This window comes from Lygodium microphyllum, chromosome 27 (genome assembly GCF_053477565.2).
Source record: "Lygodium microphyllum isolate KBCC chromosome 27, Lygodium_microphyllum_v1.1.10, whole genome shotgun sequence".
NCBI classification, from domain to species: domain Eukaryota; kingdom Viridiplantae; phylum Streptophyta; class Polypodiopsida; order Schizaeales; family Lygodiaceae; genus Lygodium; species Lygodium microphyllum.
Window position 1 is genome coordinate 31749530 of NC_141161.1, and position 288358 is coordinate 32037887.

At 41.5% G+C, this 288358-nt stretch overlaps 1 protein-coding gene and 1 pseudogene across 1 annotated transcript; both read left to right on the top strand.

Moving 5' to 3' along the window:
* The first annotated feature begins 67052 nt into the window (after positions 1-67052).
* LOC148012182 (protein ZINC INDUCED FACILITATOR-LIKE 1-like) lies at positions 67053-199063 on the top strand. Its single transcript, XM_087668749.1, has 17 exons — positions 67053-67397; positions 75002-75042; positions 75168-75228; positions 84365-84467; positions 84709-84811; positions 114343-114396; positions 114485-114547; positions 135282-135331; positions 135521-135596; positions 155274-155498; positions 155576-155663; positions 155881-155966; positions 195781-195888; positions 197649-197693; positions 198089-198177; positions 198378-198421; positions 198519-199063. Exons 1-17 carry the CDS (start codon positions 67202-67204, stop codon positions 198677-198679), a joined length of 1593 nt encoding a protein of 530 aa, XP_087524875.1. The 5' UTR covers positions 67053-67201; the 3' UTR covers positions 198680-199063.
* A 79635-nt stretch (positions 199064-278698) lies between these two features.
* Positions 278699-279209, top strand: LOC148012183 (large ribosomal subunit protein eL21x/eL21w pseudogene; annotated as a pseudogene).
* Positions 279210-288358: the final 9149 nt, after the last annotated feature.

Consider the following 288358-nt stretch of genomic DNA (forward strand, 5'->3'; position numbering starts at 1 on the left):
GGATTGCAATAGACACAAAAATAAAAATTTTAATGGGAAAGAAGGGGCGTAAAAAAAAACACAGCCCCATTCATGTGCTATCAAATGCTTCAAAAAAATTTAATTAATAAAAAGCCATCAATTTAAAAAAATTAATTTTAAAAACACCCCCTCTCACCTCCCGATCCTAAGTACCCCCCACATTTCCCTCCTCTCTCTCCTCTCCTTCTTTCTTCTCTCTTTCTTGCTTCTCCCTCTCTCTTACTCTCTCCCTGATTCTTCCCCTCTCCCTCTTCCTATCTCCCTCTACCCTCCTTCCTCTCTCCCCTCCCTCCTCCTCCTTCTCCCTCTTGCTTCTTCCCCCTCCCTCCTCCTCCTCCTCCTCCTTCTCCTTCTTCCTCTTCCTTCACCTCTCTCCCCTCCTTCTCCTCCTCCTCCTCCCTCTACCTTTGCTCCTTCGCTCACTGCTCCTCTGCCCTGATGGCAGCCCTCCCCGCCCTGATCACCCGCCATGCCGCATTGCTCTGCGTCGCCCACCCGCCACCTTGCTGTCGCGCCTGCCGCATTTGCTCTCCTGCCGCCCCGCCTTGCCTTGTGGCCGCTGCCGGTGCCCTGTGGCTGCCGCCGTGCCCACCCACCCTGCTCTACGCCTGTGCCTTGGTGCCTGGCTCTCCTGCCCCGCCTTGCCTGTCCACCCGTCGCCTTGCCTTGCTCGTCCGCCCGATCGCCTTGCCCTGTCGCCATTCTCCACCTCTCCTCCACTCTTCCCCACCTCCTCCACCTTACCCTGCCATGCCCTTGCAACCCCTATTCCCCCACCCCCCACACAAACACTCCCTACCCCTTCTCAAGCCCCCCTTCCCACCCCACACACACCTTACACCTCAGGCCCCCTTTCCTCCCCTGCATTACACGCACTTGCTTGCGTGCCCCGTGTCCCTGTTCCACCTTGGTGTGTTGATCGTTTTTGTGGTTGTTTGTACATGGGCACGTCTTGGAATTTTCTGCATGTTGGTGGCACCTATTAGTGTGCAGTGTGTATGTGTTTCATCCTGTTCGGGCATACGTGTGTTGTAAGCCTCCGTTCACGCACGTATGGTTTTGCCTGTGCCCTCGGAGCTACCATTCACATGCAGCCGTAGGCGGGTACCCCATTGTCGTGACTTTGATTATTTTAATCCCACATATTGCAAACGTGAAAAATCATTAAAAATTTGAAACAATTGCAAAATTCAATAAAAATTCATTAAAATTTTGGAAAAAATTAAAACAAAAAAATGTAAAATTTTCCAAAAATTCATGAAAATTTCAAAACATATTTCTTCATGATTTTGAACCCCCCAAATAATACTAAATTTCAAAAATCGATGGGCAAATAATTCTTTGGGTAAAAAGAAAACCTATTTATCCCATGAAAAAATGCTTTAATAATTTACATAAATGGGAAAAAGTTACTGTCAAAATTCCTCAAAATTCAAGATAAGTCTTTTTAATATTTTTGATCTTTGGGTTGCCCTTTGGCTTTTACAAATTATTAAAAAAAAACAAAACAAATAAACCAACTCAATTTAGACCAAAACAAAATGACCACCTTCCATCACACACAACCAAACATAAAATCCAAATCACCCTTTTTTTTTATATTAACAAACAAACCAATAAACAAATGGCCAATAACTCTCAACATAAGACCAATCCAAATGTTTCCAATTCCATCCCCCCCCAAATGTGATAGGACATTGAAAATTGCATCTTGCCTCAACCCAACCACAATAAAGAAAATAAAAATTGAAGAAAAAAACGAACTCAAATTTATTTATTTTTTCAAAAACATCATAATAGCTTACATGAAAAAAAAATCATACACTCAACCAACAAATGATACACACATTTGCCAATTTTGTCATGTCCCTTATCTTTTTATTTTTTCATGGCTTTAGTATTTGGTTTTTCCATACTTGATAGGAGACCAACGGTTACTTAGTCGCCTTGCTATTTTTACTCGTGAATTTTTCTACTATACAGATTGCTTGGATGAGGACTTGTGTGCTTCAGACCTTGCGGGTGTCCACATACCGCCATGTTTTCCTCTTTTCCTCCTTCATGTACACATTAATACACAAGTAATTGCAAATAAACATCACTTGACCGTAACACCCACAAAATTAATACAATGCACTTTCTTAACTTTGTAATTAAAATGAACCTGATTGTTAATTGTGAAAGGAACCCTTGCCGTTGCATGAGCACTTTGGTAGAATAACCCACCTAATTTTCTAAAATTAATCCATAGTGCATGCACACATGCACTACAGACAGAATTAATTTGTAATTAAAAATGTACTTCCCAAAGTCATGCATGCATGTGCTTTGCACCAAAGATCATGTAATTTTTAAAAATGAATTGCATTAGTAGAGACCCATAGTCTAGACAAGTCAAAATGAGTGGGATTGGGCTATGTAAACGACTCACCATGCATTACCTTAGGTATACTCCAACATTTACGGGGATTAGGATTTCTTAATCAGAGATGTCGATCATATTTGTCTGTGTTTATTCTGATGGTTCGAATCTGTGATTCTGTATTGAGTCTATTTGGTTTACGGTGTGTTTGACTTTCTATTCTTTTTGAGTGCTTGATTATGGGGCTTGAGGGTGCCTGACTGTCTGCATCGCATGAAGCTTTTGGTCTCGCATGAGTGCGTAGGTCATGTCGAAATTTTTACGTAGGATGTGGATTGCTTGGGGAAGTCTAGTCTGGTCCTGTTTGTTCTTCTATTTCTTTTTCCTAATATTTTTCTTAGTGGTGGCTTGTTTAGGTTTTATAGAAAATTTCCTATTTTTCTTGGTTGTGTGTGTGTGGATATCCTATGTAGTCTGAATGCCATCTTCCTCTATTCCCCTGATTTTGATTCAGAATGTGCCATTGCCACTGCATGACTATTCCCTTCTCTTGGAGGCGCATTGTATTCACTGTGCTAGTCTCCGTTCATTTGTAGAGCTTAAGTTTCCATCAGTGTAGAAGATAACAAGCTCTGCTACTCTTTCTTGGCATCATACCAAAAACAGTTTGGTTTTGGCCTATGACTGACACTTCTGCCTATCCACTGCCAATATCAGTGAAGTATTATGTCTGTCTCTTTCAGCTTCCTTTGTACCTAGTGGCAATCAATTATTGGCCATCGAGGAGATCCTTTCACTTCTTGGCATCATACCAAAAACAGTTTGGTTTTGGCCTATGACTGACACTTCTGCCTATCCACTACCAATATCAGTGAAGTGTTATGTCTGTCTCTTTCAGCTTCCTTTGTACCTAGTGGCAATCAATTATTGACCATCGAGGAGATCCTTTCACTTCTTCAGAGGGAGGCATCTACCCCTTTGATGTCCAGCAAAGTCATTACTAGTTCTGGGGTTTTTGTTGCTCATATCACCTCTCCGATGTGGAGGCAACTATGCTAGTTCCTCCAAGATAGATTCATGTCTGGAAAGTCTACTTCCAAATGTCTAAGGAGCTTTTTACTACGTCTATTTGGATCCTTGAGGGAGCCAAGTTTAATTGGGCCACCTTCATGCTAGCCAAGATGGATCGACATTTTTAGAGAGTCAGAAAGGGTCAAGACAGTAATGTTTCTTATGGTGTTTTTCTCCATTTTTTTTAAACTTTTGCCCCTCCTCCTAGTGGTGTGCCAGTGGTGGTGGCTGATCTTGATCCTCTTTCGAAGTAGCCTCCACCTTCTGTTCAATCTTCTCCGCCCTTACAACCAAATTCAAATACAGAGGATGGGCCCCCTCCCAGGTTTTTTCGAACTCAACATCGACGTACCACAGGGCTAACTAGTCCCTCTTCAGCTTCAGTTGTTGCAGATCCTCTTGTACATACACTACCCCTCTTGTTTCTTGCAGTTCCCTCCCTTCATTCCTGTCTTCTCCTAACTTATTTGCTGCTCAAAGGGATGGACAGCTAGATCAGTAGATTCCCTCTTCTTTACAGACAATGCTAGTTGGACCTCTGCTTTCCCAGTTGATTTCTAGTGTCCAGTCTACATTGGAGACTTTCCTTACTTCCTTTCTTCAGTCTATTTACACAGGGGTTTATAATTAATTGCAAGACAAAGTTGACTCCCTGACTAGTCACTTGAGCAAAGCTTTGGAGGACTTGGATCTGAAAAAGCTACCCTTAATGACATTCGTAAATAGATGATTGAGGCTACTGCTTTGATGGATCCCTAGCAAGCCCAAATCAAAGAGTTAGAAACTAAAGTAGCTACCTTGGAAGCTGAGAATGTGTCTTTAACTCAAGAAAAGAATGTTGCTCTTGAGGACATGATAGAGTCAGCTTGTAAGTTGGGTACTTGTGAGGGTCGATTGCAGCATTCCCAAGACATTGTTGAATCCCAAAAGAAGCTTATTGAAGAGCTTAACCAAAAAATTGCTAGTCTCTCTATTTCTCCTCCAGCTCCTGTAGTTTCTTCTGTCTTATCTTCTAAAGAGAAGCTTGACCAATTGCAGCACAAGGCTAAGCTGTGTGATGGGTTTTCTACTAAGGTTGAATGCCTTCAGCAACATATGAATTGTGTGCAGGATGACTTTACTCGTTATGCTAAATTGGTGTCACCTCCCCCCTCATTTTGGATTAAGTATAATAATTAGCAGAGGTTTGCCTTGTACATTTCCTTAAGCAATGTGGATTTGGAACCTCTAGAGGATGGGTGGTCAAATCTATGGTCTGCAAATTTGCTGAGAGTTATTTTTGATAGATTTGTGGATGAGTTAGCTTCATATGAAATTGAGTTATTGTATTTTATGTATCTCACAGGACATCTACAAATTCTTGATGAGGAGGATTTGAATGTTTATGTGGGGGATGTTATTTTGCAAGCAATCATGTATGTTTATTTAGTGGAGCTCTTATTAGCAGAAAGCTTGAAGACTTATCATCAGTATAGACATCCTAGTATAAAGGGCATGCTTGGCATCCACCTTTGGAGGATGATGCTTTAGAACCTCATCGTTTACGGAGTGCCTTTCATAAATCTGATATGCAGCCATTGCAAACTCAATTGTTGAGCTATATTTCTGATCATCCATTGTTTATTGATTCCTTTTTCTAGGCTCTTAATTTTCGTTGTTCTATTTACGTGTCGGATGCTACTGATCTTCTTTCCTATTCTCTCATGTCCTATCGATTTCTATTCTATATTTCCCTTCTTTCTTCTACCTCTGTTACTATTCTGCTTTTATTCTTTACCCCTTTTGGATCCCCTCATATTCTTGTTTTTACGATCATATATCGTCTCCTATTCTCTCATGTCCTATCGATTTCTATTCTATATTTCCCTTCTTTCTTCTAGCTCTGTTACTATTCCGCTTTTATTCTTTACCCCTTTTGGATCCCCTCATATTCTTGTTTTTACTATCTATCCTTTTATTGCTGATCCTATATCGTCTCCTACCCCTTTTGAACCTTCTCCTATAGTTCCTCTTATTCCTTCTATTTTCTCAACAGAATCCCTTCAAACGTTTTTGATGAATTCTCTCTTTTTTCCATCTTCCTTATCCCTTCACTTACCTTCATTTTATGATTTATCTTGTCCACCTTTGCGATGTTCCCCTCCTATTCCATTACCACCTCTATCTGATTACATTAACCTTCCTCCCCCATTAGTGCTGAATATACTTGGATATGATAGTGACATTCTTTGTCGAAGGCAATGGACATTGCATGATTCTTTGATAGGACTGGCCTTTTATTCTAGGGTCCTGGGAGACGTCTGCTACATATTCGACTTCTTACCTTCATTTTGCTTGGGTGCATGTTCATTCTAAGGATACTTCTGTATGCCTTGCTACTCACTTTTGTTGGTATCTTGCTTTCATGCATCAGCAGTCTCATTTGAATACTCAGAAGAGTATTCCGCAGTTGATAATAAATCCAAATGTAGACGTGATTGTTGCTCAAGTAGATGTCCTATATTACTTTGCAGAGGCTTTCCCTACCAGGTTCCTTATCTTGCTGAAAAGGATGTGTTGTTTACATTTTCTACAGAATGTACCTCAGTATTTTGTAGATGAGAGTAAAGCTCTGAAGCGACTTAACATGTAGTTTAAAAAGAAATATCTTTGTCCTACATCGAAGTGAAGTTATATAATCTTTTCTTAATGAAAAACTTTTTCTTTGCTCTCCATTTTTTGGGGGCATATGCCATTCAGACTACCTGGTATTGTGTCTATATGAGTTTTGTGTATGTTCTATGATGTATGTGTGGTGTATTATCCTCTTACGTGGAGCTGAAGATGAAGATGGAACTAATTGAGAAGTTGTTGGATGGTGATTCGTGATTCTATCTGATTGATGGATGGAAGAAACCTCTTATATCCTTTACGAATTTGTCATTATTTTCTGTTGTTTATAAGATGTGTTAATGGATAAAGGGTTTTCCTTTTGTTGTATTCTTTATTAGATGCAGGTTATAAGATGGGGTCGTGGTTGGATGGTTTTTTTTTTTAAATGCTAAAGAAGATTGATTTGAGCTATTTGATGAATTTCTATTCTCTTTTTCCTAGGTTGCGAGGACCCTCCCTTATTAAGTGTGGGGATATGTTGAATGCTGAAATGGCCTGTGTTTTTTGGTTGATTTTTATTATTTTTGTGGACTGAATGATTGATTTTTGATGGATTCTGTGTGATGTTTAGTTGATTTGGAAGTGTTTTGAGAGTGTTTTGGATAGGGTGGAATGGTTTTGATAAGCTCATGATGTTTTTTTTGTAGAGATATAAAGTTTTGTTGAGGTTATGTTTGGTTCTGATAGCTTCTGTTTTGTTCTGTTTTTCTTATGTATGGAAGCATGGAATAATGGTTTATGAAGTTTGAGGTTATTTGAAATATCATTGAATGGTTTTTGATGGTTTGGAATGGTTTTAGTATGAGTTATTTGGTTCTAATGCTTGCTGTTGACTTTCTATGAAATCTTCCGTTGAGCTTTTGTAGAGCCTCTGTTCTTGTTCTGTTCTGCTCTGTATGCCACCTCTGTAAGTGTTTTGTTGGATGAGGGTATACTTTGGGAAAGTTTTCTAGCTTTGGAAAGAGGTAAATGCAAGTTCAAAAGATCTCAAGAAAGTGAGAGAAGTAGCTATTGAAGGCTCAAGAGAATACTGGAGCAAAGTGATAGTAGTGAGCTGTGAAGAGTCACTGTAGTGGCTTTGGTGACCTTTCATATTAGACACACATCTTGGGAGGGGTATCCATGAACAAAGAAGGGTTATTGTGAGTGATTATTGAGTATTTTAGTGAGGATATATATATATATATATATATATATATATATATATATATATATATATATATATATATATATATATATATATATATATATATATATATATATATAGAGAGAGAGAGAGAGCCAATTCTATGACAAACAATGTATCTATCTATGAGAGATTGTGAGAGAAAGTATGGAAACTTTGAAGATGAATAATCTGTGATATCTTTCCAAGTGGAGTATTCTCTTGTGTTTTTGTGGTCTATCAAAGAATTCTATGAATAATATAAATATTATCATGGATTTTGTTAAAGTTAAAGCTGTGGGAGAATTGCTTCTATGATGTTGTGTGAAGATTTATTGTTCATGGTGTTCTTTTCTTTATCAAGATCATATCAAATATGAAAAACATGGTTGTTGATGATACAATATATATTTTATTGTAGTAGAAACCCTGTTTCCTTGGTGTTCCTTTTGGGGCTCCAACTTCAACATTCAAAACCAGCCTCTCTCAGTGGTGCCACTCTGATACCATGTCAAGAATCATGTGGTGGTGGGGAGACTTGCACACTATATACACAAGAAGAAGCTCACTCAAGAACACAAGAAGAGAGATGGAGGCCAAAACGTTTTCTTGCTAGTTTCTTCTTCTTCTTCCACACACAATACAATGTACAAAAAGTATAGATAAAATACAACATAAATGAAAATAGCCTACTAAGTCAAACAGTGCATACCTGACTATACTAATCGACTGGCGCTATATCTGTGCGAATTGTAATTAGGTGTAATAAACTAAATATAATAAGTGAAAAGTCAGTGGCCATGTGATGATCATAATGAGCATCGACATGCTAAGTGTAGATGTGCGGACCCATCTAGCTAGGCGGTCCATCATTAATGTCCGCATGTGTTGAGTTTGCCATCTCAAACAACACACAATTGGAATTTCTAAGACCAAGACTACTTCCACTCAATCCATGAATCTAGTTGCACAATCATCTTTGACGGGCCAAGATTGACCAATCCAGTTAATTAAAAGTTCCTACTTTCAATTCTGAGGTGGAATCCACACAGTCATAGCATTCATCTATGCTATGATACAAAGACTAAAACTTTAGCTAAGGAATATGCCTCTCATGCTTTTATCTCACAAAAAAACATGGTAAGTCGATGCAACAAGAAGATAAATTGGAGGCTAAGCATTAAAAGAAACTAGAAGACACAATGTTATCAGTCACTCATACATATGTTCATTCCCACATCAAAATTTAGTTTGCAAAGCATGATAAGCTCTTAGAAGTCCTCTAATGTGGTCAAAGAAAGCACAAATTTATTGGTGTTATCCAACACTTGTGGAAGTGAATGACCCAATGCATATAGTTATCCTTTTGCAAATAATCAAAGACAAGCATGATACCTTGTATGCACATGCATGCGTGGCAAGACAAATTTTCCCCTATACCTAGCTTCTTGTCTCATGCCCTCCCCTTTTATTGTTGATGCCAAACTAATTTAACGGGTCAAGTACTTCTTATTTGATGATTTTCTTTCTCCAAATATCCAAGGTTAAGGTAAGAACTTGTGTTTTGCATTTTGTATTTTGAGGTCATGTTTCTTAGGGACTTTTAAATTTTTTTAAAAGTGTCAATCTCTTAATGCATGCATAACTAAATATGATGATACATAATTAAAGAGCATGACAATCAAGATCCATGTCAAATCCACAATAATATCACACACTATTATTCAAGTAAGAAGGTTTGAGTTTTGCACTTTACATTTTGCATTTTTGTGTATTCTCTTTTTTGCATTTTATTTTGTTTTTTAAGTTTGACTTTTGCGTTTTTTTCTACTCTAACAAATCCAAACTTTCAAATCTCAATCTAATGAACCAATTTGGTCTTCCTAAACTAGCCATATGTATTTTGGAGTATGCAAGTCACAAGGGGAAATGATCAACACCCTATCAATCCCATCCATGCATTTGCACAAGGTTCATATTATACCCCCCCCCCCCCGACACTTATTCGGCGACGGCAAATTTCAGTTATCTTTATTTGTTTTTTTGGGGGGATTCCTACACGGGGTGGGGACATTACACTAGGATTTGATACTAGTTGAAGGGTTGAGAACATAAGTTGAAGCATGAACAAGTGGAAGTAAGAGAGATGCGCGCTATGGTAAATGGAGCAAGAGAGCAAGAGAGAGATATACAAGATGTGGGAACTCTAATAGTCACAATGTGTAACCAACCTTCCCTTATTCAATAATCATTGAAAGAATAAACAATAAAGTGATAATGATGGGTGATTTCCATCTATAGTGTATAGGTCTGCAGTCATGGTGTGTGTAGTAAATACAAGGTGGCATAGGCAAGAGAGAGATATAAAATATGTGGGAACTCTAATAGTCACAAGTGTAACTAGCCTTTCCTTATTCAATAATCACTAAAAGAATAAACAATAAAGTGACAATGATGGGTGATTTCCATCTATAGTGTATAGATCTGCAGTCATGGTGTGTGTAGTAAATACAAGGTGGCATAGGCACAAGTGCTTTTAACCCCAAAAATAAAATACATCCATGGCACAATGGCAATATCAAAGCTTAAGTGAGACTAGAAGATACCTTTCCATAATACTTAGTCCTAAACCAATTCCCTCATACAGTCTAGTTGTTGAGCTATCTACCTAAGAGAAAGCTTTGAAGACCTCCTTTCATTTTTCTTCATTGATACCAATTCTAGTGTCACTAATGGAAAATAATAAAGGTAGCCTCTTATCATCATCCGCCTTATCATTGTAAGACATTTTTTGTTTCCTTAGACGAGAATAATCTATATGATAAAGAGGCTCTTGCTATTTCAAGGAATGATGATGTATACTTTTAGTCATGGGTCTAGGAAGAGGAATCCACTTGTTAGTTTTCTCACACATGATAAGAGTGTGAGAACCCCAATGCTTGCACTATCCTTGATCTTAGAAAGGGAACCAAATTACTATGCTAAATACACAATAGTCACAACATTTGATAGACTTCTCCTTTTTTTTAGAAACTGCAACTCACTTTGACAACAATTCTCACCTTCTCTTCTTCACACTCCACGCTAAATAACCATGTATCTTTCTCTCCAACCCAAGAAAGCAAGAATGCAAGATTAGCTTCAAGATGTAGCCTATCTTAGCTTCAAGCATTGTAGTCCAAAAGATTGAAGGCTTGAAGACAGTTTTATGACCCAAACAACACCATTTGATACCATCACTTCTTTGCATCCACTACTAAGCATAATAGCAAATCAGAAGCTAATAGAGGAGAAGAAGAAGAAGAAGAAGAAGAAGAAGAAGAGCAAGAATATAGAGATTCATATTCCCTCAGTCCCTTGCTGGACACACCTCTCACTCACTCTCAATAATGGAGGCAAGATGATAGAATAGAAAAAGAGAATATAAAGCTCTAATAGTTACATCGATAGAGCTTCAAGCATAGATGCATAGAAGGGTGGATACAACTAAGATCTCCCACCCTTATATAGTCCCAGATTAGGCTTAGAGTTAGATAACTTCTCTAGGGTGGTGCCCCATTTTTAAAAAAAGTTTTGCATCCATGTGAATTAGTGTCTTCATTCTGCTTTGCATTTTAGGGTTTTGACAACAATAAATTAGGGTTTGCATCCTCTTTTGGATATCCTGCCCATTTTGTGAGATCTAGGTTGGTTATTCCTTGAAACATTCTTGTACCTTAGCCTAATTAGGCCTATTCTATGCTATTACAATTACATCTCCATGTTTGCAACCCAAGTCTAACTCTCAACAAATAATATATCCATGATAATGATATGTCCATGAACTATAAATATAATACAAGCTAGTGCAAGTGCCCAAAGTTAATATTTGCATATCTTAAAAACAATATACCCTTCCAAAAATAATGCCAGCACTTGTGCTTTGACTAACTTTGACTTCCTTTGACTTTGCCTTGGACTATAAACCATATTTATTGTTAACATCTTGACCACACTTGCCCATACCAAGGGTAGGAAAATCTTATTGGATATAAGAAACTATTAGTGCAAACTCTTTGGACAACCTTGACGAATTCCAATTGGTAGGTATATTCATCCATTTGCCCTATTAGCCACTAGTACAGGGCATCAAATTGCACATAGTGTACCAGTCTATGTTAGTACGATGAATAAAAGTTCTATTGATGCCACACCATTGCTAATTTAGGCTCCAATTTGCTACCAAGTGGCCCAAATTATTACATTTGAAACATTAGAGGAACGTTCTAGTAGATTTATGAGTACCATTTAAGGATTTCTTGCCCTTGTCATTTATATTGGCCTTTGAGGGCTTTTTCCTATAATCCACACTTAAATCATACTCGTCATCACTGCTATCATCCTTCACCTCCATATTTGAATGAGTCGTTGTCCTGAGATTATCATAACTTTTTAGGGGACTTAAAAATTTTCTTTGACTTCTTGCTAGAATCACCCAACAAGATTTGTTCTACTCTAAGTATTGTCTTCATAAAATAATCTAGACTATGATTGGCTAAGCCTTTATTCTAATTTTGTTTTGCCTTTGTCCAAGACAATTGTGTTGTCTTTGTATTGCACCTTCCCGTTCAATGGTCTTCTAACACACACCACATCTCTCAATCTCTCAAGTTTGTAAAACTCTAATAGTTTAAGCATTTCTCAAGTAATTTGCTACCAATGAGTCATTACTAGCAATGGGTAGCCACCAAATAGATACTTGTTATTGCTTATCTTACCTTAGCACAACACTGATAATGACATTGGTCATGGCACATAGAATTCAACTTCATGTTGCCAGTAAACATGCACAAGGTATGAAGCGCATAGTGGATGATAAACGTGTCGTCCTAGTATGTGATTCACAACATGACCTTCTAAAGTATCTTCCTTTGAAGAGAAGCTCAAGGCAATATAACCTGATGAGAGAAGAGGTCAATTGGCAAAGGAAATGGTTGATGTTGCTACAAATCATATGCTTTTAGTTCTGATCAACACAAAAGCCTACCAATGCACATGGTTTCAAAGAGGCTATACCTGTAACTATGATGAGGCTACTGTCTTTGGTTAAAAATTGCCAACAAAGTGTGAGAAAAACCCTAAATATTAGTATAATCCTACTAAGACCAACTCAAAAAATACCTCTTAGTATCCACATATGTTTTGTTCTTGTTTCTCTACCAACCATATAAAAGCATCCTTCCACATGGTGGTTTCAATCATAGTGGCCCATTCAGCCTCATGCACTTGGCTTGATAATTGAGCCCATAAGCCAACTCAAACTACCATAAATCTATTATTATATTTTGATAGTGATGTGTGTGAGCACACTTAGGTTTGCCATGTCACTTTTTTCCCTCTTTAGGAGGTTTTTCTCCCCTATCCTTATATATATTCCTACTCACTTTCATGGCATAATTAGTCTTGTAGATCTTCTCTATTGAAACCTCTCAACACACTTCAAGTTGTGCTCTCTCAAGCTTCATCTTCTCCAAGCTATGTACTTGCATTCTTGCAATCCTAAATCTAACAATTAGTATCATAACACACTTCAACGTCTTAGGTAGATTTGTCAACACCCTACACTTGATTTCCTTAGATTGGGACAAGATTTTATGACTATCATTAAGTTTTTGATTCAAGTTCATTTAGGCATTTATTTGCACAACTACTAGTACTACACAAGATATTTCATTCTTTTGTGTACATTTTTTGACATCAAACATTTATCTAACTAAGAGCCCTTACGATCTCCTTTATAATGTGCAACATAGAACATGTTGGTTTTGTGTATATTTTCATATATACACCTAACTTTCGCATCAAGTATAGTCAATGGCCATGAATGAAAACAATGATGCATTTTGTACATCGGTTATTGATGACAAGTTTGGTGGAACCAACTATTTGTGATGGGTTTGTATGATGTTTTATATAATGGTTGCAAAGGGGCTTGGAAACATTGTGCATGGAATTGAAAGACATCTTGGTGGCGTTTGAGAAGTTGCAAGTGTAGGAAGAGCGACAAAAACAAGTGACATTGAGGATACTATAGGTTTAGGCTTTGCTCTAGTTGGTGCTAGAGCACCACTATCACCTACTCCTAAGTAGATCCATTGAGATTGCACAAATGTAGACACTCATGCTTTGATCACATTGTTTGTTAAGTGGACCATGATCCTGCATATTCAGTCATGTAATATAGTTAAAGGTCCTTGGAAAAATCTTGCACATTTGTATCAAGCAAGAATAAGGCTCATGATGCTTACCTATGTAAGAATTTAGAAAGTGAACATATGGATGAAGGTGACTCCATCGACAAATTTTTAACAAAGATCAAATATCTTAAGGAGTATTTGATTCCTACAAATGAGATTTTGCCAGACAGTTCACTTGTGCAGATTGTTCTCAATGGTCTTCTTGATTCTTGTCAAAGTTTTGCATCTACTCTTTGATTGATAATAAAAGACAATCCAAATTCTTTTTCATTTGGTGAGTTGATTTTTATTTTGCTACAAAAATACATTCTAGATAAAATAGGTACATTATACATATTGTAGAGTAAGCTTTTGTGGCTAGTCACAAAAAAAGGATAAGCTTCCTTTTTGCTAATAAGAAAAAAATTGCAAATGCTACTCGGACAAAGAAGGCTAATAAGGATGAGATTTTTTCAATTATTGTATGGTAAAAGATCATGTCATAAAGTAGTGTCCTAGATTGATTGTGAAAGAGGCTGAGAAGAAAACAACTAATATGGTTGTTGCAAATACCTCTCCTCCTAATTCAGAATTTGCAAATGTTTTGTAGGATGTAACATGGGCATTTAGTGCACAATGTAGTTATGACTTTTCTTTACATGATTATTATATATCTATTGTGGATTTAGATATATGGTACTTTGATAATGGTGCCATGAGGCATATTACTTCTATGCATAATCTATTTACTTTTCTTAAGCCTTATCACTTAACGGAAATAGTGTGAGGTGTGTTATTAACTCTCTTATCTTGTCAAAATAGTTAGAAAAATTATGCTAACTACTATTAATGGCAGTGCTTTCACACTTATAGATGCTTATGTGTACTAATCTAGATTTAAAAAAATTTGTTATCGGTTTGGTACTTGCCCAATATTGGCTCGATTGCGAAGTTTGTTTATGATAGATGCATAATTTACAATCTCTCTTATGGTGTTATGATTATTACATCTAGTTTACTATGTCATAGGCTATATAAACTCAATAATTATGGAGAATGTGTGAAAGACATTATGTCAGCTATTGTAAATTCATAGTAGATAGTTTCAAATGTAACACTTTAGCATGCGAATTTTTGTCATTTAAGTTTTGCTAGTTTGTTATATCTATAGAAATATGATATGGTGTCTTCATTGCCTACTCTTAAGGAACTTAGAGAAAACATTGTGAAGACTGTATATTGGGTAAAATGTAGCATGCTTCATTTCCAAAAGATGATTCAATGAGATTTGTTTACAAACTTCATGACCTTAATTGATGATTACTTTGGGGATGCATGGGTACATGGTTTAAAATCTAGGCTTGAAGTGTTTTTTGCTTCAAGCAATTTTCTAACATGGCAAAAAATTTGTTAGGATGTAAAGTGGGCATCCTCCATTATAATCAAGGGGGGAGCAAGTATATGTATAAGGAATTTAATGCATATTTGCTAGGATGTAAAGTGGGCATCCTCCATTCTAATCAAGGGGGAGCAAGTATATGTCTAAGGAATTTAATGCATATTTGGATTAATATGGGATAAAATACCAATATATAGTACCATATACACCACAACAAAATTGTTTTCTTGAGAGGGAAAATAGATCATTCATGGGGATGGCATGATGCATGATTAAGGGACAAGCTTTGCCATATAGTTTCTAGCTTGATGTTGTTTTATGTCTAATCTATGTACTTAATAGATGTCTTGCTAAGGCTTTGTTTCTACCGATCCGTATGAGGATTTGCATGGTAAAAAACCATTTGTAGCTCATTGCATATTTTTAGTTGCTTGACTTATACTTTAGTTCCAATGCCACAATGAAGAAGTTGGATGACAAGGCTGTAAAATGTATCCACAAAGTAAGTGTAACTTGATTAGCCATGATGTTATCTTTATGGAAGATGATGTTCAACATTTACATTCATGTGTAAAAGAGACCTTGGTATCTCTTATGCATTAGATTTTTATACATTGGTTATTTCTAGTTTGTGTGATGAGGATGGGCCTATGACTTTTGAAGAGGCACAAAAGTAAAAAATTATGCACAGTTGGATGCCGATGAGAAGCAATCATTGGAAAGTCAGAAAATTGATTTGTTTCTGAAGGCTACAGATCTTGTCTTGCAGGTGAAGCTGACTAATCGTTTAGAAGATGCCTCTTCTAAAACGGGGCTGAAATCATATTGGGCTAATGTAACTAAGGCAATGCATATGTGGTAAAGAGAGAGCAGATGAAATTAAGATGGGGTACAGGCAACACACTTGCCAATGAAATTGCTCTTAAAGGTGATACTGTGGGATGAATTTATCAAAGGCATGTGCGATTTGAGGATGGATCTGACATAAATCTATGCAAAGATCAAAAAGTTGGATATTAAGGTAGAAGTGCTTGGTTCTTATGTAATTTTCTTCTTGGCAAGAAGTCCATTGGTACCAAGTGGGCTTATAGATTAAAGTGTAAGCTAGATGATAGTGTTGATCACTACAAATCTACACTTGTGACAAAGGGTGATACTCAATAAAAAGGCATTGATTTTGATGAAATTTTTGCTCCCACTTGGTATATGACAACTATTTATAACATTTACACATTTGTAGCTCCTAATGGTTGGAATGTGCATTTGTTGACATCAAAACTATATTTTTGAATGGCGATTTACATGATTAAGTAATGTTTTCTAGCCTCATGATTTTGTGTAGAAGGAGCAAGAAAAATAATTGTGTAGATCGAAAAAGGCCAAATTTTCATAATCTGAAGCAAGAAATAGAATGATTCAATTTAAAGTACATTATGTGTTGAATATGAGGGTGACATACCTCTTATCATAGTGGTTTAGATGGATGATATGTTGCTTCACTAGTCCTATTGAATTTAGCTCTTGATATGTCCAATTTAGGCATATTGCATCGTTTTTCAAGCATTCAATTTAAGCAATGTGATGGATGTATTACTTTGTATCAAACACAGTATGTTGAGACACTATTGCAAATATTTGATCTTGAAAACTATAAGCCTATTGCTACTCTATGGAGACAAGTTTGAAGTTATTGAGCCTTCATGATGCAAGAGATAGTTTTAATGTATTTCTATGTCAAATAGCTATTAGATGATTGATTTATGTATGCATTACCAAGTGTGATATTCAATTTATACTCACATAGATAAGCATGTTTATTTGTAGCCTAGGCACTAGGCATTGACAAGCAATGAAGCATATATTTTGCTACTTGAGTGATACTCAATAGGTTGGGCTATTGCATCTTAATGGATGATCATTATTACCACTAGATCTACATGCTTTTTGGGATTTTGACTAGATTAGTTGTTATAATACTTGTATATCCATAAATGGTTTTTGCTTCATGCCTGACAGCTCATGCATATCATGGTTGAGCAAATAGCAATCCAATGTGTCTACTTCTAGGTGTGAATTTGAGTATATGGCAGCTTTTACATTTGCGATTGAGTGTATTTGGCTTAGATACATCTTGGTTGAATTGGGAGTTCGAAAATCATATGCCACCACCATCTTCACTGACAATTAGAGCATGTTTCTTGTTGCATGGAATCCAATTTTTCATACAAGTACTAAGAAATTGATATGCACTAACATTATGTTAGGGAGAGACTCTCTATATGAGAGACTAGCATGGTCTATGTGCCAACACAATAAAAACTTGGATATCTTTTTATAAAGGCTTTACCTTGTGAGAAATTCAAATCTTTTCACAAAGCTTTGGGCTCACCCCTCTTTGTGGATTGATCTGGTCCAATGGGCATGGCATTCCCTATGCATGAGTGCTAGCTCTCATCGACCACATCATTCCTAAGGGGGATTTGTTACTATATTTTGGTAGAGATTTGTGTAACTCACTTAGGACTATTGGGTCACTTACTTTTCCTCTTTAGGAGTTTCTTTCCCTAGCATTGTATATCTCCATATTTAGTTTTAGGACATACTTAGTCTTATAAATCTTCTTCATTGCTACCTTTCAAAACACTTTGAATTCTCCTCTCTCAAGCTTCTTCTTCTCAAAGCTACATACTTGCATTCTTGCAACCCAAAATCTAACAACGTGAGCATTCAAATCCTACTTTACAATACCATAAAATTTGGGGAGAGAAACCCAAGCCAAAATTTAGGGAGAGAAACCCATGCCAAGGCCATCGATGGGAAAGGAAGAGGGGGCATACTGTATGGTGGGATAGGTAAAAGTACTATTGAAATTGTAGAGGCGATGAACCGCCAAGACCCACAAACCGCTTATTGTTCAAGCATTTCAAGTGAGCACTAATGGCTACCTCTCACATAGTCGACACGCTATCCCTCTCTATGAGTTTAGTGAACTTACTTCTATGCCCAATAGAGTTGCTTCCTCTCTCAAGCACTTTGATAACTCCACGATTTGTGATGCAAGCTCAAGCATCCTCAAGCCTCTTCCTCCAAGCTCCATCCTCCATAGCTACGCAGGAGATGAGAGAAGAGAAGAGAAGAAGAGAAGAGAGGAGAAGGAGGAGGGCTTCTCCTCCAATATCCCTCACCCTCACACATTCACTCCCTCACTCACTCACACTCCCTCCCTCAAGCACTCACAAGCAAGTAAGAGAAGAGAAGAAGAAGAGTCCACTTTGCCACACACCAAAGAATGAGCTCTCATTCACTTTTTGAACTTTATATACAAAACCCTAAATCCCTTTTGGGCGGTCATCCCCTTATCCCTTTTTTCCTACATGGTCGGCCATGGCCTAGGGCCCTTTTTCCCATTGTTCTCCTTCCTTTCCAGCTTAGTCCTATAGCCTGTTCATTGTTACAAATTGCACAGGAGGGAGCCTTCTGCTCTTTTACAGAGGTTTTGGCTGTGCCTTTATATTTAAAGGTGCGCCTTCTTGCTTTTGGCTTCTTATGGCTTCCATGGTTGCATTTTGTACTCCTGGTGGGCCCACTCTCTTGTAGGGCACTTTTTCCCTTTTTCCACCTTATGCTTTTTCTCTTAATGCCTCATTTTCTACTTCCTTCTGCTCACACACTATCCCTCTCTATGAGTGTAGTGAGCTTACCTTGATGCCCGATTGAATTGCTTCCTCTCTCAAGCACTTTGATAGCTCCGTGATTTGTGATGCAAGCTCAAGCATCCTCAAGCCTCTTCCTCCAAGATCCATCCTCCATAGCTACGTGTGAGATGAGAGAAGAGAAGAGAGGAGAAGGAGGAGGGCTTCTCCTCCAAGATCCCTCACCCTCACACACTTACACACTCACTCACTCACACTCCCGCCCCCCTCAAGCACTCACAAGCAAGCAAGAGAAGAGAAGAAGAGAAGAAGAGTCCACTTTGCCACACACCAAAGAATGAGCTCTCATTCACTTTTTGAACTTTATATACGAAACCCTAAATCCATTTTGGGCGGCCATCCCCGTATCCCCTTTTTTTTGCATGGTCAGCCATGGCCTAGGCCCTTCTTCCCATTGTCCTCCTTCCTTTCTAGCTTAGTCCTATAGCCCGTTCATTGTTACAAATTGCACAAGAGGGAGCTTGGTGCTCTTTTATAGAGGTTTTGGTTGCACCTTTATATTTAAAGGTACTCCTTCTTTCTTTTGGCTTCTTGCAGCTTCCATGGTTGTGTCTTGTACTCTTGGTGGGCCCACTCTCTTGTAGGGCACCTTTGTCTTTTTTTTTTTGCCTCGCGTTTTTCCTCTTGATGCCTCATTTTCCACTTCCTTTGCTTTGCAGTAAACATTACCCCCCTCCTAGTTGAGTACTAGTCCCATGGCATGCAGGGAGGTGAGTTGGACGGTGTTGCGGGGTAGCGAGGTGGCTTTTTGAGTTTGTATACAAGACGAGTTGGAAGGTGTGTTGGAAGGATTTATGGAGCTGGAAGGCCCTTGAGTTGGATATGAGCCTTGGTGTTGGAGGGATTTATGGATTTGGATGGCCCTTGTGTTGGATATGATCCGTGGTGTTGGAGGGATTTATGGACCTATTGGAGGGATTTATGGAACTAAAAGGTCCTTGCATTGGATATGATCCCTGGTGTTGGAGGGATTTATGGACTTGTTGAAGGGATTTATGGAACTAAAAGGTCCTTGAGTTTGGAATGAGCCCTGGTGTTGGAGGGATTTATGGACTTGAAAGGCCCTTATACGAGCCTTGGTGGAAGGTGTGCCGGAGGGATTTATGTCGTTGAAATTGAAGATAAAGTTGGACGAATCCCTACGTGGAGAGAGGCTGATGGGTGGATCCATCTTTAAAATTGAATATGGTGTTGGAGGGATCCTGGTGTGGAGAGAGCCTGATGGGCAGATCCATCTTTAAAATTGATGATGGTGTTGGATGGATTCGTCTCTTGGCCCCCTGCGATTGCCTTCTCTTGCACTGTTCCAAATGAGCTTCTTCATTCACTTTTTGATTGGGGCTGCCTTAGTGTGCGCGTGCTTTGTTTCGCCTGCATGGTGACATTGTCGCATAAGATGGGGAGTGCATTGCATGGATGATGGGGTCTCCAGAGCTGGTGGTTGCGGGCCTTGTTTGTACCTAAAAAGAAAAGAAGGTGCACTACTTGGGGGTGTGCTCCATTGTCATGTGATGCATTGTGCTCATGCTAGTGGGATTGGGATCAAGCCTGGGTGTTGTTTCTCACTTGAGGACTTAGTTTGTGCATAAGGGAGGTGCGATGCATGTAGCTTAGGGTGACAGGTCTGGAGTGTTGCCTCCCTAGGTGTGTCCTGCCCTTGATGTGCCCCAAGCATGAAGTGGGGAATCAAAATGAGGCTAGGGGCTTAAGGACAGAGCAAGCCGAGATTGAAGCCACTAGACATACCTAACTTGAGGACCCCTAAGTGCAGTGACTGTGATCGATGTGCAACTTGCAGTGGCCACGTGTGATATTCTTTTTCTTTTTATTTCTCCTCTTTTTTTTCTTTTTTTTCTCTTTTAAAAAATTATATATAAAGTTGTATAATCATGACAAAAGTTTAATATTAGTGATCGGAGTGACGATAAAGCAGGGGGCTTAATATATTTGTTAAGAAACTGACGGCTTCGGAAATATCCCTTGAGGTTTAGGCGGACCTAAAGGGTGGTGGTGGAGAGGAATAGATGATTATAGTGGGTGAAGTGGCTATCATTCATGTCATCTGGAAGGGCTAAGCAAAATGAAGGTAATAGAGCAGCTCGCATCATTAGTTGGGCCATCACGCAACTATCTATAGCGTTAGGATCAAAATGGAGTACTGGGAGGATGCACTCCTATGGGGTGGGGTCTTGTCTAAGGAGTATCCTAAGTAGTCTAAGGTAATTACAAGTAGTAATGAAGGCGGGGTTAGGGCATGAAGAAAAATTGTTAGTGAATTGGATTAGAGTATCATACAAGTTCTCTAATGTGAAGACGAGGACCTCTTTATATGTAATACAATGAGGATTATATGTTATAGGGAAGTCATAACGGCCGTGGACACTGGAGTCAAAATTTACTCCCACCCTTCAAGGTTAAGGCATAAAGGTTGGGTCATTCCGCTCGAAGGGTTGAGTGTTGCAAAAGGCCATCCAAGTATCCAAGTTGGAGTCGCGGACCCTTCTCCTCCATTTAGGTTGACATTTGTAGCCGATCACAGATCTTAGTACTTCAAAAACCTTATCTTGCCAAAACTCGGCATCTTCAATGGCCCATATGGTGGGACTTTGTTCTCTCTCCTCTAGCCATCTCTGTCCAAGCCTGCTTCCAATGTTAATTACCTCCTCCACCACCTTGATGGGCAAGACCCTACGCAAGGTGGTGGGGAAGTGGAAGTTAAAATCAAAGGGACTCCTTGACATTTCTTGCCTTTCCCAGATTACAAGATTGGCATGGAAGCTCACTAGGGCATCATCCTCACATGGTGGGATAGGTGCCTAGGGTGTCCTCACTCCCTTGGCATTCCATTTTCTCCTTCTGTTCTCCACCATTTGTTTTCTTCTTTCCCTCAGTGTCGCCTTTCTTTTTGCAAAGGTGTCTATATGTTGTTGCTCTTCAGTCCACAGGGAAGGAGGCGGTGGGGCAAGCTCTTCTTCATGTGATCCCACTTCAAAGTTCACATCCACCTCCCTCTCCTGGCTTGGCTCTTGCTACTCCTCTTTGAGGAAGCTGAATGCATCCACTTCCTGCGAGGTTAGGCCTGCCAATAGGAGATAATGGCATTGCTATTCCCAACTCCACTATGTTGCGGTGGCATCTGCAGTTCTACCTTTAGTGCCCTACGAGCCATTCCTTGTTTCTTTTTTATTGCATCTATGGACTCTCCCTCCTCTGCCTAGGTGATGTCCAATAGGGTATCCCGAAAGGCACATTGTTGGGTATGTAAGCTCACTTGGGCGGCTTCCGCTTTGCTTTTAGCAAGTATCTTTTCCTTTTTGACTTGAGCGAGATGGCGTGCCAAGACTTTAACCCCTTTTTTTGTTTTGATTGGCCCATTCTTCTGCCCTCTTATTCATATCTTTGAGGCTTTCCCCCTGCCTCTGGGCTAGCATTGTCAGCCTTTGTTCTTGATCTTCAATTTCTACCCTTAGCTTTTTCTGCTCTTCCTATGTTGAGGTAGGCTCTTGGGTTAGTTTCTCCACTTCTCTTTTGTACATGCAAGCTCTCTCGTCCCTTAGCTTCTCTAGCTCTTCCGTGGCTTTAGTGATTTTCTCCATTTCAGCTTGTAGATATTTGTAGGGTGCCAAAATCTCTCCATTGTGCCATTGTAGGCGTTCTATGGCTTGGGTTTCCTCATTCACTCATGCTTGCCATTCTGCTTCTATCTCTTCCTTAGCTTGTAGTTGCTCCTTCAGGTCATGAACTTCCCTTTGGGCTATGGCTATTAGGTGTGTTTTCTCCAACCAGGATGTAACCATGGCCTCTTTTTTGGCTTCTAGCTATGTTGTCCCAATTCTCTTCTCCACCTTGGTTTTCTATAATTGAGAGAGGAGCTCCTCGATATACTCATCATAGTCTTTAGACAGCCTCTCTATTGCAGGGACGGAGGTCATGGAGCCTACCACCTTCTACCTCTTTGGGTATTGTCTCAACTCGGCATCTACTACAGCTGGCTATTTGGTCCCTACCAGGGGGTTCCTTCTTTTGCTTCTTGGCCCATTTTTTTATTCACAAAGCATTGGACCCAAGCCATTAGGATGTTAGCATCCACTTGGGTCGTAGAACTAGGAATGGAGATGGCGGTGGTGGTGGCAAGCGTTAGGAGAGTGGGAATGGGGGTGATTGGGGCCTTGCCCTTGCCTTCTTGCACTGCAAGTGGCAATAATTCTAGCACCTGGGCACTTGAGCTCAGCCCTTCATTTCTGATTAGGCTTGGGGGTTTCGGATTGTTGTGCTTGGACTACTCAATGGACATGCATGTGGCGAGGGCCATGTCTTCCTCCTCTTTTTTTCTCAACTCCTCCTCGTCTTCCCGCTTTCTCCTTCTTTCCTCCTTGGCCTTCTTGGACTCTTTGCGGGCCTTTTGCAAGTTTGCATTTTCTTGTTTCCTCCTCTCCTTTTCCTATTGTTCTTGTGCAATTTTCTTCTTCATCTTCTTAGCCTTTCCTCAGCTAGTTTGCTCTTGTTGTTCCCTATCTTCTTCTTCCTCACTTAATGTCCTTTCACTGGACTACATCGCCTGTTCCTGGTGAGCTGGTGACTTGCTTGGCATTTCATCTACTCCTTCTCCTACTTCTTTCTGCCCTTGTCCCAAGGCTTCCCTAATGATCCAATGATTGCAGCCTTTGAAGATGAAGCTTTTCTTTTAGCCTTGGTGGCAGGAGATTCTCCTCTGGTAGGCTGTCCTCATGTTGCCAAAGCCTTTGCTGAGGTCTCAATGGTCTTCCTGACAAAACCATTGAGGTTCACCTCATCCAACGACCTTGCTACGATGCTCTTTAGTAGGGGGACGTCGATGCAGCTCATGATGGTGTTGTACCTCTGACTAGAGAGCAACACGTGCACCATCTTGGCTTGGATTTGGATTTTGGGGTCAGGAATATCTGCCAAGCTGATGACATCATTGGTGTGGACCTTTACCTTGTACATCCCTAGCAATGCATATACATATCTTTTTAGCTTCCTCTCTACTTTGTTTGCAAAGACCAATGCCTTTTTTCCACTAGCTTCGGGGTCAATTCAATTTGCACCTGATGAGTTCCCTCTCCGTCATGCACGATTACAGTGACGCGGTTCCTATGGAAAGTTCTCACGAACTCTACACAATGGAAATAGTCCACCCCTGGCTTACTGCTTCTAAGTATTTCTGCAAATCGCATTGCTCAATAGTCTGCCTCACGGCCCTCTCTTCAATGACCACATCTTCTAGGTTGATGATATGCCGAAACTTGAACTGGTTGAAGGCTCGTGTTTCCACCAAAAGCCCATATTTTGCTTGTTCTTCCTCTGAAAAAGGAAAATTGCCATCCTTTTCTTGGCCTTGCCATGATGGGTGCCTAACATGAAGCCATATTCACCATTAGTGTTTTTCAAAATAATTACAAGGAATAGGAAACTACATACTTGTTGAACTAAAATGCTTGAGTGTAGAAGTAGACTTTTTCCTCCTAGTAGTCTATTGATTTCAAATTTTATTGATCTTTTTCTCAATCACAAGTTGTTGCCTTCTACCCTTGCCATGTGTGCTTTTCCTTTATTGTTTTCCTTATGTGTTTGGTTTGATTGACCTTAGCCCCATCTTACCCCTCCCCCTTTTGAAATGAGAAGAATCCTTCCTAGGATTAAAGGGTTGGAGGATGAAGGGCCTTTAGCGTACAATCTTAGTGTTTTACTTTTGCATGAGCCAGGCGTAGAAATTCAGATTATATTCTAACTTAGCATGGCTATCCATATTGAGAGGGTGGATGCCTACATGCATAATGTAAGTGAGGACATCAAGCAAGAAGTCACCGGAGTCCACTCGATTAGCCACATGCAACTCCTCCTCAGTGAGGATGCAATCTAAATAAGGATGTCCTTTAATGTGTTCTTCGAGGGGTCGATTACGGAGGGTAGTCAACACCCGATATGAAGTTGGAACTACATATGTTGGGTTGTATTCCAATGCCTTGATTGCGCGTCACTGTTCAACATTGGTCATTATTTGGCATCCCTCTAACTCCCATTGCAATCCTAGAGCGTACCATTTTCGCAAGAAGGAGGAGTTATTATCAACAAGCTGTTGCAACTTCTTGATTTCTTGGTTTGTGGCCATGATGGTGTTCTTGCTATATGACATAATGAGACACTGTTAGATTTCTTGTTCCTTAGATATCTCGGTTGCAATTAACTCCTCAGCTGCTTCGCAAGCTTTAACAAATACGAATTTTGACTCCTCCCAAGAGTAAGGGAATGTTTGTACTTCAGTCACTATAGGTTCTTCCAAGAGGCCTAAGTCTAGTCGATTGTAGCTTTTAGCCAATGTTATAAAAGTAGCATCCAAGCATCGGGGGCAAGCAACCATGTCTTCCCCAGTATTTTCAGCTAAATCCGCGGCCGAGGTTAGAATTGATCACCACTCATAAGAGGGTCTAAGCCCAGCATGGGGTTGAGGTTTGACAGAACTAGAGAGTTCAACAGCTATCTACTGGTTGCAGCTTGGTTTGCTTCTTAGGTTGTAGTTGAGCCTCAAGCTTGATGGATTTGGTTGTAGTTGTGGGTGGCGTGCTAGTATATTCGTTGGAGATTTGAGTGAGATAGCTGGGGTAGATTTGGGAGGTTTGTTAGTAGCAGGCTACGATTTTGGGCAATAGATTGGTTCAGGTCACCCTGTTGAGCTATGCTTTGGATGTTCTATGGACTTAGAGAGCTGATTTTCTTGTGGTTTGAGTGTCTCCGACGTGATGTTTTGTGTGGTCAAGCTTGAGGGTGGCGTTTGAGTAGGGTCTTTGGTTGTTTTGGCTTTAGGTAGCCAAATTCAGGTGTTACCCGCATAGTAGTCTTGCATTTGCAATAAGGCCTTGGGGACCCATCGCGGCTTGACCGTACATGGATGTTTATATTTTCGTCTTGGCTTCTTAGGTCTCGAGTGCGGATCATTAGCCTTGCGAGGTTATGGGTTTCTATTCTTAGGTGGTACTCTTTGTTTAGGTACCCATTTGAACTAGGGTTCATGGGCTTCACAACATTGGTTCTAATGGGTTGCGGGCATGGAGGCTTGGTAGGTTGTGACGAGTCACGAACCCCCTCCTTAGTCTTGACGGTGGGTTTCTCTACCGGTGGCTTTGCAGACTTGGAAGGAGCCACACTACCCTTGCTGAAAGCTACAATAACTATGCTGATGTTACCAACGGCTAGGTGGATGCATTGCGATTTGTAGTCAACATTGCAATGAGCTTGCTTCTTAAAGGTTCGTCGTAACAACAACTTTGTCCCTACATCCTTAGTGTTGGGCAACACATAGAAGATTATCAGCATGCTTTCAAACTCAATAGAAATTGCAACCTTGCACTTTTCCAAAAGTGCATAGGGTTGGCCTCCATAAGGGCTGAGCTTAGCATTAGTGAACTGCAGTTGTGGTTTGCCAATCTGGGTCCAATGGTCATGGGTCAAGACATTAAAATCAGCTCCCTCATCGATCAATGCATTGATGGTGCATGTGTGCTTAGCAGTAACCATCATGCTTAGGTAAGCTAGTTCCACTGCTTCCTCATCCTCACTATCCATCTCAATGATAGTGGCTATTTGTACGTGGATAGGGGGTGTTGGCATTGGGGGCTTATGCAATAGGTGTGTGGGAGGGAAATACTTCTTTATGTGGCTGCCATTGAAAAAGCCTATGCCCTCGCCCTCTAGGGTTTCGAGTTCTACGTTGTGAGTTCACTTGATGGTTTGAAACTTAAAAGGTCCTAGCCCCCAAAAATTCAACTTTTTCCTATGTTCTTTGACTGAGTATAGCAGTACTAAGTCACCCTGTTCAAAGTTGACTTCTTGACATGCTTGTCAAACCAGTTTTTGTGTCTTGCCTTGTTGCATATTAGCACATGAGTGGCTAGAAGCCAGGTTTTCGATAAGCATTTGAGTTCAATCAAGCATTCAGTCCATGCATCCTTCCCATCCCGTCATTCTTGAATGGCTAACCTGAGGCTTGGTACGAAGAATTGCAAGGGTAGAATTTCCTCAGTACCATATGTCAATCGAAAGGGTGTCTGTCCTACAACCATCTTGTAAGTTGTGCGGTGGGTCCACAAGGTCGCCATCAGCTTGTTATCCCAATCACTTTGTGAAGTAGAGATGACTTTGGTTAGGATGTTTACTAAGATTTTATACGTGGATTCGGCGTGACTGTTTTCTTGAGGGTAATAGGGCAAAGATTTCCGATGGATGATTAGGAAGGAGGACAGGAGGTGAGCTATTACTTCATTGATGAAGTGTGTGCCCTAGTCACTAACTAGTTTGATGAGGCAGCCAAATCGTGAGATCACTTGCTCCCATAGGAACTTAGTAGTGGTCCTAGCATCATTCCTTCTTGTAGCTCATGCTTCTGTTCATTTTGTTAGATAGTCGGTGGCCACAATGATGTATTTAGCTTGTGAATATTGTGCCATGGGGCTAATGGGTCTGATGAAGTCAATAATCCCCCATTTCTCAAAAGGTTGTTGTGTGATAATTGGGGTTAGCTCCATGCGATCTTTACGGATAGGGACTTTAGTTCATTGGCACACTCATCAAAATGCTTCACAAATCGTGTTGCATCTCAGAAGAGGGTAAGCCACCATAGCTAGGACTGTAGTACTTTGTGAGCTGTCGTGTCTTTACTGAAATGTCCTCTTGCAATTATGCCATGTGCCTTTATCAGTACTTCATGCATCTCATGCGCACACACGCGTGTGCGCAGTAAGCCATCTTATCCCAGCTTGTAGAGTTGGCCTGCTATCAACTGATAGAGTTGGATCTTTAGGATGAGCCACCTAAGTCGGGGCCTTTTTATCAGTTGTTCCAGTTTTCCGTGCTCAAGCACTTGAACTATCTCATCTGTCCCAATACAGCGTCATGTCAGCTCTAAACAAATCCTTTTCGTTGGATAAGCACAATAGATGTGCATCTGGCAGTTCATCCATAATGCCTTGTCCAGTCGCTTCTCTCGTGGGGATACACGACATATGGTTAGCCATGTAATGTTGCTTCCCTTTACGCACCACCATGGAGAAGTCAAACTCCAAAAGTAGAAGAATCCATCTAGCGATGCGTCCTGTATCTCATGGTTTGTTAACAAGATACAACAAGGCTTGATGGTCAACAAAGAAAGTAAAAGGCGTAGCCAAAAGATAATGTCGAGATTTCTTTATGGCAAATACCATGGCCGAGCCCTCTCTCTCCGTTGTTGAGTAATTCATTTTAGTCTCAGTGAGTTGTCTGCTAGCAAAGCTCACTGGGTAATCTAGGTTGTGTTAACCAGGTTGGCACAACACAACTCCTACGGTGAATTTCGAAGCGTGGATGTGCATATGAAACGTGAGTGTCCAATCTGGGGCTGGTAGAATTAGTGCTGTGGTCTAAGCCTTTTTCAACTCCTCATACGAGCATTGGCATTCCTCGATCCATTTGAATATGATCAACAGCTTGTATAGAGGCCTAGCAATCAATGAATAGTTCAACACGAATCGTCGATAATACCATGTGTGTCCCAAGAAGCACTAAACACCCTTGAAATCAGTTGGGGGTGGAAGATCGACAATGACCTTGATCTTTGAGAAATCTGTGGCAATGCCATCACTATCTAAGTGTTCTCGCCAAGTAGAGTGAACACACAAGTCATCCACAAAGACCTCTAACTCCTTCCTCAACATGTCTTTGAATATTGTATACATCAATCCTTGGAAGGTGGCTGGCAGGTTAGTCAATCCAAAGGGCATGAATATGTAGGAAAAAATGCCCTATTCAGTGGCAAATGCGGTTTTATGCCTATTGTTAGGATTTATTTGCACCTGATTGTATCCAGAGAAGCCGTCCAAGAAACTGTAGGCCTCTTTGCCAGCCACTCTCTTGAACATATGCTCCGTGTATGACAGTGGGTAGTTATCTCTCTTTGTAGTTGTGTTTACCTTGTTGTAATTGACACACACTCTAATCTTTCCATTTTTCTTTAATATAATGACTATGGGGGAAACCTAGTTCGTGTGTTCAAATTCGTAGATGAATTCTGCTCTTATTATCTTGTCGATTTCTTCCTTGACAGCATGGGCGTGCTTTGGATTCATAGGATATGGTCGTTTCTTGAATGGCATTGCATCAGGTGTCATGGGTATGTTGTGAGTCAACACACTTGGGTCTACCCCTTTGAGCTCTTCTAGGGACTAAGCAAAGATGTCTATATACTCTCACAAGAGAGTTTCATCTTGCTCTGCCAAGTCATCGGCAATGAAGATAGGTCATGGGGTCTCCCCTTCCCTGGCTAAATTAACCTCTTTGACCTTGGAAGGTTCCTCCATTTGTTCACTTGCTTGCCCCTATCTTTTGGCTCTCAGCAAGATCATCACCCTATCTCCCTTTTTGAACTTGGTGAATCATTTGGGCATGTCTTGTGGTTTTCATTTTTCTTCTATTTGTGGTTCTTTAGGTAGCTTTCGTTGCTCCTCCCTTAACCGCGGTGTCTTAGTCCTGGCAACGAATCCATTATAACATACCAGGACAAAACACATAGAGGTACACTACCATTTTATCAGAGAGATGGTTCTTAGAGGGAGAGTAGATCTTATGCATGTGAAGACTGACGAATAGGTTGCACATATCTTTACCAAGTCTTTGGGTAAAGATAAGTTTAGTAGTTTTAGACAACTACTTGGAGTTCATCAGATGATTTGAGCAGGGGGAGTGTTAGAATATCAAGCTCATATTATTCTCCTGTTAGTATGTATGACCGACATTAGTCTTGTCTAGCTGTATCAACAAAGTATGGGACATTAAATAAGTCGGTGGTCTTAGACTGGTCCTAGACCCAATGTGAATGGTCCTACGGACCTTAATACTATTGTATATACTTACTCTTTGAGTGTGGTGAAGTGAGAATGAATGAATAAAGAATATGAGAGCATGCTTGCTCCTCACTGAGTCTCTGCCTCTCTGAATCTCAACAATTTTGTGAAGTTCGACAAAAAAACGCGCCACGCTCGGCATGTCCAAGTGACGGCAATTTTGGCCGAGTCCTAGAATCGGCCCTCGGCCTTGTCAACTCGGCCCACTACCACTCGGACCACTCGACTCGGCCCACTCGACTCGGCTCTCAGCCACTCGGCCCTCGGACAACCAAACTCGGACTGGTCGAATTTGACATTCGGACCAGTTACATTTGGCCCTTCCTACTCGGTCCTTGGACAGCCCAAATCGGGCACTCGAACCCTGCAATTCGGACCTATTGCGCCGAATTTAGATTTTTTCAAATTTTAACCTGAAGACAGTGAAACTGATCGAGAGACCATATAGAGCTGAAACCATATCATAGATCGATCACTGGGCTGAAACTTAGAGCAAGTAGTTCAAAATTTGGCTATAAACAGTCTTTCAAATCACATATGGCATTTACTGTAACGGCCCTATGGGCCGGGGGGACTCCCCCCCGGACCCCCGCAGAGGGGGCTCTACCCCCTTCGCACCTCCATCAAGTAGGTTGGAGAGAAACCGCGCGTTGTGATGGGTCCTCCAAATTGGACCCTAGTGTAGTAATGGCTCTACATGAGCATGGATTCTCACTTGCAAAAGAGCAACCAAAAGCCCATACCCGAACAAACAGAAACAGAGACCCTAGAACCTCAATGGGCCAATCTATCCAACAAGGGCAAAAAGGCCACACTGCAAAAACACATACGTGTTGCATTCGGAATGCATCTAGTCAAAGCGGAAAGCAGCAACATCAAGCTACAATAGCGAGAATGACTAGATATGACAATCCTGACGATAGATGCTCCTTGAATAGCACTGCACTGACGATCCAAGACATCAGTGGAGAATCCACATCTGGTCGTATAATTGGGGACTCAAGGGCATTTTTCAGAAGGCTTAAATTTACAAGCCAAAACTCGAAAGATGAAGACATAATACCACCTACTTATCTTAGGGTCAAACTCACCGCGAAAAGAGAGCATACTATCGATGCTCTAATTGATGAAGGAGCAGATTTTAATATCTTGACCTATGAATCATGGACCCTACTAGGCCAACCAAAGCTCACACCGACTAATGCAACTCTTGGCCCTTATGGGGGACACCCACAAGCACTCATAAGGAAGTGCAAAAATCCTTACGGCAATTGAAACTGAAAGCTTGCCTATCCTATTTCATGTTCCTCCAAATAGTGCTAATTGCGAGAAGGAAACCCTCCTAGGAAGATCCTTCGGAAGGGCGACCAAGTGTGAGGCTGACTATGTAGCGTAGAGGATACACTTGACACTACCGGGTGTGAGGATAGTCACAACCTTTAGCAAGGGTAACCTCATCGAACCTCGAGGGAAAGGCAAGGAAGGTGCTGACATAATAGTCAAGCCTACTAACAAGGGCAAGGACTTGTTTGAAGAGTTGATACAAGCACATGTCGAACAATGAGAACCAGTGAGTGAGGCCATGTATGAAACAAGAAGGTCAGGAGACAACACCAAGGACGGGCTTTGGGCTTACAAATATCATAGAAGACCCCAAAAGAAGCCCAAGCCTTATAGACGAAGGCATCGATGGAGGGTTAGCACAACGCCGTGATGGATATCCAAAGCCTTGCTACGTGCTCAAGGGTATTACATAGGTAACCGATGGATTTGGGTGCCAAAACCCCTTGCTAAACCTCCTTTGTCGACTTATCGTATCAAGAGCAAAGAAGCATAGGAGGAGATCTAAACGAAAAACCAAGTCTTGAGTCAAAAGCATTGGAGTGATCGAGCCCCTCACAATCGAAATCAAGAAACCAAACGGGATCAATCGGAGGGTAGATCCTCAGCCTAGCGTGCTTGACGAGCAGATATCAGATGTAATTGTTAAGGATACGCAAAAGACACTAGTGCCCAAGGAGCCTTTGATTCCCCAAGAGGATAACATGCATCATAGGCACAACATTGCTCATGGCAAGGTTAAATACTCAACAAAGCAAATGGTAAAATCATCTAACAGCCACGAGCAAATCTTCCGGCCAATGTCGGAGCCACTTAGGAGTCCCAAGTCTCCTACACCCTCTTTTCCTAAATGGACATAGGAAGCACAACAACAGTCATCAAGTGTAGCTTCTCAATCCCAATCTCTATCTCCATCTAAGCTTCCAAATGTCGAAGAGGTGGGACATCACACCATCTGTAGCTCTCGGCCCAAGGATATGCCTGTGTAACCTAATGTGACTAAATCAACTCATGCTCGATCTACACAAGTGAATGCTCAAAGGGCAACAAAAGACACGACCACTTCCGATCACCCTAGGGACCTGACACTGCAATCTATTAACAGTAGCCAATCCATTGAAATAGCTGCTACTACTTCCAATCAGGGATTACCACAGTCACAACCCCTGGTCGTGACAACGCCCCTTGTTTTGCAGAACGTATCCTTAGCAGCTCACTTGTGGAGGAGGTGCCGCAACCAGCATCCTTGACAACTCCAACACTTCAAAAGTGCTTAAAGCCTAGGATGGAGGAGTTAAACAGAAGGGAATTGGCTGAAGAGCTAAACTCTCCAAAAAGAGAGGCAGTTGTACCCTCACAACCTAGCGAGGCTATACAACATGCCACAGCTATGCCCCATGAGGACACACAAGAGAAAGAGAATGCGGAGGCCTAGCCAAGCACATCAACGACTGACCTAGTTCAAGGTCTCGATTCTTCAAGGGATACACCTCGATTGCCTAAGAAAAAGAAGAGAAAAGAAAGAAAACAACAATGGCAATTGCAAGTGGCTGTAGACCCCAAGAAGATTGAAACCAAGAGTGCCGAACAACTGCGGAATAAAGCATCGAGACCATCCACCAATGAACCCATTGATGTCTCTCCTAATACCAGTGAAACCTCAAACACATCCGTGTGCTTTGAAAAATCAAAACAGCCGTTACCATCAACGGTTGCTTACAACACTCAATCCACTGACAACAAAACTCGCATTGGCCAATCAAGAGTGGATACAACACTGTCACAATAGGGTGACAAATTTACACCAGTCACATCTAAGGAGAACCATGACGCAATAACAAAGCCTCAGGGGAAACATGGGAACCCCGAGAGCATAAGCAGCCCTAGTGTTGACCAATCTTGCTCATCTAGGCCTGAGCCCGCAGCTATGCTAAAGCCTAGGGAAACTCCTAGAATCTTGCATGAGATAGCAACCGAGCAAGCCCTTGTTGAACATAGAAGTGTCGCATAATGCTTAACTGAGTTGGATGCTAAGCTCAAAGTGTTCACACGTATCTATGTCCTTGTAGACATGGGTGTATTCCCTAAGGAGCGGCTTGGAGAATACTTGCCATTTTCCCTATCCTGGGAAGAGCAAGAACATCTTAACGAGCACTATGATAGGCTCCTGCATGAATGCATGCGACTCACCTCTGACGAGGAAGCCGACGAACTACACTTAACTATAACATTCAATGATGTGCTCTGCCAACCAAATCTCTTAGAGATAGAGCAGTTAAAGGGACAATCAGAGGGTTCAAGTCAATTTGAAAAACATTGGTTTGAAAGCTGCATTGCAATGTCCGAACTAGGAGCCCAGATTATGACAGTCTGAGAGGAGCGATTGGCCAAATGGCGGTCTCAAAGAGACCCAACCTATGTGGCACTAACTTCCTTTCAAGTGCTGACTACCATTCGGGGTACGGACTTAGCTGGAACTAGCCAAGAGAACTCTCTGGCTAATAAGGTTCTCACTGAGGAGGAGCTACATGTTGCAAGTAGACTCGGACAAGGTACCATGATACTTGACGTTGCAAAATACCTGATGTTATTAAGAAGGCTACCACGAGTACTGGATGCATGTGCCACACTCCAGTACAATCCCAAGTTCTACAATTGGTTTTTATCCTCCTGAAGTGACATGGATTTGTAAATATGTATATAAATAAACAATGAATTTTGTGACCCTGTATAGATAAGATCGACACACACAAGCAATGATAGTTAAGCGTAGGGAGAAGAGTTGGGTTTGACAGGCTGATCTCCTCAAGTCCTCCTCTCACCACACATTGATAAGTCATGTGACCATTCCCGCCTCCAGGAGGAGGGCATGCAACCCTCATTATCACCATACAAAGCTCTGACCAACATCTCTGATGGTGTAGATGGGACACCGTCCCTTTCTATACAACTTTTCCCTTTTTCAATCTATCCTTCCAGGGATGAGCCCTGCTCCACTCCATGACAACCAGTCCATGCAACCTAGCATAAGCCAAGATCTATTAATGGATGGAGGCAAAATGAACATAATCATGGGGATCATCCCTCTATAACAAAGACTACATGCCTCACCTCTCCCCTCCTCATCATATGCACTTGATAACCCACTGTATAATCCCTTCCATGCGAATAGTTTTATCCTGCCTCAAGGCCTAATCCTTGGTTCGCATTTTGCAAGTTCCCTTACAATAGCCGACATGGAGCACCCAGTGCAGCTGGCTTGCAAGGATGCTATTTGCCATAGAAGGGAGCATGTAGCACAAGCTCCCCTGCCGAAACGCTACGTACCTACCCTTAAAAGGTATGCAAAGAAACGAGGCCCCAAGCAACACCGCCTTGGACATAGGCCCAAAAATCCCCAGGCCAGGGAAATAGAAGCTCAAGGGAGCACATGGGGCATGGCAACACCAGTCGTGCAGGCTCCCACCAGATGCTCGAGCACTAGGTGCTCAAAAGAGGAGAGGGCAGCTTGAGACAAGTAATAATTTGACGCATTGTTTAAAAGCATTCTGGAAACAATTGCGGCTAGGGACTACACCATTCAGGTCCTGGCCAACATTTTCCCCACCCAGCCTCACAGGAGCCCCTCACCAGCACAGGCTCAGTCGCCCGACCACCCAGACTCGCCTTGCCTCATACAAATAGAGTAGCCCCACGTTGTATAAAAGGCTTATCAAATGCTACCTGACCGTGACTTTTTGTCTTTAAATGGTTAAGTGCTGACATGTTCCCTAATTGTACAAACTTTTCATATTTGCGTTTAATATATTTCATGTTTTTAGCAAAAGAAAAAGCTAATCAAGTGCAGGTGATAAGTATCTAAGCCAACACCATGGAATTCAGATAAGTGATGTCTCATTGCGTTACACTGTTTTATTATAGTTGCGGCATATGCCGTGCATGTACTCTCATGAAGTGACAAGTGGATGTAGGATGATGCAGGTCTTTGTGCGAAGTGTTCAATGCCCAAGTCACCACAAGACCACTGACCCCACAAAGAGCCATGACAAAGCTATGCTACCAAAAGCAAAAATCACCCGTGTGAGTGCCCACATCACATGGCCCAAAGCATGATCTTAACCACTTCCTCTTTCTGGGTTACACTCTGCACACCAGGCACTCACGGCAGCTGTTACCCCAATTGTACCAACATCGTACGTTCCAAAGAGGGTTGCAATATGGATTTTGTGAAGATATTGAAGAATATGGTTGATTCTATCAAATCCATGGGAGATCTACATGATGTTGTATGAAGATTTGTTGTGCCTGGTGTTCTTTTCTTCATTGTGACCATATAAAACTTAATAAAAAAGCTTGTTGATGTTACAAGATAGATTTTCTTGCAAGAGAATTCCCTTTTCCTTGGCGTTCCTCTTGGGGCTCCAAAGACCCATGGACCGCTTGTTATTTAAGCATTTTAAGTGAGCACTAATGGCTACCTCTCACATAGTCAACGCACCATCCCTCTCTACGTGTATAATGAGCTTGATTGAGTTGCTTCCTGTCTCAAGTACTCCGATAGCTCCACGATTCTTGATGCAAGCTCAAGCATCCCCAAACCTCCACCCTCAAGATCCATCCTCCATAGCCACATGCGAGACAAGAGAAGAGGAGAGAAGAAGAAGAGAGGAGATGGTGGAGAGCTTCACCTCCTTGATCCCTCACCCTCACACACTCACTCCCTCACACTCTCACACTCCCTTCCTCAAGCATACACAAACAAGCAAAGAGAAAAGAAGAGAAGGAGAGAAGAATAAGAGTCCACTTTGCCACACACCCAAGAATGAGCTCTCATTCGTCTTTTGAACTTTATATACAAAGCCCTGAATCCTATTTGGGTGGTCATCCCCTCTTTACATGGCCGGCCATAGCCTAGGCCCTTTTTTCCATTGTTCTCCTATCTTCCTAGCTTCCTTTCTATGGCCCATCTACCTTTACAATTTGCACAGGTGAGAGCCCAGCACTCTTAAAATAAATCGCAGAAAAAAAGAGAAAAAAAAGCTTATAAGAGAAAAGGACTTTCATCTCTGTCATGCTAACTTGCACTTTGAAAAAAAGTGGAAACATCCTCAAGAGCAAGGAAAAAAGAAAAAAAATTGAGAAAAAAATAAAATTTGTTATGGGAAAAAGGAAAGAAATTTTCTATCATAACACACCTTGCTCCAAGAAAAGGTGGCAAACACCCTTGGACAGGAAGCTAGTTGTGGAAAAGGTGGCAACACTCTGCAATTTAGAATAGCTAGCTCATCAGTTGCAATATCCAAGATGCAATTCCAAAGTCGCCTCGCTTGTGTGTGCTACGTCTTGTGCTTTTATCAATGTGTCTAACCCTTATATAGCAAATGACCTCTTCTATATGCAATTCAATTTCTTGATCTACTAGCTTTCTCCCTGGGTACGTCTCTTCATCAGCCAACACTATTTGATATTATCAACAAGATGAAGCTAATCTTCATTCACAAATTTTGAGTGATGTGAGCTTTCATACTAACAAGATGGGGGATGTAAGTATGGGCTACCCTTTGTATATATCAACAGAGCATGAAACTAAGGGGGAGCTGAGGGTGACTAGTTTTTCCTTCAATAACTCTAAGAGGTTAGAATTGAGGGACATTATGACATTGGCACTAGGTATGCTTATGTTTCCTTATGCACATACAAGGCAAACCTCTATCATCGCCACACGACACGTCACTCTACTATGTGCACTATATTGCAAGGCTTGCTAGCCTTCCTATTTACACCTATGTCAAATGGATTGAGACATATTGATGCACTATCAATGGTACATGCTAATGTACTCCCTCTGCGCCATTCCTCTTGTGTCGATTTCTCAATCGAGTGTGAGATATGGGTTCTCTTCCTTCCTCTCTGAGTGATGCAAGCCGTGGGCGAGAGACTAAACTATCATTCTTACATGAGCGCCTATTAAGCTGAGAGATATATTCATTGTTATATCGATAACTTAATAGCTCTTCATCAACAACCTTATGTCCCTGGGTGTTATTGCATGGTCCCTGCCATGTTGGATGTATACTGTGGTGATCTAGGGTACCTCCTACAAATGACTCCGACACCCAACACATCGACAAGGGTTCACCTTGACCATTTGAATGGGCTAAGTGCCTCCTTTTTGTTTGTTTGTGTGGTATGTGTGTTTCATTCTCATCTAAATGGCATGCATTTTCATGATTTCTGATCCCTTTTGAAAATAGTTGTGTCAATTCCTTTAGAACAGGTCCATGCCTTCCAAGACACCATCTAATTACATGGCCAAGGAATTATTCACTGCTTCCAAAATGGTGCTCAAGGGCATGACCATTGATTAGAGTTCTTATCTCCTATCAAAATGGATTGTGTGGCTGATGTCACTTATGGTTCTTACTCATATATTTCCCTGGCATACTCTACCCCTACAAAGGAAATTTCACCACCTCCTCCTGAAAACCTCCAGTGGTTCCCTTTTCTCTTATTGAAGATTTTGAACCTATATATGAAGATAATGACCCCCCTCCTCTCGTCATTCAAAGAAAGTGCTTAAAGCATGTAGCTGAAACAGTTCCTCCTCTAGTTCCTTTGATGTCAGTCCTTGCTACATTAGGAGGCAGTACACTTTCTACATGCCTTACATCTATAAATTTACTTAGGGCACACAAAGATGGTAGTCTAGACATATCAATTCCTTCTCTACATCACCTGGCTGGTGATAGGAGATACCATTCCTTTCTTGTGTAAGGACATTTAGAGTTCCATAGAAATATCATATTATTGTCTATGTTCATCAGCAATTGTCCTCTTCTTTCTATGAGGAGCAATACCAATCTAAGGAGGAGTTACATAAGGCTGATATTGACCTTACTTCTACTAAGAAAACCTTTTGTTCAAACAAATGGGGTCACAAGTTAAATTGCTAGAAGCCCAGAAAGTGGAAATATCCTCTTTATAGGCCCAATTGGCTGAAGCAAAGGTTCGTGCAGCTATTGTCACTGAGAATAAAGATCATCATTTTAAGAAAACCTAGGAGCTTAAAGCTTTACTGTCAATAGAGTTACAAAAATCAACAAACTATATAATTGAGCATCAAAATAACAAGATTTAGGAGTTAAAAGAACAATTAGCTCAGTCACTCTCCATTCCTCCAAGTCCTAATGTATCATATGTACCTTATGGACATGGCTACTCTCCACCATAATGCAATATTATGTCCCTTATTTCAAGCTAAGATAGAAATGCTTTAATCTAGAATTGAACTTTTGTGGTCCTATTTTAAGTAATTTATGGAATACATCCCGCCAGATCATTCTTTATTTTTGCACTATCGATAACAAAAACTAGCCTTTTATATCAAGTTGTCCACCATGGATTTGCATCCTCAAGAGGGTGGATGGAGTGGTCTGAATGGTCTTTGTGGACTCAATTATACCTGACACAATGTTGATGCCTTACATGTATCTTAGAGGTGATCTTCCAATTCCAAACAATAATGATCTATCTTGGTATGTGGAAAACATTATTTTGCAAGATATTCTTTATGTTTGACATTTGGAGTTGCAAAAGCATATTCCTCCAACGTGACTATCTGTCTTTAAGTTTCTTGGAATTCAATTATAGATTCTGTTGTATTGAATTAGCAACAATTGAAAGCCCCTGCACATTTACAAAATGCTAACCAATTGAGGGAGGATCTTTTAGCCTATGTTTCTAAACAATCCCCTTTTGACACCTCATTCTTTGAAACTTATAATCGTTGATCTATTCTAGGTCCATCAATGCCTTCCCTTGTTTATTATCAACAAATGGCCCACATGTTTGATTCTTATTTATCCATACTTCAATCAACTCCCCATGTCATTTCTCCTCTTCTTTTCCAATTGCAAGGTGCTCTCTAAATTCCTATTTTTACTTATTGCCCATTCATTCTGGATCGTGCTTTGTCAGTTGCTTCTCCTTGTCCTCCACCATCTACCACACTCCTTTCCACTTTTCCAACATATTTCTTAACTCCTTTCTTATCTGATTCAGTTAAATTACCTGAGTCTCCATCTTTAACCCTTTCTTCTTTTTATAATTGTGCCTATCCATCAATTCCTCCCTTGATGATTGTTCCTCTTCCTCCATCCACATCTTTTATTCCTAGTCTACCTCAATTGGTTAGTAGCCACTCAAGCTTTGATTTGCATATACCTAGACGCAGAGGGTGGAATCAAATTGATTCTTTGACAAGTCCTTAGATGAATTGGCCTATGATTCTAGGGGATTGGCAAACTCCTATACAAGCTTATCAAAATTATTTGCACTTTGTCCAAATCTATCATAAATCTACTGATTCTTCAATTAAATGAACTACTTATTTTGCTTGGTACTTATCATACATGCATCTTCATTCTATGATCAAAAGCCATTACCAAAGTTGTGCATTAATTTCAATGTGGATATTGATCCCATCAGGATCCTCCCAAGACATTTGTAGATGAATCTCTTTCCATGGATAGATTTCGAAATCATCAAGCCTTTAAAAGAGAACATCTTTATTGATGGTTTCTTTTTTATGTAATTGATGGTTGAACTTTAATGGAATCTCTTTTCCTTCTCCCTTATTACGATATCATTCAAATTTCCTGGTGTTATGTGTTTGTGTATGGGTGTGTTTGATTTGTGTCCTTTTGGTGATATGGTTCGAGAAGGTTGAAAAGATTCGAAGATGTTGATTTATTGATATGGCTCCAATTTTGATGACTTACATTAGAATGGAAGAATGGTGCACAGATCGGATGCCGTATGCACGCATAATGAGCGACAGAAGGTCCCCAAGAACAAAAGAACTCTACTTTTTACACAAAAACCAATGAAGAAAGCTTGCACGACATGAACAAGAGACCAATTGGGTGCAATCTCCCCCCATGCCTTGTGTGAGCGCTCCTCAAAGCATGTATTTAATATATTATTCATCTTCAAGCTCAAATAATAGCCCAATTTACAAAATAGCACGCTTTAGCTTTTGTGTTTGCTTTTGTGCCACTAAAGAAGTAAAGCTATTGGGTGCCCAAGAAGTCAGGTGGTACCCAAATACAATGTCCAATACAAATATTTAAATCGTGCGCCCATGTGCATACAAAAATAATAAATAAATTTCAAGCGCTTTAATAAATAAGCGCGACAAAATATAGGCGCCATGCCTAAGATACGTGCCCATAAAAATTGATGATAATTTTAATACACGCTATCCTCCAATGCTTCCCAATGCCACCGCTACTCGCTCTACACATCAACTAAAGCATTCACAATTGTTAGAAAAATAATACAATTAAATCGATAAAAGTGAATACCTAGCAATCTTCAGCTACAAAAATAAATTGATTAGAAATCAATCCTAACCTTAATTTATTACGAGTGTGCACTCTAAACTCATAAACGTTTATTAATTTAAATATGTATTTTGCAGAATCACCCGCTATGGAATCACCCACATACACATAAAATTAACAAAACGCCCGAAAAGGATAGGCATCCCCATCGACTTCTTGCACAGAGGAATCCACTTTGTGTATGAGCCCCGGTAATAATAAAATTTTACGGAATCCATCGCAAAACCTCACGGAATCTACCATGGAATATACCTCCTGGCATCATGGCTCGGTCAACTAAATGGTTAATGACACATTTAATTTTGCATTTCTCAGCATATGTTTCTTCATGGAAGTAATCATCAAATTGACTAATAAAAGCAAGTACAGTCTTTCCATCACGTGATCCATTGAAAGTACGAAATTTGAAGTTTCTTTTACTTATCTTTGTTTATTTGCGGATGGATTGGGCTTCAAGTGTTGCATCGATGGTACGTCTTATAAGATCTTCGGCTTGCGATCCATCTTGGTTGGTGGTAGATCGTTGCAGATTGGCCAATTGAACTTGCAAAGCTTGTCGAACTCTTCGTTCCTCTTGAACCTGCATCATAATCAAATCGAACTTTTGCTCCATTGTTGGTTCGGGTAAATCACCTTCAGCCATAAGATCGTCCATGTTTTGTTCAGTCATCCTGCAAAATTCCAAAAGACCTCACACACTTGAAATCTTGTTAGCGGGATGAGCGTAGCTCAAAGGCGGGTTTACAAAGCTTATATATTTTTGGCTTATGTAGTATTTCTTGATTGCAAAATTCGTTGTCACAACCGTCTTCCAAGAGAATAGTGTTGTGTATAGACTGTGTATAGTCTGCATGTGAACTTCTATTTTTACTGAAACTGGTTCAGCAAGTCTGCAAGTGTGAACAGGGACTTCTTGAAGCTCCAAAACCAGTTCAGTTTACACACAATGTGAACGGCCACTATAATAGTTGTTGTAGAAGACTTTAGTGACTTTGGGGACTTGAGAAGTTTGGAGAACTAAGAGTTTTAAGTCTTAGTGACTAAGGCGTATTTTGAGGACCTCAAGAGCTGTTTGGCGGAATCGACAGCAACCAATACGTAACCGCAGGCAGAATAAATCGATTGAAGAAGATTTTTATAAGCTTCTTATAAATCTTAATAAGCTTTTTACTTAAGCTTGAAAGATTATGAGTAAAATTTCTTATCTGTATCCACGACTTGATGAAGAAGCTTTGACGCCGGTCCTTCGCCTATAGAGGCTGGTCTCTCGCGATCAGAGGGTGCAAAAGGGGGTTCTTACTACCAGGAATACGCTGGTGTCGATCGTTCACCATGAGACTGACTGTAGAGCTCGATCGTTCCAGGAGCTCTGCCTTCGCACGAGATGGTAAGCGATTGGAAGCTCTCAATCTCAGCTTCGCTCTGATACCATTGGTGTACAGATCGGACACCGTATGCATGCATAATGAGCGACAGAAGGTCCCCAAGAACAAAAGAACTCTACTTTTTACACAAAAACCAATGAAGAAAGCTTGCACGACATGAACAAGAGACCAATTGGGTGCAATCTCCCCCCATGCCTTGTGTGAGCGCTCCACAAAGCATGTATTTAATATATTATTCATCTTCAAGCTCAAATAATAGCCCAATTTACAAAATAGCACGCTTTAGCTTTTGTGTTTGCTTTTGTGCCACTAAAGAAGTAAAGCTATTGGGCGCCCAAGAAGTCAGGCGGTACCCAAATACAATGTCCAATACAAATATTTAAATCGTGTGCCCATGCGCATACAAAAATAATAAATAAATTTCAAGCGCTTTAATAAATAAGCGCGACAAAATATAGGCGCCATGCCTAAGATACGTGCCCATCAAAAATTGATGATAATTTGAATACACGCTATCCTCCAATGCTTCCCAATGCCACCGTTGCTTGCTCTACATATCAACTGAAGCATTCACAATTGTTAGAAAAATAATACAATTAAACCGACAAAAGTGAATACCTAGCAGTCTTCAGCTACAAAAATAAATTGGTTAGAAATCAATCCTAACCTTAATTTATTACGAGTGCACACTTTAAACTCATAAACATTTATTAATTTAAATATGTATTTTGCGGAATCACCCGCTATGGAATCACCCACATACACATAAAATTAACAAAACGCCCGAAAAGGATAGGCGTCCCCATCGACTTCTCGCACAAAGAATCCACTTTGTGTATGAGCCCCGATAATAATAAAATTTTACGGAATCCACCGCAAAACCTCACGGAATCCACCGTGGAATATGCCTCCTGGCATCAAAGAACCTCTTATATCCTTTAATATTTTGTTTGGTTATATTTTGTAAGCTCAAAATTGATTCATGATTCAAGATGTTTTCCTTTCATCAATATTTTTGATAGATCCATATTATTTTGGAGCTTGATGCGGTCAAGGCAAGTTCATGGATACTAATTGATCAATATTTGAGATTAAGATTTCTTGTTCTTGGTAGTTACTTTCTTCTTGTGGTTGGTTAAAGTGTAAAGAACATGCTTGTCGATGTGACAAGATAGATTTTCTTGGTATTCCTCTTAGGGCTCCAAAAGACACTAAAATCATGTTACTCAAGGCTTCTTAGTTAGACACGTTATATATAAATCTTCCATGAACTCTCTTAGCACATGAAACATCCTTTCAGACACTAGTGTCGTGAAGCGCTAGGAAAATCTCACCATGGAGCACCTAGTTTTAAATTTGCTAATGTTTTCTATTAAAATATGTAAAACTATATTAAGGATGTAATGATATTGTGATTTTCACATAAATTTACAAATTCTCGATATTAAAATTCATGATCTCCACAATGTGATTTAGATTGACATATACACAACCTCAAAATTTAAATTCTTAATGTGAAAAGTTTACTACATATTAAGATTTATATGTGTACCTTGATTCTCTATTAAAATAGTTAATCATGATAAAATTTTGTGGTAGAGAACATAACTACTATGAATGGAGTAGAAATGGAGTACACATAATATAGTATGTTCGTGTACCTCTGGTCAATGATTTTGCCAATTGGGTAGCCTTTGGTCTACCTATAGCTAATGAAGCGCCTTGGCTCGAGCCCATGTCACTACAAGGGATGATATACTAATGAAAAATTCTAACATTTCAAGGAAAAAAAATTTGCTATTACATTGGAATATGTGTTAGTAATTCTTGATCAAATTTTTGGTACACATACCAATGTAGTTCTAAAAATATTTTTGATAGATATATTAGTATACATTCTAATGTAATTTCAAAATGCTTTTGTTGTATATACTAATGCAAATTTTTTTCAAAAATTTGATGCACATATCAATGATGGTAAAATCTGTGATGAAAACATAAAAACGCATTGCCTCATCATTTCTCCATGACATTTGAACAAGGTGAGTGCATAACCTTCTCTCTTTCCTTCTTTCCCTTAATTCCTTACTTTCTTTGGTAAAATAAAAATATTTTATTTCTTATTTTCTTTGTTTTTACTTATTTCAAAATTGTGTTATTTAAAACTTGTACATGTTGTTTAGATAGAGAAAGAGAGAATAAGAGGAAAGGTGAAAGTTAGAGGAAGGGTAGAGAGAGGAGAGACACACACACACACACACACACACACACACACACACACACACACACACACACACACAGAGAGAGAGAGAGAGAGAGAGAGAGAGAGAGAGAGAGAGAGAGAGAGAGAGAGGGAGATGGGGGAAAGAAGGAAAGAGAGAAAGAGAGAAAGAGAGAGAGAGAGAGAGAGAGAGAGAGGAAATATACTGAGAGAGAGAAGAGAGGAAGGGAGGAGAGATATCTAACATAGGCTTGATACCATAAATCCTTTTATTAATTAGTTTAAAGCTACTATGAAGTTACATGCAACCTATTTAGAGTTTTCATATGTAGGTGTAAATCCAAGAGCTGTCATATAAGATCATTGAAACAATCCACCTTTGTGGAGGAATATCTTGTTTGTTTAGTTAGGTTTTTCATGAGAAGATGAAAAGAGGTACTAATTTGGAGGGGAAACTCCTCTTACTCCATGTGTTACATGTACATCTTCATGATGAGACCCTAATGCATGTTGACATTCTCTTCTAGAAAAGTGAGGCCCCCCACACCTCTAAGGCACACATAACATCAATAATGTGTATGAGAGCTTTGTTTGAAGCTATCACACACCCTGATTGGATCAACCTATCAAAAAATATTGCAAATTTAGTATGGCAAGGTTGTAGTGGACAACATAGTCACTATCAATTAAAAGATCTCTTAATAACTAAAGAGTAGCTAACCAAAATATTATTTTTATGGCTTTGCATTGATGTATATACATGGCATAGACTCGATAGTCTTTAATCTTGTCTAAAAAAAGTAGTACCTTTCCCCTTTCCACCACTTGGGAAAACCTTGTAATAAGTCATATCTTTTGTTTTTCAACACAAAAAAAATTCGAGTAGATATGGAATATAAAGAAGAAAAAATATAAATACAATTAAAAAATAGGGAAATTACCAGTTATACTAGCCAAGTATATAAAATATATGGGGTTTTATTTTTGTATCATCAATTAATACAAATACCCATTTATCTTCATCTTCTTCTGCTTCAGCTTTCATGGCTTCCCCTACCTTCTCTCTCTTCTTAGCATTATCTCTCTTCCTCTCATCTTTCTCTCTCTTGCGCTAGTTGTTTTCTCTTCTTTTCTTTCTCTCAATTCTACTCATTCTCTCTCTCCTCTCTGTCTCCTTTATTACAATTCTAGTGATACATGTCAGGCATAGGATAGTGTAGATTGGTGGAGGCTAAGTATCATTAAGATGATGGTAGCAATGTAGTAATGAAGGCAGCAGTGTAGCCGAGGATAGCAACAAAATGACTTCAAGGCACTGTGGCAAAAGGCTATATAAGGATCAAAGAGAAAGAGATAAGGGTTACACAAAGTTTCACACTTAGATGGTTACAAACCTACAAGGTTAGTTACATAGTTCTTATATATACACTCGATCGGTAGTACTATTGTGTTGTTATCACAACCATGGTTATCTAGTCTAAGGCTTGGATTTTATTGATATGGTCCTTATGGTCAATCCTTTTATGTTATGTTTGATATGCTTTGAGTAATGCATCTACAATGGAAACATATCTCTCTGCTTTGAGTCCGATTATGTCAAGGCTCTATAGTCTCACAGAGAGAGTGTAGCTCGATTGTGCTCGACAACTACAATTCGAACTTGGACTTGATTACACATGGCGACCATGCTAATCTTTCTCACATGCATAGGTCTGCATGTACATGTGCTCTTAGGGTCTGCCAAAGGACGTGCAACCTGTGCTCACATAGTGGTCCAAGTGTGGGTAGCAACACCAGGTACCATCCCCTAAGGGCCCTTCACTCCTCAACAATGAATGAACTCCTAGTGGGGAAGTCTACCCTGCAATCCCACAAATAGCACTCATGCTTTGTTCCCCGATCCTAGGATGTGCCCATAGCTCCACCAATCATTCTTGTGAGGCCTCTGAAGCTAGCAAGGTGGCTATTTATGTCAGTAAAATTGATTGTGGTTTTATCCATTCCACCTTATGGTATCCCAATCCATACTTGGGTGGCTCCCCAAGCACAAGTTCCATTTCCTAAGTTTTTTGGTTCATCGATCGAGGGCTCAGATGCTTTCTTTGATAATTTGATGTGGCATACATTGTCAATTTTCCTGTCCCACCAGCTGGATCCATCCCATAAGGTGGCAATATTCAAGTCATTAATGTAGAAGAAGGCAGCAGCTTGGCTCGCATCAAAAAAATAATTGGGCAAATTTTGATGCTATCTCAAGACAACATTCCGCTCGTAGTAGGCAAAATGTCTCTAAACATACAACTTATTGGTGAAATGTTGCACTCATTATATGTGCAAGGGCTTAATAGGGATATCCACAAACCTTTGGCTTTGAAATATCTATCTAATCATGATCTAAATCATTTTTATCAATGCATTCTCTGCATTGAAATGTTTTTGACTAAGGAAAAGTAAAAAAAGGGAAGGAATTGGCTAAATATGTTGACAAAAGTTATCATCAAGAATCCAATGACCTAGATTTAGATTTGGACCTAGAGGAAGAGGAGTGGTAGAAGTTGATAAACTCCAAGAGGAAGGACAAGAGCCGCAAAACCCTCAAAGGGCACTCATAAACCTGCAAATCAAAATCCTCCACTGTACCAAGTGTAACGATTAAAGTCATTTGGCAACCGATTGTGGCCTCAATCAGTGATGGAGGGATACTTTCCATATGGCTACTCACAATACGAAGGTTTGCCCGATACAATGCCAAGAGTCAGATGGGACACAATGGGGCATGGCAAGGCATAAGAGGAGCACAATCTACAAACTAGCAAGGCACAGGAGGAGTGTAGCATGCCAACTAGAATACCCCAAACCATCTACAATGGCGATACTAACAAGTGTTTACACCAAACAATATTATTTGTCTCCCTACATGGATTGCAGAGGACAAGAAAGGAATCAAGGAGGTTGCAAAGAAAATTACCGCCCCTCATACAATATAATGTTTCTTATGTATGTAGGAAGGACACTGGAGAAGGGAGAGCCTGGAAGCCCAAGCATACGATACTCAAAAGAGGCAAAGTCAGGATCAAAATCCCTTTCCTTTGATAAATATGGTGGAAATCAAAGAGCCACTTGATGCGGAAGTGAATATGATTACCCGATCACGCAAAAAGCTCAAAGGAGCAAAGAGAAGCCTATAGGAATTTTGTGGGAAAAAAAGGAGAAAGTCCAAGGTAGCTAAATTTGGTCCCAACATTCAAAGACCATTTGTTAAAAATGATTCAATTGGATTAGCCTATACTACTGAAACTAGAATTAGTAGGCTTACAACCACAATAGAGGAGAAAGTCTACAAGGTATAGCAGGAGCCAGTTCCACTAGGACCATTCTTAAACCTCACCATTTCATTGATTTCTCTTTGGTTCAAGGGTTGAGTAATTAACAACATTTTACTTTCTAGTGTCTCAAGAGTCAACATTATCATGGTGGCAACTTGTCAAGACTTTGGGCTAATGAATTGGAAACCCTACCCCCTTTTTGTCCTCACATGGAAAATCAATAGAGAGTGCTGCCTCTTGGAATAATCTATTCAATCTTGATGGAAGTAGCAAGTGTTCCATTTTTTATTTCTTTGATGGTGCTAAATATGGAGTATGCAAGTGAGGATTACTATCTCTTGCTCAAACGACCCTAGTTGCAACAAGCTCAGGTCAATCATAAATGGGATTGTGATTAGTTGGAGATCACAATGAAATCAAGATCTTATTAAACAAAATCCCACCTCCATTAGAGTAGCTTGCAAACCAATGAGATAAGTTGTGCCTTACTCAAAGAATTTCTCCTTGAAGTAAGCGACATAGAGAAACCATAAAAGTAGAGCCTATCTAGTAGGATATTTATAGCCCTCTAATGCAAATGCATAATCCACTCAAAAGATAGTCACAAAACTATAGGCATATATATAATAGGCCTGATGGTATAACTTTAATCCACGCTCAAAGCAAACTTTGCACCTTTTTGTCTTCTTCAATTTTCCCATTATATTATACTCAAAGACTATGGAAACCTCAATGCTTTCTAGGCTTTGCAAAACAAATTTGCTGCCATATGCAAGGTACAAACCTTCAAGTACTTATGAACAAGTATCATCTTTATCCTTGTCTCCTTCTTTTCAAGTTGCCTTTTTCCCACTTAGGATTGCGTGTATTCTTTCCACCACACAGTGAGCTCTTTCTTCCTCTTCTTTTCAGATCTTCCTTTGCCATATTCAATCTTCCTCTTGTGCTCCTCCAATTTCTTTTATATATTAGGCATGAGCCACCACTCCTTTTGCATCTTGAAACAAGAGGGAATACTTCGAATTTGTGGCTATTTGAACTCTAAAGGCTTCAAAAGAAAACATATTGTAAGTTGTTAAATACATTCTTTTGATCTACCATTGTTTGGACTTTGGACAACAAGAAACTACTACTATAGGAAACATAACTAATAGGGCTAGACAAAAAAGAACCTTTCTCATTTAGAAATCTTGAACAAGAAAACTAGAATTCTCAAAGAAAACACGATTGTTTAGGTTATTCATCAAATCAGTCCATCATTGCATTTTGTCCATTGTAGCAATCTGGGATCTCTGTAGAATAGGTTAAAAAGTATTGCTTTCTCTTCTCTACTATTCCCGCAAAGATAATGCATTTTGAAAAATATTTGTAGATAATCTATGCTTATCCATGAATGAAGATTCTCTTGCTTCTTCTCCTGCATTCTGTAGTGATTGTTGTTGTTGTTGTTGTTGCGTTGCTCACAGTTCTTGTAATTTTGTGGAATCCAATGCTTCAAGATTTGCATGAAACAAGGTTGTTTTTGCTGGAATTTTAAATAAAAATATAGTGAAATATAACTGCATCATCCACATTACATGAATAAAAAAATAAACCTTTAAAATGCATATTCCTGCTTCTTGAAAGGTTTCACTACTTCACGTTTTACAAAAATATCAAATTTCTATCTTGAAGCATGGTTGTTTTTTATGGAGCTTTTAAAACAGAGATACAAGAAATGATAACTACACCATCCTGCTTCAATAAATATACCACTATTGCAAGTATACACATTTTAAAAGACAATATTTTTACGTTACATTTTAAACCAAAGGCTCAAGAAAGCAATCATAGGGTATACACATAGAAAACCCATTGAACTGCATGTATGAAATTTTGATTTTCTTCCATAAAACAAAGTCATTTTTAATAGAACTTCAAAATAGAGGTTTAGGATGACAATGGCAAGATTGCCAAAGTGGTACAACCCCTAATCTATGCAGAATGCATAATAGGGTTGCAATGCTATATATAGGAATGCAGTAAACTATTGTAGGAAACACAAAAATTACACCATATCGTATCAGGTAATCAACTAGAAACTAAGAAACAATGATATGATATAGCATTATGAGAATACATCCAACAACACTCATAACAACAAAACAAGGACAAATATTAGAGAATATGTTGAGAATGTAGATAAAACACAAATATGAAACATATGCCAATTGTCATATCTCATAGATAATTAGAAAGTTCCATCACACATTGTCATAATCATGAACAATGACACATGAAAGACACCTCTTTAAATCACACTTGAAATTCCATACATAACCATACTTCGTGAGGCATCTAAAGTCTACTTGCATAAAAAATTAATAAAGGCTAATGTAATGAAACATGCTAAGGGCAAATATCATGTGTCAAGCCATGGCTAACAAGGGTAGTCTTGGGTTGATCTTTAGAGCAAATCAGAACTAATTGTATTTGTTGAAGCCATTCAAAAAAGATACATTTTGTGATGAGCTTTCTCATCTAAGAATTTCTTGATTTCTTTAGGACAATGACAATTGGGGAAATCCATTCTACTCGACCTACTAGAGCAGTAAATCCAACTCTGAGGAGTCCATCTATCTCCTCCTTAACCGATTTGGCCATGTGCATATTCATGTCATATCTTTGCATGCAAAATGAAACAACATTTGGTTTGAGTAGAATTTGATGCATCCTCCGCGACCCTCGTCACCTTTTGCATTTGTGCTTCAAACTTCATTTCCTACCTCAATACTTATGCTACATCTAATTTGGCTATAGATGAAGCTTGTGCCACTTTTGCTCCAGAGTCTCAAAATCACAATTTTGATGCCCTTGGAAATATGATTCTGTGTTGGTACTAGCTCTTGGGTAGGATCAAGTGGAGAATACAAATCCAAGTATTGATTGATTTACATGACATCAACAAGATAGAAGGCTTCCAAATATGCATTTGACGTGAGGAAAGCAACTTTCTCACCATCATCCAAGCCATCCACCATGTGCCACATATTAACCATGGCTTGGCACACGATATTTGCCCTTAGCATGGTTCATTACCTTAGTCTTTAGTATGTTCCCATGTGAGTAGGCTTTAGATGCCTCATGAAGTATGGTTATGTCCGCAATTTCACACGTGACCTAAAGAAGTGACTTTCATGTGTCATTGTTCATGATCATGACTTAATGTATGATGGAAGTTTCTAATTATCTATGAGATCTGGCAGTTGGTGGCATGTTCTATATATGTGTTTCTGATATATTCTCAACATATTCTTTGATTTTTATCTTTGTTTTGCTATTATGAGTGTTGTAGGATGTATTCTCATAGTGGAATATCATTATTTCTTAGTTTTTGGTTGATTATCTAATATAGTATGGTGTATTTTTTGTACTACCTATAGCAATTGGTTGTATTTGTGAATATAGCATTACAACCCTATTATGCATTTTTAAAAGCTAATTGATTTACATGGAGATATACTTCCACATTTGGGCAATGGATTTTGATTGCAGTACTACTATGTGGATGGACTAGTGTGCCTTTTTTTATTACTCTAGAGTGCCCTTAAGACCCAAAGGTGGCCCCTTCCACACTCAAATTTTGATTACTCCTAGTCTGGTTCAGAAATTTCAATGATTGTTGGAGTCTAGATTGAATTTGATCTAGAATCCACAACTTATGGTGATGTGGCGTCACTTAAATCTTTTTCATCATATTCCAACCCAATGGGTCTCACGATGGCGGTATGATGTATCAAGAAGTGTGCAATACTCATGATTTCCCATGGGCATGACACATGCATTGGCTACATTCAAACACTTGAACTGCCATGCATCAATGGCCCTCGAAAAATAATTTGCTTATTATCTTTCATCGTATTCTCTCTTCTATCCTTATCATCGCCATTTTGTACTCTCGATGCACTTTATTTGTTTTCCCTTCTCCTTCATTACTAGCTTCTTGCCACTATCAGTCATGTTTACCTCCTCTCTTTGCCTCGACAATGTAACACCGCTATTCCTTGAGACCTACGCCTCAACATCTTCCTCACTTTGCCCTTAGAGAGCACCCTTGCCGCATCTACCTCTAGGCCCTCGACCAACCTAGCCCTTTGGCCTTCTCCTCCTCTTCCTCATGCTCTGGCTCCTCCTCAAAATCCACCAATTTTGGCTCCACCCCATCTCATTTCAGCCCCTCACCCAACAGCACTTGAGGATGCGCCCACTCTAAAAGACACAGGAGCTATCGAAGAATAACTCATGTGGGTTCAAGTCCATCGTGCGTGCAATGTGTTAAGTGCATGATGGTGTAGATTGGTGGCAGCTAAGTGTCACTAAGATTATAGCAATGGTGCAGTAATGAAGGCAACTCCTCCCCAAGGATAGCGTGGAATGACTTCAAGGCATTGCAAGAAAAAGGTTATATAAGGAGCAAAGAGGAAGAGAAGAGGGTTACACAAAGTTTCACACTTAGATGGTTATACACCTACGGTGCTAGTTACATAGTTTTCATACATACACTTTGTCATTGATATTATTGCATTATTGTTGCAACCATGGTTATCTAGTTTGAGCATTGGATTTTCAAGCAGTACTTTGTATGGTCCTTATGGTCAATCCTTGTATGCTTTGTTTGATATGTTGTGAGTAATGCATCTGCAATGGTAGCACATTTCTATGTCAAGTCCAAGTATATTAAGGTTCTTCAGTCTCGTAGAGAGGGTATAGCCCGATTGCACCTAGTGACCACGATCCGAACTTGGACTCAATTACAATACCTATCCATAATGTTCATGAAAGTATTTAATATTGGGAAAAGCTTTGAGAATCATTTAAATCTCTAATTGTTTCAATGTAAATAAAGGTTTGAATAAATGCTATGAAGTATGTAATTCTAGAAATAAAAAGTATTTATACCTAAAAATTTACATTTAGATATTTGAAAACCTATATTTTATACTTATACATTTACATTTGTACTCTCTCTCTCTCTCTCTCTCTCTCTCTCTCTCTCTCTCTCTCTCTCTCTCTCTCTCTCTCTCTCTCTCTCTCTCTCTCTCTCTCTCTCTCTCTCTCTCTCTCTCTCTCTCTCTCTCTCTCTCTCTCTCTCTATTATGTTATTAGCTTTCTTTTTGTGAAGTTCATTTGATCTGCTAAGTAAATATGCCACACTTTTGATGCAATAAACTTTGTGACTCCCTATCCATAATATTCAAAAACATGCAACCTTGACGCAATCATCATAGTGTTGTAGAATTAGTGAGATAACCATCCATAACATTCAAGAAAGTAACTAATATTGAAAAAAGATTTGAGAATCATTTAAATATCTAATTATTTCAATATAAATAAAGGTTTGAGTAGATGCTAGGAAGTCTAAAGTTATAGAGATATCAGGCAGAGATATTCAAGTGTGGCATATTTGCTTGGCATGTTTGAGTTACAGGTTTTGAGGGATTGCTTGGTGATTATATAGAATCTCTCTTTGTCTCTTTCTTTGTATGCCTTATATTTAGATATACATACTTAAACATCTTACATTATTATTATTTTCATGGCAAAGGTAATCTTTAAATCTCCATTGAGCCTTATCATACTCTACAAAGCTAAAAGTCGAGTTGATGTGGGCGACAAATTTGTGATGGCCCTATCCTTTGATGAATATATGAGAACTGAAGATACCTTGGCATAGTCACAGGGTAACAATCATGATCATGAAGAAGCTAATAAAGGCTTTGCACTTTAGAATACATTGTCTACATTAAGGAGGCCTTAACTGAAAGACATCCTCAAATAGGTTACAACTATGGCTAGCAAGTTTGCTCAACTCTGTACTTTGTTTGTTGTAACTTTGGTCTTTTGTGCAATGTTGAATGACAGACATAGAATTGCATGTAGTGTAGTTATAGATGCCATTGGTGCAAACTCTGAGATATACTGTTTTTGGATGGTTTAAGTGGGTTTAAAAAGACATTTTTTTATTTAGTGATTGCTTGCTAAGTTGCATAGTGATCATCATACAGCAATAACATTGTTAGTCATTATTGCCTTACTTCTATCAACTAGTCATACAACTCACTCAAGGTTTGAAATCCCATTAGAACTAGGTAATCAATCCACTTGTAATCTTCATGTTCAGAGCAACCTTGGTCAATCGTTGAGATAGTCGAGCTTTATTTTGTGGATGAGACTCCCATGATGCACCAATATGCATTTGAAGCAATTGACATAACTTTGAGAAATATTATTAGTTGTGATAAACTATTTGGTGGAAATTTCACTTTACTCACTACAAGATACATGCCTCATACTGACATTCAAAGCGACGAAAATGTTCACAAAAAAAATTTGCCCCCATCGTCGCTAAACACGTCGGTATTAGCGTCTCCATAAAACCGTCACTATTGTCGTCGCTATTTGTGTTGTTAACAACACAAATAGCGACGGTTTGCGACACACATTGTGACGACAATAGCGACGCATGTAGTAAATTTGTGACGCTAATAGCGACCGTTATAGAGGAAAAAAATTTATGGTACCACATGCAGCATTATGTGCTATATTTACATTCTACAAATGGATTACATGTAAAGTGTAGAATGGACATCAAAATGAAGGCAATTTGTACTTGAATCCACAAGACTGATACATAAAATAAATACAAGATCGCTGAATGAAAGCTCATGGAATCATGGCAAGATACAAAGGATGATAATAACATAGTGCATAGAAAATGCCTACATAAATCACATGACCAAAAAGAAAGAGGATGTGTGCTCCATGAATCCAAGCGCGAGCTATAGATCCTTACCATTCAAAATCTTGTTCTGATGCAAAGGAGCATTGAACGGACTCTGCAAAAAAAAAACTACACATTAGTCCACCATATTACATAATGCATTTTAATAAAAATAATAACTATAAACAAGAAAGATGAGTGACTTTCTGGGCCACCGCGTGCATATAGTTTATCGATCAATGCAGTGAGACTGTGTCTCTCTACATATCGAATCTCTAGGCCGGTGGGATTGCAGTTTGTAATGAAGTGCTGCAAAGAAAATAAAATACAACTGTTAGAAACACGATTGTCAATACAAGTGATATTGCAAAAAAATAAGCGAGAAGAACAAAAGAAAAACTTACAAAGTTCTCCAGATAAGTCCTGTAGCTGCCACTCCCAAGATGATGGACCACCCCTGCCTCCAATCGTGCCCTCTCTGCCTTAAACTATTGTCTCCAACATCTTGGAGAATCTGTAGCCTCCTCTTGAGTTTGTGCCAATTAATCCGAGTTTTTTACAAACTAGATTTCTACCACAAAATTTGGCCAAAACCCCTATCAAGAGCCTTACTGTATCACTTTGGATTTACTCTTTAAGCACTAGGTATGCTACATTGCTTCTCGATTATAATAACTCTAACAAATGGGGGGAACAAGTTCAAAGGAGGGATGCCAATGTAAAGGGTAAAAGGGATGGTTAACTTAGTGAACATGGAAATTGACTACACTGATCCGAGAAAATCACAAAAAAAATATTTGTCTAACACTTTGTTGATTTTTTGTACATTTGGAGATTTGAAATAAAGAAGAAGGTGGGAACAACCTCTTGGGAAATCCAAGAAATCACTAGATGGAAATATTTCATGGACCGGTTTACCAAGGGGGGGTGAAGAGTAAAGATCAATGGAGGAAGGTGAAGGAAAAATGTATAATGTGAAGAAAAGACATGAAATGGATTTGGAGCCATCCAAAGGGCATGTGGGGCTCATAATGTCATGGCTTTGGAGCCTTATGATAATTCAAACAAATGGGACCCTTCTTGGAAGCATTAGTGGAAGAAAAATCAGGCATATGATTTTGTAAGATTTTTTAAAAATACTTCCACTCCAATCCAAAAAAACATTTCAACATGAAAGTTGTAGCGCATGAGCTGAAGTTTTGGCTGGTATTTTTTTATAATTTTTTGGAGCTACGAGTCAGGAGATATGGCCAAAATTGTAGATGCCAACGTTTTTCAACTGCGGTGGAGACCACCTCCCAATTTTATACACACCCACACTCCTCCTCTCTCTCAAGCTAATAAACCATTAGAATTCCCCTCCTAAATCACCCTCAAATCATCCTTAATTGTAGTAGTAATGTATGAATTCTCACTACTCTCTCTCTATTATTGCTAGATATGATCTTATTTTATAAAGATTCTCTATATTTTTTTATAGGAGAGCTCTTGGACTCAAGCTATGGGGGGGAAAATGGAGACAACTCACCTATGATGGAACTTGATTAAGTACAAAATTGGTCAACAAAACATCTAGATGGAGCTTTCGCATTGATGGAACCGCCTTAATGCAGCTTTGGTGGTGTTAATTCCTATTCTATCTTGACCTCCTTCTTAAACACCCTCAAGGTCTATATAAAGAGGCCTTCTCCTTTGTAATTTGCAAAAGAGAGAACCAAGAGGCATTCTTTCACCCTATTGAGCCTTCCCCATTCTCTCTCATGAGCTCATGCAGTTCATTCCCTTACTATAGCTTATACATGCTCTACAGTGTAATAAGCCCATGCTATTGGTGTCCATATTGTGTATATTGGTTATGTCTCGAGGGTTCTCCATCTCTTGTGCCCTCTTAAGTTTTATTGATTCATCTATTTTTTGTAGTTCTCTCTCTCTCTCTCTCTCTCTCTCTCTGAGTTTTCCTCTCTTCTCTCTCACAAGCTTCTCTCCCTCTTGCATAGCGTCCTAGTCCGCTCTTCCATGATTAGGTGGTGCCCTTACCTCATTCACTTTGTGGTAGAAGGGAGTTTGGCATAGTATAGAGGCTGCCATACCGAATTTCCTTCGTCAACACCTAGGAGTTGAGTGAATGCATAGATTTTTCAAAGGACTAGCCTCCAACTACACGTGGGTTTCGCCTGCATTACTAAGATTTGGAATCTATAACCATCATTAGAGGACACCTCACCATAGTACACAAATCAATATCCACATCATGGTGTCATTTGGATCTTACACAAAAGCTTACAAGCATGGACCCCTTTTGTCACATGCTTATATATATATATATATATAAGGAACTAAAGTCAAAGAAGCTTTTGAAAGCTGTTTTTTATCATCTCAATAACTCCCAAGGAAAAGCTAATTTCAAGAAAATTCTCGCTAAACTCGATTGGTTTTGACCTGATCTACAAAGTTGCAGAATAAATTTTTTTCAGATTCTTCACCAATTTGAAGTTACGAAGGCATAGACCGCTAGCTACATGCAATTTCCTTCTCTCTTTCACCACATCAACTTTCCATTCTATCCTTCTTGTAAATATATTATAATAATGTACTTTGGGCACCCACCTCTTGTAATCTAGCTCCCCTTCTCTATTTTGTCTACCACCACCCTTGGCTTCTTGTATGATGACCAAGGTGGGGACTTGTCCCATCTACTATTCTCTATATTTTCAAAGATGCCATACATAATCTATGATTATGTTAATCAAGAAGATTAGCTTAATCTAATCCCTTATGGAGGCTATATAAGGAGCCTATGGAGATGTAAAGAGGGACAATGACAAGTGCACAAGAGCACTCTAGAATACCCTCATGCTAGTCCATCTCTTTGAGGTAAGCTATGAATGAGTCTTTTGTATTATGTAGCATAATGGCAAGCTTCCTCTACCTCTTCTCCTCTTGTCTCCCTCTCTTCTCATCTTCTCATTCCATGAATACATAATGGCAAGCTTCCTCTACCTCTTCTCGTCTCTCTCTCTCTCTCTCTCTCTCTCTCTCTCTCTCTCTCTCATATTCTAATATGGTGTTTAGTACAAATATTCTCTCTCGTGAAGTTGTGTCTTGGTTCTTTCCATTCTCTTTGAGAAAAGGAATGTCCTAGCCCGTCCTCCCTTTGGCTAGGTGGTGCCCCTCTTTAGTTCTCTTAGTGAGGATTGGAGGTTGGGTGGGTAAGAGGCAACCCATTCATCTTTTCAGCCCTCACGAATCATCTGTGTCTAGCCATTCGAGCTTTGACGCATCACTCTTAAGTGTCTTGCATATGTCTGATCGTCTGCGTGACATGTACACACGCATGCACTCCATCCTCTAGCCTGTGGAAAACCTATCTGTCGCAGTGGGTATCATAAACTCCTCATGTAAGGAAGGATGCTACTATGTAGTCCTTGCTCCCCTCGGATATGTTCTTCCAACGGTCCAAGACATTGTGCAAAAAAACTTGTTCGGCACAACTCTCTCATATGAGCCATCACCCTCCTCTCCTCATCATTCATGATCACGGCTCCCGTCCTGCCATCTACAAGGTATCCATACCCCTATGGGGGCATGTTTAAGATATATCTTCTCCCACCTATGACCGTGCTCGTGGACATAACCAGGAGACCCCTATACATCTAGTGTACCCACAAGGGTGGTATCTCTCGGAGTAGCACCCATAGGGGTGCCACTTGCGCATGGCTTAGCAAAAGCTAGCGTCATTGGATCAGATGTCCTCACAGGTGTAACAAATCCTATGAGTGACACAACTCCATCAAAATGACGAGACAAAGACACTACATAGATGCCTCCATAACAACCATCTGAGCCACCCTCTCTCGAATCTACATGAGAGCGAGGAACAGCACATGTATCTAGAGCCAACTGCAGGCTCACTGCATCCACGTCTTAGCAGTATCCACCACAATCACTCCCTCCATCAAGCCCAAGTCTGGAGCATTGACCTGGTCTACTGGAAACCAAAGCATCAGAGCGTGCCAATGTAGATCTAATGGAACGGCTTGATGGTGTCTGAGACAGCTCAGTCATATATCTGAATCGAGCCATCTGATCTAGAAACATACGTCGAATATGATCATGAAGAAGCTACGATAATCCACCGTGATAACACTTTGGAAGTTCCCAAAATACTCCATCTCATCCATAACGGTACTTGGATCCATGGCTCATCGTCAGCTCTGTTGCTCAAACTTTGCCATGATACCACAATCTGTCGTGGAGTGCATTTTGTCAATGTGCTCGACGCGAAAATGTCACCTGCGCAACCACATCGCATTGTATATTTTGTACTGTACATTCAAACAGTTAGATTAGTTGTCACATATAAAATCTAGATACTACAGCTTATAAAACATGTGGTCACCTTTGGACTACATCCCCTCGAGAATTCCCACTCCTCGGTAGAGACCTCCACCCCTTTGCAAGAGGCTACGATCAAAGCTCCATGTAACCAACACATAGACATAAACCATGACATCTCTTCCATGCCCTCGGGATATCAAATCGGTCGATTGTACGTACTGCATCAAAATTTCAATCATGCTTCTTTTTTATCTTTCCTAGCTTGCTTATACCTAGCGAGCCATGTCTCCATGGATGCATGGTGCAACATAGAAAAATGATTCACTTTCTCCTTCATTGCAATATCCGTCCTTTTTTCTACCCCATTTCCAACTACCACATCTCTACTCAGTCTACCATTGTTTTTTAGCGACCATAGCATACTGTTGTCTCAATTCACCATTGGTAGCCACTGTGAAATATGCACTAACGCCTCAGATACCAACCAACCTTTAGCCATGCTACCTTCCAGTACCACTTTGAACCACTGCACATCGAATATGATCATGGAGAAGCTACGATAATCCACTGTGATAACACTTTGCAAGCTCCCAAAATACTCCATCTCATCTATAACGGTGCTTGGATCCATGGCTCATCGTCAGCTCTCTTGCTCAAACTTTGCCATGATACCACAATCTGTTGTGGAGCGCATTTTGTCGATGTGCTTGACGTGAAAATGTCACCCACACAACCACGCCGCATTGTATATTTTGTACTGTATATTCAAATAGTTAGATTAGTTGTTACATATAAAATCTAGATACGACAACTTATAAAACATGTAGTCACCTTTGGACTATATCCCCTGGAGAATTCCCACTCCTCAGTAGAGACCTCCACCCCTTTGCGAGAGGCTACGATCAAAGCTCCATGTAACCAACGCATAGACATAAACCATGACATCTCTTCCATACCCTCGGGATATCAAATCGGTCGATGACATGTACTGCGTCAAAATTTCAATTATGCTTCTTTCTGATCTTTCCTAGCTTGCTTATACCTAGCGAGCCACGTCTCCATGGATGCATGGTGCAACATAGAAAAATGATTCACTTTCTCCTCCATTGTAGCATCCATCCTTTTTTCTACCCCATTTCCAACCACCACATCTCTAGTCAGTCTATCATTGTTCTTCAGCGACCATAGCATATTGTTGTCTAAATCCACCATTGGTAGCCACTGTGAAATATGCACTAACGCCTCAAACACCAACCAACCTTTAGCCATGCTACCTTCTAGCCGAGCTCATTGTCACACAAAGTCTTTCAGGGTTTTCATGAAGCGCTCCAAGAAGAACATTCATCGTGTATAGACAGATCTCACAATCTCCACTTCATCTACAAGATGCACCAAGAGGTGGGTTTGTATCGTGAGCATGCTAGTAGACAGGTACTTCTCATAGAGACAAACTGTTTCCACTGCTCCCCACCTTGCAAATTCAATAGAGGATGTATTGATCTTCTTCTCTGAGATCCATTGCACTAAATTTGACAATTTGTAAATTGCTCCACATATTTTTGGAGTGAGGCATCCTACGATCACGATTGATAGTATAAACTGCCACAAATAAAGAAGCATTACAAACATCGACTAGACTCCAAATAGCAAAATATGTAGGCCACTTACAATCCATTCATAGTACAAACCTGACATATCTCAATCATGGATTTTTAGCCCTAATAGTTGGTCGTCTTTAGAAAAAGTGGATTTGAGAGAATGCATTATACCCATCGGACTGTGGATAAGACATGATAATTTGCTTCAGAATGTGCTCTTCTTTAGTGGGCAAAACCCAAGGAGCGCAAGATAGTTGCAAGTGACCATCAGCACTCGATTGTGGCCAAAGCACCTCCATCTTGCCTACCTCCTTAAAATCCATTTGTGCCCCTGCAGTGTCTCTCTTTTTTGTGATGTGGTCCCATAGTAAGTTACCCACATTTTTGAAAATATACATGGGATTCAATAGTGGTTAATCTGTAAGTGGATCCAATACGGAAACTTGTAGAAAATTGAGAACCGTCGCATTCTGTTTGGATGCAACTCCGTGTGGACCTTTTTCAACTCGTACCAGCTTTGGGCATTCATTCGTGTTGGAGGTCGTCCAAGAAAACCTTCCCTCAGTTCATGACCCTCCTGCAAGAAAGAGGCGTACCCTTGATATATCATCTTCTTCATGGTTCATGACCTTCGGTAGTCTAACTATGGCCCACACAATGGACATGTATGATAACGTGAGGTAACCAAACCTGTTCCAATACCTCTATTTAGTGAACACAAACTTGAGCGAGCTATGATAGATATGACCAACGAGAATGGAAGCCTACTTACCTAAGCACTCCATGAATCCCAAAAAGTCATGCATGGTCCACATGAGAATGGCTCGTATATTAAGAGGACCATTGACCATCACGCTTGCTCATATTTTCCACGATGACCCCCTCCTCCCACAAAATCTTAAGCTCATTGACTAATGGACGGAGATAAACATCCATATTCTTGACTTTGTAGCGGCCAAGAATGAAAAGCTAAGGATTAGGTGTCATTTCTTCATAGAAAGCCATGGCAGGATGTTGTAGTTAACAAGGACTACATGCCACACATTGTAAGAAGTTGAGCGAAAACCAAATCGGTTTACACCATCCATAGCAAGACCGAGCTGAAGATTCCTTGGCTCTCGTGCAAAGCCTAGAAAGACAGAGTCAATGTGGCTCTATGCACGTGAATCTGCTGATATTCATTGGACTCCATCTGTGGATCTATTCTGCGCATGCCACATTGTCAAGCTCGCCATGTCCGACATATGAAACATATGACGTATAGGGGGGATAAGTGGAAAGTGTCTAAGGACTTTTTGAGGGATGGTTTGCCCTTGCTAGTCCTATGGATACTTGTGAGCACCACACTTTGGACATGTCTCCATAGTCTCATACTCTCCTCAAAACATCATGCAATTGTTGACACATGTGTGGATGTTATTATAGTCCATGTCAAGCTTTCGTAAAACATGTCATACATCATCACGAGACTTAGGCATTGTATTTTCAAGTGGTAATATATGATACTTTAGTAACTTGAAAAGAAATCATAAAACACATTGAAAAAGCAAAATTATTTTTTATAATGGTGCCAAAAATAAATCAACAAAGCGTACGTAAAAGGTACATGAACAACTTAGTCACACTCGTATCGCTCCATTTGTATTTTTCTTACAAACTTAGGAGTGCAAGGAGTGTCTTTAGGGGAGATACTCAGCACCCATCATATAATGGTATGGATGCTTCCTCTCTTAACGGATTAGATGTCTCGGCATCCATGGGTATCAATGCATCGATCATTGTCTCCATCTTAGACTCCAAGATTGTAGGAAAGTCTAAAATGCTACTTGTCTCCTCTGGTGTTGACGATATAGATTGGGTCGTGCCTTCTAAGTGGTGGATTGGCTTAGGCACTCCATCCATCACATGCCTACGAACTCTTCTAGCTGACCGCAATAGGTGCATTTCTCCTTGGGATGACACATCACCTTCCTGTATAAATATTACGACCACGTCTAATGTTTTTGTATATGATATTCAATTAGTTTGTGAAAATAATATAAGGCCTGATTGATACACATTTTTCTTACCATTTGCTCAAAGTTTGAGATTGTGTGATCAATGATCTCCGATTGAAACTCGCCGAAGCGTCGTATGTGTTCTATAGACAAGCAATGCTTTCGTCTGATTGCCAGCTTACATTGAGAGCAAGGACATGGGACACACTAATTAAGATATGCCTTGCGATCTTGAATATCACGACCATCATCGTTTTCCATTTTGTCTACATTACAACATACAAATTGGTTTTTGTTCTTGTTCTCTTTTTCTTTCTTAATTTGTTTGAGAAGGGATTTCTTCTCTTGTAACTCAAAAAAATTAACGTAAACTAAAGTCTTGGCTTTCTCCCCTTTTCTTTGTACTCTTTGTTTTATGGTCTCTCCCCCTTCTCTCTCTCTCTCTTTCTCTCTCTCTCTCTCTCTCTCTCTCTCTCTCTCTCTCTCTCTCTCTCTCTCTCTCTCTTTGTTGCCCTTCTCTTTGATTCTCTCCATCCCCTCGTGTTTTCTTACTCATTCTCCTCTCTCCCTCCCTCCCTCGCTCTCTCTTTCCCATTTCTTTGTTATCTTTCATATTTATTCTCTCTCTCTCTCTCGTTCTCTCTTCTTTTTCCTTTCTTCTTCTCCCTCAATGCACCTCATTTTCAAGAAAAAATAGAAAAAAAGAAGAAAGAATAAGAACAAACTAAGAGGAGGATGGATTGTTTGTCTCCTCTTCGTGACAAAACCTCTCTTTGTCTCTCTCCCACCCCTCGCGTTTTCTCACTCATTCTCCTCTCTCTCTCTCTCTAAATTAGCTAGAAATCTATAAATCTAAACTTACTAATTGTAAACAAACCTACTAATTTACTAATCAATTATTTAAATAGATAATAATTTAAACAATACAAGCCTCTCTCTCTCTCTCTCTCTCTCTCTCTCTCTCAATCATTGATCAGTTTTCTAAACAATTTAAAGCAAAGTATCCAACTAAACTAACTAACTAATAGATAAATCTATAAATCTATCAGCCCCTTGCGTTTTCTCACTCTTTCTCCTCTCCGCTCCCTCTCTATCTCTCTTTAAATCAGCTAGAAATCATGACTAGAAATCTATAAATCTAAACTTACTAATTGTAAACAAACCTACTCACAGCTTACTAATCAATTGTTTAAATAGATAACAATTTAAACAATACAAACCTCTCTCTCTCTCTCTCTCTCTCTCTCTCTCTCTCTCTCTCTCTCTCTCTTAATCATTGATTAATAATCTAAACAATTTAAAGCAAAGTATCTAACTAAACTAACTAACTAATAGATAAATCTATAAATCTATATCCCTAAACTATACAAACCTCTCTCTCTCTCTCTCTCTCTCTCTCTCTCTCTCTCTCTCTCTCTCTCTCGTTCTCTTTTTCTTTTCTTTTTTTCTTCTCCCTCTCTCATTTCCTCTCTTTCTCCCTTAATGCACCTCATTCTTTAAAATAAAATAAAATAAAATAAAATAAAGAACAAGAACAAACCAAAGAGGATAATGGATTGATCGTCTCCTCTTCACAACAAACCCTCTCTTTGTTTCTCTCCACCCTTCTTGTTTTCTCACTCATTCTCCTCTCTCCCTCCCTCCCTCTCTCTCTTTCTTACATTCTTTGTTATCTTTCATATTTATATTCTCTCTCTCTCTCTCTCTCTCTCTCTCTCTCTCTCTCTCGTGCTCTCTTCCTTTTTCTTTCTTCTTCTCCCTCTCTCATTTCCTCTCCTTCACCCTCAATGTACCTCATTCTCAACAAAAAAAGAAAAGAAAAGAAGAAAGAATAAGAACAAACCAAGAGGGGATAATGTACTCACTGCAAAGGCCCGAGGATGGATTCTTCATCTCCTCTTTGCGACAACCCCTCTTCTTTCTTCGTATACTTCCTCCTCTTCTTCATGAATGGCAACGGCAACCCCGACGGTGGTGAGAAGCTCCTTCTTTCTCTTTCTCTATTTCTCTCTCTCTCTCTCTCTCTCTCTCTCCCTCCCAAACGCACGATCTCTTTTGCTCTCTCTTTCACTCTTTATGACAAAATGCCATGCTTGGGTTTCGTCTGCTTTTTTTTCTCTGAGTACCATCGCTATTTGAATCGTATTTGCGACACAAATAGTGATGCCACTAATATGCGTCGCATTTGTGATACAAATCGTGATGCCCTTGGAGGTGATTTTAGACAAATCTTACCAGCCATGAATGAAGGGCTCTCTTGAGAATATTTTTAATATGGCACTATATTACTTTCATTTGTGGCTATGTGTTAGGGTATTAAGGTTATCTGAGAATATGCAAATGACAATGGTTGGTAACGTGATGGATAATGGGTTAATTAGTTGAATTCAAAGGATAGGGGATAGAGTGGGCATTATAGAAAATTACAATTAGTTACATATATCCATCTAGTATAGTATAAAAAGACACTCTATTAAAACATTGGCTAATAGTGTATGCAATGAAGTGTTTATTGTGAGTGAATTCGGATCATATTTTAGTAAATGTGCTATGCTTGCATCATGGAATATAGAGGTGGTTGCTTTGAAGCATCATACATTACAATTGATGCCAAGAGACGTTATCCAATACTATAGTGGAGATTCAATTGCAAAAATAGATCGTAGCTTCTATTTGCACTTTGTGGAGTACTTAGATACATTAGATCTTGGAGGTAGATTCCCTCCTCGTCTATTATTGATAAAGATGAATGCACTTATTATTTTCCTTAGAGACTTAAATCCAAGAAAAGATTTGTGTAATTGCATGCAATGGCTAATATATAAGGTGTGCATTGAAAAAGTGATAGATACTAAAATAATAGCATGAACAAATATAGGGAGACAAGATTTCATTTCTAAAATCACTTTTATTTCCAACACTGCGCAACTTTCATTTACTATAAAGCAGAGTGGCTTTTGCTATGACGGTCAACAAGTCATAGGGATAGACTATGTCCATTGTTGGTCTTTATTTAAAAGCACCAATATTTAGACGTAGGTAGTTATATGGTGTATTTTCAAGGGTAAACTCCTCATGCGATGTGGTTTTTATTCGAGTGGCATTTGCTATGACGATCAACAAGTCATAGGGATAGACTTTGACCATTGTTGGTTTTTATTTAAAAGCATATGTATTTAAACATGGATAGTTATATGTTGTATTTTCAAGGGTAAAATCCTCATGCAATATAAAAGTCTTACTAGATGAAAATGAAGGGGATATGAATGTTATAATGAACATTACAAGTTTGATACATAAAAGGTATTACATGTCTATATAGACCTAAATGCAAATGCATGGCTAGCCTTTTATATGACAAATTCTATAATTTGTTTCCTCTAATCTTTTATTCACAACATCAATGCATACTTTAAATAGCTTGAATAAATAAATGTGGGTTTGCAAAGGCCAAAGTACTTTGTGGTAGAGATCTAATACTCGTATATATTATGATTTTAACATGTTTCTTTTTTTTTAAAAAGCAATCACTTGGCATGTGTATACTTTACAAGAGTCTTTTTATAACACTTGGATACACGTAGACTTTATGGTGAACGTTATATATCTTTCTTTTATGGTCCATGTTAGTACAACAATTTTGTTCCTAATTGGAACACTCGATGAACATATATAGAGTTGCTTCTAGATATTGCACAAAGCAAACATGTGATTTCTTACCGTTAAGGATATAAACAAAGAATATGTGTACATGTTGTGTATATATATATCTTAGGGTGTATTAAAAAGTTGTCAAATAAATAAATAAATAAATAAATAAATAAATAAATAAATATATAGAGAGAGAGAGAGAGAGAGAGAGAGAGAGAGAGAGAGAGAATTGATAGAGACATATAACCTCACGTATTTACGTCTCTCCACTAGCACATTGCCATGTTCTCTTTTCAAATTTCTTATCGTGTATGTGTACATGCGAGTGCCAAGTGTTAAACCCGACTCCTTTGAAGCAAGAAATTGGAGAGTCTTTGCCCATGTTAGACTTATGGGAATAAAATTCTTTATCGTAGGTAGAATACTTAAGTTCAAAGGGTTTAAGCTTGTAGCTGGAGTAGGCTATGGGATGGGAATATTGCATAAGGACAGCTCCTATTCCAGATCCACTAGCGTCAGTGACTATTAGGAAAAATGGTCTAGTGAAGTCAGGAAGTTGCAATACAGGAGCATGAGTTAAAGCACGTTTCAGTAAATCAAAGGACTTTTGTTGATTTTCAAACCAATAATTCCCTATACATTTCTTTAATAATTTTGTCAAATGTAATGCAAGCAATGAAAAATTTCTCACAAATTTTCTTGGCACACGCACACACACATACATGGTCAAAAATTTGAAAAGAGAACACGGCAATGTGCTAGTGGAGAGACGTAAATACATGAGGTTATATGCACACGCACACACACACATACACGGTAAGAAGTTTGAAAAGAGAACATAACAATGTGCTAGTGGAGAGACGTAAATACGTGAGGTTATATGTCTCTATCAATGCACATGCACACACACATACACGGTAATAAATTTGAAAAGAGAACACGGCAATGTGCTAGTGGAGAGACATAAATATGTGAGGTTATGTCTCTATTAATTCTCTCTCTCTCTCTTTATTGTACACCTCTCTCACATTCATTTGACATGTGGCACTCTCTCTTTGAGCTTATATAAAGCAACACAAGGTAGGCTTAGTTGGCATGGAGTGGTGGAAGGAGAGAGAGAGAGAGAGACCAGAAAACCAATATAATGTGTGGTGAGAAAGTGAAGGAAGTTCGTTTCCCTTACGAAACTGCTTCGCAACAGCTTTGCACGATATACCGGTCTTACATTGTACAACTTGCCGAAAATCTAAAAAAAAGAAATCTTAACATCTAAACACAGGAAACCTCATCATCTGCAGGTTCAAATACCATGGGACTTGTCCTTGTTTCCCTTGCGCTCTCCATTGAAAACCATAATCGTAAAGTTTCTCTTGCAAAATGTGAGTTCCAATAGACTTTTAAAAAAGTGGCCCTAAAAAAGTATGTCTGCATGGAATGTTCGAATGAACTCCCGCTTTTAACGCGGCTCCTTTTTGAGTACACGTCTGACGTGTACTGCTTCTTATGTGAGCTTCTCTCTCTCTCTCTCTCTCTCTCTCTCTCTTTCTCAATCAATCAATCAATCAATGGTTGATTATATAATCGTAGGTTTTTCTCTTCCCCCTGCTCTCCCCCCCTTTCCTTCCGTGTAGCTGTCGCCCCTGCGCGCTACACGTACAATTCTAGGTTTCTGCAATTCTATCAATCGTCCATGGGGACGTATAGCACAAGTGCAGACCATCAGGAGCCTCTATTGCAGAAAAAAGAGGAGCAAGTCGAGAAGGAAGAGAAGGATTGGTTATACGTGGAAGGTTGCCCTGGCTGCTCCCTCGAGCGCAGGAAGCTCGCCTCTAATGGAGCCCCTAAACGAGAGCTGGCCTTTGTGGCCTTCATGGTTCTATGCAACGGTGTGTGATCATGCATCTATGAATATGCTCACATATACACATATATGCTAGATATATCCACATACATATACGAGATTTGTAACTAAATTCAATAACTTCATTGACAGACTCTGATCATCCATGATGTCTCCATGTCTTTGGCTAGTGCAGTAATTTTCCATTGAAATAACTTCTTTGACAGACTCTCATCCACGTCTCTATGTCTTTGGTGACAAGAGCAGAAAATTTCAATAACACTTGTGTCTATACTTCTGTCTAGTGATTTTCTCGCACTCGTGCGGAATTGTATTTTCTTCTCTCAAGAGTAAATGTTCTTGTTTAGTAAATGGGGACAATTTTGTTTTCTTCTCTCAAGAGTAATTGTTCTTCTTTTATAAATGCAAAAGTTGGAACCACTTTCACCACAAGTTCCATACCGTACATTCAGCCACCAACTTCATCACAAGACACAGTGTGTTTATTGTGGTATCCATGGTTTCATCTACATCCACACTATATATTGATGTAGCTGAAAACTTAACTGAAATATAGACAAAGTAAGATCACATGAGTGCAGAAGTTAACAGACCTTTCAGCTTTTGCATGTCTCTTGCCCATGAATCCTCAACCCCAAATGAACTAAGGGGTGCTGTAGGTTGCAAACGACACCATGCTCTCTTGCATCAATGCTCTTGAGGCTGTTTGAGAGGGACAGAGGGCATATCACACGATAGAGGGATTAATATTCCTGATTACCTTTACCATGAGCATGATTTTTGGGGTCAGGTAGTTTGAGAATTGCATGCAGCCAAGAATCTGGATGAGTGTTTTGTAGAAAATTAGTACATTCGTCCATATTTGGAGACAGAGGAGAGAGATTGCCAATGAGAGAGAGAGAGAGAGAGAGAGAGAGAGAGAGAGAGAGTACTGTAACGTCTTACTATAACGTCTTTAAAAGGCTAATGTGGCCTATGAGACCAAAGCAATACATACAATGATGGTGTGTTTCTCATTTGGAGTGAGAAAAGATGAAAAACATGCCTATAAGACTGAAAAGTAAAATAATGTCCTATTAGAGAAAACACGTTAATGATCTAAAAGTAAAAGTAGAACAAGGGAACTCTCCATCAATGAGATGTTTGTCCTCTAAGGAGATGTATCTCTGCATGGCTGAGGCGTCTTGGTATTTGTCTCTTGTGGTGCTCAATGATGGCTCTAATTTGTCAGTGGTGTGGATGTCTAGGCCTTTGTTCGGGTGGACGTGGGCGCCTAGATTGGATGAGTGCCACTGCTCTATCCAAAGGGACACCCATAGAAGATGAGGTCCAATGATGATGTACTCCTGTAGGCTATGTGGCAATAGTAGTGGTATGTGCCATACTTGACTGTGTAGCAATGAAAAAGTCAGTGACCGCTCTTTGTCTATGTGAGCTGAGTTGTGGGGACCTCCTACTCCGTAGAATAGCTGCTTTGCACCTTTGGAGCTCCAAGAGGAAGAAACCAAAGCATCTTTGATCCTCAAATTGCATGATTCGTTTCAAGGGTCCAAAACCCTATCGAAATAGATAGTGGTATTTGCCGCGTATATCATAATATACCATGCATTGGCAGATGTAGTGTTCCTCTCTCTTTGGCTCTTTGTTGCATAGTGGGCATATGTGTTCCTTTGTCTGTATGCTCTCCTATCTACCTATCCCAATCCTTAGGTGGTGGGATGAGGTACGGATCTGACCAATAACTGTACACAATCCATGAGGCAGATGTGTATTCATGTAACTAGGTCGTGTGTGATGAAACCATCCTTAGATACCTGAAGGAAGTGGGTTTAGTAGTGTGCCATTCTCATGCCATGGGGGTAGGGGGTTGAATCCAAGTCTTCTCTGTATCTAACCTTAGTATGTCTGCTTTGATCACATGGTTCAGCTCTAATCGGCTTAGGTCAAGTGTAAGGCAATCCAGGCTATAGTCAAAGGGGGGGTAGTCTGTCAAATTGCAGCCCATGTAAACTCATCTATATATTTATTTGAGCATACCAACAATGTTTGTCACCATCTGCTATTAGTTGTCTAGAAGGGGCCAGGGCTAGCTGTGGTATCTATCTTGGGGAAGCCCCCATAGTCTATGTATGAAAGTCATTGTTTGGACCAAGGCCTCAACCACCATGGGTGATGCTCTCAACTCAACTTGATAATCTCATGTGGGTCGAGCGCTTCGCTCATATCATATGTGAGATCATCATGACTAGTGGTCTTTCCATATGCTCCCACCCATCATAGTTTTCCTTCTCTGGTCCATCTTGGTCTCCCGAAGGCTATCTCCTTGTGTGGAAGAGACTCGGACCCCAAATAGCTGGGTGTAAGTTGGGTGTCAAAAAGCCACAATTTGGTGCGCGGTTCATGAAACTGTATGGGAGCAGATTGCCTCTCCAATGCGCCTAAGGCTGCATATACTTTTGCCAAATGAGCCTCTGATGTCTCTCTCCAAGAGAATTGTGGTCCCTTCAATGTGACCCCCAAATAAACATACTGCCTGACCATCTCCACTGACTCTCCATCGAAAGTAAATTGGTGTTCAGCTCTTGTTACCCAAGCAGCTGAAGTGTTAAATACCATAACTTTAGTTTTCCCAAGGTTCACCTTAAGGTCTCTATCTTTGCAAAAAGTTGACAATGCATCCAAGTATCTATTTAGTCCCTCAGGTGAGTACAATATCGTTTGTATAAAGTAGTAATGGTATCAACACTGCTGCTAGGCTGGCTCCGGCCCCACCAATCCTATCCACATATTCTGAAATTTCATCTATGTACAGCCCAAATAGTGCCGGTGAAAGTGGGCAGCCTTGTTTCACCCCAAAGGTGCTATTGATTGTATTTGAGATGCCCTCAGGTGTCTATACTCTACTTGCAATTGTCTCATACAAGGCATAGATACTCCACTATATCTCTATGGGCACATCAATTTCGTGCATTCTTCTCATGAGTCTAGCATGTGGCACTGTGAAAGTCCACAAAACAGCAGAACTTTTTCTTGAATGCCTTGCCCTCCTCAATGATTTCCCTCAATGTAAAGATATGGTCTAGAGTTGTATATCCCCTCTTGAAGCCAGCATGGCCTTTTGATCTCAGGCCATGCATCTCAGCCCATCCACTCAATGCTTGTTCCACAATAGAGCCATATATTTTGGCCAGCATGTGTCCAATCATCATAGTTCAGTAGTTACTAAGTAGCATGGGGTCTCCACTCTTAAAGAGCGGCACAATAGTATGGTTTGACCAATTAGTTGGAAATCCCTCATAGATTGCCCTATTAAATATGTGAGCTAGTGCTGATGCTAAGATATCACAAGCATGCATGAAGTGTTCTGCTACTAAACCATCATGATCTTGGGCTTTCCCATTTTTACACAGAGAGAGAGAGAGAGTCATGAGTTTTGTTGAGGGTTGCGTGCTTCTTTTGCAAGGGAGAATGTAGTAAGGTTGCAAATTCTATTCATCGAATGGTCATAGATCCATAAGCTATTGTGCTATTGTGCAAATATGTAGGGACTATTTTATGGATTTACTTGGGTTGCAATAACACATTTTAGATAGAATGACAATAGCTCAGTCCTAGTCAAGGATCTGTTAGGGATTGAGGTTGAGAGGAGAGAGCATAAGAGTGTAGGAAAGTGAGAGGAGAGAAACTAGAATAGGACAAAGATAGAGAGAAAGAAGAGAGGGAGTCACTAGAATAGGAGAGAGAATAGAGAAAGAGGAGAGAGGCAAGAATTCATGAAAGCTTGGACAAGAAGGTCAAGATGAAGAGTCTAATGTGGTAAAATTGAAAATAAAGTCTCTTACATCTTTTATACTTAGGCCAGTGTAGCACCAAGTATTTATCAAATATTGTTGGAAAATATATGTCTAAATGCCTTTTATTACAATCCATCCGCACCTCAATGCTTTTGTTTTAAAAAAACAAAAGAAATAACGCCAAGTAATGGCGATCAAAATAGAGTACTCTGCGTAGACATGACAAAAGAGTCTTTGATGTTTGAAAACCTTCAAAGGAAATGATGGATTTGGAATTGAAGACAAAGGATCATATGTTGCTTTAGTATAGAAGCATAAAGATAGTAGTTTGATGCATATATCTTCAAGGATAAGCTCATCCAAGATGGGCTCACTGTGCAGTCCATTGCAAACCCAGTTGTAGGAAAACTGCCATAATTTTTGATAGGCTGAACCAAACCAAATAACTAATATCTCCAAAGAAGATATTTATGTATACTTCCAATCTACGTAGGTTGCTTTTCTCTATAATTAATTGTGAATTTACAATAGCTCAAAAGAGAGAGCTGTCAGAGAGCAGATAGTAGTGAAACAAAGCCCTTAAGTAGCAATACTCTTCATCCATAAGATCATTTTGAAGGTAGAGAAACTCCTCAATGATAGTGGTTAGTCTCCATGAAGCTTCTTATAATCACAAACCTCGCCATTTGATCAAATATGCCAATGTAGAGTGCGACCTAAGCTTCTTTTCCCAATATCCAATGATATTGTGAGGTATGTATTGAATTAAGTTTTCTTCATCAATAGATGGTGACTCCTCTAAGTCCTTAACTTGAGAACCACTGAAGGGCTCTAGTTGATTTGACATGAAAGACATTATGAATCTTCGTTGAAGAGGGAAGTTCTAATTGGTATGCCGAATTACCAATCCTTTTGAGTACTTTGTGGGGGCCATAGTAATGATGGGCAAGTTTGTTACTTGAGCCATCCTTAAGAGATGCATATCTCGATTTCAGCGAAAAATCTTCCTCTTGGAACTCCAACGGCTAGTGCTTCTTATGAGTAGATCTTCATTTGGTCTCAAGCCTCCTTGAGGTTGATCTTTAATTGTTAAAGAAGAGTCTGCATTGTTTCCAAATTCTCTTTCCATGAGGCTTTATCTTCTCATGAAACATGATGGTTGGAAGAAGGCGTACCTTGTAACCATACATAGCCTCAGAAGGGAAGACTCCAATACTAGAATGAGTGGTGGTGTTATAGGTAATTCAGCCAAATAAAGCCACAAATCTCATGCATGCTATACATCATGACAACAATGCCATTTGTTGACTCTCTCGTTGACCATTGGTTTGAGGATGATATGATGGCTTTTGATGGTAGTGCCCATAGAGTTGAATACTCCTTGCCAAAAATTGCTTGTACACTTTGCGTCCCTATCATGTACAATGACTTGATGTAAACCATATAGTTGAAGACATGTTTCATGAATTGACTCGCAACTTGTGAGGCCGTGCATTGGGTCTTTGTTGGGAGAAAATGGGCTTCTTTCGTAAGTCTGTCCACCACCATATAGATGGCATTCCATCCCCTCTTGATAGATGTAAGCCCATAATAAAGTCCATAGCGATATGTGCCCATTTGCCTTTGGGAATAGACAATGGCCATAGTAAATCATTGGGCTTTTGAGTGTTGTTCTCTTGTCGACAAGAAATACATTTGAGAACATAGTCTTTCACATCTTTTTAATTTTTCGAGAGAAAAGTATAAATTCTATTAATACACCTTGAAATAGAGTGTCCTAAGGAGAAAAAGCAAAATACAAAGCAGTCTTGTAACAAAATACAAAGCAGTCTTGTAATGGACTTTCATATCAAGAAATATGTAACAAGGGTAAGTTTATTGCGAAGCTTAAATGAATGGCTAGTCTAGAGGTCTATAATGCTAGACCATGTGGTTTTGGAAAAGGAAAAAAGTGTCGAAATCTCATGTCTTGAGAAAAGCATTTATCCTCCTCCTCATAGTTTCCGAATTGCCTTGTATTCTATCACATGTCCTACAGTGAGTATAGACAATCTCTATCTAGATCTTGGAGAGAGTCTTTGTAGCAGATATGTCAAAAAAATCAATAGCCTAGCTATATCTGATTATCCATATGTACCAAGCAATAATGCTAGGTAAGAGCTCTCATTTGTGACAATGCCCCTGAGTCCATACTATTTGTGGAAATTTGGCATGATAGCCCCACTCACAAGCTGTCCTAAAATGAGAAGCCTGACATCCTTGTATAACCTCATATCCACTAGCTAGGGACTTTGTTAGTGACCCAAGCAACTGTTCCCCACATAGCAATCATAGAGTCTATAGTGCCATGAAATACCATCCTAGGGGCTTCTCTAGGTGCCATTGGGTCTCCTCATGATCCCAATATCTAGGGTAAGGAATAGGGTCTCTACCATAGCCAAGCCATGTACCATCTGCTAAACTCGTGTGCTAGTAATGAAAGAAAGAGCGAAATCTTTATTGGTCTAAAATTGTCCTCTAATCTCCTCCAGAAGCTTCCAAGAATAAAGAGTGAAATCTTTATTGGTCTAAAACTGTCCTCTAATCTTCTCCAAAAGCTTCCAAGAAAAGGCTGTGATAGACCTTGGGTAGTCCAATGCATATTCTGTGATGATTTTGGACCTCTTTGTCGTATCATGGAGTATGAGGACGAGAGATGCCTAGGTCTTTTCCTCTTGGATCTCAAAGGCGCTGCACAGCAATATTGTGAGACAAGAGGCCAGCTCACCCAGAGGGACCCACACAAAGAGCAATGACAGACTTTTTTCACAAATTTGACCCTATTGACACTACTAGCCTTGCAAAGACAGAGCCACCCCACTAGACATCTCCCATTTCCACGTCATGGAGTCACATTGAATAGAGCCATTTCATTTCGTTGAGCACGACGACCCTCGTCTACTAGGACTTGTCTGAAGAGGCCACACCACGTCAAAGCCATTATTGTGAGACACCGAAGACTCACCACTAGGCATATCAACGGAGCAGTTAAGGACAACATTATAGCTGAGATCATGTGCAGATCTTGAGATCAACTACGGCCTCTACAGTCTCCACCACATTTTTCTTGACATAGTTTTGTCACATTTGGGTGTCCTTTACTTTCTACCGATGGGACAACACCAAGTATGGTTCTACTCTAGCATAGTCCCATCATATTAGCATTGTTTCATAGGCCACTTACTTATTTTAATGCTATCTTCACCTTACTGATGAGATGATATTACACATGGATGTATTTTGGATTTAGTCTCATAGGCCATGTTGGCCTTATGTAGACGTTAATCTCTCTCTCTCTCTCTCTCTCTCTGTGCCATGTTTCAAACTGAATGCCAAACTTTCCACATGATACTGGTAAGAATGTGCATTTGAAGTGGGTGAAATCTTGGTACATTTGGCATAGCCATTAGAATATTAAGATAGTTGTTATCCAAAAGAACGAATGATGCAAGGAGGGTACTGCAAGATTCAACCATTTGCAATAGCTCCTCATTGTTCTTTTGGATTAATTTGTTAATGGGGTCTTCAAAGTATGTAAAGATCACAAATCATTTTTAAAACTCCTTTACTCATTATGTCATCCAGACATTTAAGATAGTCTGGCTTTTATACAATATTCTCAGGTGATATATTACTGCTATCCATATCAGTGTATTTTAATGAAATTTTTAGAAAGAATCGTGCTTAACTGTTTAGTTTCTGATAGTACCATCAGCTCTCTATGGGTACTTTCGATATAGGTTTAGTATATGATGTTTCTAACTTATGTAACATTGTATTGTTGGTTTTCCTGCAGCACTGCCTATTTCTTCGCTTTTCCCATTCGTTTATTTCATGGTAAGATTTCCTTTGATGAGTTCTAGGACATTTGATATTGAGATCGCATATATGATCTGTTGGTTGTGATATTCTTTCTGAAGAGTTCTGACAGCTGATAGACAAACATTTTGGGTCTTTTCCAGGTCAGGGATTTTGGCATTGCGAGATCTGATACAAGCATAGGTTCATATGCTGGTTATTTAGGTGAGGAGAGGTTGATTCACTCTCCAGATGCTGATTATTTTTCTTTTTGCTATTGCACCACCTAATATGTTCTAAACCTAGTGTAGTGGGACATGCTAGTTCTGAAAAGTGAACACCTCTACGATACTTAAGATGTGTATTCTCTATTCCAAACCTTCCTTTGATATTTAAGACTGATCTTCCATTGAATAATCCCTGTTTACTATGAAACTTGCAATGAAGGTGGTAAGGTTTACTAAAGAAGCTCAAACAAGGGTTACATGACTAGAGGCTATACTTGGAGCCATATGGACCTGGTGGATATTAAGATTTATGGCCATTTATCATCTAATCTATTAAGCCCTTTGGTAAAAGAGAAAATCCTGATTTAGGGAGGAAGATTCCATTTTGTGCAACATTGTCATGATCTGACTCATTGCTCGTGTGTGTGTCCTCTCTCCTCATAGCTTCTTCCCGTCACCTTTGGCACTACCTCCCTGCCTCCTCACTTTCGTGTTTTTCTACTCTCTCTTCAATTCCTTCTCTTCCTCCAGCCACCACCTAGTTCCTTTTCTACCTGTTGATACCCTTCTCATGACTTATGGAGCTGTCTTGGGCACTGGGCCTTACAGCTAAGGGGCAGCAGGCTATGGGTAGGATCCTATCCTTGATGATGTGAAGCAATCCTTAAGTATTATGCTACATCAATTGTGCTGAGTTTGCAACCTCCTTGATGGTGATTGATTCCCTTTTCCATATGGTTGCCTACCTTCAATGCTAGATGGTGGACCTCATATGTGCACATTTCTAGCTTTTGAGTCTTTGGAATGCCATGCCTTTGGTTCTCTAGGTTCAAACAGAGCATATCTCGCTTCTCCACTAAAGCCCAGCTGAGCTCCTCAAAATCACACAGGATGATATCAACAACACAATCTCGTTAGATCTGCTTATCAAGGTGCAATTCTACAAGGACTATTTTTTCCTGTTCATTGAGGATAGGTTCATCTAGCTTCGATAATGCTAGTCCAATGTTGTGCGACCTGCCATTTGCCAACTTGGAGTGCCACTGTTGGTAAGTAGAACTTGCAGAGCTGAGCAAGTTATTTGCAATCCAATGTTGTGCGACCTGCCATTTGCCAACTTGGAGTGCCACTGTCGGTAAGTAGAACTTGCAGAGCTGAGCAAGTTATTTGCGAATGGATTACTCACCAGCATCCATAGTGCGTGACTATCCCATGCCATGCAAATAATCATTGGCCAATTATGAGTATCATGGCATGGGGGTGGAGACATGTGAAGCTGAGTGAGTTGATTGAGACAGAGTACTCATTAAGAGGCTTAGAGAGGATATGAATGTATATACGCCCACTGGCACTTGGGCCATGTGGACAAGTCTGGACAGGTAAAAATGCTGAAGCTATTACAGGTCTATTGTAGACTGGGCATAATGGGAACAACTGCATTGTGGCAAGTCTGTCCTAGGTGACATGTCAACTTGAACCAAGCAATTAGCCAGTCCCTTTTTATCCACTTGTAGTTTTGGGTTGACTAGGAGTCAGGGACTAGGCCTTATTACACTCTAATTTGAGTAGTGAAGCTGGTAGTTTTTAAAGGTAATTTAGAACAGAAACTGTTGGCTTCTGTGCTTCCAATTGTGGAGGATTCACTTGAACAGTCTTAACTCTCCCTTGTCAACTATCTCTAGTTGGGGCTTATCTGGAACCTTCATAGGTGGCAACCTGATGCATAGTTTTTATTGGGCACGTCTGATTCAGCAATTATATGTCTGAAAAGTGATGTGTTTTATGCCATTCAGATGTGTTCGGATTTGGGGAAAACAAATGACTGAAAAAGGGTTGAAAGTTTTTCAATTTCAACAAAAAACAATGTTGCCTGCCTGTCAACAACATTGCTTGAGAGCTGCCAGCCTTTTCTTAGCGCCAACTTGTGAATTACCTGCTTGTGGACTGTGCAACAAGTCAATTCAACCTTCAGCCTTGGCATTGACTGCTCCAAGCTAAGAATGTGCTTTCTGTTCCTGTTTTTCCCTTGGTCTCACATCTTTTTCATATGCTGTCTTTCTTTGTTCAAAATCAATAAGAAATCTTTGTATTCACGATATTGAAAGATACAACATTGAGGCACATCTCAAGACTACACCCTTGTGATGCCGCACATGTGAGGGTTCACCATTGAGTATAGGGAATCACACGTAGTGTGGAAACCAAGCAGAGCTTAGAGTCACTACTACTCCCTATATAGGTGTTTTTGGCTCCAACACTATGGTATAGCTACAAAGCCCATACCCTTACACTCACCCCCGCTTAATGAATTGCTGTCCTTAGCAATCTAAGGGTGGTTTCTTGACTCATTCTGGGGTCTTAACACATCTTATGCTATCAAGCTGGTCATGTTTGCCGGTCTAGGACTGACTCATTAGCGGGGTCTTAACGCAGCCTTTTCTATCAAGCTGGTTAGTGTTTTCCACACTACGACTCGGGGGTCTTAACACAGCTTATCCTATCAAGCTGGCTAGGGTCTACCCATCTAGACTTAGTTATTTTGATTCTTTTGCATTCTAGTCCACCCTAAACTCAATTACATTTGAGGAGTGGAGGCTTCATAGTCCTAACTTGAGGTGGCTTGGCACTTATGGCTTTGCATGCCAAGCTTTGTAGGCGTGATCCCAAGTTGTCGCGTTGGTGGTGTCAAGGCGTGGTGGCGTGGTTGTAGCCATGTTGTGCCACGTCTTAAGGGAGGCAGTCCATTGCATTGCTCCTTGTGCCATTTCTCTCTATCTTCGTGCCATCTTCTTGGGCCTTGGGGACTTGGGTCTCTTGGTTCATTTGCCAAGACGCTTTGCCCTCATCGCCAAGTCAAGAACTTGGGCTGTTTTCCTTGGCCTCCTTGCCAGATCTTTCTTGCTTGCTTTGAACTTAGTCAATCTGGTTGGTTTGGCTTGTTTTCTCGCATGGAAGGTGCGGTCTTGGTGCATGGCACCTCTTTGGCTCTTCTTAGCCTCATCTGTAGTTGAAGTTCTTGGTGGGGAATGGACTAAGTCATCAATGATCACACTTAGATTGGATTTTGGTTTGCGGGAGTAGAGGTATCCTTGATGTTCTTAGGGTGACACCCATATGTGTAGTGCTTGGTGTGTCACGGATCTATAGGATTAGGATGACAACTCCTTGCATTGCTCGCGACCTGAATGCTGAGATCTCAATCTTTGCTAGCATCATTGAGTATGGTCCCAATGGGTTCCATAGTCCAAAGACATTCACCTTAAGAGTGAGTTAGAGAGTTCTCCAGGGCTCAACTAGCAAGGTTCCCTTTCGTGGCACTAAGTTACCTTGATTGGACCATATTGCGAGCACTCCCTCATGGTCTCCCTTCTTTGAGGCTTTGTCCTCTAACTCATTCTGTCCAAGCTCATAAGGGTTTGCCTCTTCAGACTCAAAAGACGTAGCCAATGACTCCATTGTTGAAGTGCACTTGGTTCCTACTTTGATCTGAGTTGGCTGGGATGGGATGTGGCCTTGGATCAAAAGCTTGGTTTGCTTCGTCATTAGCCACGAGTTGAGTTTGGGGGTTTTGGAGGCATCTTCATTCTCATCTCTCATCTTGGCTCTAGTGGCCTGTCTCTGTTTCTTGGCGTTTGGTTTTGCCTTTTTCTTCGTCTCATTCTCGTTCTCTTTCTTCTCTATCTTTTACTCTTCTTCTTCCTAAGAAGTCTTCTATCTTTTCTTCTTTGGCCTTCTTGCCTTGATCTATCTTTTCTGGCTCTCCTTGTTCTAGACTATCTTCTTCCTTTGGCTTCGTAGCTCTCCGCACTCGTTCTTCTAACTTGCTTTCTCTGTCTTTTTCTACTTGCTCAATCCTTTCCCTAACTTTCTTCTTCTTGTTTTCTTCTACTTGTTTCTTCATATCATGCTCTAGCTTTTCTTTCTCTTCTAGCTTTTTCCTAGCTAACTTTACTTGCTCTTCTATCTCTTTTCTTCTCTTTTCTTGTGTCATGTTTTCCTTTACCTTCTCTATGGCTCCATCTAATAAATCTTTTTCTTCGACTTTCCTATCATCTTCTTCTATCTCATCCCATATTTGCATGAATCTCTCCTTCAACTCTTTTTCTAGACTATTATCATTGAATTGTGAGGGTTTGGTTGGTTGTTGGGGTTGGGGTTGTCAGGATCGAGGTGTGCCAAGATCTAGGCTGAGCTCATCCTCCCCCCTTTTTTCTTTCTTCTCTTCCAATTCCTCTCTTCTTTCTTTTCCTTTACCTATATCATCATCTAAAGTAGAAGTGTTGGCTCCATGTAGCGGATGCCTTGTCCTAGGTGCTTTTGCCCTTCCATTCTCACCTTCTAACTCTTATCTCTTCATCTATTTCTTTATCTTCTTCTTCATCAAAGGCATCCCATGCCTCATAAGAGGGTGCCAACTTGGTCTCACTCTCAATCTCAATGGGTGGAGGTGTTCCAAGATCAGGATTGAGCTCATCCTCCCCCTTCTTTTCTTTTAACATTGGTTCTTCTTTCAAGTGGGCCGCAACCTTTGGGTGTAGTGGTTCATGCTTCTGATATGTGCACCTTGCTTCATCTTCTTTTTTGTATCCCAACTCCATCATAATATTTTCTACCTTTGAACTCATATTCACTTTCCATCCTTCTCCCTTCACATAATATTCCATCATTTCTTCTTCTCCTTGAACTTCTTCCGGTTGGCCTTCTTCGGGATAGGGGTAGTTGGTATAAAGGTATTCTCCTCCTGGGTGGTAGTCGATGGGAACATCTTCAGGGTAGTAGTATCTACTTCAATTATGGTTCGGCTCTCTCTTTGGCTCCAATAGCTCCAGCGGCAGTCTTCCAGTCCCACCTCAACATGATTTTCTCTTGCAATTTTGTGTCAAGGTCTTGGGCCATCTTCACTTGCCATAGCCTGGCTCTCTCTCGTACCATCATCAATTGGTAGTCAACCTCCTCTAGATCTTCATCTAGCTTTTCAGCCCTCTCTTCAAGATTGCACAACACATCTATTCCTTGTTGGGTCTTCCTTAGCATCTTGATGGTTTTTTTCGTCTACTTGATCAGTTCGAGCTGTAGCTCTTTCTTCTGCAGCTCTTTCTTTTTGTATGTGATTTTGAGCTAGTGACATTGCTTGTCTTCCTCTTCAAAGAAAGTGTCCTCCCACAGCCTTAGCTCTCTCCAAGACATTTTTGAATGGTATGCCGCGCGCCTCTATCACGTCACGGCTCTCTCTCAACTTTGTTGGCACATCAGGTTCTCTTCCAATTTTCGGCGGGTAACACATCTCCGGGGGGGGGGGGGGGGGGACGTGTTGTGTTGCGTCGCGTCAAGGTTGTCACGTCGTGTTGCACGATGTGTTATGGTAGGATCTCCTATGCGTCTGTGAGCTGGCTTCCCTCTCGAGCTAATATGCTCCGTGCTAGAGTTGCTTTGATACCAAGTGCTACGGATCTTTACGGGACTTCAAGTCATAACCTATCATGAGGCACAAAAAGGCACAGTAGAATGGCACACAAGATATATCAATAAGGAATCTTTGTATTCATGATGTCGAAAGATACAACATTGGGGCACATCTTAGGACTACACCCTCGTGATGCCGCTTATGTGAGGGTTCACCACTGAGTATAGGGAATTACACGTAGTGTGGAAACCAAGCAGAGCTCAGAGTCACTACTACTCCCTATATAAATGTTTCTAGCTCCAATGCCATTGTATAGCTATACAAAGCCTATACCCTTAACCCCCCCCTTCCCCCTTTTTCCAGATCATCGAATTTCCACTTTGCAATATTGAATGGAACTGTTAGAATGAAAAGAATCTTTATTGGCCTCATGAGAGTCGAAACAGATTCAAGTTTTTCTTTGTTTTTCCTATTCTCAACTAGGCAGTAGTGCCGGAACTCGTTTCTTGGAAACACTTTTCTTTCAGTTTCTGCTGATATTCCAAGAGTACCAATCTGTGACCATGTGAGCTCGAATCTATTCTATCCCCTCCCCAAACATAGGCTGATTTTTGTCCAGCTTGAGGGAACCTTTGTACACCGTACCCTTAGGGATGCCTATGCCCCATAGAAATTGTCTACTTGGGACTATCCCTTGACCCATATCTGACACAAGGTTAGAATTCTAGCTCTTCCAGAGTGGTATCTCATTGATGGCTCAGGCCCCCCGGAAAGGAGCCTTCTTCGCCTTCCACCTAAGCTGCGCAAGAGGAGCCCAAAGTCAATCCCAGGGAACAGTGAAGCTATGTTTCAATATGATTGAATACTTGATGGACCCGAGGCGTAGATCCCATTTGGAAAAGCTAATGTATTCCCCAATAAAAGAAATGACAATGAGGGATCTACTGATACATTCTTTGAAGAGTTTCTTGAACTATCTCAATAATGTATATATTTTTTCTTTAGTGAAAAGTGAACTTGAGCCACCACACACACACACATGTTCCCCCCCTCTCTCTCTCTCTCTCTTTTTTTTGTGAGATAGTATGGTGGCGAAACACCATGATGGTAGAACATGATGTTGGCAGACAGGATGGTGATGGGCAGGAGAAGTGAGGTAGATGTGCAACAGAGGTGGCAGCACAAATGCACATGCATGTTAGGGTCACTGTTTCTGTTTCCCCAGAGTCTATATGTTTCATAGCTTTTTAAAAGCAAACTAGCTCACATCTATATCCTCACATCTCTGGTAAATACCTATTAGTGTAATTATGAGTCTCAATATACATGGTAGTATCTACATTGTTGAAAGTATGCTCAAAGTACCTTGCATCAATCCAGAGAGCCCCATTACCATTCGCAACTCTAAGCCAAGGTCTCACAAGCCATATACTATCATTTGGATTGCCAGTTGGTGACAATCACTCATCTATCTCAATACACCATAAAGTTTCCTTCATTATTGTCTTCAAGCACCCAAAGCATGTGCTCTTTCCTATGTGCAACAAGGGCAGGAGTGATGACTTCATGCAAGTATATCTTCTCCCCTTTTAAGGATACCTTCTTTGACTAGAAAGCCTTGTTTTTCACCATATCCTCAAACTTATGAATCAAGACCTTCATTGCACCTGCATGCATCCATAATTGGCATCTCTTTTGCATTGAATTTGGTCCCAAATGTCCTGCATTTTCTTGTGGCCGCCCTTTTTGTACCACCACACTATATGCATCTGCAACGCACGTACGCTAAGTTTATATTCCCCCTTAAGAGTAGCATTCATGATCTCTACCTTGTGTATGAGTGCTGTTTTCTACTTTCTAACCACATCAATCCAATGTGTGATTTTTCCTCCACTTGTGCTTGCGAATGATTTGCCATTTTAACTCGTGAGTTGATTTCTTTTTCTACATGCACACTTCTCTCTTATTGCATCTAGTAACTTTGGAATAATCTCTCTCTCCTCTTGTACATATGACTCCATGCATTTTGCAAATCTTGCGCAATGTGTTTACGAAACTCTGCACATATGAGTCATGTATTTAGAAAGGCTCCACACTCCATGGTATTTTTTGTCTCTCTCCCCCCTTGTGTGAGGAGTCTTAGGAGATGACCCTGCCATACCAATAGAAAGAGCACTTGCTATTGCTGGCTGTAGAGGTCCGCAAGTATTCACATTGAGAGAGAGAGAGAGAGAGAGAGAGAGAGAGAGAGAGAGAGAGAGAGTATATTAACGTCTCTAAAAGGCCAATGTGGCCTATGAGACCAAAGCAATACATACAATGATGGTGTGTTTCTCATCTGGAACGAGAAAAAGATGAAAAAAACATGCCTATAAGATTGAAAAAAATGAAATAGTGTCCTATAAAGGGGAAACATGTCAGTGATTTGAAAGTGAGAGTAGAGAAATGAAAACTCTCCATCAATGATATGTCTGTTCTCTAAGGAGGTGTATCTTTGCATGGCTGAGGCGTCTCGGCATCTGTCTCCTGTGGCGCTCAATGATGGCTTTAATTTGTCTGTGGTGTGGATGTCTAGGCCTTCGTCCAGGTGGACGTGGGTGCCTAGACCGGCTAAGTGTCACTGCTCTATCCAAAGGGACACATACAGGAGATGAGGTCCAATGATGATGTATTCCTGTAGGCTGTGTGGCAGTAGTAGTGGTATCTGCCATACTTTGTCGTGTATCAGTGAAAAAGTCAGTGACTGCTCTCTGTCTATGTGAGCCGAGTTGTGGGGGCCTCCTACTCTGTAGAATTGTTGCTCTGCGCCTTTGGAGCTCCAAGAGGAAGAATCCCAAGCATCTCTGATCCTCAAACTGCATGATCCGTCTCAGGGGTCCAAAACCCTCTCGAAACAGACAGTGGTATCTACCTCGTATGTCATAATATACAGTGCATTGGTAGATGTAATGTTCCTCTATCTCTGGCTCTCGGTCGCATAGTGGGCATATGCATTCTTCTGTTTGTATACCCTCCCATCTGCCTGCCTCAATCCTCAGGTGGTGGGATGAGGTGCGGATCTGACCAATAACTGTGCGTAGTCCATGAGGCAGCTGTGTGTCCATGTAATTGGGTCAGGTGATGAAACCATCCTCAGATACCTGAAGGAAGTGGGTCTTTTAGTGTGCCATCCTCGTGCCATGGGGGGAGGGGGGTCGGATCCAGGTCTTCTCCGTGTCTAACTTTAGTATGTCTGCTCTGATCACATGGTTTAGCTCTGATCGGCTTAGGTCAAGTGTAGGGCAATCCAGGCTATAGTCAAAGGGGGGTAGTCTGTCAATCTGCAGCCCATGTAGACTCATCCATGTACTCATCTGAGCATACCAATAGTGTCTGTCACCGTCTGCTGCTAGTTGTCTAGAAGAGGCCAGGGCTAGCCGTGGGTATCTATCTATCTTGGGGGAGCTCCCATAGTCTATGTATGAAAGTCACTGCCTGGAACTTATGTACTGCAGCCATGGTAGACTGCTCAATAGAAGGGGAATGTGACAATTGGGGTGATTTAGCTCTTACAGCCTTAGCACAGCTCCTTTGTGTAGCTATTTTTCTATTCGAGGTTTTGTTAAATTTATTTTATTGAACTTTAAAAAAGAAAAAAACTATTCTAGTGCTAAGGTCCTTTGCTAACAAAATTCATGTTAACTATCACCAAGACTGTAATAGTTAAACATGCATGCTTTCACCAATGCAGGTTCAGCACTAATGCTTGGGCGGTTTCTCACTTCAGCACCTTGGGGTATGGTGGCTGACAGATATGGTCGTAAGCCTGTCCTGATTACTGGTACCGCTTCAATGTAACTGGACGAATCTCTTTATTTGCCAATCTCCTATTGGATTCATGCTCTTTTTTTACATATCTCAAAACAGGAAATATCATTGTTTGGGGATCTATTCTACTACAAGCACAACTTCGAGTGAAATGTGACTTGAAGGAATTCTTGTTGACTGATTTTCAATTTTTACATTCTGTGTCCAAACAGAAATAACTGTAAGAAATAATACTTTGAATCATGTCTTGACCTGTGTGCACTACAGAGTTGTGTTCAACACGCTGTTTGGCTTCAGCAACAACTTCTGGTTGGCCCTGGTATCAAGATTTCTTCTTGGATTCTGTAATGGAATGCTAGGAGCAGTGAAGGTAAGGCAGTATAAATGGTTCCTTTCTGCTTAAAATTTTCTGCCCTGAGCTTGCATTTGAGCTAAAACTATGAAAAAAGTATATAGAACCTGTAATATCAAGAGAAAAAGGCCCTGTCTCTGGACATGAATTTGCACATTTCTGCTGGCATGCTTTAATTTCTTATCCTTTTTTTCCATTTAAAAAAAATCCTCATGTTAGTTAAAGTAAGCACTTTAAAAAAGTGGCAGGAAATTTATGGGTACTAATATACCTTTGAGGCTTGGCTGGCAATTTGCAAGGTGGCAGCACCAATACGGGACAAAGCTACACAATACGGAGGAAACATTCAATTTGGGGCTTGTTGGCCCAAGAAACTGCTACCTAGGTTGCAATTCTCTCTACATATGTGCTCTGATTACCATTCTAGGAGTTTTTTTGTAAATCTATTAGGCCAAAGAGCGATCCCAAATGCAGTTTCTTTGGGTCTGCTTGGGCGCTCCAAAATGGGAACAGTGAAACTCTTTTATATACAAGCTAGATGTCCACTGCAAGAGTTTTCTGCATCAGAAGCCAAAGGAAAACTTTCTGGGCCTAAAATTGTCCTCTAGTCTTGAAGGGGAAATTATCAATGATTGCATTGGTGTATGCATAATTCATGATATGTTGTTTATGCTTTTTGTCCCACCTATATATGGACATTTCCTGGAAATATTCTACCTGTGCTAAACTTGTTGGATGTATATAGGGGGCTTAAGGGATGAAAAGGGAGTGAAAGAGAGAGATGTGTTTGAATGAGCATGCAGAAGTGGGAGTGCAATATGAGAGAGAAAGAAAGAAAGAAAGAAAGAAAGATATATTAACGTCTACATAAGGCCAATGTGGCCTATGAGACAAAATCCAGAGTACATCCATGTCTAATGTCATCTCATCAGTAAGGTAAAGATATCATTACAAATAAGTGGGTGGCCTATGAAACAAAACTGAAAATAACTATATGATGGGACTATACTAGGGTTGAACCATGTGTAGTGTTATTCCATCAATAGAAAAGAAAAGGAAAGGAAAGGAGAACCAGATCTGATAGAACCATGTACAAAAGTGTGGTGGGGACTATGGGCTGTAGGTGATCTCAAGATCTACACATGATCTCAGCTATGATGCGGTCCCTAGCTGCTTCACTGATATGCCTGGTGGTGAGTCTATGGTGTCTCGTGATAATGCCTCTAATCTGACTGTGGTGTGGCCTCCTTGGACATGGTCTTGGTAGACGGGGTCATCGTGCTCGACGAAGGGAAGTGGCTCTATCCAATGTGACACCATGGTGTGGCCTGTAAGGTGTCTGGCGGGGTGGCTCTGTCTCTGCTAGGTTGGTAGTGTCAGTAGGGTTGGCTCTGTAGAAGAAGTCTGTCACTGCTCTCTGTGTGTGTCCCTTTGGGTGAGCTGGCCTCCTGTCTCGTAGTAGTGCAGTTCGGCGCCTCTCGAGCTTCAGGAGGAAAAGACCTAGGCATCTCTGGTTCTCGTACTCCATGACGCAACGAAGAAGTCCAAATCCATCATGGAAGAGGTAGTGGTACCGTCCTCGTATGTCATTAATCTCATTCGCCTTGAAAAGAAGGTGTATTTATGTAACGTGTCCACCTGTTATCTTCAGGACACGTCTTAACAGTCCATCAGAAAGGACATTTAGAAAGCTCTGCTCGGTACTCCCATGGAATGTTACGGGGTTTGCGATCTAGGACTTTCTGCGTCTACCACGTAGCAGAAGTATTCCGGCCGCTCCTACTTAGGACCCCGACCTGAATTAGGGTTTTTCTATTGGTCATTTCCTAACGGCAACTAATGTCGAATCCAAGCGAACTACTTTACGCAGAAACGCCAGGTTCGAAGTGGATTCACGCTGCACTTGGTTCAAGGAGAATGGGAAACGAGAGGGATGCGAAGCTCAACCTCTTTGCCATAAGGCATAGTCTCATTCCGTTCCCCTAAAACAGCGTAAATCGGGATCAATTATATCTCTAGGTCAACGCTTTTGTTGTTCGTATTCTTTGACGATCTTCTTGCGGTCCATCGTGATTTTGAGAAAAGTTAATGGCCAACCGGGACCACCCATCCGTAGGACGGACCTATGGCCCATCCTCTGCACTTTCCTTGGGTTGTTTTAGTTATCTAATTACCTAACACATTAAGTTGGACATGTAACAATCGGCTTCTTTAATTAGCCCGTTAGGAACTGGTTCTTTCACGTAATCATATCACTTGACATAGAAAAACAATGTCAAACAAGTTCCTTATTAATAGGTTATCATATTTATCTTTGAAATACAACAAGTCCAGCCCGTAGGCTTATCCACAATCCGTCCGAAGGCTATCCAGTAATCCACAGGGATTACTAATCCAAGTTTCCGCCCGTAGACTAGTATGCGGGCCTCGAGATCCAATCCGGAGTCATGTTAGCCTCTTGTGCAGGGCCCGGAAGGTGAGGGATTTACGGCCAGAGCCCTCCCTGGCACCCAAGCGTCCTCCTGCTCCAAGTAGCGCTTAACGGAGAGACCTCACGTGGCGGATTCAGTCCACCTTCCTGGCGCGGTTAATAACCCCCTTGGTTAGGGTCAGGCAGGCAGTTGGGGGTAACTGAAGCTGCCTCTCCCTTCAGGCTTTCAACCTGAAGCATTAGATATCCATTTATCCTTTAATTCATTGGTCAAACAAAGCAAAACAGTGCTCTTAAATTTGTAACAAGCACAAACATTTCCATTGGTCGTTTATTGTTGGCAAACTGCTAAGGAATGAATCCTTCCTCTCGAATGTGTTCAGCACTCGATCCGGGATGACTTGCGACTTGGTAAGATCCCCTGTATCTTGGGTTAGGGCGTACCCTACTAACCCGACTTGGTCAAACTTTAAGTTCATAGATTATTTCAGTTTATTGGCTGGTCTTTTTGCTTCCAAACAATTATCTTTACTCAAGAAAGATACTATATTAGGATGATTATTCATCCTCTTGCAAGATAACTTGTGTAAGGACCTACCAACCTCATTGCGAGAATTGGCCATTCCTTTGTGATCCAATCACAAGATCATACGACTCCGCACTTGATGCACAAGTGTCGCATCGAACTATGGGATTATTCTACCCATCAAATGGAGTCACGAAACAATCTATTCCTGATTACTTTAGGCTGACGTTGTCAGTCCTAGGGTTCCAAGTTCCATCTTTTTAGCGTAAGATTCTTAGAGACAAACCCTAGATTATTTCTCAAGTATGTTCCGTGTTCCCTACATTTGATGAATGTGGGCAAGTATTTAGGGTATAGGAGTTTCGGATTTAGCAGTACGTGCGATTAGGTCACGTATTAAATCCTAGTGAATTCTTTGGGATTGACTTAACTCTTTCTAAAACGAGTACTCCGCGGGTTTAGGTGTTTCGGTTTATGCCAATTTGTTTAATTCGTAAAGAAAATTACGTTATCATTTCCATAAACACATGACTCATTGTCTACGCGTAAATCGATTTTCAACCCTAACTTATCGATTTAAGATGAAGCCTAGGTTAGGTTATAACCTAATTTCAATTGACCATCCTATAACTTGCGAACACGATTCATGCTAAACAAGCAACCTTTTACTAATAATTATGCAGTTGAACAAAAAAAAAAACGATAATTGACTAGAGTTATGCAACGTAAGAATGATTTCATGCCCTGCAATTTCCTATGGGCTATTAGCACTTTCCACAATGACTCATTTGCAAAGAAGATATGTCCTAATAATGTGACATGCAATTTACACTTCCATGCACTATCTTAATCCTGTTTTGTAAATATGAACAATAACCTAAGTTCAGTTTATTGAATGCACAAAACTACTTGCTAGGAATGCATATCAATCTTTTGCTTACTTTAGTTTGTTCATTTTATTAGCAATACTAATGACTGAATTCCTCCGTCGTGAGCTAATTTTTCTAAAGCATTTAAGACAAAAAATGCATCCTATTTCCAACAATTATCCTTGCATGATTGAATTATAACAATACCAAATAAAAATTAGGAAGGAAAACCTGGACTTGGGGTGAGATGCCCACGTGGATGCTAGGAGACGATCCTCCTGCGGTTGCGCCTTGGGTTTTCTTAGGAGGCATCGCGAATGCAGCCTTTCCGTTGTGGATGCAGCTTTGCAACTCCTTTTTGAAATTCCACCGTAGCTCTCTTTGCGATAACTTGCACCATTCGTCGAAAGCGGGTTTAGAAGGCTTCCTCCTTGAAGTAGGGATTTCGAAAAGGGGGGTGTTTCAAAATCTTTCGCGAATAAGGCCCATTAAAGCCATGGGAAAGGCTTAATGGCCTTATAAAGACTCACACGAACGGGGAATAAAAGATGTAAAAACCCTTTGTATGGGGAAAGAAAAGTGTCAAAAGACCCTTAACACCCTATCTTCTTTTTGTAAGGGGGTAAACAAAAGGGTATAAAAAAAAGGCCTAAAAGGGGTATTTTTGCATGGGGACAAAAAAAAACTAAGGGGGCTCTTAGGGGGATTTGAGATACGGGGGGAGCAAAAAGGCTTTTAAGGTAAGAGCTTTTGAGGGGTGAGAAAGGGCCTAAGGGATCCAAGGGGGAAATTTGAGGGGGGAAAGGAAAAAGGGCTAAGGGGGGGCCCTTAGGGGGAAAATTCCAGGGGGAAAAAAGGGTAGCCTTAAAGGCTATGGGAAAGGGGGCCTAAGGGGGTCCTTAGGGGGGTTTAAAAAACACGGGGATAACAAGGACCTTTAAGGTCAAACTTTTTTGGGGGGAAAAGGGGGCTTATGAAGCCCCCTTAGAAGCTTCTAGAAGCTTCAGTGCTTCTATACGTGGGGGTTGGAGGCCGTCGACAGACGGCGGCGGAAATTAGGCTGCTAGGGCGGCTGATGGAAAACAGCGGCCTCTGCAGCGCCTCCTCTCCAATCCTCCTATCCCTATCGCGGCAGCGGCAGCGCGTCGTCAATCTCCCTCTTCCTCACGACGCACTTAGAGTCTCGGCTCCTTTCCCTTCTCTTCCCCAAGGCTTTTTTTTTAGCCACTAGCAGCCGTGATTTAAATAGGGGGAGGGGATAGGATCCTCCCTCCCCCACGCGTCGATGGGCATGCACCATTGCCTTGCTGGAGCTTGCCTCACTTGCTATTCCCCTCTTCCTTCGGCTGGAGGAGAGGGGAAATAATTAAAAAAAATTTGCTTAATTCGAAAAATATTATCCCTATGAGGGCTTTCATATGGGAATTTCAGATTTCGGAGTTGTTACAATTTAATGATCTAAACAAGAAACTAAAAAATGGAACCAAGCATGGAAATGTGTATTCTTGATTATTATACCAAATTCCTCCTGCATACTCTCTATCTTTTGCATGTAAAACTTATTTGTGTTGTTATTCGGTTGCTTATTACCCTTCTAAGAAATTGAGGCTCCCTTTTGATGATTGTGACTTTAGTATTTGCACACGAAAGATGAATGTAAGAGAGTGGGTCATTTTAATGGTAAACTTTGTCCTTTAGCCTTTGGCTTCTCTTACTTGAGTTGCCGAGCTTCTCTAACTTTTTCTTTGTTTTTCTTTTCATGCCTTTTATATCAAAATGCTAATAAGCAATTATGATGCCAAGAATGCTTTGTATGATCACGCCTAGATGATGATATCAAAAGGCAAGCACAACTCTCGTGCATTTGCATACGTAGTGCTCCTTCGTCCTAGGATCTCAACCACAGAGCTGGCAAGTCCTATCCTCTGCTAGGGTATTTGTCTATCTGTCTGTCTCCATCTGAAGCCTATGTGAGGATGTGCGAATCTATCCGACAGCAACCCATATGCTATGGGAGAGACGAGTGTCCATATATGCTGGCCGAATAGTGAAACCATCATCAAAGAGACAAGAAATGACTCCTGTAGAACTCCATCCTTGATCCTAGAGGGAGTGGTGGATGGATCCATGTCCTTGCTGTCTCAATCCTCAAGATATCAACTCTGATCACCTGGTTCAACTTTGATTGGCTGAGAGAAAGTGTAGGGCAGTCAAGGCTATAATCCAAAGGTGGAAGACAATCAATATCCAAACCATGTAGGCTCATCCAAATATTCATCTGTGAAAACCAACGGTTCTTCTCACCTCCAGCTGCTAGTTGTCTAGATGAGGTTAGTGTCAATGTAGAGTATCTATGGCGTGGAAGTTCCCATAGTCTGTGCCAAAAGGTCACTGCCCTGAAGAGTGCCTCCGTAACTATAGGTGTTGCCCCTAGCTCTGCTCTGACAATGGGATGTGGAGTGGAGGGCTTACTCCTAATCATGTGTGCTATCATCATGATCAATGGCCTTTCCATGCTATCCCAACCATCATAATAATCCCTCTCTATTCCAATCTGATCAGTGAGTGGGCTAATACGCCTGTGGTACAAGCTGCAACCCCATACCTCTGCTCCATATAGTAATGTAGGTGTGACTAGGGTGTCAAACAACCAAAGTTTGGTGTGGGGCTCCTGGAACTGTATGTGAGCACATTGACTCTCGAGTGCCCCTAGAGAGAGAGAGAGAGAGAGAGAGAGAGAGAGAGAGAGAGAGAGAGAGTATTAATGTCTCTAAAAGGCTAATGTGGCCCTAATCTGGCCTATGAGACCAAAGAAATAGATACAATGATGGTGTGTTTCTCATGTGGAACGAGAAAATATGAAAAACATGCCTATAAGATTGAAAAGTGAAATAGTGTCCTATAAAAAGAAAACTTGTTGATGCTCTGAAAGTAAAAGTAGAAAAAGGAAACTCTTCATCAATGAGATGTCTGTCCTCTAAGGAGATGTATCTCTGCATGGCCGAGGTGTCTTGGCATCTGTCTCCTGTGGCGCTCAATGGTGGTTTTAATTTGTCAGTGGTGTGGATGTCTAGACCTTCGTCCGGGTGGATGTGGGCGCCTAGACAGGCTGAGTGCCATTGCTCTATCCAAACAGAGAGGGAGGGAGAGAGAGAATCAACACAGAGAGAGAAAAGAACACAAATTTATCTAATGCCAGGGGACTGCATGTAAGGTTGCTGTGACAGAGAAAGGCCCCTACATGAATGCTAGACGATGGTAGAGTAGTCAGGGAACCAAGTGTTGGGAATAAAGTCCCTCCTGCCTTTTAAATGTGCTCGGGTGTGAACACACCCTTAGCACTTGTACTTTCATATATATATATATATATATATATATATATATATATATAAAAACCTAAAGAGGTACACTCGTCATTGTACCCACAAATCGTGTTCACTCTCCTCACTACTCTGCATTCTCTCTCTCTCTCACCCTCTACTGCTAGTAAGCAGTGTGTGTCTCGATCCTCGCGCATCGAAGCTCAACAAATTGGTATCAGAGCGGCAAGGAGTGCATGCTTCTCGAGACAAAGCAGTCGACAGGTGCAGGAAAGTCGCAGGCAGAGGCTCATGTGTAGGAGAAGCAGTCGACAGGTGCAGAGTCGCAGGCAGAGGCTGGTGTGGAAGAGAGGCAGTCGACTGGTTCAGGCTGCCGATAAAATGGCAGCTGACGACATGCAACCAGGTGTGGAGAGTCGACGGCCAGTCGAGTGGGGGAGCAAGTGTGCAGCAGCACGCAACAGGACCAGCGGGCGACTTCACGGCATGCGACGGGACCAGCGGGCGACACGAACTTCACGGCAGGCGATTTCACGCCAGTGCGACCAGACCTGACCTGACGGGTCAATGTCAGACGTGACATTTTTTTTTTCTTCTTGTCATTTTTCTGGCAAATTCCTAGAATTTTTTCCTTCTTCCCTTGCCGGGTGTTCACACGCATAAGCACAAAAGGTCAGATTTGTGCAATCTTGGTCCAGAAATTTGGGGCTTTTCCAGATTGAGTGCTGTCCATGCAAAATTGAGGCATTTGCATCAGAGATTGCAGACATTGTGCGCGTTTGAATTGGGGATTTTTCCAAATTTATTGAAATTTTGCTCATTTGAGTGAAATTTCTCAACATTGGACCCATAAAATTTGGGGCTTTTACTGTATTGGTGAAATTCTGTTCAGCTGAGTTAGATTGGCTGACATTGGTGCACATTTGGACGCGAGAAATTTGGGGCTTTTGCAAAACCTTGTGAAATTTTGCTAATGTTGCCCATTTTATGCTTTCGAAAACATGTATTAATGCAATTTGGATACCTAGCACCTAGAAAAATTTGGGGGTTTTGCTAAAATTGCTCTATTTTGGTAAAATTGGCCTGTTCTATGCATGTCAAAGACAGTGCAGATGTATGGTTGATGCTTTGAGCACAAAAATTTTGGGGCTTTTGACCATGCGTGTCAAATTTTATGCTTGTGGGTACATGTACAACAAAAATTGCAGCTAAAATTTGAGACTTCTCATGTAATACAATGTATTTTCCCTTGGAACAACTGTAGTCAGTTATGGAATGCTGTAGCACATGGTTTGGTGCTTCTGAAAATTTACTTACAGATCTGAAATTTCTGCCTCTACATGGTCATTTATTGTTGGTTGGTACTTGTTTGTACCTTGGTCACTTGTGTGACAATTTGGACTTGCATTTGCTGAATTTTTGGTCACATTTGGGCTGAAAATCATGGCTGGCAGCAGTGACAGCGGTAATCTCATGCACATTAAGAAGCTTGAAGGAGCACATAACTTTGCAGTCTGGCAAAATAGTGCTACAATATCCTGTTGTAGAAGAAGTAGGCAAAGCCGATTAAGACCAAAGGGGCAAAGCCCGCAGACATGGAATAGGAAGATTGGGATGAGTTAAATGAGCTTGCATGCTCAACCATTGAGCTATCGATTTCTGATGCCTTGCTGTTTAACATTGAAGATTTGGATTTTGCATATCCTATTTGGACTCGATTGGAAGAGTTGTATGCAGAGAAGAGTGCTGCAAGCAAAGTGTGTTGGCTGAAAAAGCTTATGGATTTGCGTATGAAAGAGGGTACAACAATGTCTACTCACTTGAGTGAGTTTAACTCCATTTTCAGCCAGTTGGTTACCTTAAAGTTCTTAATTGATGAAGAATTTAAGGCTATATTCTTGCTTTGCACTCTGCCAGAGAGTTGGGATACATTCAGGATTGCTATTAGCAATTCTAATGCGATTCTTTTGTATGCTGATGTAGAGAGTGCTCTACTGATGGAAGAAATGAATCAGCAGAACAATGCATCCAGTAAGTCTTCCATTGCTTTGCATACTAGGGGTAGATCACAGCAGAAAGGCAAATTTGATAGCAAGGGACGCAGTAAATCACATGGCAAAGATATTGAATGCTATCATTGTGGCAAGAAGGGTCACTTTAAACATGATTGCTACAAATAGAAGAAAGAGAAAGGAAAGGACAAGAAGACAAATGATAGCAAGGAAGAAAAGAAAGAGAGTTAGCCTAAGAAGAGCAGTGTCAAAATTGAAGAGGTGAATATAGTCACTCATGATAGTGACAGTGGGAATGACGTACTCTTTGTTTCTTTACACTTTGGTGCACATGTTTTACTTGCAGACACAGATGATGATATGCATACTTGGATTCTCGATTCATGTGTTTCCTTTCATGTCACCCCTCATCGTGAGTGGTTCTCTACCTATACAGGGGGTCGACATGGTGTTGTTCATCTTGGGGACAACTATGTATGTGACATTGCAGGTATTGGCAGTGTGCAGTTGCAGTTTCAACATGGTTCTGTCTTCACATTTCCGCATGTATGGCATGTACCTCAGCTCAAGAAGAGCTTGATTAGCACAGGGCAGCTAGATGACGATGGATTTCATACTACCTTTGGTGGTGGAAAACGGAAGATCTGTAAGGGATCTAGGGTGATTGCTAGAGGTTGTAAAAGTGATACCTTGTATTCTCTCGATGTATCTAGTGTTAGTGATCATGTTGTTGCTGTGACCGAGCAACCAAGTGTTTCTTTGTGGCATGGCCAGTTGGGACATATGAGTCAAATTGGAATGAAAGTGCTCTCTCGTTTGAGTTACTTGCCTTGTTTTCGTTATGCTGATTTTGAGCATTGTGATCATTGTATTTATGGTAAACATGCACAGACGTCTCATAAAAAGTCTTTTCGGTGAAATCTTCTTATCTAGAGTTAGTATATTCCGATGTATGTCAGATGCCAGGATTATCTTTAGGGGAAAATGAATTTTTGTCACCTTTGTCGATGATGCTACATGGAAGGTATGGGTTTATCCTATTTGTAACAAGGATGAAGTGCTTGATAAGTTTAAAAAGTTCTTGGCATTGGTTGAAAATCAGACTGATAAGACACTTAAGTGTCTTTGCTTTGACAATGGTGGGGAATGTGTCCAAGGCCTTTCAAGCATTTTGTGACAGCAAAGGGATCAAGAGGGAGCTCACTGCCCCTCATAATCCACCCCAAAATGGAGTTGCAGAGCGTATGAATAAGACCATACAGGATAAGGTCCGTACGATGCTGTCTCATGCTGCATTACCCCATGGTTTTTGGGCAGAGGCTGTTATTATGACAGCTGTACATTTGATTAATCGGTCACCAAATAGGTCTTTTGGGGGGGAGGGGAGTTCTGTTAGCAGATATTAGTCAGCTCATGGTGTGAGTCTGTGTGCAGAGGCTGGGCATTTTATGTAGCATTTTATGCAGTATTTTATGGCACATTTTTGTGGCCATTTATGATGTACTTTTAGCATTTGTTGCTGGCCGACCAGCATTAAATGCTGGCCGACCTACATTTTATGCTCCCCACTTTTGTGGCTATTTATAGGGCTCCTCCTCCACAGTCTTTCGTACTTCAGCCATCAGTGGAGATCCTTCTGGGAGAGAGGAGCCGGTGTTGAGGAGCCCACGCAGCCAGTGACTCACCGTTGTATGCTGCTGTCTCGTGTTCGATATGGATTCCATTTCCCGAGCATACATCTGAGTTCTCATCTGTCTACTGTGTTCATTCTTTCTTTCTTTCTTCTGTCTTGTGTTTCAGCATTTATTTCAGCATATTCTTTACGCTTCCATTGCTGCACCACTTCTGACAAGTTCCTCAAGAAGCGTGGTTGGGCAAGCCACCTTCACATGCTCACCTGAAAGTGTTTGACTGCGAGGGTTTTGTGCACATTCGTAAAGAAAAACGCAGCAAACTTGAGCCAAAGTCTTGTAAATGCATTTTTCTAGGATATGGTGACGAGGGTGAAATGGAGTATAGATTATGGGATCCCGAGAAAAGGAAAGTAGTACGCAACAATTATGTTATCTTACGGGAAGATCGCATGCATAAACAGCCCGAAAAGACTGAGGAGGTTCGTAGGGTTGTATTCCGGGAAGAAATATATTTTGGATAGTAAAATGTGCCTGTTGTACAGTAGCAAATACCTATTGTAAATGAACCTGTAAATGCAGAAAATAATGTTGGAAATGATCAGTTAGCTATTGCCCATGATAATGAGCCACTACATGTGCAAGAACAACCAAGACAACAAGTGATTATGTCATGTTAACAGATTGTGGTGAACCGTCTTGCTTCAAGGAAGCAATGGACAGACAAGACAGCAAGAAATGGTATAAAGCCATGTTGTCAGAAATGGAATCTCTTGAGAAAAATGGCACTTGGGACTTGGTACAGTTGCCTAAAGGGAAAAAACACTTCCATGCAAATGGGTTTACGAGATGAAGGTCACTTCTGGTTCCTCACCAAAGTACAAAGCAAGATTGGTTGCGAAGGGGTACAAGCAAGAACATGGAATTGACTTCGATGAGATCTTCTCTCTTGTAGTCAAGATGACTACATTGAGAACCATTTTGGGCTTGGTTGCAGAATAAAAATACATCAAATAATGCAGGTTGGCTGCATTAAATGCAGCCAACTGGACAAAAAACTGCCCGACCTGCATAGTCCAACTACAGCACAATTGTCTGACCTGATATTTGTTACTTGCTCTACTTATCACCTGTTGACATTAGCTGCCTACCATGTGGACTGCTTGGTACAACTGCTGAAAACTGCTCAGATTTGCATTTGCCTGTCGAGGGAATGCCAATCTCTAACACCCACTCTCAGATCTTGGACACAGCAAAAGGCTAAGGGATCTGGAATGCTATCAAAGTAAACCTTGAGGAAGTGCCTTCATAAACAAGTCTACAAGATTGTCCTTTGTCTTGCAGTAGATTGGGGAAATAGTCTCATCGAGAATCTTCTCCCGAATGAAATGGTACTGGATGTCAATATGCATCGTTCGAGCATGAAACATAGGGTTCCTGGCCAAGGCAATGCAACTCTCATTGTTGCATTGAAGAATAGTAGGACCTCTCTGCGGGCAACCAAGCTCCTCTAAGAGTCGGTGAAGCCTCACTGTCTCACATGTAGTAGAAGATGCTGCCCGATACTCCACCTTAGTCAAAGATAGGGTACCGTGGGTTACTTCTTGCTACTTCATGAAACAACACCAGCACCCAAGGTAAACCAATAACCTATCGTGGACGGTCGATGATCGACATTGCCACCCCAATCTGAATCACTCCATCCTATAAGTACCAAGTGTAGCACTTGTACCTCCTGGATAATATTTCCCAAGATTAGGGGTCCCCCGAAGGAACCTTAAAATCCGTTGAGCAGCCTACCACCAATGCACCATCTTGGGTTCACTCATGAACTCGACCAACACACCTATAACATCTCGTAAGTCAACAGGAGTATTAAGAAGCCAGATCAAGGAGCCAACCAATTGTCGATAACAGGTAGCATCCACCAAAGGAGAATCGGAATGAGCGGTAGCCTTCCAATTCAGGTCCATAGGAGTCATAAGAGACGTGCATCCCTCCAACTCACACGTAGTTAAGAGTGTTAGAGTGCAGCGATATAGAAGCGTAGGACAAAGACTGAGAGAGAGTGAACAAAGAGAGGGGAGAGAGAAAAGGAGAGTGTAAACACAGAAAATCTGTAGTGTAGTATGCTGTATAAGAGTGCAGAAATACACAAGGGGGTAGAGGAAATATTTGTGTATGTATCCAACTTGATGACCTCGATCTCCGTTAGCCCGAGCATAGTCTGTCTCAGCCAACAGATCTCAAGATCAGAATCTGAAATCACTGAATAATGTACCAACAATGTGCTGGAGGACTGCTATATAAAGCAAAAATAAAAGGCATCAAAATAACCAGGTCGGCTGCATTAAATGCAGCCGACTGCAATAAAATAATGCCAAATAACTGTCCGATTGCTTTGCAGGCTGCCACGTGGCACCTGTGCAGTCTGCTGACGTGGCACTGTACTCTGCCTGCTGCTGATGTAGATTCTGCCTTCTGCCGTACTGCTGTACCAAACCCTAACTGCGTAGAAACCCTAACATAGCCTGTCTAGGGGATGACTCTACCGCTAACACCCCCTCTCAGATCCTGGACGAGGCATCAGAACGAGGGATCTGGAATGTTGCTAAAGAAGAGCTTGGGGAAGCGTCTTCGTGAACAAATCTGCAAGATTATCCTCCATCTTGCAATACTCCACATCAATGGTTCCATCCAAAAGCTTCTCCCGAATGAAGTAATACTGGATCTCAATGTGCTTCGTCCGGGCATGGAATACGAGATTCCGTACGAAGGCAATGTAACTCTCATTGTCGCACCGCAGAAGAGTAGGACCAGTCTGGGGGCAGCCAAGCTCCTCCAACAATCTCCGAAGCCACACAACCTCACATGTGGTGGAAGACGCAGCTCGATACTCTGCCTCAGTAGAATAAAGGGCTACCGTGGGCTGCTTCTTGCTACTCCAAGAGATAACACCTATACCCAAGGTAAAACAGTAGCCTGTAGTAGACCGTCGGTGGTCCATATCGCCGGCCCAATCCGAGGCACTCCAACCTGTAAGAACCAAATTTGAAGCATCTGAACCTGCGGGATAAGAAATCCCTAAGTCAGAGGTCCCCCTCAAATACCGAAGAATCCTTAGGGCAGCCTTCCAATGTACCTGTTGGGGTTCAGTCATGAACCCTGCCAAAAGACCCACAACAAAACAAAGATCAACACGAGTGTTGAGAAGCCAAATCAAGGATCCAATCAACTGACGGCAGCGTGAAGCATCCATCACGGGAGGATTTGAGTGTGAAGTGGCCTTTCAATTCGGATCCATAAGAGTAGTAATGGGCCGACGAGTCTCCATCTCAAAAGTTACCAAGAGCTCCTAAATGTACCTCTGCTGAGAGATGAAAATCCCCCTCTAAGACTGATAGATCTCGTGACCCAAGAAGAAATGAAGAAGCCCCAAATCCGTCATCTCGAATGCCTGATGTAAAGCTGTCTTGGTCTCTCGGACCTTCTTTGCATGATCCCCTGTCAAAATCAAATCATCAACATATAACACAAACAACACACGACCAACCTTGGAAGTGTGCACATAAAGCTGCGGATGAGCTGTAGAGTGCGAATATCCCAACTTCGACTGAAGAAAGGAGTTAATCTTCTCGTTCCATGTATGCGAAGCCTGCTTGAGGCCATACAAGGCCTTCTTCAACCTGTAAACTTTCCCATCCGAGGATCCAAAGCTAGGAGGCTGCTCAACATAGATCTCCTTGTGTAAGTCACCATTAAGAAAGGCCGACTTCACATCCAACTGATAAACAGGCCGTCTCCTATAGCCGGCCAAGGCAAGAACAGCTTGAATAGTCGCCATACGAGCAGTGGGGGCAAAAGTATCATGGAAATCAATGCCTGGGCACTGAGCAAAACCTTTAGCAACAAGGCGAGCCTTGTGCTTGTCCAAAGAACCATCGCTAAGGTACTTGGTCTTAAAGACCCACTTGACACCAATCATCTTCTTGTGAGAGGGACGAGGCACAAGAGACCAAGTGCCATTCCTCTCAATAGCCTCCAACTCGGCTTCCATAGCCTTCCGCTAATGATCGGACTGCAAAGCCTCCTTTACTGAAGTGGGCTTACGATCATGCATAATATGGGTCAACAAACAATAGTTGGAGCAAACAACCTCCGAAGAATGTGCCTGGGTCCTCCGTGACCTCCGTGGTCCATCCTGTGGTTCCCACTCCTTAGGGACCCCCTCGATCCCTGAATCTTGGAGTGTGTCACGGGCCAATGAGGAGGACGAACCTCTCCTTGTCGCTCTCCATCTGCTGAAGACTCAGGAACATCTACCGGCAGAAACTCCTCCGGGGTGGCTGGTGGAAGAGAAGACTCTGAATCTGAAGAAGAATCTCCATCAAGAGACTCTGGCTCCAAAGGAATTGTCTCGGAAGTCCAACTCTCCCTTGGATCTCCAAGGACGGGGTGCTTCTCACCCCCCTCTGTGGTTGGTACTTCTATGAACCGCATATCTCGGCTCGTGTAGACATCTCGCTTGAGGGGATCAAACAAACGATAACCTTGGGACTGGGAGCTATAGCCAACAAAAACCGGTCGTTGGGAAGCTGCCTCAAACTTATCACACTGCGTCTTCGGAATGTGCACATAAGCGTCACACCCAAAGATCCTGAAATAAGAGACATTAGGCTTAGTCCCGTTGTAAGCCTCAAAAGGGGTCATCCTGTCAACGGCCGAAGTGGGAGATCGATTGAGGATGTGAATTGTGGTAGCCACTGCCTCGGCCCACAGAAACTGAGATGTCTGTCGATGCTTCATCATGGTGCGTGCCATCTCGATGTGGGTACCATCATGTCCATATGAAATAAGTTGCGTCTCACCCCGTGCTACAATAGACATAGAAGAGTTGTCTCCAATGAGAATCTGCCCACGCGAAGGTTGCAAATGGGCAATACCAATGGAAGAAGGAGTCATATGCCATGAGGCATCACTGTCCACAATCCACTCTCGAGCCTGGGGAGCTGTCATCGCAGCATCAGAAGTCTTCGATGTAGAGTTCTCAATGACTGCTAAGTGTAGAAAAGCAATTGATGAGAGTGCAGCCACCGCTCCAGAATTCTTTGTGTCCTTCTTTTTGGTATCCTTCTTGTCTTTGTCGGGGCAATCCTTCTTCCAGTGACTAGTCTTTCCACAAATATGGCAAGTCGATTCCTTCTTCTTGTCCTTCTTGGATTTGTTGTCCTCCTCCTCCTTTTGGTTCTTTCCCTTCTTCTGAGAGGCTTGATCAACCAATGCCTCTAATTTGGAAGCATTCTGTCCCTTGAATTGTTTCTCCTAGTCCAAGACCATAGGAACCAACTCTTCCTACCGAAGAGTCGACTCCTGCCCTGATGTAATAAAAGCGGAATAAAAAGTACCGAATCGTGGCGGCAACTGGGATAGTAAAGTGATCACCATGTCTTCGGAGGAAATAGACTTCCTCGCATTTTGAACTTGCATCTGAAGTTGCTGAAGCTTGTTGATGTGTTTCCGAAGCGAAGAAGGCTTATTCACGGATAAAGTCCGCATCTGCACCTCTAAAGAAGCCCTTTTCATCAGGGTCATCCGGTTGTACATTTGATCGAGCTCTAGCCATATCTCTCGAGCCACCGTCAAGTGCTCGATGTGAGGTATCACGGCTGTAGTGCAAGACAGAAACATAAAAGATCGAATCCTCGCATTCAGTTTGTCCCAATGAGACTAGGCCTTGGTCAACTCCGCACGAGCATTGGAAGAGAGTTTGGATTCATCCCTCACCGAGGGCCTGTTAATCTCCTCCATTACCAGTTCCGCCAAATCATAAGACTCCAAAATGGCCAACATCATCACCCGCCATATGCGGTAATTGTCACCATCAAGCTTTTGATTTGATGGAAGAGCCGGTACGACAGGTACCTTTCTGTCCATGATTGCATGGAACTCCAAATCAGTCTCTGTAGACATGTTAACCTGCAATACCTGCACAACTGCACAATCAGCCTCCTCTGATTGTGAAAATGCAGCCTTGTAGGGCTGGTTCCTCCGCTGCCCAAACCTTCTTCACCCGCTGGAGGCGATGAAAAGGTAAAATCTGCAAATGGAAGGCCTCAAACGCAGCCTTCCTCCCCTTCAAACAGCAATAACCTGCAGCAAATTCACCGATTAGACTCCTTTTCCGCACGCCCATGCTCACTTCAGCCTTGATCTGATTCGCAGCCCTCCCGCTCGCCCTCGAATCCTGTAAACGCAGCCTTGTGTCGCGCTGAAATCTCCTCTTTTGATAGGTTTAGCCCTCAGTCAATCCATCTCCACCGCTTTGATACCTTGTTAGAGTGTAGCAATGCGGAAGCGTAGGACAAAGACTGAGAGAGAGTGAACACAGAGAGAAGAGAGAGAGAGCAAAGGAGAGTGTAAACACACAAAATCTGCAGTGTAGTATGCTGTATAAGAGTGCAGAAATACACAAGGGGGCAGAGGAAATATCTGCGTATGCATCCAACTTGATGACCTCGATCTCCGTCAGCTCGAGCACAGTCTGTCTCAGCCAACAAAACTCAAGATCAGAATCTGAAATCATTGAATAATGTACCAACAATGTGCTGGAGGACTGCTATATAAAGCAGAAATAAAAGGCATCAAAATAACTAGATCGGCTGCATTAAATGCAGCCGACTGCAATAAAATAATGCCAAATAACTGTCCAACTACTCTGCAGGCTGCCATGTGGCACCTGTGTAGTCTACTGACGTGGCACTATACTCTGCCTGCTGCTGATGCGGATTCTGCCTTTTGCCGTACTGCTGTACCAAACCCTAACTATGTAGAAACCCTAACAAAGCCTGTCCAGGGGATGACTCCACCGCTAACAAAGAGATCCTTACATATGGCTGTTGGTAAATAAATATCCCTCTCCGAGTCTGATAGATCTCATGACTTGAAAAGAAGTGAAGAAGTCCCATATCCGTCATCTCAAACTTCTCATGAATTATGGCCTTCATCTGCACGACCATTTGAGTCACCTCTTACAATTAAGTCGTCCATATAAAGGACAACTAACACACGACCTCCACCTGAGGTGTGAACATAAAGTTGGGGATCGGCCTTGGAATGCAATACCCCAATTTCTCTTGGAGGAACGAGTCAATCTTCTCATTCCAAGCACGGGGAGCTTGCTTAAGGCCACAGAGAGTCTTTCTCAACTTGTACACCTTACCATCAAAAGAACCGAAGCCTAGAGGTTGCTCAACATAGATCTCCTCAAAGTCTCCATTTAAGAAGGTAGACTTCACATCCGGTTGATAGACCGGCCATCTCCTATGCCTAGCTAGGACAAGAACTGCGTGAATAGTAACCATTTGAGTTGTAGGGAAAAAGTATCATGGAAATAAATGTTTGGGCGTTGTGTAAAACCTTTAGTAACAAGGCAGGCCTTGTGCTTGTCCAACGTGCCATCATTGTGGTACTTGGTCTTGAAGACCCATTTGACTCTCATGATCTTCTTATGAGGAGGTCTCCGTACAAGGTACCAAGTGCTATTCCTCTCAATGGACTCTCGCTCCTACTCCATCGCTCTCTGCCAACGATCACACTGTAAAGCCTCCTTCATGGAGGTTGGCTCTTGATCCTGCGTGACACGAGTTATCAAACAATAATTAGTGTACACAAGCTTAGTGTGGTGTGTCTGGTTCCGTTGAGAACGTGCGGGCCATCCTGCGGTTGCTAATCATGAGGGACCCTCTCAAACCCTACATCATGAAGAGTGTCATGAGGAGGAGGCCGGGGATCTCGCCTCGTCGCTCTCCATCAATTGAAGTTTCTAGAAGGTCCACTGACTGCTAGGGCGCAATCAGTGAGTCCGGTGTCTGAGAATTAAGCTCCTCATTTAAAGAAGAGTCCCCAAGAGGTATGGCGGAAGAGCAAGAGCAAGAAAGGGAGAGACTAGAAATGGGAACTCCAACAGTCACAATGTGTGACCGGGCCTTTCTTTATTCAAACTGTCACTAAAAGAATAAAGAATAAAGTGACGGTGATGGGCGCCCGCCACCTGCAGTGTACAGTGGCGGTGACTGTCAGTGTAGTAATATATGGGCGGCTAGACAGAGGCGCCTTTACCCCCAACAACCTCCCACTTAAAGGCAAATATGTCCCAGTGAGGAGTGAAAAGAAAAAGAAAAAAAAAGACAGTACAACATGTACACATGTACAACAGGATGAGGAAAGACGTCATCTCATCCCACGCCCATCAACCTCCTGAGGAAGGCAAAGCGCTCTATAGAGAGGCTTTTCGTGAGTAAATCTGCAGGATTCTGGTCAGTCAAGATCTTGACAAGATCAACAGACTTGTCCTCAACGACCCCACGTATGAAGTGATACCTCACCTCAATGTGTTTCGTCTTCGTATGGAAGACCGGATTCTTGGCTAACTGAATAGCACTCATAGAATCCGAATGCAGTGTAGAGATAGCATCAATACCAAGGTCAGCAACTAAATGACCCAACCAAATGGCCTCCTTGCAAGCCTCAGTGGTTGCAACATACTCGGCCTCTGTAGTAGAAAGGGCCGTGCATTTCTGTACCCTGGACGTCCAAGAAACAACACCTCCAGCATAGGTGAATACATAGCCGGAAGTGGACTTCTTACTATCTGCATGTTCTGCATAATCAGAGTCAGTGTACCCCACGACTCCTGTATCCTGGCTGCCATAGCATATGCACATATCTGCAGTGCCCTTTAGGTACCTCATGATACTCTTCACGGCATCCCAATGCTTCTTGTCAGGTGTAGCCATATAGTGTGCCACGACACCAATTGCAAAGGCAATATCTGGACGAGTGGCTATCATGGCATACATAAGATTGCCCACTACGGATGCATAGGGAATCTTGGCCATCTCGGCCCTCTGCTCATCTGTCTGCGGACAATCAGCCTGTGATACCTTTACATAAGAAGGCAATGGACAGTCAATAGGCTTTACCTCCTGCATGCGGAAGCGCTCAAGGACTTTATGAATGTACTCCCTCTGTGACAAGTAGAGGAGTCCCTGATGCCTGTCACGTCTAATGTGCATACCAAGTATGTGAGCGGCCTGTCCCAGATCTTTCATCTCAAAACTCTTCTTGAGCTGAGCCTTAAGAGCATCTAGCTCATCATGAGCTTTCCCTGCTATCAGCATATCATCCACATAGAGTACCAAAATCAATAAAGAACCATCACGGGCTTTCTTCGTATAAAGACATGGATCCATAACACTCCGGCTCTAGCCCTGTGACTGCATAAAGGCATCAAACTTATGACACCACTCCCTAGGTGCCTGTTTCAAGCCATAAAGACTTTTCTTCAATTTGCACACTAGGTGCTGCCTGCCAGGTTCTGCAAAGCCCTTAGGCTGCTCCATATAATCTCATAATGCAAGTTCCCATGTAAGAAAGCCGTCTTGACATCCATCTGGTATAAATCCAAGTCAAGCTGAGCAACCAAAGCCAAGACTAAGCGCAAGGTGGTCATTTTAACCACAGGAGAAAAGACCTCATCAAAGTCCACACCATGCTCCTGCTTAAAACCCTTTGTTACCAATTTAATGTACCAATGCCAAGGGCTCACTCATGCGTGGCCTACCAAACTTCTTATGCGTAGACCTAGTCTGCCTGCCATAAAGACAATGCTCACATGAATCAAAACATGCATAATCAAGGGGCGGTAAGTACTGCAAACCAGAAAGCATTTTCATTCCCTTCAAAGACATATGGCCCAAACGGGCATGCTAAAGAGATAAATATGGGATAGAACCCACAGACAAAACATGATCAAGGGAAGAAGCTGATACAATCAAGGGGTAGAGACTGCCAGCCTTGGCATCTCTCACAATCACAAGTCTGCCACGAGTGATCTTCCATGCAGAGTTTCCAAAACATACATGATATCTTGCGTCATCAAGCTGTCCAGCTGACATGAGATTGCATGTCAAAGCAGGTACATGACGTACATCTTGCATAATAAAACTGCTGCCAGAAGGAAACTGCAGCCTAACATCACCAATGCCCACAATATCAAGAGAGCTGTCATCACCCAAGCGCACAGAATCCGAAACAGTATGGTATGAATGAAATCACTCTCGGTAAGGTGTCACATGAAAGGACGCACCTGAGTCCAAGAGCCAACATTGTGCATACATAGAGTGTATCTCTGTCATCTGCGAAGCACTAGAAGAAGCTGCTAGGATATAATCATCATCATCAATATCCTCAGGCTGCATAACATTGATCTCTTCAATTTTAACACTGGACTTTGCAGGTACTATGCCGCGATCAAAAGACTTATCCTGCACTTTGTCTTTCCCCTTATCTTTGCGCCTTTTATTGCGCAATTCATGGCATTGTGGCCTAATATGGCCCTTTTTTCCACAATGGTGACAAGTAACATCTGCATTCCTGCCACGGGATTTGCTACGTTTCCACAAGACTTGGACCGAGATTTCTGAGAATCCCATCCACGGCCACTACCACTGCCATGCTTTCCATATCCATCATTCCTGCCTCTAACTGTCATAGCATGAGACACACGAGAGGCATCCAAATTCTTATGGTTAACCTCTTCCTGCAGAAGAGCACTCTCAACATCAGATAATTTCAAGGTAGCAGTAGAGGCACTTAATGCAATGCGGAATACATCCCATGACTCATTAAGAGTACCAAGCAAGAAAAGAGGAGTGACATCCTTTGCAAAAGTGATGTCCTGCGAAGTCAAGTTCTTGAGTATAGCATGGAATTGGCTCAAGTGAGCAGACATAGTCGCATTCTCCTTCATGCGCAAATCCATAAGCTGCTTCAGCCAATACATCTGACTTGCTGGACTTTTCTTGTCATAGAGATTTTTGATATTTTCCCACAACTGCCATGCACTCTGTTCTTCCTCAAAGACATTACAGTGAACCTGCTCTGTGAGAGACAATACAATAGTGGACTTGCATAACTCATCAAGCTCAAGCCATTCCTCATCTAGCATAGTTACAGGCGGATGCCCGCTTAACCTCAAAGGTTTGATCTGTGATTTCTGCACCAACACCTGCTAAATTTGGCTTTTCCAATAAGAGTAATTTGTATTATCAAGCTTAGTGATGTTGAAAATAGTATGATCAGTGGTGGACGAACTCGCCATAATGCAGGTTGGAAGACTGTAGACAGTTCAAAACTACTTGCTGTTTACTGCAGAAAATGACAAAAAAATCACAAAAATCGAGGAAAAATGGCAAAGAAAGTGGAACCAAAGCTGCTGCCCACCAAGTACTAGTGAAAGTACATCATTTCAGAGTGTTTCAGCATGAAAAATCCATGTCAGTCCATACATATATGCTTGCTGTAATAAATTTCAGATTTCAGTAAAAGGGAGCTAACAGTGCCAAAATCGGATCCCAAGGCAATCAGATACTGCCAAGACCAAAGCCGGCATCATGCGGGTATAGCATAAGCATATGACGGTCGATAAGCATAAATCCAACACCCAAGTATGTCATACAAACATCTGCCAGTGAGTAGGCACACTCCCCAGGCAACGGGGCAAAGTGTTCCTGCCACTACCAAAACTTGACACAAGTAGGTGTTAGTTCACAAAGATATGGATCCAAAACTGAGACTTGGCTCATAAGCATACAGTGAACCAAGACATATGATATATCGTCCCAAAAGGTTAGAAGTCCCAAAGTCTGATGTGTCTGTAACTGCTCAATAGCATGTAACGGCTCAATGCATAAAAGTATCACCTGCTCAATGTCTGATAAGCATTTAAGAATGCTCCCATTGGCACAAAAGCCGTATGTACGAGCTCAAGAGCTCAAGCCAAGGCAAGACACAATGCCAATGACATAAATCCAAGACAATACATCAATAGTACATCTCGAACAATGTAGGTAGTAGAGCATCCGTATGTAGCATCCATAAGCATGTAAGACATCAAGTACATCCCAAGATACAACTCTGACAAGCCAATAAATAGCTCAAGTAAGCTCCGAGAATCCAAGGTCAAGCCAAGACCGAGCTCCAATAGCAATAGGCTCCAAACAATGTAACTAGCATGTAGTAATGGCATAGGCTAAGCATGTCAAGACCGGTCAGACATAAGCAACATACATGCCATAAGTACATCCAAGACGGAGCATCCAAATGCTTTGCAATGCGACCTCAAGCTCAACCAACGATCCCGAATCAAAACCAAGCTCTATGTCGAGCCCCAAGTGTCAATACATCACCATATATGTCCGAAACATAGCCCGAAAAAGCATAGGCATAAGTTTACATGAGTAAAATGACTTCAGCCCAACTGTGTACAGGAGTGATTTACTGTTCAAAACTGAGAATTTCAGCACCAAAATTAGCTCCAAATGGTTGCTAAACAATAGGCATACATTTTCCTAACATCCGGGCATCAAACGGACCAATCGGGCATTAAATGACAATGCCAAACAAGCTGTAGCATCAAATGTCAGTGTAACACTGTCATAAACTATCTACTGTGGATTGTTATGCTATGCCAATACATCAACCATCAAAACCAAGCATCAAAGCATGTTCATATGCTCGAAATGGAGCCTTTCCAAGTGCCAATGGAGGGGGAGAGCTGCTGTTGTGATTGTCAATGCTGAAGACACATATGGGAGGGCTGCGTGATTCCGCCAACTGTAAATGCTGGTCCTGGGGCTGCAAAAAACGGTGGCCAAGCTTCTGAGGGGTCCGGTTAAAGCCAAGGAAGGCCTTAAACAAGCTCCAGCAAGTCTTGTTCAAAGGCAAGTGAGATATGAAGCAAGGGAGCTTCAATGGTGGCTGCCCCAATCTTGTTTACAGCCTGTGAGACCTGAGAACTGAAGTAAACCCTGAAGAAAATGATCAAATACCTCTGATGTAATGCCCTGAAGGTGCCCAACAATGCCGGGAAGGTACTTGGGAAGCCGGGGAGTGACGGGAGCTTGAAGGAGTCGGATATGGATGCCGGGAAGGAGACCCAATGCAAGTAGGGAGTCGATGGGATGCTGAGAATGCCACGAACCAAGCTCAAGAGTCGGAAATCAAAGCTCTGATACCGGTTGAAAGGGAGCGACGGATCGAAGGTTGGACTCGAGAGCTATGGCGGGAGAGCAAGAGCAAGAGCAAGAAAGGGAGAGACTAGAAATGGAAACTCCAACAGTCACAATGTGTGATCGGGCCTTCCTTTATTCAAACTGTTACTAAAAGAATAAAGAAAAAAGTGACGGTGACGGGCGTCCGCTACCTGCAGTGTGTAGTGGCGGTGACTGTCAGTGTAGTAATACACGGGCGGTTAGACAGAGGCGCCTTTACCCCCAACATAGACATCCCACTTAACGGGATCATATAATTGGTAGCTTTGAGTTTGCGAGCTATAGCCCACAAACACCTGTCTTTTGGAAGGTGCTTTAAATTTATCACACCTAAAAATCCTGAAATAAGAAACATCTGGCTTAGACCCAAAGTACATCTCATAAGGGGAATCATACCAACAATAGCAGAAGTAGGGGATCGATTAAGAATGTGAATTGCAGTAGCCACAGCCTCACCCCATAAACATTGAGATGTTTGACGATGCTCCATTGTGGTACGGGCCATCTCGATCACACTGCGATTCTTCCGCTCCAATATACCATTCTCTTGAGCGTCGAGGGGTGTTTGTATTAGAAAACTCTTGGTGGATACTACGAACTGCACAAAATGAGCAAGCTCATTAGAAACAAATGTCCACCCTTATCCAATCATAAGATCTTTAGTTTACGGCCCAATCGGTTCTCCTCAGAGAGCAACCTATCATCATTGAGAATTTGGCCATGCAAATGCTGCAAATGAGCAACACTTGCTAAAGAAGTCATGTGCCGTGAGGCACCACTGTCAACAATCCACTTCCGAGTTTATGGGCCTGTCAACGCAGCCTCAAAGGCCTTCAGGGTCAATTTCTCAACCACCTTTAAGTGAAGGGAAGTAGTTGATGAGTGAGCAGCCATCGCTCCGGAATCATTTGAAGCTTTCTCATTCTTCTCCTTTTCCTTCTTCTCCTTGTCGGGGCAATTCTTCTTCCAGTGACCGGTCTTGCCACAGATGTGACAAGTGGACTCCTTTTCCTTGTCCTTCTTGGATTTGTCCTCCTCCTGTTGGTCCTTCCCATTCTTCTAAGAGGACTAACCAATCAAGGCCTCAGATTTAGAAGCATTGGTCCTTTTCAACTACTTCTCTTGGTCCAAGACCATAGGAACTCCTCCTCCTAGCAAAGAGTCTCAAACCGCCCTGAAGCAGTCAAGGCGGAATAAAAGCCACTAAAGCAGGGCGGTTACTGTGAAAGAAGAGTTATCGCCATGTCTTTAGAAGTGATCACCTTCCCTGCATTTTATACCTGCATCTGAAGCTGCCTCAGCTTGTTAATATGCTCCGGCATAGAAGATGACTTGTTGACACTCATAGTCCGCATCTGCACTTCCAAAGAAATTGGTTTCATGATGGTCATATGATTATACATCTGATCAAGCTCTAGCCATATCTCCTGGCCACCATCAAATGCTCAATATGAGAGATAACAGTTGTAGTGCATGAGAAAAATAAAAACGAGCGAATGCGAGCATTGAGTTTGTCCCAATATGCATGAGCCTTTGCCAACTCCAACTTATCACCTGAAGAGAGTTTGGGCTCGTCTCGCGAAGAAGGACAATGAATAGCCTCCGTAACAAGCTCCGCCAAATCATAGGACTTGAGAATGGCAAGTATCATAACCCGTTCGATGTGGTAGCTCTCACCATCGAGCTTTTGATTTGATGGAAGGGCCGGTAACACGAGCACCTTCCGGTCCATGATCGCCTACACTTTGTCTTGACTCTCGGCCTAAGAAGGCATCTTCACCTACAATGCATACACAAAACATAAAAAGTAGCCCCTTTGACCATGTGAAAGTAGCTCGCTAGGGCTCTTCACTCCTCCCACTCCTCCATCCCTGGAGGTGATAAAAATGTAAAATCTGCACTTGAAGGCCCAAAATGCAGCCTTCTTCCTTCTCTAATAGCAAAAATCAGCAGCAGCTTCAGCAAATCTGCTCTTTTCTCACATGCCCACGCTCGCCTCAGCCTTGTTCTAATGCACAGCCCTCTTGCTCACCCTTGAACACTGAAAATGCAGCCTTGTGTCGGGCTGAAATGTTCTTTTCAGGTTGTTCTTCAATGCTTGGTCGGTCCACCCTTGGTCAGTCCTTCAATGCTCTGATACCATGTGAGAGTGAAGCAATGCAGAAGCGTATGACCAAGACAAAGAGTGAACAGAGAGAGAAGAGAGAGAGACAGTAAAATGCAGAAAATCTGCAGTGGATAATGCTGTATAAAAATGCAGATACATAGATGGGTGCAGAGAGAATATCTACGTATGTCTCCACCTCGAAGATCTCACACTCTGTTAACCCCGAGGGAAGTCTCTATGGTCAGCAGTGTGAAAACTGAGAGCACAACTGTGCAAGAGTGTGGAAACTGGGGTCTATAAATAACCCAAGAAAACTATATCAAATAATGCAGGTGCCACTGCTTTAATGCAGTCGACTGGCAAAAACTGTCCGACCTGCGCAGTCTGACCACAGCGCAGCTGTCGACCTGACACGTGTCACTTTCCCTGCCTAATGCATGCTGATGTCAGCTGCTTGCCATGTGGACTGCCTGGTATAGCTGCCGGAAACTGCTCAGATCTGCACCTGCCTGTCCAGGGAATGCCAATCTCTAACATACAATGCTAGACCATCTAAGGGGTGGTATGAAAGGTGTCAAAATCCCAAACCTATGGGAAGGCTTCTCTTTTTCTTCCTCATCATGTCTCAGAGCTGGCCTGCATCCCCTCCCATCTCTCATAAAGAGTGTGGACTATCTCTATCAAGGTCTCCCTAGTGGATACATCTTGAAGATCAATGACTTGGCTGCATCTCGTAGTCCATTGCAAAACAATGTTGTTTATACTCAACACAAAAAAAACCATCCCAATTTCCTTTGAACACTTTGCCACATATGATTCCGCTTTTTTCTAAGAAAAGAGAAATCTATTAGTAACACCTCAGCGAAAAGCTTGAGGTAAAATACAAAGTAGAAGGAACTCTATAAAAAGTAACTAAGTACATCAAATACAATGATTGTGCGACAACCAATCCAGTGCACCATAATGCCAAACAATGTGAGGGGGAGTATGGAAGAAAGTGCCTAAGTCCCATATTTGCATGAAAGCCTCTCCTCTCTTCCTCATCCTCTTAGAGCTGCTCTTCATCCTCTCTCATCTCACGTGAAGAGAGTGAATGATCTCTATTCAAATCCTTGATTAATTCACCATTGTGGATACATCATGAGGGTTAATGTAACCGGCTTGTTCACTGGGAAGGGCGGTAGTGTACAACCAAAATAAATAAATGCTTTCACCCAATTTAACAGTCGCCCACTTTACCTGAACTTAAAGACACAGAATCAAGAAGACATACAGGAAGCTAGAATGCTCCTGTTGCCACACAGACACCCTGTTGGCCCCTAAGTTAGGTGCCCCTTGTGGTATTTCTTTATCTTTAGAAAGAGAGAAAGTACAATGGGCTGTCTTTCACCTATTCTGGGTGAAATTTGGCAGCATAACAGCACAATTACTGACCCAAAACAAGTTGACTAGGAGGGGAAACTCTGCCCAAGTCTGAATCTTCTGGTTGGAGTGCAGAATTGGCCATTTCTGCCTGCTGTAAATACTGGTTCAGACCTGTTTTGAGACCTGTTTACAACTCATACTGTTCCCTGTACTGTTCAGCCCACTGTAATTACTGGTTCAGACCTGTTCTGAAACCTGTTTATAGTTCATACTGCTCCCTGCACTGTCTTGCATCATCTAGGCCAAGTGCCCCTTGATTCTGACATCAATCGGATTCTGAAATACCCTCTGAACAGTCTAGAATCAGTTCTGGTTTAGTGCTGTTTCAGGCACTTGCTCGGCGAGGTTACCACCTTCACCTGTCCCTGCTGGGAACTGCAAACAACTGTTCCTGTTCTTGGAGAAAAGAGGCTCTTGCCTCATGCATAAACAACATATTCCACACAGCTGTACTTGAATCAAAAGAAAGGCCCTTGATTCTGCAGCATAACCATACTGTCAGGGAGAGAGAGAGAGAGAGAATAGGAAGCAAGCCCAAGCCTCTGTGCATCATAGACAAGGTAGACCAACTCTCAAGAGCTCTCCATCTGCAGCAATCCATCTCCCTTTCACAAAAATGAGCCCGCCATGCATTGAAACTCGTTTTTGTGCTGCCCTCTCTCTCTCTCTCTCTCTCTTTTGGGAATTTATGCCCAAATTGTGACACATGGCATACATGTAACAATTTTCCTATTTAAACCTTTCGGTCTAAAATTCTCCATCCTCGGTTCAAAATTTGACCTCGGCACAGACCAGAGAATTAATCCTCATGCAAAAACGAAGATAATGACGCAAACAGATTCTGGGATTCAAAAATAGTAACTCCCTAAATTTTAGGAGTTGCTTCCATTGCATCTCCACTAGTCTTCTGACCATCTTTGTAGACTATAGCTACATCCAAATTTGTAATGTAGCTCAACTAAAAGTGAATTTCCACTGATGACCCCACATGGACTAATCTCTTGAAGATTTGTCCATCTTCACTTTGGACTAGTCTCTTCCAGGCTAGTTCTTCAACTCACTTGTCCATATACACTTTCACAAGTCTCTTCCAGGCTTGTCAATCTACAGTGCCATCAGTCTCTTCTAGACTTATACTGGACCTTAACTGTCCAATCTTGACTCACTAGACATTCTTGTCCGTTTCACAAACTGGCCATGCAACTCAAGCGTTTAGATTTCAAGAGGGATCCTTCCAAAAAGAAAAACCAAATAAAATATGTAATAAAGAAATCAACAAAAAGGTAATAGTTGTCACAGTCTTGTGACAGTTAATACCATGCTTGTATCTCGTGGTATAGATGGACTAGGCTATGATATTGGCATTTAGCTCCCATCTGTGATAGTGTCCCTAGGTCCGCTGTCTGAGTAATCTGAGGTGGGTATCTTTCTCAGATGTTGTCCAATGATGAGAAGAGAGAGGCTCCCTTGAACATCCTCATAGACATATGCTGGGCCTGTATCTATGACCCAGGCTATAGCCCCCTGGTTGCCACCATGGTATCTGCTGCGCTATGGAATATCATCCTAAGGGTTTTTCTCCATACTGCCTGGCTCTAGGACTGTCCCATAGGCAGTGTCTTTGTGTCTCCTCTGACTCACTGCATTGCACACATGCCACCAGGTCCATGCTGTATCCAAGCCAAGTGCCAACGACTAGTTCTAGGTTGGGTACATTTGGCCACTGCAGATTGGCTACTTTCATCTCCTATATATAAGTGCCCACACTTTATACATGTGAGTTTCTTTTTAATCAGTGTGTAGGCCTGCGAGCTAGCTAGAGATCTTCCTACTCTAGTCCACAATCTTTATGCCTATGTTACCCTCAATTATGTCTGCAGTAGATTGAGGTGTTTGGTTCATATTGGGCATGCTGGTTTTTGGGGTGTCTCACATGCTTTGACTGGCTTCCTGATCTTACCTTAATTATAGCTGAAGCAGATAATAGGAAGCCACATCTGTAGCTTGATATGAAATTTTAAATTGAAGCCTTGCTGCAGGTTATTTTAGACTATAAGTTTTTCATATGTTAAGACTGGTGTAATGTCTGCTCCCTAATCAATGTGGCTTTTGGTAGGCCTATGCGTCTGAAATTTGCAGTGAGGAGCAGCAAGCATTGGGGCTGTCAATGGTAAATTGCAAGCAAAGTTAAGGTTCTTTTGGGGTCTGAATACTTGGCTTGTTAATACTCTAATTCATGTTTCGTGGTGTTGCAATAGGTGGGAACAATGTGGGGGGTTGGCTTGATAATTGGTCCTGCCATTGGAGGATATTTGGCTCAGGTTGGAAACTTCATTTTCATCAAATTTGTATTTTTTCAGAGGTCGTATTAATGTTTGAATAATGTTTACAAATCCTATCGGGGTTTATAAGGTTGCATTTATGTATCATACAATTTTGGAAAGGTGTAGATTATGAAAAGTTTGTAAAGTGTGCTGAATCTATTATCTATGTATACAATAGATGGTAGCTTTCCTATCGTCATGGTATATCTAAGATGGGACTGTAGAGGATAGTGCTCAACATATGATATATTCTACTGAGTTGTGACATTTGTAAGACATGTCCAGTGGTAGTGGGAGATGATGGCCTAGATACAGAAGCTGTTCAGCATCTAGAAGTAACTGAAATGAACTTTGGCTGATTTCAAAACAGTAAGAGAACTAGTACAAGTTATGAACTTGTAAATTGTCCTCAATTGTATGAGATGGAATGCCTTATATTGTTGTATACGAGCCATGGCTAAGCCTAAAAGTATTAGAAAATTTTCAGTGTGTAAATGTCACATCTTCTTGGAGATCAAGAGTCCTGCAGGAAATAGCAAGGTACTCTGATATCTAGACGATTCTTTTCCAATCCATGATTCCATGCAAAGTTGTCTAGACAAATCAAGAGGCTTTAGGAGTGCTCTTGATCTACTTAGACGCCTAAGTCTTGTACATGGTAACTTCTTACTTCCACAGGCTGGTGATTTTTAATGGTCTATAATGCGGGCCAAGATGAGGCACTCTAACTTGCTGGAATTCTAAAGGAGGTGCTATTATGGTAAACTACTTGATGGGATCTCCTAGTCTGATACCTAATATTGGGATCTTTATGATATCTGATAGACTCATTCCAGTGGCAGCAGACCACGCATATCTTTCTTTCTCAATGGCTTGTAGAGCGTTGACACATATTTTGATCCCATACGAATGTGGATACCTGAGATATCATTTCATGCGAGATGCAGCTAGAGTATACAATAGCACTACCCATGAGGGACTGAACTATGGACCCATTTAACTTTCTTGAAGATCTTACAAAGTCTTTGCAGACACATTACACATTTCAGCAGCACATGCTTTCCCACAGACTAGTGCCTTTTAGGGTGTGGCTCCATGTAATACAAGCCCTCAAAACAAGTGGTATGATAAGGGGTGCAGGGATACATGAGCCCAATCATAGCAAGGATTTTAACTCAGGATTTGCACACGTAAGTAGGCAAAACTGCTTTTTTTGACCTCTTGTACATAGGAAAAAATGTAATTATTTGGCTAGGCCTTAGGCAGAGATTTACCAGCTATTCTTGGGCTAAGATAGTAAGAGGGCTTGGAGGATGTTCTAAGCAAGAGGATGCCTACCACCCATATCATAGGAAATGGAAATTTCAAAAGCCAGGAGCAGAGAAACAATGTTTTTGAAGGTTCAAGCACAGAAACAGGCCACAAAAAACAAGGAAATTGTAGAAAAAGTTTTGGAAATGTGTAGGACACAGTGTTTCGTGTTATGGAAATGTCCCCTTTTTGTCTACTTTGTATCTTGTTGAATTTTGATGCAATTATTTCACTCAACGCTAAGTTTTCAATGTCCTCAAAGCTGTCATGTGGATTTTAACATCCAACAAGGTAGCACCACCCAAACATTTTGGCGTGCTTACACCTTGCTAGGACACCCACTCTTGGCCCATTCAATTTCCTTGTTTTTTCAAGAGCATGAAGCAGATAGGCTGAACCAACCTATGCAACAATCTTTGCGTCCATGGAAGCAATATCAAAAAATATGAGATCATGTTGATCATGATTGTTTGGGCCACTTTCAATCGCACATGTAGAGGCCAACCTTGAGACTTCCAATACATAAACTTATCATGTATGCAGGAAGTCATTGAGTCAAGCAAAGCATGAGGATCCACATCCATCCCTATGGGATAAACCACATGTCAAGTTATCTCACCTCGAAGAACTACACCCCCTTGCCAAATTACTCAAATCCCTCTCTGTACCATTGATCAAGGTAGATTTTTGCACATTGATATGCAAGCTTGAAGTGAGACCGAAAAGGCTCCAAGTCACCATGGCCCTTTCGAAGTTGGATCTTTCAGCCTTGAGGAACATAAAGGAATCATCGGTGAGAGATTGACTCAAAAGTTTTTCTCCACTCGGAAGAGTCAATCCAACAATCTCATCATCAATAGCCAACTTATCCAACAACAGAGAGAGCATTCGATGCGTCACCAAAGTAAATAGCAAGGGACTAAGAGGGCATCCTTGGTGGAGCGAATGAGTAAGGGCAATCTCATCAGTCACTACCTCATTAAGTGCAATACATGCCATTGTAGCAGTGCTGATAATATCAATAAGAGATGCCATTTGAGGTCCGAAACCCATGGTAGACATTAAGTGTCGAAGACATGACCAATTGACATGATCAAATGCCTTTTCAATATCCAATTGAATCATAATGGCATGCTGATCAAAGGCTTTTGCATACTCAATCCTCAATTGTACATTGAGAATATTGTGCATGATGTTGCATCCCTTGATGAAACCATATTGTTGTGGGTGAATCAACTATGGGAAAACTTTTTTGCAGTTTGTTTGCGATTATCTTGGAGAAAATTTTATATAGGGATTCCATGGCAGAAATGGGCCTCCATTGCTTAAAATTGAGGTGAGGAATCTTTGATAATAGGCAAAGCATATCATAACAAAACAGTTCATTCCTGCAAAAGTGTTTTTCTTACCGCACAAAATATTGAGCACTGCAATCTTCCAACCTAAGGGCATGTAACTTGACCGCCAAACTTGTTGATAAAGATGGGCCAATGGGGCCTTTAAGACGATCCACGTAAGTGGAGAATTGTTCATTAGGCAACCATCCCGACTATAGCTTTTCCTACGAGGCAAATGAGAAAACACCTCCTCAACATCCTCCTTAGTGATATCAACCTCCATAAAATCCTCCCATTCATGTTTCACTTGGTTATGCACCATTCCCACAATATAATTAATTGCATGCATTACCTATCACATCAATAAGAATTTCTTGGGGACCCAACAAAGATTTATAATACTGGAGGCACATTGGTGTTATAGAACTAGGCTTAGTGACCACCTTATTCAATGTATCCAACAGACATACAATATTCTCATGTGCATATTTTTACAAAGCCTAGCATAAAACTGATGACTTTGGCAATTACTATCATATAAGGCATCCAAATTAGGCATCAATTTTTATTTTTCATACTACTCATCATGGAGAGACTGCACTTTGCATTTCAACCATTTGGAGTAAGTGATCAGCTCATAGATGAGTCACCGCTTGTTGTAAAGTGGCAGATTGATCCAACAAGGATTGCAAATGCTGTAAATCAGCATTAAATGGAGATCCTTGCTGAATTGCATGAGCTCTAGACAATGCCCATGCATTCCAAAGGCTTCCAACCCCTCAGATAGAGCCTATTTGCCCAATGAAGCTATCAGTTGCAGCTTATATTTCAAGAACTTATCATGCAATAGGAAGAACTAATTGAATCTCAAGGGCATACTCCCTAGCTGTGCCTTGAAGGCATCCATCGGGTGATGAATCATTTTCAAGGTCAGAGAAAAATGGTTAGAGAGGATATACTGTCTCTCCACTCACATATTAAGCACCGTCGGAAGGAAAGAATCACTTTGACAAACGTATATCTTGTCACTTGTGCAATCTAGCCTAGGTTCCAATATGTTGAAGAGAATGAAAGGTAAAACTTGGTTCATAAGGATGGAGCTAGGACCATATGTCTTGTTTTAATGATGAGGTCGTTAGAGCATCCCATGTATGTTGTTGGACCATCCATCATGGAATGAGACGAAGTTCCGTGTTCCACAAACTCTTAGGTATTAAAGTTACCCTTGAAAAATGCTTGGCAAGCCAAAGTGAGACATTGCAAGTCCACCCAAAGCTGTTGAGAATCCCAGGCCGTGTTGGGAGCATACACCCCTACCAGTCAAAGAGCCTCCTCCTCGTACTTAATCTCCACAATCATAAACTTGGCTTGGGTATCCTAGCGAATCAAGGAAGGCTGTAGGGAAGAGTGAACAACAAACAAGGCCCCATATCTACCTGACCATTGAAAAATACCATAAAATCCTTATATACATAAGTGGAACCAGCTATGGCATGTTCCTTGTGCTCTACTATGCATAATGTATCTCAATTGCCAACAAAAATAGTCCTCCATAGTCTATACATTTTGCTTCTAGATAAGATGCCTTTATCATTCCATAACGCTGTCCTCATGATAAAATGAGCAAGAGAAAACTATTGTTGCAGTGTTTTCCCTTTAGCATCTACAGTTTTACCAACCTCAAATTGCTCCATTTCACCACAAATGACATCTGTGAGGTCATCTCTTTGCAAACCGGCAATTGATGCTCAAGAAGGAAACTGTTGCTGCCAAGTATGAAGAGCTTCCCTTGGTGAAAGCAACCTTCCCCAAGAATCAAACAGCAAGACAGAATCCAAATAACTTTTTCTTCCCACTCTTGGTGTGGGTGCACTTGAATAAAAACCCTTATTCCTTCTCTGATGAGTAACATTTTGCGGGGTGGCATGCATAGGAGCTGGACAAGCTTCCTAGCGAGCATTACACTTTGCCACTGCCCCCCAAGGGGCTTCCTTAGAAGCTTTATCGTGATAGGAGGGTTGAGATTCCTCCACTGGTTATATATCACACATATCCTAAAGTCTTGATTGCATAGCAGGTGGAAGAGGAGATGCATTTTGCTCCTAAGATAGAGCTTGAGGTGCTTGCACATGCATATGTGTCTTCTCTTCTAAATCCATATGATGTTGTGATCCCATATAATCCTGATTACATTCATATATAAAGTGTCCAAGCTGTCCACATCTAAAGTAGTGTCTTGCAAATGTCCCCCATCTTAGCTTGTAAAACAAGGAATGCAAATCAGGAACTTGGAAATGTATTTTAGTTAGGCGAACTTTACTAGGATCCTAGAGCAAACGAGCACGATTTTTGTTGTAGGAAGCCAAGCAAGGTTCCACCAAAACCTGCCTAAGAGATTGCAAGACCAATGGAAGAAGCTGCTAGAGATGCGAAGGGAAGTCAACCACTTCCACCCAAATAGGACATGCCTATCTAAGGACATCTTGAAATTCTTGCAACGGTCACCATGGAACAACATGAACTAATTAGCCATCTAAAAAGAAAGAAAGAGATACTTTGCATAATTTGGGCCCGATCTCGTGGGGTATGAAAGAGAACCTTGAAGAACCCTTGGACTGTCTATAGGCCCATCGGCTGCCCCCAATCGTAAACATGGTGGGGAAGGTGGTGCTTGCCACTAATCTGGGGACTTCAAGACTGCCATTAATCTTCAAGTGAAGTTACTTTACTTCTCAAAGTTCTGTGCCATTATGCTGTTGGAATCACCCAAAGGGAGGTTCTCTATCATGCTACAAGAGGAGATTGCCCCCCAGCCCAAGGGTGAGGTTCTATATCATACTACAGGAGGAGACCCACTTGGGAGAGTGAGGGAACATTTATTTAATTTAAAAAAAAAAAAAAAAAAAAAACTAAAGCCAAACCTTGATACAAGTAATGAGGGAAATGCCACCAGTGAAGTAAACGATGGCAGCCTGCTCATGGAAGGTCACTTTGCTGCTACACAATATCTGTATCTAACACTGCTACCACATGCTCCTTGTAGGGGGGTGCCTTATACTCATTCGTGTGAATGTATCCACTCATCAAGCTATTAGCTTGAGCTAGCATTCCTTGGTATATGTCCCCTTTCCCCTACAAAGGAGTGCAACCACCCTGCTGTGAGGATTTCAAAGCTTGTGATGTAGTATTTGTCACCAGGTGGTGATACTTTTTACAGTTGCTTTTCTTATTTACTTATATAAATATTTAATTTTTCTTTTCTTTTGTTGCTGTTGTTTCTTACCCCTAGAGTTCTCTTGGAATAAGCCAAGATCTTTGCATAGCCAGAAGAGACAGCGATTGGGATAAATTGGACTAATGGTTTGTCTGAGCCTTAGGACCGGTTCCATATTGAATGGGCACTGAAGAATAGAATATCAGTGGTTTGGGACTGTGTGCTTAGCCATTGGAGATGGTGCAGGACAATGAGCTTGGCCAAGACAAAAGATGCACATGTGAGAATGCTCGCAGAATAAAAGTCACCATAACTGAGCCACATTACACTTTTTGATGTGGTCACAATGATAAAAGTTGCTCACAACAACGTGAGGAATGTAGCGGTCACCATCTCTAAAATTTAGGGAGTTACTATTTTTGGACCCCAAAATTTGTTTGCGTCATTATCTTCGTTTTTGCACGAGGATTAATTCTCCGGTTTGTGCCGAGGTCAAATTTTGCACTGATCATGGAGAATTTTAGACCAAAAGGTTTAGACGGGAAAATTGTTACATGTATACCATGTGGCATAAATTCCCAAAAGAGAGAGAGAGAGAGCATTAAACAAAACGTAATAGGCATAAGGGGCAGATGGGAGAATGAAGTTTTTGAGGAGCTGAGGGCAGATTGCTGCAAGAAAATCAGCCATGGAGAGTACTTCTATGTCTCTGAATCAAGTACGGAGGTAAAGCTTGCTCCCTTTGATCAGCTCTCTCTCTATTCTTAGAGGAAATGCTTTGCATGATGGGCTGATTCCATCGAAGGTACAATTCTGTGTTTTCTCTGAAATTCTGCACATGTTGGACAGTAAGAACAATGAACTCTAGACATGCTGGACAGTAAGAACAGTGAATTCAGAGATCTGCGGATTGCAATTTTGCACACAAATCATTGAGTTTTGGTCACATGCTGAGCAGTAAGAACAATGAATTTTGCACATGCTGGATAGTAAGAACAATGTGCTGGACAGTAAGAACAGTGAACTCTGGACATGCTGGACAGTAAGAATAGTGAATTCAGAGATCTGTAGATTGCAATTCTGCACAGGAATCATTGAGTTTTGGTCACAAAAAATGCTTTACTAAAAGGGATGTTGATCTGGACATGCTGTACTATTTTTATGCAGTTGGGATTTACTCAGAAGAGATGAAAACCAACTGATCACAAGTTATGTATTTTTGAACATTATCATTTTTGTAAATTTTCATCTTTTAATTAATAAAGAAATACCGAGAGGGGCGCCGGTCTTCGGGGCCAATCTGGTGTTGAGCGAGGGAGTGAGGTCTTTGCTTATGTGTGTGTGTGTAAAGACCGGGTGTTAATTGAAGGAACTACCGCTTTATGTGAGTCATAGACCGGTTTTAGTATCCACCACTATCTTGCGGCGTTCACTTGCTTCATCACCTTTAGCATCTTCGGGAATGTCCTTGGTTCGAGACTCCTCATTAGAGTCCAAATCATCTTTGTCTTCCACCTTGGCCAAGTGCTGATCCAGAAAATCCATATCGATCGACAAGAGGTCTCCATCTCTGCCCCTATGCAGTGCTGCACAGGACTATCAGACACACTCAGACTGCCCCTATGCAGTGCTGCACAGGACTGGCCTATATCAGACACACTCAGACTTCCCTGCCCTAATGGTGGATGCACCTGTCCAGACTGACCGCTCCTGTCCTGTCCGTCACAGTGCCCTGCCTATGTATGCAGCGCCCACCCTGTGAGGATGGGATGGGATTGGGAGGGGAAGCTAGAAAATAGCCGTCCCATGTTACTATGCTACCTTGCATCTCACCCTCCCCCCTGCTCCTGCCCCCGCCCAGGACCCTTGACCTTTCCCTAGTCCTCACACCCTCTACCCCCGACCCCGCCCTGACCCAGATGTGTCTCGCCTCCCTGTCTGGCCCTCTCTTTGACCTGTCCCTGCCCTCTCCTTGACCTGCCTTTGCCCTGCCCCTCATCCTTCAGACCTGCCTATAGCCGACCCAAACCTGTCTCGCCCTCTCTTTGACCCGCCCCTGCCCTCTCCCTGACCTGCCCCTGCCCTGCCCTCATCCTGCAGACCTGCCCTGCCCTCTCCCTGACCTGCCTTTGCCCTGTCCCTCATCCTACAGACCCTGCCCGCCCTTGCCCTACCTGGGTATGCCCACCTCCTTTGCTTGTAATTGGCAATGCCAGCCTGGCCCTGACCCACCACACCCTGACAATGCCCCTGTCTGTACTGCAGCTCTTGCACACCTGAGAATACAATGGGCAAGAAACAAGGCATCTTCTTGGCTACTAAACGGACAGTGTGGATGCCAAGCTAGACAACCTTGAGGAGGTGCTGAAGACACTCATTTCCAATACAAAGATGCCATTAGACAATAGCATAAATCAGGTACAATGTAGCTTATTAGATAAAATTGCCAAGCTTAAAGGCAAAGTGGAAGGATGGAGTGAAAAAACAGCCTTGCTGATGGAAATTCAGCAGCTTAAAGAAGAAATTGCTGCATTATAAAGTAATAGTTGAGAGGAAGGGGAAATCTAAGAGGGTATCATCATTGCAATTAAAGTGAAAATCTACAAAGCAATGGACCTCAAGCTTGAAGCCACACAAGAAGGATAGTCGAGGTCATGAAGAACATCAAGAAGGAAGTGGAGGTACTGCCCTTCAAGAAGAGAAAATGAGGCAAGCAAGAACATAAATGTGAAGGTGAAGGGTATTCCCGAAAAGGAAGAATCAACACGCATGGATGATGGTAAGGGGCTATGTATACGTTTGGGGTACAAAGAGGATGATTCACTTCCCTTTACTAAAGCATGGTGAATTGGGAAAGAGCCACAAAAATGTACACTCATACTGAAGCTCCAAGACAAGACGGCGAAGAGGGCATTTGTGATAAAAAGGACCATAACACGCGGACCCTCAGGGGATTCCATCTACTTGGATGATGACTTGGGGCATTCTATGTGGTGTCAGCCTATAGTTGTGATTTGCAGAGCCTTTGAATCTCAACTAAGAACCAACCCAAGTGGCACTGGTGTGGGGACTCCATGATTAGTTTGAGGGAGGTGTCTCCTCCTAATAGCATGAGGGGTTGTGCTATAGGCTTTGCATTTGTAGATGCAATGCTCCTTGCTTTTCACCTCCTCTTGGCATAATTTGTAAATTTACTCAGCTTTGGGGATGTGGGCTGCCCTCCTAGTCTCGATCTCAAGTTGGTGAGAGGATACCTTGAGCCAGCCAATGGCTACTTGCCTCTCATGTGGCATGCATACATCTAGGTATCTATGTCTCTGAATGAAGCAATCAGCTGTTAGTCCTCATGTCTTTGTAGTATGACATCTTCGGGGGAAGCGGAAGCTTGGGTGAAATCCATGTATGCTGTATGTATAACTAGTAAAGGTCCTACTGCATGACCAAGTTCCTCTCTATATGGGAGAGGCGTATGAAGGGGGAGTCAAGGTCATACTGAAAGGGGGGCAGATGGTCCATGTCAATCCCATATTGTATAAGCCATTGCTTGACCTAAGCATACCATGAAGTCTCCCATCCTACTTGAGATAATTGCTTAGAGGCCTCAAAGACTCTACTATGTAGTCTATCTGGCTGCATGTTACGCATTTTGTGTATGAAGTTGATGGTCTAAAAAAGGGCCTCCATCTTCTTGGGGGGTTGCAGCAAACTTAGAAAAAGTAATCTCATGTGGTAATGATGATTTGCTACGAATCATTGTGTGAAAATCTGTGTCCATACGTATGTAGCTAAGCTAGGGGTCCAAATAGGCACCATACATCATACGGCTAGTGTGACCGGTGTCAAATAGCATCTTCGTGTGCGAGGCTCTTAGAAGTGTACCTAGTGGCATTGTTTCTCTATCATGGCTAATGCTGCATACCCTTGTGTATCGCCATTTGGGGCTGCCCATGTGCATCATGAAGAAGAGGTCATGGCCGCCCCAAGTGCGCAAAAAGTGAAGACGGAGCTCTTGACAGGCTCGAGACTCGCCCTGCAGTTGGTCCCACCGGCTGTGGAGGGAGTGGATGATGGAGGTCCAAATCTCTGCGAAATTCACATATACTGAAAGGCACTCCCCGCCAAAAACCACCTAATAGTGTGCCTTCCAAATGTGCCACCTGTAAGACTTCCTATGATCTCCCATACCTTTGAGTGCTTTGCTGTGGGCTCCAATACTTGGTGGATGGGTAAAGCCTTCAAGCCGACCACTGCACAAGACCCAACCTCGATCAAAAAAATCATATCGTGCATCCCGGCCTCATACAAAGGTGACGGCCCTGGTTGATTGCTTGCCAGCAAAAAGCCCCCCACGAGATACATCCAAGGCTAGGTGCCACATGGCAGAGAATACTACAGGCTTCTCTCCACACGAGCTATGTTGCCTTGTAAGACCAAAGGCAATGCTTTGGGGTCTCCAAATGCTGCTGTGGGCAGCGCTTACAACCTCATTCTACTGCATCTGGGCCAACCAACTTCCAACAGCAGCTAGACCCCAATGTGCCAAAAGCCAAAGGAAATACGACTTCCTCCTCAGCCTCCAGCTGTCCCACAAGCGATGTCAGATGTTCGGTGGAAGGCATCCGTGATGCTATGCTCCTCCCAATATGAGTCACTAGAGCCTGGGGAGATGTGGGCTGCTAGATTCTTACTGGGTGGCAGGTATCCCCTTACAGGTGGTAGGTAGAGTGGGTGGTGGCCCTTGCAGGACCTTCTTTACCGTGCAGGATGGAGGGGTGTTTTGACAGAGGACAGCAGGATGAGGAGATTGCTGTCCTTCCTAGAGGAGAATTCATGTGCTCGGACTCCAAGGGAAGACTTGGTGATTGGACCCTTATGTGCCTTGGGAGGAGTTTTCGGAGTGGCGCCTTTGGATATGGGAGATCAGGCCATTTAATGAGTTGGAGTGGGATCTTGGAGAGTGGCTATGGCTGGCCATTGCAATCGCCAAGAAGCCTGTGAGGTTCTTGGAGTACACAGCCAGGATTGCTAGACATGTATTGATGTAGGAAGCCATGGATTGGGCGCCTTCGCGTAGCTAGTTACCCCAAGTGCGCATGAAATGACAACGGAGCTCTTGACGAGCCATAGACTCGTACACCTGGTTCCATCTGCCACGGAGGGAGTGGATGATGGAGATCCAGAGCTTTGCTAAGGTCGCCTGTATTGAAAGTCTCTCTCCCCCAAAAGCCTCCTGATACCGTGCCTTCCAAATATGCCATCCAATAAGACTCCCTAGGATCTCCCATACCTCAGAGCGGTCTGATGTGGGCTCTAGTACTTGGCGGATGGGTAGAGTCTCAAAACCTACCACTGTGCACGACCCTGCCTCAATAATGAATATCGTGTTGTATATCCCGGCCTCATACAGAAGGTGATGGCCCTGGCTGACTGCGTGCTAGTTGAGGCTCCCCATGAGATACATCCAAGGCTGGGTGCTATATGGCGAATGATATGGCATGCTCCTCTCCACATGAGTTGGGCTGCCTCACACGACCAAAGGTAGTGCTTTGGGGTTTCCAGAGGCTGCTGTATGTAGCGCTTACAACCTTTCTCCTGCATTTGGGAAGCCAACTTCCCATGTCCATGCCTCCATGTGCCACCAGCCATAAGAAATACGATACCCTCCTCGGTCTCCACCTATCCCATAGGTGGCGCTAGAAGATCCGTCGGAAAGGCTTTGTGATGCTGTGCTCCGCCCAGTGCATGCTATGTAACGACGCCCAATCCATATCCTCCTGCATCAGTACGTGTTTGCAATCCTGGCAATGTACTCCAGGAACCTTGGTGGCTTCTTGGGGACTGCAGTGGCCGGCCATAGCCACTCTCCCGGATTCCACTCCAGCTCATCAAGTGGCCTGCCCTCCTAGATCTAGAGGTGCCACTCCCTGAGCTCCTTCCAGAAGACATAAGGGTCCAGCCACCATATCTTCCCTTGAAGGCCAATCACTCGAATCCTCCTCCATGAAAGGACAGCTATCCCCTCATCTTGTTGCCCTCTGTCAAGGGCCATATGCCCCCCCTCCTGCACGGTGAAGAAAGGCCCAGGTGGAGTGCCGCCCACTCTACCGGCCACCTGTAGGGCAATACCTGCTGGTGAGAACATAGCGGCCCATACCTCCCCGGGCTCTATTGGCTCTCGTATCGGGGGAGCTAGCCACTCTCGAGGTATTGCTGCGTTAATCTCCCTTCTCCTCAACTCGACTCCTCTTTGGCAACCTGATGCCCGCCGCAACACCTCCTCGTCCACCAACGTGTACACCTCCTGCCAGGTCCTGATGGTGCGAGCCGGGCCGGCCTCCCAACCAGCCCACTGGATGTGGGGGCGCTCACCGATTTGTACCCCCTCTTGATCTCTGACCTGGGGGTTCCAGATCACCGGCTGACGGTCTATCTCCTCTTGGCAACCTGGGGGGCTTTGAATTAGAGCCTTACGAAGGCCCTGCCACACACGAAGTAAGCTACGTAGGAAGGGGGATTTGGGAAGCATGATTTGGGCCGTCGTGAAGATCCATCTCAAGGACGGTCTCCAATCCCCGCCAAGCCTCGGTTGGCACTCCTGGAGATCCTCCTGTAGTAGGACCTTCTAGGTCTGCCCTCCTGGCTGGTGTGAGATTGCGGACTACAAGCTTGCCCAAAAGGGCCATACTGATATTTTGGGTCAATGATCCCAAGCCCTCTCTCTGACCGATGCCGGATGATGGTTGCCCATGCCACCTTGGCCTGAGAGTCCTTGGAACTGTCCAACCCGGCCCAGAAGAAATTCCGCACTAGGTGGCAAAGCTGAGTAGCACAGGACGAGGAGAAGCACCAACATGAGGCGATGTACCAAGCCGTCGCTAGGAGGACTTGGTTGACCACTAGGGCTCGGCCCGCTAGGGAGAGGCGAGTAGTACTCCAATAGGACAGCTTTCTCTGAATAGAGTCGAGGACTGGGAGAAACTGTTGGGCGGGGGTGATGTCTAGTCCCACTTGGAACCCTAGGTAGCAGACGGTTTGCCCTCTGCACACCCATCTAAATCCCAAGTGGATGCCCCACTCCGTACTAGAGTCCGGGTCTGTAAGGAAACCAATTGACTTCTGCCAGTTGATTTTCGCTCTTGTTGTAGTACAAAACACCTCGAGAGCTAGTCTCACTCTCTCTAGCATCAACTCATCGTCCTCAATGTAAAGTGCAGTATCATCTGCATACTCTGAGTCTAATAGCTCCGTCTCCTCTCTCATTGGAAGTCGGAGGCCGCGTAACCCACTCACACGTGATTTGAGGAAGTGAGACATCGCCTCTGCAAAGAGTAGGAACAGACATGGGGCCAGTGGGAAGCCTTGCCGTACCGATCTCTCTAGCTGAAAATCCTCCCCTCTCCTGCCACCTATGAGAACTTTGCTGGTAGCCGATCTATATAGTGTAGAGACCCCATGGATCCATGCCCTGGGGGAAGCCCAACCTCTCCATGGTGCCTTCCAAAAAGACCCAGTCCACCCTGTCATAGGCTTTCTCAGAATCCAAGAGTAGTATAACCGATCCCTGACCACTGTGTTAGGCCCACTCTGTCGCCTCAAAGAAGGTAAAGACATTGTCTAGGATGCTCCTATCTGTTAGAGCAGCAATGCGGAAGCGTAGGACAAAGACTGAGAGAGAGTGAACACAGAGAAAGAGAGAGAAAAGGAGATAGTGTAAACGCAGAAAATCTGCAGTGTAGTATGCTGTATAAGAGTGCAGAAATATACACGAGGGCAGAGGAAATTTCTGCATGTGTCTCCGTCTTGAAAACCTCGATCTCCGTCAGCCCCTGTCTCAGCCAACAGATCTCAAGATCAGAACCTGAATGAATGAATGCTGGAGTGTGCCACAAACTGGCTATAAATAGCCAACAAAATAGGAAACACCAGCACCAGGTCAGCTGCATTAAATGCAGCCGACTGCAGTAAAACTGTTCGACTGCAGCTGCTGATGTGGCATCTGTACTGTGCTGATGTGGCACTGCTGTACTCTGCTGACGTGTCCTCTGCGCTGATGTGGCACTCTGCCGTACTGCTGTCCACAGAGAATCCCTAAACCAGCCTGTCCAGGGGATGACTCTACCTCTAACACTATCTTGGACAAAGCCTGTCTGTGTGTCATGAATGATGTCTGGAAGCACGGGGCGGAGTCATCTACTAATCATCTTTGCCAGTGCCTTATAGGCAACTGGCAACAAGATGATCGGTCTCCACTGGGATAGCTCCAACCGGTCTCCCCCTTTGGGGAGGAGATTGATAAGACTTGCCGATACTCCCTGGCATCCGACCTGAATTGAGAATCTCCTGGAAAGCTAGTAGTAAGGGGTCCTTCACTACCTCCCAAAAGGTGGTGAAGAAGGCCTTAGAGAGGCCATCCTCTCCCGGGCATTTCTGCCCGTCTTGTGTGTGGAAAGCCTTCTCTAATTACTTCTCTATGAAGGGGGCAAGGAGGGAGCGTCCCATCTCCTGTGTGATGAGGGACGGGATGTGATCCTAGATCTGTTGTTTGCAACGTTGTCCTCCGGTTTAGGCTGACTCTTGCTGTAAAAGGCATCTGTAATAGTCAGTGGCAATCTCCATCACCTCATCTGGGCTAGAGCGAATCCTCCCATACTGATCCCGAAGGCTGCGTATTTGCTTTCCTGAGGTGCGGGGCTGATGTGCCTAAAAGAACTCCCTACACATCGTGTCCCCCTTGCGCGCCTAGAAGGTTGCCGAGGAGCGGAATGAGAACTCTGAGTGCCTGTCCTCTAGGCTGGCGACGGTTGCTTGTGCGCGCACCTCCTATGCGTGGAGGATGGGATCCTTTGGAGTCTCCTATAATAATCTCTGTGTGGCTGCTAGGTCCCGCCAGAGTGCTCTCTTCTCCTCCCAACATTGTTGCCTAGCCTATAGGGCTGCCTCTTGGTAGATAGTGCTCGACTTGGCTAGGACCTCTGCAACCTCCTCTGCGATCCAGTCCTTGCTGCTCTACTCCCTAGTCCAAATTTGCTCAATTTGTCTCTTCACCTCCTCTCTCCTGTAGATCAAGTCAGGGATTCAATAGGATCGTGTACCTAGGGAAGATGCTGGGGGATCAAGTGTCAGGAGGACCAGGCAGACAGAGTGGTGCTAGCCAATTGCCCTATTTGGCCTTCGCGAGAGCATCCCTACTCTCCCACATAGAACCTATCCAACCGCTTCAGCAAGACTTTGCCTAGCCCCTTGCATCCCCACGAGAAGTCCAATGACCTTTCCCTTTGTGGAAAGCTGGGTCTCTCCAAGCATTGCGAACTCCTACTGCTAGTAGGAAGACCTCCCATGCCTCCCGCTCCTCCCCAGCCATACCTTGGTAGTTTCTGCCTCTACCCTGTTGGTCCTCTAAGGCCTCTAGGTTGTTGAAGTCTTCTCCAACAATCCAGGAGTCCACCTCTGGGAGTCCTGCTGCAATCTCCACCCAAAACCTGCTGCGTGCCCTAACCTTAGTGGGAGCATAGACATTGAGGACTCTGAGGGAGTCCTGTTGCAATCTCCACCCAGAACCTGCTGCGTGCCCTAACCTTAGTGGGGGCATAGACATTGAGGACTTCGAGACACGAGTCCCCAATATCCGACCTGACCCATAGAACCCTCCCTGCCACAATCGCCCCATGATCCTGTACGCAGGCAGTAAGGCTCAGGCCAATAGAGGTGTATACGCCTCCACTTCTGCCATGGGCAGCGATGGCGTATTCCTAGTAGGTGTGTGACCTGCTTGGGAGAACCTTTCCTACCCGATGGACGTGGGTAGGGGTGAGCTTGTGCTCCTGCAGAAGTAGGATGTCTATCCATTCTGCAAGGGCCGGCTACAACTCCTGTTGAACAATCAAGTTCCTGGAACCACATGCCCCACTGTGATGGAGACTATTCACATTTCAGGATGCGAGGTGTAAGCTCATGGGGAAACCTGTGACTAACCGAACAAGCATCTTTTCGGTGTGGAAGCTGCTGATGAGGAGAAAGAACTATGGGGCATGCAGGTACACTGTGCCGCAGGCTTGGATGGCGAGCTCCAGTCCCCCATGGTGGCCCTCGGGCAGACCATAGGGGTGATAGATTCTCCAGGTGGTACTACCAATGCATCTATCATCCATGTTGAGAGTCATGACTCTGTACATTGGTAGAAACAGGCCGCTTGTGCAAGGGGCCACTCGATCACATCCATTGGAGCTCTCCACTATGGACAAGCTCGAAAGATAATGCTCAAGTGTGGGACCTCGGCACCAACCCACCAGTTAATGCCCATCATGCAACTTGGCCACTGCTGTACAAACAATGCTAGTCCTTCTTCTCCGATCCACTTGGAGATGTGGTCGGCCACCTGACCCTTCACCTCCTCCTCTATATGTGTTGTCGTCCAATCCCGTGAGTGAGAGGACTGAAGAAAGAAGGCGTAGTTTGGTCCATTCGGTGGTGCTAGTAGATGGATCTTGCCCCTCCTAGACTTACAAACCACGAAGATCCCCACCACTAGAGGTAGTGGAAACACTCTGCGCTCCGCAACTCTCAGGTAGGACTACGGGCCATTGCGGAAGAACTCCTATGGTAACAATTGTGCCTGTCTCGGGAAAGTGTGACGGGCGGTAAAGACAGATGAGCTAGTGGCTGTGTGGGGAGGGCAAAACTGCTGGTGCGAGGAGGATGTAGGCGTGTGTGGCTCATCTTCTCTTGTGGAAGGAGGGGGGTGGGTCTGGGAGAGATCACTTGTACCAGGTGTGGATCAGGGGGGGGGTGCTTGGCAGGTGAGGTGGTGGGGGGGAAGAAGATTGAGGGATGGTGGGGTGTTGGGGGGGGGCTGTGGGCCAGGGTCAATGGGGGATCCATGGGAGGTGGGTGTGGGGTTGTGGGATCTCAGGTGAGGTAGTCTGTTGCGCGGGTGGTGGATGTGGGGGATTGCGGTCTTGCCAAGTGGGACGGGCAGGGAGGGTTGTGGAGTGCTCTGTCGGCAAGGCGTCGCTTGCCCTCCTACTCCCTGCTGTCGATGCTGTGTCTGAGGAGCTGGTTGTGGCCTCCCTTGCTGTCTCCCTCTCTGACGTGTCTGGACGTGTGTGAAGCTGTCAGTGTCCACCTGCGGGCCTGTTGGCAGAGCCGCCTTGGCTCCAAACTGCATGCAATCTGTTGCATGATGCCCAAAGTTGTGGCAGTGCATGCACTGCCCTGGTTGCCTAGTCACAATGACCTGCTGCCTAAAGGAGTGACCCCTTGCCTTAATCTCCAAGAACTTTGGTATACTCTTTGTGTCTTTCATGACCACTTGTACCTTTGGGACTCTTGCAGCTGTCATTGCATTCGCGAAGGAGACAGGAAGGACTGTGCCAAGGAGCTATCCAAAGTCCTCCACTAACTGGCGGTACTCTACCTCCAGTCTAGGGAAAAGTAAGGTGATTGGATATTTGAGGAATCTGTTATGGAGCGCAAATGTCTCCACTATGAAGCCGCTATACCAGGGAACCATGTAAATGACCTCCTTCGTGGAGGCATAGGGTGAGCTCTCCACTAACTCATGAGCTGTGTCCGCAGAGGTGAGTCGAACCATGAAGATCCCTTGGCCCATGAGGAGTGCCTCCTCGATCTGCGTTGTGCCCATGCACATCGTGGAGTGGAGCCAATCCTATAGTTGGGCTTTTGATGGGGAGTGTCCAACGACTTGACCAAAGATCGTTGTTTCTTTCAACTCCAGCTTTGTGGCACGGATGGCTAAGAGCTATTCCTCAGAGAGGATGATGCGCAAGGTGTTTGATTGGGGGGCACTCGCAGAATGTGCCGGTGTCTGACTAGAGATTTCCATTGCACGTCCCCGCTAAGAACCTACCTATCACGCTACTGTGCTACCGGAGGGGGGAGTTGTTGCAGGGGGAGGGAGCAACTAAGGGGGGGTGGGGTGGGGGGAGTCAATGGCGAGGAGGGGGGGGGGGGGGAGGGGGAAGTTGTTGTTTTCCAAGTCAGTTGGTATGTCTACCTGGCCGGGCCTCAAGGTGGAGGAGGTAGGGGTAGCGTGCGGGGGGGGGGGGGGGGGGGGGGGGGGTGGCGCAATGGGGTAGGCGGCAAGGGCCACAGGGCCCGGGGGGGGGGGGGGGGGGCAGCGAAATGACGAGGAGGGGGGTGCAGGGGAGCAACGTGGTGGCGTAGTCTACGCTGAGATGGGGGGAGTAGTGCGATGGCACGCTGCAGGCGAGGGACCGGGGGGTGGGTGCGACGCGAGTCAGCACGCGGGGGGGGGGGGGGGGGCGGGGGTTTGACGGGGTTGTGATGACAGGGGCGAGGGCAGCGGCGTGTCGGTAGGAGACTCAATTTTTTTGGAGAATATAGGCTTTATGCTAAATATCTTTCCACCCAATGGTTGAGAAGGATTGAAGCAGATGTAGAGAATTGAACCTTGGCATTAAGAGGATGCCACCACAAACCTTGAATCTTTGTATTACCATGCAAAAGACCCCAAACCTCAAATAAAAAATGAGCAATAATTGTAGAGGGTTGTTGTCAAGCACACATTGCCTATAAAAAAGACCAGCGAAGGGCTGTCAGATGGGTCTGAACATCTAAAACAGCCCCACCCCCCCATGGATTTCGGTGGACAAACATGATTCCAAGATATCCACGATATACCAGCATGCACAAAATCTTCCTTCCACAGCATAAAATGGAGGTGGCAGGTGCATAGGAGAAAGTACATTGACATAGACCAAGATACTTGTTTGGATGGTTGGAGAGGATGGGCTTCCTATTTAACGAGGTCCCTTTAGTGATTACAATGAGACCTAGGAGAGTGGTTCGGAGAGACTCATTCCCTTATAGACAATGTGGTTGGTTACACAGGTAGGTTGGGGAGGGGAGGAGGATACAAATGATGTGGAATAGAGTCCACATTCATAGAGTCCCAAAGCAAATGTGGAAGAGATGCATGACACCACATAGACTATGGTTGTAACTTGGGGGGTAGTAGCTTGGATGACAGATAGAGACCCAACATTTGGATATTATGATTTTCAAGGAAGCCACTCATTTCTCATTGTTGGCTAACACTTGAGCAAGAGTGCCACTCTAGACTACTCTTGGACGCAATACACTGAAGGCATTGTCACACAATAGGGTGTGAGAGCTATGCAATAACTGATGACTATTTGACGTAGCTCAAAGGGCACTTTAGAAACTTTGGCATGGGTATACATTTTGACACCTACCTGATTTTGGGGCTAATTCCCCTTTAATATGGAGCTGATTGCTAGCATCATTGCTTGAATGATTTGAACTGAGAGGTGTAGCCATGCTATTGACCTTCATGTCCATTGGAGAGACACTTTCTAGATCTGGACACAAACTATTTATATTCTCCTCATGAGATGGGAGAGATCGTAGGGTGACTTTGAGTGGATGAGGAGGAGAGATGCTTTTATGTGGACATGGGACTCTAGCACCTTTCACCTACTATCACATCTGGTCTAGCTTTATAGTCACCAGATTGGTTGCTTACTCAACCATTTTTATGATGTATTTAGCTGCTCCTTTGTACTTGTATTGCAAGCTTCTCAAACATTGGAGTGAGGAAAGGCTAGATATTGTACATACCTTGAGCAGACCACTCTTTTTTCATTGTTGGGCAGCACCTGAGCGCTTGCAGGCACAATGGACCTAGGGACATGATCCATGCTCCACCTGAAGATGGGAGAGGATGTAGGGTGGCTCTGAGAGGATAAGGAGTAGATGCTTCCTTGCTGACCTAGGACCCGGGCACCTTTTCTCATATAGGCCATCAAATGGTCTGGCATTATGGCCCACCAGATTGGTTGTTCACACAACGATTGCATTTGTGATATACTTGGCTACTCTCTTCATAGTTGTTTGTACGTTTGGCCTCAGGGAGATCTTCTCCAAGGTGTTTTTTTAATAGAATTTTCTCTTCTTTGACCACAAAAAATAAGTGACACCAAGCAGCAGTAGTTCAAAGAGTTCAAGCCATTGATGGTGCAAGCATGACCAATCATGAGGCCTCTTTAATTTTCATCTGGACCGGAGAAATGGTTTTGAAAGAACCCCTTTTACATGATTTACTTGACACTTCACTCGGTTTCTGGCATTCTCAAGTGTTCTTTTCACGACTTAAGATGAACATTTTCAAACTAGGATATGATCAGCGATTGGACCATTGGCAGCAGGTCAAGTGAAAGAGTCATTAGATATTTGACACAACTATTTTCTTTCTAGCAGAGGCTGTCAATTATGTGATTGGATGCCATGCACTTGTGGAGGGACTGTTGGAAAAAACATTTGGGAGATGTATAAAGTTCCTTTTAGTTGCAGGTGGTGGACACCTCCCTTACAAGTGGCACGAGACTTAGTTTGTAGTTCAGCAACGATCCGCAGTGGGTCTATCTCCTCCTTTGAACAATGGTCTTACTGTGTATTGGATGTGCCATTGAAGGCACCCATTGAACTCCCCATGGTCAGTTCAGCAATGATCCACAAAGTGGGTCTATCTCCTCCTCTCAACAATGGACTTACTGTATGAGGTGTGCCATTGAAGGCACCCATTGTGCTGCCCAGGGTCAACTGTTTTCTTTGATTAATATTGTTTCGACATAAATGTATGCCCTTCACAACAGATGACAAATGTTAACTGCTTCTGCATATTATGGATTGCATTTGAAGTCCTACAATTGCTGTGGTTTAACCAAAAATGGGTATCCTTTGTTTCATGTGTTTCACCAATCTGTATTCTGTGGCCGTTTTCCACCAGACTAATATGCACGTCCATTAAATAAGTGAAATTTGTGTTTTGTAAGTATGCTGAACTTGCTTTTCATGTTTCTCTCTGCAGCCTTCTGAGAAATATCCTGGACTTTTTCCTAGTGGATCATTATTTGACACGTAAGCATTCAGTGTTTCTGTTGTTTATGCTGAGTAGTTTTATACCAGTAGCTTAAATCTTTCATAGTTTGGTAATATTCATTGGTTCAATTGTCAAATTACTGAGAGTAGTTTTGTAGTATTAGGCTTATATATATGACTATGCCATTGGATTCTAATTATCTGTCTTTGCTTTTGGACTCTGGCTAGGTTCCCTTATGCCTTGCCTTGTGTATGCATCTCTATTTTTGCATTGGCCGGACTTGTTATAAGCTTTTGGCTTCCAGTAAGTACATACATTTCAAAAGCATTTCTTTGAGTTCCATGATTACTTGATGTGAAACCATCCAATATTTCTGAAATGCATGTATACACCACCCTAGTTTTTAAAGCATGTGCTTTGGTGTAAATGTCTTAGGTCATTCAACACTCTCTCCTTGTTTACATTTTCTTCTCTACTAACGAGCAGGGCTTAATATTTTGAGTCTTTGATTGTTTTCTGTTTGGGTTTCCATGATGATGCTTGTGGCGTCTGTTCATGTCTATTCTGTTATTATTGTTTGCATTAATGCCGGCAAGTTATTGGTTCACAAAAAAGGCCCCAGGGAGAGGGGAGGCAAGAAGACAATGCTGTGCATTTGGAATCCTAGGCTTGTCCTAGTAGCAATTGAAGGTGTAAATAATATTCAGGCAGATAGCTAAAATGCTTTCTGTTGAAGTCCTTCCAGTGCTTCATACTTATCTGAAGATCAGGCTTCCCAATATGTATGTCAGAATATTCCAAACAACAGAAGTTATAGAACATAAACACAATACTCACATTGGAATGGTTTCTGCCCGTCACGCTACTGCTCCGCCATCATCCCCACCACCATACAACCCCCCCCCCCCCCCCCCCCCCCGGTTTCTCCCACACTGTACCCCCTGTGGCACGTTGCGCTTCCCCCTCCCGCCAGGCACATCTGCCCCTCCTCACCTTCGCCTCCCACCTACCACATGACCTCTCCTTGTCTCCAAGCGGCCCCCCTTTGACCACCCACCTCCTCCCCTCCCCCTGGTAGCACAGCAGCTTGATCGGTAGGTCCTCAGCAGGGACGCGCAATGGAAACCTCTGGTCACACCGGTGCATTCTTCAAGTGCCCCCTAGTCAAGCACCTTGCGCATCGTCCTTTCTGAGAAACAGCTCTTAGCCATCCGTGCCAAAGAGTTGGAACTGAAAGAAACAACAATCTTTGGTCAGGTCCTAGGACACTCCTCATCCAGGGCCTAGCTTCGGGATTGGCTTCACTCCATGCCACGCATTGGCACAGTGCAGATCGTGGAGGCAGTTCTCATGGGTCAAGGGATCCTCATGGTTTGATTCACCTCTGCGGACGTGGCTCGTGAGCTAGAGGATAGCTCACCTTATGCCTCCATGAAGGGGGTCATCTATACATAGCAGCTAAGAAACACCTTTCTTTGAATTTGAAACTTACGAAATGTTTCTGAGAGTAAAAAACGTGGGCATTTTTTTTTTTTCCGAGTTGGAACCCAAAACATGGTTCTTTTGACAAAAACTATTGGGCAATGTTAAACATGATGATGATGATGTGTAATGACTCGTGAGGGCTCAAGATTTTGGATGAGAGACTGATTAGATAGGTTATCTACATTTTAATTTCAATTTTCTTTGTATGATATGTATGAATCATAATGTGGAGTTCTAAACCATAGTATAGCTTGTCCAAAGACTAACTTTGATAGTTACTTCTATCAATAATGGATCAGGGATATGTAACGTATTATTCTAAATTGACTCTATTATCACTCAAGCTCAATTGGCCATTCTTTGTTTAAGAGAGAGTTCCATAGAGGTTTAGAATCTTTTTCTCTAGTCAAACTATTAAAAATCCCTATATAAAAAAAATCGTGTTTCTTATTTTACCCCCTCCTGAAAGAAACTTACGAACCCACCACGCTATCCCCAAACAGGTGTAGCTACTCGCACAAGAGTTCTTCCGCAGTGGCCCCGATAGAGGAGGAGGTGAAGGGTCAGGTTGAAGACAACATCTCCCAAGGTCCCACATTTGAGCATTATTTTTCGAGCTCCTCCACAGTGGAGAGCACCGATGGATGTGATCGAGCGGCCCCTCTCACAGGCTGCCTGCTTCTACTAGTGTACGGAGTCAAGCCTCTCGGCCTGACTGATAGATGCCCTGGTGGTACTGCCTGGGACATCTATTACCCCCATGGTCCGCCCGAGAGCCACCATGGGGGATGGAGTTCACCTTCGAGGCCTCCGGCAAAGTGCATTCACATGCCCCATAGCTCTTCTTCTTCATCAGCAGCTTCCACACTGAACAGATGCTGAACAGATGCCTGTGCGGTCAGTCACAGGTTTCCCCATGAGTTTACATCTAGCATCCTGGAATGTGAACAGCCTCCACTACAGTGGGGCACATGGTTCCAGGAAGTTGATTGTTCAGCAGGAGTTGCAGCCTGCCCTTGCCTGATGGATCGACATCTTACTTCTGTAGGAGCACAAGTTCACCTCCATCTAGGCCCAGCGGGTAGGGAAGGTACTTCCGGGCAGATCACACACCTATTGGGAGTACTCCATCGATGCCCACAGCAGGAGTGGAGGTGTATGCACCTCTATTGGCTCGAGGCTTACCGCTTGTGTGTGTGACCACGGGACGATTGTGGAAGGGGGGGTCCTATGGATCAGACTGGACATGGGGGACTCATGCCTTGGAGTCCTCAATGTCTACGCTCCTACAGAGGTTAGGGCATGTAGCAGGTTCTAGATGGAGATGGTAGTAGCACTTCCAGAGGTGGAATCTTGGATTGTTGGAGGAGACTTCAAGAACTTGGAAGCCCTAGAGGACCAGCAAGGCAGAGACAGAGACTACCAGGGTATGGCAAGGGAGGAGCGGGAGGCATGGGAAGTCTTCCTCCTCACGGTAGGAGCACACGATGCCTGGCGGGACTCAGCTTTTCATAGGAAGGAGAGGTCGCTGGACTTCTCTTGGGTGGGGATATAGGCGGCTAGGCGGAGCCCTTTTGGAACGGCTAGACCGGTTTTATGTGGGAGAGTGGGGTTGCTCTCGAGGAGGCCAGGTAGGGCAGTTGGTTGGCACCACCTTGTTTGCCCACTTCTCTTTACACTTGATGCTCCAGCTTCAGCCCTCGACACGCGATCTTGTCGGATCCCTAACTCGATCTACAGGAGGGAGGAGGCGAGGAGGCAAATTGAGCAGCTCTGAACTAGGGAGTGGGACAGGAGGGACTGGATCCCAGAGGAGGTTGTAGAGGTCTTAGCCGAGTCGAGCAGGATCTACTAGGAGGCAGCCCTACAGGCTAAGTAGTAGAGCTGGGAGGAGGAGAGAGCACTCCGGCGAGACCTAGCTGCCACGCAGAGACTTCTCTAGGAGGCACAAGGGGATGCCACTCTCCATACGCAAGAGGCACATGGATGGGCAGCCCTTGTTGGTCTTGAGGACAGGCACTCGGAGTTTTCGTTCCATACCTCAGCAGCCTTTTGGGTGCAGAAGAGGGACACGATGTGCAGGGAGTTTTTTCAGGTGCACCAGCCTTGCACCTTAGGAGATCAAATTTGCAGCCTCCATGATTAGTATGGGAGGACTCGCTCTAGCCCAGATGAGGTGATGGAGATTGCTACTCACTACTACAGACACCTTTTTTTGCAAGAGGCAGGCTCAGCCAGGGAGAGCATTGTAGACAAGAGGACTGGGACTGCATTCCGTCCCTCGTCACAGAGGAGATGGGTCCCTTCCTCCTAGACCCCTTCATAGAGAAGTAATTAGCGGAGGCTTTCCATGCACAAGATGGGCAGAAATGAGTGGGAAAGGATGGTCTTTCGAAGGCCTTCTTCACTACCTATTGGGAGGTGGTGAAGGACCCCCTACTACTGGCCTTTCAGGAGTTTTTCAGATCAGGATAGATGCCTGGGAGTCTATTGACAAGTCTTGTCAGCCTTCTCCCCAAAGGGGGAGACCGGTTGGAGCTATTCCACTGGAGACCAATCACCTTGTTATCAGTGGCCTATAAGGCATTGCCAAGATGATTGGTAGGAGACTCCGCCCCATGCTTTCAGACATCATTCATGACACACAGACAAGTTTTGTCTAGGATAGGAGCATCCTAGACAATGTTTTCACCTTCTTTGAGGTGACCGAGTGGGCCCATGACAATGGTTAGGGGTTGGCTGCACTACTTCTCGACTTCGAGAAGGCCTATGAAAGGGTTGATTGGGACTTCCTAGAGGGCACCGTGGTGAGGTTGGGTTTTTCCCAGGCATGGATTTGCGGGGTTTCTGCACTTTACAGATCGGCCACCTGCAGGGGTTCTCATAGGTGGCAGGAGAAGGGAGGAGTTTCGGCTTGAGAGATCTGTTCGACAGGGCTGTCCTCTTGCCCCGTATCTGTTCCTACTCTTTGCAGAGGCGATGTTCTATTTCCTCCGATCACATGTGAGCAGGCTATGTGGCCTTCCACTTCTGGTGAGGGAGGAGATGGAGCTGCTAGATTTAGAGTATGCAGATGAGTGTGCCCTTTATATAGAGGATGATGAGCTGATGCTGGAGAGAGTGAGACTAGCTTTGGAGGTGTTTTGCACTACAGCTGGAGCGAAAATCAACTGGCGAAAATCGGTTGGTTTTCTTGCAGACGCGGACGCCAGCATGGAGTGGGGCGTCCACTTGGGGTTCAGATGGGTGTGCAGGGGATAGACTGTCCGTTACCTAGGGTTCGAGGTGGGACTCAACATCACTCCTGCCCAGCTGTTGCTTTTAGTTCTCGACTCTATCAGGTGGAAGCTAACCTACTGGAGTACTATCTGCCTCTCCTTAGTGGGCCAAGCCCTGGTGGTCAACAAGGTCCTAGCGACGGTCTGGTACATTGCCTCGTGTTGGTGCTTCTCCTCGTCTTATGTGGTTCAGCTTCACCGCCTATAGTGCGGAATTTTCTTTGGGCTGGCTAAGACGGTTCCAGGGACTCTCGGGCCTAGGTGGCGTGGGCGACCATCATCCTGCATCGGTCCAAGGGAGGGCTAGGGATCATAGACCCAGAGTTGTAGTGGGTATCAAGTTGTCGGCGAGGATCTGAGGTGAGGAGAATGGAGATTGACTCAACGATCCCTCAGGAGTGGCTTGACCCCTCGACCGGTATGTGCACTATCATGCATACGAGCTTGCCTTCTAGTACGACCAGCCATGGGAGCATCCAAATGACTATCTTTCATAGTCTGTAAATATCATCTAGGCATTTGGCTAGCCTCTTGACTGTGTACAATCGCTTATTGAATTTTAGATTCAGCACCTTGCTGGATATTCATATCAGCCATGGACTGATTTTCTGCATTCTCCAATGGAGCAACTGGCTGAATGCTATGTTCACTTGCTGAAACTCTGACTGTGTCACCAAATTAAATGGGCAATAGCCCTTTAAATACATCACTCGTAGCATGACCAGCAAGGGATAATTATGATTTTTCATCGAAAACCACATCCTTACTGACAAATACCTTTTTAGAGATAGGATCATATAATCTATATCCTTTGCTCTCACTGTAGTATCCCGAAAAAATGCATTTGATAGCCTTGTTATCCAACTTTTTTCTAAGTACCTTGGGAATGTGTGCATATGCTAGACACCCAAAAGTACGAAAGGGCCCAACAGAAGGTTTCCGGCTGTTCCAAGCCTCAAAAGGCGTGATATTCTTTAATGCTTTGGTGGGGCATCTATTCAAAACATGGCAAGCACACATAACTGTCATTCCTCGCATAAGTGCTTAGGAGGTGTCTCCAAGAGAGGTAATTCATCAAGCATTTGTGTACATTGCAAAAGCATCAAGCTACCATAGTTTATATGCCCCATGCGAGCATGCCATAACTCCGCCTGTAACATAGCAGGAGTAAGAGTGGACGCTAAATAGGCCAATTGATCAACTGAAAGAGCATCCAACTCATATAACCCATGACATAGAGTACCAATCAAGACCAAAGTCATGTGTTCCTTATCTCTCACCATGCATATGTTGTCATCAAAGGTGACTTGCAATCCACACCATGCCAAAGAAGAAATAGATAACAAATTCTTCTTTATACCTGGCATAAACAAGGCAACTTGTAGGTAGAGAATAGAGTCATGAATGGCTGTGAGCACAATCTCCCCAATACCTCTAACAGGATATGATGCATTGTTGGCATACTGTACAGACTTGCCAATTGGGGTTGCAATAACAGAAGCAAACAAATCTCTACGAGATGTGATGTGCCTAGATGCACCATTGTCAAAAAACCATGTGCTTGCATCCTCAGTAGAGCTAAATGCTCTATTAGCCCAAGAAGAGTCATAACTATAGGTATAAGAACAATAATCCCTGTTTGCAACAAAGGACACTGACTCAGTAGCAGTGGAAGGAGCATCAGAAACAGACATCTGTGATTCCTTCTTCTCTTTGACTATGCACTTTCTACATTCAGTGATGTAGTGGCTTGGCTTTTTGCAATAGTGACACTTACCCTTTTTGGTTTGCGTGCCCCCTTGTTTCTTATTGCCCTGTGAAGTGCCTGAAGTCCCAGAGCTCTACGGAGCATTCTTTGCTTGGCTGCCCTTACCCTTGTGTCGTGCCATAAAAGCCTGCTCAGAGGCTGTAACATCCACACCACTATTCTTTCGTGTTTGCTCCTCCTCTAGAAACAAACTAACCAATTGAAGGAAAGTAAGTGGTTGTGGGGCAATCCTCATGGTGAGGTTTAAGGCCGTATAAAAGGCGAAGTATGAGGGCGGCAATGAATTTAAGGTAGTAGATATCAATTGTGGATTTGAGTAATACTCATCAACATTCATAAGTTGCTCACGTAAGTCCTGAATTTTATTTAGGTGATTGTGCATAGAAACACCCTCATCCATCTTCATTGTTTCAAGCTCTTTCTTCAAGAAAGAGATGCGGGTCTCATTCTTTCCAGCAAACATCTGCTCCAAGGTCAGCCAAGCTTCTCGTGAAGAAGCTGCAGACCAAATGTGAGGGATAATAGACCGTTGCTTTGCCAATGCAATCAGCGGCAAAGTGCGTGCATCCCGTGTATCCCATGCCTTTTGTGGTACTGATCTTTGTGGAAGTGGCTGAGCTGGAGCAGGCTGAACAGGCTGAGTTGCCCGTTGTCCACGTCCTCCTGGAGGATGTGTAGTTGGAGCCACAACTCCTGGCCTCACTTCTTCACCGCTGACATAATCCCAAAGATTTTTCGCTATCAGCACATTTTTCATCATGAAGGACTAGAGTGAATAGTTGTTACCATCCAACCAATCCTCCTTGGATACATAAGTAAATACATCACCTCCCTGATTTGCTATGATAAAATTGCTGATTAGAGAGAAAAAGAGCAATGTCCCAAGCTGGACCAACCTGGAAATCTCAGAATTTCCAGAAATTACAGCAATTGCTGTAATTAGCGAATTGAAGCACTTTGTCAAAATTGTCTGTAATGCATGCAGTCCAAGGTGCAATAAATGCTCAGCAACACTGTAGAAGCAAAAGCCCCAAAATTTCTTGCCCCAAAATGCTCAAAATCAGTCTATTTCAGACTGAAACTGTACTACATGTACCAATGTCTGCTCAATACCCAAAAGCCCCAAAATTTCTTGACCCACTTGCCAAGAAATCTCTGCAGATTCACTTCCGGGAAAAATCCCGTTGCTGTAACTCAAATGTTTGAATTAAAAATTGGTAAATGCCTCCTTTACCTCAAGAGCTAGCTGATTCAGTCCTGGAGAAGCCTTGCAACAGCTGGAGGCTGACGAGTTGCAGTGGATGGAGCTGGAGTCAGCAGGGCGGCGTCAGCTGGTGGTCTTGGCGCTGCTCGGGCGGGACTGACAAGAGGACCACATGGATTGGAGCTGGCGGGTGCTAGGAGTTGGAGCAGCAGGCGGCACGTCTCAGGTGGGAGCAGTAGGTCTTCAGCGCCCAGGTGCAGGGGCGGCCAAGGGCAGCGCAGTCAGGTGTGGAGCAGGCAGGCGACTGGGCGCAGCAACAGGGTGGCGCAGGCTGACAACAGTACGAGCCGGGGCAGCTGGCACAGGGCTCAGTTGCGGGCGCTGGCTCACAGGCAGGGGCTGCATCCTTTGCACTGTTTCAGGCGCAGGCTGGCGGCTGGCTGGCGTCTGCTGGCTGGCGGGAGCTGGGCTGTTCCAGCTGGAATGGACCTTGGTAGCACTGACTGCAGGTGGCTGGTACAGGGCAGCTCCTGGAGCAGGTGGTGGCCTCTAATGCAAGCTGCTGAGCTGCTGGTTGCAGAGCAAAAGGAGAGCAGACTGAGTAGTACTCAGCTCTGATACCAACTGTGAGAACAGAAATGGATCGAAGCTCAGCTGAGAGTGAAGTAGACAGTGTGGAGAGTGAGAGCACGACACGCAATGCAATTAACTGAAGTGTGTGGTGCAAGTACAAAGTACAACCTTAAACCTTAGGGTTGTAAGAGGGTGTTCACACCCGAAGTGTGTGAAACACGATAAGCCCAAAACTGTGTAACATAGGCATATAAAATAAAGGGAATAAATCTGGGGGAAAAAACCTCTCGTACGGAGAGTAAAAAGTGCCCCAGTGTCCTATTGGAGATCATCGACACTCCTCTGCGAGCGTAGGCGCGAGTAAAACCCAACAGTAAATGTATTGACCAATGTGTCTTATTTCCCACCTCTCTAGATACAGGTAGTGGATCACTGACAAATAACTTTGAGATGCATGTAAATGGAACATAAGTGGACTGTAACTAACATTCTCTCTAAGTTGATAGCTAAAGACCACCATATTACCTTAGATGCACCATGGATACTCTAGCAAAGCTTATTATAGTAAATGTGTATTGGATATAGAGTACCATTCCAAATTATGTATTAACGCCCCCCCGGGCCCCCCCTCCCCCCCCCCCCCCCCCCCCCCCCCGTCCCCGGCCCAAAAAAAAAAAAAAACCCAAAATACAAAAAAGAAAAACCTCACCCTGACTCTCCTCCCACAAGCAACGATGAGCCACACACCGGTGTCCTTCCTCTGATAGTAGAGCTGAGCGGCTCTTCCCACTCTACTTCCAACACCACTATCTTGGCAGCATGCTAAACCTCTCCATGACACACACTTCTTCTATCCACAGGAGTTCTATTGCTGCAGCCTTTGCACATACATGAGAATTGTGAGGAGTTCCCACAGCCCTTTGAAGTCTCAGAGTGGCAAGTGCATCTGCTAGCCCCTCCCAATGGGTGGAACTACTCCTTTCGGCAAACTTCTCAATTGTGTGAATGGATGGAGTCTTAGGTGCAAAAGCGCTTACGAGTCCAGATGTCTTAGCATGTCTCTTAGTGGCTTGAAGAGTCAAGGCTGGAGTTACTTTTGGATCAATGGCCGAGATGCGTGATGAATATTAACTTGCAGTTCGGTGCAAAGTCTCCACACATTTGTATCATCCTCCATGCCTCACCACAGTGGAGTCTACTGATGGATGTGATCAAGTGACCTTTAGCTGAGACTACTCAATATTACCAAGCCTTAGAGGCTCGCTTGACTCTTGGAGGTGCTTGCTATATCCCAGGGAGCATAAATTAGCCCCCTTCTTTGCTCTCAGACCACCATGGAGGTGGTAGACTCTAGAGTTTACCCTCTAGCCCTGTTGCCAAGCTCCCTTGCATGCTGCAGAGCTCCCCATCCTTTTCAACTTCAACCACATTAAGCAGGAGCCTGTTTGCAAAACTGTAGTGTTTCCTCATGAGTTGCATCTTGGAACGTGAACAACCTCCACTTCATTAGGACATGTCCTAGGAAGCTAATTGTCCAGCAGGAGCTGCAACTAGCCCTTGCTGGATGTATTGACATGCTACTTCAATAGGAGTATGCGCTCCCCCTTCCCAGACCAGCAGCGTGTCGAAGGGACGTCTGGTAGGCTCTTACACCTACTAGGAGTGCTTTGTTGGCACCCTTGGCAAGAGTGGTGGAGTATGTACCTCAAGTTGCCTGAGCCTACATCCTATTTGCATAACCACAGGACATCGTTATAGGCAGAGTCTTGTGGGTGAGACTATATATTGGGGATTCACACATTGGGATCCTCAATGTTCGTGCATCCATCGAGGTCCACATATGTACTGGCTTCTAGCTAGAGATTGAGGCTGGATTGCCAAAGATGGATTCCTAGCTTGTATTTGAGTAAGGCATCTTTAAACAATAGGTTTAGTGTGAGGCAGTAGCGCTGGAGAAGGCCAGTGTCCGGATTGACAAAGAAAGGCACTGGAAAAGAACCAGAGAGGAGCTGGGCATGCAGACTTGTGCCTAGAGGGTTAGTGTGGATAGTCAAAGTGTGGGGCAGAAGGTGGTATCACCACAGCACTGGCGAGATACAGAAGCAGAGAGAATGGAGTGCATGTCATTTTAGCTGGCACCATTAGAAGGTTGGCTGCTCTTGCATGCAGGTTGGCAGTGTGCATGGTCGAGTTTTGCTTGGCTGCTCTTGCACACAGGTTGGCAGTGTTCATGGTCGAGTTTTCTTTAAGGAGAGGGCTTGCATGACATATTGTTTTTTCCCAAGCAAGCAGTAACTTCTGAGACAAGATCTTCAAGAGACCTTTGGCAGCAGCAGTTGTTTAGCTAGAAGGAGAAACTCGTGTCAAGGTTCTCAATGTCATCTCAAAAAACATAGAGTACATTTTCCTTCTATAACCTTAGATTCTACCTTAGTGGTTTCAACCCTATGATATATTATTGATGTAAATAGTAGAATCTACCATGGATTTTGCTTGAAGGGTCATGCTTTGCCTTTAGTTTCTTGAAGGATGGAAATTTTCTAAGTGGAATTTGTTAGCTATCTTATTTTGTAGTAGTTGCTGTTATTATATGCAAACCAACGTTAAAGAGGAGAAAATGATACCCTTTGAGAGTTGAGGTTGAAAGAATTGAGCTTCGAGTTGTGACCATGCACTAGAGAGAATTGCTACTTCTGGACTTGAGAGGTTTGTGACTGATTGCTTGAGGTGAGATTGACAATGTGTGTTTGAGGCTTTGTGGCATCGTTGTTTGAAACAAAATGCATATCAACCTAAAGTGAAAGAGAAGAGAAGTTCTTAGACAGGCTTCATCACCGGGCTAGGGGCATTGGGACTGAATGGTTATGCCTGAGGGCCGTTGTTTGTGAGGTGAAGAGGATCAACTTTGCTCAGTCCATATGTGTTACCGGGGTCCCTTGAGCCTTTGTGTTGTTGTTGCTGGGTGTTGTGCCTGCCACTTGCATGTCATCTACTAGTGTTCCCATTGAGGAGCAGCGAAAGTGACTTTAGTGCATAGGATTGATGATTCATAAATTTGAAGGATGGCCAACTCATTCCTTGAATTTCACGGAACGAAAGATGAGGACCCCCAAAGGGTCTTGGAGAGATTGAAACTTGGTATAGTACATTGTATAATTGGCTGTGCTGCAAAGTTGCAAAATTCTAAAGTTTCAGTTGTTTTGTTCCTATGAAATACAAGGCAACAAAGCAGACTTTCCTTAATAGGTTTAAATAAATCAAGACCCTGTAAGACTTATGAAGAAATATCAAATAGTGTCAATGAAAAGAGGGACAATTTGTTGAGCTAGACTTTAGAATAAATGGGATACTTCATTGGGGAATGGAGAGAGAAAGCACCTACCAGGCTCAATGTAAGACACTCTGTAGACAAGCTATAAGGAGAGGATAAAGTTAGAGATTAAGGAACCTAATACTTTTTAGGATGCTGCAAGCATAGCCGTTGAGAAGGAGGGGGAGATGAAAGAAATGAAGAATAGAGATTTTATAGAAGGCCCAAGGAGGATAGATCAATAATAGAGGTTAGAGAACTCACAGTTAATGGGCAAAATTATGTTAACTTGACTAGACAAGGTCTTGAACTAGCACCAAAAGTGGAAGAGCAATTATTAGGACAAATGCAAAACATGAGAATACAAGCAGTGAGAGAAAGAGTTTGAGGGAGACAGCTAGGAGGACTTGAGAATCTGAATGGATAAGACCCAACAGAACTTACGAATGGAGAGCTAGAAAGAGAGGAGTTATACTCGATATTGTTATTGTGAAAAGGATTCTTGAAGGGACGAGTCCAAGAGTGAGCTTCTCAATGTAGAAGCAAGTAGAGAAGTGCTATTGCAAGTGCTGACTACTATTTAAGTATGGCCGATGAGGTGGACTTTGTCAGAGTGCAGCGATGCGGAAGTGTGGGACCAAGACTGAGAGAGAGAGTGAACGCAGAGAGAAGAGAGAGAGAGAAAGAGACAGTGGAAGATGAAGATTTGCTGTATAAAGTGTGCTGTATACAAAGATATGCAGATATGTACATGGGCGCAGTGCATGGGACTGTGTGTCTCCACCTCGACGATGCAACCTGCTGTCCACCTCGAAGTATGCTGCAGTCTACACGATCTCTAGCTTGTAATCTACACGAATCTCCAGCCTGAGATCTGTAATCAGAAGTGTGGAAGACTGTGCAGAATGTCGGCTATAAATAGCCGAAAAGAATGTGCCTAGAAATGGCAGGTCGGCTGCATTAAATGCAATCGACTGGTATTGTACAGGTCGGACTGCCACGTGGCTGGCCGACTGGTCAGTCCAACCAGACTGCCACGTGGTGCCGCCAGGGACTCTGATCGCTAACACCCTCTCTCAGAGCTTGGATGGGGCAGAAGCCTGAGGGATCTGGGACGTCTCCGAAGTAGAGCCTAGGGAAGCGCCTTTGTAAACAAATCTGCAAGATTGTCCTCCGTCTTGCAGTACTCCACAGCGATGGTCTCATCCAAAATCTTCTCTCGAATGAAGTGGTACTGGATCTCTATGTGCTTCGTCCGGGCATGGAAAACAGGATTCCGTGCCAAGGCAATGCAATTCTCATTGTCGCATTGCAGCAAAGTAGGACGAGTCTGGGAGCAGCCAAGTTCCTCCAACAATCTCCGAAGCCACACAGCCTCACATGTGGTGGAAGATGCGGCCCGATACTCCGCCTCAATAGACGAAAGGGCTACCGTGGGCTGCTTCTTGCTACTCCATGAGATAACACCTGCACCCAAGGTAAAATAGTAGCCTGTAGTAGACCGCCTGTGGTACACATCGCCAGCCCAATCCGAGTCGCTCCAACTTGCAAGTACAAGATCTGAACCACCTGTGCCTGCTGGATAATGAATCCCTAAGTCAGATGTCCCCCTCAAATACCGAAGTATCCTCTGGGCAGCCTGCCAATGCACCGTCTGAGGTTCACTCATGAACCTCGCCAAGAGACCAACAGCAAAACAAAGATCAACACGAGTGTTGAGGAGCCAAATCAATGATCCAATCAACTGACGATAGCGGGAAGCATCCGCCAAGGGAGAAGTTGAATGGGAAGTGGCCTTCCAGTTCGGATCCATAGGAGTAGAAATGGTCCTACAATCCTCCATCGCAAAAGAAACCAAGAGCTCTTGTACATATCTCTGCTGAGAGATGAAAATCCCCCTCTGAGACTGATAAATCTCATGGCCCAAGAAGAAGTGGAGTAGACCCAAGTCCGTCATCTCGAACGCCTGATGTAAAGCTGCCTTCGTCTCTTTGACCTTCTGTGCATGATCACATGTGACAATCAAATCGTCAACATACAATACAAAAAGCACACAACCAGCCTCAGAAGTGTGTACATAAAGCTGCGGATCAGCCCTAGAGCACCGATATCCCAATTGTGACTGAAGGAACGAGTCAATCTTCTCGTTCCATGCACGCGGAGCCTGCTTGAGGCCATACAAGGCCTTCTTTGACCTGTAGACTTGCCCATTTGAAGATCCAAAGCCAGGAGGCTGCTCGACATAGTTCTCCTCCTTCAAATCACCATTGAGGAAGGCCGACTTCACATCCAACTGGTAGACAGGCCATCTCCTATGGCCAGCCAAGGCAAGAATAGCTCGAATAGTCGCCATACGAGCAGTGGGGGCAAAAGTATCATGACAATCAATCCCTGGGCGCTGTGCAAAACCTTTAGCAACAAGGCGAGCCTTGTGCTTGTCCAAAGAACCATCGCTAAGGTACTTGGTCTTGAAGACCCATTTGACGCCAATCATCTTCTTATAAGAGGGGCGAGGCACGAGATACCAAGTGCCATTCCTCTCAATAGCCTCCAACTCGGGTTCCATAGCTTTCTTCCATGGTGCTGACTGTAAAGCCTCCTTCACGGAGGTGGGCTCTCGATCCTGCAAAACACGGGTCATCAAACAATAGTTAGAGCAAACAAGCCCCGTAGAATGTGCCTGGTGCCTCTGTGACCGCCACGGACCATCCTGCGGTTCCCACTCCTCAGGGACCCCCTCGATCCCTGAATCTCGGAGTGTGTCACGGGCCCAACAAGGAGGAGGCCGGACGTCTCCTTGTCTCTCTCCATCAACTGAAGACTCTGGGATATCCACTGGTGGTACAGTAGACTCTGTATCGGAAACATAATCGGAATCAAAAGCCGCTGGCTCCAAAGGAACTATCTCGGGAGCCCAACTCTCCCCTGGATCTCCAAGAACAGGATGCTCCTCACCCGCTGCTATGGCCGGAACCTCCACGAACCGCACATCTCAACTGGTGTACACATCCCGCTTGACGGGATCATACAAACGATAGCCTTGGGACTGAGAGCTGTAGCCAACAAACACTTGTCTTCGGGAAGCCGCTTCAAATTTATCACGATGAGTCTTGGGAATGTGAACATAGGCATCACACCCAAAAACCTTGAAATAAGAAACATCGGGCTTAGTCCCAAAGTAAGCCTCAAAAGGTGTCATCCCATCAACGGCCGAAGTGGGGGATCGGTTAAGGATGTGGACGGCAGTAGCCACAGCCTCGGCCCATAGAAACTGAGATGTCTGTCGGTGCTCCATCATGGTGTGCGCCATCTCGATCACACTTCGGTTCTTCCGTTCAAGAATGCCATTTTCTTGAGGAGTGTTGGTGTTAGCAAACTCCTGGTGAATGCCTTTATCTGCACAAGAACGAGCAGACTCATTAGAAACAAATTCACCACCCTTGTCGGATCGCAAGGTCTTCAATCGCCAACCCGATTGGTTCTCCTCAAAGAGAAGCCAATCCTTGAAGTGGGAGAAAGCCTCTGACTTCAATGCCAAGAAATAGGCCCAAGTCATCCTGCTGTAGTCATCTACGATCAACATGAAGTACGAGCTCCCTTTCAAGGACTTGTTCCTCATAGGGCCACAAAGATCTGTAGATACAAGCTCTATCGGTGAAGTAGACCGCCACGAAGCTTTGTTGGGAATCGCATCCCTATGCTGTTTCCCACGAATCTCCTCATATCTTGATGAGAGAACCTTCCTTGACCCACGATCAAGGACTCGCACCGAATCACTATCAAACTCCACCAAAAGTCGAAGTGAACAAATCTTATGAACCGAAAGTAGATGATACCCTAAACCTAGCACATGCAAGACCTCTGAGGTATGAGTACTACCACATCCATCTGGAATAAGCTGCATCTCATCCCGTCGTGCAATAGACACCGAAGAGCTATCTCCGATGAGAATCTGCCCATGCGAAGGTCGCAGCTGGGCAATACCAACTGATGAAGGAGTCATGTGCCGGGAGGCACCACTCTCAACGATCCACTCTCGAGCTTGGGGGGCTGTCATCGCATCATCAGAAGCCTCTAGTGTAGAGTCCTCAATGACTGCTAGATGAAGAAACGCAGCTGATGAGGGTGTAGCCACCGCTCCAGAATCCTTGGAGTCCTTCTTGTTGGTGTCCTTGTTGTCTTTGTCGGGGCAATCCTTCTTCCAATGGCCGGTCTTACCACAAATATGGCATGTTGATTCTTTGTCCTTGTCCTCCTTTGACTTGTTGTCCTCCTTCTTCTTTTGGTCCTTCCCCTTCTTCTGAGAGGCTTGACCTGTCAAAGCTTCCGATTTGGAAGCATGCTGTCCCTTTAGTTGTTCCTCTTGGTCCAAGACCATAGGAACCAGCTCTTCCTACCGAAGAGTAGACTCTCGCCCCGAAGCAATAAGGGTGGAGTAAAAAGCACCGAATTGTGGCGGCAATTGGGACAGTAGTGTGATCGCCATGTCTTCGGAGGAAATCGGCTTCCCCGCATTTTGAACTTGCATCTGAAGCTGTCTAAGCTTGTTGATGTGCTCCCACAACGAAGAAGACTTGTTCACGGACAAAGTCCACATCTGCACCTCCAAAGAAACCCGCTTCATAAGGGTCATCCGGTTATACATTTGGTCAAGCTCCAGCCATATCTCCCGAGCCACCGTCAAGTGCTCGATGTGGGCTATCACAGTTGTAGTACAAGATAGAAAAAGAAAAGAACGAATCCGGGCATTCAGTTTGTCCCAGTGAGATTGTGCCTTGGCCAACTCCGCACGAGCATCGGAAGAGAGTTTGGACTCATCTCTCACCGAGGGCCGGTCGATCTCCTCCTGTAAAATCTCCGCCAAATTGTAAGACTCAAGGATGGCCAACATCATCACGCGCAAGATGCGGTAATTGTTGCCATCGAGCTTTTGATCTGCGGTAAGAGTAAGACAAGCACCTTCCGATCCATGATCGTCTGGAACTCCAAGTCAATCTCTGTAGACATCTTCACCTGTAATGCCTTCACAAACGCAAAAGCAGCCCCCTTTGATTGTGAAAACGCAGCCTGCTAGGGCTCTTTCTTCTGCATCCCGAACCTTGTTCACCCGCCGGAGGCGATGAAAAAGTAAAACCTGCACTTGAAAGCTGAAAACACAGCCTTCCTCCTCTTCAAACAGCAGTAAACAGTAGCAAATCCACCAATTGGACTCCTTTCCCGCGTGCCCACGCTCGCTTCAGCCTTGTTCCGATGCGCAGCCCTCCCGCTTGCCCTCGAACGCTGGAAACATAGCCTTGTGTCACGATGGAATCTCCTCTTCAGGAAGGTTCTTCACTCAGTCGGCCCTTCTTCACTGCTCTGATACCATGTCAGAGTGTAGCGATGCGGAAGCGTGGGACCAAGACTGAGAGAGAGAGTGAACGCAGAGAGAAGAGAGAGAGAGAGACAGTGGAAGATGAAGATTTGCTGTATAAAGTGTGCTGTATACAAAGATATGCAGATATGTACATGGGTGCAGTGCACGGGACTCCGTGTCTCCACCTCGACGATGCAACCTGCTGTCCACCTCGAAGTACGCTGCAGTCTGCACGATCTCTAGCCTGTAATCTGCACGAATCTCCAGCCTGAGATCTGTAATCAGAAGTGTGGAAGACTGTGCAAAATGTCGGCTATAAATAGCCGAAAAGAATGCGCCCAGTAATGGCAGGTCGGCTGCATTAAATACAGCCGACTGGTACTGTACAGGTCGGACTGCCACGTGGCTGGCCGACTGGTCAGTCCGACCAGACTGCCACGTGGCGCCGCCAGGGACTCTGATCGCTAACAGACTTATGGTGCTTACATGTGGAGGTAGGCGTATGTTAAGTATAGGGCTAGATAGTCCTACTTTTCCCTCACTCTGGAAGGCTGAGTTGATACTATGAATCTCAACATCAAATCACTAGGGGAGAAAGCCATTCCACATCAGCTTGCTAGCACCATGCCAAAAATAGTTAACATGTGAATCATGAAGATGATGGCCATTAGTGAAATGGCTGCTTGAAACATGATTCTTAAATGGGGAAAAATTGTTTTTGCACACTATATATAGGATACCATCCAAGAAAACATTACTTGTTGACATTAAAGGATTTGCATGGTATGAATATGTAAGTTGGAACTGATTGTTTATATAGAAAACATGTCATATGTATTATTCAACTGCTTCACTTGGCATTTCATGTGGGACCTGCCCAAAGGTGAAGCGTTTCTGGGAGAAGCATGGTTTCATGGCTGAAATGTTTTGGGGGTGAAACATTTCACAGTCACCTACCTTGGACTTCCTGTCCCAAAGTTGGAGGAGTTGCTCAATGTAGAGCTCCGGATGACACATTTGTTTATTTGGATGGGAGTTATGAGAATTTTAGCTCCTTTGTAGCTGCGATGAGAGGTCTTTAGTAGAGCTTCAGGTGCTCTTATTAATTGGCACAAATTGTGGATTTTGGGTTTGTGAATTTCCTTGGGTCCCCCATTGCATTTCCGTGATATACTTAGGCAGAAGTTCAAAGCAGCACTTGATGCCCCTACTACACAGCATAAGGCAGAAGCTGCTATACTGGAGCACAGTGAGATTATCACTAGCAAGGAGGGTTGTAGTGGAAAACCAGGTTTTGTTACACCATGGGGTATATTAAGGTCATGCATTGGTCAGGTAAAGCAACTTATCGGGAATTTCATTTGGTCGAGTGGAGATGGTAGCCTGGGATGTTATCATTTTGCCCAGATCCAAGGATAGTCTGGCATTATTGACCCAAACAGTCAATGTAGAGTATTGATGGTGAAGCGTATTGTGACGAGCCTTCTTCCTAGTGAGGAGTCATGGAAGAAGCTACTACTATGGAGATTAGAGACCCTTGCTCCTTGTCACGCCTACCTTGTTGTGGGGCAGGTTGTGAGAAGGATTATTATGAGAGATTTTTCACGGACAGTGTGGACTCAAGGGCATTGTCATAGATGGAAGCTCATAGCTAGCATTATTGCTTGCTACATATGGACAGCCGGATGAAGCCAAGCTATTGATTTTTTGGACATATCTACTATAGAGACTCTCTATAGGGTTACATGGCAATTCAGAGACTATGAGGATGAGGAGAGATGCTTCTCTCAGGATATGGGATTCTGACACCTTCTTCCTTATCTACATTCACAGGTCTAGCATTATAGACCTCCTGACTGGTTATTTATTCAAGTTTTGTAATAGATTTCCCTCTTGTTGCATATTTTTTTGATATGAGAGTTCCTAAAAGGTATTTCCCTCGAGTCATCCTCTCTTCTTCTAGCAAATGGTGTGTGCTAAAAGGTGATGGACCAGCCTTGTACCAATATGAGAAAACAGTCAAGGCTTAGGTGTTATGCAATGGCTATAAATGAAGACCATGGGAGGGAGCTGCAAGGATGATGACTCAAATGGACACATTGCAGGTGGCATGGACTGTGGCAGTGTAGATAGCATCCATATGGCAAGCTGGACTTGCCAGTTGGACCATCACCTGAATTAGCTGCCTTGGACATACTGGACTCCCTGCTTTTCCTATCCTCATCCCATCTCAGTGGAGCTGATGATGCAGTAGATTGCATATGGTAGACTGGGTACACCCTCTTTTTAAGAAAAGAAAATTCTATTAATAACACCTTAGAGAAAATCCCCCCGAGGTAAAATACAATGTAGAAGGAATTCCAGAGAGTAGTTGAGTACAACACACATACAATGTTTGTGTGAACAACCAATCTAGTGGGCTATAGTGCAAGACGATCTGAGGCCAGTATGAAGAAAGGTTCCTGAGGTCTGTAGGAAGTCTCTTTCCTCATCTTCTCAGAGCCACCGTACACCCTCTCCCATCTTCCGCAGAGAGTGGATGATCTCTGTCCAGGACTAAGCACACCTTCCCAGACAGCATATGCTATAAGTTATATGCAATTGATAAACCCTGTGGTAGTGCCATTGATTAAGTATGTCATGGAGCACACAGATTATATTTCAACAAAAATTGTTGAGCTAGACTCTTCTATTTTTTTGGATTCTTGCAGCATGAGAAACTGAGAAGGCCTGCAGAATGCAGATTGAACAGCAATAATAATGCACTCATATGATAAGCTTAGTCTTGTGCATTTTCTGTATGTCATCACAATTTGCAAGTTCTGAATTCCCTTGTTAATTACTGGGTCTACCCTGTGCTCAGCACTCACTTTCAGAACATGTTCAGTCACTGAGCTAATTTTTGCTTGTTGAAACACAAGGGACTTCTTGGCTGGACATTGCTTCACAATGTTTTGTGTAATGTAAAGCTCACATTCCCCTGTTTAACAAATCATTATCACACAGGAGAGCTTGCACAATCATTTGCACATATATAGAGGAACCAGTGACAAAAATGTTGAGGAAACCGGCAACGAAAATGGCATCAACACAGGAAATACAAACAGCCATGTGATTGTTGTGTCTGAGGAGGTTAAAGAGGCCCCCAAACCTGTCTGGAAAAATTGGGGAATGATAGCTGCAATCACTGTTTACTGCCTCTGGGGACTACATCAAATGGCATATACAGAGGTACTAATCTATACCTGTGAATTTGTGATTCTTTTACAGAGTTAAGTTCTGATCATTGCAAATACTTATCTGTTTAGATATTCTCATTATGGGCTGTCAGTCCTCAAATGTATGGAGGTTTGGGATATACGACCTCTGAAGTTGGAAATGTTCTTGCAGTATCTGGTAAGATGAATGCATCTTAACAAGTAACCAATTTAAGGGTGGCCTGAAATATTGGGCTTTCTTTGTCTGACAGGAAAATTCCCTGGAACTAATGATTTCTATGCTGTCTTGTGCGGGATTAATTTTTAATCATATGCTGTTTTCCATTTTCTCTGCAGGCATGTGTGCATTCTATGTTTCTCTGTTAGATTTTAACCATTACTTTTTGTTTTTTCAGGGGCTGCACTGCTTCTGTTTCAGCTTTTTGTGTTTCCACGGTTGGCAAAATTGTTTGGGGCCATAGGAATGGCTCGTTGGCCTGCTGTAAGATAGATATTTTTATCCATATTTCTTAATGTGTTATCTCCTGCTGTTTCTGCTTGCACAGAATATATTGCAACATCCTGTTTTTGAAAGTATTACCCACATACTGATCATGACCTATAATATCATGACTCATTCTAAGAGCTTCCATGAGCATCAGTGTGCCTTTCTTGAAAGATTTATGGAGGAAATAAGATGAAAGTTTCAGAGCCATGAAGATCTCTCTTCTTGGGGCTGTTCGCCCATACGAGTTTGACAGTTCACACCTAGCTCAATTATGGAAGGGTTCCCATAGCATGCACAAGATGTGGAGAGATTGAGGAGACTCAGAGGAACTGCTTATGAGGTTGTGCTAGAGCCAAGAAGGTGTGGAGGAAAGCCCTTAGGTTGGTCTTCCATGGCACATCTAAGACGGTGGTAGCAATCTGGGCGGTAGTAGTGGGGTCATGAACAGACGCCCAACATGTAGTTATGATGATGTTCAGGGGAGTCACTCTTTTTTGGTCATTGATTAGCATTTGAGCAGGATTGCCACTCCAGATTACTAGTAGACTCAGCATACTCATGGATACTGTCACAGATGGCAGTTATTGCTAGAAGAGAGCCTTTGAATATGAGGGTGCGAAAAATAACAACACTAATTATGCATATGAGAATGTAGAGGACCTAATGAATAGTGATAGAGATGGAGGGGCTGAAGGATGTCTGATACCAACATGTAGAGTGCAAGTGAAAGGAAGTTATGGTGACTCAAAAATGCACAAGAATTCTATTACTGGAAAATTGGTAGGTGTTATGTGGGAGAGAATATGGAGATAGCCCAGTGATGCGAAAGCAAGGGCGTTTTTCTATTAGATAGGGCCTCAATGTATAGGCCAAGATTACATCAAATCTTATGGGATCTGATCATCTTTTATTAATAACTTATCAGGCCATTGTCCACTCGCCTCTCATCCTTCATATTCATTCTCTATGTATAGTTCCTATGCTTACATACATCTCCCTAGTTTCATTCACTCTTACATGCTTGAGACCTACGATAGAATGCCAAAAAAAACTTGTATTCCAGAGATAATTGGAAATGATGTGGTTGGTAGAAAACTATCTTCGACCCTAGTGGCTGAGTATATGTGGCCCATTTGCTAAGCCATGTGTAGCTGAATGATGTCCATTGTGATGATCTTGTGGAACTCACTCTGACTCAACTCTAGGAAAGGGGAGTCTAGGCTCCACTATAGGAGATGATCCATATGCCTGCCCTGTAGTTGAAGCCATGTGCTAGTCTGGGCATACCAACACTTTGTATCCTCATGTACTGTCAGCTTTCTAGATTCAGTCCAGTCCAAGTCTAGAACATCTGTGCTTAGGGAGGCTCTATAACCATGAATGAAGTTGACTATCTAGAAGAGCGCCTCTGTTACAGTTGGTGGAGCTCCCATCTCTACTTGGCCTATCTCATGCAAATTAGCAGCATGATGGCAAGGAAGATGGGCAGAGAGCTCATTTGCTGATTCACATCAGCTGAATGATGTCGATTTTAGACTCCAGCTCCACGATGCTCTGTTGTTGGTCAGGATGCTGTCCCATAGGCTATCAATCGTAATGATGTGAGAAAATGCAGGTCTTTGTTAGGGCTCGAATTCCATCGTCTATTTAGTACTATTTCATATCTTAGTACTTGTATGCATGTAGGCTTTTGGGATCAGCATGTGTAAAGTGACTTTAGCTTTCATATGATGTTTCACTTGAAAGTTGTATTCGATCAGATGCTATATGATCAAGAATGAAATATTCTTTAGGGGAGCACCGTGAGATGGTCACTGATGTTGATCCTACTTATCTGTGTCTGTTTCGTGAATATCTATGTTGTCTACTTTGAGTTATGTGATCAAGAGTAGTTGTGATGGTTGTAAAATGTCATTTATCTTTCAGGAGAATGGTGTCACATGAATAATCATAATATGTATTTCTTGTGGGTGTAGTGTTCTTGAATATTAAATGATGATAATGGCTGTAGATGGATTCAGCAAGTTAGTTGTTGTTGTGGGGTTGTTTTCAGGCATATTGATGTATCTTGTATTCTTGTTGTGGACTTGAGAGGCCATAACACTTTGGCCATCCTATTGGTTTCATGGGAATAATTTTCATGATTTAGGCATGAGGCCTGGAAACAATTACTGCAAGAACACTCTGCAAGAGTGCAGGATGCTAATAGCATTGAAGATGTACAAGGAGCCTTTTATGGGTAGCATTTATGTCAGACAATTATTTGCATTTATCAAATCCCATTTTAATAAGAAGCAGGTCTCGGGAAATTAAGGGGAGCACTAGCAAGATAACAAGGGCAGGTTGCAGGGCTGAATGATAGAGGAGCAGGAGGATGAAGAACAATTTCCAGATGCTAGGCAAAATTCTTTGATGGTGGGTACCTCTACAAGTACCTCAATAGCATATCATTCCCTTGTCACTCAAGAGCATCTCCTCCAACCTCTCCTAGCATACCAAACTTGTCCGAAAATGAGGAAGCAATACTGCCACTGCTAGGAAGGACATTTCTGTTGCGGAGTGCCAGAATCCCATCTCAGAAATCTCAGAATTTTAATCCTTTACCACCTCAGAGGAAGCCTAAAAAGCAAAACATAATGAATCCAAATCAGCTTGTCAATCCAAAGGTTCAAGCATCTAAGTTTTTAGGGAAAAAGAAGGAAGATGCCGACTACCATGTGGCTCAATTTGAGACAAGGTGGACAGCAAGTGGATTCAACCAGATGTATGGAGATCAAGTCAAGAAGCAGCAGTTTGTTGCTACCTTGCAAGGAAAAGCCATGGATTGGTTTGCCAGTTACGGTATGATAGCATTCAATACATATGATGCCTCAAAGACAACATTTTTAGGTAGGTTTCGTAAGGATAAAACTCCGGGAGATATTTTAAGGAAGATCCAGAAGATCAAACAAAAGAATAGGCTGGTGGAGAATTATGCCCAGAAGTTTAAGAATGTGTTGAATAGGTTGAATGTTGGTATTGCACCGTTAGTTGAGATGCAGATCACTTATTTTATGAAGAGCCTAAGGGGTAAAATTAGGAATCCCATTGCCAGTGTGGAGATGGGTCAAAATGATACATTGGATACATTGATCAGGGTTACTATGAGGGTGGAAAGGAGGCTTGATACCTCCCGATCAAAGACCCGTAAGGATGACGACTCTCCGGATTTAGATTTTGATGCAGATTCAGATTCAGAATTAGAAAGTGATAGTGATGATGAGGATAGTGAGTATAGTTTAAAGTCAGAGGATAATTTCAGTGATTTTGATGATGATGAGACTAGCAACAAGAAGCACAGGAAGAAAAAGAAGAAATCAGGATCAACTAGGACTAAGAAGAAGAAATCAAAGGATAAAAATAAGAAAAAGGTAGAAGAGAGCAAATTGGACAAGTAGATTAAACAAAAGAGGATTTAGGTCTTTTTGATACCAAGCAGAAAGAAAAGTACTGTGAAGTATGCCAAAGAAATGGCCATGAAACTAGAACTTGTTGGTACAATCCTAATGTTAGCATGGCACAATAGATGCCAGTGATACAGCCTAGACCAAGACCTATGAAACCAGCTGCAGTCAATCAGGTTACTACTGATACAGCCTAGACCAAGACCTATGCAGCCAACTGCAGTCAATCAGGTTATTATTGACACAATGCCTCAGAGACCCTTGAGGGGACCTAGAAGAATGTAGGCAAGACAACCTTGGGAGAATTTTCAGGCATCGTAGCAAACCACCCAAACGGAAGCATGCCACTATTGTGGAGGTTAAGATCACTTTGTTTGACCAAACTGTGAACTTTGGGCAAGGCATAGGATTGAGAGATGAATGCCACTAGCAAGGTTCTGCAATGACGGAAGACCTGCATGAGCATCTCATTCATAGCATTCACCTGCCCCAATTGCAGCAGCCCTTATTAGAGTTACCTGATCAAGATGGGAAGAGGCAATTTCTTGGAGGTACAAGTGTTGCTGGCTGTAGGAAAATTCAGGAGGAGAAGGTTCAAGAAAGGGCAAAGGAGGTGTCAGGTAACACTAGTGCTTTAAGTATTGATATTCATTGTGATTGTTCTAACTATAAGTAATGGTATTAGCGGTTACAAGAAGCTAGGCTGGTTTGAAACTTGATTGGCAATAACAGGAGAAAGCCAAGAAAAAGGCAACTAAACAAGTCAAGAAGTTATAGAAAATGACAGGAAAAGTAGTACTTCAAGAGTTTGATGATTAGGAGGGTCAAGGTACCTTGGATCTTGATTAGCAGGATCAATATCTTAAAGCTTAGGCATCAGGAAATTTTCAAGGAGGAGGTTCAAAAGAGCTATTTCAAGCTCTGGCAAAGTGTTCTTTGTAGTTAACCCTGGAGAAGATCTTGGATTTAATACTAGGATTCAAGGAAAGGTTGCTTCTGAAGATTAGGCAAAAGCAACAAGAAGTTCTTGATTATACAATAGTTCAGGATCAAACAGTTCCTGATTGTTAGGCAGTCATACCAACCCAACAAGAAGTTGTGGATTATCAAGTGCTTACCATTCAAGTTGAGTATGTAGGAAGAAAGCATGATGATATCCTATTGGATGGGGGTTCAGGAGTCAATATACTTCTTGAACATACATATTTGGAAACCAAGCAGGAGGAGCTACTACCAGCCCCATTTTAGGTCAGGATGGTAGACCAGAGTAGGTTACAGCCCTTGGGTATTCTTAGGGATCAACAAATTAGAGTGGTTGGCCTGAAATTCAGGGTGAGATTTGTTGTGTTAAGAATGTTGGAAATTGGGGATTCTTATACAATGCTCTTGGGTAGACTCTGGTTTAAATTGGCTAAATTGAACCAGGATTTGGGGGAATGATTATGTATGTATCCCTACAAGCCTCAACGAGATCAGTTTGTCAATAGTTAGTAAGGTAATCGTGAAGAGTTCCTCTAGATCTATAGTAGCTCAAACTATCAACCTTGCAGATGAAGTTGAAGATGATGAGGGGGAATTATTTCTTCAGGGTTTTAGTCTTTGAAATAGATGTTGATAGTATTATTTAGGAGTATGAGGATCCTCCTATGAGTGCAAGAAATGAAGTTCTGGAACACCAAGCTATTCAAGCTGCAGTCCAAAACCAGTTAGGACAGTATCCTAAAGGCTTTCTTGAAGGCCAGGAGCAGCCTGAATTTCAAGAGAGGTCAAGGAATGAGCAGTATAAAATGGTTCAGGACCAGGGAATTGGTCATCCTGAAGTTTCTCAGCAAGAAATACCTGAAAATCAGCAACCTGGAGTGGACAATTCTATGGACAGTTCTAATGTATTGGATGCAGAAGGACAAAAAGCCATTATTCAGGCTGAGTTGAGATATGAGCACACAATGAGAAGATCTGCAAGGGTAATTGAATATGAGGTTCAGGAGGTTAATTTGAATATGGAAGGGGAGGCCAAAACCATTAAGGTCAGTATTTTTGTGGAAGAAAATTTCAAGCAAGATCATATCAAGCTGTGCTTCAGGACACTTTTGCTTGGGATTATACAGATACGAAAGGATTTGATCCAATTGGAAGCATAAACTCCATAGGCACCAAAGCCTCTAATCCATATACCAGCCTAAAAGGTGTAAGTCCAATTGTCACCTTATATGCAAGCCTGAAAGCCTACAGTGCAGAATTCAGCTTAGCATCCCAATCTTTCCAATTGTTCTCAACTATTTTCTTCAAGATGCGGAGTAAGTTCTTGTTGGAACTCTCTGCTTGACCATTAGCCTGAGGATGACAGGGGGTAGACTTCTTATGTAGGATCATGTGCCTAAGAGTTAGCTCTTGAATAACATAATTGAAAAAATGTTTTCCTTGATCCTGATGAGCTCTATAGGGCATCCAAACATGGTCACAATGTTAGAATACAGAAATTTGGCCACACTAATTGCTTTATCATCCTCTAGGGCCTAAGCCTCCATCCACTTTGTAGCATAATCAATGCAAACCAAAATATATTGATTGTCCGTCCTCTTTGCAATTGGCTTAATGGGTCCAACAAAATCAATCCCCCACCTCTAAAATGGCTCAAGTGGTAGTATAGGATGATCCTCCATCCTGTCTCTATCAAGAGGTTGAGACATTGCAAACACTCTTTAGCATACTGATGAGCATCCCTTAAGATAGTAGGCCACCATAGACCTACCTACAATATTTTCATGCTTGTAATCTCTCCTGAAACATGACCAATTGATAGTTTGGCATGAGCTTCATGAAGCACTGTAAGTTGCTCGTATTCAGACACACCCCTTCTCAATACATTATCAACTCCTCTCTTGTACAGTTTGTTCATAATAACCGGAAATGCTCTGCTCTTCAGTGCCAATCTTCTTCTTTGATTTGTTATAAGATGTGCAAGCATAATCTCTTCCTGCACAGGAGACGCAACAACTGACTAGCTCACGGGCTATGTCTACCAAGGTGAGTCGTACCATGAAGATCCCTAGACCCATGAGAACCGCCTCCAGGATGGGGAGTGTCCTACGGCGTGACCAAAGATCGTTGTTTCTTTTAGCTCGAGCTCTGTTGCACGGACGACTAAGAGTTGTTCCTCAGAGAGAACGACATGCAAGGTGTTTCACTAGGGGCACTCGTAGAATGCACCGGCATTTGACCAAAGGTTTCCATTGCGTGTCTCTATTGAGAACCTACCAATCACATTGCTGTATTGCCGGAGGGGGAGGAGTGTTGCTACAAATGGAGGGAGCAATCGGGGGGGGGGGGGGGGATTGGAATGGCGAGGAAAGGGGGAGATGCTATTTTCTGACGGCGGTGGTAGCGCCAAACGCCACGGATGATGGCGTCAGACTGGAGCCGCGCAAGTGGGGGACCTGCAAGCCGGTGGCCGCAGGGTGGAGGAGGCGGGAGACAGCACGGGGGAGGTACTAGGGCCGGGAGGGGGAGAGGGACAACACGAAGGAGACTGTTGGCGGCAGGAGCAACGCGGCAAGAGGGGTAGCCAGGCTGGGGCAGCGTGGGGAGAGGCAACGCGATGGAGAGGATGTCTAGCAGGATGAGAGGTGCAGCGCGCCGTGGGGGACAGGCGAGAGGAACCGGGGGGGTGGTGAGACGCGATGGCAGATTAGCGGCGTGACGGGTGAGAGTTGTCGCAAGAGAAAGATCTATTGCTACGCAAATTTTGTGATATGGGTGTTTACCTTGATAGGATGATTTGATATAATATAATAACCCATGGATGTTAGAACTATATTCTTGCATGGTGATTTAAAAGAAGAGTTGTACATGAAACAAGTAGAGGTCTCTGTGTTGTCAAAATTACCACTCTTCGGGTATTGTTTGCTATTGTAGCATCTATGGATCTTGAACTTGATCACATGGATGTTAGAATTGCATTCTTGCGTGGTAATTTAGAAGAAGAGTTGTACATGAAACAGCTAGAGGGCTTTGTTATACCAATGAAGGAGCATTTGGTATGTAGGCTTAAGAGAAGCTTGTATGGTTTAAAACATGCTCCTAGACAATGATATAAAAAATTTAATGCCTTCATGCTCTCACATGGGTTTAAAAGAAGCAATGCAAATCACTGCTTATATATAAAGAAGGCTAATGATGGAAGCCTTATAATACTTGCGCTTTATGTGGATGATATGCTTATTGTTGATAAGCATAAAAGCCAAGTTAATGTACTAAAATGACATGAATTCAGCCTTTTCCATGGACTTGGGTGCAATTGAACACATTTTGGGTATGCGTGTGACGAGAGATAGAGAGCCACATCTCTTATTTCTCTCACAAGAAAAGTACATCAGCAAAGTACTTGATCATTTTTCTATGGCAGATGCTAAGCCACTTAGTGTTCCTTTACCACCATACCTTAAGCTTAGCAAAGCAGATCGCCTAAAAGATAATAAGGCAGCCAAATCTATGAAGGGTGTTCCTTATGCTTCAGATTGTGGGTTACTCATGTATACTATGGTTGCCACTAGACCTGCATGGGAGTTATGAGCACATTTATGTCAAATCCCGGCAAAGCACATTGGGAGGCAGTGAAATGCATCTTCCGGTACCCTAAAGGCACACAAAGAAAATGTATTTGCTATGGAATGAATACGTTAGACTGTAAGGATATTGTAATGCAAACATGGTAGGTGACTTGGATACTCACAAGTCTACTAGTGGGTATATATTTACCTTGATTGGTGGGACCATTTCTTGGTGCTCTAGATTACAAACAATAGTAGCACTTTCTACCACCGAGGCTGAATATATTTCAGCAAGTGAAGCTTCAAAAGAAGTTGTTTGCCTCGGTTGTTTGATCAAGGATTTTGGACTGCCCACCAAATCACTTGTACTTGGATGTGATAGCCAGAGTGTTGTATGCCCGGCTAAAAATGCCATGTTTCATGCACGTACCAAACATATTGATGTGTGGTATCACTTTATCAAACAAGTTCTAGATAATGGTCTAGTCACACTGACTAAGATTAGAACACAAGATAACCATGCAGATGTTCTTACTAAAAATCTTGCAAAGGCTCAACATGAGCATTGCATTCGGCTAGTGGGAGTTTGGTTAAAGGTTCGCTAAGGACCTTTACCTGGGAGGTTGTTGGGTGTAAAGGCCCTTTGCTACTCCTATGTATAAATTTACTTGTACATGTGATTGCAACCTTGTGGATGTGAGTGTACCGTATTGTGGGAGCTTTCGCTTAACCGCCAAGACCCACGGACCGCTTATTGTTTCAAGCGTTCCAAGCGAGCTCTAATGGCTATCTCTCACCTAGCCGACGCGCCGTCGATCCTACGAGTGTAATGAGCTTACCTTGATGCTCAATCGAGTACCCTCCTCTCTCTTGCACTCCGGTAGCTCCACGATTCTTGATGCTAGCTCAAGCATCCTCAAGTCTCCTTCATCTCCAAGCTCCATCCTCCATAGCCGCGTGCGCAAGAGAAGAGAAGAGAATAGAAGAGAAGAAGAGAAGAGGAGATGGTGAAGAGCTTCACCCTCTTGATCCCTCACTCCCACACACACTCACTCCCTCACACTCTCACACTCCCTCTCTCAAGAGCACACACAAGCAAGAAGGAGAGAAGAAGAGAGGAAGAAGAAGACTCTTTTTGCCACACACCAAAGAATGAGCTTCTCATTCACTTTTCAACTTTATATACAAAGCCCTAAATCCTTTTTGGGCGGTCATCCCCTTTTCCCTCTTTTACATGGCCGGCCGTAACCTAGGCCATTTTTCCCATTTCCCACCATTCTAATTTATCATATTTCCAACTAATGCGTACACTTTGCACAGGAGCGAGCCTGGCACTCTTTTACAAAGATTCGGGGGCGCTTCCACATTTTAATGGTGCGCCATTTTTCTCTTTTGTTGTCTCGAGTTGACACCGAGACTTTCTGAGGGTCGTGCCCGAACATTTAAATTTTTCAGGGATTGGTTATCGGTCAAGGCGCCTTTTTCTGCTTTTATCCTGTGCCTTTTTTGCTATTTTCATTTTTTTCCATTTTCCGCTCCTCTGTGTTGCGGGAAACACGGTAACATTACCCCCCTCCTAGCCAAGTGCCAGTCCCATGGCACTGCGGTGGGACGTAGTGGCTAGTTAGGTCGGTTGCTAGGCGGAACAGGTAGGTGGGTGACACTGCTTCCAATGTGGTTGGGTGAATGATGGGTGATGGAGTTTAAGGACGATGACCAGGAAAGATTCCGGCGTGCTTTAGGTGCCATGAAGATACTCGGCATCTTTCACACTGTTGTAGCGCCCCTTATGTAGCCGGTCGTCTTTTGAGTATCAGAAACGCTTGAAGCAATAAGCAATTCCTTAGGAGGATGGTACTGGAGGGACTTATTCTGGAGAAACCCCCCGAATGCTGTTTGCCTTGAAAATCCGTGGCTTTGATTGAAGATCCTTGTCTTTGAGTTTAAGGTTTTCAGTTTTGAGTTGAAGGTCTTCAGGCTTGTGGAATCAATAAGTGATCCATAGATCTTGAGGCGTTGGGCATGGATCATTGGACGATGAGGTTCCAAGATCTATGCCAATGGCAGTTCTACCTTGATTTGGTTCAATCATGGTAGCCATCAACAGGCAGATGGTTGGATGCCGGCACATGAAAAGAAGTTTTGGTCATTAAAGGATGCCGTGGGGGATCCTCTGTCGCAGAGTAGCCATTTCTTGAAACTCGAACATAACCTGCAAAAAAAGTTGTGCACTCCCTAAGGGGTGTGTCTATCTCGCCGTGCAGTGTGTGGTGCCCGTGGCAGTGGAACTGGGAGATGGGTCTAACCTGGGGCAAGCCCTTGGTAACGTCCCACCCTTGAGGATCCAGTTCGTGCTTCATTGGAGGTGCGGTGCGAGTCTTAGGGTGATAGGTCTGAAAGTCCTGCCCTTGATGTGCCCTAAGTGTGAAGTGGAGAGGGGGCTAGGGAGAACCCTAGATGCAGTGACTGTGGTGCTTATTTTGTTTGTTTGTTTTTTTTTTTTTTTTGAAATGATACATAGGCCTAATTGTCTTGATCGGAATAAGGAGGAGAAGGGGGTCGGATAGACTTGCTCAAAAACTAGCGACTTTGTATGTAATCTTTTAGATTCATACGGACATAAAGGGAAGTGGTGGAGAGGAAGGGGTGGTTGCATTTAGTGAATTGGCTGTCGTTCATGTCTTCTAGGAGGGCTAGGCAAAAAGAGGGAAGGAGACTAGCTCTCATCATGAGACGAGCCATGGCGTAGTTGTCTATAGTGTTAGGGTCAAAGAATAGGGGAGGTAGGCTGCGCTCTTGTGGAGTCGGGTCCTGTTTAAGAAGTAGCCTAAGTAACCTAAGATAATTACAAGTTGTTACAAAAGCGGGGTCAGGACATGAGGAGAAATCCGCAAGAAAGCGCATCATAGACTCGTCTAGGCTTTGGTAAAAAGAAGGGCATGCTCAAAGGATACTACAGTGGAGTTATAAATAATGGAAAAGTCATACCGCCCGTGGAGGGTGGCATCAAAATCTACCCCTACCCTTCGAGGGTATGCCATGTAGGTAGGGTTGTTCCGCTCGAATGGCAGGGTGTTACAAAACGCCATCCAGGCGAGCATGCTGATGTCGCATACTCGCCTCCTCCACAGGGGTTGGCTTTTGTAGTTTTGTACAGTGTGTGGGATTTCAAAAACCTTATCTTTCCAGTAGTCGGCTGCTTATGTGCCCCAAGAGGTTGGGGTATTTTCCCGCTCTTCCAACCATTTTTGCCCCAACCGGCCACCGATCGCGATTACCTGGTCCATCACTTTGAGCGGCAGGACCCTCCGCAGACTATTGGGTAAGAGGAAACTGAAGGGGAATGGATCCTTTCCTAGTTCCTGTACCTCCCACACCACCAGTTCTACGTGGAATCCTGCGGGAAGATCATCAGGGCACGGAGGGAGAGGTGCGGACGGTAGCACGGCTAGCTTGGCTCTCAGTTTTTTTCTAGCTTCCTCCACCAGCTTTTTGCGTCTTTCCCTAGAGATGGCTTTTCTTTCCACAAATGGGTCCTCTTGTGGCGGCTCTTGAGACTGCGGCGAGGGGGGTTATGGGACTACATCCTCCCTGAATCGATTCATATCGATTTCCAGCTTTGCTTCTTTCCCCTGCCGTTCTGCGTGTGCTCTTCTTCCTCGAATCCGAGGGCGTCTATCTCCTGGGAGGTTAGGCCGGCCAGCATTAGGTATTTTCGCTGTTCATCCAAGCTCAGCCTAACCTTCGCAGGTAATGGTGGTATCTGCAGTCCAGCGTGTAGGGCTCTTCGTGCCATGCCGAGCTTTCTTTGCATCGCCTCCAATGGCTCTCCTTGCACTGCGTGGGTAGCGTCCAGGATGGTGTCGAGGAAGGCCTTCTGTTGAGTGCTGAAGGCCACTTGGGCTGCCTCTGCCTTGCTCTCTGTGATGATTTTCTCCTTTTCTATCAGAGCAAGGCGCCGTGCCAGTGTCTTCACCCTCTTTTCGTTGTGCGCAACCCACTCCTCTGCTCTTTTGTTCATTACTTCCAAGCCCTCTCCCTGTCTTAGGGTTAGCATCATGAGTTTCTGCTCATAATCTTCCAATTCCCTGACTAGCCTCTCTTGTTCTCCTCTTTCAGAGGTTAGCTGGTCTGTGAGACGCTCGAGTTCCTCCTGTTGTTCCTCTATGTCTCGTTTTCTTTTTTTGTCCCTGGCATTCAGCTCCGCCACGAGTGCATCAATCTGAGCAGATTTCGCAGCAAGCTCCTGGTATTGCGCTATTAGGAGCTTGTGCTCTCTTTGCATTTTTACTAATTCATATGTCTCGTTTTTTAGCAGCTGTCTCCAGTGTTTCTCCCTCTCGTCCCTAGCCTTTAGTTCTTGTCTGAGATCTGCAATCTCCTGCTCCTGTAAGGCTATCATTCTTGTTTTATCCAGTTGGAAGGCGGCCACTGATTCCTTCTCGGCTGCCAACTCAGCCACGGCTATCTTGCGTTCCTCCTTAGTTCTCTCCAATTGGGAGAGCAGCTCGGCGACGTATTCGTCGTAATTAGCCGATGGCGTCATCGTTGTGTGGATCGGCGAGGTTGAGGCTTGGACTTTTTGCTTTTTGGGCTCTTGCATGGACTCCGCATCCGTGGCTGGCCTCTTTTGTCCTATGGCCGTAGTCTCCGTGCTCTATCCTTGGCCCATCTCCTTGTTGATGAAATACTGCATCCACGCCACGAAGTTGGACACATCTGCACTGGTCGGGATGCTGGGGGTGATGGTGGTGAGTTCAACGGAAGGCCCCAAGAGGGTAGGGATCGGATGGAGCGGGGCCTTGCCCTTGCCTTCAGGGACTGGAGGTGGCACAAACTCTGGCACCCGTGTGCTGGACCCTGGCCCCTCTTCTCTATGCGGGCTCAGGCTCCTTAGTTCATCTGCTTGGCTCTGTTGTTCGATGGACCGGCGGGTGGCTTCCGCCAGGTCCTCTTCCTCCTTTCTTCGTAGCACTTCCTCTTCCTCATCCGCTTTTCTCTTCCTTTCCTCCTCCGCTTTTCTTTGCTCTTTCTTCTTTCTCCCTTTCTGTTCTTTTTCCCTCCTGTTCTTCTCTTCTGCTTCTTGTTTCGACACCTCCTTTGCTTTTTGTAACTCCTCTTTTTCCCTCTCCTCCTCCTGTCTCTTTGTCCTCTCTCTCTCCTTTGCTTCTTTCAGGGATTCTTTCTTCGCTCTTTCCAAGTCTTCCCTCTCCTTCTTCCTGCCTTCGTCATTCTTCTTCCTCTGCATCGTCTTCTTCTTGGTTTTCCTGATTGTCTTTTTACTAGTCTGTCCCTCCCCTTCTTCTTCTGTTTCCGTTCTGTCGGTGGATCTGTCTTTGTCTTGGTGAGGAGGCGACCTCTTTGCCGTTTCTCCTTCTCCCTCTTCCGCCTCCTGTGCTTCCTTTACTGCCTCCTGGATGAGTGCAGTCAAGACTTCTCCATACCCAATGAAGGAGGCTTTGGAGGAGGCTTTCTTCCTTTCCGTAACTTTAGAAGCCGGAGATTCTCCTCCTGTTGGTGCACTTCCTAGGGCTAGCCCTTTGGCCGCTTGATCAATTGTTTTCCGCACGTATCCATTCCAATCTACAATCTACTTCGTCTAGGGTATGGGCTGCTACATTCTTCAGCACTGGCACGCTAATTCGATGCATTAAGGAATTGTAATGCTGGCTGGAGAAGAGCACATGCACCAACTTGGCTTGCAGTCTGGCTTCTGTGTCAGGGATGTCCTGGATGCTTATGCCGTCATTCGTGAGCACCTCTTCCTTCTGCATTTTCAGCATGGCATAAACATCTCTTTTTTGTTTCCTTTCTGTCCTTGGTACCAATCCCAAAGCCTTCTCCACCAAGGCTGGATCGAATCGGACTTGTATCTGCTTTGCACCCTCTTCTCGGCCCACTGTTACAATGCCACCTTCTTGGTCTGGGTTGTATGTTCTGAGGAATTCTACGCACTTTAGGTGATCCGGCTCCTGCGAGAAATTTTCAATATACTTTGTAAGGTTGCATTGTTCCACCACCCTTCTGGCTGCTTCCTCCTTGGCTACCACGACTTCTATGTTGTGGATGGTTCGGAACTTGAGCTGGCCGAAGGCGCGGTTCTCTAGATGGATGCGATACTGCTCCCTTTCCTCGTCTGTGAACGGGAGTCGATGGACGCGGTCTTGTTGCGACATTTTATGCTCCTGCCATAATTCGTAACTTTCATTAGCATTTTCCACATATCACTTCGCTGGTTACGTGAGAATAAAAACTCTTGAATGAATTTCTTAGGAAGCCATTTTTTCATACTAAAAGCTTATGCTTTTCACCACCTTTACTTTATTGTATTCCCTTTTGATTCATTTCCCATCCGATTTCTTTCACCTTCACCACATATCCCCTCCCCTTCCGTCTTAGAAAAGGATCCTTCCTAGGATTGGGAGTCAAAAGGTTAGGGGCTTTGGGCCTGTTGGGGTAGGAGTTACTTGTGAAGGAGCCAAGTGTAGAAATTTGGATTGTATTCCAGTTGAGCGGCACGGTCCAGATCAAAGAGTCGAATTCCTACGTGTATGACGTATGTGAGGATATCTGTGAGGAAGTCACCAGAGTCGACTCGACTTGCGATGTGGAGCTCTTCCTCTGTTAAGAGGCGGTCAAGATAGGGATGTTCCGTGATATGCTCGTCCATGGGTCGGCCCCGAAGAGTGGTTAACACTCTATACGAGGCAGGCGCGACGTAGGTGGGATCATACTCCGCGGTTTTGATGGCTCGGCGTTGGTCATTATGCGACATCTGTCAACCTCCCATTGCAACCTAAGAGCGTACCACTGCCTCAAGAAGGGTGATCCAGTATCAGCAAGGTGGGATAACCTTGCGATCTCTTGGTCAGTGATAGCAGAAGTGGTCCGTGGATCATATGACGTGATGAGGCGTTGCTTAATGGCTTGCTCTTTGGAGACCTCGCTACCGAGCAACTCAGTAGCAGAGTGAGAAGCCTGTGCAAAGGCGAATTCAAAAGTCTCCCAAGAGCAAGGCATATTGCGCACTTTCGTTGCAAAGGGTTCCGCTAATAAACCCAAGTCCAAGTGGTCATAGCTGAGGGCTAGCGACACAAAGGTGGTATCGAGCCATTTGATGCAGTCCACCACATCATCTCCGGTGTCCTCCGCAAGGTCAGCGGCTAGCGCTAGAAATGACTTCCGTTCATAGAAGGGCGTAAGACCGACGGGTGGTTGAGGTTTGCTAGAACTAGAGGCTTTGACAGTACATAGTTGCGGTTGGGAGTCTCTTTGAGCCTGCAACCGGGCTGTTTGTAAGGTGGGTGGGTTAGGGTCAGTCGCAGCAGCTGGGCTGCTGTAGTCAGCTTTGCTACGGAGAGTCGGGTTGACTTGGTCGGATGATGCCACTTGTGACGGTGGCTGTTGCTTGGGCTGATAGGTTTGTGCGACTCTCTTGGGCCGAAGCGTAGATGAGTTGGATGGCTGGGGCTCTGGAGAGCACTGCAGCCTATGGTCTTGAGGTGTTGGGGGACGTGGGCTGATCAAGCTTGAGGGTGGCGTATGACTAGTGCCTTTGGCCGTGGGGGCCTTAGGGATCCACAGTGAGGCATTTTCCTCATAGTAGCCTTGCGCATGCAAGAGGGCTTTAGGGACCCATCTTTGCTTAATCACGCGGCTCTTCCTGTGATTGCGTCTTGGCCTTCTAGGTTTAGAGTTGTGGGTCTTATGCGGATAGGCGCGTCTAGTTCTAGGCGGTTCTCGAGCCTGTTTAGGCATCCATTGAAAGCGAGGCTGTTGGGCCCTTGCTTTGGTTACTGCGATCTGCGGTTTATGGAAATCGGGGAGTGGCAGATGCGCACTACCCCCCTCCTTAATCTTGCCTGCGGATGTTTCTATTGGTGGCCTTGCGGACGGTGATGGTGTCACGCAGTCCTTGCTGAAAGTTGTGACAATGCGCACGTTGCCGATTGCTAGGTGGATGCGCTGCGACTCATAATCAACATTGCAGTGAGTCTGCTTTTTGAAGGTTCGCTCGAGCAGTGACTCAATGCCTGCGTCTGTAGCACTGGGCAACACGTAAAATATCATTGCAACAGTCTCAAACTCGATAGAAACGGCGACCCTGCACTTGCTAAGAAGTGCGTAAGATTGAGTCCCATATGGGCTTAATTTGACAGTTGTGGGTCGAAGTAGTGGTTTGCCAAGTTGGATCCAATGCTTGTGCGTTAAGACATTGAAGTTTGCTCCCTCATCGATCAAGGCGTTGAAAGCGCATGTTTGCTTGGCAGTGACCGTGATACGGAGGTAAGCGGGTTCTACAGCTTCCTCATCATCATCGTTGATTTTAGTGATTGTGGCTGCTCGTATTTTGACCGGCGGTTCTAGCATTGGTGGCTCATGCAAAGGATGAGCGGGAGGGAAGTACTTCTTGACACGGCTGCCATTGAAGAAGCCTATTCCTTCACCGTCTAGGGTCTCGAGCTCGACATTGCCGGTTCGGCTGATTGCCCGAACCTTGAAGGGTCCGAGACCCCTGAATTTCATCTTTTGCTTATGTCCTTTAATTGAGTAGAGGAGCACTAAGTCACCCTGCTCAAACTCGCGCTGCTTGACATGTTTGTCAAACTAGCTCTTGCGTCGGGCTTTCTCGCAGATAAGTGCGTGGGTGGCTAGAAGACGAGTCTCTGATAGGTGTTTCAACTCGACCAGGCGTGGCGTCTATGCTTCCTTCCCTTCCCATCGTTCTTGGAGTGCTATTCTCAGGCTAGGGACGAAGAATTCTAATGGTAGAATTGCTTCAGTTCCATAGGCCAGCCTAAAGGGGGTTTGGCCGACGGCCGTTTTATAAGCTGTGCGGTAGGTCCCCAAGGCTGCCATCAACTTGTTGTCCCAGTCGATTCGTGAGGCTGAGTCTACTTTAGTCAGGACGTTGATAAGAATTTTGTTAGTTGATTCTGCTTGGCCATTAGCCTGAGGGTAGTATGGTGAGGATTTGCGATGGATGATAAGAAAGGTGGATAGGAGATGTACTATCACTTCGTTGATGAAGTGTGTGCCTTGGTCACTAACCAGTTCGATGGGGCAACAGAAGCGCGAGATCACTTGCTTCCATAAGAACTTGGCGGTCGTTCTAGCGTCGTTTTTTCGTGTGGCTCTTGCCTCTGCCCATTTCGTGAGGTAATCTGTGGCCACCACGATGTACTTGGCTTGTGAGTACTGCGCCGTAGGATTGATGGGTCCTATGAAGTCAATTCCCCATTTTTCGAAGGGTTGGCGAGTAATGATTGGGGTTAACTCCATTTGATCTTTACGAATCGAGACTTTTTTCTGTTGGCAGTCGTCACAGTGCTTGACGAATCGCATGGCGTCGCGAAAAAGCGTGGGCCACCATAGTTGAGACTGCAGCACCTTCCATGCTGTCGTGTCTCCGCTAAAGTATCCTTCCGCGATGCCGCTGTGCGCCTCCGAGAGCACATCGTGCATCTCATGCTCACACACGCACCTACGTAGCAATCCGTCTTGCCCCAGCCTATAGAGTTGGCCTGCAATCAGCTGGTAGGGCTGGTTCTTCACGATCAAGCGCCTAAGTCCTGCCTTTTCCATTGGTCGCTCAAGTAGTCCATGCTCGAGCACTTGGACTATGTCGTCTGTCTAGTATGGCGTCAGATCATCCTTAAATAGATCTCTCTCGTTGGACAGGTGAAATAAGTGTGCGTTAGGTAACTCGTCAATGATGCCTTGTCCTGCGGCTTCTCCTGTGGGTATACGGGACATGTGATCAGCATGTAATGTTGTTTTCCCTTTCGTACCACCACGGAGAAATCGAACTCTAGGAGCAGGAGGAGCCATCGAGCTATGTGCCTTGTAGCACAAGGTTTGTTCACTAAGTAGAGCAGGGCTTGATGGTCTACGAAGAAGATGAAAGGTGTGGCCAATAGATAATCCCGGAATTTCTTCACGGCGAACACCATGGCTAATCTCTCCCTTTCTGTTGTCGAATAATTCATCTCCGTCTCAGTGAGTTGTCTGCTAGCAAAGCTCACTGGGTAATCTAAGTTATACTCACCAGGTTGGCACAACACTGCCCCCACGGCAAACTTAGAAGCATCGATGTGTACGTGGAAGGTAATGGTCCAATTTGGGGCTCGTAGAATTGGTGCTGCTGTTAGAGCCTTTTTCAATTCTTCGTATGCCCGTTGGCATACCTTGGTCCACTCGAAGACAATCAGTAGCTGGTACAATGGTTTGGCGATCAGCGCGTAATTCAATACAAATCGCCGATAGTATCCTGTATGACCTAAAAAGCATTGAACTCCCTTGTAATTAGTTGGGGGTGGAAGATCAACAATAACCCTGACCTTCGAGAAGTTAGTGGCAATGCCGTTCTTCAACACCACGTGTCCTAAGATGCATCCGTGTTTCATCCAAAACTGACACTTCAAGGGGTTCAAGGAGAGACGATATAAGTGGCACTGTTCAAAGACTACGCGGAGTTTGTCTAAGTGTTCGATCCAGGTCGAATGGACACACAGATTGTCGCCAAAGACCTCTAACTCCTTGCGAAGCATGTCCTTAAAGATGGTGCACATGAGACGTTGAAAGGGAGCGGGGGCATTGGTCAACCCGAAGGGCATGACTATGTATGCAAAGACGCCCTACTCCGTGGCAAAGGCGGTCTGTCTGCAAGATGCACTTGCACCTGGTTGTACCCTGAGAAGCCATCCAGAAAACTGTAGGCTTCCTTGCATGCCACCCTCTCAAGCATGTGCTCGGTGTAGGGCAAGGGATAGTTGTCTCTCTTCGTAGCAGCGTTCACCTTCTTGTAATTGACGCACACTCGAATTTTTCCGTTCTTCTTCATCACAATGACTATGGGTGAGACCCAGTCTGTGTGCTTAATTTCGTAAATGAATCCAGCTCTCATCAGCTTGTCAATTTCTTCTTTGACAGCATGAGCGTGTTTTGGATTCATGGGGTACGGTCGTTGCTTGACCGGCGTTGCATCCGACGTCATGGGTATGTTGTGAGTCACAACACTCGGATCTACCCCCCGTAGCTCTTCTAAGAACCAAGCAAATACATCTATGTACTCCCGCAAGAGAGCGACAAGACTCAACTCTTCTTTACCAGTCAAGTCATCGGCAATGAACACTGGTCGGGGTGTCTCCCCTTCCAGGGCTAGGTCTACCTCTTTGACCTTGGCTGGTCCTTCGATTGGTTCGCTCGTCTGCCCTTGATGCTTGGCACCTAACAGAACCACTATCCTATTCCCTTTTTTGAATTTAGTGAAGCGTTTAGGGAGGTCCTGCAGCTTTCGCTGTTCGTCTGATTGTGTATCCCTGGGGTGTTTTGCCTTATCCGTCTACGCCTTAGGTGGAGGTGTAAGTCCCCCTTGGTGCGTCTGGTCATGGGCGGCCTAGGGATCTTTGGGTCACTATCCGAAGTAACTTCCGATTCAGAGTTAAATCCTCCATTTTCGCTAGAAGAGGTGGTCTCCCCTGGTGGCCGCAGTTCAGATGGCGATTCGGTTCTAAGTATTGATGTCGTTCCTGGTTGGGCTAGACCTGCTTGCTCAAGGTCTATGGCTCCTATGCATTCCAACCACGCACGATCACATTTCATGCGCATGACTCCTTGCTCCATTTTAAGGGTCCGCCTTTTCTGTGGCTTGGCGTCTGCTCGCATCTGCTCAATTTCTCGTCCTTCAGTGTCGTATTCTATGGTATCCACTTCACCCTCGTTCTCATCACTGAAGGATTGGCAGTCTTCGTACTTATCGTTGGAATCCTTGTCATTCGACTGCTCGTCGTCTCCTAGGGCTTGATATGCCTCGTGTCGTTGGTCAGGAACCGGGGCCCAGTTATACATGAGGTTCAACTCGTGCACCCTGGTCCATTGCCACTTGGAATCCTCTAAGAGATCCTGGAGTGGTTTGAAGTTGGCAGCTGGGTTGCCAGCTAGTTGGTCTGTTAGGTATTCCAGTACCCCCTGGAGTTCCCTTTTGTTGGATGGCACTTGGAAGGTGACAGGCTTAGGCTTTCCATGGAGGCTTGCTGCCATCATGTAGACTGGTGTAGAGAGTGCTTCGTTGGTCTTGCCGATCGTTTTGATGGCCTGCTCATACGCCTCATGGTCTGAGAATGGCAGGTCAATTGTAGCGAGGACGTGCATTCAATCTCGCTCATCCTCTGGGCACGGGATATGCTTGGTCAAGGACCCATAGGGCTTCTTGACCTAAGTGTTCCCCTTGAGCATAGCAGAGATGGCGTCTAGGTCGACTGGTGAGGTCTTCCAGGTATCCATTTCTATTCTTATGGCGTCCATTCTATTGCCAAGGAAGATCAAGCTGTTACCCCAATCTTCGATGACCCTAGCATTGCGCATCCAGGGTCGGCCTAATAGGACATCATAGTCCACTCCCTTCATGACTATAAAGTCAGCAGAGAACTGGACACCTGTGATCTTCACTGGCCAATTCTTCAGTACCTTGAATGGCTTCACTCTCATACCGTTTGCTAGCGTGACGTTAAACCTAGCAGCTTCGACAGGTGGGTTTCCCCAAGTCTGCAGCACTGCGTGGCTAAGCACACTAACCCCGGCTTCCGTGTCTACGATTCCCTTCCTTGTTGTGTCACCCAAGGCTAGGACCGGTAGGACCGCGTGCATCTCAGAGCCTTCCCAAAAGGCGTTGACGTGCAAAGATTTAGGCACGGAGTGCAGCGTCAAACTTGGCAATTGTGTTTCTGCATCCTGGTCTCGAGGGTCTGCCGTGACTTGCTCTTGTGATCCCTCGACCCACTGCTTAAGGTCTTGCCATAGGGCAGGGTGTTGCTTAAGCAGATCTCCCAGGTTAAGTGTTGCAAGGGTGGTCACTAGTGTGGTCAGGATATCGTTAGATACTCGTCCTTCCTTTAGCCTAGACTGTCCGGGCCAATGGCCGCGGCTGATCTGCGGCTCTGTTGCGTCTAGGCTTGGTCTCAGCAGCACCGCTTGTGGCACAGTTGCTTCGGCCGACTTAGGTTGAGATGATGATATTGGCGTGCTTATGCTGGAGAGATCATCGATCTCGTCCTCTATGATGGGTTCAGTGTCTTTGAGATGCTGTTGAATCTCCCTCACCCATTCCTTCACCTTTTCTATGGCCTCTAATTGTTGGTTCGGATGCGGGTATTCCCCTATCTTAGCGCTTCTCTTTTCGGCAGTCTTAGGGGCTGAAGTCTCTGCCTCCGCGTTCGAGACTTTATTTCCCGTGGGTAGAGTCGTAGCACTCTCGGTCTTTAGTGCAACCTTAGCTTCCGATCTCTTCTTTTTCCGCCTGCGGCTTTTCTTTCCTATCGAGGTTGCGTCAAGATTGCTAGGTCCTGGCAAAGAGATGCCGGCCTGCTTCGTTTGGGCTTGGGTCATAACTCGCAAGGGAATAGGTGTGGCCTCCCCATCGGGGTTTTCGATACCAAACAGCCCCAATGGGACGGATGGCAAATTGGCTGAGCTAGAGGACGGCTTCCGCTTTGGGCAGTCTATGAAAAGATGGGTGATTCTGCACTCTACGTATGTCGAGGGATACACTATCCTAAACACTAATGACTACGCATTTATAGTTTGTATTTCAATGAATGTTTCCTTTCCCGTCTCCTCAAAGGGAGATTATACATATATCGGCATTAAATGCCATATATCACAGACACAAGGGCATCCCACCAGCTGATTGTCATGGCCCTACCGCAGCTCTCATATATCCTGGGGATTGGCCCCTCGATGCGTTGCTTCCACACATAGACACATTCGGAATAAACTTCCCTCTCAGTCCCAATATATTTAACGTTCCAGGAATGCACTTATCCTCACTTATTCGTCTCCTTTGACCCACCGTCTAGACCTACAGCTAGGTTGCTCACTCTCTCTATGTGGGTTAAGTCCTAAAGAAACCAAGTGCTATGCATCCAAGAGCTTGTAATTGATTCCATTTAACGATGCTTGACGCAAATGTGTATATGATTAAGTTTTCAAACAATTGGAAAAATTTGGTCAGCCTTGTCCCTGTTTTGCTGGTCTTTTCTAGGGTAGCATGATGAGACATGACCGGGGTGTCCGCAAGTCCAACAAGTGATTGGATCCTATGGCTGCCCTCCTAGGCCTCTACCCCGTCCTCGTCCTAACGTCATCACCGCCATGGGTCGTTAATCCATGAGGACCGCGTTGCCCTTGTCGTCATGCGAGACGTAAGGGTATATGTAGGTCTTTTCATCATTCGGCTCCTCCACGTAGTATACTAGAGCGTCGCTCGGTGGGTGGGTCACATAAGGACCAGGCGGTCTAGGAATGCCTGTAGGATTTATGTCCATTCTAGGGACAGCTGGTTTTATATCGTTAGGCGTGGGTAGAGTCAATGGGGCTCCCCTTCCGAAGAATGGCTGCGGCTTGTTAGCTAGATAAGACTGGCCGTAGGGTTGCAAGTATGGAAGTCTTCTTGGTAGTCTGCAATGTGTGATATCATGGCCAAACCTACCGCAGTTAGCACAAGCTCTTGACCTAGGGTCTTGACACTCGGCCAGCAAGTGGTTTCCGCCACAGTACACGCATTGGACGTGCGGGCGCATTGGTCGTCTCAACATGTCTTGTAGCTTGGCTAATTCCATCTTGACCTCAACCAAGCCTTGGTCTGTCTCGGTGGCCTTCCCCTTGTCTTGGAATGATGGGATTGACCACTCCCTAGATGCTGATGTTCTCTTCGAGCTTTGCGGGTTGGTCTCTTTTAGTTTTGAGCTCCTAGAGCTCCGCTGTTTCAGCTGGTCATCGACTCTGATGGCTTGCTCAAACACTTGAGCCACCACGTCCCGCTACAAGCTTGAATTGTCTGCCAATGCCTTATATAACTCCTCATCTCTAATTCTGCTGATGAATACAGTCGAAACTGCTCTGTCAGTCGGTCGCTCGCCTAGAGGGATTCTCTTAAAGAGACTCCTCACATGGGTTACGTAGTCGCGGATGTCCTCCTTCTCTTTCTGCTTAACGTTCATCAAGCGTACTAGTAGGTTATCGGAGTATCCGGGCTCAGCGAACCTCTTGACGAAGAGATCCTTGAGATTATTGAAGTTGGCTCGTTCCACGGCATCCAAGCTTATATACCACGTTCTACCCTTGTCGCCTAAGCAAAGCCCGAATGCTTGTGAACGTTGAGTCTGGTCGTTGAGTCCGTTGGCTTCGCAGACTTGCTCAAACTGCTCAACAAAGCTGTATGGATCATCGTGCGGTTGGTACTTATCGAGTTGCTTAGCAACATTGGGTATTTTGGTCTGGCTCTTTGAGCCTTGGTTTGCTCCTAATCCTGCGAGCAGAGACGTCGCTAGTGTGGTGGCACTCTGCTCCAGTGCGGTGTTATCGAGTAGCCGTTTCATGAGGAGCTTGCTCAATGTCAGGTCTCCTTTTAGCGCTCTCTCATGGTCTGTTCGATTTCGGCCAGCCAAGTTCAACACTCGCTGCACCTTATGCAGCTCCATGCTTTGCCTTTGGCTCCTAGCCTGTTGGTCCCTATTATAATCAGCTATGCCCTGCAATGCCTTGCGGGCTAGCTTTCTCTCCTCCTCTAGGTCTGCAATGATTGCGTCTGCTGTCCTGCCGCGGTGCTCGTACCGGGCGTGCGCGTTGTAACTGCTCACCATCTGCTGTATAGCATCTGGGAATACACTCAAATCGAGCTCCTCATTAGACCGATGGTCTGAGCTTTCTTCCATCATGGTTGAATTCTTGCACCCCACTACGCTGTCGATCAGGCTGAATAGTCTTGACAGATCCTCGCCGTTGGTGCTCCTTGCTTGGTCCTACCCTGCGCTTCAATTGTTTGTCTACGTCTTGGGTCCTCTCCTATTGGTGGGTTCCTTGAGTGATTTATCTGAGTGAGTTCCTTTGATTATTGAATACAAACCTCAATTTATGGTCAGTCGGTGAGTGTGTCGTTTCTCGTGCACTTGTGCCTAATCAGGCTTTCAGCTTTCTTAAGTGTACTTCAAGTGCAGCAGTCCATGCAAGTGTAGCAACCAATTCCCCAGCGTCCTACACACTATCGCTCGTTTCGGGCCTGATAGGCTTGTAGGTCCATTTTCTGGCCGTTTAGTCAGGGTTTAGGGTTTCCTTGTATGTTGCCTTGTTCGCTTCCGGTCGATTAGGTTTTACGGTTCAACGGCTCGCGTCCAAGTCCTTGGGTCCCTCAACTGTCCACTGCTAGCCGCTAAGCGGCTGTGTACTACAATTTCTCTTATCACGTGTGCCAGAATCAAGTTCCGAGCGCCTGAAGGGTTTCGACAAGTTGTGCTAATGTGTATTTGTTGGGTCAGGTCAAATTTTTGACAGATTTGACAAAAAGTTGCAGGGTCCGAATTGGTCCGAAATGCTTTGCAATTGCAGGGCCCGAATAGGTCACTCGGACGGGCCGAGGCACGGGGTCGAGGGCCGAATTTTCGGATTTGACTCGGACGATTTTTTATTTGGACGGGCCGAATGGTGGGTTCGGACAGGGAAATTCGGACGGGCTGAATGGTGCTTGGCCGAGGGCCGAATTTAAGACTCGGACGGGTCGCTTGGACGGGCCGAGGCCGGATGTGCCATGTGGCAAAGAGCTTTGACTCGGACAGCCGAGTGGGTTGACTCGGACAGTTGCCTCGGACGGTCCGAGGGCCAACTAGGGTTTGGCCAAGTGGGCCGAGTGACAAGGGCCGAGGGCCGATTCTGGGACTCGGCCCAGGAGAGACCACTCGGACGGGCCGAACGCGGCGCACGTAACCCGCGCAAATGCAATTTCGATCGTTTCACCCAATGTAGGCCGGCGCCATGGTGATGCACTTCCAGATCCTATCTAGGGAAGTAGAGAGAGGTTTGTATACCTGAACGGGCCGGTAAGTGCGTCGGTGATGCGATCGAATCAACACGGGCTGGGGATCTCTATCTCTCTCTCTCTCTCTCTCTCTCACTGAAATGGCACAAATGAGCTCTCTTTTGGCCTCCTGGCTCTTATATGCCTTCCCAAATGTGGCGTTGACACCCCCAATCACTCATTTGCCGATCTTAGACCTCATTAGCGAGCATTTTGCACGATTTTTTTTTCCCTTGTTTTACCCTGTTTTGAAACAGTAAACCCTACCCTTTTCTGGTTCGATTTCCTAACGCTAACCTACGCTAAATGCAACGAAGATCGAAGGCAAAAAACTGAAATAGATTCTCCATGCTTTCCAATCATCAAACAACCAAAATATCCCAAAATACTTACTTGTTTTGAAGATTAAAAACACCCAACTTCCTACCTATCTCAAGCTCCGTTTCAAGGATGAGTACCCTACTTCGATGCTCGATGTGAGGCGCGCAAGTGCTCAAGCTTGAATCCATTGGTCTCGGCAACGGAACCAAAATGTGGGAGCTTTCGCTCAATCGCCAAGACCCACGGACCGCTTATTGTTTCAAGCGTTCCAAGTGAGCTTTAATGGCTATCTCTCACCTAGCCGATGCGCCGTCGATCCTACGAGTGTAGTGAGCTTACCTTGATGCTCGATCGAGTACCCTCCTCTCTCTTGCACTGGGTAGCTCCACGATTCTTGATGCTCACTCAAGCATTCTCAAGCCTCCTCCATCTCCAAGCTCTATCCTCCATAGCCGCGCGCGCAAGAGAAGAGAAGAGAATAGAAGAGAAGAAGAGAAGAGGAGATGGTGAAGAGCTTCACCCTCTTGATCCCTCACTCCCACACACTCACTCCCTCACACTCTCATACTCCCTCTCTCAAGAGCACACACAAGCAAGAAGGAGAGAAGAAGAGAGGAAGAAGAAGACTCTTTTTGCCACACACCAAAAAATGAGCTTCTCATTCACTTTTCAACTTTATATACAAAGCCCTAAATCCTTTTTGGGCGGTCATCCCCTTTTCCCTCTTTTGCATGGCCGGTTGTAGCCTAGGCCCTTTTTCCCATTTCCCACCATTCTAATTTATCCTATTCTCAACTAATGCGTACACTTTGCACAGGAGCGAGCCTGGCACTCTTTTACAAAGATTCGGGGGCGCTCCCACATTTTAATGGTACACCTTTTTTCTCTTTTGTTGTCTCGGGTCGACACTGAGGCTTTCTGAGGGTCGTGCCCGAACATTTAAAATTTTCAGGGACTGGTTACTGGTCAAGGTGCCTTTTTCTGCTTTTATCCTGCGCCTTTTTTGCTATTTCCATTTTTTTCCATTTTCCGCTCCTCTGTGCTCCGGGAAACACCGTAACACGTACCCTAAGTATAAGTACATTCTTTTATTCTTTGTGTGTACTACACTGGTACACACCCAACTTGAGTCTCCACTCTCTCTGCACTCTCTATTGCTGAACACTTCTCATTTTCTCTACGCACACCACCTGCGCACTCCCACTCCCCTTCATTGTCAACATGGAGGATAGAAGGATGGAGACTAGAGTCCACCATCTCACATTTGATTGGAGTTCACCATCTCACATCGACAACGTTTTGGGCTTATAAAGGGGAGACTATGTGTAGGAGCTTTTCTAAGTCCCTCTAATTGCTGTTGGAGATCAGATTTGCAGTCCTAGGGATCAATTTGCTGCCAATGCCTTCCAAGCATGCGGGAGGCAAAAATGCTTAGGAGAGGATGGTCCATTGAAGGCCTTCTTTTCCACCTTCTGGGAGAAGGTGAAAGATCCCATGTTGGTTGCATTTGAGGAGACTTTCATCACGAGATCGATGTTGATATAAACTTCCTCCTCTCCAAAGAGGGGAAAAAGGGGGGGCTGGGGTGGTGATGGGAGCTCAATCAGTACCAACCCATCAACTTTTCGTGAATGGCTTAAAAGGCCTTGGCAAAGATGATTAGCTATCCACTATGGCCTCTACTCCAATATCATTCATGATACCCGAATAGGTTTTGTCCAGCATCAGAGTATCTTGGACAAAATATTTGCATTTCTCAAGCCCATTAAGTGGGCATAGGTCAAAGAAGAAATTGACAAGCTTTTGAGGGTTGGGTTCATCAAACTAGTTAATGATGTCATTTGGTTATCACTTATAGTGGTGGTGCCCAAGAAAAATGGAAAGATCAAAGTTTGTGTAGATTACAGGAAATTAAATGTAGCTACCATTACCGATTCATATCTGATTCCTTTACCGACTCTCTCCTTTTGATGATGTGGCAGACTATGAAATGTATAGGTTTCTGGATGGGTTTTCAAGATACAAACAAATTAGGATGCATGCGGAAGATATGGATAAGACAACCTTCATCACTCAGTGGGGAACATATGTTAGCACAATCGTGAACTTTGGACTGAAGAATGGACCTCCTGAGTTTTAGATAGCTGCCCATTAGACATTTGAGCCATATCTAATAACTTTTATGAGGGTAACTTATTGATGATTTTTGTGTTTTTGGAAGCAGGAGAGAGCATTTAAAACATCTCAGGTTATGATTTGAGAGATACAAAAGATTTGGAATGTTCTTGAATCCCTTTAAGTCAGTGTTTGTAGCAAAAAGGTGTGCGCTTTTAGGCCACATCTTGTCTGAAGAAGACATGAGCATAGCTCCAAGAAAGATTGCAGCTGTTCAGAAAGCTAAGGCTCTAGCCAATGTGCAGGAAGTTATGAGGTTTGTGGGGCAAGTGAAGTGGCATAGTAGGTATTTAAGGTACCTGTTACATATTTGTTCTCCTCTTACAACTTTAACTAAGAAAGAGATGGGGTTTATTTGGAGGGAAGATTAGGAGAGAGCCTTCTATATTCTCAAGAAGATGTTAGTTTTAGCTCCAATATTGCAACCTCCAACATGGTATTTACCTTTCCATGTCTTTGTTGATGCTTCTAACCTAGCTGTGGGAGCTTACTTATGCAAGATAAGGTACCCGGCTGGTATAGACTAATTTATTATGCAAGCAAGAGATTGAGTGCTACTGAAAGAAATTATTCAATAACTGAAAGAGAAGCACTTGGAATGGTTTATTCGGTGCAGAAATTCAGGCATTATTTACTAAGCAATCAGATGATATTCCATGTGGATCATCAGGAACTCTTATTCCTGATTAATAAAACTCAATTGACAAGTAGATTGGCAAGATGGATGTTGTTGTGACAGGAGTTTGACTTCAAGGTTATCCATACTCCAAGGAAAGAACATACTATAGCTGATTATTTGAGCAGGTTGGAGTAGCTCACCCTATGCTTCCACGAAGGGGGTCATCTACATGGTTCCCTGGTACAGTGGTTTCACAGTGGAGGCATTCGCACTCCACAATAGGTTCCTTAGACATCCGGTCACCCTACTCTTTCCTCCCAAAGGTACGGGTGGTAGCAAAAGAGACAAAGAATATACCACAGTTCGTGGAGATTGAGGTAGGCGGACACTCTTTAAGGCAGCAGGCTATTGTGACTAGGCAGCCAAGGTAGTGCGTGCGTTGCCATTACTTTGGGCATCAAGCAGCAGATTGCACGTGCTTCGGAGCCAAGGCGGCTTCGCCGACAGTCCCATAGGTGGACGTGGACTGTTTTACATGGGTCCAGAGACGACAGAGAGAGAGACGACCGGGGGGGGGGAGGGGGGGGGGCGCTACCACAGGAGTTTTTTCGTAGTGGTCCGTGGTCTTACCTGAGAGTTGCGGAGCGCAGAGAGTTCCCACTACCTCTGGAGGTGGGAATCTTCGTGGTATGCAAGTCAGGGAGCAGCAAGGTCCATCTACTAGCACCACCGGATGGACCAAACTTTGCTTTCTTCCTGCAGATCTCTCATACAGGAGACTGATGATGACATAGATAGAGGAGGTGAAGAGTCAGGTGCCAGATCACATCTCCCAGTGGATGGGAGGAGGAGGACTAGCACTCTTCTTCTAGTAGTGGCTAGGTTGCATGATGGACATAAACTGGTGGGCCGGGGCTGAGGTCCCACATCTGAGCATTATCTTTCGAGTCCCTCCATAATGGAGAGCTCTGATGGATGTGATCGAGCGGCCCTTGGCATAGGCGGCCCGTTTCTATCAGTGTACAAAGTCACACCTCTCAGCCTAGCTGATAGATGCCTTGGTGGTATCACTAGGTGTATCTATCACCCCCACGATCCAGCCGAGGGCTACCATGGGGGAATGGAGTTCACCGTCTAGGCTTGCAACAAAGTGTATTTGCATGTCCCATAGCTCTTCTTCTTTGTCAGCAGCTTCCACACCGAATAGATGCTTGTTCAGTCAGCCACAGGTTTCCCTATGAGTTTACATCTTGCATGAATGTGAACAGCCTTCTCTACAATGGGGCATGTGGTTCTAGAAAGTTGATTGTTTAGCAAGAGCTGCAGCAACCTGCCCTCGCCGGACGGATCGACATCCTACTTTTACAGGAGCACAAGCTTACTCTCACCCAAGCCCAACGGGTAGGGAAGGTACTCCTAGGCAGTTCACACACTTATTGGGAGCACGCTATTGGTGCACACGGCAGAAGTGGAGGCGTATGCACCTCTATTGGCCCAAGCCTCACCGCCTGTGTATGGGACCACGGGACGATTGTGGCAAGGAGGGTTCTATGGATCAGATTGGATATTGGAGACTCATGCCTTGGATTCCTCAATGTCTATGCCCCTACTAAGATTAGGGCACGTAGCAGGTTCTGGGTGGAGATCACAAGTAGGACTCCCAGAGGTGGACTTTTGGATTATTGGAGGAGACTTCAATAATCTGGAGGCCTTAGAGGACTAGCAGGGTAGAGGTAGAAACTACCAGGGCATGGCTAGGGAGGAGCAGGAGGCATGGGAGGTCTTCCTACTGGCAATAGGAGCACGCGATGCTTGGAGAGACCCTGCTTTCCATAGGAGGGAGATGTCGCTGGACTTCTCTTGGGGATACAAGCGGCTAGGCGGAGTTTTGCTGGAGAGGTTGGACAGGCTTTATGTGGGAGAGTAGGGATGCTCTTGCGGAGGCCAGGTAGAGCAGTTGGCAGACAAAACTTTGTCTAATCACTGCTCGGTTCTTCTGACACTCGATGCCCTAGCCTCTGCCCCATACACATGATCCTATCGGATCCCTGACTCAATCTACAGGAGGGAGAAGATGAAGAGACAGATTGAGGAGATTTGGACTAGGGAGTGGGGCAGGAGGGACTGGATCGCAAAGGACACGAGGCAGCCCTACAAGCCAGGCAACAGAGCTGGGAGGAAAAGAGAGCACTTAGGCAGAACCTATCAGCTACGTAGAGATTCCTATAGGAGACACCAGGGAATCCCATCCTCCACGTACAAGAGGTGCGCGCACGAGAAGCCCTCGCTGGCCTAGAGGATAGGCGCTCACAATTCTCATTCCGCCCCTTTGTGGCCTTTTGGGCGCGAAAGGGGGAAAAGATGCGCAAGGAGTTTTTCCAGGTGCATTAGCCCTGCACCTCAGGAGACTAGATACGCAGCCTTCGGGGTCAGTATGGGAGGATTCGCTCTAGCCCAGATGAGGTGATGGAGATGGCCACTAACAATATAGACGCCTTTTCGGGGTCAGTATGGGAGGATTCGCTCTAGCCCAAATGAGGTGATGGAGATGGCCATTGACAATATAGACGCCTTTTCTAGTAGGAGACAGCCTCAGCCAGAGGATAGGGATGTAGATAGCAGGTCTGGGATCACATCCCGTCCCTCGTCAAAGAGCAGATGGGATGCTCCCTTCTAGACTCCTTCACAGAGAAGGAACTAGAGGAGGCTTTCCATGCACAAGTTGGGTAGAAATGCCCGAGAGACATAGTTACCTGGAACGGGGAACGGGAACGGGAGCGGGACCCCCTGGAACGGGGGGAACGTCCAAGGTGGGGGAACGGGAACGGGGGGGAACGGCACATATCTTAAGTGCCCCAAATATGCCCTGCATGATCAAGTTGCCCCAAAGAATGTCCCTCTAATTGCCCCAATACCCCTCAATGCTCCAAATTGACCCAAATGTCCCAAAATTGACTCGATTACCCCCACTGCTCCAAATTGCTCATGAATTGTCCCAATTATTCTAGTTTCCCTTGAAATTAGACAATATAAATGGATAATTACCTTGGAATTGAGAATAGGCTGAAATTTGATTGTGATTTGCAAGAGTTCATAATGCATCAAATTTGAGCTTTGCATGGACTCCCAATTGGCTTGTGGGTTGTCTTGACACTCTAAATATGAGAGAGAGAGAGAGAGAGAGAGAGAGAGAGAGAGAGAGAGAGAGAGAGAGAGATTAGTGTGTGCACATTAGGCAATGGAGATAGGTGAACATGTAGTAGGAGTGTGATATAAGCAAAAAAAAAAAAACGTGGAAAAATGTAAATTTTTGGTCAACAAGCTTGGAATGGCCGTTCCAAACAGGGAACGGCCCCAGGGAACAGCAGGGAACGGTAGGGAATGGCCCAGGGAACGTTCCCTGGCCGTTTCACCTCCTCCAAGGATCTGGAACGCGTTAAACCGTTCCTATAGGCTGGAACGGCCGTTCCCTGTTTCTATGCCGAGAGAGGATGGCCTTCCCAAGGCCGCCTTCACTACCTACCGGGAGGTGGTGAAGGATCCCCTACTGCTGACCTTCTGGGAGATTTTTAGCTGAGGACGGATACCAGGGAGTCTATCGGCAGGTCTTATCACAGTCTCCTCCCTAAAGGGGGAGACCGGTTGGAGCTATCATTGTGGAGACCGATCACCTTGTTGTCAGTGGCCTATAAGGCACTGGCCAAGATGATTGGTAGGCGACTCCGCCTTATGCTTCCAGACATCATTCATGACACATAGATAGGCTTTGTCTAGGATAGGAGCATCCTAGACAATGTCTTCTCCTTCTTTGATGCGACAGAGTGGGCTCAGTACAGTGGTTAGGGATTGGCGGTACTACTCTTGGATTTCGAGAAAGCCTACGACAGGGTTGACTAGGACTTCTTAGAGGGCACCATGGTGAGGTTGCGCTTCCCCCAGGTATGGATCCGCAGGGTCTCCGCACTTTACAGATCGGCTACCAGCAGGGTTCTCATAGGTGGTAGGTGAGGGGAGGAGCTTTGGCTGGAGAGATCGGTCCGATAGGGCTGCCCTCTGGCCCCGTATCTGTTTCTACTCTTTGCAGAAGCGATATCTTACTTCCTCAGGTCACATGTGAGCGGGTTACATGGCCTTGGACTTCCGGTGAGAGAGGAGACAGAGTTGTTAGACTTAGAGTATGCAAATGATACAACACTCTACATAGAGGACGATGGGTTGATGCTGGAGAGAGTGAGACTAGCTCTCGAGGTGTTTTGCACTGCAGCGGGAGCAAAAATCAATTGGCGAAAGTCGGTTGGTTTCCTTACGGACCCGGACTCTAGCACGGAGTGGGGCGTCCACTTGGGGTTTAGATGGGTGTGTAGAGGGCACACCGTCGTCCGTTACCTAGGGTTCCAAGTGGGACTCCACATCACTCCTGCCCAACAGTTTGTTCCAATCCTTGACTCTACTCGGCGGAAGCTGACCTATTGGAGTATTGCTCGCCTTTTCCTAGCGGGCCAAGCCATGGTGGTTAACTAGGTCCTCCTAGCAACGGCTTGGTACATTGCCTCGTGTTGGTGCTTTTCCTCATCCTGCGTAGTTCAACTTCGTCGCCTAGTGCGGAATTTTCTCTGGGCCAGGTCAGATGGTTCTAGGGACTCCCGGGCCAAGGTGGCGTGGGCGACTATCATCCGGCATCGGTCAAAGGCAGGGCTTGGGATCATAGACCCAGAGTATCAAAGTATGGCCCTTTTGGGCAAGCTAGTAGTCCGCGGGCTCACACCAGGAGGGCAAACATGAAAGGTACTATTGCAAGAGGGTTTCCAGAAGTGTAGACCAAGGCTTGGCAGTGATTGGAGACCATCTTTGAGATGGATCTTTACGAGAGCCTAGATCACGCCCCCCAGATCCTCTCTCCTCCGTAGCCTACCTCGTGTGTGGCAGGGCCTATGTAAGGCCCTAATTCAGAGCCCCCTAGGTTGCCAGGAGGAGATAGACCGCCAGCCAGTGATCTGAAACCCTCGGGTCAAAGATGGAGAGGGGGTACAGATTGGTGAGCGCCCCCACATCCAGTGGATTGGTTGGGAGGCCAGCCCAGCTCGTACCATTAGGACATGGTGGGAGGTGTACAGGATGGTGGACCAGGTGTTGCAGCAGGCATTAGGTTGCTAGCGAGGAGTTGAGTTGACGAGAAGGGAGATTGATACTGCAATACCTCAGGAGTGCCTTGACCCCCCGATACGAGAGCCGGTAGAGCTTGGCGAGGTATGGGCCACTAGGTTTTCACCAATAGGTATCCCACTACAAGTAGCAAGTAGAGTGGGCGGCACCCCACATGGGACTTTCTTCACCTTGCAAGAGGGGGGGGTGTCTAGTCCTTGACAGAGGGCAGCAGGATGAGGGGATAGTTGTCCTTCCATGGAGGAGGATTCGGGTGGTTGGGTGGCATCTTTGGATATCGGAGAGCAGGCCACTCATTGAGCTGGAGTAGAACCCTAGAGAGTGGCTATGGCCGGCCACTACGGTCGCCAAGAAGCCACCGAGGTTCTTAGAGTACACAGCTAGTATTGGCACACATGTACTGATGCAGGACATGGATTGGGCCTCTTTGCGTAGCAGGTACTAGGCGGAGCACAGCATTACGGACGCTTTCTGGTGGATTTTCTAGCGCCGCCTATGGGACGGCTGGAGACCGAGGAGGATATCGTATTTCTTGTGGCTGCTGGCACATGGAGGCTTGGTGGTGGGGAGTTGGTTAGCCCAAACGCAGAAGGATGGAGGTTGTAAACGTTGCCCACAACAGTCTTTGGAAACTCCAAAGCTTTGCCTTTGGTCATGTGAGGAGGCGCAGCTCGTGTGGAGAGGAGCATGCCGCATTCTCCACCGTATAGCACCTAGCCTTGGATGTATCTCATGGGGAGCTTTCTACTGGCAGCCAGGCAGCCACGGCCGTCACCTTTTGTACGAGACTGGGATGCAGGACATGATCTTCATCATTGAGGTTGGATCGTGCGCAATGGTCGGCTTGGAGGCTCTACCCATCCGCTAGGTAGTGGAGCCCACAGCAGACTGCTCTGAGGCATGGGAGATCATAGAGACTCTTACTGGATGGCACATCTGGAGGGCACGGTGTTAGGAGGTTTTTGGCAAGGAGAGACTTTCAGTACAAGTGACTTTGGCAAAGCTTTGGACCTCCATCATCCACTCCCTCCGCGGCTAATGGGATCAGGTGTGGGGTGAGTCTCGAGCTTGTCAGGAGCTCTGTTTTCACTTCATGCGCACTTGGGGTGGCCAAGACCTATTCTTCATGATGCAGGCAGGCAGCCCCAAATGGCGATACATCCCTCCTCCATGGCTTCTTGCCCCCATCCCCCCTAGACCGCCTTGAGAGGCTTGTATACTTGATATATCTGTGACTCAGCATCAGCTCTAGCTAGTCTGTTGAGCATGAGTACTTCTTTGTATTCAAGGTTTTTTCTGAAGTAATATAAATAGCTACACCTTATTTTCCAAAGAAAAAAAAAAGTTCTAACATCCATGTGATCAAGTTCAAGATCCATAGATGCTACAATAGTAAACAATACCCAGAGTGGTCATTTTGACAATAGGTGAAAAAACTTCTTGAAAGTCAATCCCCTCTTTCTGTGTATAACTCTTAGCCATAAGCGTGGCTTTGTATTTGGGTTTGCCATCCATACACTTGATTTTATAGACCCATTTTTTAGAAATAACTTTCATTTCTTTGGGCAATGGAACCAAATCCCAAGTATCATTTTGATACAAAGATTTCATTTCTTCCTGCATAGCTAGCTCCCACTTTTTCTTTAACTCACATGATAATGCCTCTTTATATGTGAGAGGCTCACCCTCATTTGTGAGTAAACTGTAGTCCAAAGAGGGATCAAACCTCTGTATAGGTCTCTTGATATGTGTAGATCTTCTCACCCAATGATCTATGCTATTAGGTAATGGATCCACATCCAAAGGAATGTCAATGACTTCATTATTTGGCTACTAAACTGCATTTCCAGGCTGCTGTAATACATTTTCAGACTGTTGTAATTCACTTACAACATGCTGATTTTGTTGCCCAAGCTGATTTCCAACATCCCTTTGCTGCCCATTTTCATCTGGCTCAATAATGATATGCTGATTATCAAAACCAACATCAAGTGGAGTTGAATTTGTAGTGGTGGACTGATGGCAGTTTAATGGCTGATCATACTGAAATTTCACTTTCTTTTTGTCTAAATCACTAGATGTGGTATTTTTGAGCAGCTTTGACTCATTAAATACCACATCTCAGCTGCCTGGAACCCAAACTCTATAACCCATTTCCCCTTTATCTCCATAACCCATAAAGTTGCCTCTGTGGGATTTCATGTCAAGTTTGGTTCTGCTAACAGGTACATATACATAGCATTTGCAGCCAAAGACCCTTAAGTGGTCATATGAAGTAGGTTTGCCAGACAAAACCTCTTCAGGGATGCTACTTTCAAGTGTATGATGTGGAGCTTAGTTGCAAATGTACACTACAGTTTTAAGTGCCTCTCCCCAAAATGATTGCGGAAAATTAGATATGGACAGTTGCACCGAATCTTCTCACATGAAGTGTGATTCATTTGCTCAACCACACCATTAGATGACAGATTATAAGGGACTGTAAACTCTTGTTTAATCCCATTTACATCACAAAACTTATGGAATTCTTTACATATATACTCTCCTCCATTGTTGTTCTTATGCATTTTAATTTTAAATCCTTTTGAGTACTAACAAATGCATAAAACCTTTTAAAGGTATCCAATGCCTCACTTTTTTGTTTAAGCAAGTAAACCCATAATCTAGAATGGTCATAAAATCAAAGACACAAAATAACGGAAACCACTATGAGTTTTTATTGGCATGGTACATACATCAGAATGGACTAAATCTAAAATACATGCCTTCTTAGAGGCTCCATGAGAGTATGAACTCTTTACATGTTTTCCCAAAACACAGTCATCACAAAGGTCAAGCTTTGAGTTTTCACATCAACTCTTCCAAGTGAAGAAAGTGCTTGTAAACCCTTTTGGCTCATGTGTCTAAGACACTTGTGCCATAACTTCCATGTGTGACTATAGTTCTGCAAATTGTAACAAACTTTCCAAGAAGTGCCTTGCAGTGAAGATAATATAGAGTTATTTTTTTACCGCCTCTAGTGATTAGCATGGATCCTTTTTGTATCTTCCACATTCCACCACCTAAGGTAGTGAAGTAACCCTTGCTATGTAACTATCCAATAGAAAGCAAGCTCTTCTTAATGCGAGGTACATACCTAATATCATGAAGATTCTATTCTTGGCCATTTTCAAGAGCCAAGTGTATGGTGCCTACTTCTTTAATATCACATGTATGGTTATTCCCTAGGTAAACTTTCCCAAGGTTACCTACTGCATAAGAAGAAAAATACTCCAAAGATGGAGTTACATGAAATGAAGCACCATTGTCAACAATCCACGATTGTAACAAACCATCATGAGCAGATAACAAGGCATCTATCACATCCCTTTTAGTGATATACATGTCTACTACTGTCATAGTATGTGGATCCGAAGATGCAACCAGCAAATCAGCATCTTTATTTTCTTCTATCTTCTTAATAACAACATTAGATACCACATTTTCCTTCTCTGTTTCTTTAGGGATAGAGCTACCATTCTTTTCATTCTTTTTGCCTTTTGCATTAGTATGCTTCTTGTGTTCTTACTCCTTTTTATAGTATTTGCAATCAGGCTTTTTATGCCCTCTACATCCACACTAATAGGAAGTAACATCGTTGTTGTTTTTCCTTGCTTTTGCTGCGATTTTTGTTCTTATTTGTAGCATTTGACCTCTTTTCAATTCGTCCTCTTACATTATAGGCTAATCCACTATTTTCCCTACTTGCCTTGTGTCTAATCTCCTCATTGAGAATAGAATCATGCATACCATAAATGTCAAGTTGGGGTTGTTGCTCAATGACACAACCAATGCTTTCCATGAACCTAGCAAAGTCATGTGTAAGAAGATAGCCTTCATCTTAGAATCAAGAGCTGGCAAGCCTGCATCTTGTAATTGATTCAAAATACTAGCGAAAGCATTTAAATGCTCTAAGGTGGGCTTAGACTCATCAAGCTTCAAGTTGACCAACTTTCACATGAGATGGACTTGATTGATAGGAGTCGTATTCTCATACGTAACCTTGAGTTTCTCCCAAACTGCATATGTAGTGGTGAGTCCCTTGATGTCAACCAAGATATCATTTGCGACTGCCATTTTGACATAAGTGATGGCTTTCTTATTCATTTTAGCCCAATCCTCATTGGGCAACGCAATAGGTTTATGTTCTGCCAAAGCATCATTACAATCCTTCAGAATACCTTGCGTACGATCTTTCCAAAGATCAAAGTCATTGCCGTCAAATTTGTGAATCTCAAAAAGGTTCTTTGTGTCATATGTAGATGCATTGTCAGTCATTTACAGCAATAAAAACTGCAATAAAATGCTGAATACTTTCACCCAATAGCAAGATTGCTGAATATAACAGCAAGTATTCAAACTTGTACTTCCAAAAGTGCCCAAGAAGCAGATATTTTACTGCAATTTTAGTCTTAAGGGCTTATTACAGCATATACATGAACCAAATCTGATACACATGCATAAAAGACAACTCCCACTTCAATAATACATCCCCATAACGCCCAAATGCAATATCCCAAGTGCTGTATGTACCACTGTTTCACTGCAATGAGCATTTATCAATACATGTGCCAAGAGAAGTTTCCCTTTTACAACATTTAATACATCCCAAGTCCAAATTTCTCCCCCTTGGTAGTGAATTTGCTGTAATTTCACTATCAAAGCACAAATTGGCTCAAAATGCATCACCAATGCGAAAAGTCCCAAAAGTTTTGCAAATAAATTTTCCCCAACTGCATTAATACATCATCCCTAGTGTCAAATATGGGAAAATGTTGCAGAAATTTCACAAATTCTGCAAAACCCCTAATTTCGAGGTCCAAATGTGCACAATTTTCAATGAAATTGGCTCAGCTGAGCAAAATTTCACTTGTACTTGAAAAGCCCCAAAAATTCTAGGGCAAATCTGAGCACTATGCTTGCGTGCGGGCCTACTTTAGAAAATAATAAAAAAATTGACAAAAAATGCATGAAATGAGTTGAAAATGTTGTCGCTATCTTGCCAACGCCTCCCGTGACCTATGCTTGCCCGCTGATGGTCACCATCTGGTCATGGCCGCTTGCCGATGGTTGCTTGGTCATGCTTGCATGCCATTGGTCAAACGTTGTTGCCACTTGTAGTCGCACTGACTATCACTTGCCTTTCGCCTGCCGAAGACACTTGTCGTTTGCACACAAGTGACAATGTGTCAGTTTCTTTGTGTGTGCATGCAGAGACTGACCTGTACAGTCCTCGGGAAGCACGCACACTCTTGCTACAGCTTTGATACTAGTTTGAAGGGGAGCGGAAGTGCCCGTGGTGCACGCAGAGAAAATGAACTGTGTTCAGCAGTAGAGTGCAGAGAGAGTGGAGGCTGTAGTGTGTGTACCAGTGTGGTACACACAGAGAATAAAAGAATGTATTTATACTTAGGGTACGGTACACACACACCCACGAGGGTGCAGTCACAGGTACAAGTAAATTTATACACGGGAGTAGCAAAGGGCCTTTACACCCAACAGACGAGCTGATCTTGCTCGGATCTCCTATCTGCAAGGTATGGCCCCTGGGGAGACCTGTAATAGTTGTGGAATGGTGACTCAGTCTCTACAAACCTCCTCCCAACATAGCTGCCCAACCCTCAGGGCCCCCTGTGAATAGATTTTTTTAGACTTACCAATGGCCTGTGCCACCTGATATTAACCAAAATGGACAGACCTAATGTCTCTCACTGACTCTGCATAGGGCTCACAAGCTAAAGATGACTGACTACTAACAGTTTGTACAAGATGTGTGAGCACTAAATACCATGGGATTGTGAGATGGTCCACTTGCTTTGACATAGTTCCACGATGGTGGTGTTATGGAATGTACAGGGGCTTAGGTAGCATGTATTTATCTGGACAAGAGTGGTCGCAGGTAGTAGGCTGTAGTTTGTTGAACCTCTTTATAGTGAGGAGGCACACCAATCAAGCCCTTGCTTTAGCACCCACAATCCTTTGGTGGTGTTAGCATTTTTACATCTGTACAGATCTGTTGTTGGGGATATTGCTTGTACTCAAAGTCAGATTGGTTCTAATGGATAGTTTCTCTCTTGCCTAAACTAAAACAGGGGGTAGGTAGAGAGGAATTGGATGTGGATTAGATACTTGCAAGATCACAATAAATGATGCTGGTGCGGAGGGAGGAAGGATATAGAGAGGATGTTCAAAGGAAAAGACAGGACAAGGGAGCAATCAGGAGGAGGGTGGCTGCAGGCACCTCGGTACCCTGCAAATATCTTAGGTACAGAGAGACTTCATGATTGTTCTAGCCCAAACATAAACACCTATTTTGATAATTAGAGTGAACTAGCTATTCCATGAAGATTCCTTTAATGCAAATTTACCCGTGGGTCAGTCACAGATTTTTAGGGCATGCATCTATTACCCCCTGACACATGGTTTCTCTATCAACTTTCTTTTTGTGGGCTATGTTTGGCATTGTGTTGCTAGATATACTACCTATATTACAGTTAGTGTTCTTTAGAGTTTACAGGATGCTCTATTAGCAAAGAATAACCATTCCCTGAGACTAATTTGTTCAGGACATTTTATAAACAGCAGTTTATTATTAACCACTTTATCTGATTCATTCACATGTTGCCTGCTGCTATTTTGTGAAATCCAGGCTATTACTATTCTGTTACTTGGAGTTTTTCCATTGATTTCATGGCTCAATGGAACAGCTTTGTGGATAGTCCTTGTTTTAGCTGCTGTGCTAAAGAGTTTACTCTCGGTATATTCTCTCTCTCTCTCTCTCTTTTCGTAAATCTCTCTCTCTCTCTCTCTCTCTCTCTCTCTCTCTCTCTCACACACACACACACACACACACACACACATCATGAAGTTTAAATTAATGAATAGAAATATTTATAAATTGCCTTCTAGAGCCAAATCAATCAGACTTAAAGGCAGGTAGAAAACAACACAAGAAGCCAAAAGACTTAAAAAAACCCAAGGCTACAATGACAGGAGAAAGGAATCACAAAGTGAGTACAACCAGGGTGATGCCAATGATATCCATCGATCGAGCAGCCACCTCTCCGAGGTTCAGACCAGCAAAAACCATTCAACTAATTTGCCACAATCATAATCCTTGAGCACTGCCCACATAACCACAAATACCTAAGGCCAATTCAAAGATGAATGCATTGCATGTCTGCTAGATGTGCCAAAGACTGGTTCAACATAGAAAATGAAAGAGATGGGTCTGCTCTAGATGTAAAGTGTCCATGGATGGCATGTTGCCTGGAACCCAAGAATGGATGATAATACACTAATAAGTAACTAAAGTTTATTCAAGGGAAACGAAACCCCTAACCTCTCTCTCTTTCTCTCTCTCTCCCTCTCTCTCTCAGGAAAAAGTAATTTAATGTATAGAAATATTTTACATCAGGCTTCAGGCCAACCAAGCAGAATGGCAACAACTCATATGAAGCCAAAATGCTATCAGAACAACATGACCACGAATACCCAAGGTGGAGTCAAAAATAAAGGCATTACAGGTACATCAAATGTGCCAGAGAGTTGTCCATTTGAGGAACTGGAAAAGGCAGGCATTATCCGAATGCAAAGAAGACAATGAAGGCATCTTTCCCAAGACCCTAAGAACGGATGGGCGTTTGCTACTGACAAGTCGCTGAGGTCCACACAGGGAATAAAGCTCCAAATTTGTCTTGTCAAAGGGCAAGAGATGAAGAGGTGAAGCAATGTTTTATCACAAGTAGTGCAAAAGACACAATGGCCCCGCGAGATCTTGCAGGCATGTAGTACATCCCTAGTAGGAAGACCATCGATAAGCACCCTCCACACAAATACCTTCCCCTGATAAGGAATCTTGGACTAGCATAATTGAAGAAGTCTATCCCACCACTTCTCTCTACTATCATGAGCACGCCAGACTTTATTTTCTTTCTTAGTGACCCATTGCTTGTCCTCTACCATCTTATGGTAGATCTGATTAGCCAATCTTTTCTGAAAATTATCTGGTTTCACAAACGTCCAATCCTGCCATGGTGAAGCAGGCTGAAGAGCAAGCAATGGACTATAACACTAAAGCAAGTCTTGCAGGGTCAACCAAGGCTGGCTACAGCCTCTAGGCACCCGAAATTGCTGGCGTATGCACTGGAAAGAAAAAAGACAGAACTGCCCAGGAATGGTAGAATCCTGTATTGATTGCAGCCCCAATCGAGCCATCCGATTATATTTTTCTCGTTGCAAATCTATGTCTAGCCAATGAAGCAGCCTGGATGTGCCCAACACTTTTGCTTGTAATGAATTAGCCTCCTTTCGGAGATCCTCTCTCTCCCCCTCTCTCTTGTAATGAGTAATGAGTAATTATATGAATCACATGAGAAATACAAGAGTTACGGCAGAGCCTCTCTCTCTCTTTTTTTTTTTTCGTAAAAGGAGCCTCTCTCTCTCTCTCTCTCTCTCTCTCTCTCTCTCATATTGTCTTCACATGTATTGACATTGATATAACTCTCTCTTGCGCAGGTATGTGTGGTGACAGGATCATTCATGCTGCTCAACAACTCTGTGGTAAAATTTTTAAAGAATCTATATGTATTCATTCTGTGTTTGTGAATGTTCTGAAAGAGAAATGTTAGCAGTGCACAGTTGATGAAGATGAAGACACCTCACTAGATGAAAGATGAAGGTTATGTGCTTCCAAATAGGTCTACTAGATTCACACAGCTGGTCTCTACCACCTGTTGATAGGGCCTTCAGCTAAATTTAATTTATTTAAGACTCTAGTACGGTCATCAATTAAAAGCATTGCAAGTTAGTCATGTTCGCTGCCCTGCTTTGAGGATAGTAAGGTGAGCCTTTTTGAGTATTAGCATGTCTTATTGTATATTGCCCTCAGTTGTTTTCAGGTTAGTTCCTCGTGTTTTAGGATTATTGAATTCACATCTTGAGGATTGGTGATGCAGGTTATGGCTCAGCGTGGAGTTGCAAACGGCCTCTCAATGAGCTTTATGTCATTGTTCAAGGCCATAGGCCCTGCTACTGCAGGAACCTTGTAAGTGGGCATAGTTCTTCTGTAAATCCTTTTGCTTCTTTGCTTGGCTTTTAAAATCAATTAGTCCGTTTAAAGCTGTGGAAAGGGATTTTAGATCATATAGAAGCTGTAAGTACTTCAGTAGGGAGCTGGCACTCTTTTGCCTATTTTAGATCATACAGAGACTGTCAATGGCACTGACTGGTTGAGAATCGTGACAGATTTTCATGGGCTCAGGGACGAACAGATGCTTCTTTTCTCCCTGGTGGGTTTAATGAAAATGTGTTACAATTTCGTACTGGATTAGTCAGTATTCAATGGGAATGCAATTGGGCATGACAAACGATTCTTTTTATTCACAGGCATGTGGATGGTGTTTTTCTTTCTCAACTCAGTATGTGTAATCACATTCATGGCGACATTCAAGCCTATATTGCCACAAACTCTCAACCGTCCCCTGCCTGAGGACACACTCAAGAGGAGAGATGAGAAGTTGGAGCGTGCTGAATCATTTGATTTGTGATGGAAGGATGGGTTGCTGCCAACGGAGGTTTCCTTTAGTTAGGGCATGACCACTGGCGTCCTCAAATTGAAGCAAAGAAGACTTATACATGCTATAAGTGCCACTTAAAATTGACCATGCCTATTCATAGAGCTTCAGTATAAATAAAATATAACATTTTTACTTGTACAACACTTTCACTAGCACAAGATAATTAGGAACAAGCAGCTTAGATCTTTTGGCCATTCCATTTGTTTTTTTAGGTGTGGAATGTCCAAGATTATGATGTAGAATAGTGAAATGGAAATTGCTCCAAAAATCTTATTGGTTGAACGACTAGAGCCAACCATCGTAAGTATAATGACATATTTCTCTCGTCTAGACTTGTCACTTTATTTATGTCTTTAATTTACATTGAAGCATGCCTGCACTTGTCCTGCCAACATGCAAGTCTCCCAAGTGGCATTAGTGCTGGAGTAGGGTCTAGTATCTTTGGCTACATGAAAGCATGGTTTAGCTTCCTTTGCAATCATTGGATCAAAAGCATAGGGAAGTGGAAGTTGAAGACATGCCAAGCTTCTCATGGTACAACCGGCTCTCCTACTTAGTTGTCGTAAATCCCATCTTCACTATTTTTGTTCCATGGTAAAATGTATGCTTCCTTGCAAGCATTGCTAGCTGAGGTTACCATAACCCTTCAGCATGTATCAATTGTCAAGACTTTATAGAGTGAGGATTGTTGCTAGCAAAGAAATTTGCAATCACCAATGGAGCAATTTGAAAGTGAAAGTGTAGAGTGAGTTTGCATTTGTGCTTGGGGAAGAGAGGATGTCAATTAGTGAAAACAAGATCTACCAAGAGAGCAAGCAGGAATGCAAAACTTTAATTTCTTAGGTAGCATTCAAGGCATACTCCTAGGATGCTTCAATTCAAGTATTGCCATGTGAAATACTAACATTCTTTTTCTTGGGATAGGTAGTTCAAGGTACGATAATAGTTAGCAACCTACTCATTCGCTTAGGGATAGTCATTTATTGTCAAGAGATCAAAACCTAACATTGATGGTTTGCTTTGTTTTTTGCACAACATAAATTGAAAACAACGCTTTTGGAAACTTTCTAGTCCTAGACAATAAAGCAACCTACCCATTCACTTAGGGATAGTCATTTATCATCAAGAGATCAAAACCTAACATTGATGGTTGCCTTGTTTATTTGCACAGCATAAATTGAAAACAACACTTTTGGAAACTTTCTAGTCCTATACAATAAAGTCAAACATACGAAATAACTCAACCAACTCCTTGTCCCTCTATAAAGGCTAACCTTGAGATTTGAATGCAAATCAATAATTGATGCTATAGAATGTGTGCGCACACACATGCACACACTCTCTCTCTCTCTCTCTCTCTCTCTCTCTCTCTCTCTCTCTCTCATTATTGAATAAGTGAAGTAGAGTATTTACAATGGGACTTTGGCTAGACATTCATGATCAGACATAAGTAGCAAATATCGATACCATGAAGCGCACAAAACAAGAGTTATACTCTCTCTCTCTCTCAATGACGACTAAGAGAGACTCTTTATGAGTAGAGCTTCAATGCACCAATGACTTATGAGGGAGATAGGGGGAACTTGAGAGCATATGTCATCATAGATTCAATTCACATCTGACAAGAGTAGTAAGGAGGCCCCAACATACCCATAGTATGCACTTACACTGGGGATCTTGATCAGTTGAGCTACCTAGATTGGCCAATTTAGACTTTCTAGATGGTGACCCATACGTTTGTGACACATGTATAGGTGGATACATGAGATTATTGCTTATAATAAAAGCCAGGCCCTATATATCTCCATAATATTATTAGTCTTGTCCCATGTACACAACCTCATTACTTATCATTGCATCAACTAGGAATTCTCTTTTATTTACATTCCTTATTTTCTTTAAGACATTTGTATTGCCATGCAAATGATTGTATCTCTTGGTCTCATAGGTCATTTTGGCCTTTTGAAGGCATTATTAGATCATATAATTTTATTTTGTGTGTGCGTCTGTGAAGGATTTTGAATCAAAAAATAGAGGTATCTATAAAGGGTCTTCTTCCCAACCAATCAAACTCAACGATGTAAACAAAACATAGAAGGGAATCTATAAAGCAGGCAAAACTTGGGTGTTGCATATGATTTTCATCCATGACAAAGCCACCTTATGAAAGTGAAGATGTTGGAAGTAGACTCTTGTGTTATAAACACTAGGTCATGGTGTGGCTTCTTTGAGTAGTCACTCACCACATGGCACCCGACCAATGTTGGAACATATATCAATTGTTTGGACATGCTTGAGCATGTACTATTCCCTCTTTACATGTGTTGCTACATTTAAAAGACATGAGCATACTCATTAAATTGAATTATATCCATTATTTCTTTCATGTATGTCTTCCTTAATAATTACCATTATCCTTATAGTGCAAGATATGAACGTGAATTCAACTCATAGAATTGAGCATTGTACATATTGTTAATTCTAGATCCCTTTACATTATAAATATTCACACACATGCACACACACACACACACACACACTCTCTCTCTCTCTCTCTCTCTCTCTCTCTCTCTCTCTTTCTCTCTCTCTCTCTCAAAGAAGCTTAAATTAATACAAGAAAATATTTACATCAGGTTTTTGGGCCAACCAAGCTAGATAACAATAGCACACATGAAGTGAAAAGGCTATTAGAACAAAAAAGGTTATCAAGCATTATTCCATAGAAACAAAAGAAGGGGATCATTGAGAGGGCACAACAAGGTTGGAGTGAATAGTATCCATGCATGGGGCAACCACCTCTCCACTTATGAGCCTAGTTAAAATCATAGAAGAAATTTCTCATAAAGCAAGCCTCACATGTCCCATATGTCCACAAATACCCAAGATTAAGTCAAGGATGAAAGCATTGCGTCCACTAAATGTGCCAAATACTAGTCCATTGCATGAAGTAAAATAGGGAAGTATGATGATGTTGCAACTTGGCCATGGATGGGATCTTGCCTAGGATGCAAGAACGGATAGGCATTCTCTAACTTGTCAACAAGATCCAAACTTTGTAAGACTTTGGAGATAGTCTTAAATCTATCTTATGACTCGGTAAGAAATGAAAAGATGAACAAGGGTCTCATTAGTAGTAGTACAAATATATACGTTTTCAGTTATATATCTTGCAAGCTTTCAAAACATTACCAATGGGCAAGTCCCCCCAATGAGAAGCCTTTAGAGAAAAATGTTTTCTTGATAAGGAAGCATTGACTTCCACAAGTAAAGCAAGTGATTGTGCCAATTAGTTACACTATCACAAATTGACCAAACTTTATTAGCTTTCTCAATTCCATCTCTTATCCTCTACCATTTTGTGGTAGATCTGATTAGCTAACTACTTTAGAAAATTGTGGAGTTTCACAAATGTTGAACCCAATCACGACAATAAGGACTGAGAAGTAAGGAAGGAAGAGTTCCTTTGAAATCGATCCTCCAAGGTTGACAATATTAGCCTATAACCTCTCAGTATTTGGAAGTACTTGCAAACATAGCGAAAAGAATAAACCATTCCATGATTGGAAATAATAGCATCGTAGATAGTCTTCAAGCCCAATGTCACCATCCTATTAAATTTAACCATTTGCTCTTTAAGCCAATCAAGCAACTTGGATGTAGCCAAAACCTCTACTTGCAAAGAATTTGCTTCCTAAATTATGAAATCTAGAGAATACCATACATTAAGGTGAAGAGACTCTTGCCATGATGCAATCAAGTAGGTAAGAAGAAACGACTTTGAAGTTTTAAATGGTTGGGTGGAAATTAGAATATTTCACCATAAGTGCCCATGGGAAATGCTAATATCCTTAATAAAAAACCTAGCAATATTGGTGTAAGGGTGATGTTGAACACACACAGACTGTAAAAGACCAAACCACAAAGCTATCATATGGATTTTAATATTTGACAAGTAGCACCACTCAACCGTTTTGGCGTAGTAACAAGTTTCCAAGAAACCCACACTTAGCCCAGTCTATTCTCTTGCTTTTCTCGAGCACAAACTAGATAGGTTGCACCAACTCTTGCAATGACTTTGTGCCCATGGAAACAAGGGTAAAAACAAGAAATCATATCAATCATCATTGTTTGGGCCACTTTCAATCGCATATGAAAACATCAACCTTGGTACTTCGAACACAAACTCATAGTGAATGCATGAAGACATCAAGTCGAGCAAAGCATGAGGATCACATCCACCCCTATGGGATAACACAAGTGTCAAGTTATCTTGTCAAAGTATATTATTTCTATGCATTGATATGCAAGCCAGAAGCGAGACTAAATAGGCTCCGTATCACCATTGTCCTTTCGAAGTAAATTTTTTGTCGTTAGGAACATAAAGGATAAAATTTTTAATCCGATTCAATACAATGATTTCACCATCAATAGCCAACTTATCTAGTAAGAAGAGTATTCGATGTGTCATCAAAGCAAACAAGGGACTAAGGGGACATCCCTGATGAAGCGAGTGAGAAATAGCAATATCATCAAACACTCCTCCATTAAGCACAATACACATCATTGCATTAATGATGATAGTATCAATAAGAGTGTCATTCGAGGCCCAAAACCCATGGCAAACATTAAATATCAAAGAAAGAACCAACTAGGATGATTAAAAGCCTTTTCAATATCTAGTTGAATCATAACAACTTGCTAGTTAGAGTTTTTTGCATAATAATCTATCCCCAATTGAACATTTTGAATATTGTGTATGTTATTGTGTCCCTTAATAAAACTGTACTATCTCAAGTGAATCAACTATGAGAACTTTTTGTAGTCTATTCATGATGATCTTAGAGAAAATTTTATACAAAGTTTCCACAAACAAAAATGAGCATTCATTACTTTAAAGTTTGAGATAAGGGAATCTTTGGTAACAAACAAAGCATTGCAATCTTTCAATCTGAGGGTATGCGACTTGATCACGATACTTGGTGACAAAGATGGGCCAATGGATCCTTAAGCTAGTCAATATACATTTAGAACAATTCATCAAGCAAGCCATGCCAACCATGGCATTTTTTGTAGGGCAAATGGAACACCTCCTCCTTGACCTCCTCCACAATAATATCTACCTCAATAGAATCCATCCATTTAGGCTTCATCTAGTCATGCACCAAGCCCACAACATAATTGTAGGCAATGAGAAACATATCAATAAGAATTTGTTATGGACCCAACAAAGATTTATAATACTTAAGGCACATCTGCATTATAGAGCATGGCTCAATGAAACCACAACATCCCACATATCCAATAAGCATACAATATTCTCATGTGCATATTTTACGAAGACCAATATTAAAGTGATAAGTTTGAAAGTTGCTATCATGTAAGGTATCTAAACGGTACATCGATTTAGATTTTTCATATTATAGTGTTTATACTCTACATTTTAACCATTCTAAGTAGGTGCTCAACTCATTAGTCGAGTCCCGAGCTTACTACAAGGTGATAAATTATTCCAACAAGGATTGCAAATGCTATAATTTAGTGCTATATGCAAATGTTTGGCAAACCCCATAGGCTCTAAATAAAGCACATGCTATTCTAAAAGATTGTTCATGCTTCCAACCCCTTAGATAGAACCTGTCCAACAAAACAAAGCTATCAAATGTAGCATGTGTCTTGACAATTGGTCACGCAATATAAAAGACAAATTAAATCTCAAGGGTAAACATCTAAGCTAAGCATGGAAGGCATCCATTGACTAATAAATCATTTCCAAGTTTAGAGAATAGTGCTCTGAAAGAACATGAAGCAATCTCCCCCGAGAATCAAACCATAAGGCAAAATCCAATTGACTTTTTCCTCCTCCACTTAATCCTAATTACCTTTAAAAGGAGACACATGTACGACCTGAGACAAAGGTTGAGGGTCTTACACTTGCATATAATCCTTTAGGAACTTGATTACATCTAGACATTAAGTATCCCAATTGTCCACCTCTAAATCAATGGCCTACAAAATGTTCCCCACTACAACTCATCAAACCTAAGCTACAACCCAAGAGCTTGAAAGTGTATTTTACTCAAGTGGACTTTTCTAGTGTCCCAAAGCAAACATGCATGATTTCTATTGCAAGAAGCCAAGCAAGGTTCCATAAATACCTACCCAAGAGAGCACAATACCAATGGAAGAAGCCACCAAAGATACGAAAGAAAATTGATGACTTCCACCCAAATAGGGCATGCATGTCTGAGTACATCTTGAAATTCCTTCAAGGGCAGCCACACAACAATATGAAGTAGTTAGCCTTCCAAAAACAAAGGGATACTTTGCATTAACTGAGCCCGAGCTTGTGAGGTGCAAAAGAGGACCTCACAATCCTCAAACCAAGCTCGAATATGAGTAATGAGGGGAATGCAGCCAGTGAAGTAAAAGATGGCAGCCCCCTCATGGAAGGCCGTAATTTGTTGCAACACAACATATGTACCCACCAACAGTACCACTATATGCTCATTGTCTGGTAAGGCCGACGCCTTATTCTCATTTGCATGAATATATTCACTCATCAGGCTATTAGGTTGAGCCAGCATACCTTGGTACATGCCCCCCCTTCTTCTACAGAGGAGGGCAACCACCCTACTACAGGAGTTCCAAAGCACTCATGTCATTGGGATCCACCATTATCTTGCGGCACTTGCCAACTTGATCACCTTCAGTGTCTTCATGAATGTCCTCTACCCAAGTCTCCTCATCAAAATCCAAATTGTATTTACCTTCCAACCTGGTCAAGTATTCCATATTGATGCGAAAAGAGATCTCCGTCTGTGCAGGCTAATTCACGCAGATTGGGCACTAGTAATCAGAGGTTTGACGTACACAACTCTACATTGTTGCAGAGATTTCCGTGCATGGGGGACAGATTAGGTTTTTTGCCTACACTTGTTCAAGGCTGTGTAGGTCTGACCTATACCTGATTAGCACGCACCACCTGCCTCTGTGTCTGCGAGGGATTAATATCTCCGCTCACCTCTAGATTATGCAGTGCTTGTAGCCCCGCTTGCGCCTCAAAACCAAGGTCTGACAGCCTGCACGTATGACAGCTCATATGAAGAGCAATGCCTGCCCACAACCTGCTTTTTACTGCGACACAACCGCCCTGCCATGTCAGAGTCTGAGTCTGACACAACCGCCTCTGTCTCCTGCACAGGTCCTTTACTTGGCAATGGCAACGACTAAGAAGGCGAGACACACCACACAACCACACACACACACATTCTCTCTCTCTCTCTCTCTCTCTCTCTCTCTCTCTCTCTCTCTCTCTCTGCCTGTCTGACTGAGTTGTAGCTTGAAGGATACAGCCACGCAGCCATGAAATTAGGCAGGACTATTCGCCAGGCACTCGCTCGACTGAGGGGATGCTAACCTCTACCACAGACTCCCAGACAAACAGAATTCTCTCTCTCTCTCTCTCTCTCATAGAGATGAAGGTAGATAGGTAGCTTACAGAGGCGGCAAAGTTATCATAGAGGGTATAGAAAGCCTAAACAGAAGTGAGTCTTGGGCTATCATATTTAGTAACTTTAATACCTTTTGTATAATTGATTTTCTAGCTATGCTAATGGCGTCCTAACATAGATTTCATTTGGTGCCAATGTCAACTTAAAGTGGATTACAACAAAAAACTTTGGTGTGGGTCTTTGCCATGTATGCCTTTGAGACATCTAAAAATGATGATAATGCAACTTATATTCTCTCTCTCTCTCTCTTTCTCTCTCTCTCTCTCTCTCTCTCTCTAAAAATTACTATTAACATTGTATTGAGAAGATTATATCATGCTATATTTTGGTGGTCAATTTCAAAGGTGGGGTGGGTGTAGAAGCAAGAGCTATGGAGGTTCAAGTAGGAAAGAGTAAAACGCTATGTGGGAACTCCAACAACCACAATGTGTGACTTACCTTCTCTTATTTTATTGATATGTAAAGAATAAAGAATAAAGTGATAATAATGGGTAACCACCACAATGTGTGACTTACCTTCTCTTATTTTATTGATATGTAAAGAATAAAGAATAAAGTGATAATAATGGGTAACCACCATTTATAGTGTATAGGTGTGCAGATAGTAAGTATAAGTAAATGTAAATGACTAGGCACAGGCAACCTTTAACCCCTAAGTATGTGGACAATAAGTACAAGTAAATGTAGGTGGCTAGGCATAACCCTAAGAATCTTCCATTTAAAGGTGAATGTGCCTAATTGTGAAGAAAGTAAGAAAAAAGTGACAAGTATTATATATACATATAAGTAGATCAAGATGAGGATCTCATCCTTCGCCCATCATCTTCCTAAGAAAGGCATAACATTCCACCAGGAGACTTTTTGTGAACGAATTTGTAGGATTCTCGTTAGTGGAGATCTTGCCAAGCTCTATTTGCATGTCTTGAACCACCTCTCTAATTAAGTGTTGATGGATCTCAATGTGCTCGATCATTGCATGGAAGATCATATTATATGCCAACTAAATGGCATTCATAGAGTCTACATGTAACTGTGGATCCCAAAGATGATAGCCCCTCTTACTTGCATCACCATAGCCAAGAAAAATACATTTGACGAACTTCAAATCCAGCTTATTACATTTGTCTTTGAAAATATGGTAGAAAGTCTCACATCCAAAGATATGCAAGTATTTATATGAGGGAGATTTATTAGACCATATCCGCTTTGCAACAACTAACCAAAAGTACTATGGTAAACCAACCTGACTAAGCATATTATAGACTCTTTCCTAATAAATAGTTTGATTCATGCATTCTATAGCACTACTCTAGTGTGGGGTGTATGGGGCGATCAATTGATGTTTAATATCCTTCTCATCATAAAACTGCTCAAATGCCTTAGAGACCTATTCATCCCTATTGTCAAATTGTAGGCATTTCAGCCTATACCTAGACATTCTTAATCATAGCAAGAAAGCATTGAAATGTATCTAACATCTCTAACTTATACTTAGTAGGATAAGCCCAAACCTTATGCAAATAATAATCAATACACGAGATCACGAATCTCTTTCCATAATGCATAAGCATCTCTCCTTGTCTCAAACAATGACATTGAAGTATACATGCTTTGATCATGACAAAATGATGGTAGACATACATAGCTCTCAAGCTCTTTCCATTCATTTGCATCATAAAGTTCTAGCTTTATGCTCTCTAATTTCAAAGGCTTACTTTGCTTCTCCCACACCAATACCTATCAAATTCGAGTCTTTCAATACTGAAAGTTAGTGCAATCCAACTTCTGTATGTTAAAGATAACACTATCATTGGAAGCATTTGAAGCAGCTGTTGTTGTGTTTACCAAACAAAGAGAGAAGTGGCTACTATAATAACTATAAATTAGCCCTAAAGCTAAGCCAAAAAGAGTATGGCAAGAGGAAGATTGAGCCAATACATTGTAGTCCACAAGCAAGAAGCACTGAAGTGTTGAATATAAGTATCCACTCTCAAAAGAACTACTCAAAACTCATTTTAGCATGGCTGTCCATAAAAAGTAGTAAATTGGCATGTAACTGTATGCGAATATGCAAAAGAATAAGCTTCCACTGTGCTAGGGAAATCTAGGTAGCAACTAAGATATACAATGGAACCAGCAATGTAAAAATTGAGCATAAATCACAAAGTATCAAATATTCTCAAAACATCCAAGGTGTCGGGTACATAGATGCATATCATAATGCATGCCAAGTATGTATCCACCATTGACAACCCACTAACAATAACTAGTAGAAGGTGCCCAAATCAAGGCAAATTGGCCTATAGTTATAAACCTCTACAGTGATAGTATATGCAAAAACCAAAAGAGCATAAGGGAGTCTCCCACTAACTCAAATGAACAAGCTTTGTGTAAAAATACCAAGTACTCCTACTATAGCAAATCTGGAGTATCCAAAGTAGCAAAGGAAGCTCAATGCATAGAGCTTATTACATCTCAATATCCAAAGTCCATAATGTATACATCTAATAGGATAAACCTTCAATAAGTCTTTAAGTTTGCAAGCAAAAGTTGCTGAAGCAAATAGCTACTATCCAAATGCAATCAATTAAGCTTAAATCCAAGATGGCATATCTGGGCATAAATATTAATACCAAGCATAAACATAATCATGTAACATACTTGAATAGCATGTAGATATCAATGCATATGCATTCATTGTGAATGCTTGTTGTCCAAGCTTTGCTACATCAATAAACCCTTCAAATGTCGAGCTATTTGAGCTCTCATCAATCTAAAAAGGTTGCCCAAGTATCAAACCAACATTCGAGTGTTACAAACTTGCCCCATAAGCATTACATCAACCATAGATATTCGAATACATGCTTCCCACAATATATTACAATAAATATATTCTTAAACACAATCAATGGCTAGAGGTATTCAACCTCAATGTGTGTCCAAATGCAAGCCCTCAATGCCAAGGAGTATACCCAAGAAAAAAACTAAGTGTTGGAGGAAACAAAGAACTAGAGATGACTAATGGAAGCTAAATGGTGGCAAACAAGATAGCTAGGACAGCTAGTGCAAATCACTGTGACTATCTCGGAGGCTTCTTGGTGCGCAAATCGGATGCCCAGGGGGGGATGCATTTGATCACCTCTCTCCATAGATTCGTTTCTCCATGGCATACAAGAGACCTTGACAAGTAAGGTTAAAACCCTAAACCCTCACATAGTAGGGTTATTGAATTAATCATAGTGTGGGAGAGGGGGAGTTGGCACTCTCCCATGGTTTTGGTAGAGAGATTCAACTCCCCTTCTTCCAAAGAGAGCTTGGTGTCCTAACAAAAGTGAATACCAGTCAGTGAATACCTAGCAGTCTTTAGCTACAAAATAAATAAATAGGTTGGAACTCTGTCCTAACCTTAATTTAATACGAGTGCACTCTAAACTCATAAACGCCCATTAATTTAAATATGTATTTTGTGGAATCACTCACTGTGGAATCACCCACGTGCACATTAAATTAACATGATGCCCGAAAAGGACAAGCGTCCCCGTCAACTTCTTGCACAAGGAATCCACCTTGTGTATGAGCCCCAGCAAATAAATATGGTTTTACGGAATCCACCACAAAACCTCATGGAATCCACCATGGAATAAAAACCTCACGGAATCCACCGTAGTCTCACGGAATCCACCGTGGAATATTCCTCTTGGCATTATACCCTGGAGGTGGGATAGCAATTGTCCTCAATTTCTATTAGCTCAATGTGGAGTAAGCAATGAGGGATAAGCACTTAGGTCTTGAGCATGCATCCATTGGGCCTCTTCAATAGGATGATTTTTAAACTTAATCAAATATCTAGAGTATCTACGGTCAATTCTAGTAGTTATAAAGTTAGTATCTAAAATAGTTTCAGGTTCAAGGATTTCACTTTTTTCTTTTAGAGGGTTTTCATAGACAGGGTGGACAGGTAATTGGCCTCTAAAAGGTTGTAACAAACCGATATGAAAAGTATTGTGGATTTTTGAATGTGGGGGTAGTTCTAATTTGAATGCATTGCCATTGATCTTGTGAATTATTTTGAAAGGTCCATAAAATCGAGGTGCTAACTTAACAACAGGGTGTTTCTCAACACTTTGTAATATTCTCTTTTCAATGCGTAACCAAACATAATCATCAACTTTGAAACTCATAGCTTTTCTTTTCTTGTTAGCTTGTTTACTATATGATTGCTAGGCTTTTGTAATCATGTCTTTAACTTGCGCAAAAATAGTAGCATGTGTATTGGCAATATCATCAGTAGCTTTAACTTTGTTTGACAATGATGTAACAGGTGTAGGCAAGCTATGTCCATAAATGATTTTAAAATGTGCTTTTTGTGTAACTGTATGTGGTGTATTATTGTATGCAAATTGAAGTAATGCAAGTGTGTATCCCATGTTTGTGATTTTGAAATTGTGTATGCACGTAAAAGATCTAATATTGTACTGTTAGTAGCTTCTGTTTGCCCATTAGTTTCAAGATGAAATGCAGATGAGAAATCAATCTTAGTATCTAAATTAGCAAACAAAGTAGTCTAAAAATTATTACACAATCTAGAATCATGATCTGAAATAATAACTTTTGGTAAACCATGGTTAGTGAAAATAGACTTTAAAAAAATTGTGTAGCTTGAGATGCAATTAATGTTTTCTTGTATGGAAAGAAATATTCTTGTTTGTTAAATCGATCTACAATAGTCCAAATCACATCATCATTAGCTTGTGTGTTAGGCAAACCAGTTATAAAATCCATTGAAATATGTTCTCATGGACGTTCAGGAATTGGTAAAGGCATTAACAAACCATATTGCTTACCATGGTGTCGCTTGACTCTTTGACAAATTAAACACTCAAATACAAAGTTAGAAACATCAAACTCCATTTGTGGCCAATAAAAATCTTTAACCAATATACGTAAAGTAGAAATAATATCTCTATGACCTTGATGTGGGGGACAATGAATTTCGTGCAATACAGATGATCTAAATGAAATAGTGACACATAATCTTTTCTCATAAAACATAAATCCATCATAATAAGATAATGAATCAATTGGAATCCAGTTATTAGCAACTAATTTATTCCAATCAGCTTGAAAACTAGGGTCTTGGTCATAGGTATCTTTCATAAGAATAAGGTAATCAAAAGATATAACATAAATATTATGGATACTTGGTCTTCTACTTAATGCATCGGCAACAACATTCTCTTTTCAGGTTGATATTGGATAAGTGAATGAAAACTTTGAATAAAAGCAGCCCATTTGATATGATGATAAAAAATTTGTGGCTGACTAAGGAGATGCTTGATACTTTGTTGGCCAGTTTTGATCATGAATTCAGATTCCATTAGATAGTGTTTCCATTGACGTAAGGCCTGTACTTTACAACTAGCAATTCCCTATCATAGGTAGAATACTTTAGTTCAAAGGGTTGAAGTTTGCAACTAGAATAGGCTATGGGATGTGAATCTTGCATAAGGAAGAATCCAACAGCACAGTAGGGGGTTCTTTCCAATTAACTAATCCTTCTTCTTTGTTCATTGAAAAAAAAAAAGTCTTGATAAAGGATCTTGGAAAGTGTTCCTCCATCGCCAGAGAGTGGTCCTTCATAATCCAACAACATAGCAGGGGATTCTTCACCGCCAGGAACATGTTGGTATTGACGGTTCGTCGTGAGAATGACTATAGAGCCTGTTCATTCCAGGAGCTTTGCCTTCACGCGAGATGGTAAGCGATTGGAAGCCCTTGATCTCAGCTTTGCTATGATACCATTGATGCGCAAATCCGATGTTGGATTTGTATGTAGCGAGTGCCTGAAGGTCCCCAAGAACAAAATAACTTTACTAAAGCTCATCAAACAATAAGGAAGATTTGCATGACATGAAGAAAATAGACAAATTGGGTATAATCTCCCCCCATGCCCTGTGTGAGCGCTTCACAAGGCATACATTTATAAATTTATTCATCTCAAAGCTAAAAAATAGCCCAATTTTACAATTAGCATGCTTTTAGCTTTTGTGTTTGCTTTTATCCAAATAAAGAATAAAGCAGTTGGGTGCCCCAAAATTCGGGTTGTGTCCAAATACATTTTCCAATAATGAAATATTTAAACCGAGTGCCTATGTGTATACAAAATAATAAATATTTGTCAATTGCTTCAATAAATAAGCGCGTTTAAATAAATATTAGTGCCACGCCTTTAATGATAAGACGTGCACCCATAAAAAATGATAATTTCTTTGTTAAAAAATAATAAAATTAAACCAACAAAAGTAAATACCTAGCAATCTTCAGCTACAAAATAAATAAACTCTGTCCTAACCTTAATTTAATACGAGTACACTCTAAACTCATAAACATCCATTAATTTAAATATGTATTTTACGAAATCACCCGCTATGGAATCACCCACATACACGTTAAATTAACATGACACCCGAAAAGGACAGGTGTCTCCGTCAACTTCTCGCACAAGGAATCCACCTTATGTACGAGCCCCGAAAAATAAATATAGTTTTATGGAATCTACTACAAAATCTCAAGGAATCCACCGTGGAATAAAAACCTCACGGAATCCACTGTGGTCTCCCAAAATCCACCGTGGAATATGCCTCTTGGCATCACTTCTATTACTACTATGAGCACAAGTGATGCTTGTTGCAACTTAAACTACTACTTGGAAGGTCCTAGACAATGTTGGAACAACCCTTGATGAAGGGAACCTCAACGGGACTGATGCATACCTTGGTGTGTTGCTGCCATGAATGCTTCAAGCAAGTTCTTTTTTGCGATATGAATGCACTATTAGTGTAGCTCCTCAAATGCTTACTTTGATACTAGTTGAAAGGTGAAGCAGGAGTGAAAGTAACAACGAAAGCAAGAGAGAAGTGAGAGCTATGGAGATTCGAGCAAGATAGAGCAAAATAGTATGTGGAAACTGCAATAGTCATAATATGTGATCTACCTTTCCTTATTCTATTTTCATGTAAAGAATAAAAAATAATGTGTTAGTGACAAGTGGTTGTCATTTACAATGTACAGGTGTCCAGGTAATAAGTACAAGTAAATGTAGGTGGCTAGACATACACTGCTTTTAACACCTAATGCATAATGGCATGTATACCTTTCGCTTACATTAGTAAAGCAAAAGGTATACATGGCATCGTGATATACCAAGGGAAAATTAAGTATATGAATATTTTAACCAAGTAATGAATCGCTCCAAAGTTGGCATCCAAATAACCCTCCCTAGTTATAGGATCATGAAATAATACATTTTTATGATAAGGGATAACCATGCTTGTAGTTGTAGATAGTGTCATCACGCACATTTAAGTTGATTGTAATCTTGCCTGCACTTTGTGTTTTTCATCTACATGTCATGGGACCTTAATGCTTGGCATTCAAACACACACACAAAAATACATTAATGGGGTGTGTGATTGTGCGTGCATGCATGCACTCACACACAAACACACACACACACACACACACACACACACTCTCTCTCTCTCTCTCTCTCTCTCTCTCTCTCTCTCTCTCTCTCAAAAGCATGCCACAAGGGCTTATATATAGTGTGTACTTGCAATGTTTACAAAAAATCGAGAGGAAGTGAAACCCAAGCACATTAAACTAAAGCTCCCACCAAGACATCTACTTATAAAAAAGATAATGTAAGCTTAAGGGTAGGAACATACTTATAAGAACAATACTTATAACTTTACCCCGACAAATTGTAAGGAGTTCCTACAAATGGTGTATCATAATATGATACATTCAACCTGGACAGTGTTTTAGACATAAAAGTTAACTTAAATGTACCCACCTCTCTATTTATAGAGCCTTCAAATAGATAAACAATGCATTTATGTTGAACATTATTACATTTTGTTTAAAATATTTGGAATGAGTGAAGATGCAAACCTCCTCCAATATAACCATCCATACAACCAAGAATTTTGTGAAAAGACCTTCACCATGAGAGGTAGCAATGTACATGTCATTCTTGACATCTATTACCATATCAATAAGGTACCTCAAAATAATGGATATAAACTTCATAATTCTATTAAATAATTAATCAAATAGCTCATTTTCATTGTGAAATTTTAGAACATGGAGATTGTAAAGTTCCTGCTAAAACTGCCTTCATTTGATACGTTGAATGAGGTAACGAAAATTTTCTCTTTGACTATTGGATGATCTTGCTTGAGTGAGTATGATCACTTTGTGATGTTTTTGCTAATAGAAGATAATAGCAATAACATCTCTTTATGATGGGGAGAAACTAGTATCATTTGAAGAAGAAAAAGATAATTGATTGGATACATGCCAAACTAGGAGAGACCCTCATCCAAGTAGCTAAACTATGCAAGAACTTATCATATCCTGTAGTTTATTCTCAAGTAATAATTTTAGTTTTCCATATTTTTATTAACATACTACTCACATTAATTAGCAAAATCAATAAATGCCTAAGATAAAGCCTAAGGATAACCAAGGATGCAAGGACTATTCTTTGCAAGAGATTGAGATGCTACAACTAGAAATAATATACAACAAAAGCTAATTGAAGAAGCTTCATAGTTTTCTAAACTCAAAGCATGCATTTTTATGATAAAATCCTAGCATGAACCTTTAAGAGCCCAAGAGTGGTAGAGCAAGTTAAATCACAAGTTGAGTAGAATACATAAGCAACTAGTGAGTCTATTGTTCAACATGTTTTGAGAAGTGGTCATGGCAGGCAATTCATATCAAAGAGTGTATGTAAGCTAACTCAAAGAGGTTGGAATGGAGGTGTTGGGGAAAAAGGCGCATGTTCCTATGCCACCTTATGTTTACTTCACACACTATGATTACACACTTGTATGCTGCAGGTAGCGGACACCCATCATTATCACTTTATTATTTATTCATTCAATGACTATTGAATAAGGGAAGTCTGGTCACACATTGTGACTATTGGAGTTCCCATATATGGTGTCTCTCTCTCTCTCTTGCTCTCTTGCTCCACTCGCCCTAGCTCTTGCTTTTGCTTACGTGCTTTCTACTCAAGCTCTATCTTTCAATTGGTAACAAAGGCAACCATTCGAGAAGCTTCTTCAATATGAGCTTCAGCCCAAGAAGAAGAGCAACAAACTATTACAGATGCCTTTACCCCTCGGATTTGAGCTACATTGAATGCTTTGGAGCTTTGGCTTTATATTTCAGTTGCTTGTGTAATTTGTATTAGAGATTTGAAGAATTACTTGGGTTTCATGTTTCTGGATGTATTTATCATGATAGTCATGTACGTGATATTTTGCTTATATTGCTCATTTGGCATTTAGATTTGCTTTAGTGGGAGAGACTCGCTATTGAAATTAGAGCTTTGGATTCTTTATACAACTAAGCTACTTGGTTCTTTGAGACAATGGGACTCTTGGTTCATGTATATGATCTCTTGTATGCTATTAAACATAGTTATCTTCGCTTGTGGATTGATTTGATTCCATATACTTTGGACATTGGCACTTACCTTTATTAGTAGTTTATCAGTGATGTATATGCTTATGGGATGCATGATTTACTAACACTTTGAGTTTATGACGATCTTTGGTACGATGGTCTATGCTTATTCATTGCTAATTGCATTATTTGTATCTCGATTGCTACTCATATATCCTTAGCATTGAAAGCTCTTTCTTGGCTATTTGCCCATGGTTGGATTGACATATACTACTACCTTTATTTCAACTTTGTTATAATTATAGTTTTTACCATTATCTTGGAGAGCAAACATTGTACTTTGGCAATCTATTTCTTGCATTTGGTGAATGCTCTATACTTTGTTATTCCCTCCTATTTTGCCCTTGTTTTGATGACTGAGTTTTGGGGGCTGATTTGTAATCATTTACAATAGTCCATTCTCTTGGATTCTAAATTGGTATATTGCCATTATAGCTAGTTCGAATGATAGTGCTATTTTTAATATTGAAAAGTTAGATGGCACTAATTTCACCTGTTAGAAGATGCAAATATGGCAAGTATTGGTTTAAAAGAAGCAAGTTGGGTCTTTGAAAACCAAGAATGTAGAGCCCAAATGCATTGATTAGGAAACTTGGGATCAGTTGGATGAGTTATGTAAATCCAATCTTATTTTATGATTGGTTAAATAGGTTTATTTCATTGTTGTGGCACCTAAGGATAATGCTTAGAAGTTATGGGAAAAGATATGCAATCTTTATAACAAGCAAAGTCATGTTTCCCTAATATATTGGTTGAAACAGCTCATGGATATTCATATGAAGAAAGGGACTAGTGTGTTTGTACATTTGGATGCATTTCATTCCATTTTCAACCAGTTGACTTTGTAGGGTATTGAGTTCAAGGATAATCTCATTCCCTTATTTTTGCTTGTGACGCTTCTTGAGTCATGGGACACTTTTCCTATTGCCATGTATGCTAATATGCATAAGGATGGCTTGAAACTCTAGGATGTTGAGGGTGTCTTACTCACAGAGGAGATAAATTGAAAGAATGTGGATGCAAAATGTATATCTCGTGCATTGAGTGTTCTGGGTAAACATGATGGTAAGAGCAGCAATGACTGTCATGGTAGAGACTTATAGATGTCTTAGTCTCGCAGTCAGCCTTGCAATAAGTCCCATGGTTGCAAGGCCTCTCTTACATGTCATTATTGTGGGAATCAATGCCATATTTGGCTACAATGCCATAAGATGTGCGATGATAAGTGCAAAAAAAAAACGCAAGGACAAAGTGTAGAAAAAGTCTGATGATTGCAGCATTGCCCCTAGTATAAGCCTAGTGTAAAGATTAAGAAGATAAATTGTGTAGTTTGAGTCTGATGATGAGTATATCTTAGTAGCTTCTTCTCTTCATGCTACTCAATTAGCTAATGTTTTGCCCACATTTTCTCAGTACTGGTATGGTTGCTTAGTTCGTAGACTTCTTTTCATGTTACCTCGCATAGGGATTGGTTTCATTCCTATAATAGCGCAATACATTTTATTATATTGGAAAATGACTTGGCATTGAATATCATAGACATTGGGGTTGTATGGTTGCAATTTGCTTCAAGCAATACTTTTGTTTTACATGATGTATGCCATGTTTTGGCTTTGGCTAAAAGCCTACTCTCTATTAGATAATCGAATGATGTAGGATATCATGTATCTTTTAGTGATTCTACGTAAAAGATTACCCATGGGAATCTTGTCTATGCTCTATGTACCAAGGGCGGTAGCCTCTATCCCTTGCTTATATCTAGGTATATTGACCATGGGAATCTTGTCTATGCTCCATGTACCAAGGGCGGTAGCCTCTATCTCTTGCTTATATCTAGGTATATTGACCATGTTTACCACATGTATATTTATGGCATTATCACTTGGGCACATGTCCTTAAAAGGAATGAAAATATTTTCTCATTTGCAGTATCTTCCATATCTTGACTACAAATGTTTTGATTCATGTGATCATTGTCTTTATGGCAGGCAAACACTTAGTAAGAAGTCTAGCATTTATGTACATGGGTGAGCCTCTAGCTCTTGTTCATTTTGATGTATGTGGTCCCATGCCAAGTCAATCACTATGTGGCGTAAAGTATTTTGTGACTTTTATTTATGATTATTTGCATAAGGTTTGGGCATATCCCATAAGGCACAATAATGTGTATTGGCTACCTTTTAGCATTGTCTTGCTTTTGTGTAGAACCAATATAGATATAGCCTAAAATGCCTAAGGTCAGATAATGGGGGTGAATATATCTCTAAAGTATTTGAGTAGTTTTGTGATGAGCAAGGTTTTACACATCAATTTCCCCTTACACACCCTACCTTCGAAAGATGCTGCAAAGTGTATGAAAATAACGATTCAGGAGAGAGTCTATAATATGCTTAGCCAGGTAGGCGCTTACCACAATATTTTTGAACTAAGGCAGTAACTACTTCCATACACTTGATAAACAGATCCCGATGCACTACTACTGGTTGTCAATTTGCAAAGGTATGGTTTAAAAAATCTCCATCATATGTTTATTTGTGTGTTTTTGGATGTGAGGCTTTTTGCCATGCTCCCAAGGAAAAAGGCAATAAGCTAGATCCTAAATTAGTGAAATGCATTTTTCTTGGTTATGGAGATGCAATTGATTAGCATTAAATGCCATTAAATGTGTTTGTCTTTGAGATTTATTTAATGGTGATTTCTATTCATAGTGCATATGCCACCCTATATTTACTTCACACACTATGACTACATACCTGTACATTGCAGGTGGCAGGTGTGTATCATTGTCAAGTAGCATAATCTAAGAAAACAAGGAAGAAAAAAATTTGTTACACCAAGCCTCATAAGGTGTAATACACTTATTAAATATATAAATTGCACACATATTCATTAAGCCAAAAGCTATGTGGCAAAACTTAACAGTTAATTATGCATTGTGCCATCTCTAAGAGAGATTTTTTCTCTTAGCTATACTATTTTGCTATGGTATATACATCACTATACATTTGTGTTTTATCCCGTGTTTAGCTAAATATGCATGAAATTCCTTAAATATATGCTTCCCCCCTTGATTAGAACATAAAGGCCCCACTTTACATCTTGACAAAATTTTAGCCATGCTTACAAACTAGTTGAAGCGCAAAAACAATTTAGAATTAGCTTTCAAATGATATATCCATGTATTCCTAGGGTAATTGTTAATGAAAGTCATGAATTATAGGTAGTTGCCAAAAAATAATATTTGCATTTGACCACAAACATCACTATGTACAAGCTACAACATGTAAACAACTCTCACTAAATGCTCTTTTGAAAAGAAAGCACACTATATTTCACCAAATATAACCCTCAAAACTATGCCTAATCTATATCTTGCAAAATATTTGCACATTTTGATTTAAAAGAATAGACATATGCCAACCATACTAGCATTTTTCTTCTTAGCCTCTTTCATAGCTAGTTTAGGATAGCTCTTAATGACAAGATATTTTGCCTTAGAATATCTACAATACAATCGACTCTCATTTTTCTTCTCATTCTTACCAGTTTTCTTTGTTTAAACAACATTTGCATATTGTTGCTTACTAGCAAAAAATGCATCTTTTCCTTTACTTTTCTGACTAGCATCAAAAGTTTACTTTGCAATATGCATAATGGACCATTTGTTGAGATTATTCTTCTTGCAACAAAAATCAAATAATAAATCATGTAGATTGCATTACATTATCAAACGAAAAGTAGATGCATAATGGACCATTTGTTGTGATTATTCTTCTTGCAACAAAAATTGAAGAATAAAGCATTTAGATTGCATTACATTATCAAATGAAAACTGGATGCATTATGGACCATTTGTTGAGATTATTCTTCTTGCAACAAAAATCAAATAATAAAGCATTTAGATTGCGTTCCATTATCAAACAAAAAGTAGATGCAAAGCCCTTATAAAAATAAAAAAGACCCTTGAGCACAGTATGTAGAAGTAAATTGTTTGGGTAAAACGTCACTTGTAGCAACCTAGTTGGGAGGGAAAACTTCTTAGAGAGGGAAAAATATTCTCCAATAGTCCTATAAGTGTATCCATTCACATCGTGATTGAAATATGGTAATAATACCATTTGCTTTGTGGTCAAAATTTTACATCTCCACTATGAAGTATATGCATTATCTATTGAATGCCCTTCTTCAAAGAAGCATGAGGATTGAGCCCATGGTACAATTTTCCAAAGCATGATTCTTTGGTACAAAACATATTGCATTCAAATACATGTATAATTGGAGATTAAAAAATTTCTTCAAGACTTAAGAGGAGCCAAGGATGCTTTTCAGCCCATCTCAAAGGTTTATTTTCAACTTTTGGTGCATCTCGAACTTTTCATATTCAAGGATCTATTATGTAAAGATGATTTTGGCACCATGCTTGTTTGTTTCTATTTTTGCCCAAACGTTGGATTGATGGCTATTTGACAAAAGAATTGGTCACTCTCCCTCTCTCAAACTACTCTAGTTTCTTGAGGATTAGAGTGCCTTGATTTACATTGCTTCTAGAAGCAAGGCTCGATATTCTTTTCGGCATTCATGGCAGTAGCTCTTTTCAAATTCATCTTATGGCAGCAAGAGGTTTCTTATCACACTTTGATTTAGTTTGGACCTATCAAAAGGAAAACTCTATAATATTTCCTTCAAATATCCTCTTTAGCATTACCTCCCAAATGCTCCTTAAGGGATAAGGTGCATATATAATGAAACCCATATATCCTTGCTTTATTAGGGTAACTTTGTATACCAAAGGTATAGAATAACATGTTATTTTGGTTTGCCTTTGTAAGTTCAATGTGAGAGCATATTTTCCAAGCTATAGATGTGATCAACCATGCCAAAATAGGTGTTTGATTGACTCCTCCCCATCAAATGAGAATTTACCATTAGAATGACCCAGTCTCATCAATTTTCAAGTTGATAGAAATATCCCCATTGTCATTTACCAAGGAAAAAACATGTTTTTCAAAGGAAGCCTTCATGTCTAAATATCCTTAAACACATTGATCAACTACTTGAGCAAAGATCCACTTGCCATTTTTGGACAAAACCCATCCTTAAATGACTTGTTTACGATCCCAAATTGCAGTATACTAGGTTCAAGTGGATCATGTGTCAAAGCAAAAAATCTCTGAGCATAGAACACTAGTAGCTTCCAAGCTAAATTGCACCAGTTTGGGAGCTACCCTCTCCTCTAAGTTCCTAAACTGACTTCACATGCCCATTGGGCATCATCTAGTGACAAACTTTGAAGATGCATTTTTTTGCAAGAAATTTCCTTCTCCACTTGAGCCCAATGATAAGAGGAGGTCTAACTGTTCAAGTTCAGAAAGACATTCTCTTCACCATCTACTAACACTCTAAAATCTCTAGTCGCATTGTCCAATTTTCTATTCCAATCCCTCATGCTTGTTAGATATTTTCAATTTCCCAACCTCGTAAGGTACTACCAATGGTCCATGGTGCTCTAAGTTATAAGATCCCCATTATGAGGAGAAGTCATGTGTGAGTCTAGACATTGGTTGGGTCCTGACAACTTGTATGTTAGATGAGGTCTATGTGATTGGATGGCAAAAAGGTGACCTTGTGGATCTAGCCTTTAGGTTAGATAGAGTAATTATGTCGATAGCAACTCGAGGTACACAACATTGAGTTATAGAATGTGTGAGTTGTTAGGGACTTATTTTGGGATCCATTGCATCATGTAGTGGTGCTACTATACCGGCAATTCAAATGAAAGGATTCATCTACCAACCTTTAACTTCTAGATACAATTCTGGGGACTCACCCCTGATCCATCAAAATCAAGTGTTATGATACCTCTAAATGTAGATATTCTAAAGGCTTGGAAATGAAGGAACCCAGATGCATTGTGTATCTTAGTTACAAGCTATTCTTCTAAAGATGGTAAGCTCAGCATGTGTGAAAATTGATGATGGACTACCTAGTTAGATTTGTTCACATGTCTACACTTAGCCCATTGGTGATTATTATGATTTTGACATGGCCACTAACTTATCACTTATTATATATTTCTTATTACATGTACCTACAATTGACATAGTTATAGTGTCAATCAGTTAGTATAGTCATTGATGCATTGTTCGACTTAGTAGGCTACTTTTCTTTATATTGTATCTTATCTATACTTTGTGTACATTGTATTGTGTGTATGGAAGAAAGAAGAAAAACCAGCAATAAATGTTCTGGCCTCCATCTCTCTTCTTGTATTCTTGAGTGAGCTTCCTCTTGTGTGTATTGTGTACGCTCAACATAATATCTCAAGAAGCAGGTCCCCCCACCACACGATTCATGACATGATATTAGAGTGGTGCCATTGAGAGAGGCTAGTTTTGAAGGTTAAGGTATAAGGAAGAAGGAGTAATAAGGACTCAAGAAAGCAATAAATTAGTAAGAAACTCTTCCATTCTTTCTCTCTTTCTCATTGGATAGTACCTGTGAAGGCAGTAGAAGTAGGATAGAGAAAAAATCTCAGATTGCTGTGAGATTTAGTGAGCAAATAGAACGACATTCCACAAATATCTTAAGAAGCAAACATGTGGAAAATCAAAGTTTGCAGCAAGAGGAATGTGCACAAGAGGGAGATGAGAGCTCAAAGTACAAGAACAAAATCTTGATTACTAAGTTGCTTAGAGTACAACTTGGACACACTCTATCTCACACTTGATAGTGACCCATAGGCTATTTATATAGCCTCTGCCAAGCTAGGGTTAGGGTTTTCCCTGCCCCTTAAGGCCATTCACATCCATCTGCCCTCATAGACACTTGCTTAGAGTGAATTCCCATGCCTATAGGCCATGGCCATTATAGGAAGGTCTTACCTATTGCCTTAAGCAATGACAGTGTCTAGTCCTTTACAGGTGGCCAAGTACAACCAAATAGTAGAATTGATAGCCAACTTTAAAGTTGTAGAGTTGAAAACCGTTGGAAATCATACATATGCAATATCTCAAGATAGATTCTAGGAGGTCCTGTTCTTTGAACAACTCTTGATTTAAGCTTTACTATTTTCCTGGGTTTCAATGAGGTGAACTTTGACTGGACTTCAGGCTCTTCTTGATAATGTGGTCTATTTGAGGAGTTCTTGGTGGAGCATGGCTTATCGATAAACTACATGCTCTTGGATGAATCAAAGGAGAGTATAATAACATTCATATCTCTGGTGCACCAGTAGATTAATATTGGGATATGGTCTATGTATTTATAGTTGTACATATAGCCTTACAACCAAGCAAGAAGAGATAAATGTCATAAAGCACTTGATGGATTTAATTTTTTGATTAAAAAACTAGATTGAGTCAATATCCAGCTAGCAATATGATTGTAAAATGCAACATTAGTGCTTACAAGTACTCATCTCAAAGTTTATGCCACTTGAGATGTGACATGTGGGTTGTTTTATGAACTAAGGAGGTCCATCGAGGGTAAGGAACTTTGAAATAGAGCTTTCAAAGCTTCAAATGACTTTGAAGAAGATTAATCAAATGATTAGAATCACTGTTAGTGATAGAATTAGTGAAAAAATGTGAAATTTGAAGCAAGCTCGAGGTTTGGCTATGGTTACTAGAAAACAGTCAGCTAGGGTTTGACTGATTGCAACCACCATAGGAGGAATTTCTCCAAACCCTCTTAGAGGGAGATAGCCCACTGGGGGGCTTTGAAAGCCCTATGGTGTGGATGGGAGGATTTCTCCGTCTACACGTTGCGCTAAGCTTTGGGAGATGACACCTGTAGATCTGTGCCGTTTTCGCGATTTACACAATGTTGCCTTCCATGACACCCAATGTTGCTCTTTGATGTGCCGTGCCAGCTCTCCTTGTGTTGGGGAAGAAGTCCTCAATTGAAGTTAGGAGCGTAAATGCTCTCCTTTGGCTTCTCCAAGTCCTCCAAGGTCAGGGGGTCAAGCTAGCTATGGAGGTTGAAGGTCCAAGATGAGATAGTGAAGCTTTTCTTGTGCACTTAGTGAAGTTGAGGATAGAGGAAGCTGAAAGGATAAAAGAAGGCTTTGATACCATGTGGAAAATCAAAGTTTGCAGCAAGAGGAATGTGCACAAGAGGGAGATGAGAGCTCAAAGTACAAGAACAAAATCTTGCTTACTAAGTTGCTTAGAGTACAACTTGGGTACACTCTATCTCACACTTGATAGTGACCCATAGGTTGTTTATATAGCCTGCTTAGAGTGAATTCCTGTGCCTATACTTTAACAAAACATAAGGTTTATCTACATATATATTGTAAATTATATGTATTATTGAGTAGTCAATGAAAAAGATTGTTCGATTTATTGCTATGTATATTTTGTGAAGGGTTGCAGAAGTATTTCTTATTGTTTGGTACTTAGTTGTGACATAATGGCTTAGAACAGTGGAAATCCAATTATTGAGAAGCTAGATAGGAACAAGAATTAGGGGATTTTTGAGGTCTTGAAAATGCCTTTTAGGAGATAGAGAGAGTGCTCTAGATCAATAGAAGCAAAGCCTCTGTAATGGAACTTCTATTTTTAAAAAGGTAAAAAATTATTTTACAAAAAGATACATATATAATAATATTACGAATTTGTATTATCAATATCTATTTTTAGCCTCTTATATTCGTGATTATGATATTCTTTGCATTAATGATATACAATCCGGGCCTCTTTTATTTAATGATATGTTTGAATTAATGATAATGATAGGTTTACTCTAAATTCAAATTAGTAAAAATCTTGGCACATATTTTTTTCCCTCCTTTCTTTTGTCCCTCTCATGTTTTTCCCTCCTTTGTGGTAGCCTAGTCTTCTCTCTCTCTCTCTCTCTCTCTCTCTCTCTCTCTCTCTCTCTCTGTGCTATGGATACAAAAATTCAAACTTCCACAAGGCATCCAAGCTCCCATATCACATCCATATCAATGTTTAACTCATTCCAAAAAGATGGAAGATGGATTCCTACAATTATTAGCAAAGGCAGTTGGATCATCATGCAACAGGCAAAACGTGGGAAAATGTGAAGATGTGAGAGCTCATTCATCTCTGCTTGGAAGGGTAGAATTCGAGATTTCAAGCTTGGAGTAAATACGAATAGCATAAAAGAGATTCTGGTGCAACATGTGTTTATGCATAGAGAGCTATACTTGGAACCTGGAAGTTCAAATCTTCCAATGCATAAACCAAATTGTAATTCTAAAAGTTTTTTTTTCTTGAACTTGGTTTAAGGTTTTCCATTATAACATTTATTCATTTGTCTTGTAGATATCTATCCCTCTAATCTTGAGGAATAGCAATCGATCGATTCTATTGTTGATGTGATTGATGTGACGCATGGCTTGATTGGAGAAGAGATGCACAAAGGTAGAAAGAAGACAGAGCTTACAGAGAATGGAATATTCTTCTATGACCATTCTTATATTGTCAAAATGCAGTGTATCCAATGGGGATCAATGTCCCCCCTTTTGTTTGCTAGATTTTTCAAGCTTTGAGTTTGTCAAGTCCAGCTACAAGTGAGGGCTATAGATGTAAAATATTTTTTGAGATACAGAGAGTATTAAAACCTAGTATCTCAAGTAGGCTAAGCAAAGTTACTTTGTTCATGCCTATTGATATATTTGTTGACTTCTTTTCTAATGCTAAGATTAAAAAATCAAAGGCTATGCTTTCAATGAAGAGACTAACATATGATCATGTTATACAATTTGTTGATAAGGGATGGGACACTAGGACAGAAGGAAAAATTATATGTAAGATAGATCAAGACTCTATATCTTGTAAATATATGATTGCTACTCAAAATTTCATCCTTAACTTTTATTATAGTAGATGGCATTATGTTGGCAGTAGTTTGGTCGCTTTAGACCAAAATCTTTATAATTTTAACAAAGATCCTATAGTGGATCTTAATGTTTGGTACAATGAGGACATTATTGCAAGCCTAAAGGTTAGATCATCATGTATGCTACATCAAGTGAGGATGGATTTACAGAATGAAGATATTGAACTACCATACTCACTTGTGTTCCAACTTAATAACAAATGAGTAAGTTTTTATTTTATATTATATCCACTTAGGTGTATATCTGATTTCACTTCCTGATTAATAAACATTTGTAACTTTTTTTTTACAGATATTAGCCAGGAGAGAGAAGAATATACAATGCAAGGATATTGAAGAAAAGATCTCTTTACTATCAATATAAAATGCATGTACATTTTTTTGTCAACCATCTCCATGACTTATACACAAGGGCTTACAATCTGAGACAAAGCTGCTTTTTTTGAGAACTTTTCTTAGGAGAAGAGACATCCTTTCTAGGAGTCCTTTTGCCTATCTTTGATGCTTTGGTTGTTGAAGACATAGCTTCACTTGTTGTAGTTACATGCACCTCCTCTCCTTCAATGTCCAAGCCCCCACTATTGTCCATTCTTGTCGGTTGTATACAATTGGCCATTATGTACTTCAAGAGCTTTGCTCTTGTATACCAAACATGCTCACTTGTATAGCAATTCCTTGTAAACTTTTATACATTTATAAGAAAATATTTTTAGTTCATTGTTATTTTTTACAATGGACTATTTTGCAATAAAACTCTATCTTAAAGTTTAGTATGTTTCACATTACCTTTAGAATTTTATCATCATTGAGATAAATAAACTGAACCAATCTTCTGGCATTTACAATTACGCTCCAACTATAAGAGTAACTATCATCCTGATGAGGACATTACAATCAACAATATAAAGTAAAACTATGAAACTTGTTTATGGTAGTTTTTAGAATAAATTTTCTTAGTATGTTTCAATCATATTAATTAAGAACTTACCACAACTTGTCTATATTGCATTGTTTTAAGTAAGTCAAAAGGCATGGGAGGCCTTTTCTCTAGCACTTCAATCAATCTTTTGCAAACTCTGTACCAACAATGCAATACAATTTAGAGTTATTACAAAAGAAAGATCAAAATATTTAGATTATCTGCAATAAAAAGATCAAAATATCAAGGAGACCCTAGATTATATAACTTATAACTTGGCATTTCCATGGCTTCCTTTTATAGAATTGATGAGGAAACATTGTCTCTCCACACAATCTATTCCAATTAGCCTCCAATGAGAATTGAAAATAAAAATATTTCAATAATCCTTCAAAACAAGATCTCATAAAATCTAAAACAATATCAAATTACTTACTTTTTATTTTATGGAATTAGAATAAGCTCCAAAGATTCAAAGTCAATTGAATTGAACCAATGGTCAAAAGCACTTGCATTAAGCTCACTCCTCATATAGTATGAGATGGATGGATCAAGAACCTCAATCTTTTGTTGTATATCAAGGGGAGCTCATGCATTACACACCTAGCAAAGGAATGGAGATAGTAAGCATCAACATGAAAGTTTATTGCTAGAAAAATATGGTGAGTAAAAACAAATATTGGTAAACTATACCTCATCCCAATAAGAAGAATTGAGTCATTTACTTCTCTCACTTTATTTTGGAGAATTTGAACACAATCAGAGTCCAATAATACCATATTAAATCTCTTGTTAATATCACCATGTAAAAAGCAAGAATTAAAGCCCTTGGGGTCAGTCCTTTCAAGAAGGGTAGATAACTCCTCTTCAAAAGATGGGAGTTGTTCTACTTTCTTTTCTTCTTTCTTCTTTCTTTTGTACTCCCTCCATTTATCTCCCTGTTCTGTTGTGATCTTTTCCTCTTTCTCATGCTGTCTTGTGTCTTTTTCATGCGTAACATCTTCAACCTTCAGACCAGTATCATTTTTCTTCTTTCTATATGAAGATGCATTTAAAATATTGAAAGCCTTCATATCAAAAAGAGGGATTGGCTCAAGGACCTTTGAAAACCTGTATCTCAATCTCCTAGGAATTATCATATCTTTATCCATAAGAGTAAGCCTATGTGCATAAGTAGCACAGATATAAGAAACTTGGAAAAAGTCAATAAAAAAATCATTTGTAGACTCTTGAATACAGTTAAGACCTACTCTAGTCCATCTAAAACTATGTAGACTATGCTTGTGACAAATTTCTCTAATAAGCCTTTGAAAAGACAGCTTTGGAATTGCATTATTCAGAGCCTTCATTGCACTTCTAATCTTCTTAAGGCATCTCACATGCTGTGAGAACCTTCCTCTTGGCTTTGATTTCCTTGAAAGTTTGGAAGGCTTGGAGGACTGATGGATCTTTGAAGCAAAACCTCTAGGATCAACTTTCTGCTTCCTTGCAGTGGCCTTAGTTCTAGCCATCTGAAACATTCAAAAAATCAATTAATACAAAAAAATTAGGAAAAATCTCCTAATCTCTCAAATCAATTTATCTACAATCACAAAGTAGCAAGCAAACATTAATCACATAGTCTAAATTGAATTTCAATAAAACAATGCACAAGACGTATGAAACGCGAAGAGGCCTTTAAGACTAGGGAACTTAACACCATATCGCATTTCATACGACAAAAGATAAAACAATGCAGGCTCAAGTCGTATGAAAAACGAGGAGGCTAACTCGAAAAAAACAAAATGACACCCATCATGTTTCATACATTACATTAGAAACGTGGCAAGGCTTAGTCATATGAAACATGAGGAGGTCTCACATGGACAAGAGAAACCTTACATCCATCACGTTTTACACATGCATATTCTTTCTATAACATTCAAAGAACAATATGTTGTATCCAATTTTTGGATTCGATGTTAATACAAACATTCAACACATCTATTCTACGAGGTATCTTCACTTAGTACCTTCCAGCAACATTTTTCATCTCACTATCAAGAAGCAAAATTTATATTTCAATGAATTTATATTTCAAGGAATTTATATTTGAAGTTTTATTGTTCAACTCAGTTATTTATTTACTTGAAGCTTGAAGTTAAACATCATAGAGCATATTCAAAGTTCTATAACATGCATGAATTTAAAGGAATGAAACACGAGGATGGCTTAAATAATGGATAAGATCAAGCCTACACCCATGTCACAACAGAAACAATGTAGGCCTTAGTCGTATGAAACGTGAGGAGGCCTCACATGGACAAGAGAAACCTAGCACCCATCGTGTTTCATACGTTTGGCATTTTTGGGGATGATTTGGTAGGGCTATTCAAGTGATTCAAAACTAACTTATATTTTAGCAAAAACCTTACATTCTTGAGTGTTGGGTGTATATGCTATCAATGAAACCTTCTTTAGTAGCCTTGCACGAAAGAATCATTTTGTACTGCGATCAAATTAGTGTTGTGTTGGTGTGGTTGAGCATAGAGAGGGTTTTGTCTTCGAAAAAACTAGTTTGCAGTTCAGAAGTTGGGTTTATAACAATGTTGGTTGACACGTGTGGCTGTTGTAATGCGTAGTTAATTTCACACATGCGATTGAAGACCGTTTTGCCTGGGAAGTTGTGCCACGTGTCACTTACTTTTTTAGCATGATAGGACTTTTATGGCTTCGATTTTTAAGTTTTTTTTAATTTTCTTTTTCATTTTAAGTACATGTCCTCTGAATTAGTGCAGTGTACTTTTTTATCAAACGTGCGGTGACCATTAGCATATATATATGAACACTTAGGTTTGGGTTTTGGATACTATTTTTTTCACGTATCTTGTCTTATCTTCGACCAGCTATTTATCTTGTAAGCGTCACAAGTCAAACCAAGAATATTCTTACAAGAAACCATTTATTCTAAGAAGCAAGGCTTACAGATATCATGTATCATACTTTACTTAATATTTTTCTCTCCAATCTTGAATTATTCTCAGGAGGAGTAAGGCCTACAAATATCAGGTATCACACTTTTCTTAATATTTTTCTTTGCAATCCTGAATTTTGAGGCATTGAAGATGTTAGTTTGTTTAAGAGAAGAAAGATACAATATAGACTTAGAAATTTTGTAATGGTTTTACTTTGTTTTTCTATCAATATTGGTATAGTACACATGTTAAACGATGGGGTTTTGATGTTCTTGACACATTGTTTTGTTCAAATTTTTCAAATGTATAAAATGCGAGTTCGTCAAGTTTTTTTTAATAAGTGACGTGTGAAACATAATTTTGTGAACTGTGAGGCAGTTTGAATCATTGTTTTCGTGTTTCATGATCGAAAATGTTAAACAAAGTTTGATCGATGAGACTTGGAATTTCATGCTTTCTCTGCTGCATAATGTTTTAATTCATTTAATTCATATTGTATTTCTTAAATTTACTTAGCAATCTTTCTTTAGTCTACTACATATGAGAATGCATGGGTTTGTATATTATGCCCCTTATTTTTATTTTTGTTTTTTGGATTTTTCTTTGTGAGTAATCAAGATGACTAAAAGGAAGTTGTCTTTAGAGGGAATGGAGGAGGAGGATCTGGAGGTCACCTGTGATGAAAAGTTGTTTGACTTTCTTCATGCAATTGGAATTCATCTAGATTTATTTATATAAGAGATATGCTCAATGTTCCCTTTGATTTGCAAGAGCTTTTGAAGAATCTTGAAGATAAACTGAAGGATTTTAAGGTGTTTTATGATAGACATGTGGAAGGCCTAGAGAATGAGGGATTTGTCCATTATAACAATGTAATGGAAGCTTCTAATGCTGCTAGAACAATTTTGCAAACAAGGTTCAGCCTTAATGATGAAGAATTCAAGAAGTGGAAAGCAAATTTCCCTTTTCATTAGAATCAGCAACAATGTCTTCTAGTGGAAGCTTCTAATGTTGCTAGAGCAACATTGCAAATAAGGTTTAGCCTTATTGATGAAGAATTCAAGAAGTGGAAAGCAATTTGCCCTTTTCATCAGAATCAGCAACAATGTCTTCTTGTACATAAGGATGTTGGATTTCTTGTATATCTTCAATATATGGATAGTTGTTCTTTAGATACAATACATGAGAAGAAGATGGAGGATATTCCATGCAAAGACAATGAAGTTGAAGAGAAAGGTGAAATGTTTCAAGAGGATATTGAGAACCAGTTAGTGCAGGGATTTAATGTTGCTTTGTTTAAAAGTGAGAACATTACAAAAGTGGAAGAAAAGGAGATAGAGTTGAGTGCAGAGATTGAAATAGGTCCTCGTGAATGTGTCACAACATTTCCTAGTTATCTCATCAACAAAAAGAGATATGTAATGCTAAATGATATTCAACACATTTTTTTATCTTAGAGAAGATTACTGCTTGGCAATCCTTGCTGTATGGGATCAAAATGATAAGAATTTTATACGTTATGAAGAGGAATTGCTAGCAACTCTTGATGTTGAGGGAGAGAATTTTCAAGACAGTTTTGTAGCCTTGCATTCTTGTATTAATCAGATCGTGGAATATGAATAGGGGGGGATACCTACAAAGGAAGAGTACTTACAAATTCAACAGAGACTTGGTATTGATAACATGGGGTATGAAGAGAAACTGAAGTCTCCATTAGAGGAGAAACCAAAAAGTTCAATAAATCTATATGATGATAGTCTTATTGAAGAATATGAAAACCCTAAGGTATGAAAGATAATTCTAAGATATCAATTGTGATTTATATTAGAGTATGTTATGCATTATACACAAATATTTTTGGATATTTATCTATTGACATCTTATACTATTGTGGTTTATTGTGCAGATAGAAATTGAAGATGCATATAACTTTCTTGGAAGAGCTAAGGACTCAAGGCCATTGAAGCTTGGCAAAAGTCAAGGCCTTGGTCATTATATTGGAAGCTTAAATAATCAAATAGTTACAATTTATCATAGCAGGTTGTCAAGCTCTCCAAGCTTACCAATAATGGCTTTGAAAGCTATCTCCAAGGTGATTGGATCCTAAGCTTTCAATAGAGGTTCAAACAAGATAATTTTGGTGGAGAAGGAAGAAGTTGTAAGATTTTTTGGCTTCATGCCTGGATACATTGGATCTAGGGCATGATACTTTGGAGTTCTTGCCTCTTATTTGCTCTCCCATGTAGGAGATGCCAAGAATTTGAAGCTCCTTCCAAGCTATAAGAAACAAGAGTTCCTGAAATGTAGAAGTCTCATCGAGTGGGATGAAACAAAATATTCTCTAAGAGGACCTAGTGAATTCCTTGAAACTAAAGACTCTTCTGCAATAGAGTCAAACTAAAAGATATTAAGGGTTTCTTGAAACCCATCTCTTTCTCTAGTTTGTAAACATTCAAAATATGTTTACTTTGCACAAGAGTTTAAATGTCCCTCTTTTCTTCTTTGGGTAATAGTGGATATAGTCCTTGCCAAAGATGATGTATTACATGATGCGATTGTGTCTTTGAGCTTGAATTTGTGCTAGATTTGTTTGTAGAACCGTTGAAAGACTTCTAATAAATTGTTTGTTTTGTATCTTCCACCTCCATGTCTTGTGTGTTTAAAGTATTTTGTTCTTGCTTGATAATGTGAGTTTTCCATACCTTGGGTTGACCAAATAGATAGAGATCCATATTTCTTGATAAAATATTGATTCCAGGAGGCATATTTCACGGTGGATTCCATGAGGTTTTACGGTGGATTTCGTAAACTTTGTTTACCGGGGCTCAACACAAAGTGGATTCTTTGTGCGAGAAGTTGATGGGGACGCCTATCCTTTTCAGGCGTTTCATTAATTTAGTGTGTACATGGGTGATTCCATAGGAGGTGATACCGTAAAATACATATTAAATTAATAAACATTTATGAGTTTAGAGTGTGCACTCGTGATAAATTAAGGTTAGGATTGATTTCTAACCAGTTGATTTATTTATGTAGCTGAAGATTGCTAGGTATTTACTTTTGTCGGTTTAATTGTATTATTTTACTAACGATTGTGAATGCTTCAGTTGATGTGTAGAGATAGTAGCAGTGGCGGAGGAAAGCATTGGAGGATAGCGTGTATTCGAGTTTTCACTTATATTTTGATGGGTGCATACCTTAGGCATGGCATCTATATTTTGTCGCACCTATTTATTAAGGCGTTGGATATTTATTTATTATTTTGTATGTACATGGGTGCACGATTATGATATTTGTATTTGGACATTGTATTGGGTATGCCTGACTCTTTGGGCACCCACCCATTAGCTTTATTTCTATTTTGTGCTAAAGCAAACTCAAAAGCCAAAAGCGTGCTATTTTGTAATTTGGGCTATTATTTGAGCTTGAAGATGATTAATACATAAAATACATGCTTTATGGAGCGCTCACACAAGGCATGGGGGGAGATTGCACCCAATTGGTCTCTTGTTCATGTCGTGCATGCTTTCTACCTTGAGTTTTGTGCAAAAAGTAGAGTTCTTTTGTTCTTGGGGACCTTCCGGTGTTCACTATGCGAGCATACAACATCCGATCTATGCACCAGTGATATTAGAGCAAAGCTGAGATCGAGAGCTTCCAATCGCTACCCATCTTGCGCGAAGGCAGAGCTCCTAGAACGATCAAGCTCTACAGTTAGTCTCATCATGAACGGTCGATACGGGTGGATTCCTGGCGATCAAGAACCACTGTCTACAACCTCTGATCGCGAAGGATCGGCTTGAGGAGGCGAAGGACCACGTCAACATCTCCCTACTCAAGTCGTTTTTCTCAGAAGATTAGAGATAAGTTTCATATCTTCCATAAAGCTTAAAAGCTTCAAAGCTAAGCTTTTTAAAAGCTTAGCTCATCAATTTTTAAAATCGGCGCATTAGGAGGACCTCAGCATGAATTTCGCGGCTGAAAAACGCCCCCCCTCCTAAAATTCAACATTTTATTTTAGACTTAGCTATAAGCTAAGTCACTCAAGTCTTCAATCACACAAAGCTTCAAAATTTATCAAGTTTCATAAGTTCTACAACTCCACAAGTCAGTCAAGTCACCAGAAGTCAGAATTGACTTATGTCAAAAACTCCCATAAGGACTATTCCTGCGCAGAAGCATTGAATTGCAAAGTTGTTCCTTGGAAGACTCTGTTAGCATACGCAGACTTGCTGAACTAGTTTCAGCACACACAGAAGGACATACACAAATTTTACAAAGATTTCAAATCCTGCAACCGCAAAAATTGAAGACCATGAAAGCCAAATAAAAATCTATAAGCCTTGTACACCCGACTTTGAGCTACGCTCATCCCGCTAATAGGATTTTGAGAGTGTGAGGTCTTTTGAATTTTTACAGGATGACGGAACAAAATATGGATGATTTAATGACTGAAGGCGATATTCTTGAACCTACGATGGAACAAAAGTTGGATTTAATTATGATGCAGTTGGATGAAGACCGAAGAGCCCGGCAAGCATTGCAAGTTCAATTGGCTAATTTACAAAGATCGGCTACCGACAAAGATGGACCACAACCCGAAGATCTTATCCGACGAACCATCGATGCGACTCTCAAAGCTCAATCCATCCGCAAAGAAATAAAGATAAGTAAAAGAAATTTCAAATTCCGTACTTTCAATGGCACTCGAGATGGAAAATCTGTTCTTGCATTCATTAGTCAGTTTGATGATTACTTTCATGAAGAGACATACGCTGAAAAAGATAAAATCAAGTGTGTCACTAATCATTTAGTGGATAGAGTATCCCTTTGGTGGACCGTGGTTCGTAAGAGTATAGATTGTCCCACTACCTAGGAGAGTTTCAAAAAGAAGTTTATGCAGAATTTCCTTCCTCCACAATTCCATGAAAAAGCCATAAAGCAATGGCACCTTCTTCAGCAAAGAGATCGTGAGCCTATTTCTTAGTACACCAAATGCTTTTGGAATGCTTTACTCCAATTACGCATGCTTGAAGATGTACCTGAAGCAACTCGTAAGCGCAAGTATATGTCGGGATTACTTAGACATTACTACGCTGAAGTCAATATGTTCAAGCCTGCAACTCTTGAAGATGCAATTTATTTAGCTCATGACATTGAAGACAAGCTTCGAGGAAGAGACAAGCGTCTACAACAATTTCAAGCAAATGGTAACTATGCTTCAAAGCAATTCAATTCAAATTTTAGAAGATTCAACCAAAATCGATTTCCTTTATCATCTTTCCATAAGTCTTGGACAAAACCACCTGCTTTGCCATCAAATACCAATCAAAACCCTAAGCCATCTTCACAGCCAAATCCTAATATTCCTAGACTTCCTGCCATTGCAAACAATGTATCTAAAGCCAAACCTATAGTGTGTTACAAATGCCATCAACCTGGACATCTAGCAGCCAATTGCCAATCGAAGAAGCCACCTGTCCATATCAACTATCTTGGAGCAATGGAAGATGAAGAACATGAAGAAATGCCTGACTTTACGGAAGATGAGGACGACATTACTACTCCTTCGGATACTTTACCAGGTATGCCAACCCCACATTCTTTGTTGACAATGAAATGTTTAGTGCATGGAAAATAAAAGATTATTTTGCATGATAATGGTAGTACACATGATTTTATTTCTGCAAAGTTAGTGAAAGAATTGAAATTACAAACTGTTCCTACGCATTATCGCATTAAAGCAGCATTCTTAGGCACAAGGTATAATGGAACACAAGAGGTGCATGATTTAGAAATTCAAATTGGTGAATACACTGAAAGAAGGAATTTTCTAGTTGTACCATTATAGTCTAGTGATATTATCCTAGGTATGCCTTGGCATCATCAGCATAATCCTGACATAGATTATTCCACACATTCAATTAACATTCATTTTCAAGGAAAACACATTACATTGTATGATATGCACGCATCTAATGCTTTCCCACTGCTTACTCATACTCAAGCTAAACGTGCATTACGCAAAAGTAATAAATCTTATCTAATTTGGGTGAATTAACTTCACGCTAAAGAAAAACATATGCACCCTAGGCATAAAGAATTCCTTGCATAATTTAAACATTGTTTTGCTGAAGATCTACCACCTGGACTACCTCCTTCACGTCCTGAAGACCACAAAATAGATTTAATTCCTGGTACACAACCACCTTGTAAAGCACCATATAGGCATAACCAGGTAGAGCAGAAAGAAATTCAAAATCAAGTTGAGGAATTATTAAACAGAGAATTAATTAGACCTAGTAGTTCTCCATTTGGCACACCTGTTTTGTTGGTAAAGAAGAAGAATAATACTTATCGTATGTACATTGATTATCGTGCCCTAAATAAAATTACTGTAAAGAATAGATATCCAATTCCTAGGGTAGATAATCTTATGGATAAACTACAAGGTTCTGCCATATTTTATAAAATAGATCTTAAATATGGTTATCATCAGGTGAGATTAGATAAATCTGATACATTTAAGACTGCATTTAGAACACAATTTGGTCATTATGAATTTTTAGTGATGCCTTTTGGATTGACTAACACACCTGCTACATTTAGTAGAATGATGAATCGCATATTTTTGAAATATCAGCATTGTGTTATAGTATTCTTTGATGATATCTTGGTATTCAGTAAAAATGAGAAATAGCATTATGAACATCTGTCTTTGGTTTTCAAGTTGTTGAAAGATAAATCAATTGTATGCTAATCCGAAAAAGAGTGAGTTCTTTCAAACAAAAATCGAATATCTAGGTCATATTGTGTCATCAGAAGGTATTAAGGTTGACCCTAAGAAGATAGAAGCAATATTGAACTGGCCTATACCCAAAAATGTGCATGAGTTACGTTCTTTTCTAGGTCTTGCTAGTTTTTACAAGAAGTTTGTGCGAAATTTTTCATTACTTACTTTACCTTTGACTAAACTTTTAAAGAAAGGTATTGTTTATCATTGGTCTGATAAAATCAACAGAAATCTTTTGATTTATTGAAACGTGCATTAACCCATACTCCTATATTACAACTACCTGATTTTAATAGATCATTCTTTTTAGTAGTTACTAATGCTAGCGGATCTAGAATAGGAGCCGTACTTATGCAAGATAATCATCCCATAGCCTATTCTAGCTGTAAACTAAAACCATCCGAACTTAAATATTCCACATATGATAAAGAATTGTTAGCTGTTGTACAAGCTTTAAGACAATGGAAACATTACTTAATGGGTTCTGAGTTTATGATTAAGACTAATCAACAAAGTATTAGACATCTCCTTAGTCAATTCCAAATATCTGACCGACATATCAAATGGGCAGCTTTTATTCAGAGTTTTCATCCCCTTATCCAATATCAACCAGGTAAAGAAAATGTAGTGGCCGATGCATTAAGTAGAAGACCGACCATTCATAATATCTCTGTTATATCATTTGATTCTCTAACCCCTATGAAATATACTTATCATCAGGACATTACTTTTCATGCTGATTGGAATAAATTAGTTGAAAATAACTGGATTCCTATTGATTCACTGTCTTACAATGATGGATTCATGTTTTATGAAAATAGATTATGTGTTACAGTTCCATTTAGATCTTTTGTTTTAAATGAGATTCATTGTCCTCCATATCAAGGTCATAGAGGTATCATATCTACTTTACGTACATTGACTGAAGATTTTTATTGGCCACATATGGACACTGATGTATCTAGATTTGTTTCTGAATGTTTAGTTTGTCAAAGAGTTAAGAGACATCATGGTAAACAATATGGTTTACTTATGCCTTTATCTATTTCATCAAGACCATGGGAACATATTTCTATGGATTTTATTACTGGTTTACCTAATACTAAAGCTAACCATGATATGATTTGGACTGTAGTAGACATGTTTAGTAAACAAGCATATTTCATTCCATGTAAAAAAAACTTTAACAGCATCTCAGGTAGCACAATTGTTTTTGAAAACTGTTTTCACTAATCATGGATTACCAAAAGTTATTATTTCTGACAGTGATTCTAGATTTTGTAATAACTTTTGGATTACTTTGTTTGCTAACCTAAGAACAAAGATTGATTTCTCATCTGTATTTCATCCTGAAACTAATGGACAAACAGAAGCCACTAATAGTACTATTTTAGATCTTTTACGTGCTTACACTATTTCTAAACCACAGACATGGGACACACATTTGTATTTACTGCAATTTGCATATAACAATACACCACACATAGCTACAAAGAAAGCACCGTTTGAAGTGATTTATGGTTATAGATTGTCTACACCTATTGCATCTTTATCAAATAGAATTCAGAGTGCTGATGATATTGCTAACATGCATGCTACTATTTTTGATGAAGTTAAAGACATGATTGCCAAAGCCCAGCAATCATATACAAAACAAGCCAATAAGAAAAGATAGGCCATGAATTTCAAACTTGATGACTATGTTTGGTTGAGAATAGAAAAACGTAGATTACAAAGTGTAGATAAACACCCAGTTGTGAAATTAGCACCTAGATTCTATGGACCATTTAAGATCATTCACAAAATCAATGACAATGCATTCAAGTTAGAACTACCACCTCACTGGAAAATTCACAACACCTTTCACATTAGTTTATTACGACCCTTTAGAGGCCAATTACCTATACACCCTGTTTATGAAAACCCACCTTTGCTAGATGAAGAGACTGAAATACTTGAACCTGAAGCTATCATAGATACTGACTTTATGACCACTAGAACTAGCCGTAGATATTCTAGATATTTGGTCAAGTTTAAAACCCATCCTGTTGAAGAAGCCCAATGGATGTACGCTAGAGACTTAAATGCTTTCCGCACTCTGTTAGATCCACATCGAGCTAATAGCAATTGAGGACAATTTCTATCCCATCCCAATGGTATGATGCCAAGAGGCATATTTCACGATGGATTCCGTGCCACTGTGGATTCCGTGAGGTTTTACGGTGGATTCTGTAAACTTTGTTTACCGGGGCTCATACACAAAGTGGATTCTTTGTGCTAGAAGTTGATGGGGACGCCTATCCTTTTCAAGCGTTTCATTAATTTAGTGTGTACATGGGTGATTCCATAGCGGGTGATTTCACAAAATACATATTAAATTAATAAACGTTTATGAGTTTAGAGTGCGCACTCGTGATAAATTAAGGTTAGGATTGATTTCTAACCAATTGATTTATTTATATAGCTGAAGATTGCTAGGTATTCACTTTTGTCGGTTTAATTGTATTATTTTACTAACGATTGTGAATGCTTCAGTTGATGTGTAGAGATGGCAGCAGTGGCGGAGGAAAGCATTGGAGGATAGCGTGTATTCGAGTTTTCACTTATATTTTGATGGACGCATACCTTAGGCATGGTGCCTATATTTTGTCGTGCCTATTTATTAAGGCATTGGATATTTATTTATTATTTTGTATACGCATAGGCGTACGATTATGATATTTGTATTTGGACATTGTATTGGGTATGCCTGACTCTTTGGGCGCCCGCCCATTAGCTTTATTTCTATTTTATGCTAAAGCAAACTCAAAAGCCAAAAGCGTGCTATTTTGTAATTTGGGTTATTATTTGAGCTTGAAGATGATTAATACATAAAATACATGCTTTGTGGTACGCTCACACAAGGCATGGGGGGAGATTGCATCCAATTGGTCTCTTGTTCATGTCGTGCATGCTTTCTACCTTGAGTTTTGTGCAAAAAGTAGAGTTCTTTTGTTCTTGGGGACCTTTCGACGTTCACTACGCGAGCATATAGCATCCGATCTGTGCACCAAATATGGAGCATGGTTGTATAAAATATGCTGCATAGTTAACAAATAAAGAAATTCAATTAAAAAACCCTATATGAGTTGGACAATAAAGAGACATACATATGCAAACTTCTTACCATATAGTGAGTGAAGTGTTGATTATCCCAAGCTTCTATCATTTCCTTTTTAAAAAGGTTCAATTGGTTTTTGAAGTCTTTGAGATCATCATCATTCCACTCTGTTTTATCACAATAAAAGAAAACTTTGTCTAGTATTTCCCAAACATTGGCTTTTCTATTCTAAGCTTGTCCATTATCAACATGATCTTGAACTGCATTATGTAGACACTTCCATTGATTGTATCTAATAGTTGAGCCACCATTCCTAGAGTTTATCTTACCAAGTCTCCCATGAAATTCTAGGAACCTTCTAGCCTTCACTCCACCAATAGATGGCTTTTTGGGGACACAATTTCCATCCTTAGACTTTTGAAGATTTGGTTCAATAACAACATTACCACCATGCAAACCAATTGCAGATAAGACTTTTTCAATCTTTGTTATAGCATCTGTTCTAGATGATAATGGCTTGAGCTTCCATGCAAATCCTATATAAAGATGAACAAGCTTTTCAATTATCCTATAAAGTGCATGAAGTGTACAGATATGGGCATTCACTAAAGGAATATCTAGGACTAGCTTAAACTATGGATCCTTGTTGTGCCTAGAGGGAGCTCTATTCCAATTTCTTGAGTTCAACTCTCTGGCTGGGACATGCAATATAGGCAAGGAGATCTAGAGTTGGCCCCCTTTGATACATTGTACATACATTTAAGTGACTTTAAGTCACCAGCTATGTGCCACTCAATCTTAAAATTTCCAAATTCTTCGACAAGTAGCTATTCTCCTGCTTATTTTCTCTTAATAATATTAGGTATTGGTGTTCAATGAAAAACCCAATACAATATATCAAAATCCTCTATATCTACTTTGAATGCTCCTAGTCACGAGATGTTGTGTTCCGATTGAACACTAAATGACATTGAGTGATTGTAATGATATGATGAAAGTGCTCTATTCATCAAGGTAATAGAGACCCTCTCTAGTTTTGTACATTTTAGAATCTCACTTTCATCAAGTTTAACCACAAATCTAGCCATTCCTTGTGCCTCTTCTAGTGACAAGTAATAGAATCCAATCATTAAACATTGTAGGGTGGGCAAGTCAAGGAAAATATTGTTAAATTCGTTGAATACAACTTCCTTTTTCTTGCCCTTGAAGCTAGCCTTGATATGGAAAGATTCATCCAGAATCTCCATTACCTTGTTATTCGCTCTCTATCTAATAGTTCTAATCATAGATGGACTTGGAGGTATGCAATCACGTACTTGTTCTTACTTCATATTTGACTATAAAAGCTAAAAAAGTTGTATACAAGTATCTCGACTGATACCAATATTATCTAGTGTCTTCTGTACTAACTCAGTATCCAAAGAGAGATCCTTTATAAATGACTCTAAGCATTGTTTCTTTGCCTTTTTAAATTTCTTCTTCTTCGAAATATATTTTGAAACTACTGAAGGAAGAAGATGATACTAAAACTGAGATGCTTTCAAAGAATCTCTTTCATTTGCATTCGGTTGAAGAAGAGACCTAAACAAACTCAACATCACAAATCAATACAAATAATTATAAACAAAGTCATATTTTATATTTTTAAAGTGGAAAAAAACGTACATTACTGCTTGAATTCTTTTACTACAACCACCTCCTCCTTGTCTGAGACTCTCAATATTTTTAAGAGCCTTTTGTCGATTACGAAGTCCTAAAATAGTTTGCTTTCATTGATAAGATTTGATGTGTTTATCCAACAAATGAATCCTCTGTTGATAGCCTTCTAGCTTCTGCAGTAACTCATTCTTATGTTTTGATAAAAGATGGTTCACCAATTTGAGGATATCCTTTTCTGCAACCAAGTTAAGTGTATAGCCTAGAAACCCATTATAACCATCACCAATGAACCTCAATAATGAAGAGCCATTATAGAAAGGAGGAGTGCTATTTTTGCTAGGATCTTTGGGATATAGCCTGCCATCTAACCAAAGATCAAGATTCTTCTTTCCTTCAAACCTGAGTATATGTTTCATAGACTCTGTAACAGTAATGGGTTTTATTCTCTTTCTTATTGGCTCATACTCACTATCCAACTCAATATGAAGATGATAGAGAAGCCTTTTACTAAAGCTACAGAGATCATTGGATGACTAATCCATAGCTAAGGATGTGATTAGAAGATTGGATAGAAAAAGTATGCGAATTAGAAACAAGAAGGAAAACGAAGAAGAAACTAGTAAAGGATGGGAAAGAAAGGAGAGAGTGAGAACGGAGGGAAGCAATTAAACATTAAAAAAAATTCAAATTGAATATTAGTTTTCACTTTAATGAGGACGAGTAAGATCTTCATTATGTCAATCTTTGTCACCTTTATGGCGGCCTAGATTTCTAGGTTTGATGTGACCACGAGAATATCGCAACAATGACTTATTGACAATTTGTGATATATTTACTTATGAAAATATAAAAGTTTTTAAAAATAAAAAATGATTTTATTTCCTAAAATATTTTCTCTCTCTAGGATCACTTACAGGGCATTTTCGAGACCTCAAAACTCCCCTAATGTACCTATCATGGAAGTTCCATGTGACGAACTTTCTTATTAGAAAATGCCTATATAAGCTCATTCAGGTGAAGAATAGGAACTAGAGCTAAGTAATTCTATGACTACAGGAAGAAATAGAGGTGTGAAAAGAATAAATGTAAAAGATAAAAAGGTAATATATTAGTTATTTGCAATCATTGTTTGATAACACTATGTTGGGATATATCAATAAAGAAAAAGCTTCACATGCACCTTGGATAACATTTGAGAATATCTTTTCAATAAATACAAAGATATGGAAGATTCAACTCAAGCAAGAGTTGAATATCTTAAAGAAAGGGAAAATATCTATAAATGAGTACATTTTTAAGGTGAGAAGCTTTGCAGATGCCTTAACAGCTATTGATACAATGCCGACTAATGATGATGATTTGGTTTCATCTACTTTGAATGGCCTTCATGAGAAGTCTTGGAAATCTTTTGTTACTTCTGTTAAAAGCCATATCTAGATTTTGACAAGTTGATCTACCTTATGATCACTGAAGAGATCAATATGTAGGGTAAATCATCTAAAAGAAGTGGTAAATAGGTCCAAGAATTTTACTCAAATTCAAGAAGAGGATGTGATAGATCCTCTTAAAGGGGTTGTGATATGGGTCATGCTAGTAGTGAATAGAAAAATAGGTTAAATCAACAGTTTGGTGACATGCAAATTTTATTAGGGGTAAAGGCGCTTGTGCCTAGCTGCCCATGTATTAGTTACACTAACACCACCTACATGCCCACATAATTGTATACTGCATGTGGCAGGCACCCATCACTGTCACTTCATTCTTTATTCTTTCAGTGATATTTGAATAAAAGGAAGGCCAATCACACATTGTGACTATTAGAGTTCCTGCATCTTCACACACACACACATACACACACACACACACATACTCCATAGCTCTTGCTTCTACTCTGTGCTTCCACTTTACGGCTCACTCCCTTTAATTGGTATTAGAGCCATCACAATGACATTGAGGAGCTCGATCCCTTTTGTTTACTTCAACCTAAGAAAAGCTTCAGCTTGAAGTTTCCATGGTAGTTTAGCCCTCTTCTTCCTGAGGTATGAATCTTACTCCCACTTCTTTCCCAATTGTTCCCTCCACTTGAGTCTAATTTTTGAGCCTCGAGACCATTGTCCAAGCTTCAGTAAGTGCTTGGTTGTCAAGAATCGCGTGGTGGGGGGACTTGCTCAAGATGCTGTGCCGAACACACACAGAATGCACAAGGAGAAGCTCACTCAAGAGACAAGAAGAGAGATGGAGGCCAAAACGTTTTCTTGTTGGTTTCTTCTTCTTCTTCCATACACTTTACAATGTACACAAAGTATAGATAAGATACAACATAAAGAAAAGTGGCCTACTAAGTCAAACAATGCATAACCGATTATACTAGTCGACTAGCGCTATAACTATGCTAGCTGTAAATATGTGTAACAACCTAAATATAATAAGTAATGAGTTAGTGGCCATGTGAGAGTCATAATGACCACCGACGTGCTAAGTGTAGACGTGTGGACCTATATAACCAGGCGGTCCATCATCAATGTCCGCATGTGTTGAGCTTGTCATCTCAACACTCCCCCTCAAGCTCAATTGCATCTCTGCAACTCCAAGTAAGCTTTAAAACTTTTGAAGCTTCTCTGTACCCAATGCCTTCGTGAAGATGTCAGCTATCTGATCCTGTGTGCTGATATACACCAAGTCAATCTCACCTACTAGTACCTTCTCTCTCACAAAGTGGTAGTGTACCTCAATATGTTTTGTCCTGGCATAGAACATAGAGTTCCTAGCCAACTGTATACTGCTCATGTTGTCACAATAAATGACAACTGGACCTTCCACCTGCACATCCAAATCAGCCATTAACTTTTGTAGCCATACTGCCTCACATGCTGCAACAGCAGCATCTCTATACTCAGCCTCTGTACTCGACAAAGCAACTGTAGATTGCTTTTTGCTGCTCCAAGCAACTGCTGCACTACCAAGAGAGAACATGTATCCGCTGGTAGATCTTCTATCAGACATACTACCAGCCCAATCTGCATCTATGTATCCAAACACCTGTACATCTGTACCTGCCTCATAAAAAAGTCCATAATGTAATGTAGACTTCACATATCTCAATATGCGTTTAACTGCATCCAAATGTGGCTTTCTAGGTACTTGCATAAACTGACTCACAAAACCAACAGCGTAGCTCAAGTCTGGCCTGGTAATGGTCATGTAGATCAAACTCCCCACTATCCTCCTAAACATAGTAGGGTCTTCTATCTCATCCCCAATATCAGTACTCAACTTTACATTCTGCTCCAACGGGACTGAAAGTGGTTTGCATGCTGTCATACCATACTTGAACAACATATCCAAGCCATACTGTCTTTGGGACATCCATATACCATCATCACATCTGATCACCTCAATGCCAAGGAAGTACCTTAGCTCACCTAAATCCTTCATCTCAAACTTCTTCTTCAAAAAGTCCTTGACTTCAGCAATCCCACTATCACTATCACCTGTAATAATCAAGTCATCCACATAGATGACTATGATGACCAAACCTGCATCTCGCTTTCTCACATAAAGTGAGTGATCAGCATTAGAAATATAAAATCCAATATTGATAAGATACTCTCTGATCTTGTCAGACCATGCTCTAGGTGCTTGCTTGAGCCCATAGAGCGCATTCTTCAACCTGCACACATACGTGGGATGCTCTAAATCTTCATAACCTGTTGGTTGATCCATATACACTTCTTCCTGCAAATCACCATGCAAGAAGGCATTCTTCACATCCATTTGCTACAACCTCCAACCTTTAGTTGGTGCCAAAGCAATCACACATCTGGCAGTTGCCATCCTAGCAACTGGACTGAAGGTTTCAGCATAATCTATGCCATACGTCTGGGCATAGCCTTTTGCAACCAACCTAGCTTTGTACCTACTAATAGAACCATCTGCATTGTGCTTAATCTTATAAACCCACTTACATCCAATCGCTTTCTTGCCCTTCAGCAATGATACTAGATCCCAAGTCTTATTGGCCTCTAATGCAGCCATCTCCTCATCCATTGTTGCATCCCAATGAGTATGACCAACAACATCCTCAAAACAAGTGGGCTCAACATCCTCAACTAGTTTCACCATATAAGCATAATGGTGAGCTGCATAACCTTCAAAACCAAATCTTTTAACAAGGTATCTGACCCTGCTAGGTCTACGTACCACTGGATCACTCAATGGAGCCTTTACATTATTATGAGCTCTCTGTACACCTGGTGTCCTGATAGAAGGAATAGCAAGCTCATCATCTAAGCTCTCTAAGCCACTGGAGTCTCCATCAAGAACTGCATCAATGTCATCTGACACTTTATTCTTTCCTTTGTCTTTACTTGTAGTGCTACTAGATGCACCTGAAGATGTAGAGCTACTCCTTAGTCTCCCAGACCATGGACTACCAGATGATGTCTTTGGTCCACTAAGAGTCCGTGATTCTCGCTTTTCAGCATGCACATGAGTGTCATGATCATCATTATCATCCAATGCATCACCACTAGATGCATACCAACTACTCATTTCATCAAAGATGACATCCCTGCTCACTCTAAACTTACATGTGACAGGGTTATAACAACGATACCCTTTCTGCTCTAAAGAGTATCCAATAAAGACACATTTTTCTGCCTTTAGATCAAGCTTCTTCCGTAGCTCATCTGGCACATGAACATATGCAACACAGCCAAATACCTTCAAGTGCGATACATTAGGCTTCTTGCCAGTAAAGCATTCTTCAGGAGTCATCCCATGAACTGCAGCTGTGGGAGTTTTGTTCATAATATAAACAGCAGTATGAACAGCCTCAGACCAAAAATTCTTAGGCATATTCTTTTCAGCCATCAAGGCATCTGCAACTTCTGCAATATGCCTATTTTTCCTTTCTGCAACACCATTTTGTTGTGGAGTATACCTGCATGTGAACTATCTCTTTATCCAATGAGACCTCAGAAAATCACTGAACTCATTCGAGAGGTACTCTCCCCCTCCATCTGACCTCAAGCACTTTACTTTCAAGCCTGTTTCTCTTTCAATTGCAGCCTTGAAAGTTCTAAAGTGCTCAAACGCTTCACTCTTTTCCTTCATAAAATATACCTACAACTTTCTAGAACAATCATCAATGAATGTGACAAAGTATGAACTGCCTCCAAGAGATTTCTGTCATGTGAAAAGGGTTGTCTTGTCTGCTTACCAAACTGACATGCTTCGCATACCTTATGAAATTCTGCAACTCTAAATGTAGGCAAACCTGTAACCAACCCTTTGGACTGCATTAATTTCAGCCTTTGTACATTTGCATGTCCAATGCGTTTATACCAAATTTCAATATCTACAACAACACCTTTTCCTTTAGCATACATAGGAGCATTCATAGTAGAAATTCTAGCATCCAGAGTAAACATACGTCTAACTCTACTTCCCTTTGCTACCAACCTGCACTTGTCATTGAAGTCTTCTACAAAGCAGCCCTTTGCATTAAATCTGACTTGCAGCCCTTGCTCTACCATTTGACCGACTGACACCAAGTTCTTTGTAATAGATGGCACATGTAACACATCTGAAAGACTCTTTGTCTTACCATCATGCAAGGACAAGGGAACTTTTTCAATGTGTGAAATTGGGTGGCATGAATCATCACTCGTCTGCACATAACCTACATTTTGCAAATCCTGCATCTCTCCAAACCATTCTGCATGGCTGGTCATATGATTAGATGCACTTGAATCAACATATCAAACATCATCATGTGTTCCCTTTCTTGTAACAGCATTCAGCATATGCTGCATAATAAACAAACGTTCATTTTTGTCTTCATTATGTCGTGAAGATGATGCATAGTTTCCTTGCTGCAACTTACCACTGCGAATATCATCTTTCTTAGCATAACATTGGGCTGCAATATGACCTGTTTTGCCACAGTAGTGACACACAATATCAGAGTTGTTAGAACCTTTGTTCTGCCATCCACCTCTTCCTCTAAAGCTCCCCCTGCCTCTAAAGTTACCACGACCTCCTGAAACCTGTATATTGCCAAATTGCTGATTCAATCTGTTTTGCTGGTTGTCACTACCACGTCCTGTACCACGGCCTCTTGAAGAGAACCTGCCATGTTCCCTTCCTGAACTGGAGTAGAAAGCTTGGACCTTTTCACCACTTTTTTCAGATGTCTCACTCTGCATGTTGATCTCTTCAGTGATCATAAGGGAGAGCAACTCATCGAAATCTGGAAATGGCTTTCTGACATATACGGAAGTTACAAAAGATTTCCAAGCCTTTTTATTGTTAAGTCCACCCAAGGTAGATGACACCAAATCATCATCATCGGGCATTGCATCAATCACTGCCAATGCATCTGCAATGCTCCTTACCTTCAGTGCATACTCATTGATAGACATCTTCCCTTTCTTCAATATATTCAACTCTTTCTTGAGTTGAATCTTTCGTGCCTTTGTATTTACAGAAAACATACTTTCAAGTATGGTCCAAGCTGCATATGAATTCTCTGCATTTCTAATATGTCCCAGCATATTATTGTCAATTACTGTAGACAGCCAATGCATGACCTTCTTGTCTTTTGCATTCCATTCCTTCCATGCCTTTGTCTCTTTTGCAGTTGGAGGATCACTCACCTCCGGCTCCTTTTCTTCACCTGAAACAAACTCGTAGAGACCTTTTCCAATAAGGAAGTTCGTGACACAGAACTTCCATGAAGGGTAGTTGTTCTTATCGAGCTTCTCAATGATGGGGCTTCCACTGTTCTCTGCCATTATCACAAAACTAATACCAAACAGCAAGCAAATCTTCTGCAACCCTCGACCTGTAGTGCACAACAATACACCAGACAACCTTTTTCACTGTCTGCTCAACAATACATGGAATTTGCAACCTGTTTGTAGATAAACCTTATGTTTACTTCGTGCAAACACCTCAAGAATTACAGATTTGCAATCTGTAACCTGCGCACCCACTTTCGATCAAAACAGCCGAAATCACAATGTACCCTGAAACTGTTGTCCATAACCTTGCGGCTCTAAAACGGGGCCTGAAACTGCCTCAGATGCCCAAAACAACTACGAAAATGCCCTAAAGGGCTAATCTGCAGAATACATAGCGCTCTTCGCGCACACCAAATCTCACTGCAATCTAAGATTTTTTTGCTCTGCCCTGCTTCTGGTGTCTCCACAAGCACTGTCCAAGAGAAAGAGTGGAAGAATGGGAGAGCTTCTTACCCGTGGCTTGCTTGCTCGAACCTTGCTTCTTCTCCTTCACTTCAGCCTTTGAAATCAGTCTCTCTCAGTGGCATAGCTCTGATACCATGTCAAGAATCGCATGGTGGGGGGACTTGCTCAAGATGCTGCGCCGAACACACACAGAATGCACAAGGAGAAGCTCACTCAAGAGACAATAAGAGAGATGGAGGCCAAAACATTTTCTTGTTGGTTTCTTCTTCTTCTTCCACACACTTTACAATGTACACAAAGTATAGATAAGATACAACATAAAGGAAAGTGGCCTACTAAGTCAAACAATGCATAGCCGACTACACTAGTCGACTGGTGCTATAACTATGTCAGTTGTAAATAGGTGTAACAACCTAAATATAATAAGTAATGAGTCAGTGGCCATGTGAGAGTCATAATGACCACCAACGTGCTAAGTGTAGACGTGTGGACCCATCTAACCAAGCGGTCCATCATCAATGTCCGCATGTGTTGAGCTTGTCATCTCAACATTGGTAGCACTCAATACCATTAGCAGAGGTAGTAAGAGTGGCCAGCAATTCGGCGTGAAATGTGGATGTTTGTTGTCCCTCATTCCTAATCAATTTGCCCCATCCCCCCCCCACTCTTGGCTCTCCTCCCTAGCACTTGGCAACCTTTGGAATCTTCCCTGACATCAATCTTGCCATCTTACACATTGTTTGAAGCTCCCATGATCAACCATTGATTTACAATTTGTGATAGTTCACTATTGTACAGTTTCGAATAATACTTTATTCATTGTCTAGAGGTCACTTATACTTCTCGAGATGTCTATTTGATATCCAATCATCTAGGGATGTTATGCCAATGTATTAGAATGCTATGTGATTTATCTGAGCACTCTTTTACTCAATTTTATAGATTTTTTAAATTGTTGTAATAACCAAGGCTAAAGCTTATTTTATCAGTAAAGCATATGCCTATTGCTCTTGGGTGCTTACCAATTATTCAGGGTGATGTACCAATACTTATGGTTTATGCTACATGCTTGGTTATGCTCTAGGATTTCTTTTGAGCTAAGATTGGAGCTTCAAATCTTGACATTGGTTGTCATTCACTATTATGTATGATTATTTGATGCTCCAGTAGGAACTTTGCAAGTTACTTGGGTCAAATGTTCTCGGATATGTGCTACTTGGATCTTGGGGAGTTACATAAGGCTAATAGTGACCTTACTTCTACTAAGAAAACCTTTTGTTCAAACAAATGGAGTCACAAATTAAATTGCTAGAAGCCTAGAAAGTGGAAATATCCTCTTCATAGGCCCATTGGCTAAAGCAAAGGTTCATTTAGCTACTATCACTGAGAATAAATATCATCGTTTTAAGGAAACCTAGGAGCTTAAAGCTTTACTATCAATAGAGTTACAACAATCAACAAACTATATAATTGAGCATCAAAATAACAAGATTTAGGAGTTAAAAGAACAATTAGCTCAGTCACTCTCCATTCCCCCAAGTCCTAGCGTATCATATGTACCTTATGGACGTGGCTACTCTCCACCATAATGCAACATTGTGTCCCTTATTTCAAGCTAAGATAGAAATGCTTTAATCTAGAATTGACCTTTTGTGGTCCTATTTTAAGTAATTTATGGAATACATCCCGCCAGATCATTCTTTCTTTTTGCACTATCAATAACAAAAGCTAGCATTTTATATCAAGTTGTCCACCATGGATTTGCATCCTCAAGAGGGTGGATGGAGTGGTCTGAATGGTCTTTGTGGATTTAGTTATACTTGACATAATGTTGGTGCCTTACATGTATCTTAGAGGTGATCTTCTAATTCCAAACAATAAGGATCTATCTTGGTATGTGGGAAACATTATTTTGCAAGATATTCTTTATGTTTGACATTTGGAGTTGCAAAAGCATATTCCTCCAAAGTGACTATCTGTCTTGAAGTTTCTTGGCATTCAATGATAGATTCTATTGTATTGAATTAGTGACAATTGAAAGCCCCTACACATTTACAAAATGCTAACCAATTGAGGGAGGATCTTTTAGCCTATGTTTCTAAGCAATCCCCTTTTGACACCTCACTCTTTGAAACTTATAATCGTCGATCTATTCTAGGTCCATCAATGCCTTCCCTTGTTTATTATCAACAAATGGCCCACAAGTTTGATTCTTATTTATCCATGCTTCAATCAACTCCCCTTGCCATTTCTCCTCTTCTTTTCCAATTGAAAGGTGCTCTCTAAATTCCTACTTTTACTTATTTCCCATTCATTGTGGATCGTGTTTTCTCACTTACTCCTCCTTGTCCTCCACCATCTACCACACTCTTTTCCACTTTTTCAATGTATTTCTTAACTCCTTTCTTATTTTATTCAGTTAAATTACCTAAGTCTCCATCTTTAACCCTTTCTTCTTTTTATAATTGTGCCTATCCATCAATTCATCCCTTGATGATTGTTCCTTTTCCTCCATCCACATCTTTTATTCCTAGTCTACCTTAATTGGTTAGTAGCCACTCAAGTTTTGATTTGCAGGTACCTAGACGTAGAGGGTGGAATCAAATTGATTCATTGACAAGTTCTCAGATGAATTGGCCTATGATTCCAAGGGATTGGCAAACTCCTATACAACCTATCAAAATTATTTGCACTTTGTCCAAATCTATCATTAATCTATTGATTCTTCAGTTAAATTAACTGCTTATTTTGCTTGGTACTTATCATACATGCATCTTCATTCTATGATTAGAAGCCATTACCAAAGTTGTGCATTAATTTCAATGTGGATATTGATCCCATTAGGATCCTCCCAAGACATTTGTAGATGAATCTCTTTCCAGGGATAGATTTCAAAATCATCAGGCCTTTAAAAGAGAACATCTTCATTGATGGTTTCTTTTTTATGTAATTGATGGTTGAACTTTAATAGAATCTCTTTTCCTTCTCCCTTATTACGGTATCATTCAGATTTCTTGGTGTTATGTGTTTGTGTATGGGTGTGTTTGATTTGTGTCCTTTTAGTGATATGGTTCGAGAAAGCTAAAAAGATTCGAAGATGTTGATGTAGTGATATGGCTCCAATTTTGATGACTTACATTAGAATGGAAGAACCTCTTATATCCTTTAATATTTTGTTTGGTTATATTTTGTAAGCTCAGAATTGATTCATGCTTCAAGATGTTTTTCTTTCATCAATCTTTTTGATAGATCCAAGTTATTTTGGAGCTTGATGGGGTTGAGGTAAGTTCATGGATACTAATTGATCAATATTTGGGATTAATATTTCTTGTTCTTGGTATTTACTTTCTTCTTGTGGTTGGTTAAAGTGTGAAGAACATGCTTGTCGGTGTGACAATATAGATTTTCTTGGTATTCCTCTTAGGGATCTAGAAGACACTAAAATCATGTTACTCAAGGCTTCTTAGTTGGACACGTTATATATAAATCTTCCATGAACTCTCTTGGCACATGAAACATCATTTCGGACACCAGCGTTGTGAAGCGCTAGGAAAATCTAGCCATGGAGCACCTAGTTTTAAATTTGCTAATGTTTTCTATTAAAATATGTAAACTATCTTAAGGAAGTAATGATATCACAATTTTCACATAAATTTACAAATTCTTGATATTAAAATTCATGATCTCCACAATGTGATTTAGATTGACATATACACAACCTCAAAATTTAAATTCTTAATGTGAAAAGTTTACTACATATAAAGATTTATATGTGTACCTTGATTCTCTATTAAAATAATTAATCATGATAAAATTTTGTGGTAGAGAACATAACTACTTGAATGGAGTAGAAATGGAGTACACATAATATAGTATGTTCTTGTACCTATAGTCAATGATTTTGCCAATTGGGTAGCCTTGGGTCTACCTATTATAGCTAATGAAGCACCTTGGCTTGAGCCCATGTCACTACAAGGGATGATATGCTGACGAAAAATTCTAACATTTCAAGGAAAAAAAATTTGCTATTACATTGGAATATGCGTTAGTAATTCTTGATCAAATTTTTGGTACACATACCAATGTAGTTTTAAAAATATTTTTGATAGATATATTAGTATACATTCTAATGTAATTTAAAAATGTTTTTGTTGTATATATTAATGCAATTTTTTTTCAAAAAATTGATGCACATATCAATGATGGTAAATCTATGGTGAAAACATAAAAACACACTACCTCATCATTTCTCCATGCCATTTGAACAAGGTGAGTGCGCAACCTTCTCTCTTTCCTTCTTTTCCTTGATTTCTTACTTTATTTGGTAAAATAAAAATATTTTGTTTCTTATTTTCTTTGTTTTTACTTATTTTAAAATTGTGTTATTTAAAACTTGTACATGTTGTTTAGATAGAGAAAGAGGGAATAAGAGGAAAGGTGAAAGTTAGAGGAAGGATAGAGAGAGGAGAGACAAAGAGAGAAAGAGAGAGAGAGGAGGATGGGAAGAAAGGAGTGTGTGTGTGTGTGTGTGTGTGTGTGTGTGTGTGTAGAGAGAGAGAGAGAGAGAGAGAGAGAGAGAGAGAGAGAGAGAGAGAGAGAGAGAGAGAGAGAGAGAGAGAGAGAGAGAGAGAGAGAGAGAGAGAGAGAGAGAGAGAGAGAGGGAGGGGGGAGATGGGGAAAAGAAGGAAAGAGAGAAAGAGAGAGAGGAAAGATACTTAGAGAGAGAAGAGAGGAAGGGAGGAGAGATGTCTAACATAGGCTTGATATCATAAATCCTTTTATTAATTAGTTTAAAGCTACTATGAAGTTACATGCAACCTATTTAGAGTTTTCATATGTAGATGTAAATCCAAGAGTTGACATATAAGATCATTGAAACGATCCACATTTGTGTAGGAATATCTCATTTGTTTAGTCGGGTTTTTCGTGAGAAGATGAAAAGAGGTACTAATTTGGAGGGGGAAACTCCTCTTACTCCATGTGCTACATGTGCATCTTCATGATGAGACCCTAATGTATGTCGACATTCTCTTCTAGAAAAGTGAGGCCCCCCACACCTCTAAGGCACACATATCATCAATAATGTGTATGAGAGCTTTGTTTGAAGCTATCACACACCCTGATTGGATCAACCTATCAAAAAATATTGCAAATTTAGTATGGCAAGGTTGTAGTGGACAACATAGTCACTATCAATCAAAAGATCTCTTAATAACTAAAGAGTAGCTAACCAAAATATTATTTTTATGGCTTTGCATTGATGTATATACATGGCACAGACTCGATAGTCTTTAATCTTGTCTAAAAAAAGTAGTACCTTTCCCCTTTCCACCACTTGGAAAAACCTTGTAATAAGTCATATCTTTTGTTTTTCAAGACAAAAAGAATTGAGTAGATATGGAATATAAAGAAGAAAAAATATAAATACAATTGGAAAATAGGGAAAATTACCAGCTATACTAGCCAAGTATATAAGATATATGGGGTTTTATTTTTGGATCATCATCTTCTTCTCCTTCAGCTTTCATGGCTTCCCCTACCTTCTCTCTCCTCTTCTTAGTGTTACCTCTCTTCCTCTCATCTTTCTCTCTCTTCCACTAGTTGTTTTTTCTTCTTTTCTTTCTCTCACTTCTACTCGTTCTCTCTCTCCTCTTTGCCTCCTTTATTACAGTTCTAGTGATACATATCAGGCGTAGGATAGTGTAGATTGGTGGAGGCTAAGTGTCATTAAGATGATGGTAGCAATGTAGTAATGAAGGCGGGAACGTAGTCGAGGATAGCAACAAAATGACTTCAAGGCACTGTGGCAAAGGCTATATAAGGAGCAGAGAGAAAGAGATGAGGGTTACACAAAGTTTCACACTTGGATGGTTACAAACCTACACAGTTAGTTACATAGTTCTTATATATACACTCGGTCGGTAGTACTATTGTGATGTTATCACAACCATGGTTATCTAGTCTAAGGATTGGATTTTCTCGATATGGTCCTTATGGTCAATCCTTTTATGTTATGTTTGATATGCTTTGAGTAATGCATCTACAATGGTAGCATTTATCTGTGTGTTGAGTCCGATTATGTCAAGGCTCTGCAGTCTCGCAGAGAGAGTGTAGCTTGATTGCACTTGACAACTGCAATTTGAACTTGGACTTGATTACACATGGTGACCATGCTGATATTTCTCGCATGCATAGGTCTGCATGTGCATGTGCTCTTAGGCTTTACCAAAGGACGTCCAACCTATGCTCACATAGCAGTTCAAGTGTGGGTAGCAATGCCAAGTACCATCTCCTAAGGGTCCTACACTCCTCAACAATGAATGAACTCCTAGTGGGGAAGTCTACCCTACAGTCCCACAAATAGCACTCATGCTTTGTTCCCCAATCCTAGGATGTGCCCATAGCTCCACCAATCATTCTTGTGAGGCCTCTGAAGTTAGCAAGGTGGCTATTTATGTCAGTAGAATTGATTGTGGTTTTATCCATTCCACCTTATGGTATCCCAATCCATACTTGGGTGGCTCCCCAAGCACAAGTTCCATTTCCTAAGTTTTTTGGTTCATCGATCAAGGGTTCGAATGCTTTTCTTTGATAATTTGATGTGGCATACATTGTCAATTTTCATGTCCCACTAGGTGGATCCATCCCATAAGGTGGCAACATTCAAGTCATTAATGTAGAAGAAGGCAGCAACTTGGCTCGCATCAGAAAATAATTGGGCAAATTTTGATGCTATCTCAAGACAACATTTCGCTCGTAGTTTAGTTAGACCAAACTATTTCCTAGAAGTTGAAGAGACTCCATAATATGAAGCAAGGACACGCCAAGTCCAATGCTATACAGCTCAATTTAAGGTTTTAAAAGGCAAAATATCTCTAAACATACAACTTATTGGTGAAATGTTGCTCTCATTATATGTGCAAGGGCTTAATAGGGATATCCACAAACCTTTGGCTTTGAAATATCTGTCTGGTCATGATCTAAATCATTTTTATCAATGCATTCTCTACATTGAAATGTTTTTGATTAAGGTAAAGTCAAAAAAGGGAAGGAATTGGCTAAATGTGCTGAGAAAAGTTGTCATCAAGAATCCAATGATTTGGACCTAGATGAAGAGGGATGGTAGAAGCTGGTAAACTCCAAGAGGAAGGACAAGGGCCACAAACCCTCAAAGGGCACTCATAAACCTGCAAATCAAAATCCTCCAATGTACCAAGCGTAACGATTAAAGTCATTTGGCAACCAATTGTGGCCTCAATTAGTGATGGAGTGATATATGGCTACTCACAATACGAAGGTTTGCTTGATACAATGCCAAGAGTCAGATGGGACACAATGGGGCATTGCAAGGCATAAGAGGAGCACAACCTACAAACTAGCAAGGCATAGGAGGAGTGTAGCATGCCAACTAGAATACCCCAAACCATCTACAATGGCGATACTAACAATTGTTTACACCAAACAAGATTATCTGTCTCCCTGCATGGATTACAAAGAACAAGAAAGGAGTCGAGGAGCTTGCAAAGAAAATTACCGCCCCTCATATAATATAATGTTTCTTCTGTATGTAGGAAGGACACTGGAGAAGGGAGAGCCTGGAAGCCCAAGCATACAATACTCAAAAGAGGCAAAGTCAAGATCAAAATCCCTTTCCTTTGATAAATATGGTGGAAATCAAAGAGCCACTTGATGTGGAAGTGAATATGATTACCCAGTCACGCAAAAAGCTCAAAGGAGCAAAGAGAAGCCTATAGGAATTTTGTGGGAAAAAAAGGAGAAAGTCCAAGCTAGCTAAATTTGGTCCCAACATTCAAAGACCATTTGTTAAAAATGATTGAATTGGATTAGCCTATACTACTGAAACTAGAACCGGTAAGCTTACAACCACACTAGAGGAGAAAGTCTACAAGGTATAGCAGGAGCCAGTTCCACTACGACCATTCTTAAACCTCACCATTTCAATGATTTCTCTTTGGTTCAAGGGTTGAGTAATTAACAACATTTTACTTGCTAGTGTCTCAAGAGTCAACATTATCATGGTGGCAACTTGTCAAGAATTTGGGCTAATGAACTGGGAACCCTACCCCCTTTTTGTCCTCATGGAAAATCAACGGAGAGTGCGGCCTCTTGGAATAATCTATTCAATCTTGATGGAAGTAGCAAGTGTTCCATTTTTTATTTCTTTGATGGTGCTTAATATGGAGTATGCAAGTGAGGATTACCAACACAGAATTAGATTTCCAAGGGCACCAAAATTGTGATTTTGGGACTTTGGAGTAGAAGTGGCACAAGCTACATCTATAGCCAAATTAGATGTAACAGAAGTATTGAGATAGGAAAGGAAGTTTGAAGCACAAATGCAAAAGGTGACGAGGGTCACGGAGGATGCATCAAATTCTACTCAAACCAAATGTTGTTTCAGTTTGCATGCAAAGATATGACATGAATATGCACATGGCCAAATCGGTTAAGGAGGAGATAGATGGACTCCTCGAAGTTGGAATTACTGCTCCAATAGGTCGAGTAGAATGGATTTCCCCAATTGTCATTGTCCTAAAGAAATCAAGAAATTATGGATTTGTGTGGATTGTAAGAAATTGAATATTACAACTATCCCAAATCCATTTTCCATTCCCTACCTCGAGAGCATCCTAGATGAGAAAGCTCATCACAAAATGTATCTTTTTTGAATGGCTTTAACAAATACAATTAGTTCCAATTTGCTCTAAGGATCAACCCAAGACTACCCTTGTTAGCCATGGCTTGACACATGATATTTGCCCTTAGCATGTTTCATTACCTTAGCCTTTAGTAAATTTTTATGCAAGTAGACTTTAGATGCCTCATGAAGTATGGCTATGTATGCAATTTCAAGTGTGATTTAAAGAGGTGTCTTTAATGGGTCATTGTTCATGATTATGACTTGATGTATAATAGAACTTTCTAATTATCTATGAGATCTGACAGTTGGCATATGTTTCATATCTGTGTTTTTAATATATTCTTGGCATATTCTCTAATCTTTGTCTTTGTTTTGTTGTTATGAGTGTTGTTGGATGTATTCTCATAATGCTATATCATATCATTATTTCTTAGTTTCTATTTGAATACCTGATACGATATGGTGTATTTTTTGTGTTTCCTACAACAGTTTACTGCATTCCTATATATAGCATTGCAACCCTATTATGTATTCCACATAGATTAGGGGTTGTACCACTTTGGCAATCCTGCCATTGTCATCCTAAACCTCTATTAAAAATGACTTTGTTTTATGGAAGAAAATCAAAATTTCATATATGCAGTTCAATGGGTTTTCTATGTGTATACCCTATGATTGCTTTCTTGAGCCTTTGGTTTAAAATGTAACCTAAATATATTGTCTTTTATGGTTGAAATTTGAATTTTCTTGCAAAACCTGAAGTAGTGGTATATTTATTGAAGCAGGATGATGTAGTTATCATTTCTTGTATCTCTATTTTAAAAGCTCCATAAAAAACAACCTTGCTTCAAGTTAGAAATCTGAATTTTCTGTAAAGCGTGAAGTAGTGAAACCTTTCAAGAAACAGGAAGATGCATTTTAAAGGTTTATTTTTGCATTCATGTCATGTGGATGATGCAGTTATATTTCACTATATTTTTTATTTAAAATTCCAGCAAAAACAACCTTGTTTCATGCAAATCTTGAAGCATTGGATTCCACAAAATTACAAGAATTGTGAGCAACACAACAACAACAACAATCGCTACAGAATGGAAGAGAAAAAGCAAGAGAATCTTCATTCATGGATAAGCATAGATATTTATAAAGATTTTTCAAAATGCATTATCTTTGCGAGAATAGTAGAGAAGAGAAAGCAATACTTTTTACCTATTCTACAGAGATCCTAGATTGCTACAATCGACAGAATGCAATGATGGACTGATTTGATGAATAATCTAAACATTCATGTTTCTTTGAGAATTCTAGTTTTCTTGTTCAAGATTTCTAAATGAGGAAGGTTCTTTTTTGTCTAGACCTATTAGTTATGTTTCCTATAGTTGTAGTTTCTTGTTGTCCAAAGTCCAAACAATGGTAGATCAAAATAATATATTTAACAACTTACAATATGTTTTCTTATGAAGCCTTTAGAGTTCAAGTAGCCACAAATTTGAAGTATTCCCTCCTGTTTCAAGATGAAAAAGGAGTGGTGGCTCATGCCTGCTATATAAAAGAAGTTGGAGGAGCACAAGTGGAAGATTGAATATGGCAAAGGAAGATCTGAAAAGAAGAGGAAGAAAGAGCTCACTGTGTGGTGGAAAGAATACACGCAATCCTAAGTGGGAAAAAGACAACTTGAAAAGAAGGAGACAAGGATAAAGATGATACTTGTTCATAAGTACTTGAAGGTTTGTACCTTGCATATGGCAGCAAATTTGTTTTGCAAAGCCTAGAAAGCATTGAGGTTTCCATAGTCTTTGAGTATAATATAATGGGAAAATTGAAGAAGACAAAAAGGTGCAAAGTTTGCTTTGAGTGTGGATTAAAGTTATACCATCATGCCTATTATATATATGCCTATAGTTTTGTGACTATCTTTTGCGTGAATTATGCAATTGCATTAGAAGGCTATAAATATCCTACTAGATAGGCTCTACTTATGGTTTCTCTATGTGGCTTACTTCAAGGCAAAAGTCTTTGAGTAAGGCACAACTTATCTCATTAGGTATGTCTACTTTTGGATAATGCATTTGACATCATGACATGCAAGGGTCTGAGTCGTGGCTATTCCAACCATCCATCAAGTTGTGCCACATATTAACCATGGCTTGACACATGATATTTACCATTAGCATGGTACATTACCTTAGTCTTTAGTATTTTTCTATGTGAGTAGGCTTTAGATGCCTCATGAAGTATGGTTATGTCCACAATTTCACACGTGATCTAAAGAAGTCACTTTCATGTGTCATTGTTCATGATCATGACCTGATGTATGATGGAAGTTTCTAATTATCTATGAGATCTGATAGTTGGTGGCATGTTCCATATCTGTGTTTCTGATGTATTCTCAACATATTCTCTGATTTTTGTCTTTGTTTTGCTGTTATGAGTGCTTTAGGATGTATTCTCATAGTGGAATATCATTATTTCTTAGTTTTTGGTTGATTATCTAATATAGTATGGTGTATTTTTTGCACTACCTATAGCAATTGGTTGTATTTGTGAATATAGCATTGCAGCCCTATTATGCATTCTGCATAGGTTAGGGAATGTAACAACCTTCACTATGGCAACAGGAGTATTATTCTATACTTTGATGTGGTTCACCTTGAAGAATGCTCCATGCCCTTTCTAGTGGGACATGCCAAAAATCTTTGGACCCTACTTAACTGACTTCATGAGAGTATTTCTGGATGTATGTAGTGTCTTTGCTACAACACTCCTACACTTGCATCATCATTGGCTATGCTTCACCATATGCTGAGAAGTAAGTGTGTTTTTTCTATAACCAGTGGTGTCTTATTAGGCCATGTCATTTCAAGAGATGGGATTGTTGTAGACCCTACAAGACAGCTACTATTATGTAAGCCATGGTTCTAGACTCCCCATCTACTGTGTTGTGGTTTTTTGGGTAAGTTTGTTTGCATGGATAGCATTTATGCCTCCTAGCACATGTGGCCATTCCTCTGAAACAATTGGCCCACATTCCTGAATCGGACTTTACATGGAATGAGGTGACAGATTTTGCATTCCAACGTCTTTGGCACAACTTTCAAAGGCCCCAATTCTAGTTCCTCCAAATTGGACCAAACCATTCCATGTATTTGTGGGTGCATCAATATTGCTATTGGTAGTGTGATCATGCATCATGATTCTAATGGATGGTCCTAACCCATCTTTGATGCCAACAGACAACTCTCCTCTACCAGAGAAAAACTATTCTACTAAATGAGAATACCTTGTAATGATCTATTTAGTTAAGAAGTTTTGGCATTATTTGCTTGGTCATTCATTTGTTTTTCATTTGGATCATTCTACCCTAGTTTACTTGGTCGACTAGCAGAATGCCATGAGACTCTTGGTTAGATGGATATCATTGCTCCAAAATTTTGGATTTAAAATGGTGAATAGACCAGGACCTCGCACGTTAATGCAGACTTCCTCTCTTGACTAGCTTGTGGAGAAGTTCATTTTTTAGGAGTTGATTATGAGTTTTTGGATCCTCAACTCTTGTCCGTAGTAGTTGTTAGTCCAACACCTAATCCACCCTAGACTTGGTACAAGGAAATGCTCATCTTCTTGGACACAAGATAAGTCCTCACCCACATTTCAATAGACCAACGCAAATGATTGGCTCTATCTAGAGTACTTTAGTGCATGGTGCTCCCCATGGAGAAAGCGGTTGTGTTGAAAGAAGCTTATTAAGGAATTCCAAGATGACATCACTATTAGGAAAATCTAGCAACAAGCAGGATTATGGTGGCTCTTTGAGTCAGCATTTTGAATTTATCCAGGCCAGGTTTACCATCGAACCGAATCTAGAGTAATATAGCATGTGGTGCTCTCCATGGAGAAACATGTTGTGCTGAAAGAAGCTCATTAAGGAATTGTAGGAGGTCACTTTGCAGATGACATCACTATCAAGAAAATCTAGCAAGCAAGATTATGGTGGCATACCATATATGGTGATCTTGCTAGCGACTCAATCAATCCCTTCCCCAATATCAGTTACCACTTCATCCGATCTTGCCATTGGAACCCTTTTAGAAATGGGGATCATATTTTTCCAATCCCATCAAACCAACATCATCTTATACCAAGAATAGGTATATACTCATTGCAATGGGTTACTAACTAAGTAGATAGAAGCTTGGGTACTCCTGAACAATTTAATCCACCAAATAGTGGCTAAGTGCTTATTTAAGGATATTTTCACCATCTATGGTTGCCCAGTGGAATTGATAAGTGATCACAGCAGTCACTTTATCAAAAATATCATTAAACATGTGACGACCTTCTTCTTGGTCATTCAAGAAATCTCTCCATACTACCTGCAAGCAAATGGCCTAGCCGAATTGACCAATAAGACCCTATGCAAAATCCTTACCAAGCTAGTAGAGCAACATAAAAAATATTGGGATACAAAGCTCCCAACAGCATTTTGGGCTTACCACACACCCTTCAAGGTGGTAACATGCATTACCCCTTACAATCTTACTTATGGCATCAAGGCAATCACATCTTTGGAGATCGTTGTTCCCGGTCTCTAGATTGCTATGGAAGATTGCCTTCTTCTGCATGACTCCCTCCCATTTCAAATAGAGAAACTAGTAGAACTAGATGAAAACTAGATTGGAGTTCCTAGCTATTGTTAGAAGTTCATTTTCAGAAAAAACCCAGACCACCTCTCCAAGAAGTGGCTCTTCGAGTGAGGACAAGTGGTGCTAGTCTTCAACACTCAAATGAGCAAGCTTTTGGCAAATTGAAGATGCAATGGAGTAGCCCTTTTTGGAACTTTTATGCAACTCCATCTAATTCTTTTTAGCTTATTGATTTACATGGAAATCTCCTTCCACATCTGGGCTGTAGATGGACTAGTGTGCCCTTTTTTATTACTCTAGAGTGCCCTTAAGACTCAAAGGTGGCCCCTTCCACACTCAAATTTTGATTACTCCTAGTCTGGTTCAGAAATTTCGATGATTGTTGGAGTCCAGATTGAATTTGATCTAGAATCCACAACTTATGGTGATGTGGCCTCACTTAAATGTTTTTCATCATATTCCAACCCAATGGCTCTCACTGATGGTGGTATGATGTATCAGGAAGTGTGCAATACTCATGATTTCCCATGGACATGGCACACATGCATTGGCTACATTCAAACACTTGAACTGCCATGCATCAACGGCCCTAAAAAATAACTTGCTTATTATCTTTCACCGTATTCTCTCTTCTATCCTTATCATCACCATTTTGTACTCTCGATGCACTTTATTTGTTTTCCCTTCTCCTTCATTGCTAGCTTCTTGCCACTATTAGCCATGTTTACCTCCTCTCTTTGCCTGGACAAGGTAACACAGTTATTCCTTGAGACCTACGCCTTGACATATTCCTCACTTTGCCCTTGGAGAGCACCCTTGCCGCATCTACCTCTAGGTCCTTGACCAACCTAGCCCTTTGGCCTCCTCCTCCTCTCTTCCTCATGCTCTGGCTCCTCCTCACAATCCACCAATTTTGGCTCCACCCCATCTCATTTCAGCCCCTCACCCAACAACACTTGAGGATGCACCCACTCTAAAAGACACAGGAGCTATCGAAGAATAACTCATGTGGGTTCGAGTCCATTGTGTGTGCCATGTGTTAAGTGCATGATGGTGTAGATTGGTGGCAGCTAAATGTCACTAAGATTATAGCAACGATGCAATAATGAAGGCAACTCCTCCCCAAGGATAGTGGTGGAATGATTTCAAGGCACTACACGAAAAAGGATATATTAGGAGCAGAGAGGAAGAGAAGAGGGTTACAAAAAGTTTCACACTTAGATGGTTACACACGTACAATGTTAGTTACATAGTTTTCATACATACACTCAGTCATCGGTATTATTGCATTATTGTTGCAACCATGGTTATCTAGTTTGAGCATTGGATTTTCGAGCAGTACTTTGTATGGTCCTTATGGTCAATCCTTATATGTTTTGTTTGATATGCTATGAGTAATGCATCTGCAATGGTAGCAGATCTCTATGTCAAGTCCAAGTATATTAAGGTTCTTCACTCTCATAGAGAGAGTATAGCCTGATTGCACCTAGTGACCATGATCTGAACTTGGACTCAATTACAATACCTATCCATAATGTTCACGAAAGTAATTAATATTGGGAAAAGCTTTGAGAATCATTTAAATCTCTAATTGTTTCAATGTAAATAAAGGTTTGAATAAATGCTAAGAAGTATGTAATTCTAGATATAAAAAGTATTTATACCTAAAAATTTACATTTAGATATTTGAAAACCTATATTTCATACTTAGACATTTACATTTGTTCTCTCTCTCTCTCTCTCTCTCTCTCTCTCTCTCTCTCTCTCTCTCTCTCTCTCTCTCTCTCTCTCTCTCTCTCTCTCTCTCTCTCTCTCTCTCTCTCTCTCTCTCTCTCTCTCTCTCTATTATGTTATTAGCTTTCTTTTTGTGAACTTCATTTGATTTGTTAAGTAAACATGCCACACTTTTGATGTAATAAACTTTGTGACTCCCTATCCATAATATTCAAAAACATGCAACCTTGATGTGAGCATCGTAGTGTTGTAGAATTAGTGAGATAAGCATCCATAACATACAAGAAAGTAACTAATATTGAAAAAAGATTTGAGAATCATTTAAATATATAATTATTTCAATATAAATAAAGGTTTGAGTAGATGCTAGGAAGTCTAAAGTTATAGACATATTAGGCAAAGATATTCAAGCATGGCATATTTGCTTGACATGTTTGAGTTACAGGTTTTGAGGGATTGCTTGGTGATTATATAGAATCTATCTTTGTCTCTCTCTTTGTATGACTTATATTTAGATATACATACTTAAACATCTAACATTATTATTATTTTCATGAAAAAGGTAATGTTTGAATCTCCATTGAGTCTTATCATACTCTCCAAAGCTAAAAGTTGAGTTGATGTGGGTGACAAATTTGTGATTGCCCTATCCTTTGATGAATATATGAGAAGTGAAGATACCTTGGCATAGTCATAGGGTAACAATCACGATCGTGAAGAAGCTAATAAAGGCTTTGCACTTTAGAATACATTGTCTACATTAAGGAGGCCTTAATTGAAAGACATCCTCAAACAGGTACCAACTATGTCTAGCAAGTTTGCTCAACTTTGTACTTTGTTTGTTGTAACTTTGATCTTTTGTGCAATGTTGAATGACAGACATAGAATTGCATGTAGTGTAGTTATAGATGCCATTGGTGAAAACTTTAGGATATACTATTTTTGGATGGTTTAAGTGGGTTTAAAAAGACATTTTTTTATTTAGTGATTGCTTGCTAAGTTGCATAGTAATCATCATATAGCAATGACATCATTTGTCACTATTGCCTTACTTCTATCAACTAGTCATACAACTCACTCAAGGTTTGAAATCCCATTAGAACCAGGTAATCAATCCACTTGTAATCTTCATGTTCAGAGCAACCTTGGTCAATCGTTGAGATAGTCGAGCTTTATTTTGTGGATGAGACTCCCATGATGCACCAATATGCATTTGAAGCAATTGACATAACTTTGAGGGATATTATTAGTTGTGATAAACTATTTGGTGGAAATTTCACTTTACTCACTACAAGATACATGCCTCATACTAACATTCAAAGTGACGAAAATGTTTGCAAAAAAATTGCCCCATCATTGCTAAACACGTCGGTATTAGCGTCTCCATAGAACCGTCGCTATTGTTGTCGCTACTGGCATCACTATTTGCATTGTTATTTACATCACATTTGCGACGCAAATAACAACACAAATAGTGACGGTTTGCGACGCACATTCAACGACAATAGCGATGCGTGTAGTAAATTTTTGACGCTAATAGAGACTTTTATAGAAAAAAAATTGTGACAGGGCAGCAAGCTGCCCTACCACATGTAGCATTATGTGCTATATTTACATTCTACAGATGGATTACATATAAAGTGTACAATGGTCGTCAAAATGAAGGCAAATTGTACTTGAACTCACAAGACTGATACATAAAATAAATACAAGATCGATGAATGAAAGCTCTTGGAATCATGGCAAGATACAAAGAATGATAATAACATAGTGCATAGAAAATGCCTACATAAATCACACGACCAAAAAGGAAGAGAATGTGCGCTCCATGAATCCAAGCGTGAGCTATCGATCCTTGCCATTCGAAAGCTTGTCCCGATGCAAAGGAGCATCGAACAGGCTCTGCAAAAAAAAAAAACTACACATCAATCCACCATACATAATGCATTTTAATAAAAATAGTAACTATGGACAAGAAAGATGAGTGACTTACTGGGCCACCGCGTGCATATAGTCTATCGATCAATGCAATGAGGCTGTGTCTCTCTGCATATCGAGTCTCTAGGATGGTGGGATCACAGTTTGTAATGGAGTGCTACAAAGAAAACAAAATACAATTGTTAGAAAGACGATTGTCATCAGTACAAGCGATATTGCAAAAAAATAAGCAAGAAGAACAAAAGAAAAACTTACAAAGTCCTCTAGATAAGTCATGTGGGCACCACTCCCAAGATGATGGACCACCCTACCTCCAGTCGTGCCCTCCCTACCTTGCACTATTGTCTCCAACGTCTTGGAGAATCTGTAGCCTCCTCCCTGAGTCTGTGCTAGTCATTTGCATCTAGCCATTCGAGCTTTGATGCGCCACTCTTAAGTGCCTTGCATGCATTTGATCATCTGTGTAACATGTACGCACATATGCACTCCATCATCCATCCTATGGAAAACCTATATGCCACAGTGGGTATCAGAAACTTCTCATGCAAGGATACTACTATGTAGTCCTTGCTCCCCTCGAGTATGTTCTTCCAATGGTCCAAGATGTTGTGCTGAAAAACTTGTTGGCACAACTCTCTCATACGAGACATCACCCTCCTCCCCTCATCATTCATGATCGCAGCTCCTATCCTATCATCTACAAGGTATCCATACCCCTCTGGGGCATCTTTAAGATGTATCATCTACCACCTACGACCGCGCTCCTGGGCATAACCAGGAGACCCCCGTACATCTGGTGTACCCACAGGGGTGGTATCTCTCGGAGTAGCACCCATAGGTGTGCCACCTACGGACGACTGAGCAAAAGCTGGAGTCACGGGATTAGACGTCCCCACAGATGTGACAAATCCTACGAGTGACGCAACTCCACCAAAATGACAAGATGAAGACACTACATCGTTACCTCCACAACAACCATCTGAGTCACCCTCTCTCAAACTTGCATGAGAACGAGGATTAGCACCTGTATCTAGAGCTGACCATGGGCTCACTGCATCCACGTCTCAACAGCATCCCCCATAATCACTCCCTCCATCAGGCCCAAGTTTGGAGCGTCGACCTCGTCTACTAGAAACCAAAGCATCAGAGCATGCTAATGTAGATCTAATGGAACGGCTTGATGGTGTTTGAGACAGCTCCACCATATCTCTGAATCAAGCCATCTGATCTGGAAACTTATGTGTAAATATATCCTACAACTCCTCGTCACTCATCCCTTGACTCATCCTACTCTCCAAAATATCGTCAAAGGTCACGTGCACAGGCAAAAAGTGATGTTAGCATAGTCAATATAAAGATTCAAGCAAAGCATGGTAATATAACTCTGAAAAAAATGATGTTACTTAAAATGCATATTCTAGAGTACCCTTATAAGTGATTCATCAATGAATTGTGTAGGCAGATGTTGCAAGTATGACATAGCTTATGGTCCCATGTCAATCTCCTGGCACAACTCTACATAGACTGAAAGGTCGATAGAAAGGTCACCACAAAAGGATGAGTCCATCTCGTTCTCAAAGAATTCTTGGCCTCCTGTCTTTTCATCATTATTACCCAATTCTGCCTCCTCTACATGCTCCAAGCCATCTTCGATCTCCACACCTTGCAATATCAACCCCTCCATATGCATATTGTTCTCATCTATGCTGGGAACATTACTTTCATTATACACTCTCGCACTTCAAGGAGTTGAAGGCATAACATACCTCCATCAAGATTGTTGGGGGTTTGGATAGAAAATTACTTGTTCAAAATTACATATAAGAGAGATTCAACATTTGTGACATATACAATGTCATAATATTTATTTTTTTTAAAAGTTCATGCACCTGTTCACAATGGACCGGCAAGACAAACCTGTCATGCAGATCCATCCATCTTTTTTCAAAATCTATTTCAAGAAATCCAGATAGACCTCGTCGCGGACTCCTTCCAATACCACTTTGAACAGTATATCATATGCATATTCATCTTCTAAAAGAGGGTTAGCACACAACTAAGAATCTGTTCGACGAGGTTCTGGCAATCCATGAAAGTCAGACAATCTTTGCTCATGCTATCGTAAAAGATCCTGAAGATGCAATAAAGCCCTATTTGATGCCTCTTGTTGTAGAAATGCAGAAGATATATGCACATGCTTTAGCTGTAACTTATACAAAATATCCTCTACCATTGGTGACATATACATATCCCAAAGTTAACCAGGCTACGTAGGCTCACAAAAGACCAAAATTGCAACAAACAAAGCATACAACTGGGCACCAATTTGTATAGATGCAGCTTCTTATAAGTACACAACACACTCATCATCACCCTCTAACACGCCCTTTGCAATGAAGGCTTCCTTAAAGGTGTTGTACACCACGTTGCTAGCAGTATGCAAATCATCAAAAGACATACATCCTCAAGACATTGTCAAGAGCATTCGCAAGTAATAACGCTCACCAGATGTGGGCGGCATAAAGTATATTCAACCACATATATTTCTACACTTTCTCTTCGTCCATACCTTTCGTTGTGCATTCCACACGCAATACACTAGGAAGTCTTGATAGCGAATAGCTCGAGCCACTGGATGAATACGATTCCACACAAACCATTCCGTAAGAGTAGTTTTCATGATATTTTCATTCTACATAACATCTGATATATTGTCTGTATCTTGAAACACCACACAATTCTCATAAGGAAAGTGCACTTGCAACCACTGTATATCAAGCTTCTCACTGTGTAGTATATAGTTATATATTCGCCAACACGCTTTTGAAGTAGAAACATACCATGCATCTAAATAACTCTCAATCTCATCCACTTCATGAAAGCTTGTACCATTTAACCCTGAGTTTCCAACATAAAATTTAATGGTTGCACGATCATGTCCCTTGTATATATACTTATACAAAGACTTAATAGCTACCACAGTTGAGAATACCTCAACATTTATATGTGCATTGTATTTTTTACTCAAGTAAGGATTGTATGGAACAATCCATCGATTATCAATAGTATTACCCTTTATTGTGACCATCTTTCCATCATCTCGTCTTCTATAAACAAGATAGCTAGAGCTATCAACAATTGTTACATTCACAAACCTCTCATGGAAATTTTTAGTACATCGACCATTGTGCATGCAAGGGCTCTTGGGATTCATTGCACCACAAGGACCATGGACATTACATTTTAAGATAGTTTCAAACAAAGCTGAAAACTTTGCTTTATCAAGAAACTCAAAACAAACAAATCTATCATAATGGCATGCTTCAGAGGGTTTAGAAGGGTGCTCCAAAATTAGCAAAGTATAAGAATGTGGTAGCCCCGGCTTTTGAAACTCAATCACACTAACATAGCCTACAACATTCCTAAATAGATTCCTTTTCAACAATGTATGCATCATATTAGTATGTTTTTTATGAAAGACTTGAGTAGTCAAATCAAGATGATCATAAGCAGTCTGTCCAGGCAACAAAGCATTAGTTATCTCTAACCACTTTGGATTACATATCATTGTTATAAAGAGATCAAGTTTTCCGTTACTCTGCACTATAGCCATGGCATCCTGATACAAATGATACATGTGCCTTGACCCACCAGTAAAAGAAGATGGCAAAACCACCCTTTTACCAATAGAGGCACCAATAATTCCCACTAGCCCATCATCCATCACTCCCATCCTATCTACTAAGCCTGTATAAACTTCCGAGCATAAAACGGATTGATTCTGACGACACCAAGACAACCTACATTGCTCTATACTACAATAAGCATCAATAATAAATTGTTGCAACAATTGACCACCCCACAACATGCACACCTCAGTGTCCTCACGCACTTGTAGTTGAAATGCATAAAATTGCATCTGAGTAATACAATCCTTATTAGACAATCCAGGAACATTAACACGACTATAAGGTACCTTTACATGCCAACCATCATGACCCATAGGAAAAAGAAGAACGTATAGCATTGGTATATATGCCCTATGCAAGTTTGAAATAGCAATACATCGTCCATCTCGACTATAAACATGTATGTCTCAACGATCAAGAGTATTCTCATCACCTTGTCCTAGCATGATATCTGCAACCTCAGTTGCCACTTGAGCTGAGTACTGCCTGGATGGGCTTGAGAAGCAAGTGAAGGTACTATTTCAATGTCAAAGGGATTCCATTTCTCTTGGTGAGAGCATTGGTACCATCTACAGAGGATTGAGAGAATTTTGGAGGAGAAATAGGAAGGGAACCTTTGTGATGGGATGAGGATACATGATGAGTTAGAATAAATCAAGGGTTACATTAGGGAGGTATATGACCATGTCCAAAAATATTAGCCACATATTGGATCCATTGGAGAGGGGAATTCATTGGATCCCAATATCTTACATCCTAATGAGAAGATGAAAGATCTTATGGACAGTGCAGGTCGTATAGAGGATGGTGTATGTGAGTTAATTGCTCACAAGAATAAGAGCTTGGTCGCACTCCGGAGAATGTTTCCCTTGATGTGCAACTTACTTCTTTGAAAGTTTGTCTTCATAGGTTTTCGACAATGTTGACCCAGATGAATCACCGTGTAGGGTCATCCTCTTACACTCGAGAACATTGCCCTTGATGTATAAGCACATCCTTGAATCCATGCTTTACTTGATATATATAGCCTCTACAACACTTTTTAAATGAGTTTATTGCATTTGATTCGATTGATGAAAATTTCCATTTTGAAAAACATTGTCTATCTCTTCCAAATTATAAAACTTTTTTGAACCCATTTTAATAGTTTATTTTTTCATATTTTCACCTTGGTATTCGTTCACCTTTGAGCCCTTTGGATCTTCAACACATTCGAGCCTTTGGCAAGGCCTATGTACGGATGTAGACGAACGAACATCCATTACCAAGGCCTAGAGAGAGAGAGAGAGAGAGAGAGAGAGAGAGAGAGAGAGAGAGGGCGTGGGGGGAGAGAAGGGAGGCTAGACAATACTTAGTTGGTCTTTGTTGAGCGATGTGTGTGCATGAGCTCAGGCATGGCCATATATGCATTTGGTTATGCGTTGGGCCTAATATGTGTGCATTCTTTCACTTTTGAGTCTAGGATACCCTCAGACTAACATATCTTCAAGTTTGAGTGATGCTTGCTGGGCCTTTAGCGAGTGTCATCTGCACATGTGGATGAATGGACATCCATTGGAGAGGGGAATCATTAATTGGCATATTATTACTCTAATCTAATTCAAGTCCCTATAAATTGAACTAAATGTTGGAGAGAGAGAGAGAGAGAGAGAGAGGTGAATATTCAAACATTACAATTAGACCATACAATTAGAGAATATTACTCTCACATGCATTACACAGCAAAAATGAATAAAGTTATATCCACATTGTTTGGCATGATAATGATAATTGTTTGTATAGATCAAACCTCAAGAAAGAGGCATCTCACCACATTGTAGGTACCCACTAAATTTTACTCAATTTAGCCTCGTTACAAAAAAGGAAGCACACATTATCATAAAAAGAAAGCACACATTATCACAAAAAGGAAGCACACATTATCACAAAAAAAGTTGTGGCCCAAACACTTCAAAATAACATAAGCGAGACAACAATAGATCATAAGCTTCATCCAAATGTTGGAGAGAGAGAGAGAGAGAGAGAGAGATGAATATTCAAACATTATAATTAGACCATACTATTAGAGAATATTACTCTCACATGCATTACACTGGAAAAATTAATAAAGTAATATCCACATTGCAAGACATGATAATTCTTTATATAGATCACACCCTCAGTCTCATACTCTGTTGATAAATACATAGGGTAGCCTATACTTACATCCCCCATCCTATTAGTATGAAAGCTCACATCACTCAGAATTTGTGAATGAAGATTAGCTTCATCTTGTTGATGATATCAAATAGTATTGGTTGATAAACCACCCAAACCACTTGAGACTTGTTGAAGAACACTCTAGGTGTGCTTTGTCTCGCATACAACACCATATAAACCTTTAGCTTGTTCATGCAACTCTACAGAGTAAATGGCAAGCGCATGATTGACTCGTGTGGATAAACTCATTTGCAATTCCATCAACTCATTCATCTTGGTCTCAAGGTGTTTAAACTCTAAAGAACTTGAAGCAGTCTCTATGTTTCTTCGAATCCTTGCTGTCCTTGTGGATTTAGTAACATGCCTTCCCTATTGCCTTGCCACTTCTTTCATCTTTCGCACATTCCACATTTGGCTGTAACAAAATACACAAATGACATAAAAAATAAAATTTTTAATAGGAGAAAAGAAAGAAAATTTCAATCATAACAGGCCTTACTCCAAGAAAAGGTAGCAAACACCCTTGGACAGGAAGCTAGTTGTGGAAAAGGTGGCAACACTCCGCAATTTAGAATAGCTAGCTCATCAACTGCAATCTCCAAGATGCAATTCCAAATCCGTCTCCCTTGTGGTGTGCTATGTCTTGTGCTTCTATCAATGTGCCTAACCCTTATATAGCAAACGACCTCTTCTATATGCAATTCAAGTTCTTGATCTATTGGCTACCTCCCTAGGTACGTCTAAAAGCCTGTGATTTGCAAGAGGGGTTGTCAACTACCATTCTTCTAGTTTCAAATGAATTTTAATAGGTTTAATGCCTTGCTATAGCAATTGAGTCGTCAAATGAATGGTCACAATTGAGGAGGACTTGCTCAGGATGATGCTTATGATCTATTATTGTCTCACTTATATTATTTTAAAGTGCTTGGGCCAGTGCTTTTTTTGTGATGATGTGTGCTTCCTTTTTGTGAAGCCTATACTGGTTTTAATGTAACGAGGCTAAGTTGAGTAAAATGTATTGGGTACTTACAAGTTGGCGAGCACTATGTATGCATGTGCTCATGCATGGTTGCTTATGCATGTGTTCATGCATGACTATTCTTTTATCTTTGAGTCCAAGTCACTTTTGATTTAGGGTTTTTAGTTGTAAATGTGTTTATCGATTTGTGTCTTCAATGGCTTTGAGATTTCTCGATTGGGACTCTTATACTCTATTGAAAGTTTCATGTAGTCATCATGGAACAAAGTAAAGCCATGGACGATGTTTCAGACATAGTGCATTCGACTCCATTGAATGCAATTGATTTGGTTGAATTAAAGAGAAGAGCAATGTAGATTTTGTGTTTCTATGGAGGCAATGTTGAATGATAGACAGAGAGTTGCATATAATGCAATTATAGGTGCTATTGATGGAAAGTCTGGGAATGTTTTTTTTTTAATGGTCCTGGTGGGTCTAGGAAGACATTTCTTTACAAGTGTTTGCTTGCTAGGCTACGCAGTGATCGACATATAGCATTAGCAACAACATCATCTGGAATTGTTGCTTTACTTCTACAAGGTAGTCATACTACTCACTCAAGGTTTAAAATTCCATTGGATCTATGTAATCTATCCACTTGTAATATTCCTGTTTAGAGAGATCTTGCTCAACCGTTTAGATAGTCGGGCCTTATTTTGTGGGATGAGGCTCCCATGATACACATGTTTGCATTTCAAGCTGTTAATAGAACTTTAAGAGATATTATGAGCTATGATAAACCATTTGGTGGAAATGTCAATTTTCTTGGAGGTGATTTTAGGCAGATCTTGCCCGTTGTGATGAAGGGCTCCCATGAAGATATTGTTAATGCGGCACTATGTTACTCTCATTTATGGCAGCCTATTAAGGTGCTAAGGTTGTCTGGGAATATGAGGATGTCAATAGTTGGTGGTATAATGGATAATGGATTTATTAGTTGGATTCAAGGGATAGGGAATGGAGTGGGTGTTACAGAGAATTGTGATAAGTTACACATTCCATCTAGCATGGTATTAAAAGGACACTTTATCGAAACCTTAGTTGATAGTGTGTGCGGTGAAGTGTCCACGGTGAGAGACTTTGGAGCATATTTCAACGAGCGTGCTATACTTGCAATGTAGAACACAGAGGTGGCTTCTTTGAATCATTGTGCATTGCAATCAACGCTAGGAAAAGTTATACAATACTATAGTGCGGATTCAATTGCAGAGATGGATGATAGCTCATTTTTATACTCTATAGAGAATTTAAATATACTAGATCTTGGAGGTTGATTTTCTCCCCATCTATTGCTGCTAAAGATGAATGCACCTATTATTCTACTTAGGAACTTAAATCCAACAAAAGGTTTGTGTAATGGTACACGGTTGATATGTAAGGCATTCAATAAAAAGGTGATAGATGCTGAGATAATAATAGGGACAAATGTAGGGGAACAATTTTTCATTCCTAGGATCACTTTTATTCCTAACACCTTGCAATTTCCGTTTACTATGAGGCGGAGGCAATTTCTTGTTCGACTAGCATTTGCGATGACGATCAATAAGTCACAAGGGACTTTTTTTGTTGTTGGTCTTTACTTAAAGACACTAGTATTTACACATGGACAATTGTATGTTGCATTTTCAAGGGTGAAATCCTCATGCGGTGTGAGGGTCTTACTAGATGAGAATGGAAGCGTTGTGAATGTCATGACGAACATTGTGTACAAGGATGTACTTCAGAAGATGCAATAAGGTGCATTACTTTTTTGAAGAGATGCATATAGAGATGTATTTTTTGGAGGGTGGAATGATATGCTTGCATTTTTGCAGAGATGTATTTGCTGAATTTTGATGGCTTTGTAGTCCTTGCTTGGCATATATGTGAAATGGCCTTTGTGCTATATTCAATTGGTATATACTCGGTGGTAATTGAATATATATTTCCTACACTATATATAAGTGTTTGCTTGACTTTTGCAGATGCCTACTCCAAGCTAGGGCTATTATCCAGCTTTTGAGTATCAGAAGGAACTGCAATGTATCTTGCGCGCAATGACAACACATGATATTATAAGAAGAACGCTTGCAAGGGCCATTGAGTATTTATATGATGATGTCAATATAGACTTTTTACTTTCAGTTTTTTGAGGTGGTGCATTGTGGGTATACTCAATATTGTCGAGCGCATATGGGTAAAGCTAAGCAGGAAAAGAGGTTTCGATGATCTCACACTGATAGAATGACGAGGGGGTGGCCGGCTTATGAATTTAAGGACTTCAATTGTTTTGTGACGCTACATCAAGCTGTGGCAATGCCTAATGTGTTCACGTTTACGTTGTGGGCTTTTAAAATTTTAGGTGCAAGAAAGAGAGGAAAGACTATCATGACCCCTTTACCATCACCGGGACGAAGAGTGGCAATGGGACTTGCTTCACCTGGGATTCTGTGTTGGAGAATGGAAATTTTCCTAGTGATTCCTCAAAGAAAGAAAGCTTCATTTTGGTTACACCGCATGGGAAGTTTCAAAATTTTTGTAGCGTTTGGATGTAGATGCATAGGCATAATCAAGAAGTGATGCTTTGTGGTTTTCTAATACTTGAATTTATGGTACAAAGTTATTGGCTCTTGAGCAAACTTTGGTTTTGGGCTTTGCCTTATCTGTGTGGATTGTTAATATTGCTGAGAGTTTGTATATGATGCTTGGATATGCTTAAACTTTGTGGTTCGTTTCAGCGTAGCAATGTTATTTCTGATTGTGACATCCAAGGATCATGTAGAGCTACTTCTAACTATTGCGCAGAGCAAGTATGGGTGCAAAAATACAATATTGGTACATGGTCATTGCATGTATATATGTGTCTATGTACTCCTAGATGCAAATGCATGCTTGGCCTTTTGTACATGCGTGTAAGAGAGAGAGAGAGAGGGAGAGAGGGAGGGAGGGAGACAGTGAGTGAGTGTGAATAGAGAGGGGAGAGGTGTAAAAGGGGTGAGAGAAAGAGTAGAGGAGAGGGAGGGAGGGAGGGAGGGAGGGAGGGAGACAGTGAGTGAGTGTGAATAGAGAGGGGAGAGGTGTAAAAGGGGTGAGAGAAAGAGTAGAGGAGAGGGAGGGAGGTAGGGAGGGAGACAGTGAGTGAGTGTGAATAGAGAGGGGAGAGGTGTAAAAGGGATGAGAGAAAGAGTAGAGGAGAGGGATAAAAGAGGAGAGGAAGGGAGAGGTGAAAAGGGGGGAGGGAGGAAGAGATAGAGGTTGCGGAGGGATAAGAAATATAAAAAGGGAGGAGGGAGGGAATGAGGATGATAGAAGTGGGAAAGAGAGATGGGTAACAAACATACAAGAGAAGAGTTGCAAATGGAGGGGGGGTGAAGAGGGGTAGGGAGAGGGAGGAAGAGGAAAAAAATAGTGAGAGAGATTTGGGATAGAGAGAAGATAGTGAGCAAGCATATGGTTTCTTGCACTCAAGGATACAAAATATGCATTTCGTATGTCTTTTGTTTATGGTTTGGTGCAATGTTATTTCCAATTGTAACATCCAAGGATCGTACAGAGCTACTTCTAGATATCATGCAAAGTACGTATGGGTAAAGTTTATGAGTTTAGTGCATAAAAGGCATTGCATACATATATGAGTCTTTATACATCTAGATGAAAATGCATGTCTATCCTTTTATGCATGTGTACACGAGAGAGAGAGAGAGAGAGAGAGAGAGAGAGAGAGAGAGAGAGAGAGAGAGAGAGAGAGAGAGAGAGAGAGAGTGTGTGTGTGTGTGTGTGTGTGTGTGTGTGCGTGCGTGCGTGCGTGCGTGAGTGAGTGAGTGAGTGAAAAGACAGGGAGAGATGTAAAAATTGTGTGGGAGAGGGGTTGCAAACAAAGGAGAGGCATAGACCGGGGGGGGAGGGAGGAAAACATTGTGGATATACTCAGTGTTTTCAAGTGCATATGGGTGAAGCTGAATAGGATAAGAGGTTTCGACAATCTCACACTGAATAGGATAAGAGGTTTCGATGATCTCACACTGGTAGAATACCAAGAGGGTGGCTAATGTATGAATATAAAGACCTTGATTGTTTTGTGACATTGCATCAAGCTATGACAATGCCTACCAAGTGGTTTACGAATGTTAGGCTAGGTATTGTTGTTTTAATGTTAAGTAGTCTTTGTTGGTTGTTAGATGTGCTTACGTTTACGTTGTGGGCTTCTAAAATTTTAGGTGCAAGAAACATAGGAAAGACTATCATGTCCCTTGTACCATCAACAAGACGAAGATTGGCAATGGGGCTTGCTTTGCCTAGCCATGCTATATTGGAGAATGGAAAATTTCCCAGTGATTTCTCAAAGAAAAGAAAGCTTTGTTTTGGTTAGGCCCCATGGGAAGTTTCAAAAATTTTGTAACATTTGGATGTAGATGCATATGCACAATCAAGGAGTGACACTTTGTGGTTTGTTGATACTTGAATTTGTGGTGCAAGGTTATTGGCGCAATCTCTAGAACAAACTTTGGTTTTGGGCTTTGCTTCACCTATGTGGGTTATTAATACTGAGAGTTTGTATGTAATGCTTGGATACACTTAAACTTTGTGGTGTGGTTCATGTATATTTCATTTGTGGTTTGTTTCACCGTAGCAATGCTATTTCTCATTGTAGCATTCAAGGATCATCTAGAGCTACTTCTAATTGTTGTGTAGAGCAAGTATGGATACAAGTTTCCAAGTTTGGTGCATGGTCATTGCATGCATATATGAGTCTATGTACTCCTGGATGCAAATGCGTATCTGGCCTTTTATACATGTGTGTAAGAGAGAGAGAGAGAGAGAGAGAGAGAGAGAGAGAGAGAGAGAGAGAGAGAGAGAGAGAGAGAGAGAGAGAGAGAGAGAGAGAGAGAGAGAGAGAGAGAGAGCGAGAGAGAGGGAGGGACAGAGTGATTGAGTGAGTGAGTGTGGATACTAAGGGAGGAGGTGTAAAAGGGGTGAGAGATAGAGGGGTTGCGAGTAGAGGAGAGTAAAGCATGTGATGTTTTTTGTGCTCAAGGGTGGCAATGTGACTGTGCTGTATGGAAGTGAAGCTACCATGTGATAGCATTAGCATGAGATAGTGAATCATGTGATGTTTTTGTGATAGCATTACCTACTGTGCGACACAGCAGCTTCATCTCCCTTGCACCCTACTTTGCAGCAGTGAAGCTATCGCGAAGTGAGACAATGTTCCTTGCGCACGAACTGCACAATGAACACTAGTAACTAACAAGATAAAAGGCTTCTTAGCCTTTCTATTTTAATTTCTCATTTTCTTTTTCGAGATTGTGAAAGAGATCAGGTGTTGTTAAGGGCTTTGAGTTCCCCTTCACAATAAGGCCATGATAAAAGCCATGAATGTGTAATTTTTTATAAAATGCCTTCCATTCAACAATTATTTGGCTTGGCAATACCTCACTTTAGTGACATACTATGGGACATAGCTACTATTAAGAATGATTTTTAAGGTTCTTGGAGTTTTGAAAACCATACCGAGGCCTTTTAAAAAAGGATGGCTTAGCTCAAAAATTTTGTTTCATTAACTATGGATTGGCAAACACAAGTTTATGTAGTAGAAAGTAACCATTTGAGAATGATTATTCTAAAACAAATCCAACAATTACTCCACCCAAACAAGTAGATGAAGCAATAGCATGCTTTGTTCTGGGAAGGTTATTTTATCAATTTGAGCCTGCAAAACATCAACATCAGTCCACTTACACTTTTGTCAACGGTCAACCAGATTTCAATGGAATCCTGTATTGTATGCATAGCTATGACCATATAGGCCACCTTACTTCTAGCTTTTATATGACGTAAGTTAATCAGCTCATCTAATGTTCTCCAAAAACTAAGATTTAAAGAACACATTTTCCACTTTTGAAAAGTGCTCTATTTTCATCCAATGCTTCTAGTATAATAGCAAAGAATTTGTATCCACATTAATTTTAAGAATAAATATTTCCCACCTTAAGAAGGTTTTGTTTCTTATCCCACAGTTGTGTGTTAGAAAAACTGTTAGAGTGTTCAAGAGAAACTATGCCACAATTTTCAAGTTAACAGCCTACTTCAACCAATCATTGCTTGCCATAACACGCACTCAACGTATGTGTCATGTGTTTGTTAGCATTGCCATTTAGGGTATGTGCTTATACAATGGTGTGGTGACGAGGTGGTGCAAATCCCCAAAAAATTACCCATTCTTAACTTCAGTTAAGTAGTCTAGTTAGCCTTGAAATATGTGGGTATCTTTCTTTTTGGAAAAAAAAAGAGTTTATTTTAAAATTTTGAAGAAAAAGGTCTCTCTCTCTCTCTCTCTCTCTCTCTCTCTCTCTCTCTCTCTCTCTCTCTCTCTCTCTCTCTCTCTCTCTCTCTCTCTCTCTCTCTCTCTCTCTCTCTCTCTCTCTCTCTCTCATAGTAAAAGGGTGATGCTCTACTTTTTAAAATAAACGAGGTACGCACACACAAGGTGGAAAAAACCCTAAAGTTTGAGTTTTTATATATTGCTCTTTCTTTTCATTCCTATGTGTGTGTATGAACTCACTATGCCTACGGGCCATGGTCTCTGATCTCACACATGCAATTTTTTCTCATGGCTTTCCATCACAAGGGTTACATCCCTCTCTCCACCTGCACACCTACATGATTGGGGACTATGTGGACATCAAGGTGAATAGTGTCTTCCACAAGGGTATATGGCATAAGTTCTATCCTGCACCACTTCTATGGAAGTGTATATGATCAATGAAGCCTTTGTTTTCCTTGTTTATGTAGATTTGAGATATATTAATCTTTTGCCTTCCATGTATTTTACAAGTAAATAATAGGATTGTAAGGAGGAGAATCCATTTCTGCAGCATGTTCAGCCTTCCTAATGCAAGGAGGATTTCTAGATAGAGTCCAAAAAAACGATTTGCTAAAGGTAGAAGCCAAAGCAAAGGGGAGAACATCTCTACCAAAAAGGTAGCCTGAAGGTCCAACACCTAGATTTATAGTGGAGGGTGCATCTTTGGAGACTGTTACACCCATTTCCTATGATGTTGTCAATTATCTTAAAGAAGGATATTAAATTACCGATATCATTTATTATATTTTCTTTTCTTTTTGTGCAGTTAACACTTTTAACAGGGATGTCCTACCTCTAGCTTTAATGGGCAAGCAAATCAAACTTTTTCTCCAAATGTGTTATTTTTTTCATGTATGTGATCTAATGACAATGGTACTTCTAGCTTTAATGGGCAAGCTTTGGTAGCTAGAGATTGAAACATGATAGTTTGTGATGGAGGTAGATCACAGGGATCAAGTTGCAAGATTGAGAAAGAAAGATTTAGGTAGGATGAACTTGATCTAGATCATCAATTGAGAGATCTTGCTTTAACTCTTAATGATGATTTGAATTATTCTTTTTTCACATGGCATGAGTAAACATCATGGGGAGACATCAAGAGGAGCTAGGCTTGATTGCATATGTGCAAATCATGATGCATGGTGGATGGCTTCATGGTACAAAATAAGGTTGTTTTATGATGTCACTAGGTCATATTGAAGACCTATTTATTGTGCCTTTAAAGTCACTTTGGTAGGAAGGTCTTCTAATGATCCCCCTTCCTTTTGTCTTAATTGTTCCTATTTAAACTGCAGCAAGCTTCATAGACATCTAAAGGATACCTAAACTAAGACCCATAATCAAGAACTTATCCAATGCTACACTAGCTTCTCTAGGAGATCGTAGGAGATTAATTTGCCTTCAATCTCATAGTAATGTGGAGATGGAAAGAGTTTTGGATAGTGCTAGTAATGGTTGGTGGCCTTTGGAGAAGATTGTGAGGCACTATGGATTAGAGATAAAGAAGTTGATTGGATGGTTGATGTGCTTAGGCTAAAAGGGAAAGTTGGCTTGCAAGTTGCTAACACAACGAATATAAAGTAGTTGGTGGGATGGATGAAGTGCTTAGTTAGCTTGCAACGCAACTTATATGTTTGAAACCCTTGCTCAAATTCATGATTTCTCAAAGGAAAAGGTATTGTGGAAATGTAGGAGACATAAGGATTGCTTTCTAGGTCCAAGCAGAGAGCATTTTAGAAAGGTGTTGTGTAAATATAGAAATGCTTATCGACGTTCTAATACGTAGACTTGGAAGAGAAGACGTTCAAAAACGATGTCACCTAGTTTTGCAAAATGATGTCACCTATTGATGGCCATAACAGCCAAAAATGTTAGAAATGTTCAAAAAACGAACTGTCAAAAACACATTTCGTAAGTTTCTTTTATGGGTGGTTAATATAAGAAATGTGAGTTTTTTTATAAAGGGATTTTTATAGTTTTAAGGTACAAAAAGAGGTTTTAAAACTCCTTAGAACTCTCTTAAACAAAGACATGTCAATTGAGCATAAATGATTATACATGAGAGTCAATTGAGAATAACACGTATACATCCACCATTGACTTATGTCAAAGTTTAGTTGTTAAACAAGATATTTCATCATTCAAACCTCAAGCATCATGATCAATGCATATCACACATAGAAAACTGAAATAAACATGCTACATAGTCCATGTGCAATGTGGAATAAGTCAAGCTACAACATCATGTTTTTTGTTTTTTAAAGGAAGGCCTAAATTTTGAAAGATACCTCAGAGATGTGCGTAAGGTTTTAGCTTAAGTGGTTTGTGTTGAGATATCGAGCTCCACTCGTGATATGCCAGGGTGACTGTTGTGCATTTATGTCACCGACTTGTTAGCCATTAGGGGAGTTTTGAGGTCTCGAAAATGCCCTGTAAGAGATCCTAGAGAGAGAAAACAATTTACGAAATAAAATCATTTTATAGAATTTTTAAAAGGTTTATATTTTGGTAAGTTAAAATATCAAAATTCGTTAATAAATCATTGTCGTGATATTCTCGTGGTCACATCAAACCTAGAAATCTAGGTCGCCATAAAGTTGGCAAGGTTGTCATAATGAAGATCTTACCTCTCCTCATTAAAGTGAAAAGTAATATTCAATTTGAATTTTGGTGGATACTCGATTGCCTCCCTCCATCGTTTCTCCATCGTTTCTCTCTTCTTTTTTTCTTCTCCTTATTAGTCTCTTCTTTGTTTTCGTTCTTGCTTCTAATCATATCCTTAGCTATGGATCAATCACCCAATAATCTCTGTAACTCAGCTATGGATCAATCATCTAATGATCTCTGTAGCTCTCATAAAAGACCTCTCTATCATCTTCATATTGAGTTGGACAGTGAGTATGAACCGATAAGAAAGAGAACAAAATCTATCACGGTTACAGAGTCTATGAAACATATACTGAGGTTTGAAGGAAAGAAGAATATTGATCTTTGGTTAGATGGAAAGCTATATCCCAAAGATCCTAGCAGAAATAGCACTCCTCCTTTCTATAATAGCTCGTCATTAATGAGGTTTATTGGTGATGGCTACAATGGATTTTTAGGTTATACACTTAATCTTGTTGCAGAAAAGGATATCCTTGGACTAGAGAATCATCTTTTGATGAAACACAATATAGAGTTGTTGCAGAAGCTAGAGGATTGTCAACAAAAAATTCATTCATTGGAAAAGCGTATCAAAGCTTATCAACAAAAGCAAACTTTATTAGGCCTTCGAAATCGACAAAGAGCTCTTAAAAATATTGAGAATCTCAAACGAGGAGGAGGAGGCTGTGGTAAAAGAATCCAAGCAGCAAGGTATATTTTTTTTCACTTGAAAAATCTTAAATATGGCTTTATTTAAACTACTTGCATTGATTTGTGATGTTAATTTTGCTTAGATCTCTTCTACAACCAAATGCAAGTGAAAGAGATTCTTTAAAAGCAGCTCAGTTTTATTATCATCTTCTTCCTTCAGTGGTTTCAAAGGATATTTTGGAGAAGAAGAAATTTAAAAAGGCAAATAAACAATGCTTGGAGTCATTTGTGAAGGATCATTCTTTGGATTCTGAGTTAGTACAGAAGACACTAGATAGTATTGGTATCAGTCGAGATGCTTATATGCAACTTTTCCAACTTTTACAATCAAATATGAAGCAAGGACAGGTACACAATTGCATACTTCCGAAACCATTTGTGGTTAGGACTATCAGACAGAGAGTTAATAACAAAGTGATGGAGATTCTAGGTGAGCCTTTTCATATCAAGGCTAGCTTCAAGGGCAAGAAAAAGAAGGTTACATTTAATGAGTTTAACAATATTTTCCTTGACTTGCCCACCCTACAATGCTTAATGATCAAATTTTATGACTTGTCAGTAGCTGAGGCACAGGGAGTGGCTAGATTTGTGATTAAACTTGATGAAAGTGAGATTCTGAAATGTAAAAAATTGGAGAGAATCTCTATCACCTTGATGAATAGAGCACTTTCGTCAAGTCATTGCAATCACTCAACATCATTTAGTGTTCAATCTGAATATAACATCTGGTGGCTAGGAGCATTTGAGGTAGATACTGAGAATTTTGATATACTATATTGGGTTTTTCATCAAACATCAATACCTAATGTTATTCAAAGGCAACAAGCAGGAGAAGAGCTATTTGTTGAAGGATTAGGGAACTACAGGATTGAGTGGCACATAGCTGGTGACCTAAAGACACTCAAATGTATGTATAATGTATCAAAGGGAGCTAACTCGAGATCTCCTTGCTTATACTGCATGTCACCAGCTGTAGAGTTAAACTCAAGCAATTGGAATAGAGCTCCCTCTAGGCACAATAAGGATCCACAGTTTAAACCAGTCTTGGACATTCCTTTAGCAAATGCCCATATTTGTACACTTCATGCACTTTGCAGGATAATCGAAAAGCTTGTTCATCTCTATATAGGATTTGCATGGAAGTTGAAGCCATTATCAACTAGAACAGATGCTATAACAAAGGTTGAAAAAGTTCTCTCTGCAATTGGTTTGCATGGTGGCAATGTTGTTATTGAACCAGATCTTCAAAAGTCTAAGGATGGTAATTGTGTCCCAAAAAAACCATCTATTGGTGGAGTGAATGCTAGAAGGTTTCTAGGCTTTCATGGGAGACTTGGCAAGATAAACTCGAGAAATGGTGGCTCAACTATTAAATTTAATCAGTGGAAATCCCTACATAATGCAGTTAAGGATCACACTGATAATGGACAAGCTCGAAATAGAAAAGCTAAAGTTTGGGAAACACTAGACAAAGTGTTTTTTTATTGTGATAAGACTGAATGGAATGACGATGATCTCAAAGACTTTAAAAACCAATTGAACCTTTTCAAAAAGGCGATGACAGAAGCTTGGGGTGATCAACACTTTACTCACTATATGGTAAGAAGTTTGTATATGTTTGTTTCTTCATTGTCGAACTCATATAATGTTTTTTAATAACTTTCCTTATTTGTTGACTATGCAGCATATTCTATACAACCATGCTCCATACTTTATTAAACAATATGGATCTCTATCTATCTAGTCAACCCAAGGTATGGAAAAATCACATTATCAAGCAAGAACAAAATATTTCAAACATACAAGACATGGAGGTGGAAGACACAAAGCCAACAATTTATTAGAGGTCTTTCAATGGTTCTATCGACAAATTTGGCATAAATTCAAGCTTAAAGATACAAGCACATCAAGCAATACATCATCTTTAGCAAGGACTATACAAATTGTTACCCAAAGAAGAAAAGATAGATATTTAAATTCTTGCGCAAAGCAAAGATTTACAGAATGGTTACAAACCAAACAAAGAGTTGGGAAAAGATGGGTTTCAAGAAACCCTTAATCTTTGGCATCTTCTAGTCTGATTGTGTTGCAGAAGAGTCCTTAGTTTCAGGCACCTCGACAGGGCCTTCAGTGGAGTCCTTGGTTTCAGGTAGCTCGACAGGGCCTCTAGAGGAATCTTTTGTTTCATCCCACTCAATAAGACCTCTGTATTTCAAAAACTCTTGTTTCCGATAGCCTGGAAGAAGCTTCAAATTCTTACTATCTCCTACATAAGAGAGCAAATAGGAGCCAAGAACTCCAAAATATCCAGCTCTAGATCCACTGTATCCGGGCATAAAGCCAAAAACTCTTATGGCTTCTTCCTTCTCCACCAAAATGATCTTGTCCAAACCTCTACTGAAAACTTGAGATCCAATAACCTTTGAGATAGCTCTCAAAGCCATCATTGGTAGACTTGGAGAGCTTGACAATCTACTATGATATATTACAATTGTTTGATTGTTTAAGTTTCCAATATAATGGCCAAGGCTTTGATTTTTTCCAAGCTTCATTGGCCTAGAGCCCTTGGCCCTTCCAAGAAAGTTGTCCAGATCTTCAATCTCAATCTATAGAACAAACCACAACAGTACAAGATATAAGATATTTATCTATAATGCATAATAAAGTCTAACATAAACTCAATGGGTAACTTCGAATTATATTTCATACCTTAGGGTGTTCATCTTCTTCAAGAAGACTATCATCATAAAGATTTATTGAACTCTTGGGCTTCTCATCTGATGGAGACTTCAATCTCTCTTCATACCCTACATCATCAATATGAAGTTTCTTATGGACCTGCAAGAATTCTTCTTCTGTAGGTAGCCCCCCCTTTTCGTATTCTATGATCTGATTAATACATGTATGTAAGGCTATAGAGCTATCTTGGAAATTCTCTCCCTCAACATCAAGACTTGCTAGTGGTTCTTGTTCATAACCTATAAAATTCATGTCATTTTTGCCCCAACTTGCAAGGATTGCTAAGCAATAATCTTCTCTAAGATCAAAAAGATGTTGAATATCATTTAGCAACACATATCTCTTCTTGTTGATAAGATAAGTGGGAAATGTTGGAACACAGGCAAGAGGACCTGATGCCAGGAGGCATATTCCACGGTGGATTCTGTGAGGTTTTACGGTGGATTCCGTAAACTTAGATGACTGGGGCTCATACACAAAGAGGATTCTTTGTGCGAGAAGTTGATGGGGACGCCTGTCCTTTTCGGGCGTTTCATTAATTTAGTGTGTACATGGGTGATTCCATAGCGGGTGATTCCGTAAAATGCATATTAAATTAATAAACGTTTATGAGTTTATAGAGTGCGCACTCGTAATAAATTAAGGTTAGGATTTATTTCTAACCAGTTGATTTATTTATGTAGCTGAAGACTGCTAGGTATTCACTTTTGTCGGTTTAATTGTATTATTTTACTAACGATTGTGAATGCTTCAGTTGATGTGTAGAGTTAGCAGCAGTGGCGGAGGAAAGCATTGGAGTCTAGCGGGTATTCGACTTTTGGATTATATTTTGATAGGCGCCACGCCTATATTTTGTTATGTCTATTGAGACATCGATTATTTATTATTATTTTGTATGCGCCTATGCGCACGGATATGTTATTTCTATTTGGACATTGAGATTGGGCGTGCCAGACTCTATGGGCACCGTCCATTAGCTTTATTTCCTATTTTTGTAGAAAGCAAACTCAAAAGCTAAAAGCTTGTCATATTTTTGTAAATTGGGCTATTATTGAGCATGAAGATTGAAATATACATAAAATACATGCTTTGTGAAGCGCTCACACAAGGCATGGGGGAGATTGAACCCAATTGGTCTCTTGCTTCTTGTCGTTCATGTTTTTACATTGTTTTTTGTGCAAAAAGGTAGAGTTCATTGTTCTTGGGGACCTTCCGGGATTCACTACGTGAGCATACTGCGACCGATCTGCGCACCAGTGGTATCAGAGCGGAGCTGAGATCAAGAGCTTCCAATCGCTACCAATCTCGGGCGAAGGCGGAGCTCTAGGAACGATCGGGCTCTACAGTCAATCTCGTCGCGAATTGTCAATACAGGCAGACTTCTGGCGATCAAGAACCCCTGTTTCTACTCTCAGATCGTGAAGGACCAGGCCCTGTAGGCGGAGGACCACGCATCCCTCTCTTTCATCAAGTCGTCAAGAAACAGTGAGTAAACTCCATAATCTATCTTTTTCAAAGCTTAATTATTAAGCTTATAAGCTTAAAAAAGAAGCTTAATAGCTTCACGATTATTCGACGTGGTCTCTGAGGAAGGCCGAAAATTTTGCGACGTGGGAAAAAAACGCCCCCCCCCCCCCCCCCCACGAAATCACGACGACTATTGATTAAGCTTTTTAAGCTTAATCTCCTAAATCACATCTAAGTTCTACAAGTCACACAGGGCAAGAAAGTTACTAAACTCCGGGTCCTGCACACTAGAAGTCAAGTTCTGCAAGTCAAGTGGAATCAAGTCCTGCAAGTTCATCAAGTCGGCCTAAGTTCTGCAAGTCGGCTAAGTCTGCAATTCTGCAAGTCAGACTAGTCAACTAGAGTCAGAACTGATTAGTGCTTAAAACTCCTAGAAGGCTTGTTTCTATGCAAAAACTCTGAACTGGAAAGTTGTTCGTGGCAAGGTGTTCTACCTATCTACAGGTTCGCTGAAGTATTTTCAGCAAACAAAGACGGAAATATTGCAGATTTTCTGAAAATTGAGAAAGAAATACCCAAAAATACATAGCCTTGTAACCCCGAATTTGAGCTACGCTCATCCCGCTAACCTGATTTTGAGTGAGAAAGGTTTATTGAGTTTTACAAGATGACGACCCCACATATGGATGATCCTATGGCTGAAGACGACTTACCTGAGCCTACCATGGAACAAAAGCTGGATCTAATCATGTTACAATTGGAAGAAGAGCGAAGGGCTAGGCAAGCATTGCAAGCGCAATTGACAAAATTACAAAGAGCGACTCCCGACAAAGAAGAACCTCAAGCTAAAGATTTGATTCGACGTACCATCGACGCCACTCTTGAAGCACAAACCATTCGCAAGGAATCCAAGATAAGTAAACAAAGTTTCAAGTTTCGCACTTTCAATGGCATACGAGAAGGAAAGACTGTTTTATCATTCATTAGCCAGTTTGATGACTATTTCCATGAGGAAACTTATCCAGAAAAAGATAAAATCAAGTGTGTTACTATTCCATTCCGATCTTTTGTTTTGAATGAAATCCATTGTCCCCCATATCAAGGTCATAGAGGTATCATATCTACATTACGCATGTTAACTGAAGATTTTTATTGGCCGCATATGGATGCAGATGTATCTAATTTCGTTTCTGAATGTTTGATTTGTCAAAGAATAAAGAGACATCATGGTAAACAATATGGATTATTAATGCCTTTGTCTATTCCATCTAAACCTTGGGAATATATATCTATGGATTTTATTACTGGCTTACCAAATACTAAATCTAACCATGACATGATTTGGACAATTGTAGATAGATTTAGTAAGCAAGCATATTTCATTGCATGTAAGAAAACTTTAACAGCATCACAAGCAGCACAGTTATTTTTGAAAACTATTTTTACTAACCATGGATTGCCGAAAGTGATTATTTCAGATAGAGATTCTAGATTTTGTAATAACTTTTGGATTACACTATTTGCAAATCTAGGCACAAAGATTGATTTCTCATCTGCATTTCATCCAGAAACAAATGGACAAACAGAAGCCACAAATAGCACCATTCTAGATCTTTTACATGCATACACTATCTCTAAACCTCGGACTTGGGATACTCATTTACATTTATTACAGTTTGCTTACAATAATACACCGCACACATCTACAAAGAAAGCACCTTTTGAAGTTATTTATGGATATAGATTATCTACACCTGTTGCATCTTTGTCTAATAGAATACAAAGTGCCGATGATATTGCTGTTATGCATAATAGTATTTTTGATGAGGTTAAGGATATGATTGCTAAAGCCCAACAATCATATACCAAACAAGCCAACAAGAAAAGACAAGCTATGAATTTCAAAGTTGATGATTATGTTTGGCTTAGAATAGAAAAGCGTAGACTGCAAAGTGTAGATAGACATCCAGTTGTCAAATTAGCTCCTAGATTTTACGGACCATTTAGAATCATTCATAAGATTAATGATAATGCATTCAAGTTAGAATTACCATCTCATTGGAAAATTCATAATACATTTCACATTAGTTTATTGAGACCATTTAGAGGCCAATTACCTATCCACCCTGTTTATGAAAACCCACCTTTATTAGAGGAAGAGACTGAAATACTTGAACTAGAAGCCATCATAGACACTGACTACATGACCACTAGAACTGGCCGAAGGTATTCTAGATATCTAGTAAAATTTAAGAACCATCCTGTAGAGGAAGCACAATGGATGCACGCTAGAGACTTAAATGCTTTTC

Coding starts and splice junctions, on each gene's coding strand:
- LOC148012182 (XM_087668749.1), top strand. CDS start 67,202: ATGGGGACGTATAGCACAAGTGCAGACCATCAGGAGCCTCTATTGCAG. Junction 155,967..195,780: donor GAATGGCTCGTTGGCCTGCT/GTAAGATAGATA, acceptor TGTGAAATCCAG/GCTATTACTATTCTGTTACT. Junction 198,178..198,377: donor CCTGCTACTGCAGGAACCTT/GTAAGTGGGCAT, acceptor GAATCGTGACAG/ATTTTCATGGGCTCAGGGAC.